We start from the raw sequence: 288,358 nt of genomic DNA, 5'->3' as shown, positions 1-288,358 counted from the left end.
CTTTCCCAACCCTGGGTTCCTGTGGGCAGGACCGAGCTGCCCAGCCAGAGTAGCTCAACTCTCCTTCCCTCAACCCTCCTCCCCTTCCTTTCTTTCCCCAGGCACGAGCCTTCCCCTCCCTCCCCTGGGGCAGGACCACTTTCCCACCCTCCTCAGCTAGATGGAGCCTCTCACTTTCCCAGAAGAATCCAGGCTACATTCCAAAAACCAAGGCAGAACATTCTTCTGGTTTTATACCCGAAGGGCCCAATTCCCTTCAGGTCAGTGGGACCACACAGAAAACTGGGCTGCTTCTACTGTTATCATTATTTCTCTTTCTATTATTATTCTTGGCTAACATTTCTATTAGCACTTTCTAGTTTGCAAAGGACTTTCATGTTCCAGCCTCACATCTTGTGACATACTGTCACACACACACCCCCCATTTTATAAACAGGCGGTCTGAGGTCCAGAGCGGTCAGTGACTTGTCCAAGGTCACACTTGCACAGTAACACTGACTCTCTGGACCAGACATTTTCCACTTCACCCCACAATAACCTTTTCCAGAGAAATCTGATTGTGGTGGGGCAGGGGGGTGGGGGAACTCTCTGAAGAACACACGGCCCCCTGTAGGCATCAGTTGAAATCACTACCCCGGTTACTTGGCTGCCTTCATTCCCAGGGCAGGGAAACTGAGGCACAGGACTAACCCAGAACCACATCTTGTGAAAGCCCCCATGGAGAAATGCTGGGGCCCCAGGTGGAGGAGGAGGAGCCTCCACCCCACCCCCTGTAAAGAGGGGCTCTTCCAGCCCTGGCTCTGCCACTGCTTTCTGTGTTACTTGGGTAGAGGATTTGACCTCCCTGAGCTTCAGTTTTCTCACCTATAAAGTGGGAGAGATTCTTCCTGCCCTGCGTCTGTCGCTGAGGTGCTGTGATGGGTTAGCAGATGCTGGCAGAAGAGAAAGGACGGGACCCCTCATCCCCTCTCGGGTCTGCCTGGGAAGCAGGAGAAAGTCTTTCTTCTTAAATTTTAACTGGAGGGTACTTGATGGTGCAAAAGTGCTAGGATACAGGAAAGCCAGGAAGAGGATGGAAGTGATGCTCTCCCTCGGCTGGGAAGGCAAAACACATGGTGTCCCCTACAGTCCCCCCAAGGCCACTGGTGGGGCAGAGACCAAACAAAATACTCCGGCAGGCCCCTCCCATCCCTCCCCTTTTATCTTTCATATGAGGAAACCAAGGCCCAGAGAAAAGCAGCACCTTGCCAAGGTCACCCCAGGTAGTCAATGGTCTCACGACTCCCGGACACCAGGGGCCCCTTGATTCCTGGGTCGGCAGGGTGGGGTGGCAAGCACTCGTAGTGCAAGGATTTACTCTTTCATTCAGCAATCAGGGATGTGCACACTGAGCCTGGGGAGGGCAAGAGGAATTGGGTAGCCTCTGTCCTTGAATTCCCGTCGTCAGTCCAGTGGCGGAGAAAGGCACACAAACTGGCACATCAGAGGGTACTGTAAGATGAATCACCACCACTTTCTGAGTACTAGCTCTGTGCCTGGCCCCAGTCACACATTTGTTTAATCCTTAGAACAATTCTCTGGCATCGAAATTATTAACTCCTTTCATAGCTGGAGTCACTGAGGCTCGGGGTTAACGACTTCCCAAAGTTCACCCAGCTAATAAATGGCAGGGCCAGGATGTGACTGCCAGATCTGCCTGATGCCAACCACTGAGCTTCAACCCTTATGCTTTTCTCCCTGCCTCTAAGGCTCTGCTGACCCATCAGACAGCCACTACTCACATATGGTTTCTGAGCACTTGAAATGTGGCTCGTGCACGTTGAGATGTGCTGTAAGTGTAAAATTCACACTAGATTTTAAAGATTTATTAATTATTTTTATTTATTTTTTTTTTTAGGCCGCGCCGTGCAGCATCATGAGGGATCCTAGTTCCCTGACCAGGTATTGAACCCGCGCCCCCTGCAGTGGAAGCTCGGAGTCTTAACCACTGGACCACCAGGGAAGTCCCTAGATTTTGAAGGATTTAATAAAAGAAATGTACTGTATCTCCTTAATAACTTTTGTATTGCAATTATAATATTTTGGATGTATTGGGTTTAATAAAATATATCATTAGAATAATTTTATCTGTTTCTTTTGGCTTTTTTTTTTTTTTCACGTGGCTACCAGAAAATTTAAAATCACATATGTGGCTCGCATGTGTGGCTCACATATTTCTTTTGGTCAGCACAGGTTTAGATTCTCTGAGGTCCTAGCCCAGCCCATGGGGCTCGGAAAAGGGTTCCTGCAGGAGGGGACACCTAAACCGAACTGAGTTAAAGGCAAGGTCATGGGGAGGAAGGTATGCCAGGGCAAGAGAGCTGCAGAGCCTCTGGCTCTGGCCCCAGAGGGCGGCCAGGTCTGGGTGGGCTGTGCTGCAGCCCCAGGAGCTGAGAGCTGGGCCAGCTCGTTGAGGAAGTTACCGGAGCCAAACTTTCCAGATCAACGTGATCTACAGGCCTGGGAAGTTCTGCCTGACAAGGCCTCTCTCACTGATCTTTGATGCTCTCTGGAAGGCCCCGCAGGGCAGCCGTGGCCGGGTGTAGGTGGAGGGATGGGCAGCAATGCCCACCTGACAGAGACCTCCCGGCTCCAGCTGCCCCAACCGCCTCTCCTTCAGTCTCCTCCAAGAAGCCTCCCAAAGCACTACAGTCCCCAGGGACCTCGCCGTCCCCTCAAACCTTCCAGCCCAGACCGTGGGAACTACACACTCCTGCCTTCGGTCATACTCTGGCCTGGAATGATGATGAAGCTGCACAGAGGGTCACACAGCACGAAGCACTTTTCCATCCTTAGTGTGGTGAAGAGCCTGGGAGCAATGGTTACCTCCGGGGAGTGGGTGGGGGCAGGGACAGGGGAGTTACATTAATAGTACAGGAGCTGTGTGACCTTGGGCAAGGCCGAAACCTCTCTGAGCCTCAGTTCCCACCTCTGTACAATGGGGGTAATATCAGCACCACCTCTTCAAGCTCCCATGACATGAGAGAATACCCAGGAAGGGCTTAGCAGGCCCCTGCGGTACCCTCAGTCCCTCCAAAGCCTCCAAAGGTCACCCCTCCTCCAGGAAGTTCACCCTCCATGCCTCTGCCACCCAGTCTGTCCCTCCTCTAGCCTGCTGGGCCACACATCTCTTGTCTCTACTTCTGAGTTCGGGGTTCAGTTGTGATGAGGCTCTCTGACCTCTCCAACGAGACTGCAGTTTGTCGACGGTGGGAACCTTGCCTGTCCCTTCCTTTCCGTCGCTCCTCCCCACTCCCGCTCTCCTGGCACTTCCCCCACAGCCAGGCCCCTGCACAGGGCTGCGCATCCCAGAGGCTCTCACAGCCCACTCTAGTGGCTTGAACACTTGGCCACTATCCTTGGCCAGAAACAATGTGGGTCGGATGACTGTGCACATTCTGAGGAGCCGGTCCCACTCTGCTCCCTTGTGGGAAGAACCTTCAGTGGCCACACATTCTCTGATGAAGCAACTCCAATCTCTCCGCCTGACTCTGCAGTCCTTCACAGCCTGGTCTCACTTGCCTCTTCAGCCTCATCCTCAGGGTCCCTGCGGGGAAGCTCAGTCAGACTGAATGGCTCTGGGCCCCCAGGGCACGGCGGTGCTGGCACCGCCTCTCTGCTTTTGCAGGGGTTCTTTTCTCTCCCTGGAGACCCTCTTTCCTTTTCCCATGGTCATTCTTTCAGCCATCCTCCAGGAAGTCCTTCCTGATCCCTTCCTCTTTACAATAAGCCTTCCCAGCTAGAAGGAACCTCTTGGCCTCTCCCCTGCCCCCTACACTCTGCCCTCCAGCCCTGGGGTATGTGAATTGCTCCCCTCAGTGCCCAGCTCAAAATATGTGCATGGTGTGTGTCCCTGGGGACACATCTGCACTCTCAGAGCCAGAGGCCAGGGAGAAAGCCGGAGTCAGGAGTTCACCCAGGATGGCAGGACCCTGCCGACGCTGAGTCCTGCTGACCCAAACTCCACCTCGGCTACATTTCTTAATGGATCTCCACGCTCCTGCTGCCCCTGGGAAATCAGCCCTCCCCTAAGACATCTGGGAGCCATACTCCTGGGGCCTGAACATAAAAGATCTGGCCACGTTCCCACTGGATTCAGACATCCACCCAGCCTCCCATCGGGTGCCTGAAGTGTCAGCTGAGGTTTGCATCATCACAGCATCACAGATTCCTTGCAGTCAGAAGAGACCTTGCAAAGGATCACAATGAGGCTGGGAGAAGTGGGAGGCAACAGGAGAAAGGCTATGTGTGTTTGTCTGTGGTCCCCTGTGCCAGAAGATGCTGCAGCGACACCATCAATCAACATCAGCATCACAGAGAGCCTTTGGGACCCCTCTACGTGCTGGCACTGTGTCTAGCAATATGCGTACATTTTCAGTTTTTAATTTCTTACTTCTCTGTAAGGCAGAGATTATATATTCCACCTTGATTTTACAGGGGAGGAAATGAAGCTCACAGCAGATAAGCCACTAGTCCAAAGTCACATTGCTAGTAGGTAGGGGGCCAGGATTCAATTCTAGGTTTGCCTGACTCCACAGCTTGTTTGTCCACCATTAATCCTGCATACATTTGATTTAACACAAATTTACTCTAAAGATGCTGGCCATGTTTTAGTTCCTGTCTGGGAAGTAGTTACATAAATATGTGTAAACTTATGATCTGTGTACTTTTCTGCATTTACATTATAACTTCAATAAGGTTTTTTTTTTTTAATGTTTTTGTCCCAGAGATGAATCTATGCTAGAGATTTTTGGGGTGTGAAATACTCTTAGTATTAGAGTCTGAAGCTAGAAAGCTGGGTTTTGTTTTTTTTCTTTTCAACCATCTTTCCATTTCAATAGGGACTGTCCTAAAGAACTCATAAACCCCCAAGCCAGACCAGCAAAATTTTACCTGCTGTCTGTCCGCTGCTCAGACTACAAACATTTTCTTGCACTTACATTCCCAGCCCAGGTGCCACCTAGCCAATATTCAACTTCCAGAAGCTGGCACTGCTCTGCAGTTTTTGCAGTCCTCTCCTCATCCACCCATCTGCCCCAGACAGCTAGACCAGCCGCTGCATCACTGTTAATCCCCAGCTTCATGAGATGGCCAGGCAGCCACGTCTGGATGTTCCCATTTCCTCGCACCAGGCCAGGCTAGGCAGAGAAGCCGTCTGTGTATGTAAACCCAGCCTTCTGCTTGGACGGCTCTTGCTGGACTCTCCTGGTCACCTGGGCCCTCTGTGGCTTTTATCTTCCTGCCCAAATTAACCATTAGTTTCAGCGGTTCCCTGGGCACAAATCAGACTCTCGTGAGAGCCTGTGGCAGCTTAAAGACAGGAAGGGCACGTTATCCATCTCTGTTTCCCCAAGGCACCAGGGCAAAGGTTTGTGGGATTTATTGGGCGCCTCTGTGTGCCTGGAGGGACCTGTGATGGGGGCGCGGGCTCACTAGAAAACACGGTCACGTTCTCCGGAAGCTGAAAGTTTAAGGAAAGAGAAGAAACACCAATATCAGCCAACCGCAAGAGAAGGCTAAAATACTAAAGGTTGTCAGAAAGGGAAAAAATGTTTTGGGAGTTCAGAGGAGAAAGAAATGAGAGAGGTGCAGGTGTCAAAGAAAGTTTCAAGGCAGAGGTAGCATTTAGGTTGAGCATTAAAGGGAGGCCAGAAGGACAGGTCTAGATGGAGGAGATAGCATAAAATGAGGCACAGGGTTGGGAAGTACAGGGTAGATGCAGGAAATTGGCCTTTTTTTTTTTTTTGGCCGCACCTCATGGTTTGCGGGATCTTAGTTCCCCAACCAGGGATTGAACCCAGGCCCCGGCAGTGAAAGCGACAAGTCCTAACCACTGGACTGCCAGGGAATTCCCAGGAAACTGGCCTTGAATGACCCAGAACCAAGGATGCCAAAGGTTGAGGCTGGGGCTGGAATGGCATATAGTGCCAATGGGAGCCTCAGATGGCACACCAAGGGTTTCCTGCACTGTCCAGCAAGTAGCCACACGTGACTATTTACATTTAATTTAGTTAAAATGGGATAAAATGTAAAAGTCATAGCCACGTGTGGTTGATGGTTACCATATTGGACAGTGCAGATGTAGAACATCTCCATCACCAAAGACAGTTCTACTGGACAGCGCCGGTACACACAGCAGAAAATCCAGAAGACTTCGAGCAGAGGTGCGACATGATCGGAGCTGGGCTTTAGGAAGATTAATTTGTCCCCGGTAAAGGGTAGGTACCTGGAGGTAAGAGAGGCCTGGACCCAGGGCAGGCATTGCAATAATCCAAGTGAGATCAATAACCACGTCTATTCCCTGGGTTCCTCTCTTCCTATCAGTAAGCAGGAAAGCAGAGAGCCATGGTTCTCAAAGTGTGGTCCCTGGAACACCAGCATCACCCAGGAACTTCTTGGTATGCAAATCCTCGGGCCCTAGCCCAGATCTACTAAGTCAGAAACTGGGGGTTCAGAGCAGCAGCCTGTGCTTTAATCAGCCCTCTCCTGATTCTGATGCATGCTCCCAGCATAGAGGCTAGGAGCCCACTCTGGTTCCAGACTCTACACCTCTACACCCTGGAGTCAGAAGACCTGCCTCCATGTCTTGCATGTCTTGGCTCAGCTGTTTACTAGCTGTGCTGAATTCCTTTGTGCCTCAGTCTTATAAGGATTAAAGGAGTTAATACATGTATTTGTCTGAGAAGAGTGCCTGGCCTATAGGAAGTGCTCAATGAATGTTAATTATTTTTAATCCTCATGGGCCACTTCATCTATACTCCTATGGTACAAAGTTGAATTCCTCCCACAGACAATGGACCAGCATCTGTCTCTACCTGCCTGTCCATCATACGATATTCCTAGGCCCACTCCCCATCCCACCATTTACTTTTCTCCAGGCCCAGAGTGCCAGTTCTTCTCCCGGAAGGCAGGGGCACTTCCTGTGTCAAGGGAGCATTTCCACCAGGGGAGAATGTCAAGGCAAAAGGGGCAAATTTAATGTCCTGAGCTAAGATGTCCCGGTAGGAAGCAGGTCAGGAGATGCCCCAGGAGTCTTCCCCTACAAGACCACCTGGGAATAGGATGTCTGGAGGTGAGCACCCAGCTGCCCACTGCCATTGAAAGCCTCAAGCCTTTTCATTCGGATCCATGCCAGCCAAAAGGGCATAGGAAATGGTACCTGGGGTTCTGTCTACTGCAGGTAGCTCAATCCTGACTCGGGGAACTAGCCAGGGAGGACAGTGTCAATAAACCTGGCTTCTGATCTTGGCTGTGAGATCTCGGGCAGTCATTTTCCTCTTTGGATTCAATTTTCTTGCCTCTAATGTGAGGGTGTTGGACTAGTGTGTTCTTAACCTTTTATGGGTCATGGTTTCCCTTGAAAATGCGATAAACACTGCAGAGCTTTTCCCAGAAAAATGCACATGGGCACACATCCAGACACACACACATACACACATGCACATGCACACACACACACACCTTATTATGATTTCAGGCATCAAGAAACCTCATGAAACCCATGCATAGTTCACCCCTTGGGTACATGGACACTTAGTTAAGAAACCTTGGCTAGATGGTCACTAGTCCTCATGATAAGAAGTCAGCTATATTTGTATCTAATTTAAAGGAACCCTATGTTAAAAGTTTCACCAGGGCCTCCCTGGTGGCGCAGTGGTTGAGAGTCCGCCTGCCGATGCAGGGGATACGGGTTCGTGCCCCGGTCTGGGAGGATCCCATATGCCGCGGAGCGGCTGGGCCCGTGAGCCATGGCTGCTGAGCCTGTGCATCCGGAGCCTGTGCTCCGCAACGGGAGAGGCCACAACAGTGAGAGGCCCGCGTACCACAAAAAAAAAAAAAAAAAAAAAAAAAAAAAAAAAAAAAAAAAAAGTTTCACCAAAAAGATGAGATGTGAAATGGGCTTTCATAAGATTCAGTTGTTGATCGGCTAAATGCTATGCATCCCTCCAAGAGCCTACCTCCCCCCTTGTCATATGGCCTTGGCAGTCTCTCCACACTGTCCCCACCGACTCAGCAGAGAGCACATAGTCCTGAAAGACACCCCTGCCCCACCAGCTGTCTCTGGCACTTCCCAAAGAGTAGACAGATTGTCCCCGGCCACGAGAAGGTAGAAGAGGAGGAGTCTGGCCTGCCTCTTGTTCCCCCACCCCAAATCCTTGCCTCAGATGCCAATCACTAAAGACGCTCCAAGATGCCACCTCCAACCCCCCAAAACACACACACACAGCGCCACGCCCATGCCCTCCCTCGCACAGCCACAGCCAAGGGACTGCACCTCCAGACACCTGGGGGTGTGGCCTCTTGGAACAGGTGAGGGTTATTTTGAGAGGCTGAGTGACAGGACGGGTGAGAGCCGTTCCACTCTGTCAGAGCTCCCACTGCCACCACCAGCTCCGATGAATCACTACCCACTACGTGAATGTCCACGTCTGTCAGCATGACCAGAGAGGCTGCACTGGCTTCTGGAACGAATTCCTTGGATTGGTGACCATGCTGATCACACCAGCACGAGTCCAGGATCACACCAGGGGCAAGACGCCCAGCTTGAGCTAGTGCAGCCGACCCAGACCGACAGCCTCTTCCAGCCCAGCCCAGCCCAGCCTGTGCCAGAGGCCTCTCTCTGCACAAGTCCTTTTAGAGTGGCTGTTGATACCTCTTCCCCTCCCCAGTCTATCTGTAAGCCACCCACTCCCACACCACTGCAATCTGATTATGAATGGGCACCCAATTAACCAGGCAGACTTGGATAGTGTCAATGCAGCCATCAACTGGTTTCATCTTTCTGGAGGAAAGGGGCCCTTGGCAGTGACAGTGCAGAGTCCTAACCACTGGACTGCCAGGGAAGTCCCCTCTGGAGGACACTTTGGAAAAGTGCATGATAAGCCTTAAAAATGTGCATACCTTTTCATCCAGAAATTCCTCTTCTATGAATTAATCTGTGAGACCAATGGATATACTCAAAGATGTAGCCAAAAGAACATTTGTCTATTGTATACAGGAGTCTTGTATATCAGAGTGAAGTGGAAATTTGGAATTAATATAAATGTCCAAAAATAGTGGGTATTTTATATAAATAGTGATAACACATATCTTGAAATACTATACAGCTGTTAAAATATAGTGTCATGGATCTATATGATTCTATGTAATAATGCTCATAACATAATACAGAGTTTTTTAAAGCATATGGGACATGTGACCCAATTTCTATAAAGTATGTGCATGCATACCTAGAAAAAAGAAAAATTGAAAGGAAATATTCAAAACATAATGTTCCCAGGGATTGTTTTATGATAGCGGAATTTCTTCTGTGCTTGTTTGGGTTTGGTTTTATTCCATTGTTTATTTTCTGCTGTGTGTATGTGTGTGGACATATATTATTTATATGAGAGAGGCAACAAGAAAGGCCCATAACCCTCACCTCACTCACAGGTTCTGGCCTGAACCATCATAGCCCTTCCTGGAATCTCAGCAGAGCTCCCCCACTTCAGCCACCACTCTTATCAAGTCTCCCTCTGGCTTTGAACTTTGCTGCCTTCCTCAAGTTGCCCCCTGGGATTTCACTAACTGGGGGCCCCATCCAGCCATTCCCCAGAGTCCCCTGACACAGGCCTCCACAGTTGGAAGTCCCCTCCTCCAAGGCCCCCTGTTCATGAATCTCATGCAGACAGGGAGAGTCCAATCCCAGAGAGAGTGTGTCTCATTTTACAGTAAGAGAAATAATAATTATTATAATAAAGATAAGAGTGGTAGTGAATCTTCACATTTATACTTGTCTTCCTTTTTATAGAGCACTTTATTATACACATTTCACTGAACCCTCCCAAAGGTTTGTGAGGCAGGCATTATTATACCCATTGTACAGATGAGGCCCAGCAAGTATAGCTGCACAACCTTTGACAAAGGTCACAGAGTAAGTCAGGATACAAATGCAGGTCTGAGATTGACACAAAAGGAGTTAAATGGAAGAACTGAACAGGTTACCCTGAGCCCACTTCTAAGGAGCCGAATTCTACAGAGCCCCTCTGCCCAGCTGAGCTCACAGTTGCTATACCACCACCCCCTGCCCAGAACCCCACAAAAGCCCTTCTGGGGACACATGCCCTGCATCTCCACACCAGTCCATCATTCCCTTCCAGCTCTGGCAACAGGTCTTTGCTGCCTCGTCGGGTCTCCTAGCAACGAGCCATCCTGTGGCGCCTCTCTCCACCTCTGGGCTCTCCAGCTTGGGCCTGTCTCACTGAGGGAGGGGGAAGCCAGCAGGCTCCTCTCATAGGGGTTGTGGCACCCATGTGTGCTAGGGGCAGGGAGAGGAGGGGATGGCATCAGCCTGCATGGCCCCCACTCTGGGCCTGCTCCCAGCTCCGCACTTGGGGCACTGGCTCTGGCTATACTGCCCTTTTCTTGAGCTCCTGACTATCTGCTGACTGGGACAAAAAAAGAAGCTGAATTCTAGGGTTTGAATTTTGGTCAATTCCGATTTACTTTTGCATTTTTGAAATACATGGAATCTTCCCATCTGAATATTAATATTAAAAATAGCAGTAATAAGTACTAGCCACAAAAGACTTACTTTATTCAGTGCTCAAAACCACCCCTGAGAATCAGGAGCTAGCATCCCCATTTTACAGACGAGGAACCTGAGGTGCAATTTGCCTAAAGACACTCAGCTAAGGAATGAATGAGATTTGAACAAGTGTGTCTAACACCAAAGCATATGCTCTGACCACCGTACCATGCCGCATCTCTTAGAAATCATCTGGTCCCACCCTTTTACTACACAGATAGGGAAACTGAGACCTAGAGAGGGGAAAGGATTTGTAATCATCCAGCATTTACTTATTTACTGAGCAACTACTGTGTGTGATGCATGGAGCTAGAAATGTGAATAATAAACTATTTCAATTCCACACCGTTGGATAGACGGGCAGTGACTATTTACTGAAAATTGTCAAAGCTGAGCAATGTGTTCATGGAAGTTCATTATAATATTCTCTCTAGTACTCTTCTACAGGTTTGAAATTTTCCATAATAAAAAAGTTTTAAAAGGACTATAGAAAGATGGTTGATTAATATGTAAAATTTAAGTCTAGCTGGACTAGATAATCAGTAAAATCACCCAAACTTGGGGATATTTTGCTCTGATTGTTTGGTTTTTTTTAACCAGGCTGTCCCATTTTACAAATTTATTTATTTATTTATTTATTTTTGGCTGCATTGGGTCTTTGTTGCTGCGCGCAGGCTTTCTCTAGTTGTAGTGAGCGGGGGTTACTCTTTGTTGCAGTGCTCGGGCTTCTCATTGCAGTGGCTTCTCTTGTTGCGGAGCACAGGCTCTAGGCACGTGGGCTTCAGTAGCTGTGGCACGCGGGCTCATGGGCTCTAGAGCGCAGGCTCAGTAGTTGTGGCGCACGGGCTTAGTTGCTCCGCGGCATGTGGGATCTTCCCGGACCAGGGCTCGAACCCGTGTGCCCTGCATTGGCAGGCGGGTTCTTAGCCACTGCACCACCAGGGAAGTCCGTTCTGATTGTTTTGAAGTTCAGGAAAAGGCAAGTGTGCTGGAACCCACATCATAGCCTCTCTTTCTCCATCCTTCTGTAAAATTCTCCGCCTCTGTGTTGTTGCTAGGAAACCAGTGAGCCAGGAGAATCCCACTCTGACTGGCTGGGCCTTCTCCCTTCCCACACTGCCCTTCTGGGGGATACAGTGCCCCTGCCCCCGGGGGAACTGACCCTAGCGGGCAGGCTCTCTGTGGATCCACAACCACATGACGCAGAAGGAGATCCCATAGGCCACTGGGAGAGAGGCAGCTATAAATCCAGAGAACCATGATTAGAAAGCAAGTTACAGGCCTCTCTCTGCAGGTTTCCAAGTCACAAAAACTTCCTAACAATCAGAGGGGCTTTACTCAAGTTGCTCAAAGTTTCCAGAGAGGGTGAACACAGTCTCGAGAGAGAGAGTGAACACACACAAAGCAGGAGAATGACAATGTGAGCATGAACGAGAGAGAAACTACACAGCAGAAGCAGAAAATGTGACAGACAGGTGGAGAACAAGAGGCCACTGGGAGGCAGTACAGCACGATGGTCAAGGACTGGCGGCAGGTCAGAGCTCCAAGCCCTGCTCCAGTGCTTCCCAGCTGGGAGACTGAGCAAATAACTTCGCCTCTCTGAGCCTTTATTGCAAATTGCAGCCTCCACTGCAAATTGCGGATAATTCTATCACTGTATTGTATTCACAATACAGAGTGAATGTAGGCACTGAATGAGGCAAGACATGTCAAGTGCTTAACCCAGTTCCTGGCACATAGTAAGCACACAATAAACAGTGGCTTTCAAAATAAGTGCTAACCATCTAATCCAGCGATTCCACTTCCAGGTAAATTTACCCAAAAGAATTGAAAGCAGGGTCTCGAAGAGATGTTCGTACATCCATGTTCATAGTATTATTCACAATAGCCAAGAGGTGGAAGCAACACAAGTGTCCGACAACAGACGAATGGATAAACAAAACGCAGTATATACATACAATGGAATATTCGACCTTAAGAAAAGAATAGGACATTCTGACACATGCTACAACATGGATGAACCTTGAGGACATTATGTTAAGTGAAATGAGCCAATCACAAAGGACAAACACTGTATGATTCTACTTATATGGTATATGTAGAGTAGTCAAAATCGTAGGTACAGAAAGTAGAATGGTGGTTACCAGGAGCTGAGAGGAGAGAAGAATAGAAAGTTATTGTTTGATGGGTATAGAGTTTCAGTTTTACAGGACAAAAGTTCTGGTGAGAGATGTGATGACGGCTGCAAAACAACGTGAACGTACCAAACACTGCTGAACTCTACTCTTAAAAATGGCTAAGATGGGGCTTCCCTGGTGGCGCAGTGGTTGAGAGTCCGCCTGCCGATGCAGGGGACACGGGTTCGTGCCCCGGTCCGGGAGGATCCCACATGCCGCGGAGCGGCTGGGCCCGTGAGCCATGGCTGCTGGGCCTCCATGTCCGGAGCCTGTGCTCCGCAACGGGAGAGGCCGCGGCAGTGAGAGGCCCACGTACCGCAAAAAAAAAAAAAAAAAAAAAAAAATGGCTAAGATGGTAAATTTTAAGTTATGAGCTTTTTTTTTTTTTTTTTTTTTTTTTGCGATACGCGGGCCTCTTACCCTTGTGGCCTCTCCCTTTGCGGAGCACAGGCTCCGGACGTGCAGGCTCAGCGGCCATGGCTAGCGGGCCCAGCCGCTCCACAGCATGTGGGATCCTCCCGGACCAGGGCACGAACCCGTGTCCCCTGCATCGGCAGAAGGACTCTCAACCACTGCGCCACCAGGGAAGCCCAAGTTACGAGCATTTTACCACAATAAAAAATGTTTAACAAAAAGTGCCAGTCTGAAAACCAAGAAAGAGAGTAAAAAGACTGAGACCAAACTAGAGAAAGAACTGAAAAAGTGAGAGTATCGTAATACAGAAATGGGGTGACCCAAAGAGGAAACACACACTTTGCATGCACACCCTTGCAAAGCCATCGAGCATAAATGCAGGAATTTTCAGTAGGGACTTGCACCTCCAGGATGCTCAGGGCCTGCTCTCTATCCTCAATTCTGTCCCCACCGCGTGGTGGTTCTGGTCATCACGGGAGCACAAGCCTGTGGGAAAATCTAGCCTCATTCCTCCACCGCTGCCCAGAATCCTCAGAGAAACAGGGAAGGATCAAAGCCCAGAGGAAGTGAAGGAAGGAATAACGTGTAGAGATGGCAACTTCCAGGCAGCAGAGCAGCATGTGCAAAGGCCTCGAGCTATGTGCTACATGTGGGGAGCACTCCAAGGTGGCAGGACCCTCTGGTATAATAGAGGAAAGTGGGAAGGAGAGAGTGGGGCAAATGGTAAAAGGCCTTTACGGACCACCGACCACATGCTGGGCATTGTCCTACATCATCATCTCAGTAACCTTTAATCTTAACAGGCAGGTATTAACGTTTTTTGGAGAAAGAAATGCAAATTCAGATAGATAAAGTAACTTACCCAAGGAAACATAGATGGTAAACAGGGAGTAGGGATTTAAAAACCAGCTGACTCCTAACCTCATGCTTATTCCTTCAGCCCATGGGATACCAGGACATAAGGCCAAGACCAGGGTTCTACAGTCAGAATCCCAAATCCCACTCTATCCTTCACTAGCTGTGTGATGTGGAGAAAATTACTCAACCTTCTGAGTGTCTGTTTCCTTAACTGTTAAGTGGGAATGACCATAGCACCTACATCATATGGTTTTAAGAGAATCAAACATAATAACGCAAGAAAAGTGCTTTGCACGGGGAATCCTAAGAAACACAAAGTAGCTTTTATTATTCATTATGCTTAGGCCTCTAGGCACCCGCCACAGAAACCACACACAGACTTGCAGCCATTGCCTGTCCCTGGCTGAGTCTAGTGCAGTCTTTGGAGCAAGGCAGTGGCCAGACCCAGACCCCAGAGAGAGCTAAGAGCCCAAGCTGGGCAGGACCCAGGCAGGAGCAGCAGGAAATGACCTCCTCCACTGTGTTCTTGGCTCCATGGCCCACCTAAGTGGCTCTGCAGACGCTCAGTGGGATGAAATCTGAGCAGTCTCCGTTCTCACGGGACTGGACATAATAGAAACTACCAGGGCTGCCAACTCACCTACCCACTGGCCTACACCATGGGCTGACCCCCACCCCACGGCAACTTCTGGAACCAGGTGACCTACAGTCGCAGAGCCTCAACACCAGGAAGGCCTTTGGAGACCATCCAATTCCATCCCTCATCATACAGATGGGAACACTGAAGCCTGGAGATAAGTGGGAACCTGCTTAAGGCCATAATGTGAGCCAGCAGCAAAGCTGGAACACAGCCCTGAGGCACCTGTCTCCCTGGTCTACTGGAGTTTCCTATTTTGCCTTCCCTATTTTTTTGTTGTGTCAACTTTGTTTAAATATTCAAATTTCAAGAGGTTTAGTCACCCCTATAAGCCTAACTCGGGGGTGTTCGCTTTATGGGAAAGGCAAGAACTTTGGGGACAGATATACCTGGGTTCAAACCCCCGCTCCACCACTTCCCAGCTGAATGGGAGGGCAGCAGCTAAGAGCAGAGCTTACAGTCCCAGCTCTGCCACTTCCTGGTGGGTAAGTCCCTATACAATCATTGCTTCTATTTCCTCTTCTGTAAAGCCTCCCTCGTACAGTCATTTGAATATAGAATGAGAAAAATATTAAGAAAGGACCTGGTACAGTGCTTGTTCAATAAACGATGTCTCTTGTTAGTACTGCGACCTTTAATGCTATGATTGGAGCATGTTGCCAGCAGGTAGCAAGAAGGTACCTCCGTCTCAAAGCTCTTGCTCGCTCAGCTCCCCTCATGGAATCATGGAATGTTAGAGCTGGCAAGGGCCCCATTTTACAGATAAATCGAGACCCAGAGGGAAATGACTAGCTCAAGGTCATGGAGCAAGTTAATGAGAACGTTGAATGAGAGCCCAGATCTCCTGACTCCTACGGACTTAATTCCGTAAGCACGAGCTCTTACTCTCCAGGCTTCTGCGTTTGTGCGTGGATCTGGGGGAAAGGGAGGATGGTCTTTTAGACCCCAAATACCAAAGTATAGCTGGCTTCAGCCAGAGTGGAACTAGAGCAGCAACCCTGGCATCATGGAAGGCCCAGGGTGGAAGCAAGGCGGCGTTCCGTGCTGGCCGACCAGGCCTGCTTGGCCAGCAGCCAAAGTGGCATTATAGGCACCGCTCGGAGTCCTCTCACCAGTTACATAATAAAGTAATTACTGGATTAGGGATAAAATTAGTCACTTGTGTAATTATTTTGCTTAGAACAAGAACAGAAAGGGCTTTTTTTTTTTTTGGCGATACGCGGGCCTCTCTCTGTTGTGGCCTCTCCCGTTGCGGAGCACAGGCTCCGGACGCGCAGGCTCAGCGGCCATGGCTCACGGGCCCAGCCGCTCTGCGGCATGTGGGATCTTCCCAGACTGGGGCACGAACCCGTGTCCCCTGCATCGGCAGGCGGACTCTCAACCACTGCGCCACCAGGGAAGCCCCAGAAAGGGCTTTTATAAAGAGTTGCTCCTTGGCCCCTCCCAAGAGTATTGCTGCAGAGACGCAGATGAGTGACCAACCACACACACAAACACATATACACGTGGCAGTGATGGCGCTTTTTGGACGGGGCTGCTTGGCTTCCTGTGCCTCAGAGCAGGCCCACACCTATCAGTGAAGGCCAGGGGCTACATTCTCTGATGCTTACGTTGTGGAACACCTTTGTCACATTGCAGCAGGGTACACTGCCTCCCCTCAGGGGCCTCCACCACAGAGAACCTGGTGATACGGTCTCTTAGGCCCCTCCCCAACTGCACCATAATTAGAGCTGGGTTCCCCTGACCTTTCCTCCATAGTGGAGGTTGGTGGTACAATTCCAGCAGTACCTGGGGGTCCACTAATCCAGAGATGCCCCCAGAATTGGCCACTGTGGTAGGCAGAATAATGGCCCCCCAATGATGACCACATCCTAATCCCTAGAATCTGTGAATGTATTACTTCACATAGCAGAAGGGACTTTGTACATGTGATTAGGTTAATAATTTGGGGATGGGTAGATTATCCTGGATTATCCAAGTGGGTCCAATGCAACCACAGGGTCCTTATAAGTAAAAGAGGGAAGTGATGGCGTGAGTGTCAGAGAAGGAGGGGTCACAATGGAAGCAGAGGTTGGAATGATGCCATTACTAGAAGGGGGCCACAAGCCAAAGAATGTGGGTGGCCTCTAGAAGCTGGAAAGGGCAAGGTACTAATTCACCCCTGGAGCCTCTACAAAGAACACAACCCTGTCAACACCTTGATTTTAGCCCCATAAGGTCCACTTTCAGACTTCTGACCTCCAGAACTATAAGGTAATAAATTCAGGTTGTTTTAAGCCACTATTTCCCTGGCAATTTGTTACAACAATAGAAAATTAATATAGCCTTGGGACTTCCCTGGCGGTCCAATGGTTAAGATTTTGCCTTCCAATGCAGGGCGTGTGGGTTGGACCCCTGGTCGGGGAGCTAAGATCCCACACGCCTTGTGGGCAAAAAACCAAAACATAAAACAGAAGCAATATTGTAACAAATTCAATAAAGACTGTAAAAATGGTCCACATCAAAAAAAAAAAACCCTTAAAAAAAAAGAAAAAGAAAATTAATATAGCCTTGGAGCCCACTTTTCCCTCCAGGATTGAAACCCTCCATGAAATTTTCTCCTCAAGGGCCAGCCAGGGAGATTCCTAGGGCCAGAACATACCCTGAATCACCCCTAGGGAATAGGCCAGAGAGACACCTTTGGTGGAAACAGCACTCCAGAAAAAACGGATGGTTCTGGGAGGAAAGGGAGCCACTACCTTACAGCTACACTCGGACTCAGCCCCTCGATCACATTCTCCAACAAAGGGACACTGATCCCCATAAGGCAGACCATCTGCATGGGTAGGCTGGCTTCAGGGAAAGAGACTTCCCGGAAAGCAGAAGCCTGAGTGCTGGTCTCAGCTCAGTCTGAGTCACTAGGTAGCTTCCTCTCTCTGAGCCACTGTCACCATGGCTCAGCATCTATCAAGTGCCAGGCTGTGTGCTTCCACACTTTACATGGATTGATAAAGCCCCACGATGACCTTGCGAGGCGGTCACTCCCATCATGCCCATTTTACAGCCAAGGAAACAGACTCAAGCAGGTCAAGAGGGGAGCATGGTCTGAACCTAGGCAGCCTCACTCCACAGCCCTATTCTGCCCCCATTATAGAGTGAATGAGGGGCTGGATGCCAGGAACAGACTCTTCAGACCTGAAAATAATCCAAAGCAATTCCTGTTCCATCACCCTGGATGCTGGGGCTGTAAAGTGGCACAGCAGTTGGGCAAGATTTACTGAGCGCCTGAAAGGTATCCACAGCCTTTGACCCAGAATTCCCCTTCTGGGACCCCACCCTAAGAGACTTCATCTGAAATAAAGAAAAAACACTTTTAGGCAATGTTCATTGCCATGTTATTTACAAGAGAATAAACTGGAAACAACCTGACTATCCATCAACAGGAAAAGGGGTAAATGGATCACGTATTTAACGGAATCCTCTGTAATGACACCGAAGGTGGCTTCGCATCCACCGTTAAGTGAAAAACGCAGGACAGCCCTGAAGATGAACTGGGGAGGACGATGACTGTGTAAAAAAAAAGCTGGAGGGAAACCAAACTCTCAGCAATACTCAGGAGTCATTGTTTTCCTCTTCCTGTTTTCCAAAATCTCTGTACTGTTATTACTTTGCTCATTTTTTTTAAAAAAAGGGATTATTACAAAACAAAAAACAACTGCAATGGAGCCCTGAGGATGCCACACACTGAGTAGTCAAGGAGAGGAGGGGGAACAGGCAAATTCGAGCTGGCCGGGGAGGTAGTGGGGAAGCTGGAAAGAAGGCTGTGGTGTCTCGGAGATGAGGGAAGAGAAGGAAGTAGGGATCCCCCGGAGGCACCTGGGAGGTGCTGGTGACCAGATGCTTGTCCCTATGTCCCCAACAGCATTCACAAGGCAACCCAGGCACCAGGAAGAATCAGTCATTGACCCGCACACGTTCCCCACTGAAGAGTCTCAGAGTGGCCAGTGTCCCAGGAGCAGCACTTCCAGTGGAAACCAGGCACCCAGGAGAAGCAGTGACGCGCTACCCCACGGCCATCCACTCCCAGCCCAGGCCCAGCAAAGCAGAGGAGGCTTCAGGTAGAAGAGCCCGGTCAGGAGTTTCTTTGTCTTCAGGACAAGGCACTCCTGGTCCACAACCACTCACCAATTCTGCCACCTGTTTCCATGGGGACCACATTCTACACAAGCACATACACGGGTGCACTTGCACACACACACATACGCACGTACACACACACTCACTTCTTGGGCCTTTCCTCAGCCTCTTTGAGACCCATCCCGTAGATGCTGGGCCTCCTTGGTGTAAGCAGACATCCAGCATGCCCAGAGTCACACCACCAGCCTGCTTTCTTTGCCGGAGAAGCCCCTTCCTCTGTCCACCCGCCTCATCACAGAGCCCAGCAGACCTGAGCAGAGGAGGGAAGGGCCCCCAGCAGTGCACATATCCCACTTCACTGTCCCATCCCAGCCTCCCACCACACCCAGGGCAGGCGGTGGCCCAGCCCAGGCGGCAGCTCCCACAGCCCAGTGGTGGAGCGAGGTTGGGTCATAGAGCTAAACGCTAAACCAGCCTCTGAAGACCAATGACCTAAGAAGCCACCTCTGACCATCAATCTAGTGAGTCAACAAGAAGCAGGGCCGAGTCACCCATTACGCCCTCGTTCTAAGAAAACTGACCTTCCTTACTGCAGCCCACAGTCCAGATGCAGGGGCCACTCTCCCAGTCAGCCTGTGGTAATGAGCATGGCTGGGTGAGACAAGGCCAGTACCAATTAGGCTGCACCCTTTCCTGCCAGTGAGCTCAGCCTTATTACTTTGCTCCATTTTCAGCTCATCTGAAAAATCCTTATCTGAGGTCCCTGGAGGATCTTAAAAGTGTTATTCAAACATTAGCTCTGACACGCGGCCTCCCCCACTCAGACATCAGCTGCCCAAGGCAACGCTTTGCTCCCTGCTTTTTGGCACTGCCAGGAAAGAGCAGCAGCTACAGTCCACCACGTGGCACCACAGGCCCTGCCACCCCCAGCCCTCCTCAGTCTGGACTTTCCCCAGCTCCCTACCTTTTGTAGGGGAGAGACCAGGGAAGGGGACTCAGTGCCTCCTGTAGGGCAGGCATGTCATCACGTTCAACCTTTGCAAAACCCCAAGGGTGGCATTATCACTCCTGTGTCCCAGATGCAGAAACTGAAGCTGAGCAACCCAACCAAGGTCACCCAGCCAGCATGTAGCTGAGTTAGGCCTGGAACCCAGGACTGCTGAGCCCCACGGCTCTTCCAACCATCCCCGCCTGCCCCAGCCCACTCTGCCCTGCCTGATGCTCCACCCCACCCTGAGCAGAGATGGGCATCCATTGTTAGCTACTCCTTGGCATATTACCCCGAGCCTGGGTCCAAGTGAAAGGGATGAGACAAGAGGCGCTGCAGGATCTGGGGCTTCTAGGAGAGGCTCCAGAGAACAAAATTTTCCTAGAGGAAAAAAAAAAAAAAAAAAAGAAACAATGCTAAGAGCTGGTTGCAACTTCCTATTCTGCCCTGTATCTTGCATGGGCACCTACAAAAAAGAACATGATCAGAGCTCAACAAGAGGCCAGACGGGAGGATGGGAAGTCAAAAAGGAGAAGATATGAGCTGTGTGGTCTGGGAAGTCGGAGCTGGAAGAACCGGGAGAGTTTAGCCCAATGCCTTTGTTTTTACAAGTAGGGAAACTGAGGCCCAGGGAGGGGAAGGGAACCGCCCAAGGCCAAGAGTGAGTCTGTGGCTCTGCCAGGTCCTCTGACTCATAGGTTAGTTTTCCTAGACCCGGAAGAATGAAGGGCCTGGAGCGGATGCTGCCTGGGATAAATGAAAGAGTGAACGAACAAAGGGACCCGTCGCCGCTAGAGCTGAAGGAGCAGAACACAAAAACCTATGCGGTGCCTATGCGGTGCCTCCATGGGGACCGCAGCCTCGCTCTAGTCTCTCACCTCCATGGAAGACGTGGGCAGGAGGGAAGCCCCTCCATTCACCAAAGCTCAAGCTCTACCAGGAGCCAATCACAGCCCCGGAAGGAGGCAGAAGCTTTGGTTCCCCTGGCAACACAGACAAAGGCCTCTGCTCAGCACAGCAATCAGCTGAAGTATGATGCAGGCTGTATTCCACCCCATTCAGACTGGGCTCTCTGCCCCCTTTTCTCATAAGGAGGGAACCAACCCAATCCTTCTGGTTTTAGCCTCTGACCTCCAGCCAGGCCTCTGGACCCATCTCAGATCTGGAGGAGGAGTAGGGATGGGCCTCTTAGTTGGGGACTTAGGACAATAGCTGAGTCCTGCCCTGTCTGGGGGGGTCCTCTCTCACCAGGTGTGTGCCCCTGAGTTGGGCTGGGGCCCTGTGTGGATGTTCCTCAGCTCATCAGCCCCATACTCCTCTGAGAGGCTGTGCCAGCTGCAGAGCCACAGGAGAGCCTGGAGCTGGAAGGGTGGCGCCTGGTCCAGGCCCAGCTCCGGCATTCATTCACAGCTGGACCTGAGCAAGTCTCATCCGCTTCCTCTTGGGGCCTCATTTCCTCCATCTGTAAAGTGTAAAATCTAAGACCTATGGTTCTTTGGAATGACAGCTCCCAGTCCACACTCACCAAAAAAATTACTGAGGGCAGGGGATAGGCAGGAGCTTACCTTACACCACTTTGGGGTTTTATTTTTTAGTTTTGTTTCGGTTTGTTTTGGCCACACCGCATGGCTTGCGAAATCTTAGTTCCCTGACCAGGGATTGAACCCATGCCCCCTGCAATGGAAGCGCAGAGTCCTAACCACTGGACCGCCAGGGAAGTCCCCCTTATACCACTTTTGAAAGTTTGCCTGGCCCCTGGTCCAGAGCCTTGGAATACATAAATCATTCCACTCCCCGGAATTACCTCTTTGTACACACTTTGAGAAGAAGGAAGAAAATCATAAGAAAACTGATGGACTCTGAAAAACCGCTTCCAGATAAAACCCCCAGCTTTGGCCACCTACAGGCCAAGCCAGCGCCCCTTCCCTTGCCCAGTCCCTAGCCCAGCAGGGACGAGGTGTGCGCAGCATCCCCACAGAAGGCTCTCTTGTCACTCAGGGAAGAGTCAATCATTCAGATTTTAGAAAGATTTTCCACACCGAGAGTAAGAACAAAAAAAAAGGATTTTTAGGAAGCTTCTCAATTCCCAGAAAAGCCAAACTATTGACATCCAAACCCACATGCACTGGCCGTGCTTTCAGCTCTACGATCCCTCAGGCACCTGTCAAGAAACCCTAAAAAATAAGAGAAAAAAAAGATAGAAAAGGGAATTCCCTGGCGGTCCAGTGGTTAGGATTCTGTGTTTTCACTGCCGAAGGTGCAGGTTCAATCCCTGGTCGGGGAACTAAGATCCCACAAAAAAAAAAAAAAAAAAAGAAAGAAAGAAAGCCTGCCGCCATCCAGGACACGGCAGCTCTCCCCACCCCAGCCCCGTTCCCATCAGGCCCTGTGCTGCATCCTCTCACCCTTGTCACCCACTCTCTCATCTGTTCCCTCTTGTCCTTCCACAGGCCCGACTTTAGGCCCATCACTTCCCACCACTGCAGCTTGCCAGCAGTGGTGAGGGCCACGCCAACAGCTTGCCCACTGGCCTCCAGGCCTCAGCCTTGCCCTTCCAACCCATCCTCCTGCCACCAGCAATCAGATCACACCATTCCCAATTTAACACCCTGCAGTGGCCCTCACTGCCCTCCAGAAAAGTTCCAGCTCCTGGCCCAGTACACATGTGCTGCAGGACCTGGGCCGGCCTGTGGTCCACTTTTCTTTCCTTGCCGTCCCCAGCGTGCGCAGCAAACTCCCACCACTCCAAAGCACCCTCCTGTTTCATGCCTGTGCATTTTTTTCTTTGCACTTGTGGTTCCCTTTGCCTGGAATGCCCTTTCTGAACCCCCCACTGTTGCATGGAGATAACAGCTCACCTTTACTGAGTGCTCAGTACGCACCAGGCTCTCTGCTAAGCCCTGTGCAGGCACCATTTCATTTATCCTCGCCAAGACCCTATGAGGCAGGTACTTAACGCAGCCTGTTTACAGCTGAAGAAATGGGATCAGAGACGTGAATGAAGCTGGCAGAAGTCACATGGTTGATAAGGCAAGGAGCCAGAATAGAAGTCCAAGCATCGGACTCTTAGGTGGCCCCAGTCCTCTGTGCCCCCAGGAACAGTGCAGTGGCAACGTGGTATCAGAAAACACAGCTTGTTCCCGGCAGTGCTCTTTCTTTCTGGGCTTTGGGAATAGCCTGCCTCAGAGAGCCTCCGGAGAGGGCCCAGCCTGTTCCTCTGAGGCTGCCTCCAACCCTGCTTTCCCCCAACCACACAGCACGACCTCTTCAAGCACAAAGAGTCTGAGCCCCCAGCTCAGAAGTAGAGCTCTACAGTTCCCATAAATGGCCCAGCGGTAACTCCCAGCAATGTCTTTCAGGAAGTCCAAACTCTTTGGCCTAGCATCAGGGGATCACCAGGATCTGGTACCAGCTCATCTTTTTTTTTTTTTTTTTTTTTTTTGGCCATGCTGAGTGGCACGTGGGATCTTAGTTCCCCGACCAGGGATCGAACCCGTGCCCCCTACATTGGAAGCACAGAGTCTTAACCACTGGACAGCCAGATAAGTCCCCCAGCTCACCGTTTCAACCTTAATTTCCCACTGCATCCCCTAGCCCCATGCATGCGTGCTCTAGCCACAATAAACTGGTATTTACCATCCCAGCCATGTTGGTTCTCACTAAAAGCTGCCATTTACTGAGCACCTACTAAGAGCCATGCCCTGAGCCAGGCACTTAACTAGCATCTCATTTCCCTACAACTCATTCATTCATTCATCCAACAAATACTTACTGAATATCTACTAGGTGCCATGCAATGTGGAGTGAACGTGCTGTTAAAAATAAAAGACGGGCTTCCCTGATGGCGCAGTGGTTGAGAGTCCGCCTGCCGATGCAGGGGACACGGGTTCGCGCCCTGGTCCTGGAAGATCCCACATGCTGCGGAGCGGCTGGGCCTGTGAGCCATGGCCGCTGAGCCTGCGCGTCCGGAGCCTGTGCTCCGCAACGGGAGAAGCCACAACAGTGAGAGGCCCGCGTACCACAAAAAAAAAAAAAAAAAAAAAAAAAAAAAGACAAATGGTTACAAATTGTGGTAAGCATTGTGAGGAATCGAGGCGGAGGTAGAGAACAGTGCAGGGGGCCGGCAAGGAAGGTGTCTAACTAAGCTGAGTTGTAAAGGATAAGAAGGATCCTAGACTGCAAAGAGCCAGGGAAAGAGAATTCAAAGCAGAAAGAACAGCACATGTAAAGGTCCTGAGGTGGGGAAAAATTTGTTAAATCAACAGAAGAAATAAATGACCAATGAGGAGATACATGACTGGAGAGGGGGAAGCAGAGACAGGCTCATTCAGGGCCCTGGAGCCGTGGTAAGGAGTTCAGAGTTTATTCTAGGAGCAGAGGAAAGACACTGAGTGCCATGGTCTGATGTGTATTTTACGAAGACCACTCTGCCTGCCACTTGGAAAGGAGACTTGAGAATATAGATAATGTATGTAATGTATGCAAAGTAACTGGCACTGTAAATGTCAATCCTCTTTTCCTTCTCTCTCTCTCTACTCCCTTCCCAGGCTGGAAATGTCCTCTTTAATTTCTATTCCTTCTTCTGACCTATACATTTTCATAATTTGAATTTTCTGAGGATATAATGATCTGTATAGATGTGGACCAGCGAGAGGATGCAACGTACCCAGTGTCACATAGCGGGGCTGCAGCAATAGTGGACTTTTCCTGCCTTCTCCCTTTCCCCTGAACTGGACCCCCAGTTGATGTAAAAGTCAGGAGGAAGAGGAGGCAGCAAGTGCTAAGGCCTTCCCCCTAGGTTCTCCCCCAACCTCTTCATGGAGAAGCTCTGAAAGCCTGGTTCCCAGGCAATTATGGGCTCAGGATGGCGGGGTGGTGGGCGCCCTGGAGTGAGCCCCCAGTCTAGGTACACTCCCTCCCTCCGCTTGAGCCAGATAAGGGCAGGCCAGACTATAGATGGAGACGGGCTACTTGCTAGGATGTTGGCTGATCCTATCACCTTCCCCAGACCCAGGAAACAGACAAGGGTTGTGGCCCTCATTCTACCCACTCAGGACCTGAGGCACTCAGTGTGCTATGACCTGCCTAAGGATGGAAAGAACATGGCAGAGCTTGAACTAGAATCATTGTATGTGGCTGTTTGAGGATTACTGAGCTGAAAACCCTGTTGTACAGATGAAGACACTAAGGTCCAAGAAGGGAAAGCGATGTGACATGCTGAGTAAGTGATAGAGTCAGAACTAGAAGTCTAGGGCTTTGCTGGTGGCGCAGTGGTTGAGAATCTGCCTGCCAATGCAGCGGACACTGGTTCGAGCCCTGGTCCGGGAAGATCCCACATGCTGCGGAGCAACTAAGCCCGTGCGCCACAGCTACTAAGCCTGAGTTCTAGAGCCCACGAGCCACAACTACTGAAGCCCGTGCGCCTAGAGCCCGTGCTCCGCAACAAGAGAAGCCACCGCAATGAGGAGCCCGCGCACCGCAACAAAGAGTAGCCCCCGCTCTCCGCAACTACAGAAAAGCCCACACGCAGCAACGAAGACCCAATGCAGCCAAAAATAAATAAATAAATGAATAAATTAAAAAAAAAAAAAAAAAGAACTAGGAGTCTGAGCAGCTTCTGCTTTCCAGCTCCCCGTGCAGCCTCCCTTGAGAAAGATGGCAAAGGGGGCAGAGATGAGGCTGGCCTTGTGGGTGGGGAGGGAGGCAAGGACAGGGCAGCACTGCTTCCTCCGGCCGGTCCTGCTCCAGCTCGCAACCCTCCCACTGTTCATGGATGCAGCAAAACCTGCCAAACCAGTGCCTGTGCCCAGGCCAAGGGGCAGAGCCCAGAGCTACAGGGGTGTGAGTAGGCTACAAACACCAAGAGCTAAGGGGCAGGGAGGACACAGAGGCCTCTTGGCCTGCCAGCCAGGCCACACAGGCACTGCCCCAGGGCCAGGGTGGGCACTCAGGGCTGAACTGCTCCGTCACCCGGAATCAGGCACAGCTGGGACTTGCCAGGCCTCCTGTCACCAACTGGCACAAGGGCCTGCCCTCTGCTTCCCCTCCCCCTCTGGACTCTCAATGTGTCAGCTGTCAGTGCCACCAGGGCAAGAGACCCAGGAACTTATCTGGGAGACATGACAGGAGGCAGGGAAATGTGACAAAAATGACACACAAACACTTCTCCCCTCCCAACCACAGCCACCAGGATGAAGCCCCGCCACCCTCTCTGCTTTGTTGGGGACATACATGCTCTACCCCTTGCCCTCCCCCAACCTCAGTAACCAAGACCCAGGAAATAGCTGAGCACAAGATGTGACTGTTGGAGGAGGGGGGCAGGAGATCGGCGTTCCTAGGTAGCTCTGCAGCACTCAACACTCGGTGTGGACTTGGGAGAACCTGTCCTCTCAGTCTTCAATCTCGCCACCCTTCCCTTGGAGGTGCTAGGTCAACTCCATGTTTCAGGGAGCCTTTAAGTTTTGCTCTCAGCCCACCTCCACCCCACCTCTCACCACCTCCTGCCCAAAGGAAAGCATAAGAAGTTAAACCCACCAGTATGCAGGGCCCCTGCTGGACAGGGCTTCTGTGTCAGGGGCTGCCTTGCCAGAACCTGTTCTGTCAGCACTAGTGCCAGCCGGGGACACGGGGCCCACAGGCCAGACTATTTGGGGGGCTGATGATTCTATCAACTTTTCCCAAGTGCTCAGAACCCAGTTCAGAGACCACTCCCAAGGCCTGCAAGACCCAGAAGCCAACCGCTTGGCAGGAAGGGACCCTGGCATCAGTCTGGGCTTTTGTGGGCCTGGGACACATGGGCCAGGCAGGTGCCCCACAAACGTCAGAGACTGTTCTCGTATCTCAACCAATCCCCTCCCTTGGTAGACAGGAGGAGGAGGCCCAGAAAGAGGCAGGGACCGGCCCAAGGTCACACAGCAAGGCCATGGCAGAGGGGGAACCCCTCAGCCCAGGGCTTCCAGCACCTGCTTCCTCCCACAGCACATTTTCCCAAATTCAAAATCACGCATCCCACGGGGGAGCCGAGAGACACCTTCCTCGCCACTGCTTGGAAACTGCCAGAGACGGCTACGAAGTTCTGCCGTTCAATACAGATCACGTGTATACCTGCTCTGTTCGCCTCTGTGTCCTAGCACGTTGGGCAGTGCCTGGTGTACGGCAGGAACTCAGTGCACACTGGTTGACTAAATCAAGACTCAGTGGCGGATTGACTGGAGGCAGAATCCACTTCTAGGCCCCAGCCCTGGGGATGGGGGTGGGGAGCCGGAAACAGAAGCGAGAAGCGGAAGAGGCTCAGGATCCAGGTAGGCTGCATTGAACAAGCAGGGACACTGTTGGCCCACAGCTTCAGAAATCCTGGGCCCCAAAGTGAGAGACAGGTTGCCCCCAATCACCCTGAATGTATGGACTTAAAGATCTGTGGTGAGGGGGACTTCCCTGGCAGTCCAGTGGTTAAGACGCTACACTTCCACTGCAGGGGGCACAGGTTCGATCCTTGGTTGGAGAACTAAGATCCCGCGTGCTGCGCGGCGCGGCCAAAATAAAAGACCTGTGTGTGTGTTTCTGTGACTTGGCAAGGCCACCAAGCCAGCCACTCTGTCATTTAATTCAGTCACTTGCTCCCTCACTCTCCAAAACTTATGGGGTAAAAATGAGGGTCAGTAACAATCATCCCCCACTTCCCTGTCGGTGCTGCCAGACCCAGAGATGATCCCAGTAACACATTTGGCCAGGAGTTGAGCTCTCAAAGCGTGAAGACCTGAGCTAAAATCAGGGGCACGCCACTTCTCCTAAGACTCACAACTGCATTTATAAAATGGAGATGGTGGACTTCGCTGGTGGCACAGTGGTTAAGAATCCGCCTGCCAATGCAGCAGACACAGGTTCGAGCCCTGGTCCGGGAAGATCCCACATGCCGCGGAGCAACTAAGCCCGTGCGCCACAACTACTGAGCCTGCGCTCTGGAGCCTGCAAGCCACAACTACTGAAGCCCGCGCGCCTAGAGCCCGTGCTCCGCAACAAGAGAAGCCACCACAATGAGAAGCCCCCGCTCGCCACAACTAGAGAAAGCCCGCAAGCATCAACAAAGACCCAATGCAGTCAAAAATAAATAAAATTTTAAATAAATAAAATGGAGATGGTGACGCCTTCTTAAGGAATGCTCTGAAAGCCACATACAGTGATGCATGTGAACATGCCTTGTAAAGTGCCAAAGAGATATAAGAGATTATTCATAACAATAACATTGCCACCACTAGCCCAGCTGGCCCCCAGAGAATCCCAGTCTCTAAAGGTCAGTGATCATCATCATTATGGCCACCAAAAACTGATAGCAAAATCTATCAGTTATTAAACACTTGAATCTGTCCCAGGCAGGTTGCCTGCCTTCTCTCATTTGGGCTCCATAACCTCTGAGGCAAGAATTATTATTGTGTCCATTTTACAGATGGTAAAACTGAGGCATAGAGAAATGAAGTATTCAGATTCACACCAGAGGTGGTGGAGCAGGGACAGACTACACCCAATTCTGTCTGAGCCTGGAGCTCCAGTTCATTCCACTGCCCCGTGGGAGCATGTCACCTTGCTAAAGCAACTCCCCATTTGCCAAAGCCTGACGTGGCCCAAAGCAACATGGTCACTTCTCTGACCCTTGCAGCAGTAACCCTTGAGATGGGTAGGACTGGCTGATTTTGTCATCCCTGTTGGACAAATGAGGCAACTGACCCCCAGGAAAACTTGGCAACCATGTATCTCAACTCACTGATCATAGAAGAGCAGGAATACAAAGGACTGTGGAGAGTGGATCCCGAGGGGGAAACTGAGGCCTGGAGAGGGAAAGGGACCTGCCCAGGTCATTCGTTCAGACCTTTCCTGAGACCTTTCTTCATATGTGAGACACACATATGAAGAAAGCAGTGTCTGCTCTTCTAGTTTTATAATGCTGCCCCCCACTCCACTGCTAGCTGCCGCACCGTCTTTGCATCCAGGGCCAGCAACTGACGCCAATTACTTTCCTAGTCTGAATCTTAGTCCCCAGCTTACAAATGGGGAAACTAACTTGGTCAGCAAAGAGTTCTAGAGGCCAAAACAGTTGCCCCAGGCCCCCATAAAGCCCAGGAAGCCAGTCTCAGTGCCTTTGCTTCTTGCTGCCCCCAATCCAGAGAGGTCTGGAGGTAGAGAACGTGCCCACACTGTATTCACAGAGTTGTGCAACCATCACCACTAATTCCTGCCTGAACCCCATTTATACTTAGCAAGTGCTGAGCTTCAAGCCCCAACGCTCCTAGGAAAACAGGGCTCCTCCCTGGTTTGGCCCAGATGCCAAAAGGCCAGGGTGCCCCTGGAAGAATTTCTCTGGGGCAGAAGTGGAGCAAAATGTAAACACTCAGTGGACACTGTGTTCCACTTAGTGAAACAAAGTTGTGGATTTTCTGGGAAAGGGGCCCACTATATCAGGCCAGCCCAAGCCCAAGCCTTTTCCCAGCCTTGCCTCTGTAGCTGCCCTAAATGCAACGATTGTGCTGCCCCTGGCCTCAGTTTCCCCATCTGCTCCCTGGGCAGCAGGCTGAAACATGTGCCTCCAACATTCCACAGAGGGATCCTCCCCAACAAATGTCTAATCTCATCCACCTTATCAGAAGATAAAGGCCATCCTCTTATGTCAGCCGAGATTGGCAAGAGCAGTAGGCTCGGGGCTGGGTTAGTGGATGATCAAATTCAGAACTGGTGATGAAGCTTTATTCTGCAGGCCTTAGGAAGCTTGGGAAAGTTTGAACTGGGGACATGACCCCCATATACTGGGCCAGAAAGGGGGCTGTCCTTATAGCCATCAGCAACAGGAAGAAAGGTCAGGATTCCAGACACTGGTTTCTATCTTCTAGCTCTGCTCTGCCACTCATTAGCTGTGTGACCTTGGAGAAGTCACTTACCTTCTCTGAGCCTCAGTTAACCCATCCGCAAAATGGGGATAATCCTATCCTCCCTGCCTTACCTCTCAGGATTATGGGGGAAATCTGATGAGATGATGAATAGAAAAGCCCTCATAGGAAAAATATAAGGGACTTTGATTCTAGTCCAGGAGATAAGAGCCATGGCAATGAAGAACACCCCACCCGCCCCAAGAAAAAATTCCCCTGCCCTTTTCTACCTCTTTTCCCCCTACAGCAATGCTGGAATCCCTCCAAGAAGGGTCGGAGAAATCCAGGGATCCCAGAGACAAGAGGGGTCACAGAAGGAATACTGGACATCTGCGTCTTGCCTGTATGACATTTGTGAAGCCTGGCCCCCCCGTCCCCGAAACAGCCCCTCTACCTCTCAGGCAGGCAGCAAGCCAGGGGAAATGGTCAGTATCCACGTGGGGGAGAGACTGGGGAACAGACAGGGGAGCCAGAGTCAGCATTTCTGAGCCACCATTGTGAGAGGAGTTTCTGGGCAAGAGCAGGGAGGAGGCTGTTGGGGGTGGGAGGTGTTCCCCTGTTGAGTCTCCCCCACCTCCATCCCTCCTGCAAGAGACAATCATGTCACCTTTCATGGGACAACTGTACCTGTGTCACTTTCCTCCTCTAAAATGGAGGTGATAAAGCCTCTGACACACCGTGAGTCCAGTTCAATAAACATGCCTGTCATTCTCCCATCCTATGAAACCTGGGAGGCTCCCAGTGCTGACATCTTCTTCCCCCAGTTTTCCACCTGAGTTATTTAAGGAAAAAATCTGAAGGCACTTTCAGGACAGAGCCCAGGCCCGGAGGGCGTTATCCATCTCCTGACAAGGTAGATGAGATCTGCTGTGTGTGGCAGGGACGGGGGGAAGGAAAGGGGGGCCTCTCTGTGGGTTAGAGGTACGTGCTTCAGCCTGCTGGCTGGGGAGGGGATGGGGAATCCTACTGCTCACCAAGGCTCTTAGAAACAATCCTGGTTCCTTGAGCCTGTGTTGCCTGGAGGAAAGGCTGACCCCTGGGCAATGGACCACAGGGGAGCACTCTTTCCATCATTCGCCACCAGGAATGAAGGACTGATACCTGTTGGTGCCCAGATGCCCTTGTCCACCATCTATGTGGGATAAAAGGTGAAGGATCTGGGCACCTGTGTGCAGCTGGAGACGATCAAACTTCTTCACATCTCTGAAGAGAATAGTATGGAAGGAGGGGTCTTTCTGGGAAGCCTGAAAGATGGGCTAGTCACCCTTCCCAACCCCAGCTCTTTAGTTCTGGCCAAACTGAACCACTGCTGCTTCTCCCTTCCACTCCTTTTCCCAGGCAGCTCCGTCCTCCTGGAGAGCCCTCCCTGAACCAAACGTCCCAATCCAGCTCTGTCCAAGGCCTAGATCAAATGTCCCCTCCTCCCGGAAGGATATTTTGACTGCTGTGCCCCATGCTGCCCCCCGTTTCTCTGAGCATCAGTTTCCTGTCCCTCTCCAGTGGCAATGTGCATTGTTGGCTGTGTCACAGCCAACACCTGCACATATTTATTTATTCCCCTCTGGGGGGCACAGGTGATTGCAGTGGTTCCTGGCACAGGCTCAGAGCTAGGCAAACCTGAACTCAAAGGCCAGCTTTGCCATTTATTAGCCACCTGACCATGGGAGAGTCACTTCTCTCTGAGCCTCAGTTTCCTCTGGAAAATGGGGGCGATAATAGTACCTACTCCACAGAGCTGTTGTTGCAATTAAATGAGACAATGCACATTAAGTGCTCAGCACAGAGCCTGGCACAGCTTGGGAGCTCAGTAACGTGACTTATTTGTTACGGTGACCCTTCAGGCAAGTTCACAGATGAGTTTTCTTCCTTCCTTTCTTCCTTCCTTCCTTCCCTCCTTCCTTCCTTCCTTCCTTCCTCCCTCCCTCTCTCTCTCTCTTTGTTTCTTTCTTTTTTTTAATAATCTGCACTTTTTTAAAAAAAGAAATATTTATTTATTTATTTGGTTGCACCGGGTCTTAGTTGCAGCAGATGGGCTCCTTAGCTGTGGCTCACGGGGTCCCTAGTTGCAGCTCACCGGCTCCTTAGTTGCAGCACATGGGCTCCTTAGTTGCAGCTGACAGGCTCCTTAGTTGTGGCATGCAAACTCTTAGTTGCAGCATGCATGTGGGATCTAGTTCCCTGACCAGGGATTGAACCCAGGCCCCCTGCATTGGGAGCATGGAGTCTTATCCACTGTGCCACCAGGGAAGTCCCACAGATGAGTTTTTACATCTCCTGAAAAGCCTACCACAGAGCCACACAACGGATGAATGGATATCTATGGAGGTGGATCTGTGTGCAACATAAGGAAGACTTTCTCTACTCCCAGAGCAGAATAAGCTGGGCCTGGGCTGTCTCTGCAGGTCATGAGCTCCGTGTCACGGAGCAGCATGCAAGTAGATATAGGATCCACTTGAACTGCTGACAGGAGGCAGTAGACATAGTGATCAGAGCGTGAGCTCTGAAGACAGACTCCTTGGACTTGAACCCCAGCTTCTCCTCTTACTCAATGTGTGACCTTCACTAGCTATGCCTCGGTCTTCCCATCTATAAAATGGGGAGAGTAATGGCACCTACCCAAAGGATTGTCATGAGGATTAAATGAAATAATACATGAAAAACAATAGACCATGCTCAGCATAGAGAGAGTAATTCAATAAACATTACCTATTGTTATCATTGTTGATATTTGTATTACTATTACTGAAGAGAGGAGTTATGGTGCTTTGCAGGCCTATAAGCTACTCACTCTCCTATAAGCCAAGATTCCACTAACATGTTCGTATGTTCTCAGGGCTCTGTCCACTCCCCCTTCTTCTGGTGTTAGCTCTGCTCCTCCATTTGCTACACAGGTAGACACTTGACCCAGGCCTGGCCACTATAGGGAATGTCCCTATCCCCAGCAACAATGATTGAACCAATCAGAGTCCTTCCCTTGGGTTGATATATAGATCCTAGAAGAAAAATAGTTCCCTCTTTCTGTCTGAGTTGCTAAGCTGGGGCAGTGGACAGCCAGTTCCTCATAAGGGCAGAGAGGAGAGACAAGCCGTGATGGGAGAGAGCTGGAGAGTCTATCTGATTCTTCATCCTTCAGTTCTGTGAACTGCCCCAGGATCCATTGAAGTCCACTTTGAAGTTCAAAGCCACTTTGAAGAGAGTTTTTGTCACTTGTTTCTGAAAAATCCAGGCCCAATTATACAGGCTCTGACCAAGACAGAGTCTGTGCTGGCCATGGGCAGGGCAGGGCAGAGGCAGTATTATGACTGCTCCTGTGTGTTCCACCACAACCCCTGTTATCTGGGCTGCAAAGGACAGTCCGCAAAGCATGTTCTAAAGAATCATCCTGACCCAATGGCCTTCACACACTGCTTCCCGGAGCCCTGGGAATCTGCAGAGACACCTCCAAAAACACCCACAGAACAAAGGGCAGTAAGGAGGGCAACAAGATTCTGTGTAAATTGCTGCCAATTCAACCACAGCAGTTCTGTTGCAAATGCGTACATATCAGGATTCTGCTGCCCCCAAAGATTTGAAATACCTTATTCTAATGGATACTCAGAAGAGTATTAAGAAGTAAACAAGACTGCTGTGTCTACCCTCATTCTCCAAAAAAGAAAACTGAGGCCCAGAAAGGGGAAGTGATGAGGCCGAGGCCACAGAGCAAGTCAGCGTCAGAGCACGCACTTGAATGCAGGGCTCTGGACCCGCAGGCCAAATGAACTCCACTGCACCAGGCTGCCTGTGAAAATCTATCATCTCTCACATTTCCTGTCTCCTCCGGTAAACTGATGGTAGTTAATATCTAGAGTCTCACCTTTCTCAGCTCTGACTCCTACAGAGTTGCCTGCCTCTGAGCCTGGCTCCTTGGAGGGCTCCAGAAGCTCAAGGAACTTGTGGAATAAATGTATGAACCAACCGCGACCTTCCCCCTACCACGTACACATACACTTAGTTCCCCTTCTCCCCACCCATTTGCCCAAACGTCAGGGAAAGCCTGGCAGGCCCCCCTCCTGGGAACTCCTAATCCACCTCCTCTTTCCTGGCTGTTCCGTGACTGTGGACAGAGGATTCCTTGTTCGCAGTGCTTCCTGCCCAGAGATCTCTGTGGGGCCCATGCGCTGGCAGGAAAGAGCCAAATCGCTCCTTTTAACTGGCATTAAAGCACCTCTGTCCCTACCACCCCCAGGAGCAACACGCTCCCAGCTCTGTTTGGCATCTATTCTACCTGCCCTGGCCTGGCTCAGCCCCACCTCAACGCCCATAGCCTCACTCCTTACACACACACACACATACGCACACACATACACACACACACAGGAGAGTTCCCCTGGGTACAGAGGTGCCTCACATCTAATCAAAAGTAAAAACCAGGGCTTCCCTGGTGGCGCAGTGGTTGAGGGTTTGCCTGCCGATGCATGGGACACGGGTTTGTGCCCCGGTCTGGGAAGATCCCACGTGCCGCGGAGCGGCTGGGCCCGTGAGCCATGGCCGCTGGGCCTGCGCGTCCAGAGCCTGTGCTCCGCAACGGGAGAGGCCACGGCAGTGAGAGGCCCGCGTACCGCCAAAAAAAAAAAAAAAAAAAAGTAAAGACCAGAGGATTCTAGAATGACAACATCACAGCCCTGGCAGTTACGCTTTACTAATAACCCCACAATGACATTTGCATAATACTTCGCAATTTCCCAATCAGTATAACTTCATTGGCCCGGTTCCCTCTCCACACCCTCACCCTGCCAGTGTCACGGAACTCGGGAGGTGGAAAGGGGCTTTGACATGTCCCAGGCCAGCAGTTTGCAAAGTGTCTTGCACAGAGGGCTGCTGGTGCTGAGGAGTTAGCCAATTAGAGTCCCCCGGCCCACCCCAACTTTGACCACGGCTGCAATCCCACCCCTTTACTGTTTTGTACACTGAGATTCTCTGGGGTTCATTTGAAAAGGGTATTTCACTGCTGGAAAGTTTGCAAGCAACTCATTTACTCTGACCCCACCTCCCCGCCCTGACAATGCATATATGACCCTGAGGCCAACAGAGAGGGACGTGGCCGCCCCAGGTCACGCAGGAGTCAGTGGCAGAACAGAATGAAAACACCCTCTTCTGAATCTAGTCTACAACTTCACAGTGGTTAAGCAAAAGAAAACAAGGTCTGCAAGTCAGCAGATCCGGCTTCTAGGTCCAAGGCCATCCGTCCCCAGCCATGGTGGATGGATCAGCAATTTGGGCAAAGCATGCTGCCTAGCAGAGAGGTGCTTAATGAATATCTATTGCAGTCCCTCCTCAAAACAGGCCAAAACCAGAGATGACCCTCAGCACTGCCCCGCTTTTTCAAACCCACCAGGAATCTGTGGCCTAGACAAACCCTCTCGCCTCCCCAGCAGTAAAATATATTAAAACAGCCTGAGGGCTGAAAGACCAAATTTGTCCAACCCAAGCAAAAGAGCCAGGATGAGGCTGAGCCTCTATAACACTCACCCCTGCTGCGACCACACCAGCTCCCTGGGGGTAAGGACGGCAGTCAGGCACCTGGAAGGAGGAAACAGTGTTAGCACCTCCGAACTGAGTTCGTGGACCCAGCGTGGAGCTGGAAACTGAGAGGCTGGCATTTGACTCTCTGAGGAACCTTTGGGAAGTTGCTGAACCTGTTACACAGAAAGGCCTGTGTGACTATGCAGAGCAAAAGGGAAAGTAACAAATATGAAACTGGAGCGGCCAGGAGGGGCCAGGCCATGAAGGGCCTTGGAGGCCGAGGTAAAGAATTCAGTCCTGAGTCTAAGAGCGATGAGAAACCATTGACCTGTAGGGTCGAGAATGGACTGGAAACAGGCAAGAGTAGCTTTAGCATGTGAGTTAGGAGGCTGTTGTGGCTGTCTGGGGACATGTGACAAGGGCCCAGGCTGGGGGTGGGGACAGCAGAGCTGGGATGAGGTGGATGGATTCCAGAGCTCTTTGAGTGGTGGTATTTCCAGACTTCGGCAGTGGACCAGATCTGGGGGGATAAGGGAGAGAAAGGTCTGCCAACCCCTCAGGCGCCTGTTTCATGTCAGTCCCCTGGTCTCCAGCACCCAGGACGAGACACACCCATTGTTCTCTCAACCTGGCCTATCCTTAACTCAGTTTCCCCATCTGTCAAATAAACATGGCTGGGGACTTCCCTGGTGGCACAGTGGTTAAGAATCTGCCTGCCAGTGCAGAGGACATGGGTTCAATCCCTGGTCCGGGAAGATCCCACATGTCGCAGAGCAGCTAAGCCCATGCACCACAGCTACTGAGCCTGCGCTCTAGAGCCCATGAGCCACAACTACTGAGCCCGCCTCCACAACTACTGAGCCCGCCTCCACAACTACTGAAGCCCGCGTTCTCTAGGGCCCATGTGCCGCAACTACTGAGCTCGCGTGCTGCAACTACTGAAGCCCATGCACCTAGAGCCCATGCTCCCCAACAAGAGAAGCCACTGCAATGAGAAGCCCGCGCACCACAACGAAGAGTAGCCCCTGCTCGCCACAACTAGAGAAAGCCCACCCGTAGCAACAAAGGCCCAATGCAGCCAAAAAATAAATTTTTAAAAAATTTAAAAATAAAATAAAATAAACATGGTTGGATTCAGGGGTCCCTAAGGTCTTTTTAGCATTAATGTTCTGTTCTGGTCTAATTCACTCACAGAGTATTTAAGCCCCTTTTCAATCATCTTTAAGCCCCAACTGCAGGCCTGGCCTAGTACACAGTGGGCAGGATCGTTGGAGGGAGCAACCTCGGGGCCCCTGGAGTCACACACTTAGAACAGTTATCTCCAGGTGGAATGAAGTATTTCCGCTTCACATAGAACACAAGAACTGAGCAAATAGGAAGACCACCTGGGCTGAGCTTGGAACAGCAGAAGCAAAAGCTGTGTGCCCGAGCAACCTGTTCCTGCCCCCGCTCTGGAGGCCAGCAGGGGCCTCAGGACATTGCCACTGCAGCTGTAACATCCATCACCCAGCAGCTTACAACCTGGTTCCCCATCTACTGTTTCCCAGAGCCCAGGCTCACCCTGGGGGCCAGGTACCGAGGGACCCGGGAGGCAGTGCAGGACAGTGGTTTAAGCTGGGGCTCTGCAGCCACGCAGACCAGTTTGAATTCTGCCCCCACCTCTTTCTAGCAAAGTGGCCTGGGGCAAGTCACCTCACTTCTCTGAGCCTCAGTTTCCTCATTTGGAAAACAGGAGTCATAGTGTCTGCTTCCAGGGCTAACGGGAGGATTAAATGAGATGCTACATGTGGAGAACTCAGCACAGTTCCTTATGACAACAATCCAGGAGGAGCCGCCATTTACAAATGTGGACACCGGGACCCAGGGAGTTGAAATGACTCACTGAAGAGCATTAGAGAATCAGCACAGGGGTGAGACCCAGAGCTCAGGGTCTTAACTGCCAGGTTATACGCTAACCATTTGGGTTCCTCTTATTTATTTATTTATTTATTTATTTTTAAATTTTATTTTATTTTATTTTTGGCTGCGTTGGGTCTTCGTCTGCGTGCGGGCTTTTCTCTAGTTGCAGCGAGCGGGGGCTACTCTTCGTTGTGGTGCGCGGGCTTCTCATTGCGGTGGCTTCTCTTATTGCGGAGCACGGGCTCTAGGCTCACGGGCTTCCGTAGTTGTGGCGTGCGGGCTCAGTAGTTGTGGCTCGCGGGCTCTAGAGCGCAGGCTCAGTAGTTGTGGCGCACAGGCTTAGTTGCTCCGCAGCATGTGGGATCTTCCCGGTCCAGGGCTCGAACCTGTGTCCCCTGCATTGACAGGCGGATTCTGAACCACTGCACCACCTGGGAAGCCCCTGGGTTCCTCTTTTTTAGATGAAGATGTTCAGACGAAAAACTTACAAGTGACTTGACCAGAGCCACAGAGGGAATTCATGGTATAAGAGGGATTTGAACCTAGGCCTTCTTGATGAAAAATCCCCTGGTCAAAAAAAAAAAAAATCCCCTGGTCTCCCCCACGGCTATCCAGAAAGTAGATGTGTGTGGAGAAGCTTCAGATTTCAGGGCCCTTTAAACCTGGAACAGGGACAAATGCAAATCTGGGCAGATGGAGTGAGGGTGGTGGTGAAGCTACCTTGAGAGGAAACCAGAAGGAGCGGGTGAAACAAAAGCCTCTTTCTCAGTGCTCACTGGGGACTGGGCAGGAGAGGAGGGGCTGACAAGCAGGGCCATCCTTCCCGCCAGGGCCGAGCTGAGGGCTGGATCTAAACAAACAGAAACAGTTCCAGCTTGGCCACCAACTTGCTGGCTGATCCTAGGGAGGTCACACACACACATACACACACTCAGGTCTCTGTTTCTTCAACTCAAGAATGAGACAGTTGTACTGAATGGTGTCGAGATCCCTTGCAGTTATAGAAGACTATTCATAACCATTTCTCATAAGTGCCAGACTCCTGGTCAGGCCCTGCTCTCACAAGCCCCAGAGGGGGACTCTTAACGCTGGCTCCAATATTCCTACAACAGGCATGGGAAGTCCTGCATTCAGATTCTGGCTATATAGCCAGGTCACTTCCTCTCAACAGGCCTCACCTTCCTCATCTATAAAATGGGCACACATCTTTGCCTCATCACCTATAGAACCAGAAGATCCAAGGAGCTTCCCCTAAAGGCAAGCAATCCCCATCCCAGCTCCCACCCTCAAGCTCTTTTAACTTCTCCTTTCCCTCTGACCCATGTCCCATTTGGACAAGTGGAACAACTGAATCCAAGCTGATAGATGCAACAGCAGTAGCAACAACTCCCACAACCAGGAGTAGTAGTAACCACAGCCACAGCTAAGACTCGGCCGTGCAAATGTGCAGGCACTGTGCTAAGCGTGCACTTGGATTATATCTCAGGTGATCCCCTCCATCAATGAGATAAATCCCACCCTTAGTCTAGATTTACAGATGATAGACTAAGGTTCAGCAAAGTGAAGTGACTTGCCTAAGGTCACCCACAGAGCAAGTGCATAGCATGGCCACCCAGACAGGGGCTCTTCATCTGACACCAGAAGCCCTGATCTTATCCTTGAGGCTGTGGAGTTATTCTGCGTAACATTCAACCATGGAGTGTGGCCCAGGTATGGGGGGTGGTGAGTGGGGGAATATCTCGACTTCACCTTCACCCCCAAACCTCCCCAAATAACTAGGCTCTATTTTCTTGTATGATTATTCAAATGTGTCCAACTCAACTTAGGCTAGAACAGCGCTGTCCAATCGAAACATAATACAAGCCAAATATGTAATTTAAATTTTTCCAGTAGCCACATTTAAAAGAGTACAAAGGAATGAGTGAAATTAATTTTAATAGTATATTTATTTAACATGTAATCAATATCAAAAGTATTATTGAGGGAATTCCCTGGCAGTCCAGTGGTTAGGACTCTGCACTTCCACTGCTGGGGGCCCGGGGTTCAGTCCCTGGTTGGGGAACTAAGATCCCGCAAGCCTTGAGACCCACCCCCCAAAAAAAGAAAAAATCCAAAAGTATTACTGAAATATTTTACAATCTTTTTTTTCATACTAAATCTTCTAAATCCAGTGTATACCTTACACTTACAGCACATCTCAATTCTGACACTAAATTTTCATCAGATATTTAGAGTCTCTTAGCCTTTACAATTGAAAAAGTGTTTGCACAAATCTAAGTTCAGAAACATACATAGAAGATTTCCAATAACGGAGTATTCTTTTTAATTTTTAAATTCACTAAAATTAAATAAGATTACAAATTCAGTTCCTCGGTGACACCAGCCACATTTCAAGTGCTCAGTAGTCTCATGTGGCTGGTGGCTACTGTATGGGGCAGCTCTAACGGTCAAGTCACGGGACTGGTGCCCTCCTTGGCCCTAAGCCAGAGCTAGGCCTCTCAAAATAAAGTTGAGGGCTTCCCTGGTGGCGCAGTGGTTGAGAGTCCACCTGCCGATGCAGGGGACACGGGTTCGTGCCCCGGTCTGGGAAGATCCCACATGCTGCGGAGCGGCTGGGCCCGTGAGCCACGGCCGCTGAGCCTGCGTGTCCCGAGCCTGTGCTCCGCAGTGGGAGAGGCCACAATAGTGAGAGGCCTGCGTACCGCAAAAATAAATAAATAAATAAATAAATAACGTTGAATGTCAATAGAATGGTGTCTACTCATTCCAACCCCCTAAGGAGCCTGATATTAATATCTACCTCTGGTGCCTTTATACTTACAGCACTGGTGACAAAGGGACAGAGTACCCATTGCTCAGATGGCACTATGGCTCCGAGAGATGGGCCACCACTCCAAGGTCTCCCAGGTTTGACCCACAGCCTGTCTGACTTCGAAGCCTAAGCTCTGTCCCTAAAGCTTGGCAGGGGCCCGGTCTGGGGCTCAGGCTTCTAGCCTTTGCCACTAAATTCCCTCCTGTCCCAGTCTAAATGGCAAAGAATGGCCCCTAACAGGATACCCAGTGAAGAGGGCAAAAGGGAAGGAAGTGGCATGGGCTGCACTGGGTGACGGTCCTGCACACGGGGCTTAGGCCACTGGGGTACGATTCCCAACCCTCCCCACCCCTACCCAGCAGGAGGCAAAGCCAGCAAGGTCCACTGGCTGCCTGCCCTCTGGGTTGGGTCTCTGAGGCTCGGCGCCATGCCCTCCCCCACATCTCACCCAAGAACACTCACCCAGAGGCCCTTGGACTAGGGCCAGAACCTGTACTCACCTCCCAGGGTCACCTCAGCTGGAGTCAAGGGAAAGGATCCAAGAGGCAGTCCACCCCTCACCCCCCGGGGAGGAGGGGAGGAGCAGGCCCTGGCGGCAGGTTCCAGAGCAGGGAGAGGGCGGCAGGTATAGGCCAGAAAAACCTGGGCAGCTCCACCCCTCTCCTGGGGGGCACAGCTAGCACTCAGCCCCCTCACTCCAGCCTAACCGCGTGAAACTCTCGCCAGTTATTAGGTTTAACTATTAACTCTGATTGGTTTCCATTTCAGCAGGAGGCAGTTCCAGCAAAAAGTCCCATCTGGGGTAGGTGGACTTGGAAGGGGATAGAGGGGAAGGGCTTGGTGTGAAGGGAGAAAGAGGTGTTTAGTGAAGCAACCCACCTCCTCCTTCTGGTCCCAACCTACCAGTGTGGGGCAGCTAAGGGGTGACAGCATAAGTTCTATAAGGTCACAGACAGCGCCTGGCACATAGTAGGTGCTCAATAAATATTTCTAATTAACAAATAAGGGGGTGGAGTGATGGAGGAGAAATGAAGGATGGCAAAAGTTCACTTGTCCTGGGTCCTTGCTGAGACCAAGCTGGGCTGAGAACCAAGAGGGCAGCCACCCAGGACATGCCGGGAAATGGCTTTGAAGTCCCCCAGCCCTGGCGCTGCTCTTCCTAGCTGTGACCTTTGCAGCCCTCATTCTTCCCCATAAACAAGGGGTGACAGATAACACTACGGTATCACCTACAGGGCTGTACAAGGCCAGGCCCAAGAGGCTGGGATACTCTGTGCCGCTGTGATACAGTCATGTCTCTTGCTGCTTGGCAACAGCCTCCTCTTCTCAGGCCACCCCCTGAACTCCCCCACATCCCAATATTCCCCTGGATCACACCTATGTGGCCCTTTTTCCTTTCCGGGAAGGAAAGCCCGGGATGATGATGGCTCCAGCCCACTCACATCCCACTCACCTGGGATCACACACACACACCCTGGCAACCGACGGCTCCTAATTTGGCATTTGTTTGTCATTTACACCCCTCCCTGGGCCCCCTCCTCGGGCCCCCTCCTCACCCTCTTCCCCCAACCCCTAACCCAGGCCTACAAACGACAAAAGCCCACACCAGGCTGGAGCGAAACTCACTGTGGCCCATTCACTCTGCGTTCTTGGGCAGGGCCTTCCGCTTCTGGACCTCTGCTTCCCATCTGTGTAATGTGGAGGTGAGGGGGCGTGGATTAAGGGATTGCTTCTCCCGGTATTTAGAGATTCTGACATTTCTGGGATCAGTTTGTGTTTTAACTTCAGACAGACCAGAGTTCAGATTCTGGCCAGGGAAACAGGCAGCCTTGATATTTACGAGAAAGACTCTGAGAACAGGCCTGCAGACGCCCGGAGCTGCAGCTCACCCCTGAGCATTCTCAGCTCAAGCCTGGGCAGAGGGACAAAGGCCCTGCGGGCTCACAACAAAAGCCCCAACTTTTTATTTCTGCCCCACCTTTCTAGTCTTCCCTCTGTCGTTCTCAGTAGCGGCATCATGAGCTACCATTCCCCCAATTTCTTCTTGGTGAAACAAAGCTTGAAGCTCTCCCTCCATCTGGGGTGCTGACCCTAAGGCCCTTCTAAGTGGAGATTCTAGAGCTGCCTCGGCTTCCACTCTGCCCTTTCCTGCATCCTGCCCGCATGGCTCCAAGAATGCGCCCCACTCTCCCATGCCCCGCCTGGCGCTCGCCTCCTTTATCTCCACGGGGAATACCTGTGTCCCTGCTCCCCACGGCTCCCTCCCGCTTCTTGTCCATCCAGCTCAAACCTCCAGCACGGAGTCTACACTGGTCACTCACTCCTCAAGTCACTCAGCCATGTCTCTCCCAGACACTGCTCCCCGGAGGAGAGGCTTACCAGCCCTATGTGACCTTAAGACCCTGCAGACCAAGGAACTCCTGCAATTATTTTTCTCTGTCCCTCACCCTTGCCCCCCAGCACCATGAGAACACAGTAGGTGCCTGCTAAAACAATGATGATAATAACCATTACCTGAAAAATAATGAATTATAATTGCTTATTGACCATTTATTCTTTACAATGCTCAGATCTCAGCATTTTACACGTATCATTTCAGTTCATCCTCCCAAGCCCCCCGTAGACTTGTCATTCCTACCCCTTTGTCTTCAACTGAGGAAACTGAGGCTCAGAGAGGTGAAATGATTTGCCCAAGGTCACACAGCCAGGAGATGGCAGTCATAAGACTGGAATTTAAGTTCTTATCCACCGCCCTACTTGGCCTCCCTCCAATCCACACATAAAGGAGGGGATATGTGAGAAGCTGTGACCTGCCAGTGATGGGGCTATGGGGGCCCCATAGAAGCCAGCCCAGCCCAGGGCCAGAGGCAGATTCCGTAAATAAAACTTCAAAACCTTCTACTGCGTACCTACTCTGTGCAAAGCCCTATGCTAGGTGCTGGGAGCACAGCATGAGACATCTGGAACTCACAATCTAGCAAGAGAAACAAGCCACGTCCCAGGATAAAGCCAAGAGCAAGCAGAACTTGTCCCCAGAGGAGACCAGATAAGGTGCTAAGGGAATGCAGAGGACGGAAAGACAAATCTCCCTGTGGGGTTGGGGACGGGAGGGCTCACAAGGCTTTGGGGGACAGAGGTGGCATCTGAGCTGAGCCTTGACAAGGCAGGCAGGATTTCAGCAGTGACTGGGGAAGGATGGGGTGTGGCATTCCTGGCAGAGATGAACCCAGGAAGTTGGAGCAAAGACACAGGTAAGCACTGGGCGTGTCCCAGGAGCCACAGCAAATGCATTCTCCAAGCCCCTCCCCTTGGTACTGGTCCCAGGTGTCCGGCCCTGAAGAGAGGCCACCATGAGCGTCCCCAGACTCCCAGGCAGCTGATTCATTCTGGTAAGCGGGCATGGAAAGGGAGAGAGGGCTGAGTGCCTGGGCACATGGTCTGCCAGAAGGGGCTCAATGGGCTAGAATCCAGGCTCTGTACAGACTCTCTCAAGATGGGAGATGCTGAAGGGAGGAAGTGGCCCCACCAGAAGTGGGTGACGCTGGGGAGGAAACAAGGAAAGGGGCAAAGACTGTGAGTTGGGCAGCAGGAGACCTGGCTTCCAGAACTACAGATCAAAGCTGCATGGGACCTTGGGCTTATCCTGTCCAACCCTCATTTTTACAGCTGGGAAAACTGAGGCCCAGATAGGGAAGAGACTGGTTCGCAGTCCCTTGGCAGCAGAACCAGCCATGTGCTGAGCGGTAGGAGAAATCTGCCTTCAATGCTTCACTCTGCCGTGACCTCCCAGCCACCTTTCTCCAGTCATTAGGCTCCCACTCCACAAAACAGCCCTGAAGTCGACAGTTCTGAACTTTTATGGGTCGTGACTCAGAGACTCACATGGTGCCTGTGGATCCTTTCCGGAGGACAGGGAATACTCTGAGAATTATGCATGCCGTTTCGGAAGTTCACAAACATCTGAGACCAGCGTTCCCGAGGGCAGTCTGAGAACCCTCTGTGTCCCAGTCACCTCGACTGGAACCTATTAAAACAGGCTGATTCCGGGGCCCCCACCACGGGGTGCTCAGCCGCTCTCCTTTTAGCTGGTTCACAGATTGAACATAGAGAGGGCTCCGTGGCTGGAAGCTTTTTGGGTTTTTCTGCTTTTTTTGTTTTTTTGTGGTACGCGGGCTTCTCACTGCTGTGGCCTCTCCCCGTTGCGGAGCACAGGCTCCTGACGCGCAGGCTCAGCGGCCACGGCTCACGGGCCCAGCCGCTCCGCGGCATGTGGGATCTTCCCGGACCGGGGCACGAACCCGTGTCCCCTGCATCGGCAGGCGGACTCTCAACCACTGTGCCACCAGGGAAGCCCCCAGGCTAGAAGTTTTAAAGCCACCGCTCATTAATCAAGGTCCCTTCTGGTTGAGCCACCTGCTCAAGCTGGCCCTGGTCATGGTCATGGTCATGGTGGGGGTGAGTGGAGGCCCAGCAAGCTGACTGCAGCTAGCTAGATTCTGAATTGACATTCTGAAATCAGCAGCCCTGCCTGGGAGGGAGTCCGGACTCCTGGGCTGCACTTGGGGTGGGAGGAGGGTTCCTATCATCCCCAGCCTAAAGGCTCTTTTCCTCTCTCCAGACTCTCACTCCGGCCCTCAGCCAGGTCCGGCTCCCTTCCTTTTCCTTTCTAACACAACTCTGCTCCTGAATCTCCGTTTCCTGGCTGCAGCCTCTGCCTCCCTCCCCTCCATCACTGAGCCTGACAGAGGACCTCCAAGCCCCCAAGCACCCTTCTGAGGAGATAAAACTATCATGCTTTGCAGATGATAAGCTCATTTAATTGGGAGACTCAAGATAATCAATGAAGAACTAAGGTGGCCAGTGACAAAACAACATCTAAAGAAAAAGCCAAGTGCCTTCAGTCCTGCCCTGGTACCTGCTCTTGATGCAGCATCTCTCCAACAGGTGGGCAGCTGCCTAGAACCAGAGGGGCTCAGAGCCTTGTCCTTCCTGGTAGGAAGGCCAGTCCCTGATGGGGTGACAGCATAGGTTTAGGAAGCAGGAGACTCCACTCTCTGAGCCAAGAATCTGTTCTCCAAATTTGAGCAAGTGTGCATCCCTCTGTGGACCCCTAAACGTTCTCACAGGCTCCATCCGGGGCAGTATAGGAAAGACTCCAGACCACCTGTGGGTTTTGGCTAGATCTGGCTTTAAATCCTAGCTGTGCCACTTGCTGGCTGAGGACTGGGTAGGCCTTGGGCAAGTTATTCAGCCTCCTTTAATAAAATGGGGACCGTAATCGCTGCCTCACTGGGTAGCTGCAAGGATTAAAAGACGTAAGGTGCATAAAGCACTGAGCACGGGGCCTGGCACATGGTGAGCCAATAAACGTAAGCACTTGTTTATCAGTCACCAGAGCGAGCCTCTGACGAGGAAGACTAGGCTTTCTAATTCTTAGGTAGCCTCAAGCAACCCCCAAACCACCCACGTGAACTGGGTCTGGAGGCTTTCTCTTTAGACCTTTAACCTGGAGAGATGATGGGGAGAGAGAGGAGGGGAAGGCAGGGGAAGGGAGAGAAAGAAGACTGAGAAGAGGAGGGAGGAAGGGAAAGGAAAATCAAGGTTGAGGAGTGGCCTGGCTTCCCCAGCTTGGGGGAAAGGAAGATGACTTCAGGGAAACTGCCAAGACAGGATAAGCCTTCTCTCTTTTCCAGAGCCTCCCCCAGGCCCGCCAAGGCAAGGCTTAAAGGGACACAGTCCGCTGAGAAGCATCGCCCTGGCTGTCAGTAGGGACATTGAAGCCTTGGGTTACCTCCAGGCTCTGGCTCCCCACGCGGCTGCTGCCTGCCCATGGCGGCCTCCTCCCCTGGAGCAGGCAGAGATGGCCAGAGCCAGGCTGAGAACAAAACCACTTGCCCATTCAGCCTGCAGAGGCACTACTCGCTCACTTAGGACTCAGGGACCCCCTTGTGGATTCTGATCCTGACTCAGCAGGACTCTCCCCACTGGGTCCCCACCTCCGGGTCCCATGCAGAGCCCTCTCCAGGCCTCTACTGCCCCAAGGTCCTGCTTCAGAGGCTGAAGTTGCAACTAGGGAAAAAGCACCATTCAGACTTTAAACAGGAACCACAAACGAGGTGTTCCAATTGCCATTGACCAGCTGTGTGACCTGCGGGGTGTCACTTCCCTCAGAGCATGTTTCCTTCCTCTGGCTAATGAGGGCAACGGAGGACGAGGAGTTTCTCTAAGGTTCTCCCAACTCCGACAGCAGCTATCCTGCTGGTAGGATACCTTGGAGCACAAAGGGGCAAAGAGAACTTGCCTCAGAAGAGGAGTGTGCCGAGCTGGGCTCTGCTGAGAGTGCCGTGGATGTGGCAATGGCCAAGGGTTATTATGAAGATGACGATTATAATTTAAAAACACAGCCACAAACTCTAAAGCAGTTTACAAAGAGCTTTCTCATTATCCCCTGGGATTCACAATCTGGTGAGTTAAGTAGAGCTGGACGATGATTATTCATATTTGGCAGATAAGGAAAGTGAAGCAAGATTTAAGTGGCTTGTGACTTCCCTGGTGGTGCAGTGGTTAAGAATCTGCCTGCCAATGCAGGGGACACGGGTTCAAGCCCTGGTCCGGGAAGATCCCACATGCCGCGGAGCAACTAAGCCCATGCGCCACAACTACGGAGCCTGTGCTCTAGAGCCTGCGAGCCACAGCTACTGAGCCCATATGCTGCAACTACAGAAGCCCACGCGCCTAGAGCCCGTGCTCCGCAACAAGAGAAGCCACTGCAATGAGAAGCCTGCGCACCGCAACAAAGAGTAGCCCCCGCTCGCCACAACTAGAGAAAGCCTGTGCATAGCAATGAAGACCCAACACAGCCAAAAATAAATAAACTAATTAATTAAAAAAAAATTTTAAGTGGCTTGTCCAGGCTACTAAGTGTAGAGAAGGGGAAGCCAAAGCAGAAGCAGTAATTACGGGGTGCCTGCTGTGCATCACCTCACTAGGCTCACTCATATCTGTTATCTTGACCGAGTCTCACCACCACAACCCGGCACTGCAGGTGCTACTGTCCCCGTTTCAGAGAAGAGGACACTGAGGCTGAGAAAAAGCCTCATGGCTGCTCCATTGCAAAGCCTGGATTGGGACCTGGGCTTGTGGGACTCCAAGACCTGCACTCTTTTCCATCTTCCTGTATGTACTGAGTTGAATAGTGTCCCCCCAAATTCATGTCTACACAGACGCTCAGAATGTGACCTTATTTGGAAATAGAGTCTTTGCGGAAGCAATTAGTTAAAATAAAATGAGGTCATGCTGGATACGGGTGGGTCCTAAACCCAAGATGACTGGTGTCCTTAGAAGAAGAGGAGATGACACAGAGACACACCAGAGAAAGGGGAGAAAGCCATGTGACAACAGAGGCAGATGCAGCTGCAAGCCAAGGAGCTCCAAGGATTACTGGCCGCCACCAGAAGCTAGGAGAGGGGTACAGAACAGATGCCCCCGCCACCCCACCTCAGAGCTTTCAGAGGGAACCAACATTGTCGACACCCTGCTTTCTGACTTCTAGCTCCACACTGCAAGAGAATAAATTTCTGCTTTTTTAAGACACCCAGATTGTGGTATTTCAATAAGCGGCCCTAGGAAATTAATACACAGTGAGTCCATTGAGCAGCAGACCTGAGACTCTTAAATTCCATTTTTCAGATTCCCACTCATTAGGCAGCCTTGGAGGTTAATGGAGGCCTGGGGCCCATGGAGAAGTCCTTCTCAGCTCTCCTTCACTCCCCTAGTTCAGGCTGGCCTGAAGTCCATCAACTGGGCTTCTTCCATGTCCCAGGTGTCTAGCCATCGCACTGGGCCCTTCCATCATGCACATAAGCACCCTTTGAGCCCCGACTCCAGATGGACCACCCTCCCCCTCCACCCAGGCCAGCCTCTACCACCACCTGGAGAGCTGTGGTTTTGAAATGCAAATTCGATCCTTCCTGGCTAGCTTAATCTTCTTTCCTAACTCTTCACAACCTGTAGGACTCAGGCTCTTCAGCCTGTGCCAGATCTGGCCTCAAATTCCTCTTTATCTCCAGCCACTCACCCCACCTGTCCCCACCACTCACCGCCTTCTGCTCCAACCACATGGAACTATTTGTATTTCCCCTAACAAGTCATGGTGCCTTTGCACATGCTGCTCCAACTACCTGGAAGATAAAATCCAGCCCAAACACTACCTTTTCCTCCATGAACAGCCATACCCCGCCACCTTGTACATTGTTCATCTTTGCAGGTCTGCCCCGCACACTCAGCCTGGGAACATTGTTGTATTCATTTCTGTCACTGTAGGCCTAGGGCCCAGTATAAAGGCATTCAAGAATGTTGAACTGTGGAGTAGCCATAACAGTAGCAATTGCTACCATTTACCAAACATTTACTATGTGCTCAGCACTGTGCCGAGCAGTCCACGTATGTTACTTCATTTCATTCTCAAAACAACCCTTTGAAACGGATGCTATTACTGATCCTGTTTTACAGGTGAGAAAACGAAGAGATGAAGTCACTTGCCCAAGTCCACGCAACTAGTAGGTAGCGAAGACAGTGCTCCCTACTCTAGCGCCAGTGCTAGTAACCAATGTTAGGTACACCATACATCCTAATACCCTCATTTTACAGAAGAGGAAACAAGCAAGAAAGGAAGAGTGACTTGCCCACAGTCAGGTAACAAGACGTGGACCTAGGTCTTTAGATTCCTTATTCAGTGTTCTTCCTCTTCTCATTCTTGCAGGATCTTAATCCAGGAGGACACAGAAAACAAGGTAGGCTGTATCTCCTAAAGAGCTTTTTCCCGTCTCCCCTAGAGCAGAACCCAGCATAGGCCTGGCCACACAATAGGGGCTCAAATCTATAGCCAGGCGACTTAGCAGTAAAAAAGACAGATAAATCTACTTCAACAAACTCTGAAGCCTGGGGACTTCCCTCGTGGTCCAGTGGTTAAAAATCCACCTTCCAATTCAGGAGACGCAGGTTTGATCCCTGGTTGGGGAACTAAGATCCCACACGCCACGGGGCAGCTAAGCCCGCGCACCACAACTACTGAGCATGCGCCACAACTAGAGAGCCTGTGTGCTGCAACTACAGAGCCCATGCGCTCTGGAGCCCACACGCCACACTAGAGAGAAGCCCGCGTGCTGCAACTAAGATCTGACGCAGCCAAAAAAGAAAAGTCTGAAGACTGCTTAGATATTACAATGTCAGGGCTTGAGAGGACAAAGGGTATCATTTAATACCATCTCCCATATTATAAAGTTATCCATTCAACAAATTTATTGAACACCAGTCATAAGCCAGACACGGTGTGGGGGCACTAGGAAGACTGATAGGCAAGTTTGTGCCCAGATGGCATTTGCAATCCAGTGAGGAGAGACAAACAACTAACAAGCTCACATATAATTACGAACTCTCATAAGTGCTATGAAATACAGGGAGCTATAAGAAGGTATAACAGGAAAGACTGAGTTATCTTAAAGGAGTTGTTGGTGAAGGCTCCCCTGAGAAAGTGATTTTTCAGCTGAAATCTGAAGAGTGGGAGTTAACCAACATAAGAAGCAGGGGGGGCTTCCCTGGTGGCGCAGTGGTTGAGAGTCTGCCTACCGATGCAGGGGACACGGGTTCGTGCCCTGGTCCGGGAGGATCCCACATGCCGCAGAGCGGCTGGGCCCGTAAGCCATGGCCGCTGAGCCTGTGCGTCCGGAGCCTGTGCTCTGCAACGGAAGAGGCCACAACAGTGAGAGGCCTGCGTACCGCAAAAAAAAAAAAAAAAGAAGCAGGGGAAGGGTGTGGTAGATGGAGGGAACAGCATGTGCAAAATCCCAGAGGCAAAAGAGCTCCTGGTGCCTGGATGAACTAAAAGAAGGCCAGGGCTTCCCTGGTGGCGCAGTGGTTGAGAGTCCGCCTGCCGATGCAGGGGACGTGGGTTCGTGCCCCAGTCCGGGAAGATCCCACATGCTGCGGAGAGGCTGGGCCCCTGAGCCATGGCCGCTGAGCCTGAGCGTCCAGAGCCTGTGCTCTGCAACGGGAGAGGCCACAACAGTGAGAAGCCCGCGTACCGCAAAAAAAAAAAAAAAAGAAGGCCAAAGTGACTGGTTTCTAGAGAGGTGGGCAGGCCTTGTAAATCAACGTAATAAATGGAGAAACGAAGCAGAGCAGGGAAACCCCTTGCTCAGAACCTAGCCCAGAGCAGATGTTGTCAACAAGTCACTGAATTATCTTGTGAAGGAGTGATTTGTCCGAGATCACAAGGAAGACCTGGGACTTGAAGTCAGAACCTCTACTTGCCAGGTTAGGGCTGTCAGCTACTTCAGGTATGTGTGTGGAAGGGGGCAGGAGATGCTTTCCAGGTGTTTCATCCTATAGGAGGTTCCAGCTCCCTGCCTGCACCTCTCTTGAGCTCTAATGTGCATCAGGATTTCCTGTGTTTGTTAAAACATAGACTGCTGGGCCTCACCCCCAGAGTTATTGATTCAGTAGATCTGGTGGGAGCCCCAAGAATTTGTATTTCTAACTAGATCCTAGGTAGCCCTGCTGCTGCTGGTGGGGTGACCATACTTTGAGAACCACTGCTCTAGACTAGAATATACGAGGGCAAGGAGGAGTGGTGAGCGGGGCCCATGGCCAGGATCCTTGGGAGCTAAAAGGGTAGATTCCTAAATCTGGGTAACAATGAGACAAACTCTAGCACTCTGAGAAAGGGAAGGGGACTCAAAGTCTCAGAATCCAGCCTACTAGCTGCTCAGCTAAGGAAACTGAGGCTTAGGGGGTTTAGACCCTTACATAAGAGAAGCTCAATAAAAATGTGTTGAGTGAACAGGTAAAAACATGAAAGGTTTGACCGAAGTCCAAAGGAGACCCTTGCACCAAATTCCAGGGCTCCTGAGCTGCAGACCAGAGCCTTTCCTGCCCTGGGAAAGGGATTCAGGAAAGGGGACAGCAAGCTCAGCTTTCCCCCAGCTTCTGCTGCCTTCAGTAGGGAAACATTTTTAAAATTGCAAAAATCTGCTGTTGGCCCCCAATCCTATCACCCATCCACCCTCCTTCCTTTCATACTCCCAGCTCCCTCCCTTTACACTCCAAATCCTGTGCATTTTACCCTGGCAAGCTGAGTAGCAGAGGGGGAGGTGAAGTTCTAGGGAAGAAGAACTGGAAGTGGAGGGTGAATTCTTACACTTGGATAGCCTTCGTCCAGAACACTTCCTTCCTCTTGTAAGAGTCTCGGTTTCTATCCTCATATCCAGTCTAATCCCAGTCTACCTACATTTCAGTACCAGCATCTGAAACCCACAAAGCCGGGGGCTAAATTTCCAAACCGCCTTTTCACCCAGTTTTTCTGAAATAGGGTGGCCCTGGACAGAATTTTTCTATCCTATTCCAGTTGGCAGCAAAATGCCACTTATCTTGCAAACCCACATGCACAGACTCACTAACATACAAACAGCTATGTGTACGTAAAAACAAATATACTAAAACTCATTAAGAAACACATACACATAGACTTCAAGAGATGCATTATTCACTGTTCACTGATAAGATACATCTGCACCCCCAAATGCACAAGAAACACACACATGCACACATCTCCAAAGGCAGGCGCTGCACCGATACATGGAGAACGGAGTAAGACACACCCAGAGACCTCTCTCAAAGTAGACATCTGAGGGGGCGCTCCTTGGAGCGGGGTGGGGGGGGGAGACGACACTGGCCCTTTAAGAGAGTGGTTCTCCCTCCTCCCTTCAGGGCACCTAAGGTGCGGCTCTACCCCAGGGAGCTGGGAGGGGTGAGGATGGGAGTGCGGCTGAGCTGGCCAGGCCCGGTCTGGCTCTGGCCGACTGTCCCCGCACCACGACAGGAAATGGATCCCTGAACCGACTGGGTCACCAGCCTGGGGACCGCTGTCTCCACCATCACCAACACACACACTCCCGGGCTCCAGGCAGGACACGCCCTCCGCTCCAGCGGGCCCCTCTGTCAGTCCGGCTCCCTCCGGCCCCCGGGGTGTGGCCGCCCACCTGCCGGCAAGGAGTCTAGGCCCGGCGGGGACGCTCCCGCCGCCGCCGCTGCCCTCTGCCCCGACCAGGTGCCCGGCTCCCGGCGACGGCAGCGCTTCGGCCGCCGCCCCCACCCTTTCCTCCCGGCTGTGCGGAGACAAAGCCGCGCACACGCACTCTGGGGCTACGCGGGGCTACGCGGGTGCACACCCGCCCTCACACGCGCACACACGGGGACTCACAGTGGCGCGCGCGCACACACACACTCCCGCCACAGGTTCCAGCCACAAGCGAAGCCACTGGCACACACACTCATCCAAATGCACACACACTCGGCTACACATTCAGACACACCCTCTCATAAACACATTCACGCATAGACACGCGCGCACACACACCGCCCAGTCCAGACGCGCGGAGACACACAGGGCACACACCCTCTCACACACACACAGATGCACAGCCGGTGCACACACGCACGCGCGCACACACCGATCATCCACTTGCACAGACCCACGGGCACACGCGCGCTCACACCCAGCACACACCCGGCGACGTGGACCCCGACACACATACGGCGCCAGCACTGAGACGCACAAACCGAGGCCCGGGGCTCCCGGCTCGAGCGCCCGCCCCCCGCCTCGGTGCTGTCCAGCCCCCCGGAGCCTGCCCGCCGGCCTGTCAGTGCTCGAGGACGGGAAACCGAGCCCGGAGCCCTCGGCGATCACCCTCCCCACACACACCAGCCCAGACGCGGCGGGGTCCCGGGGGCCCGGAGGAGGCGGCGGGGGCGGCTAACCTGGCGGCGGCGGCGCGGCTTCCGGGCGCTGTCTGTCCTCGGTCGGTGTGTCCCGCGGCCGCTCGGCGGGCTCCGAGGCGCACTTGAGCTGCGCACAAATGCCCCGCTCGCTGGCTTGCTCGCTTGCTCGCTAGCTCCCTCCCTCCCGCGGCGCAGCCCCCTCCCCGCCCGCCCCCCTTCACCCGGTCTCCCCCCTCCGCCCCGCCCCGGCCGGCTCCCCACGAGGAAGCGGCGGCGATCCCGGCCGCCGCGGCAGCCACGGGCAAGCGAGCGAGCGAGCAACCGGAGGAGCGCCGCCCGAGCAGCCCGAGCCGGGGCCGCGCGTAGGGAGGAGCCGCGCGGGCCCCTGGGGAGAGGAGGAGCGGAGGGGGCTGAGCCCTGCGAGCCCGCCTGGCGCTGGTGACCCGCCGCCCGCTTCCCAACGTGGGCCGGCGCCTACCTGTGCCGCCGCGGAGCTCGTAGGCTGGGGCGAGCGACGGGGCGACGAAAAGGAGACCCCACCCCGGGCCCCCTCGCCCTTCCCGTCCCAGCCCGGTGGGCTCGGGCCCCGCCCCCCGCCTCCTTCTGGTCCCCGCCAGCGCCAACCTCGGTTTTCCCTGGCCCAGACGCCTCGGCTCTCGGCCCGGTGCCCCGGGCTAACCCCACGGCCCGGCGCCCAGCTCGCCGGCCTCCTCCACCTCCAGCCCTGACCTGGCCGACGCCCACCCGGCTCCCCGCCGCCCTCCCATTGTTCCCGCGGCCCGAGCTCAAGGAAGACCGCGCCGCGCATTTCAGCCCCACCTCAGGTGGCGATACCTCTGGACCCTTGGGGAGGGGATCCCCAAGGGCTGGACCCTGGCTTTGGACGCCGACGCCCACCCTCCACAATCGCAGGCACGCCCAAAGTAAAGAGCTTTCCTAAATTAGAGTTAAAATCACCACTGCCCTTATAGGTGCTCCTTCAGGTCCTAGTAAAACTGAGGCTGGTGGGGAGGAACCACGCCAAGGTCAGCAAGCCCGAGATAGCAGCGAGGAGAAGGTGGGGAACAGATTAGGTATCCACATTACATAGAAGAAGAAACAGGGAATTCCTGCCCAGGGCTCCTAGGACAGGGACAGGCCCTCCAGAACTGCAGGGAATAATGAGCCTGACCTCCTTTGTTAGATACTACATGAAACACAGAGACGTGGAAGAAGCACTTTCAGAGGTTTTACTGGATGAAAAGGCCTACTAAGTGCAGGAACTCTCACCTACTTTGTCTCACTTGGCCCTGACCGTGGTCCTATGCGGCAGCTATGATCATCCCCATTTTATAGATGAAAGCTTGTCCTAGGTCTCTCCAGCAGGCAGCGCAGAACCAAGATGAAGCCCAACAATTATTCAAGTTCTTCACTGCGATCCCCCCTCCAGTATAGGATACTAAGTGCCAGGTGAGCAGCTAAGAACATAAGAAATCAAGGAGAGCAGGCCTAGTTTGGGCCTGGAAAGACTTCCACAAACTAAAAGAGGGCAGAAGTGAGGGCACTGAGACCCCAAAGCAGGACTGAGTATGGCTTGTCCAGGGGAAGATTATAATTAATCATGAGAACTAATCATAGCTAATGTGTTTGGAGCACTTACTGTATTCCAGGCACTGTTCTAAGAGCTTTACTTGCACTAACTCATTTAATCCTATAACAACGCTGTGGGATGGAGGTTATTTTTTAGGAAACTGAAACACAAAGACATTACATAGTTTATAAAGTGGCAGAGCCAGGATCCAGACCCAGGAAGCTGATTCCCAAGCCTGCACTTAACTACCACAGGCCAGACAGAAGCAGGCCTGAATGCGAGGCAAAGGCATTTGAATTCTTAGGGCACCCACCGCAGCATGACTCTTTACTTGCCGTCTTCTGTCTCCCTATGTGTACCCAGTACCCAGTACACATGGCCTGGAATGTAGGCTCATCTGTTAAACTATTGCATGACTGAGGCTGTAGATCAGAGGGCCGTGTGCAGGGCTTGGTTGCAGCTCTCTCTGCTGTGCTGGGCATTTTTATCAGTGGTTTTAGATGAAGCAGAAGAAGGCATGAAATGCTAATCATATCTACAGCCATCAGGAAGTTGGGAGGGCCCTCAAACACTCCAGAAACCAAAATTAGTTTCCAAAAGATCTCGGCAGCCTTGAAGCTGAGCTGGAACCAACAAGATGAGGTACCACAAGGGATAAATGTAAACTCCTGCCCTTCAGTCCAAACCACAGCAGTCCCACAAAACTTTCTGTGATGATGGAAATGTCCTAAATTGGCATTGTCTGATGTAGTAGCCACTAGCCACCTGTGGCTGTTGAGCCCCTAAAATGTAGCTCCTACAACTGAGAAACTAAAATTTTAATTTCAATTAATTTTAAAATTTTAATGTTAACTTTTTTTTTCTTTTTTTCTTTTTAAGTACTTTAAATGTAAATTGTCACATGGGGCTAGTGGCTGCCATATTGGACAAGTGCCCAAAATACAGGATAGAAAGAATCTAGATTAAGAGCAGTTCCGATAAAAATGACTTACAGGTTTGAATTGACCTCAAGCTCAACAATGCAATGTGGCTGCGAAAACAGAAAGAAGGAAGGGAGGGAAGGAGGAAAGAAAAAAGGAAGAAGAGGAGGGACTCCCTTCATGGTGCAGTGGTTAAGAATCTGCCTGCAAATGCAGGGGACCCGGGTTCAATCCCTGGTCTGGGAAGATCCCACATGCCGCGGAGCAGAGCCCGTGCTCCACAACAAGAGAAGCCACCGCAATGAGAAGCCCACGCACCACAATGAAGAGTAGCCCCCGCTTAGAAACTAGAGAAAGCCCGTGCGCAGCAGTGAAGACCCAACACAATCAATAATTTATTTTTATTTTTTTTAAAGGAAGGGGAGGAGAGTGAACATGATAAACTGTATCAAAGAAACAAAAGGTTAGACCTCTGTGGTTCTAACTCTGTTAGCCTCTGTTAGAGGTTCTATGCTGCCCTGGGCTGATCACACCTGGACCACGGGGCTCAGCTCAGCCCCATGTTCTGAGGAGTACACTGTCATACTGGAGCAAGTCTAGAAGAGACCAGAATGCTGAGGACCTGGATGCCATGTTGTGTGGTGAATGATTTAAATATCCTTGAGAAGCTAAAGCACTGGAGGATATAGTGGCTGTCTCCAAACATCTGAAGGGCTGTCACACAGAAAGGGGATTTGATTTGTTTCTTATCATTTAGGTCTAGTAAACAAAATAAAAAACTCTGCGAACGCCTAAGCCCCCCTCTCCGTCTCTAATTCCCTTTTCTGTTCCCCTCAGCACTTAATCCACCCAGGACCTGGCTCATATTAAACACAAATTTGCTGACAAATGGATGTGAAAGAATTCCACTCAGCTCCGGTGTGTGGACATCCAGGAGGAGAACTTCAGCTTATTATAAAGATCTCTAACAGTCCACACGATCCAAGAAAACAATGGACCACCCTGGGAGTGATGAACTCCCTGCCAATAAATGTATTCAAAGAAAGACTGGGTCTTCAACTGGAGGCTGAACTAGGAATCAGATGACCCTTCAAACCGAAAAATGAGCAAGTTCTATTAGGAGGGGAAAGACAAGATCAAGGCCGTGCTTCCAGACAGTTACCTGGCTGTATATATAGAAGAGATTGATATGAAGGGACCAGAGGCAGGGAGGACCATTGCAGTGGTCCAGAAGATAACAGAATAGATTAGGTGGCAGTGGGAATGGAAAGCCAAGGACAGGTGTGTGGTGACAGAAGCACTGGCCCTGGGCTGGAAGTCAGGAGCTACAGGTTTTAGTTCTGTGTCTGCCATTAACTTATTGTGGGGTATGGGGTAAATCCCTTCCCTTCTCTGGACTTCAGTTTCCCCATTTGTGAAATGCAGAATAGTCTCCAAGTCCCTGCTAACTCTGGATTCTGTTTATGGGAAAGAGATTATGAAGGCTAACTGGGACAATGTAGTAGACAGCCTTTATACACTTCAAAGGAACAATATCACTAGTCTCATACTATCATTATTATTACAAAGGCTGCCTCCCCAGAACTTGGTGACTAGATTGGTAGGAGGGGACAAGAAGGAGTCAATGGACTGCATGTGTAGGGGGTGGGCTCAGGGGACAAGGACCTCCAATCTTTGGGGAGCGTCAGCTAACCTCTCTACTCCTCCCCAAAGATCTGTGAAGACAGCGTGCTGTGTGCTGTCACCACACGAACTGCTTCCTCATTCCTTTGAGCCACACCTCATACTTGGCTAAGGGAAGCAATCAGTTCTAGGAAAAGTTAGACTCTGTTCCCCTCCTTTTAACATTCCCAAATGACACCAGTTGTGGTCCTTCCTTTAAATAATAAGTATCATCTACGCATATGAAAACAGCCAATATTATAGAGCACTATGTGCTAAGCCCTTTACTTACATAGCTTTCTCACCCTGGGAGGTAGCTCTAATTATTATCCCCATTTTACAGATGAGGACACCGTGGCTCATGGAGATTCGCAATTTTCCCACAGTTGCATAGTTTAGGAGGGGGATTCCAGTACAGGTCTGTGTGATGTCAAGGCTGTATTCCTAGAGTCTTCTAGCATTTTACTATGTATTTTTACAACAGCTTAGGGAAGAGGGCAAGATCAGTACAGTCTCTAGGTTACAGGTGGGAAAACGGAAGCTCGGAAAGGTTAAATTAAGTCACTTGGACAAGTTAGTAAAGGCTTTCAATGTGCAGTTCACACTCTTTCCTGTTCTCTGTTCCTCTCCTATGACCCAGCAGTGCTTTCCTCCTTCCCTGCACCTTCCAGGGCCTCCCCAGTCTTCCTAGGCCTGATGGGTAGGGACTTGCCCAGACCATTTAAGAGAAGGACTTTTACTTGTCCTTTTTCTGGGGCAGGGGGAGGGAAGGATTTCTGAAAGGCAAAAGTTAACTCCCATCTCCTCACTCACCACCACCAGCACACACACACCCCAGCCCAGGGCCTCGAGGTGACAGTGCTGAAGGCTTACAGAGTGAGTCACGCAGAGCTGACCTGCCAGTCACTGGAGCATCAGGTGCTAAGCTTAGGTTAGAAGGGTGGAAAAGAAGGCCAAGTGTTCTCATCCCCAGGAGCACGCAGCTCGGGCCCCCCCACCTACTCATCTCATCCCGAAATACTGTAAACATTTAGGGGACACTGTGCAAAGCCCGGGGGCAGAGGAGACGTGAGAAATCAGAGTGCATTCCCACCCTTCAGAGGGGATAGGACAGTGAGTACAAAATAATATATACTTATAAAGAGTGACGGGGGTCCATGGTGATGAATTCCAAGGAGAGAAGTTCACAAAGGAGTTGAGATCAGAGTGGAGTCTTAAAGGGTAAGTTGAACATGCAGAGGTAGAGGGGCACTCCAGGCTGCAGGAACGCACAGGCAGAAGCGCTAAAGCTGAGATGTATTTGCACACCATCTAGCAGGCAGTAGGGAGGTATGGCGTGCACTATGGCTTTGAGAAAGACTGCCTGAGTTTGAATCCTGGCTCTTGTCCCTTCTCAGCTATTTGACCTTGGGCAAGTTACTTAACCCCTCCGGGAGAGATATCATTGTCTCCTATTATTTGCTCTCCCCCTTCCCAGTAAGCGTACACATTCTAGCCAGTTGCCATGTGACTCCAGAGGAAGGAGTACACTTCCCCAGACCAATGTCAGACTTGATCACATGACTTACTTTGGCCAGTGGAATTTGAGCTGGAGAGATATATGCCAGTTCTAGGCAGAAACTTGAAGAACCATTGCATGTTTTAGTCTAAAATCAAGCTCTTTAATCTCTGCCACTGGAATGGCATGACCTGGATGGGGGCTGTGCCTTCAGCCTGGACCTTAGAGTGAAAAGACACAGAAAGCAGAGCTGCAGCCAACACACAGCTGCCCCACAGCTATCTATGTGTAATCTGAGGGAGAAAACTTTGTTGTAAGCCACTGAGATTTGGGGGTTGTTTGTTATCACATCATAACTTAGCATAACCTAGTGATTTTAGTAGTACTTATCTCATAAAACTGTTGTGAGGATTAAATAAGATGATCTTGTGAAAAATGTATAACCATTTCATCAGAAATTGCATTATAAAATGATCACTCTGACCATACATATATGGACATTTGATATACAACAGAAATGACATTTGCAAAAGGCTCGCAAAGGATGGTGTCACAGGTCGAATAGTATCCCCCAAAAATTCATTTCTACCTAGAACCTCAGAATATGAGCTTGGGACTTCCCTGGTGGCACACTGGTTAAGAATCTGCCTGCCAATGCAGGGGACACGGGTTCGATTCCTGGTCCGGGAAGATCCCACATGCCTCGGAGCAGCTAAGCCTGAGCTCCACAACTACTGAAGCCTACACTCTAGAGCCCGTACTCCACAACAAGAGAAGCCACCACAGTGAGAAGCCCGCTCACCACAACAAAGCGTAACCCCTGCTCACTGCAACTAGAGAAAGCCCGTGTGCAGCAACGAAGACCCAATGCAGCCAAAAAAGAAAAAAAAAAAAAAAGAGTATGACCTTATTGGAAATAGGATCTTTACAGATGTAATTAGTCAAGGATCTCAAGATTAACTCATCCTGGGGCTTCCCTGGTGGCGCAGTGGTTAAGAGTCCGCCTGCCGATGCAGGGGACACGGGTTCGTGCCCCGGTCCGGGAAGATCCCACATGCCGCGGAGCGGCTGGGCCCGTGAGCCATGGCCGCTGGGCCTGCGCGTCCAGAGCCTGTGCTCTGCAACGGGAGAGGCCGTGACAGTGAGAGGCCTGCGTATCGCAAAAAAAAAAAAAAAAAAAAAAAAAAAGATTAACTCATCCTGGATTCAGAGTGTGCCCTAAATCCAATGACTGCTATCCATATAAGAAAACACACAGAAACAAAAAGAAGGCAATGTGAAGATGGAGGCAGAGACTACTGTGATGTGTCTATAAGCCAAGCAACACCAAGGATTGCTGGCAAACACCTGAAGCTAGGAGAAAGGCATGGATATTTTCTCCCTCCCCCCATGAGGAACCAATTCTGTCCACACCTCGATTTTGGACTTCTGGCCTCTTGAACTGTGAGAGAATAAATTTCTGTTGTTTTAAGCCACCCAATTTGTGGTAATTTGTTATGACAGCCCTAGGAAATTAATACAGATGGATTATTTTTAACTGATACTGAACAATTGGTTATTCATTTGGAAAAAAATAAAATTGGATTCCTATCTCATAGCATACATAATAATAACCTGTTGGATTAAAGACCTAAATTTGGAAAGGAAACCTTAAAATCTTTAGAAGTAACTAAAGAAAATTATATTTAGGACTTCAGGATACAGAAGAATTTCTTAAACAAGACATAAAAATCACAAATTGTATTACTCTGGGTTATCCATAGAAATAGAACCAGTAGCATATATATTCTATATATCTATGTCTATATCAATAGATAGATATAGAGATAGATTTATTATAAGGAATTGACTCATATGGTTATGAAACCATGCGACTCAGATGGGACTTGAACCCAGCCAGAACCCACCATCTTTTTTATATATATATAAATTTATTTATTTTATTTATTTATTTTTGGCTGTGCTGGGTCTTCGTCGCTGCGCACAGGCTTTCTCTAATTGCGATGAGCGGGGGCTATTCTTCACTGTGGTGCGCAGGCTTCTCATTGTGGTGGCTTCTCTTGTTGCGGAGCACAGGCTCTAGGCACGTGGGCTTCAGTAGTTGCAGCATGTGGGCTCAGTAGTTGTGGCTCGCGGGCTTAGTTGCTCCACAGCATGTGGGATCTTCCCGGACCAGGGCTCAAACCCGTGTCCCCTGCATTGGCATATGGATTCTCAACCACTGCACCACCAGGGAAGCCCAAACTACCGTCTCTTAATTGAGATCACACACTTGGTCTCTGGACTTAATGAAGCTCAGGTTCTTTATGTCTCATCGCAGAAAGAATTCAGTGACAGACAAAGTGATAGGTAAGAAGTGGATTTTTTTGTTTGTTTTGGCTGATTTGGGTATTCGTTGCTGTGCACGGGCTTTCTCTAGTTGTGTCGTTGTGGTGCACAGACTTATTATGGTGGTTTCTCTTGTTGCGGAGCACGGGCTCTAGAGCGCAGGCTCAGTAGTTGTGACACATGGGCTTAGTTGCTCCGAGGCATGTGGGATATTCCTGGACCAGGAATCGAACCCTTGTCCCCTGCATTGGCAGGCGGATTCTTAACCACTGCGCCACCAGGGAAGTCCAAGAAGTGGATTTATTTAGAGAGAAACACACTCCACAGACAGAGTATGGGCCATCTCAGAAGACAAGAGGCCCCAAACTATGGGTGGTTAGTTTTTATGGGCTGGGTAATTTCATAGGCTAATGAGTGGGAGGAGTATTCCAACTATTTCAGGGAAGGGGCGGAGATTTCAAGGAATTGGGCCACCGCCCATGTTTTGACCTTTTATGGTTAACCTCAGAACTGTCATGGTGCTAGTGGTGTGTCATTTAGTATGCTAATATATTACAATGAGCATATAATGAGGCTCAAGGTTTACTGGAAGTTGAATCTTCCACCATCTTGGACCTACTTGGTTCTAACCAGTTTTTGTCATGTCCTATGGCTATGACATTCTTTTATTTTAAAATTTTATTCATTTATTATTTTGTATTTTTTAATTTTATTTTTGGCTGTGTTGGGTGTTCCTTGCTACGCGCAGGCTTTCTCTAGTTGCGGTGAGTGGGGGCTACTCTTCGTTGAGGTGAGTGGGCTTCTCATTGCGGTGGCTTTTGTTGCGGAGCACGGGCTCTAGGCACACAGGCTTCAGTAGTTGCAGCGCATGGGCTCAGTAGTTGTAGCTCATGGGCTCTAGCGCGCAGGCTCAGTAGTTGTGGCGCATGGGCTTAATTGCTCCACAGCATGTGGGATCTTCGCGGACCAGGGCTCGAACCCGTGTCCCCTGCATTAGCAGGCAGATTCTTAACCACTGCGCCACCAAGGAAATCCCACCACCCTTACCTCTTAATTTTCTTCTCTCTTTTATTTCCTGACCCCCTTCCTGCTCTGTGCACGGTCCCCTCCCTCTGAGGGCAAAATATGGGATAAAACAAATCCAAATCAAACAGCTTCTAGATCTCATCACAAGAAGCCCTCAAAGTGGGGTGGAAACGAGAGGGGGAAGGAATCCTGGAGGCAGAGAAGAGGCTGCTTAGCGACTGCTGGTGAATCCACGGAGAGTACTGTGTCAGTTACCTACCTCCAACCCACACCCAGCTCCTCCTTTTCCTGCCTGTGATCACAGAATATTGAAACATCAGAACTGCAAAAGTTCTTGACATTCATCCACTCTGCCTCCATAAGTTTGCAGCTGGGAAAGTGACACAGGGGCACAGGAAAGGAAAGCAACTGGCTATTGTCACACAGCAAGTCAGTGGCTCAGCAGGAACTAGAGTCCTAGGCCTCCTGACCCCCCGACCAGTGATTGCACTTTCACTTATACCACACGTGACCTTCCTTCCTGTGGTCGCTAGTCCCTCCCCTTGATTCCTACCCACCAGGTTTGGGAGGACATCTAAGCATTCCCAATCTGCCCTCCCATCCCCCACCCCCCAAACCCCACCCCCGAGTGAGCGTAGGGTCCAGTGAAACAGGGGCAGAAGGGACAACCCACGTCAGAAGGGAGGGCCAGCCCTAAATCCTAGGGGCATATTTGGCAGTGGTGGGAATGGTGAAAGTGTCACTCTGGCCTGCAGGGGGCCCAGTCTCCTCTTTGGAGAGCTCCATTAGAAGCAGCCTCTGTTTCAGCAGGCCATCCTGGCGGGACCCCTCCTCGCCCTTCCAGCCTAGCTGGCTGCCTGGAGGACCTACCACACTTCGCCAGCCGTGGACTTGCACAGAGGCCACCCAGGCGCAGGATGGTCCATGACTGCAGGGGGCGGGGGGCGGGGGGGTGGGGTGAGGAGGAAGGGTTTCCAGCGGCTCCACTTTCAGTCCTGCTCCTCTCCTCCACAAAGGGCCACTGTCTGAGCACAGAGGGACCCTGGAGGGAGGCCTCCCAAGGTGCTCGGCAACAGGGCCGGGTTTCATCACGCTGGGCCTCCTGGCCAAGTAAACATCAGGGTAGGAACAGGCCCAGCAGTTTCTGCAGACAGGGTCCTGGCTCCGGGCTGGCTCAGTGGCATCCTCACCCAGGGCTTCCCTGAGACAATAAGGAAGGCCAAGGTCATTTACCCACTTTTCTCCAGAAGTGGAGTCAGGATAAGGAGCTGGCTCTATCTTAGTCCACTTCCCATTGTTCAAGGAGCAGAGAACCATCCTATTCCTGTCTTAAGAAGTAGATGTTTTACAAGAAATTTTAAAATTAGTTCAGAGGGAAAAGAGAGCTCCGTGAGCTTGAGTAATCAGAGAAGACTTCCTAGAGGAAGTGTGATTTAGCTGTGATTCTGCTGCAGTGTGTAGGTGTAGGTAGAATCTCCACAAATAGGAAGGAGAGAGGCATTTCAGACAGAGCACAGAACTGGCAAGTTGTAGTGTCTGGAAAGCAGCAGCATTTGGGGTAAATGAAGAGACCTATTTGGCTAGGGTAGAGAATTAACAGAGGAGAAGGTGGAAAATATGGCTAGAAAGTTTGGTTAGGAACTAAACCTCAACTAGTTTTTTTGTTTTTTTTTTTTTTCCCGTACGCGGGCCTCTCACTGTTGTGGCCTCTCCCATTGCGGAGCACAGGCTCCGGACGCACAGGCCCAGCGGCCATGGCTCACGGGCCCAGCCGCTCCGCGTTATGTGGGATCTTCCTGGACCAGGGCACGAACCCTTGTCCCCTGCATCGGCAGGCGGACTCTCAACCACTGTGCCACCAGGGAAGCCCTCAACTAGTTTTTAACAGCTATGTGGAGGAGTCCTTACCGTTTCCAAGCAGAGTGGTGATGGGGTTCTAAAAGCAAAATTTTTGAAAGCTTAGTCTTAAGATCTTACAAAAGAGGCCTCAGGTTGAGCCTCAGTCCTCTGGGAGAAGTTGGGCTGGTTATGGCCTCTCTTGGGGCTTGGTTTCTTCATCTTTAAAATAAAATCGTTATACCAGAGAATCTTAAGGCCCTTTCCATCTTTAAAGTGCAAGGATTCTCTAATGGGGCAACATGGACTATAGAAAATGAAGGGAGGAGAGGCCGTGGCCACACCCTGGACGCCTCTGGGCGGCATTTCTGCAATGATTCATCTGCTTAGAGCTGTCACTGCCACCACCACCGCTGCCAGGCACTATGCTAAGTAGTTCCTTTTTTAAAAAACTTCATTTTTGTGAACAGAAAATGCATGTACATACTGCAAATTTTAAGTCATAAAAAGATATATGTATGGTAAAAATAAATTTCCCTCCTTCCCCTCTTTCCAGCCACCGATTTCTTGTCCCACTGTATCCTGAGTATGCTTTCACAGATAATCCATGCATTTTTAAAGATTCTATAGATTCTTTTTCTTTATGCAAATGGGAGCATACTAGACACACCGTTCTGTACCTTGCTTGAAAATTCTGGAGATCTTTTCATATGAGTCTATAAAGAGCTGCCTCATTCTTCGTATGGCAGGACCATGATTTATTAAACCAGTCCCCTATGGATAGATATTTAGGGTGTTTCTTTTCTATCATAAACAATGCATCCATGAATATCCTGGACATACATCATCCAGAATATGCTGGAATAGGTCTACAGGATACATTCCTAGAATTGAACTTATGTGCTAACTTCTTTATATGACTTATACTCTCAAAAAGAGTTTAAAGTGATCGTAATTATACTGATTATGCAAATGAGGCACAGAAAGATGCATTAACTTGCACAAGTCACACAGCTCTTACATAGTAGAGTTGAGATTCCAATGTGGACAGTCTGACACCAGAGCTAACACACTCAATCACTCCACTAGTGGTTCTGAAACTTTAGTACACATCAACACCACTGGGAAGGCTTGTTAAAACATAGAGTACTAATAGTTTCTGATTCAGCTCATCTATGGTAGAGCCCAAGAATTTGCATTTCTAACAAATTCTTAGGTGATCACTCTTTGAGACCCACTGCACTATAATAGCTCTTCCACCTTCAGCTGTTCACGTTGTCCAGAAAGAAAGCAATTGGTACTCAGTAACTGGCCTTGATAGGACCAGAGTTGAGAGGCACAGACAAGGATTCCTGGAGCCCATCTATCTAAGCTCTTTGAAGGCCCTGCACAGTGCCTGGCACATAGTATTCAATAAATACTTGTTGGGCTTCCCTGGTGGCGTAGTGGTTGAGAGTCCGCCTGCCGATGCAGGGGACACGGGTTCGTGCCCTGGTCCGGGAAGATCCCATATGCCGCAGAGCGGCTGGGCCCGTGAGCCGTGGCCCCTGAGCCTGCGCATCCGGAGCCTGTGCTCCGCAACGGGAGAGGCCACAACAGTGAGAGGCCCGCGTACCGCAAAAATAAATAAATAAACAAACAAACAAATAAATAAATAAATAAATAAATACTTGTTGAATGAATGAATAAGTAAATGAGGTATAAGTACTCCATGCAACTTGTTTCTGTCTCTTTTCCCAGCCCCCTGAGAGCCCCTGCCCTGGGGAAGCTCCACTGCCCACACTGGCTGAGATCCAGCTTCATGTTGTGAGAGCCTGCTATGGACTGAATGTTTGTGTTCCTCCCCACCCCAAATTCATATGTTGAAGCCCTAACCCCCGATGTGATGATATTTGGAGGTGGCACCTTAGGGAGGTAATTAGGTTTGGAGGAGGTTTTGCAGGTGGGGCCCCCACAATGGGATTAGGGTCCTTATAAGAAGAGGAAGAGATCAGAGCTCCCTCTCTTTCTCCACCATGTGAGGACACGGTGAGAAGGTGGCTATCCGCCGGCCAGGAAAAGGGCCTCATCAGGAACCGAATCCACCTGCACCTTGATCTTGAACTCTCCAACCTCCAGAACTTTGAGAAACAAATGTGTGTTGTTTAAGGACTCAGTCTGGGACTTCCCTGGTGGCGCAGTGGTTAAGAACCCCCCTGCCAATGCAGGAGACACAGGTTTGAGCCCTGGTCCGGGAAGATCCCACATGCCACGGAGCAACTAAGCCCGTGCACCACAACTACTGAAGCCTGCGCTCCTAGAGCCCGTGCTCTGCAACAAGAGACGCCACCGCAATGAGAATCCCACGCACCGCAACGAAGAGCAGCCCCTGCTCGCCATAACTAGAAAAAGCCTGCACACAGCAAAGAAGACCCAATGCAGCCAAAAATAAATAAGTAAATAATAGTTAAAAAAAAAAAAGAACTCAGTGTATGGCATTTTATTATAGCAGCCCCAGCTAACTAAGACGGAGCCCTTGGGAGCAGAGCTGTTTATTTCCTCCCACTCCTCCCTTGGCTTATAATGAAATCAATGAAGCTGCTAGACCTCTGTTATTAAGGAAAAGCCAGCATCTTAGAATGCTAGAGCTCTATCGAGATAAGCTAGTCCAGTGCTCTGATTTATTATTGTTAATAGCAAGAGCTATAATTCATAGCACACCCATGCACTTGACAGGCTTTTTTTTTTTTCACTTCCCTCTAATCTAATTCCCTGTATTTCCTTTCCCCTTATTCTAGTACACAGCCTCTTCTTCCATTCCATGCAGTTGATGTGGCCAGTACAAACACACACTACGGGAAAGATTTAAATTCGGGAATTTGTGAGGAGACCTGAGCTCTGTGGGAGGGCCCTGCTGCAAGAGCAGCAAGGCACTGACAGAAACATCCCACAAACAGGAAGAAACAAAGTTTCCAGGGTCACGCATTGTGGCAGCCACACACCAGCCCACCTCCGCCAGGCGCTGACTCTGTTACAGAATTATATCCCTGAGCTCAGGGCCCTGAGGACCCCGACAGCTTCTCCCAGCTGCTCCCTACCTGGCCTTGAATCCTGCTCCTGCTGCCTCCCTCTCCCACGGGCCTACATCCTGGGTACCCTTTCCTGTTGGCGGCCTTGTTATGGACCCCCCCAAGGCCAGACTTATAGCTGAAAATGTCTAGGCCCCAGGCCCCTGGACAAGTAACACTTCAGAAGCCATTTGTTGGGCAGCTGGAGAGAAGGAGGTCATCAGGGAGAGAATTTCAGGGGCCAAGTCAGATTCAGTTGGTCAGCTGTGCTTCAGGCAGCAATCTGACTCAACTGACATTATCGAATGTAGAGGAGGCGACCGTCAGGCAGGTGTAGCCAGACACGGACGCTGTCCATCGAGCTGCGTCAGGCAGAGGTGGTCAGGAAGGGACAGTCAGACGGACTCCGTCCTTCAGAACTCGGTGCCTGAGATCCAGTTAGACTCGGACGGGGCAGCCAGAACCAGCCAGCCACAGCCTCAGCCACCGCAGTCTGGCAGATGCGGTCGGTCCACCCATCAGGTGGGCTGATCCCACCTGTCAGATGGCCAGTCAGGCGGGCCCCACCAGGCACAGAGGCTGTGCAGTCAGGGTAGCCAGCCAGCTTGTCAGCCAGCCAGTCAGGGGACTCGGGCAGACGCGCGGGCCCGGCCGTAGTCAGAATCAGCTGCTCAGGCTGTCTGCTTAGCCCACACAGCAGAGTTGGGGTCAAAACATTGGCACAGAGGTATCCGTGAACTGGTCATTCCGTCACAGAGGGCCTCTGTCAGTCAGATACAGCTTGTTGAGCACCGATGGAGTCCGGTCAGTCAGAAGCAGATCGACTCAGTCAGACACGCCCCATCAGGCCCAGATGCCATCAGCCAGATAGGGCAGTCAGTCAGTCAGTCAACTGCGGTCAGGCAGACAGATCACGCGGTCTTGGTCCACCAGGCATCCATGAAATCTGTGTTCAGTCCGACACAGCCAGACAGACACGGATTATCAGGCAGTGATGGCAGTCTGTGGTCACTGAGACACAGTCGGCCAGTCAGAGGCAGTCTGTCAGGCACTGATGGAATCAGAGCGCCGCGGAGGCCACAAAAGCCAGGGACTGAGGCCCGGGACCTCCTTCTGGGCGGAGCCTTGTTGGGGGCGGGGCCCCTTGGGGGCGGGGCCTCGTTCTTGCACAGGACTTCCCGTCCACTCCCCTCCCGGCAGCCTTCGGACGTTGCCATGGCAGCTTCGGATTCGGCCGGAGTCGCTCCTTCCCAGCCCCCGGGGTCCCCGACCCCCGACCCCCGCGCCTGCGGAGTGGAGGTCCTGGCGGTGTAGTGAAGGGGCGGCGGGGGTGGGCAGGCTGCCCTCCGCACGGCGGCAGAGTCTGCGGCTCGCGCTTTTGTCATCCCCTTGTACAGATGAGGCTGATTGGGAGACCAGGAACGACGCACGTCAAGCTACACAGTGGCAGAGACCCAGAACCTCTGGATCCCCTGCTCCTCTCCAGAACCCTGAGCTCTCCTTTAGGAGGAATCAGATTTCCCCAGGCATAGGGTGCGTATCGAGAAGAGAGAACAGCCCATGCAAAGAGGCTTTTAGGGTTCTTTGGGCTTACTAATGACTAGGGCGAACACTCGCCTTGTACCAAGCTCTGTAGTAACAGCTTCGTGTACAGTAATTCACTTGGGCCTCACAATTTTCCTTTGAGGGAAATAATGATTTCCTTTTTACGTATGGGAAACTGAAGCACAGAAGGGTTGGTAACTTGACCAGGGTCAGCGGGCTGTGGGGTGAGCCAGGATTGGAAGCCTGGCAGCCTAACTCCTGACATTCGCTCCTGGGCCCTCAACACACCCTCTGGCCCTTTCCTTGTGACCTCCGAGGGCAGAGCATGAGTCCCCTTCAGCAGGCCTCCCTGGTCTGTTACAGAATGCCCAACCCTGTGCATGAGGCTCCTGTTTGAGTCTCTCTGCTTTTAGGACTGAGAATAAGGAGCTATCAAAACCAGGAACCTGGCCCAACCAGGGGACAAACTATGGGTCTGTCTCACAGAGTTCAGAGACGGGAAAGCCTGTGAGATGAAAGAAGCCAGGGCCAAGAGGCCACTGAAAGCTGTTGGTGGGGAACCCTATGAGCATGGCCCCTCAGGGGTTCAAGCTGAAAGATCTTTGAACAAATTCCAGCAATGTGAGTCAGGAGTTAGAAACACATCATGGGTCATAAACGCAAATGCCTACAAGGTCCAAAAAGGTAATGAAAGTCATGAAAACAAGTCAAGTGACTAGATTGGCAAACTCTCCCCATCTAAAGGGGGCACTGCCTCTTGACTCCTGTCCATCATGTTCTCAGACACCTGTTTTCTCTAGCCTTCTAAAAACTGGATGATGTTGGTAAGTCAATTAACATTGAGTCTCGGTTTTTCCATCTGTATAATGGGAAGGAATATTTGGCTTTATCTCACAGGGTGAAATATTATGGCAATTAAACATGTTTTTGTATGTAGAAAATATTTTGTGAGCTGTAACTTACTCTGTAAAGTGGAGGGGGTATGAAGAGGAGGTTGACTGAATATGTGTTGTACATCTGCTACATGGTCTACGGGTTCTGACAGCATTCCTCTAGGCAGGGCTTAGCATTCCTCTTGTAGAGAAGATGAGAATGCCCTTCAAGAAGTATGCTGGGGCTTCCTTGGTGGCGCAGTGGTTAAGAATCCGCCTGCCAATGCAGGGGACACGGGTTCAAGCCCTGGTCTGGGAAGATCCCACATGCCGCAGAGCAACTAAGCCCACGAGCCACAACTACTGAGCCCGCGTGCCACAACAACTGAAGCCCGCGCGCCTAGAGCCTGTGCTCTGCAATAAGAGAAGCCACCGCAATGAGAAGCCCGTGCACCGCAACCAAGAATAGCCCCTGCTCGCTGCAACAAGAGAAGCCACTGCAATGAGAAGCCCGCGCACGGCAACCAAGAGTAACCCCCGCTCGCCACAACTAGAGAAAGCCTGCGCACAGCAACAAAGACATAATGCAGCCAAAAATAAAAATAAATAAAATAAATAAATTTATTAAAAAAAAAAAAAGAAGTTGGCTGACTTACCCAAGGTCACAAGTTCATGTATGATGGAGCCAGATTTAGAACTTAGGTCTTTCTGACTTCTAAGGCCAGTCTCTTACAACAGTTGTTTTGCAAGGTGTTGCTTGGTCCCACCAGTTGCACTGAGATGATTTCAGGTGAAACCCAAATGAACAGTTTAAAAATAGTTACATAATTTTTGTTATTTTCAATTTTAGAGGAAGCTTATTGATACTATGGAAGTCCTAAATTTCACACAGCCAGACTGTAGTAGGTTGAATAATGGCCTCCCAAAGATATAGAGACCTAATCCCTGGAACTGTAGATATTAATTTATTTGGGAAGAGAATCTTCACAGATGTGATTAAGGATGCTGAGTTGAGGAGATCATCCAGGATTATCCAAGTGGGCACGAAATGCCATCACAAATATCCTTGTAAGAGGGAGGCAGAAAGAGAGGCAGACAGACACACAGAACAGCAGGAGACAATTCAACCTCGGAGGCAGAGATCACAGTGATGTGGCCACAAGCCAAGGAATGCAGGCAGCCACAAGCTGGAAGTGGCAAGGACGATTCTTCTTTAGAGCCTCTGGAGGGAACGTGGCCCTCGCAACATCTTTACTTCAGCTCAGTAAAACTACTACTGAACTTCTGGCCTCTAGATCTATGAGGGAATACATTTCTGTTATTTTAAGGTATCAGCTTTGTGGTAATTTGCTACATCAGCTACAGGAAACAGATACACAGGTCTACAAGTCTTCAAAAATTCATACTCCAAACCCCTAGTGTATACATAACCCCCCCTTATTAAAAAATAAAATTATTTTTAGATAATTTTATATTTACAGAAAATAAATGTAAATCTCTGATTTACAGAATACAGAGATTTCCCATAGCACAGAGAGTTCCCATACACTCCTCCCCCAGTTTCCCATATTGCTAACATCTTACATGACTATGGTGCATTTGTCACAACTGAGAAACCAGCCTTGGTACCTTCCTATTAACTAAACTCTACACTTTATTTGGATTTTACTAGCTTTCCCCCAACATCCATTTTCTGTTCCAAGGTCCCATCCAAGATATTACATTACATTTAGTTTTCATGTTCCCTTAGTCTCCTCTGGCCTGGGACAGTTTCTCAGACTTTCCTTGTTTTTCATGACCTTGACAGTTTTGAGGAGTACTGGTTAGGTGTTTTAGAAAGTGTCCCTCAATTTGGGTTTCTCTGATGGTTTTCTCATGGTTAGACTGGGATCATTGGTTTCGGTGAAGGACACCACAGAGGTGAAGTGCCCTTTTCATGACATCATGTCAGGGGTACATGATATCAATATATGACTTGATCACCTTGAGTACCCAGCCAAGGTAGTGTTCGCCAAGTTTCTCTCCTGGGAAGTTACTTGTTTTTTCTCTCTTTCTCCTCTCTGAAAGCAAGTCATTAAGGGCAGCCTACTCTCAGGGGGGGATTAAGCTCCACATCTTGGAGGAGAAAATTATTTGGAATTCTTCTATTAGGAAGATTTGTCCCTCTTCCTCCATTTATATATTTATTCAATTATTTATTGACATCAGTATGGACTCATGGATATTTAGTTTATACTTTGGGCTGTAATCTGGTACTATGTTATTTCTTTTGTTGCTCAAATTGCTCCAGCTTTGGCCATTGGGAACTCTTTCAGGATGTCTCTTATGTCCCTTTGACACCAATTGTTTTGCATCTTGGTTACACTAAGATGATTTCAAGTGGAACTCAGCTGATCTTTTTTAAGAGTTGTATATTTACTTTAATAGATCTTAGGAAAACTTAACCTGCATGTCAAATTGACAATTTCACAAATACCACTGAGGACAAGGCTAATGTAGTGCTGATTGTGCTAAGTGAGTCAATTCACAGAGAGCTATTAAGTAAAACTGGTATTGATGGTACACAAGTATAGAGGAAGTTGTTAAGTTGATTAGGGAATGACTCAAATTTGAGAAACATCTGTACTAAAGCAGAACCAAGTCCCAAATTCATGCAGTGATGATAACGATGAGGACTATGAGCTGCTTCTCTGGGACACACCCACACACAAGCCATTCCCAGGGCCCTGCTGCCAGGTAGACCTGTCTCAGTGCAGATGCGTGCTGATGTTGATAACGGCGGAACTGCGCATGTCCAGGCCCGGGACGGATGGATGCTGCACTGTTTCCCAAACGAGCTGCGTGGGTGGCTTGCAGCTCAGCACCATTCCTGCTAATGAGCTTGGAACCGTTGGCCTAACAAACACGTTCCGTGTCACAGGCCTGACATGTGATGTTTCCCGAGGAGAAGTGCCAGGAAGGCTCGATATTTTTACTTTTTTCCCCGTGTTTCATCCTTAATCTGAGATAGGCAGAAAGACGTGGCGGACTTAGCGGTCAGACCCGGTACACTCCTGGCTCAGAGTCTTGTCTGAGTTCTGCAGACCAGTCCCCCAGCCCCACTGAAGATGCTCAGCATTGAACTGGAGTATTTAGCTTGCCCTACTCTGCACGATCCTGAGCCCTGACCGAGGCCCTGAATCTACCTCCTGGTTAAGGAGTGATGCTCCAGAATCTCTGGCCTGATCTGAAATAGAAAGCCCTTCAAGAAAGAAGTTTTTTATTTCCCTGTTTCTAGTCTGAACTGTGGGTGGCTGCAGGCTGGTGTGTGCTCAGGCATCTAGACCCTCTATAGTGCCTTCCCAGGGAGCTCTGGGGTCACATGACCTAGGTTAGAATCCTAGCTCTTCCTAAGAACTAGATAAGTTACATTGCCTCTCATCTCTAAAAGGAAGATAGGGACTTCCCTGATGGCCCAGTGGGTAAGACCCCGCACTCCCAATGCAGGGGGCCCGGGTTTGATCCCCGGTCAGGGAACTAGATCCCTCATGCCACAACTAAGAGCCCACAAGCTGCAACCAAAAAGATCCCGTGAGACGCAACTAAGACCCGGCGCAGCCAAATAAATAAATAAATATTTTAAAAAATAATTAAGAGGCTATTAGAGTCACCCGGACTAGAGATATTGCTGATTTAGACTAGGTCATAGATCAGCACTGTCCTATGACTTTCTGCATGGTGGAAATGTTCTATATCTGTGCTCATACAGTAGCCACTAGCCACCTGTGGCTCTTGAGCACTTAGAATGTGGCTGGTGCAGCTGAGGAATTGAATTCTTAATTTCATGCCATTTTAATTAATTAAAATTTAAATAGCCTCCTGTAGTTAATTTCCAAAATATACAAACAAATCATACAACTCAATAACAAAGAAACAAACAACCCAATCAAAAAAATGGACAGAAGACCTAAATAGACATTTCTCCAAAGAAGACATACAGATGGCCAACAGGCACATGAAAAGATGCTCAACATTGCTAATTATTAGAGAAATGCAAATCAAAACCACAGTGAGGTATCACCTCACACTCGTCAGAATGGCCATCATTAAAAAGTCTACAAATAATAAATGCTGGAGAGGGTGTAGCAAAAAGGCAATCCTCCTACACTGTTGGTGGGTGTGTAAATTGGTGCAGCCACTGTGAAAAACTGTTCCTTTAAAAACTAGAAATAGAGCTACTATATGATCCAGAGATTCCACTCCTGGGCATATACCCGGAAAAGAGGAAAACTCTAATTCGAAAAGATACATGCACCCCAATATTCATAGCAGCACTATTTACACTAGCCAAGACATGGAAACACCCCAAATGCTGATCGACAGATGACTGGTTTAAGAAGATGTGATATATACAGTGGAATATTACTCAGCCGTAAAAATAAATGAAATATTGCCATTTGTGGCAATATGGATAGACCTAGAGAATATCATACTAAGTGAAGTAAGTCAGACAGAGAAAGACAAATATTGTATCACTTATATGTGGAATCTAAAAAATAATACAAATGAATCTATATACAAAATAAAAACAGACTCACAGACATAGAAAACAGACTTGTGGTTACTAAAGGGGAAAGAGAGGGGGTGGTGAGATAAATTAGGAGCATGGGATTAACAGATACAAACTGTTATACATAAAATAGATGAGCAACAAGGATTTACAGTGTAACACAGGGAATAATATTCAATATCCTATAATAACCTATAATGGAAAATAATCTGAAAATATACAAATAATATGAATATATAACTGAATCACTTTGCTGTACACCTGAAACTAACACAATATTATAAATCAACTATACTTCAATTTTTAAAAAATAGCCTCCTGGGCTATTAAATAGCCCAGTGAAGTAAATCAGAAAGAGAAAAACAAATACCGAACGCTAACACATATATATGGAATCTAAAAAAAAAAAGGTTCTGATAAACCTGGGGCAGGACAGGAATAAAGACACAGACGTAGAGAATGGACTTGAGGACACGGGGAGGGGGGAAGGGTAAGCTGGGACGAAGCGAGAGAGTAGCATTGACATATATACACTGCCAAATGTAAAATAGATAGCTAGTGGGAAGCAGCCACATAGCACAGGGAGATCAGCTCGGTGCTTTTCGACCACCTAGAGGGGTGGAATAAGGAGAGTGGGAGGGAGACGCAAGAGGGAGGGGATATGGGGATATATGTATATGTATAGCTGATTCACTTTGTTATACAGCAGAAACGAACACAACATTGTAAAGCAATTATACTTCAATAAAGATGTTAAAAAAAAAAAGAAATGCATATACTAAAAAAAAAGAAAAAGAAAAAAATAGCCTCCTGTAGCTAGTGGCTACTATATTGGACAGCACAGGAAATTGGCTGTACCTTAAATATATTTAGGAGGAAGATAGAACTTGTGATGGTTGGGGGATAGGGAGTGAGAGAGAGTGGAATCAAGGACGAGGCCCAGTTTTTTTACTGGGGAACTGGGAGAATGATACCTACCATTTACTGGCTTGGAGAAGAGCAGGCTCTGGGGAGATACCAAGAGTTTTGTTTCATTTTGTTTTTAAATATTTATTTATTTATTTGGCTGTGCCGGGTCTTAGTTGCAGCATGTGGGATCTTCTTTGTGGTGTGTGGGATCTAGTTCCCTAACCAGGGTTTGAAACTGGGCCCCCTGCATTGGGAGCATGGAGTCTTAACCACTGGACCACCAGGAAAGTCCCAAGAGTTTTGTTTTGCACAAGAGGAGTTTAAAATACTGTTGGAACATTCAACTAGAGATATCAAGTAGGAAGTAGGATATGTACATGGTTGCCATCATCACCTTTAGGTTCCAGCAATACCAGGCTGTTGACTGCTTAGAAGGGTGGGAGATCAGAAATGGGACCAAGAACTCCACACTGAGACTTTCCTTCTTCTTGTCTTGGTTATTGTTCCAATCAACCACAAAGCCAGCCAGTCCTTGTTTGAAACCCTGTGATCTGTGGCTCCTCCTTCCCTTCCTCCCTCTTCTCTCCAGGTATGGAGCTCAGGGGCGCCTTCCTTTGCAAAGCTAGAAACCCTCACCCCACCTGTTTTCTACTCCGGTAGCCACTCCTATGGCTCAGGCCTTTGTCATCTCATTGTGGACTAGAGCCGCAGTGCCCAGAGCTCCTGGCCTTATCACCACTCCTTCTTTCCGCCTTCTAGCAGAGGGGTCTTTCTGACTGTAGGATTTCCCTCCTGGGAATCCTGTCTGGGTCTGCATCACAAGTCTTAAGCATGAACCAAGGCTTTGATCCTTCTTTACATTTCTAGAATTGCATCCAAAGGAAATCAGAAAGCCTCCACAAAGTTTGAAAATCCACAAGAAAGTTCCTCACAGCATTTATTATAAAAGCTAAAAGTATACTTCTCAACTATATCTTACATGACCTATCAGCAGTCTCCCTTGAAACACATTTACTTCCAGGATACCACATTCTGTGGTTGTTCTCCTACCACTCTGGTCACTCCTCAGTCTCCTTTGCTGGTTCTTTCTCATTGCCCTCATCTCTACACATTACAGTGCCCCAGAGCTCAGGCCTGAGACCTTTCTCTCTCTTTGTGTACACCCTTGGTTCTCTCATGCAGCCTCATAGCTTTAAAGGGATCTGTATTCTGATGACTCCCAAAAGTATATATCCAACTCCAACTCTCCCCTGAATGCCAGACTCACAAATACAACTATCTACTTGACATCTCCACTTGAATGTCAAATAGACATCTCAAACTTACTATGCCCCAAATTGAAGTCAAGATATTCTCCCCAAAACTCCCTCCGCTATGGTTTCTCCCATCTCACTTAATGGCAATTCCCTCCCTTACTTGCTCAGGCCAGAATCCTTGGAGCCATCCTCGATTCCTCTCTTTCAGCTTCACATCTGGTCTATCAGTAACCTTCAGACTGGATCTTATATTTATCCTGAATTCAATCATTGTTTTGCCATCTTTGCTGCCATCATCCTGGTACAAGCCACTATCCTGTTTCACCCCACTGACAGCAATGGCCTATTAGCAGGTCTCCCTGCTTCCTCTACCTCGGGTCCCACTTCAGCTCTTCTCCATACTGCAGGGCAAAGCCCTCCAACGTCTCCCATTTCACTCAGAAAAATACACCAAATTCCCTTTTCCGTCTTTCGCATTATGTGAGTGGTTTAACGTCTACACTCTTGCTGCTCACTCTGCTCCAGCCTGTTTGTTGTCCCACGATCAGGCCAGCCCCATACGCCTCAACTTCAGTGCCTGCGCACTGGCCGCTCCCTCTGCCAGGAAGGCTCTTCCACCCGACATCCCCTTGGATGGCTCCATTCCCCCCTTGGATGGCTCCATTCCCTCACCTCCGTATGTCTGGTCAAAAGTCACATGGCCACATTCCACACTCACACCTCATATTCCCCTTCTTTTATTTTTTCATAGCACTTTCACCATCTGCCCTTTTACACATTTTAAGGGTTGTCTGTTTTCCCTACTGTAGTGTAAATTTCAAGAGGGCGGAAATTTTCGCGCCCCTTCACTGCTGCATTCCCCAGTGCTTATGTGGCACACAGTAGGTGCTCAGTTAATAAGGGGTAAATGAGTGAACGAATGAAAGATTGTAAGGAGCCTCAGTGTCTTAACAGTGGGGGTGTGGGGGATGGAGAAATACGCATGCTCAGGGAATTCTGAAAAATTACCGTTTGTTAGGGCAAGCCAAGAGGGCGCCCGGACCTCACGTGACACCTCCCTCGTCCTTCTCCCTGCCGGAACGTTTCAGTCCCGGAACCTTGGCTCGCGGGTCCCGCGCGCTGGCACTTCCGGTACCTCTCTTCTCTAGCCAGCAAAGAGAACTGCCAAGTCAGTTCCGGCAGAGAGCGCGGTAAGAAGCGGATCGCGGCCTTCTAGCCCGGGGCCCTCCAGGCCGTCCGGCCTCTGGTCGGCAGGTGAACTGGGGGGCCCCCGGGACAGGCTCAGGCTGCGTGTTGCCGAGCCCCAGAGCCCTCGCCGCAGCCGCCCACTGGCAGGGCCCGAGCCTGGAAGCAGCAACGAACTGCTCCCCCACCCCCACCTCCGCGACCTAATGGCGGCGGCCCCTCGGAGCCCAGATCCCGCCCACCGCCGGGTCTCTTGACCCCACACTGCAGGGGTTAGGCGAAGCCCCCGGCAGGCCACCGAGGACGTGGCGCCTTTGGGCGTCGGGCGTGGCAGGGCGAGAAGAATGGCGGCCACTGGAACGCCGCGGAGGGCCGTTAGAGCCTCGAGGGCCCGGGAAGGGGGGTCTACGTGGACGCCAGCTCAGCCACCCTTAGGCCTTGGAGCCCGCGCGGATCCGGGACCTGAGGTGACCTCTCTGCCCCAGTTGGACGAGACCTCACCTCGTCCGGACAACGACGGACAAAGGCCTTAACGGGCCCGGAAGGTGAGCGGAGCCCCGGTCGACGACGGGTGGAACGTTCGCGGGTCATCGGGCGGTTGGTCGTCGTTCTACCAAGACCTCGATGTCGGAAGATAGAAATGGTAGAATAACGTACCACATGCGGCCAATAGGAAGTGCCAGCCACCCTTTGGGAAGATTTACTGGCCGTTTATAGAAGGCCTGTGTATATAATATGAAAAAGCTGCTCTCAACTTTCCCCCCAACCTTTCGAAAGAAAACTTTTCGCTACATATAGGCCTAGATGTGAAGAGGTTGCCGACGTATGATAGAGTTAAAGTCACATGTCTTGTAAATGCCCATTTGTTTCTTTAAAAAAAACCGTAGAAAAGAAATGTCTTCTGGAAATGACTTTTCGAAATGGAGTTGTTTGACCACCTCTAGAGGCGACATCAGGAGCCACAGAGGTCCACGTTTGTTCAGTGGGTTAGAGACCATGGAATGGAAGACGTTGAGGAGGAAGAAAAGAAGGTTCTGTGCCAGACTGGTCACAGAAGACATTTGCATATTAGAACCATTGTTTTGTGTGTGCATTTTACTCCTTACTACTGTATATGTAGTTGACAATAAGTACTTTTTTGAAATATCTAGTCTTTCTAGATGTTCTAAAGTGCCTGATATATCTTCAAAGTAGAGGTAGTAAAAAGACATTTTGTAAATATCTTTTTGTTAAAATTCGTATGAAATGTTGTTTTGGGGGGCAGGGGTGGCCAAACCACCTTTTTGAACAGTACGCAGTATGCACTGTGTTTGTTTGTGCACTGGTTCAAGGTCGGGGGGAGGAGAAGGAAGTGCAAAGAGCTCTGTGCCAGTGTGTTTATAGTGAGGCAAGATTAACCATTGTCTTTTTTATGTTCCTGCATTTTGTTTCACTTTGCTGTGTATATAGTGTATATAATGGACAAATGAGTCGTAATTTACAACACCTAGTCTTTCTAGATGTTAAAGAGGTTGCCAGTGTATGACAAAAATAGAGTTAGTAAATAATACATTTTGTACATTTTGTGTTAAAATTTCTAGGAAAGATTGTCTTCTGAAAATTTGAGCATGATAGCCCTCTGGGTTGGTGGAGGGGGGAGAGAGAGAAGGGGGTTGGTCTTAGAATGGCTAGAATGCTGGTATTTTGAAGACACTCTCAGATTGTAACTGTTACATGTGTGCAGTTCATTCAGTACTGCTCTGTATATAGTGGACAAATTAAGTCCTTATTTGAAACATCTAGTCCATCTAGATGTTTAGAAGTGCCCAACGTATGTTAAATGTAGAGGTAGTAAAATATCACTTTGTAAATATCTTTTTGCTAAAATTCACAGGAAGTAGTCTTTGGGAATGTTAAATGTTAAACCACCTCTCTGAGCAGTATACTATTGTTTATACTTGTTCAGTGGTTTGGAGGAGGGAGGGAAAGAATTGCAAAAGGTAATATGCTAGTGTGTTCATACCTGGACATTTTCAGACAAAACCATTTTTTGTATGTTCATTTTGTTTTGCTGTGTATATAGTGTATATAATGGACAAATTGAGTCCTAGTTTTGTAACATCTAGCCTCTAGATGTTAAAGGGGTTGCCAGTGTATGACAAAGTAGTAAAATTAGCACATTTTGTATACTTTATTGAAATTCATAGGAATGCTTGTCTTCTGTAAATGACTTTTGGATATGAATTTGTTCAACCACCTCTAAGCATTACACATGCATGTACTTGTCCACTGGATTGGCGGTGGAGAGAAGGAAGTGAGGGAGGAAATGGTTCAGGCCAAAATGATCATATTTAGAAGAAGATACCTCAGATTATAACCATTGTTACATGTGTGCAATTTTATTTAACAGTGCTGTGTACATAGTGGACAAGTAAGCTCTTATATGAAATATCTATTCTTTCTAGATGTTTAGAAGTGCTCGATGTATTTAAAAGTAGTTTTAATAGAATAATGCTTCTTGTAAATAGCTTTTAAAAACTGATGGGAAATACTGTCTTTGGAAATGGAATTGTTAAACCTCCTCTCTGAACAGTATACTCTGTGCTTGTTCATTGGGTTTAGGGAGGTGGGAGGGAAAGATTGCAAAAGATGTTTTGCTAGCAGGTACTAGAACATTTCAACTTATCCATTGCTCTATATGTTACATGCATTTTGTTTAACTTTACTGTATATATTTTGTATATACTGGACCAATGGGTCCCAATTTTATAATATCTAGTCTCTAGATATTAAAGAGGTTGCCAATGTATGACAAAAGTAGAGTTAGTAAACTAACACATTTTGTACACTTTGTGTTAAAATTCATTGAAAGGCCGTCTTCTGAAAAGGGCCTTTGGAAGTGAAATTGTAAATCACATCTAAGTGACACCTGTGCCTGCACTTGCCCAGTGTTGGATGGATGGCAGAAAGGAGGTACTGGGAGAAACGAAGTGTTCTAGATTAGAATGTTCCTATGTAGAAGACACTTTCAGATCTAACCATTGTTACATGTGTGCAGTTTATTCAACACTACTGTGTATATAGTGGACAAACTTAAGTCCTTATTTGAAACATCTAGTCTTTCTAGATGTTTAGAAGTGCACAAAGTATGTTAAAAGTAGAGGTAGTGAAGTAACATGTTTTGTAGATATATCCTTTTGTTAAAATTCATATGAAATACTGTCTTTTAGAAATGGAGTGATCAAAATGATCAAACCACCTCTCTGAGCAGTACACGTTATTTTATTTGTGCTGGTTCAGGGAGAAAGAAGAAAGTGTAAAGGGCTTTATACCAAGACTAACCATTGTCTGGTGTGTCTCTGCGTTTTGTTTTACTTGGCTGTGTACATAGTGTACATAAAGGACAGAGGGTCCAAATTTACAACATCTCGTCTTCCCGGGTGTTAAAGAGGTCGCCAGTGTATGACAAAAAGAGCCGATAAATACACTGTGTAACTTTGTGTTAAAATTCATTGGAAAGACTTCTGAAAACAACTGGAGGAAGTAAAATTGTCAAAATCCCCTCTAAGCATTACAGATGCTTATTATTCTTGTCCACTGGGTTGATAGAGATGAGGAGGGGAAGCTTTTAGGCCAGAGTGTTCCTGTTTAGGAGACACTTTGTGACTATAGCCTTTATGTGCAGTTTCTTCAGTGCTACTACGTGTATACATAGTGGACAAACTTAAATCTGTATTTGAAACATCTGATCTTTCTAGATGTGTAAAAGTGCACAACATATGTTGAAAATAGTTAAAAGTAAGACCTTTTAAGTATTTTTTTTTTCTGTTAATTCATAGGAATGGTTGTATTGGGGGAGTGGAAATTGTTAAACTTGAGTCTTGGAGAGTAAGCTGACTATTCACTGGGGGGTGGGGAGGCGGGGAGCGGACAGGGAAGGAAGTACAGAGAAGGGATCTGTGCCCATGAGTCTTTAGACAAGTTCAGATTGTCTAACCATTGTTCTATTTGTGTGTTTTAGTTAATATTGCTGTGTATTAAAGAATAAGCAAGTCCTAATGCCCAAAGTATATTAAAAGTAGAGGTAGTAAAATAACCCCTTAATAAATGCCCTTTTGTTGGTTTTTAGGAAGGGCTGTGTCTTCTGGGAGCGTCTATGTTAATCCACCTCTTGGAGCTAGATATAGTCCTGTACTTAGTCGCTGATATGCTGGGGGAGGGGTAAGAGGAAGGGTGAAGGGAAGGGCTCTTAGCTAATATCTCCATATCTAGAAGACAGTTTTAGGTTATAACCATAGGTCTAAATGTGCATTTTTATAAAGTACCAATGCGTATTATGGACAAGGTTCATTCATTATTTTGCAACATCTAGGCTTTTTAGGAGTCCTGAGGTGACAATGTATGATAAAAAGTAGAGCTAGTGAATTAACCAATTTGTAAATATCTTTGTTATAATTGGTAAAATAGTAGCATCTTGGACATGGAATTGTTAAACCATCTGAGAAATGTACACCAGGACTTGTTCATTAGGTTGGCAGCAGAGGGGCAGAAGGAAGTATAAAAGGGAGGGAAGTATGTGGATGTGTTCCTTTTTATATTTTGATGATAACCATTGATGTGTGTGCATCTCTTAGCTGTACTATAGGAATTCATTGTTAAGTAATTCAGTGGAAACATACCTCCTTGCTAATACTTTAATAGTTAGATCAGATAATGAATCCTCTTAAAAGCATTATACTTTGGGTACTGTGTTGCTTTATGTCTCATTTTTAATTGAACTTTAAGGGAATGTAGTATTTTAATCATAACTCTGCCAATATCTTTATCTAGAGGCCTGTTGCCATTTTTGTCTTTTCTGAAGCTTTTGTCGCCAAGAAAGGATTACATTTTTTTTCCTTCCAGATTGAGTTGGTGTAGTGTATTTTTGGTTATCAAAATACTCATAGCTTTGGGACTTTGAAATGGTAAATATTCATGATGTGTGAAAAAGCATGATACATAACTGTATGATCTTAATTACATAAAAATGGATGCTTAGTTGTGTTTAAATACACAAACGAGACCTAGAAGGACACATCAGATGGTAAACTGCTTGTGATGATGGATGACTTTGTTTTTTGCTTCTTGTGTTCTTTGGTTTCCTATTATGCACATGTTAACTTTTAAGAAATAAATGTTATTTTGAAAACCTTAATGAAGTCTCCATAGAAGCATAGTGTCCACACCCTTCATGCCTGGGCTCTGAGGTATGTGAAGTGTCACATCTTACGATGCCTTCCATTGCTTAGATGTTAGCCCCGCAACCGCCAGCGACATGCCCTGCTGTTCTAGGTAACTAGTTCTGCGCTTCGGTGATTGCAGCTTTGCTCAAGCTATTCCTTCCACCCATGGCGCCCTTCCCACGTTTTTCTTTCTTTTTATCGATTTATTTTATTTATTTATCTCTGACTGCATTGGGTCTTTGTTGTTGCACGCGGGCTTTCTCTAGTTGGCGGCGAGCGGGGGCTACTCTTTGTTGCGGTGCGCGGGCTTCTCATTGCGGAGCACGGGCTCTAGGCGCGCGGGCTCAGTAGTTGTGGCTCGCAGGTTCTAAAGTGCAGGCTCAGTAGTTGTGGTGCACGGGCTTAGTTGCTCCGCAGCACGTGGGATCTTCCTGGACCAGGGCTCGAACCCGTGTCCCCTGCGTTGGCAGGCGATTCTTAACCACTGTGCCACCAGGGAGGCCCCCCTTTCCAAATTTTTCATCTAGCAAAATCATTCTTTGTTGCCCTCTCAAATTTTGTATACAGTCTTGCCTACAAGAACCTGACATGCCAGAACCAAACGTCCGAAGTTAGGCCCTTTCCCTTGCAGCCCCTACTTGTGCCTCTTGTATTGACATATGGGACCCACTTGTACTGTCATTGTTACCTGAAATTCTACTGGATTGAGCTCTGGCTTAAATCATCTTACCACAGGGTGCAGCACAATGCCTGACACATAGTAGGTGCTTAGGAAATGCCCGTTCAATACAAAAGAGCCAAAAGCTCAGCTTTTCAGACAGTTGTATGGCGTAGCTGCTGCTGGCATCAGTTGAATAGTCAGGGCTTCCCAGGCTGGCGGTTCCTATCAGCTGACCAAACCAGAGGGTGAAGGTTGGATGCAGCACCACCCACCCCAATCAGGCATCAAGTATTCTCTAATGGAATACCAGAGGGTTTCTTACACCCAGCTTTGAGAGTGAAGCTCAAGAGACACTGGCCTCGAAATGTGGGGAGGTGGCATTTCTGGTGCTTCCCTGGGTGCTCTTGGTATAACATGGGTGAGCTGGGAGCCAGTGAGGGCAGGTAGAGGAGGCCCTTCCCATTGCCATCTTCTATTGACGCCCCTATGAGACAGGTGTTAGCTGACGGAGATGGGCTTCAGGGAGGCACATATGCCTGGAACCCCTGGCCTGGAAGGGGAGAACCAGGTGCATTTGGACAACTCATCCCAGGCTAGGACCAGTCTGCAACCCCAATCCACCAGAGCTGGAGATAAAAGCTGAAGCTCTCTGTAATTAAAGGTGGAGTCACCCATAAAGGTCTGGGGGGTGGGGGGAAGGTAGGCTCAGGAAGAGTTAAAGAGAAAAGGTTAGCTCTCAGAAAGGCAGTCTTGGACCCCCAGGCAAAGCTAACCCTCAGTGGACAGAAGAGGAAAGTGAAGTCCAGAGAGGGGACAGGCCCCACCAGGATCACACCTCATACTAACAACATGTATTGCCAGGGAAAGAGCACTGGAAGGGAGTCAGAGGCCTCAGCTCTCGTCTGAGCTCGCTCACGAGCTAGGGAACGTTGGCCACCTGATCCCATCTGAGCATCAGTCCCCTCCTCTGTAAATGAGGGGTTTGTTCTGGCTGGTTGATGAGGTACGCCTCTCCAGATGAGATGCTGGGCTTTTCAAAGCCACAGGTTTCAGCAGCAGAGCCTGGGCCAGAAGCTTCTAAATCCCATTCTCTATTAAAAGGAAGCAGGGTCCCTGGAGAAATGGTTAATTCCAGGGCTGCAACAGGAAAGTAGAGATCATCCTGGAATATCCTGTGGCAGCAGAAAACAAGAAAGGGCCTCAGAGAATGATAGGAACATGTCAAAAAGACCCCAGAAGCCAGCTTGAAGTGGCTTCCATTGGCCTAATCTGTGGCAATTTGTGCATCAAAATAGAAAATGAGGGGCTTCCCTGGTGGCGCAGTGGTTGAGAGTCCGCCTGTCGATGCAGGGGACACGGGTTCGTGCCCCGGTCCGGGAAGATCCCACATGTCGTGGAGCAGCTGGGCCCGTGAGCCATGGCCGCTGAGCCTGCGCGTCCGGAGCCTGTGCTCCGCAATGGGAGAGGCCACAACAGTGAGAGGCCCGCGTACCGCAAAAAAAAAAAAAAAAAAAAGAAAAGAAAATGATAATAACAGATAATACACTGAATAAAATAGGAAGCCACGAGTCCAATGCTGATGTAAGTAAATGAATAAATAAATGGAAAGCATGATAAGGAAGAGAATATTTACATAGTTCCAAAGCACCTCCTCACAAAATACCTATTAGAAGGGAATAAGACACGCTCAACAGAGTGAAATGGCAACCTATGGAATGGGAGAAAATACTTGCAAATCATATATCTGATATATCTAGAATATATAAAAAACTCTGACAACAAAAATATCCAATTAAAAAATTGACAAAGGACTTGAATAGACATCCTTCCAAAGATGACATACAGATTTCCGTCAAGCATATGAAAAGATGCTCAACCTCACTAATCATTAGAGAAATGCAAATCAAAACCACAATGAGATATCAACTCATACCCATTAGGATGGCTACTAACAAGAACAGAATGACAGGTGTTGACAAGGATCTGGAGAAATTGCAACCCTTGTTCACTGTTGGTGGGATTGTAACATGGTGCAACTGCTATGGAAAACAGGATGACAGTTTCTCAAAAAAATCAAAACTAGAGCCATCATATGACCCAGCAGTCCCACTTCTGGATATATATCCAAGAAATTTGAAAACAGGTCTGAAAGAGATATTTGCATATCCATGTTCATAGCAGCACTATCACAAAAGCCAAGAGGTGGAACCCAAATTTCCATCAACAGATGAATGGATAAACAAAATGTGGTATATAAATGCCATGGAATATTATTCAGCCTTAAAAAAGCAAGAAATCCTGACATGCTACAACTGGGATGAACCTTGAGGACATTGTGCTAAGTGAAATAAGCCAGCCACAAAAAGACAAAGACTGTATGATTCTGCTTATATGAGGTATCAAAAGTTGTCAAGTTCATAGAGACAGAAAGTAGAAGGGTGCTTACCAGGGGCTGGGGGGAGGGGGAAAGGGGAGTTGTTTAGTGGGTACAGAGCTTCAGATTTGCAAGATGAAAAAGTTCTGGAGATCTCTCTCACAATGTGAATATACTCAACACTCTTGAACTATACACGTAGAAATGGTTAAGATGGTAAATTTCATGTTATGTGTTTTTTTTTTAACACCATACATACGTACATGCATACATACATTTTAAAATGAAAAGGAAATAAACAAGAGTAACTTTACAGTGGAGACACCATTTTAATCCAATAATAAGTTACCACCAGTAATGGGACAAACTGAAATCTTGCACCACCTGATAACATCCAATGGGAAGAACACAGCATCACTTCTGGGATTTCCTGCCCAAGGTGCATAACCTAAATCGAACCATGAGAAAACATCAAACAGGCCCTTTCTTGTAGAAAGAACACTCTACAAAATAACTGGTCTATAATCTTCAAAAGTATCAAGGTCATGAATGTCAAAGAAAGGTTGAGAACTGTATCAGATAGAAGGAAACCAAAGAGGCATGCCAACGAAGTGTACTGCACGATCGTGAACTGGATCCTTTGCTATAAAGGATGTTATTGGGACAACTGGCAACGTGTGGATGGGCCCTGAGGATTCGATGGCTGTAACGTGTCAACGATAATTTCCTGATTTTGATGGTTGTGGTTACATAAGAGAATGTCCTTGTTTGAGGAAATAAACACTAAATTATTTGGATGTGCTGTTGCATCTGGTCCCAACTTACTCTCAAATGGTTTTTTTGTAGTGTAACTGCAACTTTTCTGTGAGATGATTTCAAAATTTATAAAATTAAACAAAAAAGAAATGTCCATGATACTCTAAGTAAAAAAACCAAAATGTATAACACTGTGCTGTCCATTATGGTGGCCACTACCTACCTATAGCTATTTAAATTACTTAAAATTAAAAATTCAGTCCTCAGTCACATCAGCCACATTTCAAGTGCCCAGTAGCCGTATATGGCTGGTGGACATGTATGATAGAACATTGTCTTCACTGCAGAAAATTCTATTGGACAGAGCTGGTATAGCTTCTTCCTTTTTTTTTTTTTTTTGTTAAAATAATAAATAAGGAAATGGATATGAGTATGTGAACTTTGAGAAGGTTACGTACCAAACTGTTAGTCAAGTTATCCTTGGGAGATGAGATTAGATGGGTGAAATAGTGGAAATGTTTCAATTCTCATTATATACATTTAAAATTTGGGATTATGAAAACAATATTTTTAGAATTTTTCTAATATTTATATCTATATAGATAAATATCTACCTACCTACCTACTACCTGTCTGTCTATATTTTTAAAGCATGTTTTAGGAATTACTTGATGCCAGTGAAGTTTTAAATGACCTTTCTTGTGATGAAGACCTATGAAAAGGGAATTTAAATTTCACGGCACTACCAATAACGCTTGAAGAGGCAAATAGCTCATGGGTGCCTCCTGCTTCACCACACAAAACAGGATCTTGCTCACCTCACTTGACATAACCCAAGAGTCCCAAACAAAGGGTCAGGCTCTAACTGCAATCGGACAGACTGCCATTAAACAGGAGGAAGAACTTTCTGACAGTATCAACATGAAACCTTAAGGACAAGGGATCATGGAAGACTGAGGATGTTTAAGAAGAGAAACAAACCGAGGTTTGGAGCCAAACATACCCAGGTTTGAATTCTGGCTCTTCTACCAAACCAGCAGTGTGAAAATGGGGATAATACTAACCTTGCATGAGTGTGCATGAAGTGCCGGGTGGTGTTGCAACTGCTTTACGTGTGTTATCACATCATCCTTAAATCCTTTTTTTTTTTTTTAAACTGTTAAAAACCACACTCCTGGGCTTCCCTGGTGGCACAGTGGTTGAGCGTCCGCCTGCCGATGCAGGGGACACGGGTTCATGCCCCGGTCCGGGAAGATCCCACATGCCGCGGAGCGGCTAGGCCCGTGAGCCATGGCCACTGAGCCTGCGCGTCCAGAGCCTGTGCTCCGCAACAGGAGAGGCCACAACAGTGAGAGGCCTGCGTACCGCAAAAAACAAAAACAAAAACAAAAAACAACCACACTCCTGATATTCGCCCCTAAATGTACTTCTCCTACAGTCTTCTCTGTCTCAGGGAACGGCTACTCCATCCTCCACTTGCTCAAACCAAAATCTTTGGAGTTATCCTTAGTCCCTCTCTCTCATTCCTGACATTCAGTCCTTTAGCAAACCCTGATCGATTCTACCATCGAAATATGTCCACGATCAGCCCCATCGAGACACCACCACAATCAATGTGGTGATCTGAGCCACCGTAATCTCCTACTTGGATTATGGCACTGGCTTCCCAACTGTCCCCCACCCCCGTCTCCCCATGCCACCCTCATGCTTAAACCCCCAGTCTGTAGCCAGATCGTATCACTCACTCCTCTGCTAAGAACTTTCCAAAGGCTCCCTTCACATGATCATGAGCTGGCCTCCAGTCCCTCTCTGCCCTTGCCCTTTTTCAATTTCTCTCTCCTTTGACTCCATTCCAGCCACACCAGCCTTCTTGCTGTTATGCTTGAATGTGCTATCTCTCTGCCTGGAACATTCTTGCCCCGATATCTGCATGGCTTATCCCCTCACTTCCTGTACTCATCAATATCACAGTCTTAGAGAAGCCTTCTCTGACTATCCTTTACAATGCAGTAACCTGTAACCCACCTCCATCCCCCAGTTTCCCTGATTTTTCTTGTGTTCTTTAACCACTGACCCAGAATGTAAGCTCCTTGATGCCAAGGACTTTGGTTTGGTTTGGTGCTGTCTCTCTAAGCCCTGACCAGCTCCCTCTCCCTGCAGCATGTCTGCTAATTGGAGATATACTGGTTGAATTCATCTAGGTTTTAGTTCAGTCCTTCCAGTTCCCATATGCTTCCCTATCTAATGGAGATGCCAGGAGCCTGGCAGTTAAGGGACAGAAGACAAGCACTGGCATAAAGGGAGGAGGAGGAGATAGGCAGCCAGCAGGCTCCAGGGCTCTCCTCTCAAAAAGGCAGAGGACCGCATGAGCTGGTAATCATCGAAGCTGATAAGATGTGTATGATAATAGAGCAATGTGCAAATGCAGAATGATTCACCGGTGAGAGCTTTTTACATGTGCAAATCCCCCAGCTGCTGTGATCTGTTAAACTGAGAAATGTCCATATGTGGGGCTCTTCTATTTCAACTCTGTGGGCAGGGCTGGCCTCCCGGTCGGTCTGCAAGTCTCACAGACCTACTGTCTGTATCATTTTGTCCCTGGGTCCCCTTTTTTCTCCCACCCCAGGTTTTTGCTTTCTGAGAGTCAAACTCTGAATTTAGTGTTTTATATGGACTATTTAAGTTAATCTTCATGACTTTACGAAACAGATGCTTTTATTATTCCCATGTTACAGATGGGGAAACTGAGGCAAAGAGCAGTGGCTTGACTGCTGTCACGCAGCTGGTCAGAAGCAGAGCAGCCTAAATCCAGAACTCCTGATCATTATCCTGCTCCTTCTGCCCTGTGATGTCGGTGAAATCAGACAGAAGGACAGGAGAAGGTCTGGCTTTATGGGGAAGAGGCTTCCAGAAGAGCAATGAGCAATTCCTCTCCATCTCCACACAAACAAGAAAAAATCTTGAACAGTAGCATGAGTTTCAAGTTATGACCGGAAGAAGGACTTTCTGACAGTATCTTTCAAGATAAAAACCTGCTCTCAGGAAAAGATATGGTCTCAGTTTCTAACCATTAAAATCATAGATGATCAGTGTTGTTAAGACTTAAAGACCATGAGTCCACCTCCTTCCATGTGATAAACGTGATAAGGGAGCAAGGGGGGAACAGCCCTCACCGGCAGCCAACCATTCTAGATACTAACTTTGTGGTGCCAGAAGGGACCCGAGGCCAAGAAGTCCAGAGCCAGGTAGAAACAGGCCCCTAATTTAAAGTACCCTGGGAGAAGGTAGCTCACAGTAAAATGGCTGCGAGGGTAAGTTTTATGTGTATTATACAACTTAAAATAATTTTTTTAAAGTTACAAGAATGAAGGATGAACTAAGGTATCTACCATGATTATTTTTGTAATCTGGTCAGTTAATAAACAGTGACTGCTTTCAAATTGGAAAAAAAAAATTACAAGAATGGTTCAAAGAACTCCTAAGTACCCTTCACCCAGATTCGCCAGTTGTTATCATTTTGCTATATATGCTTTGCTCTTCTAAATATACACACAATATATTTCTAAATCATTTGAAAGTAAGTTGAAGAAACCATCTCCTTTAACAGCCAAGGACCTCAGTGTGCATTTCCTAAGGACAGGAGATTCTCTTACATAACCACAGTAAAATTACCAACATCAGGACATTTAGCATTAATACAGTACTATTATCTCATCTGCGGTTCATTTTCACACTTCACCAAGGGTCTCTGTAATCCATTTTCTTCTTGATTCTGATTTTCTGTTGGGGTTAGAGGGAGGCTGAAGAACACCTACCAGACCCTGTGCCAATTTTGCCAATGACGGTAGTGAAGCTCCAGAAAGGGAAGGAGCCTGGCTGAAAGTCACACAGCTCTTGTCCAGAAGTGCCACCCTCCCAATATCCCCAGGCTCTGTCCCCAGGGCTAAAGCCCACAGCCTTCAGAAGCCATGAAAAACCCTCGTTCCAGCTTTGGTGCTGCTTCTCAGCCACCTAGAAATTACTCGTCTTCATTGTCAGCTCTGAACCTGTGACTACAAATTCTGCAACTCAGCACCCTTGTGGTTAAACCCCTTAAATCCCTAAATGACAGAAAAGCATCATGGCAAAATAGCCTCTAGTGAGTGCGATGGAGGTTGCAAAGCTACCCATCTCACCCCTTAGACCTTCTGTAACAGGAAGGTAAGATTTTTCCATGAGTTATATAAAAGGAATAGAGGATTTAAAGAATGCTTTTGCTTCCAACCCCAAGGAGGGATCTTAAACACTTCCTATAACAAATGCTGGCAATATCTCCTGTGTTTCTCAAATGGCTTTTTTCATTTTCCCCAAACAGTGGAAGCTATCAGTACTGGGGGCTGTATTTTTGGCTTGAGTGGCCTGGGTGTGCCTCTGCAATATGACTAGGCTTATTTACATATGGAAAATCATCCCAGAGGGTGAATATATTCTCTCCAGCACAGTTCCAGGGTTGTGTGTTCAGAATTTGTTTTGAAAACAGGTGGCTCATTTGGGATAGATGAGTGAGGGTGGTGTCACAGTGCACACGCTGAGACGCTTCCTGCCTGGGAGGGTGCTGGGGTGCAGTGAAAGCTCTCGGATTTCCTGGAGCAACCACCTGGTAGCGAGTGAGCTTAGACAAGGCCTTTGCCTCTCTGGGCCTCAGGCTCCTCATCTGTCAGATGGGGACAATGCCACCTGGTTAGTTGCCAGGAAGTATTTTCAGGATAAGTGATAGCCTCTAGAGTGCCTCACACGATGTGGGCCCACAGGGAGCACTCCGTACCTGAGCCGGGCCCTACTCCCTTGTGACGGGTCACTATGGGCTTCCTGACCTTTGGATCTGTGCCAGGTGGGCAGTAAGAACCTCTGTAGCACTGAAAATATGTTTATTAGTAACACTTGTGTCAAGGGGTGGCATACTGGTTCCTTCTGAATGAGCTTTTCTCCCAAATAAATCCTGATGTGTCCTCCTCCCTGCCTGATGCTGATCCACTGCTGTTTGTTGCAGAGTGTATGTGGAAGGGGAGGGATTCTGAAGCTCACGGCCCGGAGGCTGGGAGGTTCTCACACAGCCCTCCCCACACCGTCCCACTCATTCTTCCTTCGACCAGCACCCTTGCCCACAGTGCATGTTGATGCTTTGCTGACCCGCCTCTGCTCTCTCCCTCCAACGCTGCCTCTTAATACTGACATTAACCATTTCACTTAGAGTGTGGGGTTCGGGTGAGATGACAGCCAGCGCCCTCTTATCCCAAATCTCTCAGAGATGGTCTTTATCATTGATTATGAAGGCTCAGCCTTCCAAAGCCTTGGCTTCCTATTCCACTGAAGGGGGAAGAGAGTCTCTGGAAGGCCAAATTGATCTTGATCAAAAAGGTACTAATAGGACTTCCCTGGTGGCACAGTGGTTAAGAATCCGCCTGCCAATGCAGGGGACACGGGTTCGAGCCCTGGTCCGGGAAGATCCCACATGCCGGGGAGCAACTAAGCCCGTGCACCACAACTACTGAGCCCGCGCTCTAGAGCCCGTGAACCACAACTAATGAGTCCGTGCGCCACAATTACTGAAGCCCACGCACCTAGAGCCCATGCTCCACAACGAGAAGCCACCGCAGTGAGAAGCCTACACACCGCAACAAAGAGTAGCCCCTGCTCGCCGCAAGTAGAGAAAGCCCGTGCGCAGCAATGAAGACCCAACACAGCCATAAATAAAATAAATTTTAAAAAAGGTACTAATACCATCTAACATGTATTGAGAACGTACTATGTACCAGGGACTTTACATGTGTAACCGAACATAACTAGGGCCTCATGCTGCCCACTGTCGGCTTAGTAACTGAACTCAAAGAAACAGCACTATTGCATAAAATTATAAATAAGAGCTATTCAAAAAAACAAAAAAAAGGAGCTATTCAAATGTTTACTTGGTTTCTCAAGAAAATGCCAAAGGAGAAACACATTCTCAGTGCACAGAAAAGCTCTTTGAAGACCTCTTTGGGCATTTCTCATTCTCAAGTTCTCCTATCGGTTACATAGTAGCTTCAGAAAAAGCTTTGCTCTTTCTCTGTTCCCCTCAAGACTTCCCAAAGCCCCAGACCTCACAGCCTCTCCCCCTACATATGGTGCCCTTGCTCCTAGGCTGCTCTTCTAGTCTAATTTCTCACCCACCGCTCCCCTAGAAAACTTGCTCTGCCTCCTACGCTGGAAGTTTTTTCTCTCACTTTCCAGGAAGCTGGATGCAGTGGTCCTGGTGAATAAAATCCTCCCCCTTGCTGTTCATGTACCACCTCTTTTAATCCTCAACAGCCATTAAGTGGCAGACCTAGGATCTTAGCCCAAGTCATTAGACTCCAGTCAGGTGCTTAGCAAGATGGCTGTCATAGAATAAATGCTCAATAAAAAGCTTCCCACCCCTTCTCTGGTCATGTCAGGTCGACTCAAGAACCTTCAAGGGCTCCCTATTGCCTAGAGCGGGGGTCAGCAAACAATGGCGCACAGGCCAAATCTAGCCTGCCACCTGTTTTGTTTTTTTTAAAAATAAATTTATTTATTTATTTTTGGCTGAGTTGGGTCTTTGTTGTTGCGTGCAGGCTTTCTCTAGTTGCGGCGAGCGGGGACTACTCTTTGTTGCGATGTGTGGGCTTCTCACTGCGGTGGCTTCTCTTTGTTGCGGAGCATGGGCTCTAGGCGTGCGGGCTCAGTAGTTGTGGCACGCGGGCTCAGTAGTTGTGGTTCATGGGCTCTAGAGCGCAGGCTCAGTAGTTGTGGTGCACGGGCTTAGTTGCGCCGTGGCATGTGGGATCTTCCCCGACCAGGGCTCGAACCCGTGTCCCCTGCATTCGCAGGCAGATTCTTAACCACTGTGCCACCAGGGAAGCCCGCCTGCCACCTGTTTTTGCAAATAAAGCTTTATTGGAACACTAAAGCTGCTTTCACCATGCAGAGTTGAGTAGTTACAACAGAGACCATAAGGCCTATAAAACCTAAAATATTTATTATTTGGCCCTTGGCCTACAGAATAAGAGGGAATGCAGACTGCCTCTTATCCTCCTTTGGATCTGCTACAGAGCAAGTACTTAATAAATACATTTCAAATGAATGAACAAAATGTCCACACCATCATCTTGGAGCCACAGATCTACACACAAAGAGATCTCTAAATATAGTCAGACACCCCAATTTACCTGGTCCCCAAACCATGCCACCCTGTCCTTGTAGGTCACAGGCAACCCTTCCAGGACTGCTGCAGACATCCCAGGCTCCTCGACCCTCTGGAGCTATCAGGGAAGTCGAGATGACTTAAGTCCACTGCTTCTCTCCTCTCTTACATCCACACGCTCTTCTGACAGACAAATTCCCTACTCCTCCTTCTTTGCTGGGTAACATGAAAACAGCTTTCTTCTAAATTCGACAAACAAATGTGCTTTTCAAACTATACTCACCTCTCACTCGTGAAAACCATTCATCTTGTCCAACACGCTCATTTTGCCACTGGGGAAACCGGAGGGCAGGTGAAGCACTCCAGGCACTCAAGGGGGTCCCATGGGACAGAAGCAGGCTCTCCAGGGCTCCCGATGCCGGCTCAGTGCCCGGTGATCCTCCGAGTCCACTCCTCGCGGGGGTGCTGTCGGGGGGGAGGTACTGGTTGGGGAGGGCTCCTGTCTCTCCTGGCACCACCAGGCTGGGCTCTTGTGCTGCCATGGCCTCTACCAGGCCCCTCAGGGCTCTCAAAGCTAAACCATGGGTTTTCCCAAGGGAGAGAGGTGACTTAGTCCTGGGTCTGTGGTGCCGAGGCTGGAGTGAGACAGGAACCCTGAGTTCTAGGCCCAGCGCTACCAACAAGGAGAGACGGCCCAGGCCAGTGACTGATGGCTTCCAGGCCCCGCCGGAGGGACCAGGGAGAGCTCCTTAGGTCCCACTGACCGCCTCCTGTCTCTGGTCTGCATCCTCTCTCAGGCTGCTCACTCCTCATCCTTGACCCGGGACGCCGGCTCCTGTCACGCTGCCCATCTGTCTCTGGCTCCTTGTACCTCCCCCCACGGTCACGTCTCACTCGAGTCTCTGGCAACACCCTGTCATTCTGACAGAGCTGCCTGACAAGCTACTGGCAAACCAGCAGCCTGTGGGCCCAACGCAGCCTGCGTATGTGTTTTGTTTGCCTAACACAGTATTTCAAAAACAATTTGAGTTCGTTGCTCACATTTGAAAATGGGTAGGAATCATCTAAAACACTGCGTTTCTGGGTTCTCCTGAAAAATCTAAACATTGGCCGTACCGGGCCTGCATTACTTCCTGGCATGGCATCAACTGACTGGGTCTACAGAGCAGCGGCTCCACCTGGACGGGGAATGTGCGCACCAGTCCCCACCGTTCCCTGCCGCCTCCCCAGTCCTTCTGCTACACTCCTGTAGACGACCTGCCGGCCTTGCAAGGCATTTGAGTTTGCAACCCCATCTTGCCTCTGTGTCTCCCATCTGTCTCCTCAGATAAGACCCTCCCACTCTGAGGCCACCTCCAGTGATTAACCCATCCCCACCCAGCCTCCCAACCATCCCTTACTCAGTCCCACAAGTGTCCAGAGAGACAGTGCCCCAGGTGCTGCCCCAAACACCTCTCTGGACCCATGGCTCAGCCCTCAGGATCCCCACTGTAAGCCCCGCAACTCCCATGGTGGTTATTCAGGAAACACGAGGGTCAACCCAACATCTTTTATTGATTCTAAACAAGGACCCCTGTATTCTTATACTGAGGCAGGAGTTCTTGGATTTTGTACCGGGGTGCTATAATGGCTTCGACAATCCTCAATGGGGGGAGGTATTTCTGGGGTGCCATAAAAATGGGATGACGAGGTCTAGTCTTCTTGTCTAAGCTACACAAATCCAGCATCACAGCTTCGGGCTTGTAGATCCCTTTCTTCTTGGGCTGGATTGGGGTGAATGGTGGACACTGGCGAGGCTCCACCAGCAGCCGCATCAGGTCCTTCCGGAAGACATTCCAACTGTTCTCCTCGAGGAACTTCTGGCACACATCTTCGTCGCTGAAGGCAAGGCCCAGATGCTGAGGTTCCCACACGAGCTCCTCCCTGCCCCCTGCCCCTCCAGCCCTGCCTCCTTCCAGCCCCGAAACACACTGAGCCCCGTCCCACCTCCGCGCCTTTTCCCAGACTCTTCCCTCTGCCTCCTTTACCTTTCCACACCTTCATCACCTAGACCTGCACTATTCCATGTGGTGGCCACGAGCCACATGTGGCTACTGAGTACCTGAAGTGTGATGAATCTGAATTAGAGGTGTGCTCTGAGTATAAAATACACACCAGATTTCAAAGACTTAGAACAACAAAAAAAGAATGCAGAATATCTCAGTAATTTTTATGTTGATTACATGTTGAAATGATAACATTTTAGATATACTGCATTCAATAAAATATATTATTACAGTTAATTTCACCCGTTTCTTTTGATTTCTTATAACGTGGCTACTGAAAATTTTAAATTACGTATGTGATCATTAGCCATCAGGGGAATGTAAGCCAAAGCCACACAAGATACCACTTATGCCCACTAGGATGACGATAATTAAAAAGACAAATAATAATAAGTGCTAATGGGGATGTGGAGACATTGGAGCGAGGGTTCCAATACATTGCTGCCAGGAATGTAAAATGATGCAGCCACTTTGAAAAAACAGTCTAGCAGTTCCTCAAAAGGTTAAACAGTTAACTTATGACCCAGGAATTCCACTCCTAGGTATATACCCAAGAGAAATGAAAAATATGTCCACACAAAAACTTGAACAAGAATGTTCATAGCAGCAGGACTTCCCTGGTGGCGCAGTGGTTGAGAGTCCGCCTGCCGATGCAGGGGACAGGGGTTCGTGCCCCGGTCCGGGAGGATCCCACATACTGCGGAGCGGCTGGTCCCGTGAGCAATGGCCACTGAGCCTGCGCGTCCGGAGCCTGTGCTTCACAACGGGAGAGGCCACAACAGTGAGAGGCCCACTTACCGCAAAAAAAAAAAAAAAAAAAAAAGAATGTTCATAGCAGCATTATTCATAATAGCCAAAAAGTGGAAACAACCCAACTGTCCATCAGCTGATGAATGAGTAAATAAAAGAGTGGTATATCCATGCACTGGAATATTATTTGACAATAAAAATGAATGAAGTGCTGATAAAACATGAATGAACCTTGAAAACACTATGTTAAGAAGCCAGTCACATATACATGGTTCCATTTATCTGAAATGTCCAGACAAGGCCACTCTATAGAGATAGAAGGTCCATTGGTAGCTACCTTGGACTGGTCTTGGTGCCCGGGCTCTACTCGGCCCCCTTCCCTCATAGCACATGAGGGTGAGGAAAGGGGGGGAGGGTGGAATGGGCTCAGGACTCTGGTTTATTTTCTTCTGAGACCTCAGCAAGGGAAGGGCACACTCAACTTCCACTGACTCACCTATACTCTCACCTAAGGAGGCAACTCTGATAAATCACTAACACATTAGAGCATTCTTCTGGGTAGATTATATTGACCAGGACAAAATCAACTTTGATTCATAGAGATCAACTTAATATAAAATCTAGAGGTCAGGGCCTCCCTGGTGGCGCAGTGGTTGAGAGTCCGCCTGCCGATGCAGGGGATACGGGTTCGTGCCCCGGTCTGGGAGGATCCCATATGCCGCGGAGCGGCTGGGCCCGTGAGCCATGGCTGCTGAGCCTGCGCATCCGGAGCCTGTGCTCCGCAACGGGAGAGGCCACAACAGTGAGAGGCCCGCATACCACAAAAAAAAAAAAAAAAAAAAAAAATCTAGAGGTCAGAATGGGCTACAAGTTAGCCCTGGTGGTCTCAGCATTGCCAGCGTCAGCTCCTACCAGCTCACGAGAGCAACTCCATGCTCGATGACATCAGGTTGGTAGCTCAAAACCGGCCATGGCGGCAGTATGTGCACCACAGAAACCAGCAAACACTTCCAATCAGGTTACCTCCCACCTCCCAGAGAGCTGCTTGTTGAACATTTCCCAGCACACCACTGGATAGTCTCCAACTAAAAAGTCCCGTTAACTCCCAATTTCTTACATAATAAATAACAGTATCTAACTCTGCTTCACACTTACCATGACCAGGCACTTTACACTTGTTAACTCATTTGATCCTCAGGACCACCCCATTTCACAAACATGGAAACTAAGGCTCAGTGGGGCTAAGGAATTCATCAAAACCTATGAGGGGGCAAGCACGTGCTTACAGATTCTTAAGGGATCTTTTTTTTTTTTTTTGATCCAGAGTCCAAGTTAAGACAGACAAGATTCCACATAACCTCCTGATGCCGACAGTCACGTTGATTTCTAGTCTAGCCTTTCACTAAATGGGGCAGCTCTTCTAAAGTCCTCAGCTTCATGCAGCAATTCCAGTTCCACTCTCTGCCTCGCTTGAACTGAAAGTGTCATCTGTCCTTGCAGGATGCAACACTTCAGCCTGTGGTGCCCTCAGCCACAACCCCTCCCCATGCCTGCCTGGCAATCCAGCACTAGATCACACTCTGTGCTTTGGTTTTAGGCTGCTCTTCATTTGGGCCCTTGGAGATTTCCCTTCTTTCCTGTGAACTCAGTTGTTCATATTCTACATGGGGGAGAGGCTTCAGATAATCTAGCCTGTAGCATCCACAGGACAGGTGTCTCACCAACTGACTGTGTGATCTTCAGGATGTCACGTCCCCTTTCCTGGGCCTCACAGTCCTCAATTAAAACATGGAGGATTTGAGCTAGATAATGCTTATATTTTCTGCCTGCTTTAGCAGTCTAGAAAGCCATGAGTTCAACAATTAATGAATAAGCGAGAATTCTATCTGTCAGCATTGCAGATGATTGCAGCAAAGTGCTGACTGGGCAGCACAGATGCTGAGTGCCCAAACATCTGCCACCCTCAAGTCTACATAAACATCTGAATTTCAATTCAACCAACATTAACTGACACCCATCATGTACCAGATGTTATGTGAGAAGCTAAGGCTCCTTAAATCCTTTTCTTTTTTTTTTTTTTTTTTTTGTGGTACACGGGCCTCTCACTGTTGTGGCCTCTCCCGTTGCGGAGCACAGGCTCCGGACGCGCAGGCTCAGCGGCCATGGCTCACGGGCCCAGCCGCTCTGCGGCATGTGGGATCTTCCCAGACTGGGGCATGAACCCGCATCCCCTGCATTGGCAGGCGGACTCTCAACCACTGCGCCACCAGGGAAGCCCCCTTAAATCCTTTTTTGAGTAGCTATTTTCTAAATAGCTATTTTTTATGTTGGTAGTATGCAGGAATCAGAATTGGGGCATCGCTGAACTGCAAGGAACCACCAGTGTTTCCCAACTTTTTTTTTTTTTCACAAAACTGCCCCAATTTGGACCATAGCTACATATCATCTATTATTTTATTAATGATTTTTTAAATTTCTACTTAGTTTCTTTTACTTAAGTATTTACTTTGGCTTTGTTCTAAGCAACAAGTTTGTCAAATCGTGGGTTTAGTGAGCTAGTCATGTTTTTCTAGGTCACACTAGAATAAATACATAGCTGTTTACAATCCGTGTACCACCTAAAGTCATCTTGTAAGCCTTCTGTGAATATGATCCATACTTCGGGAAACATTGTTCTAGTCTAATTTTCTTGTTTTGTAGATTGGAGTCTGAAGCCTAGAGGAGGGAAAATGACTTATCCAAGGTCATATGGGAGTGAGGGAAAAGACTTATCCAAGGTCACATGGATCCCATATCAAATTCTTTCTTGTGCTTATTGGACACAGCTGAAGCAACTCTACAGGTTTGCTTGCCTTCACACCTCTTTCTCAACCACAGGAATCACTTGCTTCCCACACCTGCCCACAAAACGATGTCTGATCACAGCATCACCACAAGAAAAGAAAAAGGAGGGAGGATGCAAAATTGTACAATCGGTATGATCTCCATTATGAAGCTCTGTGTGCCTGAATGATAAATACCTATTTGGTACACAGCCATGTGGTAAAAAAAAAAATACAGAAAGGAAATACATAAAACGCTAATTGAGATTGCTGGAGGAATGCAAATGCATTTAAGAAGGTCTTCACCTTCTTAAATGTTCAGCATTTTCCAGTTTTCCCTAATGAGTGTGTCTCATTTATTCATTCACTCACCCAACGTTTATCACGCATCTACCATGTGCCAGGTACTGTACAGGTGCTAGAGATGAAAGGTGGATAAAGCCCAATCCCTGCATTCACGAAGCAATTGACCAAGTGGTGGAGAAAAACTGTGCGAAAACTACGCAGCTCTAAACAGCTGTAATATAACGTGGTGTGGCCACTGTGAGAGCTACGTAGGGAGGATTACGAGTGCACAGAAAGGGGTACTTAGCCCAGCCTGGGGTCAGTCATGAAAGGTTTGCTGGAGGAGATGAATCTTAAAGAATGAGAAGAAATTTATCAGAAAATAAAGGGGAGAGGAGCAGGATTGAGGGGTGGCATTGCAGGCAGGGGGCCTGCACTGGCAAAAGCAAGTATGTGCAGGTCCAGGAGGCAATCTGCCTGGGTTGCTGGAGTGGGTTAGAGGTGGCAGGAGGTGCTGCAGGGGAGTTGAAGGGCCAGAAAATGAAGGGCCATTTACATGGCATTGAATCTGCACTGTATCCTACAGGCAGTGAGATACCACTGAAAGGTTTTAAGCAGGAGTTTAACACAGCCAGATTTGGGTTTCAGCAAGAGCAAAGTATGCAGAAAGGATCTGGCAGGGAGAGACCGAGGCAGGGGACCAGCGGTAGGACGGCTACAGGAGTCTCGGCTGGGGATCCCAAAGTGGGGGTGAGGGTGTCAGCCAGGAAGGTGAATGAGATCCACTGGGCTGTGTGAAGAAAACAGTAGGACTCCATTTATATTTACCTTTGTCTTATTCTTTCTAAAGATCTATTTGTTGCATGTTTATAAAATATATGATATATTCATATAGCAATATATGGGCATAATAAATAAAAATAAATTAAATAACATATATTATTTATATCACATATATATTCTAGGGGGTATACACTCAAACACTCCTTAGTAATAGCGGTGTTAGATCAAAACAGTTTTGTGACCAGTGGTCCAGACAATAAATTCGTTTTTACCTAAAAATTAGGTTTTTTTTCACACTATAAAAGTATTCACTCAGGGCTTCCCTGGTGGCGCAGTGGTTGAGAGTCCACCTGCCGATGCAGGGGACACGGGTTCGTGCCTCGGTCCGGGAGGATCCCACATGCCGGGGAGCGGCTGGGCCCGTGAGCCATGGCTGCTGAGCCTGCGCGTCCGGAGCCTGTGCTCCGCAACGGGAGAGGCCACAACAGTGAGAGGCCCACGTACCGCAAAAAAAAAAGTATTCACTCTGGAAAATTTGGAAACTAGGGAAATATAAAATCTTTTTTATCAAATCTTTCAAGATAAATTTTTTTAAATTATAAAAGTAATATATCATCATTAACAAACATTTGGAGAATAAAGGGAAAAAAACCCACTTGGAATGTCATACCCTGACAACAACTTTAAAAAGTATATCTTTTTTTCCCTCATTATAAAAGAAATGCATACTCACTACAAAACCAATTACACATCAGAGGAATATATAACTATAACCAGAAAGTCCCTTTTAGTCCGACCTTCCAGAGAGAATGACTATTACAAATTGGGCAATACTACAGATACTATCACTTTTGCTCATTTTCCTTCTAGATTTTTCTCATGTGTTTTACAAAGGCATAGTCATAGTATGTATATACACAATTTTGTACCCTATCCTTTTCTTGTAGCATTTTATCACTCATTTAGTTATGATTTTTAAATAAAAGTTACTTTCTATCAAGGGAATGTACCACAGTTTTCTAAACTATCCCCCTGGTGTAACACATGTGGGTAAAGGTGGTTGTTTTTCTATTATGAATATGGCGGCTACGAACATCTTAGTGTATGTAGCTTTCCCTATAATTAGTTACATACAGATAAATTCACAGGTAGACCATTGCTTCAAAGGGTAGGAACAGTTTTGTGGCCCTTGAAACATTATTATCTAAAATTATTGTCAAAAGGATTGGGCTTCCCTGGTGGTGCAGTTGAGAGTCCGCCTGCCGATGCAGGGGACACGGGTTCGTGCCCTGGTCCAGGAAGATCCCACATGCCGTGGAGCGGCTGGGCCCGTGAGCCATGGCCGCTGAGCCTGCGCGTCCAGAGCCTGAGAGCCTGTGCTCCGTAACGGGAGAGGCGACAACAGTGAGAGGCCCGTGTACCACAAAAAAAAAAAAAAAAGGATTGAGCCAATTTCCAGCGTACCAACAATTATCAGTTTCATTCCACCAGTGTCAGCTTTAGGTCATCACTTTTTTCTTCCTTTTACCAAAATAAGAGGCAAAAAAATTGTTGATTTGATCTGGTGGGAGGTACGCACATTTACAGCACTGACCTGGGGTACTTGATCTCGAACTTTGACAATTTTTCTATTGTCTTACTGTCAATCAGTTCGCAAAACTTCTCTTTCCTAATCCGTATCACCTCAGCTCCCAGGCTCACCAGGATCAAGGGCCGAGTGTCATGCTGGCTCTCCGGAAGGAGGATCTGGTGAAGGCCCTAGAAAAAAGAAATCCCAGAAAGTTCGAGACCATCCACTTGTACAAGCAGATTTTCAGGGTAGGCAAAACAAGGCCCCGACCAGGAGGTGAATCCATCTGGGGTCATTCAGCAAGTGACGGGGAGAAGTCCAGAACTCCCTTTGCTAATGACATCAAAGTCCTGGGGCTCCTCACATTAGAAGAGCCCTCAAGGCACTTTGTCAGCTGTCCTGCTCACGGGCAGCAGGCTCTGCAAGAGTCGCACTCGCATAGTCGCTTGCCGGGCGACGGCATTTTATAAGCTTTCCCCGGTGTCCAGTCTCGACTCTTCTTTGTGCCAGGCCAGCCCGTTTTCTCTTCCTTATGACTATGACGGACAGTTCATCCACCTCTTCTACATCTTCCCTTTTACAGCTGTCACACCCTCCCACACCCTTTCCTCCAGGGCTTCCTTCATAAGCGTGTGTCGCCTTAGTTCCTTCCGTCCCTCACGGGCTCTGGGGCCACTGGTAGTCCCTGTGCGGCTCCCGTTGCCCCTTGGGCTCCCTGGAGTGGATTCCTACTCAGTTATATCTGGAAGGGAGATGAAGGTCAACAGGCACAGCTTTACAGAGTGTAACCCCCTTTGTAAGGAGACACTCTGAGATGGGGCAAAGCCAGGACCAGAGTCTTTGCTGCTGAAACCCCAATCCAGGGCTCACTCAGCCTCTCGGCTATTAAGACTCAGGGAAGGAGGGGAGGGGAGGTCAATGGTCTGGAGCCTACAATGCCCAGCTGTCTTGGGCTTAAGAAGACATCAGCCAGGGCTTCCCTGGTGGCGCAGTGGTTGAGAGTCCTCCTGCCGATGCAGGGGACACGGGTTCGTGCCCCGGTCCGGGAAGATCCCACATGCTGCGGAGCGGCTGGGCCCGTGAGCCATGGCCGCTGAGCCTGCGCGTCCGGAGCCTGTGCTCCGCAACGGGAGAGGCCACAACAGTGAGAGGCCCACGTACCGCAAAAAAGAAGACATCAGCCATAAACCAAGAGCTCTGTTCTATGGAGGCCGTGTGGGATTGAGAATAATCCTGCTTCAGAAGAAAGATCCATATGTTTACTTGTCATGCGACTTTGGGCAAAGTTATATGTCCCTGGGCCACTGTTTGCTCACCTGTGAAACAGAGGTGAAAATACCTGCCCTGCATGTCTCTGAAGGATTCTCAGTTTGAAAGGAGATGTGAAGTAGGGTTTGGAACAGCTTCCCCTTCCCCGCCCTCACCCACACTACCACCATTTGGGTTCCAGACCTTGAAGAATGACCATCTACTCTGAGCCCTGGCCTTGTCTCTCCTTGGTAAGACTGGAATGGAGATGTGTTAGCTTTCTTATGAAGTTGTTGAAGGTCCAAACAAGATGGTGTGTGTGAGGATGCTCTGGGAGACGTGAAGCCCCCCACTTTAGTTGTGCTCAGTGCGATGGGCATAAAGGCCCTTCTGACCAGCGCCAGGCCTTGCACAGAAGCCAGATGGCTGCTCTTTAGTCAGCTCCTACTGTGTGGGAGAAACGTGTGTAGATGTAATCCTCACAACCACCCGGGGATACAGGAATTATCAGCCTCAGATGTGGAAAATAAGGTTCAAAAAAGGAAGTTTACTTGTCAAAGGTCACGTATCTTATAACAATAACAATGATGACGATGATAATGATGACGACGATGATGATGACAGTGATGACAGCACCAGCTAATGTTTAATGAGCCTTCACTAAATCCCAGGCCCTCTTGTAGCTTTAGGGTGTGTTAGCTCATGGAACCCTCACTAGAACCCCATGAGGTGAGTCCTTTTATGATCATCATTTTACAGAGGATGCTGATGAGGTTAAGGAACTTGTCCAACATCATACAGCACGGAAGCAATAAAGCTAGGATTTGAACTCGGATGGGTCTGCCTTTAGAGTCCATGCTTTTAACCACTACACTCTGAGGAAACTGAGGCACAAACTTAACTAACCTGCCCAAGGTAACAAGACAGAAAGTGGTGGAGCCGGGATTTGAACCAGCAATCTGTCCAGGGTCTCACTGAGGGCAGCACCGTCAGCAGGCACTGTTATCCACCTCCACCCCACCCCACACGTTCCAGCTGGAGTCAGGTCTTCAAGTAGCTTCCCAAAGCGCCCAGGATAAAGCAGAACTCTTCACTGTGGCCACCGAGGCTTTGGCTATCTCACCCTTGTGAGGCTCCTGCCTCGTTGACTCTGTTCCAGCCATGCTGCCCTCCCTTCCAGTCCCCTCAACAGGCCAAGCTGCTCTCTGCCTCAGGCTCAACCTGCTGTTCCTCTGTCTGGAACACTCTTCCCCCCAGGTTGTCTGTAGTTTATTCCTTTTGTCATTCAGGTCCCAGCTTAAATATTGCTGCCTTAGAGCAGCCTTCCCTGACCACTCCGTTTAGGAAGACCACCCCCTTCAACGCAGCTTTCTGTTCCATTCCCAACAGCAATTTAAAACTTCCTGTGTGTTTGCTGCTTTATCTGTTTACTGTCTGTCTCCAGACTAGATCATTAGCCCCATAAGGGCAAGAATAATGTCAGTTTACTCGCCCACACTGGCACCTTGGGCCACGCTTGGAGCATGATAGATCTTCCAGAAATATCTGCTGAGTGAATGCTCCAACGGAATCATAGAACATTAGAGTCGGCAGCTCACCCAGGTGAATGTCCTCATTTTCTGATGAGGGTACAGGTTCAGAGAGGTAAAGTGATTTGCCCAAGGCCACACAGCAAGCTAATTAGAAGCAAAAATTAAAAGATGTGAGGTGGCCCATCTGCCATCTCCCTGCTGCTCTGCCCAGTCTTGACCAAGTCTGAGGCCTCAGCCCGCCTGTTCCCTGGAGAAGCTGGTTCCCCTACACCCTCTGGCTCAAAAGCTGGGTCTCTTTATTCCAGGGCCCAAGCTCTGCTGTTTCCAGGGCTGACTCAGCTCTACACTCCTGCCTCCAAAGGAAAATGTGACCTCCTACCTCCTGGTAGGTGAATACAGTCACAGCTGTTACCATTCATTCTCCTGCAAATGAAGCCAGGGCCTTGAAAGCAGGGAGAACAGAATTTTACCAAAGGCACACCACAGGCATTTTCTTCAACAGGATCACGTTAATGACTATTTGGTGGTGGGAGTTTCTCTGCTCTGGGTCCTGTGTGGTGAATGAGGCAGTCAGGGCCTTGCTCCGAGCCTTCCAGGATTGCTTAGAGAATCAAGTCCCAAGTCCCTCTTGTTCCATCTTCCACAGCCTCCCACTCCTGTCACCCTCTACCACAGTGGGCAACGCCTCGTATGCCCTGTGGTTCCTCCACAGGGTGCCAGGCATCCCGGCTCCTCCGCGGGCAGCCCACAAGGCTGCATGCACGGCAGGTGCCTGGCCTCAGGTGGCCTGTGTCCAGTCCTGAGCACCTCACTCTGAGACACTGAAACTGCAGGAAAACGGAAGTGAGAAGGCTGGAAACTATATCACATGAAGACTGAAGGAATGGAGGAATGTTTTCCCTGCATAAGAAAATAATTAACAGGGCACAGATGCTGAATGAAAAACATAACAGCATTCTTTAAATACCTGAGAGGCCACCATGTGGCAAGGAAGCTGATTTCTGTTTGTTCTTGGGGGGATGGGTAAGCGGGAGTCGGAGCTCCTTAAAAATTGTAGGAGGCAGGGTTTTACTGAGCAAAAGTAAGAGCTGCTGAAAAGCTCGGAAATACTCACGCGGTATTGACCGAGGGCTGTGCTAGGGCCTGGGGCTCCAGACAGTGCTGGGCTGACCTCCCTGCCTCGGCGGGGGGGTGTGCGCAGGCCAGAGCAGGAGCACTAAGAGCTCAGCACAGCACGGGGTGAGGACCCTGGAGGTTCATGGCAACAACGATGACCATACATCAGAAGACAGTTCCCCCACCTCCAGGAAGACTGAGGTGCATCGCTACCCACCAGGAGGCCTCGTGCCCTCCCTGTACAGCTCACCCGCCCACGCAGCTCCAGCACCTATGGCCCAGCTCCCACAGTGGTCAACTCATGGCCAAGTCTGTTTCACCCATACATCCCCCCTCCACTATTGGATAATTACTTTTTTTTTTAAAGATTTTTTTTAAGGGAACCATTTTTAACGTCTTTACTGAATTTGTTACAATATTGCTTCTGTTTAATGTTTTGGTTTTTTGGCTGCGAGGTATGTGGGATCTTAGCTCCCTGGGGATCGAACCCTCAGCCCCTGCATTGGAAGGCGAAGTCTTAACCACTGGACAACCAGGGATGTCCCTGGATAATTACTTTTTTTCTTTTTTGCGGTACGCGGGCCTCTCACTGTTGTGGCCTCTCCCGTTGCAGAGCACAGGCTCCGGACACGCAGGCTCAGCGGCCATGGCTCACAGGCCCAGCTGCTCCGCGGCATGTGGGATCCTCCCGGACCGGGGCACGAACACGTGTCCCCTGCATCGGCAGGTGGACTCTCAACCACTGCACCACCAGGGAAGCCCAGTTTTTAAAAACAATTAATTTATTTATTTTATTTATTTATTTTTGGCTGCATTGGGTCTTCGTTGCTGTGAGCACACTTTCTCTAGTTGCGGCGAGCGGGCTCTAGAGCGCAGGCTCAGTAGTTGTGGCACACGGGCTTAGCTGCTCCGCAGCATGTGGGATCTTCCTGGACTAGAGATCAAACCCATGTCCCCTGCATTGGCAGGCGGATTCTTAACCACTGCACCACCGGGGAAGTCCCGTGGATAATTACTTTTTAATAGACTTTTTTTTTTTTCCTTTTGTATGTCCTTTATGTTTTCATATTATTCAACACTTTCAGATTCAGGTTTCAGATTCAGATTCTGGCTCTGTGAGCTCCTGACATACATTTACCAGATTTCCATGAGTAATGGAACTCTCTTTATTCATGGACATATATTTATTGAAATTTTAATAACTGACAGTCTCTGTGCTGGGTTCTGAGACAATCCCTACTATAGAGATGCGTATAGACCACTGAGGAAAATATACAAGTTCACAGTCACAGTCACTGTAATGACTTCATGAATAGACTTTTCTTTAGAACAGTTTTAGACCTAACAGAAAAATTGAGAAGATAGTACAGAGTTCCCATATACCCTGCCCTTGGTTTCCTGTTAAGATCTCACATTAACTGTGATACCTTTGTTACAATTAATGAACCAATATGGATACATAATCAATAACTGAAGCCAACGAGTTATTTAGATTTCCTTTTTCTCTTCCACAGTCCTATCCAGGACACAGCATTACATTTAATTGTCATGTCCCTTTAGGCTCCTCTTGGCTGTGGCACTTTCTCAGACTTACCTTGTTCATGATGATCTTGACAGTTTTGAGGAGTACCGGTCAGGTATTTCTTGGGTCGCCCCACTATTAGAATTTGTCTGATTTTTCTCATGATTAGACTGGGGTTATGGGTTATTGGGAAGAGGACCACAGCATGCCATTTTCATCACACCACATCCCACTTTTATCATCTCATATTAAGGGGACATACTATCAGCATGATTTATTATTCTTGATCTTGGCCTTGATCACCTGAGTGAGGAAGCACTGCTCACTCAATGGTTTTTCCTCTGTGAAATGATTCTTTTTTTTCCTCCTTTCTATCATGTACTCTTTGGAAGGAAGTCACTATGTGCAGCCCACACCTAAGGAGCGGTGAGTTATATACCCTCTCTTTTAGGGCAGAGTGTCTACATAATTATTTGGAATTCTTCCGCATGGGAGATTTGTCTTTTCTCCCCTGTTTATTAATTTATTCATTATTTATGCATTATATCAGTATGTCCTTACAGATGTTTATTTTGTACTTTGGGTTATAATCCAATACTACTTTATTTAGTTGTTCCGATTGTTCCAGCTTTGGCCACTGGGAGCTCTTTCAGTTGGCCCCTGTGTTCCTTTGATATGCCCACTCCCGTCAATGTAGGGATTTTCTCCCCAGCACATCCTTACTTCCTGGCACTACAAAAGGCTCCAGGCTCACTCATATATGTCTTGTCCTGGTTCTAGACTCAACCAAAGAGCCCTTGTTTCTTTTGAAGAAAGGTATTAGGAACCAAGATCTGGGCACTATGTGTGCTCATTGCTACTGGTGTGTCATTTCTTCTAGGCCCTGTCAGCTAACAGAGCAAAAGATACATGTTTATACATATATCTATAAATATTTCTTTATGGAACCATCTGTATCTATATTAGGATAGACATAAGTTCACATGATGTCTGTAACTCTAACCCATTACCACATGGATCATTCTAGCCTCCTCCCCTTGCATATCTGTATATTTCCACTCCAGTGGTGAAAAACCTGGCTCCTACCCTCTGCCATTCATTTACTTAATTGATACATTTCAGTATACACGTACAGCAGTATCAGCATTGTTAATCCACACACCCATGGAAAAAACTTTGTCATAGAGTACAGTGCTCATGTGCAGTTCCTTTTGTTTTCAGTCTTAGAGACTCCACTCATCTCCAACGTTACTTAGGTCAGGACCTTTCTCTCCCATCCTCTTCACTGAAGTTGTTTCATAGATTTGTAATATTGTTAGATTCTCTCCTCAGTCTGCATTTCTTCCTGGGGGATCCCCCTCCCCATCTCCTAAATGATTTTTGTTGTTGTTACAAATTGCATACATTAAGGTTCACTCTGTGCTGTAAAGTTCTATGGGTTTTGACAAATGCTTAATGTTTTGTATCCACCATTACAGTAATTACAGAGTAATTTTATTGCCCTAAAAACCCCCTGTGCTTTACTTATTTATCCCTCCCCCTGAGTTCCAAACCTCTGGTGACCATTTTACTATCTCCATATTTTTGCCTTTTCCAAAATGTCACATAATTAGAATCATACAATACTTAATCTTTTCATACTGGTTTCTTTCCCTTAGAAATATTCATTTAGGTAATTCCCTGGTGGTCTAGTGGTTAGGATTCTGGGCTTTCACTGCTGGGGCTGGGTTCAGTCCCTGGTTGGGGAACTAAGATCCCACAAGCCATACTTGGTGCAGCCAAAAAAAAAGAAATATTTATTTAATTTTACCATGTCTTTTCATGGTTTCTTAGCTAATTTCTTTTTTTTTTGTGGTACGCGGGACTCTCACTGTTGTGGCTTCTCCCATTGCGGAGCACAGGCTCCGGAAGCGCAGGCTCAGCGGCCACAGGCTCCGGACGCGCAGGCTCAGCGGCCATGGCTCACGGGCCCAGCCGCTCCGCGGCATGTGGGATCTTCCCGGACCGGGGCACGAACCTGTGTCCCCTGCATCGGCAGGCAGACTCTCAACCACTGCGCCACCAGGGAAGCCCCGCTAATTTCTTTTTATTGCCAAATAATATTTCATTGTATGGATTTATCAGTTTGTTTACATTCACCTTTCCATATAAAGTTTAGCATCAGTTTTTCAATATCCACAAAATAACTTGCTGGGATTTTGACTGGGATTGCATTGAATCTATACATCAAGTTGGAATAAACTGACATGTTAACAATACTGAGTCTTCCAATCCACGAACATAGAATATTTCTCCATTTATTTATATCTTCTTTGAATTTTTTCATTATAGTTATATAGTTTTCTGCATATAGATCCTCAACATATTTTGTTAGATTTATACCTAAGTATTTCATTTTTTGTTACTATTGTAAATGACATTGTGTTTTTTTATTTCAAATTAAAATTGTTCATTGCCTTATACCCTGTGACCTTGCTATAATCATTTATTAGCTCCAGGAAGTTTTATTTGTTCTTTTTTGTTGTTGTTGTTGTTTTGTTTTTTTGATTCTTTAGAATTGTCTATATAGACAATCATGTCATCTGCAAACAAAGACAGCTATATTTTTTCCTTCCCAATCTGTATGTGTTTAACTTCCTTTTCTTAATGCACTAGCTAGAACTTCCAAAACAATGTTGAATAGGAGTAGTGAGAAGGGACATCCTTGCCTTGTTCCTGGGTTATTTTAAAGCAAGTCCCAGATGTCATATCATTTTATCTGTAAATATTTGGATATGTATCTCCTAAATATAAGGACTATTTATTTATTTATTTATTTATAGCTGCCCTGCGTGGCATGTGGGATCTCAGTTCCCCAACCAGGGATAGAACCCATGTCCCCTGCAATGGAAGTGTGGAGTCTTAACCACTGGACCGCCAGGGAAGTCCCATAAGGACTCTTTAAAAAACATAACCACAATACCATTATCATATCTTAAAAAAATCAACAATATTCCTTAATATCACCGAATTTCGAACAGGATGATTTTAAACATTTACTCTCATTACTTAGCACCCCCTGCCCTTTGTGTTACACACTCTATTGTGAACAAGGCTCTCTGCACACTTACCAAGATTTCTCCTTGCTCCACGGTGTGGATCTTCATGTAGGCCCCCACTGCAGCCTCCTTGGGGAGATCACCATACTTCGTATCAATCATGGGACACTCGATGAAATGAGGACACCTGGATCTGCAATTTGACACCTTGTTAAAGAGAACTCATTTGTAACACAGCCAGTTCATGAAGCCCTGGATAAGCAGCTCCCATTCAACTGCATATTGAGATCGCCCCTCCCTTCTCCCAGGTGGTGAGAAAACAGAAAATCAAGCCCCTGGACAAACCGACTGTCAGGATTTGGAGAGGTTTAATAGGGAGAAGACATGCACCTGAGCCAGGCCTGATGGGTGAGAAGTCCAGGCTGGCTGACTTAATGCTCAGCACAAGAAAGGGATTTCTAAGTCAGACCTGTCTAAAAATGGAACAGACTACTTTGAGAAAGAGTAAGCTCTGTCCTCCTGGGGACACAGGAGGTTGGGGCTCTTCTTGAGAGGTAGGCAGAGAAGAGATGGCTTCATTTGTTTGTTTACAAAAACGGGTTTCCCTCAGTGATCTGTAGACTCGGTACTTTGTTCACTTTGGAGTGATTTTTACACAGGCAATCCTGTTGTGCTTTCTTTGGTCTCAGGCTAGGTAGAAGGAAGAGACAAAGTATGCTATCTGGATTAGAGGCAGGGAAAAGATTATTCATCAGCTGAGAACATAGCTGAACTCACCCAACATATACACAAGGTAGGCTTCCATTCTTGCCTCCCAGGACATGCCCAGCCTATGTCTTTTATTTTTTACTGTGGGGACAGCCTGTCCCCTTTTTCCTCACTATTTACAGCAGAGAAACTGTCTGTTCCATCTCTACCTTCAGAAGAACTAGGATTGGGATTTCAAACACTGGATCCTTTGGAAAGAGTATCCATCAGAGGTAAAAACAACAAAGCAACCACAGGGTGCTCATTATGGAGGCAAGCAGGCTGGATCCGGGCACCAGGGAGATTGTGACACTGATACCATTATTAGTATGATATTTTTACTTCATATGTAATGAAGGGGCGGGCACTGAGCTGCCTCTAGGCCAGTGCCCACTGAGTGTCCCTTCCTCTCCAGGAAAGGCAAAAAGCACAGCCTTCATTGTGCATCCACCTTGTTTCTGTCATGACGATCATACCAGATAGCAAGACTGAGCACTAACAAGCTGCTCAGGTTTGAATCCTGACTCTGCCACTTTCTATCCATGTGACCTTGAATAAGTAACTTAATCTCTCCCTGTACCTTGGTTTTCTCACCTGAAAGATGTGAGTGATAATAGCAGTACTTACGTTGTAGGGTTGTTGGGAGAATTAAATTAGATAATCCAGTACCAGGCACAGAGTCATTTCCATAAGTGTTAGCTATAATTATCATTATCTCATTTAACTGCTGGTTTACAACAAAACTGAGACTTAGATGCTGTTAGCTACAGACCAGGAAGCTGAGGCTTAGAGAGGTCAAGTCCCTTGCACAGGGACACAGAGCTAAAGTAAGTGACCAAGCCAGGATTCGAACTCAGATTGGACTGACTCCAAAGCACTTATCTACTGCCTCCCTTAAATGAGCAGACTTTTCTTAAGAAGCTCAGAGTCAAGGAGATATGGGGATGTATGTGTATGTATAGCTGATTCACTTTGTTATACAGCAGAAACCAACACACCATTGTAAAGCAATTATACTCCAATAAAGATGTTTAAAAAAAAAAAAAGAAGCTCAGAGTCAAAAAGGCCCAGTGATATACAAAAAGGCCCAGTGATATACAAACAGAATGTCATCACCAAAAACTGTGTCCTGCCCCTTCTTCTTCGGATGGGTTCCCTGAGAAAGGAAGCAGCCACCACCTAAAGGGGCCCTGTGAGCTGGAGGCAGGGAAGGCAGTCCCCATATCACACCTAGGACCTCTGTAGGCTGCCTTCTGCACACATCCCAACCTTTGGGGTCAAGCTGTGATTGCTACCTCCGCCCCCTCCCCAGCATCCCTGACATTCTGCCCTGTAAGTTATATCCCCCTTTTCAACCAGAATCTGGACCATTCTATCTGTCAAGGGCAAAGCTTACTTGATCTTTGAGCCCAAGGTCTTTGGGAGAGTATTTCCTGAGGTTTTAATCTTCCTACTGAAGCTGGATCCCTGTTGCTCCTGGGCTTTCCGGAGATGCAGAAGTTTCAGAAAACTAAAATCCTGTACAGGATATGACCTGATCTGGAATTCCTTAAATCTCTCCACAGGAGACAGATCTGTTAGAGAAAGCACAGGAAAACACATTAATGGGTCTTTGCATACATGAGGGTTGTGCTGGAGGTGTCTGGAGGTATATCACAATCTCCTGTGTGGCTAGTCTGACGCACGGGGGAATTAAGAAAAACAGGAAAGAAAAACACTGGTTTCCACTATTGTCCCTCTGTGCCAGGTCCTGAGCGAGAGCCTTTACATCCATTACATCTAGACAAATGTCATTAGCCTTATTTAAGAGAGAAAATGAGAAGCAGAGTTTAACACCCAGGAAAGGGCTGAAGCTTGTATTTGAACTCAGCTGTTTCTGATTCAAAGCTCATGTCTTTCCATTAACAGATCACATTTATCTGGGCTTTCAAACTGGGACTGGGGGCAGGAGCAGCAATAAAAAATAAATGGGTGACCAGCCATAGAACCTTGGACAAGTCTCAATCTCCTGGAATCCTCCTAGGACTATTGCAAGCATTACAGATAAAGTATGTGCTATGCCTAACACAGTGCCTGGAACATAATAGGTCCTCTGTGAGCATTAATAAAAAGATCTCCAACATGGGGCTTCCCTGGTGGCGCAGTGGTTAAGAACCTGCCTGCCAATGCAGGGGACATGGGTTCAAGCCCTGGTCTGGGAAGATCCCACATGCCATGGAGCAACTAAGCCCGTGAGCCACAACTACTGAGCCTGCGCTCTAGAACCCGTGAGCCACAACTACTGAAGCCCATGCACCTAGAGCCTGTGCTCCGCAACAAGAGAAGCCACAGCAATGAGTAGCCCCCGCTCACCACAACTAGAGAAAACCCACACACTGCAACTAGAGAAAGCCCGCGCACAGCAACGAAGACCCAATGCGGCCCCCCCAAAAAATAAATAAATAAAATAAAATTTTTTAAAAAATAAAAAGATCTCCAAGAGAATACCACTCGGAAACACTATGCTGAGTGAAAGGAACCAGATACAAAAGAGTACATACTATATGACTCCATTTACATGAAACTCTAGGAAAGACAAATGTAACCTATAGTGATGGAAAGCAGATCAGTGGTTGCCCAGGGCCAGGGGTGAAGGATAGGGATTGACTGGGAAGGGGCACAAGGGAACTTCTGGGGGTGACGGAAATGTTCTATAACTTGATTGTGGTGGTTACAACAGATGTAAATTTGTTAAAATTCATTGAACTACACACTTTAAATGTGTGTCTTTTATTGTATGAAAATGAAACCTTAATGATATTGATTTAAAAAATAGATCTTCTGGGAGTTCCCTGGTGGCCTAGGGGTTAGGATCCTGGGCTCTCACTGCCGTGGCCTGGGTACAACCCCTGGTCAGGGAATGGAGATCCCACAAGCTGTGCAGCATGACCAAAAAAAAAAAAAAAAAACCTCTCCAGTGTTAGTATTAAAATTAATGTTAATAGAAATAAACTCGAACTACACAAGGAGTAGGCCTAGAAAAACATAGCATATATAAAAAAAGCCCTAAGTACAACCTATTTAGAAGGCATTTTAGCAATACTTATCAACATTTTAAATGTGCATAGCCAGTACACACTGAACCAATTACTTGATCCAGTAATTCTAAGAATTTATCCCATATGTTTTTGTGCACAAGTATGCAAAGATAAACACACCAGGAAATTCACCACAGTAGGGTAATAGCGAAAAATTGGAAATAACCCAAAATATCTGTAAAAGGTAATTGGTTTAATTGTGGTATATCCATACAAGAGAATAAAACTCAGCTATTAAGAACCATAGATCTAGACTTCTGCTTCCAGCCAAACAGAGTAACAGGGACTACCCTCCCACCTGAAACTAATAAAATACTGAGCTAAATACATGAAGAATGTGGCTTTCATGACACTGGGCATCAGGCCATGAAGAACCATTATTCCTGAAAGATAGAAAACAAATGGGCTGAGCCCTACTATTGCCCCAGCCGACCACCTAGAGACCTTCTGGGCAATGGTGCAGGAAAGGGAAACCCAGGAGGAGCCCAGCAATCTCTCTGAATTAATGAGACAGAAGTGAGTCCAGGGAAGACAAGGCAGCTGGAGTTCACAGAGCAGAGTCCCAGAGAGGAGAGAGTTGCACAAAGAGAGAACTCTGAAGATCTTCTGAGGGTCCCCTTTGGTCTCAGCTGAGTACTGAGCAATACATGAATGATGTTAGGAAACCACCAGTGGTTAGGCAGCCACTAAGATGGCCCTCAGTGATTCCCACCTCCTGATGGCCACACATTTGTGTACTATCCTCCCGTTAAGTGTGGGCTGGATTTGATTCTAATACATAGAATATAGCAGAAGTGATGGGATATCACTTTTGAGGTTAGGTTTTAAAAGGCTTCTGCCTTGGGTATACTCTGTGTTGCTCTCTCTCTCTCCTGGGGAAGCAAGCTGCCATGTCATAAAACAGCCCTGTAGAGACACCCACAAGGTGAGGGACCAAGGTTTGCAAATAGCCACGTAAGTGAACTTGGAAGTGGGTCCCTCTCAAGTGAGTCTTCAGATGAGACCACAACCCTGGCAGACAGCCGCAACCTCACAACAGAACTTGAGCCAGAGGCAGCTGGCTAAGCCATGCTCAGATTTCTGACTCACAGAAACTGAGAGATAACAAGTATTGTTTTAATCACTAAGTTTTGGGATAATTTGTTATGCAGTAATAGATACAAAAATACTACCTAAGGCTGGGGAAAGAACTACCCAAAATGTTTAGAGGGATAAATAATCAGAGTTCACACAGGACCAGAAATAGTTACTATTCTCAATAGCTAGAATAGAAAGCGTCACAAGCCGTGGGCACCTGTGGAATATTCAGAATGGCTTTGTCTCATGAATGGGGCAAAATTAGCTCTAGATTAAACACTGCTCTGATCTTACCTACCAAAGCCTAAATGCTAGTCTTTAAAAGATCAAAATATTTCCAAATAACTTACCTGCATCCCAGAACAAATCTCAAAAATATTTACAGGAATTTTTAAATATGTAGCACCCAAAATTCACAGCTTCTAGCATTCTGTGAAAAGTTACCAACCATGCAAAGAAGTAGGAAAATATGAACCATATAAAGAGAAGAAAACAATAAACTGAAACTGACCCAGAAATGACACAGATAACAGAATTAGTATGCAAGGACATTGAAATAGTTATTATAATTGTATTCCAAAGAGGAAATTGTGTGTATATTAAGCAGAAACATGGAAATTATTTAAGAAAAAAAAAAGACCCAAATCAAACTTCTAGATATGAAAACTGCAAGGTCTGAAATGAAAAATACATGGATGGGATTAATAGCAGATTAGAAAATGCAGAAGAAAGTCTACTGAACTTGGAGACATAGCAATAAAAATGATCAGAAATGAGAGAAAAAAGACAACAACAAAAAATTAATAGAGCATCAGTGAAACAACTTCAAGCAGTCCAATATACATGTGATTGGAGTCCTCAAAGTGGAGGCGAATGAAGGAAAGATAGAAAAAAAAAATTTTTAATGGTCAAAACATTCCAAATCTGATGAAAAATATAAACCCAAAGATCCAAAAAACTAAATGAACCCCAAGCACAGAAAAATGACAAAAATTTTGTGAAGGCACAGTGTGACCAAATTGCTTATTTGATAAGATCTTTACTGATAAAGAGAAAAATTTTAAACCAACCAGGGCAGGGCAGTGGTGATCACTCTACCATGTACAGGAATATCGAATCACTATGTTGTGCACCAGGAACTAACATAGTGTCGTGGGTCAATTACCCTTCAAAAATAAACAAGCTCATAGAAAAAGAGATCAGATTTGTGGTTACCAGAGGCAGGGGGAAGGGCAGAGGGGGAATTGGATGAAGGTGGTCAAAAGGTACAAACATCTGGGGCTTCTCTGGTGGTGCAGTGGTTAAGAATCCACCTGCCAATGCAGGGGACACGGGTTCAAGCCCTGGTCCAGGAAGATCCCACATGCCACAGAGCAACTAAGCCCATGTGCCACAGCTACTGAGCCTGTGCTCTAGATCCTGTGAGCCATAACTACTGAGCCCACGTGCCACAACTACTGAAGCCCGCATGCTTAGAGCCCATTCTCTGCAACAAGAGAAGCCACCGCAATGAGAAGCCCACACACCGCACCGAAGAGTAGCCCCCGCTCGCCACAACTAGAGGAAGCCCACGGGCAGCAATAAAGACCCAACGCAGCCAAAAATAAATAAATAAATAAATTTTTAAAGGTACAAACACCTACTTATAAGATAAATACTAAGTAATAGAGATGTAATGTACAACATGATTAATATAATTAACCCTGCTGTATGTTATATACAAAAGCTATTAAGAGAGTAAATCCTAAGAGTTATCACAAGAAAAAAATTTATTTTTTCTTTTGTATCTATGTGAAACGATGGATGTTCACTAAACTTATTGTGGTAATCATTTCATGATGTATTTAAGTTGAATCATTATGCTGTATACCTTAAACTTACACAGTGCTGTATGTCAATTATATTTCAATAAAATTGGAAGAAAAGAAAACAGCCATAGCAAAAAGGCATTATTACGTACAAAGGATATACAAAGTTACGCAAAGAGATTATACAAAGATAAGAAGGTTGGCAGACTTCTTATGGAAAACAATGCAAGCGAGAAGACAGACTTTAATGCAAATCTTTAAAATATTGAGCAAAAACAAAAAACAAAACCCTGTTAACCTTGAATTCTATACCCAACAAAAAATTTCTTTTAAAAATTAAGACAAAATCATTTTTAGACATAGAAAAGCTGAAAGAAATGTTAAAGGAAATACTTTGGGCAGAAGGAAATTGTACAATGGAAATCTGGGCCTATACAAAGGCATGAAGAACATCAGGAATGGTCCCACATAGGTAAATATAAAATACTTTTGTTTTTATTAGTTAAATATATTTAAAAGATAATTGTTTAAAGCAAAAGTGACAACTGTGTACTGTAAGGTTTTTAACATATGTGAAGGTAGAATATTTGACAATAGCCCAAAATCTGAGAAGGGAGAAATGGAAGTATATTGTTGTAAGGTTCTGATCCTGTATGTGAAGTGGCATAATATCACATGAAGGTAGCCTGTGATAAGTTAAAGGTATGTTCAACAAACTATAAAGCAACCACTAAAATAAAAGGACAAAGAGTTAGAGCTAATAAGCCAACAGAGAAAATGAAATGGCATCATACATAATAGTCCAAAAGAAGGCAGGTAAGAAAAAGAATATACCACTGAACTGTGTGCTCAAAAATGGTTAAGATAGTAAATTTTACGTTATGTGTATGCTGCTGCAGTAAAAAAAAAAAAAAAAATGGGGGGGAAAAATGTGTGGGATGTAGCTTTTTCTCTGGTGGATTAGCAATGGAAAAGAGAGAAAAAAAGAATTGACATGAGAAGAGAGCTGAAATTTACTGAGCACCTCCCAGGCCCTATGCACACATGATCTGATTCGGTGCTCCTAGTAACCTGTGTGATAATGAGAGTGAACATCTACTATATACTAATACATCTAGGTAGTGTTCTAAGAGCATTATATATTCATTTGCTTAATTTTATAACAAGCCTATGAGGCAGGGACCATGAGTCATATTTTACAGACTCTGAGGGCATCAGTGTGCAGGGACACGGAATCACTTGCCCAGTATCCACACAGCTAGTAAGAGAAGGACCCTGAATTCAAACATAGCTTGGCCCTGGGCCTATGCTCTTAACCACGACACCAGCGACAGACCCCAAGACACCAGGCCCAGAGGCTTGAGTACTCACCAAAATCACCCTGCTAATCAGTGGTATTCAAACCTGGCTCTGTCTAGCTCCAAGCTCTCTTTTTTCCACCCCTCTCCCTGGGCTGAAGCAAAGGGGAAAGGCTGAAATTGGCTGCAGGAGTGGGCAGGAGCCTCACCTCGGAGGGCCACGTGGACCAGGTTTCCACAGCTAGTAGAAGAAGGATGTCTATCCTGCCAGGACGTTCCAGCTCTAGATTTCTAAGATTTTGTGGACCAGGCACTGAGAACCCACAGGATCAGGCACCCCCTGCTGTGCTGCGGGCTGCCGGATGTGGATATCGGCTTACCCTTGAGGTGGGTGTTTGGAGGTCTGTCGTCTATCAGCTGCAGGTGCTGCCAGATCCACTTGTGGTAGAAGGGCGAGGTCGCAAGGTCTATCAACTGCAGTACTTCACAGCTGCCCTGGACACGTCAAGAGACACAAGCAGAAGGGTCAACCCCAGCTCCAGGTAGGCTAGGCTTTGAAGATAAGCTCTCTTTTGTTTTACTTGCTTAATGCAAGTGGTTTCATGTCCTTTTTAAAAATGAAAATGTTATCTACTCATCATAAAAAATTCAAATGGCTAAAGAGGCCTGAGAACTAAAAAAACAAAAAAATCACCATTGAGGATGTTATTGGGACAACTGGTGAAATTGATTATGGACTACAGATTATATATTATATCAATGTTAAATTCCTAGATTTCAAAAATTATTCTGTGGTTAATTTCTGATCTTAGAAAATAATCACTTAAGTATATAGGGGTAAATGAATATGATGAATGATACTTAACTCTCAAATGATTCAGGCAGGAAAAATATATACATATATATAAAAGCAGGGCCTCCCTGGTGGCGCAGTGGTTGAGAGTCCGCCTGCCGATGCAGGGGATACGGGTTCGTGCCCCGGTCTGGGAGGATCCCATATGCCGCGGAGCGGCTGGGCCCGTGAGCCATGGCTGCTGAGCCTGTGCATCCGGAGCCTGTGCTCCGCAACGGGAGAGGCCACAACAGTGAGAGGCCCGCGTACCACAAAAAAAAAAAAAAAAAAAAAAAAAAAAGCAAATATGGCAAAATGTTAATAATTGCTGAAGCCAGGTTAGGGTTATACAGGAATTCTTTGTACTGTTCTTGCAAATTTTCTGTAAATTCAAAATCATTCAAAAACTAAAAGTTTAAAAAATATTCAAATCAAACAAAGAAGAACATAGAGAAAGTTAAAACTATGTTAATCCTAACACCCAGAAATAACAGGGTAACACTTTGGTGAATATTATTTCAAACTCTTCTCTCCAAGCATATAAGATGTATAAATACAATTTTGCATAAATAAGTCCTTTAATGTAAAACAGACTCTTGTAACCTTTGTAAAAGCTCAATAATATATCAAGGACATCTTTTTATGCCAAGCAATATGGTTCTATGCTATTGTTTTTAATGATTGCATATTATTCTATGTATGCCATAATTTACATAAAAATAAATATTCAGTTGAGCAAAAGAAGTCAGACACAAGGAGCACATACGATACGATTCCATTTACACAAAGTTAAAGAATAGGGAAAAGTAATCTGTGGTGACAGAAGTCAGAAGAGTGGTTATCTGTGTGGGGGCATTTTGTCTGGGAATGGACATAAGGGAGCCTCTGAGGTACTGAAAATGTTCTCTATCTTGATTTGGGTGATGCTTACACAGGGGTATACATATGTAAAAATCCATCAAGCTGTAAAAGTTTAGATTTGAGGTCCTTATTGCATATATGTTACACCTCAGAAACATTTTTTTTTTTTTTTTGCGGTACGCGGGCCTCTCACCGATGTGGCCTCTCCTGTTGCAGAGCACAGGCTCCGGATGCGCAGGCTCACTGGCCATGGCTCACGGGCCCAGCTGCTCCATGGCATGTGGGATCTTCCTGGACCGGGGCACGAACCCGTGTCCCCTGCATCGGCAGGCGGACTCTCAACCACTGCGCCACCAGGGAAGCCCCAGGAAAACATTTTTGAAGATTAATATTTAGTTGTTTCTAATTTGCCAGTATTATATATAACTCTGATTTCGTTCAGGACAACAAAATCCCCAGTTTAAAAAAACTCACCGCCTTCCCAAACTCGCCTACAGTGGGGCTGGCAGTGACTCAATTCTGGCTAATGAGATATAAGTGGAAGACTGATGGATAAATCTCCAAGGAAAGCTATGGTTATCCTTTCCACTACCTTCTGCCTGAAACTCAGATGTGATGGCTGGAGGTGGAACAGCCATACTGTCACCATTAGGATGAAAGCCATAAACTGTGGACGATGAAGGGAGAAGCTAGAAGGGGTCTGGGTTCTTGATGACTTCCTAGGACAGCTGTTCTAGCCCTGGATTGCTTAATTCTAGACTATTAATACTGTGACCTGCAGTGGACAGCAACTTTTAACTGATAACCTTGTACTTACATCTTAATGCCCGTAGTGGTCATTAAGGCAAGTACTTGAGTTCTCCTTCCAGGCACATGGCAGGATTATACTTTTCTACCCTTTGAATTAGGCATGGCCTTCTTACCACTTTGGCCAGTTTCCTTAGCAAAGTGACTTGTGATAATCCTAGGTAGAAACTTTAAAAGCCAGGGAATTCCCTGGCGGTCCAGTGGTTAGGACTTGGTGCTCTCACTGCGGGGGCCCCGGGTTCGATCCCTGGTTGGGGGACTAAGATCCTGCAAGCCGCTCAGCAAGGCCTAAATAAATAAATAAATAAAAGCCATCACTTGACTCTCAATATTACCTTCTCCTGTTCTATTGATCATGGAATCATGGGTCAAGATGGGCCCATGTCTCCATGTGACCTGGGTCCCTGAGTGACCATGAGGAGTAAGGCTTCCTGCTGACCTGCTATGATCAGGTAGTGGGAGGAAGGAATATATCTTTGTCAATCCACTGAGATCTGAGGATTTTAAAAATAATTGTGGCTTAATCCAGTTTATCCTAATATAATAGCTATGCTTGACTATCTCCTTGGGATTCATTCCTAAAGGTATTATGCATGTTTTAAATTTTGATACATATTTCCAAACAGCCCTCCAGAAATGTTAGATAAGTTGTTTTTTTAAAAAATAAATTTACTTATTTTACTTATTTATTTTTTGGTGCATTGGGTCTTCATTGCTACATGTGGGCTTTCTCTAGTTGCAGTGAGCAGGGGCTACTCTTCACTGTGGTGCACGGGCTTCTCATTGTGGTGGCTTCTTTTGTTGCGGAGCATGGGCTCTAGGCACGCGGGCTTCAGTAGTTGCGGCACATGGGCTCAGTAGTTGTGGCGCACGGGCTTAGTTGCTCTGTGGCATGTGGGATCTTCCCGGACCAGGGCTCAAACCGGTGTCCCCTGCATTGGCAGGTGGATTCTTAACCACTGAGCCACCAGGGGAGCCCCTGGAAATGTTAGATAAGTTTACACTCTGTCCAACAGTGCATAACAGAACTTGTTGTAATACATCTTTGTAGTACATTGACAACTGGGTTTTCGCAACCCTTTTAATCTTTTCTGAGAGGCAAGAAAGATACGTCATTTTTCTTATGTATTTCATACTTTATAAAATTTTAATCTTTTTAAGTAGGAATTCTAAAAGACACATTATAAAGGGTTAAGGTTCAAGATAGATTACTGCTGAACAGGAAGGAGAAGAAGAGATCAAACATTTAATAAGCCCTTATTATATTCCAGGCATTGTGCTAGGAGCTTTATTCAACATTCATTCAACAAACATTTATCTACCAGGAACTGCAGGTACTGGAGAAACACACATGAGCAGTTCTCTCTGGAAAGACTCTCATGGGTCTTTAATCGCATCTGTATCTGTGGAAAAAACAATTTCACCATGTGTTCCCAAATGATAAACTGTTCAAAATGAGTTGATTATGGGCATTAATTATGTTTGCAATGCTAGCGGAAATCATGTTCTCCAACTTTGCCGTGACCCCAAGGACGCACAGCCACCCGATGCTGATTTCTCCCTCTAGTGGCAATATCGGTAAACTACAAGAGTCGGGACAACTGTTTTTAGCAGATGAACATTTAAGCAGCTGGACAGGTGGGAAATTAAAATGAGAAAAAAAGAGCAGTCCCTTTAGAGGTGGCAGGTGCACTTCAACTCCAGCCAGAGGGGCCACACCAGAATATAGCCTGGTATTGCCTGATCTTCTGAATATTCAAAAGAAGCCAGAAATCAGAACTTTTATGTAGAATCTTCACATTAACAATTAAATCAGGTTTTAGCAAAATACTATAAGGGATAAACCAACTCATCTACTAGGCAAGAGGCTCCCTACCTGATGTCACTTTGTGACATCTGTATTATTTTTCTCAGAATGAAGTTCAAGCATTAGAAATCACCTGCGATGCTTATTCAGATGCAGATTTCCGGAGTTAATGAAGCAGAATTTCTGGGGTGAGGCAGGACTCTGCCATTTTCAGAAGCACTCTAGGAGTTTGTTATGCTTACCAAAATTTGAAAACTCTTCCCTTAGATCAGGGGTCCTCCAGCTTTAGTGCACATCAGAATCACCCGGAAGCAGATGTCAGTGTTGTCAGAACACAGATTACTGAGCCCCTTCTCCCAGAGTTTTGGGTTTAATAGCTCTTGGGTGGGCCCGATAATTTGCATTTCTAATGAGTTCCCAGGTGTCGCTGCTGGTCCAGCGACAACACTTTGAGAACCACTGGATTAGAGGGTGACTGAGGTGAGTGAGCATGTGCTGAGCTAATCTCATCCTCACAGACTTTATGAAGTAAGCACATAGTCCAATTTTACAGATAAAGAAATGCAGGCTAAACCAGATTAAGAACCTTCTGCTGGTCAGGATGTAACCATCATGCTGAGTAAAGAAAGTCTTGAATTTATATCCCTTACTGCTCATCTCTCCCATCTTTTCTGGTTACACAGTATCAAAAGAGCTTAGAGTAAAATTTGCAGACACATGGCATTCTTGGCTTTGGAGGCAATCACCCCAATATTTTAGGAAATAGGAAGCAGATATCAGGGGGAGAAAGAATGGCAAATTATTCAGGTTGGCCTTCAGGGCTCTCCACCACCAGTTTCTCTTCTAGGCTTTCTCCCACCTCTCCTCACATGACCATCAGGATTCTCCAGACTTATCAAGCTCTTCCCCCCTCCACTGGCAAGGACCTCATCCTCATCCTCGCCCTCCTCTGGGTCAGATCCTGTGCATCCAATCCCCTTTTAGTGTTAGTGTGTAGAGGCTGGAAACCAAACACTACATTTCCCAAGGTACCCTGAAGCTAAGGCTCTGGATGTGATTTGGGTTCCACCAATCCAGTACACCTGGGCAAGGCTTGGTTTTGGAACTGTGGGACATCCACTTCACTAGTGGAGACGGTGGCTTCCTGAACTTGGCAGGAGCAGCAGCACCGGTGACAGTCCAGTTCTGGACTCTGATTTGGAGTCGTTTGGTAGTCATTTTCAGTCTAGAGCCTGTTTCTTCAGGTCTCCCCTCACCAGTAAATCTGTTAGCCATTTAACATCCCACAGTAAATCCCTTCCTGCTTGCATTAGCTAGACTTGGCTGTTCTCTGGGACTGAACCCAAAAATCACAACACAAACACATCCCTGGTGACGCTGAAACAACCGGCTCTTGGGTAAAATGTATGCACGTCTATACATTTTACTGTTATGAAGGGTGTGTTACACACAATTTATAAATAATAATAAAATATACCACACTTATTGGAAATTCCATATAGCCAATCGATTCTCACAGAATGCTTTTATTGACTTTGGCTGAACTCATATCAGTGGCTAGTCTATAGTCACAATTCAACCATAATTTGACAAATGAATCTGCATCCCAATCTATAAATTTAATATTATTAAGTCTGACTTGTACTCTACTGGTAAACTATTTCTCACCCTCTTATAAATTATATTCATTAAATTGAAACCTCTTTTAGCTTTAACACTATGTCTATCAGAACTTCACCTGTTCATCAGTTATATAACTGCTATGATGAATCTATGATGAGTCATTTTTGAATACTGGAAGACATTTCCTTAATTTTCTGCTCTTTACAATGTAATGGCTACAGACCCAGCCCACTTTGAAATTTAATCTGCATTATAAACATTTCCTCTATAGCTTTCTTAAGACAATCAGCAAAGCCATAAATCAAGACCTGACTTAGAGAGTCTGCCTATTTCCATTGTGTGTGCACATACTCCCACCATGGTCGATTTTCAGCTACCAATGGGAAGTCACTGCACATGGAACTGAGAAGAGATGTGCACAATGGTAGAGATTTCCACCATATGGATACTATGGGCAAAAGGAACTTCAAGAGCATAGATAATAGTAAAATGCAATAAATCCAGGAAATGATAAGTTTTTCAGTATTTATTACCCTTGTTTTCAATATTTAATTGTAGGTTTATATAATTTAATTTTTAATAATTATCATGTGTACTGACTTGCAAAATTCCTGAGAACTTAACAATCAGCTCTCTCAAGCCAGGAAGAGCCAGCTCCAGCACACAACCAATCTTGCCCCCTACTTTTGTCTAAGGGCCCAATACTTCAATGCTCATCTTCCACCTCACATCCTCCAGGAAGCCCTCTTTGGAGCCTTCAGCCTTTAGAGAGTTCTGCATCCTGAATTCTTGTAATTCACAGGGTTTGTACTAATCGCTTGGTAGTCGGCATTGACAACTTTGTCTACACTTAGAATCTAGTGGAGAAGATATATAAGGAGAGAGAACCAATCTTTTCTTTTTTTTTTAATATATAAATATATTTTATTTTTGGCTGCGTTGGGTCTTCGTTGCTGCGTGTGGGCTTTCCTCTAGTTGTGGCAAGCGGGGGCTACTCTTTGTTGCGGTGCATGGGCTTCTCATTGCGGTGGCTTCTCCTGTTGCAGAGCACAGGCTCTAGGTGCGCGGGCTTCAGTAGTTGTGGCACTCGGGGTCAGTAGTTGTGGCTCGCGGGCTGTAGAGCACAGGCTCAGTAGTTGTGGTGCACGGGCTAACTGCTCCATGGCATGTGGGATCTTCCCGGACCAGGGCTCGAACCCGTGTCCCCTGCATTGGCAGGCAGATTCTTAACCACTGTGCCACCAGGGAAGCCCCAGAGAACCAATCTTTTCCACCTTTGTATCCCTCCAGAGCCTGGGCCACTGTGTCATGATCTTGGCAAAAACTTGGCAAATGTCTGTGGTGGCTTAACGTGTAGGCAATAGGTATACAGGAGATATTAAATATGGGAGTTTTGGGGCAAAATTCTGGCTCTGCCACTTACTAGCTAGGTGGCCTTTCTTAAGGCATCTTAGCTTCAACTTCTTCATCTGCAAACTTGGAATAATAATATCTTCCTGGTAGAGCTACGGTGAAGATTTATGGTAGAATGGTACTAGGTACACAGTTATTCATCAAAGCACTGTTTGAAATAGCAAACGTTGAGATAGCCTAAATATCCATCAGTTAGGGAACTGGTTAAAGTACAACCATACATATAGAATCTAAAAAAACAGTACTGATGAACCTAGTGGCAGGGTAGGAATAAAGACGCAGATGTAGAGAATGGTCTTGAGGACACCGAGGGGGAAGGGGAAGCGGGGACAAAGTGAGAGCGTAGCATTGACATATATACACTATGCACTATCAAATGTAAAATGGATGGCTAGTGGGAAGCTGCTGCATAGCACAGCACAGGGAGATCAGCTCGATGCTTTGTGATGACCTAGAGGGGTGGGATAGGGAGGGTGGGAGGGAGACACAAGAGGGAGGGGATATGGGATATATGTATACATACATATACATATAGCTGACTTACTTTGTTATACAGCAGAAACTAACACAACATTGTAAAGCAATTATACTCCAATAAATATATAAAAAAATAAAGCACAACCATACAGTAAAATACTCATGAGTGGTAAAAGAGAATGAATGAGTTCTTTATGTACTGATATGGAACAACCTACAGAAATACTCTTAAATGAAACAGCAAAGTGCAGAACAGTCTGTATAGGATGACACCACTTATGAAAAAAAAGGAAAAAACATATACACACGCATGTGCCTGTATAGAGAGAGAACGTGTGGAGGACAGAGACACAAGAAACTGGTGCTGGTGGTGGTCCCTGGGGAGGGATATTGTGGGAGAGAGAGGGGGGAGGGAGACATCACTCTTGTGAACGTTTTGAATTTTGAAGCATGTGAAGTACTACCTATTCCAAAATAAACAAAAAAAGATTAATGATGTCAGTAGAACTCCTAGCACAGGAGCAAAGAGCCTCAAAAAAAATAGTGACTCTTATGATGATGATTATGATGATGAACTACTTAGGATTTGAGCAGGGTCAACAACTGATGGAAAGGTCAACTCAAATCCCAAGTCCCAGCTTCTGGGAAGAAGAGTTTTGGGGTCAGACAGACCTGGGTCGAACCCTGCCTCATGCCCCTCATCAAATGCGTCACCTTGAACAGCCACCTAACCTTCCTTTCCACCTCTGTAAAATGGCAATAATGACAATATCAACCTCCTTAAATTTTATTTTCATTATCAACCAACAGAGCAGGGGGCAAAGGACATAAAGCAATTCACAAAATACAAAATTCAGATAGTAAACAAACAAGATTAATCTCACTAGTAATCAGAAAAAAACATAAGTTAAATCCTCAATGAGGCAGTAATTGCCACATATTAAATTTAAAAACTTTTGAAAGAATGACGGCAGAGCTTGGTGGCACTGGCAAAGTTGTATGTTGCTGGGAGCTAGAGAAAGTGGATCCCTCCTTGTGAAAAGCAGTTTGTTCCAAGAGTCATAAAAATGGTGATGCTAAGCAATTTCAATTTTGGAAATCTATTCTGTGGTAATGAGCTCATTTGTCCCTCTTCCTGGAAAGTTGTATAATGTGGTGGTATCACTTTTACAATTTAGAGATTATAATTATAAAAAGTGATCTGGGGCTTCCCTGGTGGCGCAGCGGTTGAGAGTCCGCCTGCCGATGCAGGGGACACGGGTTCGTGCCCTGGTCCGGGAGGATCCCACATGCCGCAGAGCGGCTGGGCCCGTGAGCCATGGCCGCCGGGCCTGCGCGTCCGGAGCCTGTGCTCCGCAACGGGAGAGACCACAACAGTGAGAGGCCCACGTACCGTAAAAAAAAAAAAAAAAAAAAAAAAAAAGTGATCTGGAGACTTCCCTGGTGGCGCAGTGGTTAAGAATCCACCTGCCAATGCAGGAGAGACAGGTTCGAGCCCTGGTCCGGGAAGATCTCACATGCCATAGAGCAGCTAAGCCCGTGTGCCACAACTACTGAGCCTGCGTTCTAGAGCCGCGAGCCACAACTACAGACCCCGAGTGCCACAGCTACTGAAGCCCGTGTGCCTAGAGCCCGTGCTCCACAACAAGAGAAGCCACCACAATGAGAAGTCCGCGCACTGCAACGAAGAGTTGCCCCTGCTTGCCGCAAGTAGAGAAAGCCCGTGTGCAGAAATGAAGACCCAATGCAGCCAAAAAGAAATAATAAATAGTGACCTGGCATCATTAAAATTCAAGAGCCAAATGCATAATTAAAATATGTACCTGTTTGTAAATAAACATGTATATGAGCTGAAGGAAGGGGTACCCTCCCCACACCTGCCCTCTTTGTAATATAACAGCTATATCTTAACGTTCACAGCAACCCTCTGAGGGAGGGAGGCCAAAATGTGTCCTTTGTCTTTTTCTTTTTTTTTTTTAACATCTTTATTGGAGTATAATTGCTTTACAATGGTTAGTTTCTGCTGTATAACAAAGTGCATCAGCTATATGCATACTATAACCCCATATCTCCTCCCTCTTGCGTCTCCCTCCCACCCTCCCCATCCCACCCCTCTAGGTGGTCACAAAGCACCGAGCTGATCTCCCTGTGCTATGCGGCTGCTTCCCACTCGCTCTCTACTTTATGTTTGGTAGTGTATATATGTCCATGCCTCTCTCACTTCGTCCTAGCTTACCCTTCCCCCTCCCTGTGTCTTCAAGTCCATTACCTACATCTGCCTCTTTACTTCTGTCCTGTCCCTAGGTTCATCTTTTTTTTTTTTAGATTCCACATATATGTGTTAGCATACAGTATTTATTTTTCTCTTTCTGACTTACTTCACTCTGTATGACCGTCTCTAGGTCCATCCACCTCACTACAAACAACTCAGTTTCTCTTTATGGCTGAGTAATATTCCATTGTATATATGTGCCACATCTTCTTTATCCATTCACCTGTCGATGGACACTCCTTTGCCTTTTTAAGTAGGACGTGGGCGCTCGGAAAAAGACGTGTTGAAGGCCAGGGCTCTGCCGGTCACCAGGCTACAGGACATTAGATTAGGCACGCTCTTCCCAGCTTCACCACCCTACCCCAGACCTCTTTACCTTACACACAAACACGATGGAGGATGATTCTACAAAGTCCTTTGAGATCAGCTGCCCGTATGAGAACTTCTCTTTCTTCCCCAGGATTACGAGCTTCCAGAGCTTCTCATCGGACCAGGAGTGAAACAGATCCATCTTCCTGAGGGGAAAAGCCTGTTAGACTTCATCGCCCTCCGTCACCAAGGTGGCTCAGCACTTAGCAATTTCCAGAAAAGGAATATGTTCTCCTGCTCTTGCAAAGGCCTGAGGTGGAAGATTTCACACTCACCCTGCTCGCTAGCCTAGCCTGCAGCCGGTCTCCTGTCACTTGTCCTTTGCTCCCCTGCCCTCTTCTCAAGGCCCTGCCCTTCAGCTGCTCCCCTAACTGAGCCTCAGATGCACCGGGGGTGATTGGAGCTCTGCTTCTTTCACCTCCGCTCCTCCCTCCAGGAGCTTCTCCCGGCTGAATCCCCTGCCAACCTTGTTACCACTGAGCTACTCCCATTACAAGGAGCACCCAAGAGTTCCTCACTTCAGCTCACTGGCTATCCTGTCCCCCAGCCCAGCAGTCCGGGCCCTACCTTTGGTTTGGGCAGCTCATTCCAACCCCTGTCTCCTCCAGCCTATTGGCTTCAAATCCTCAGCCCTGGGCCTGGGAATGGGGGAAGTCTGGACTCTCCTCTTTTGGCCTGTTTGTGCCCTGTGGTGAAAGGCCCACCCAGCAGTGACCACCCCTTCCGCTGATCTTGAACCTCATACACCGCTGATCGTGGGCTTCCCTTCCCTCGCAGGTGGCCCCGCGGGGCTGCCAACAAAAATCATCTTAGATCTTCTCAGCTCCAACAGATTATGAGCCCTGAACTCGGGTGATTCAGGTCTCAACCTAGGCGAGGGAGCAGCGAGTTCTGTCCAGGGTATCAAAGGGGAACAGGGTCAGTGCCATGCCCAAGGAGGAGAAGGGTCTGGAAACACAGGAGGAAAGCAGGGCCACCACAGAAGGAGCACCTCCTGGGCCAAGACTGAGCCACGCACTTCCCACAATCACCTCATTTGATTCTTACAATGACCTCGGGAGAGAGGAATTGTTATCCCCATTTTACTGCACAGGAGACTAAAGCCCAGAGAAGTGAAGTGACCTATCTAGGGTCCCATGGTGGATAAGCCTAAGAGCTGAGATTAGAACACGGTCCTATTTTTCTTCCACTGTATACAAAAATGAACTGCCCCTCCCTTCAGAACCGAGTCCCTCCCTTTTCGGGCTGCAGCCCCTTCATGCAGATGGCTTTCTCTCAGTTCCAGCCCACCCCTCTGCTCAACACGCTTCTCTATGGCCCTGCAACCCTACAACCTGTATTCTCAGTGCCAGTGCAGATGCTCCATTTGATTTTCACTCTTTTCCTCAAGGCAAGTAACTAAAGATAATTAAACGAGCACCTGCATGCGCCTGGCACTGTGATAACACAGGGATGATGATGGTGAAAAAGGCAGGTCTGCCCTTGCCACTGTGCTGCTTACTGTCTGATAGCACAAATAAACTGTAAAGAAAGTATTATATGATCAAGAATTACAGTTTGGATGGGGCTTTACGGAAACACAGGGTAGAAGCACTGAGGGGGCACCCTCTCTGTTCTGGAGTGAGGGTAGCTGGGCTTGGTTAGTGAGGCGGGGTGGTGAAGCCCAGAGACTCTGAGTCAGGCATTCTGGACACATCACCATCCTGAGCCTTGCTTCCCTCACTGTAAACTGGGGAGAAAAAGAGGAAGAACATCATGGGTTGAATGTGAGATTAGATATAATGGGTGGTACAAAGGGCTGAGCATCCTGCCCGGCCCAGCAAGTGCTCAATGCATGTTAGCTATCCTGTTGTTACTATCCCATAAGGAAGGGATATTTGAACTGCGACCTGAAGGTATGTTAGGAGTTTGCTAGACCGAGAAGTTGGGTGGGAGGTGGGTACCAAAGAGCATTCCAATCAGAGAGAATAGCACCTAGTGTTCCCCACTGGGTCTAGGACAAAGGCACCTAATAGACACACAGGGGGAAGATGCTGGCTGGTGGAGTTACCTAAAAAATTCAAACCGATGCTGAGCATCCTTTTTAACTTCTTGGTCCAGTTTATTAGCAAGGAAATCCTCTCTGTCAATAACCAAGAACTCTGTTTCTTCCATACAGACCACGGTGGCCCTCCTCACTGAAGAAGTTAGAAAGCCCATTTCCTGTTGGGTAGACAGGGGCAAAGGCAAGTGAGAGGTCACCCCTGGCGTTCTGCCCACAGCCCTGACCACCTCTTCCCTGCTTCCATCTCCCCTGAGAAATCTCTCCTCCCCAGACTGCAGGTTCCCTGGACCGCCCTGTGCCCCTGCTCACTCCCTGCTTCTATGGGCCCACGCCCCTCCCTCTTAATATGCTGCCTGTGGAAAAAGAGGCAACTGGCTTGACCAGGGCAGAGAAAGGAAGCTGGAGAGGCCTTGTTGAGGAGTCACTGCATCTCTAGGGGGTTACAGAGGGAACATACTCCTTAAACATCACAGACGAAGCGGTGGGACTTGGACATCACTGGCTCCAACTCAATCGGCATTTGACAGGTAAGGGCTCTGTGACCCACAACAGGGCAATGACTTGCACAGAGTGAAAGGCAGGACTGGGCCTGGCCTAGAGGTTGTAGCAGGAGTCCTGTCACACCCCGAACCCCACCCCAGGAACGCAGACCCGTGCCCCGTGCTTACCCCAAAACAGCTGCCCTTTTGCAGCAACGTTGGGTGGGGGTCCAGGAAGGCACTGATGCCATCTTCGTCCTCAGTCACGGCCACTGTGCCCAGGTAGATAAAATAAAAGCTGTTGCCCCCCTGGCCCTTCCTGACGATCACACGCCTGCGACCAAACCTGGGAAAAAACCATGGCCAGTTAACCTGGTAGCAACACAGAGTCTGGTCCCTAAGGGGAGGAGATCTGGACGGGCCGTGCTCCCTGCTCTGGAGTATGAAAGCACAGACTGGGACTAGAAGGGACCTCAGAACAGCCCAGCCCCATCCCCATCAAACTTGACCCCTTCACTAACATTTGTCCAGACGCCCACCTCCATTAGAGGAAGCTGCCGGAGAGCAGAGCCTTTGTCAGTCTGCTTAGGCAATGAACAGTTGTTGAATAAATGAATGAACAAATGCTGGAAGCAATGGATGCGTAGCTAAATGATTACAAGCACTGGCTTTAGAGTCAGACCAGGATCCAAATCCTGGTTTTGCCCTTAGCTGTGGGACACTAGGCAATTCATATCCCCTCTCTGAGCCTCAGTTACTCTTCTCTGTAAAATGCAGATGAGCATACGTAGAAAGAGATGGATAAATGATCTTATTATGATCCCTAATAGCTCACTATCCAACTGGGAACCTTTAGGGCAGAGGTACCCAGGTTCAGAGCAAACTAACAGTTCTTAAGCTCAAAGGAGGATAGTTTCTGTATTTCAAATGCAAGTTCAAGTCAAATCTCACTTCTTTTAGTGTTTATTCATTTCCTTCATTCATTCAATAAGTTAGACAAATACCAATGGTGTCTAACAGGTGTAGTGATAAAAAATACAAATTTTGTTCTCAAAATTATGGTTAAATACAAGAAGTAAATAAGGTTTAAAAATGCTTTAAAAGACTTAAGGCACAGGCTAATTCAGAAGCAGAGAGAAAGGGCACTTAACCCAGTTTAGGAAGGCCAGAGAAGGCTCTAGGATGGTGGCTAGAGTCATCCAGGTGGCCAGAGAGATGAAAGAGTGTCGTAAGCAGAGGGACCACCAAGTCCAAAAGCACAGAGATGGCTGGAGGCCTGGCATATTCAAAGAAAGAACAGTAAGCTCCATCAGACAGGACAATGTACAAGCCAGAGGCTTTATCAATAGAGGAAAGAGGCGACAGCCCAGATGACAATGACTAGATGGGAGAAGGCAAGCATATTCAGCCAGGAAATAAGACTTTGGGGACGACAGAACACAGCCCAGCCTTCATTCCAGGGTAGACCCTCAGAGACCAGAACCTACATTTTGGAAGTGAAGAGATATCTCATACAGCAGATATCTGTTGTTTTCTCTGCCAAGCATCTGGTCACCTTTTTCCACCAACTACACCCTGATTTTACTTTGGGGGAAACACCTTTTCTTGACTCTTAGACAATCGGAACATCACTAACGCACTGTTGATTCAAGTGAGATCACCCTGGCTCAGAAAGAACTAATCCCAAGGCTCTGACTTGACTGCGAAGAGGTATTCTCTCCTTTCCAATGGACTGAACCTGGAAAGCTAGAAGTTTGGAGCTGTGGCTGTAGCAGCCGGCTTGCCACCATGAAGGGAGAGTCTCAGACAGAGACTCTCCTTTGCATTTGCATAAGTTGCTTATGCAAATGAAGTGCCAAGAGATGGAGAGAGACAGACACAAACGTGGGTCCTGGTGACACTGAGCCCCTGAATCCAGCTGAGCCTGAAGCTGGAGAACTATCCCAGGACTTTCAGATACATGAGCCACCAATGCATTCCCTTAGGCTGGGTTTTCTGTCACTAGCGAGTGGAAGGATTCTATCTAATCTGCTAATTCCCAGTCCCAGAAATAGTAATCAGCAACTAGTGGAGGGCTTTAACAATTACCACCTCCTGATGTTCACAAAAAGCCTGTAAAATTCATATTATTATCTTTATATCACTCATGGGGATACTAGGCTCAGAAAGGTTAAGTGGCTTGCCTGAGGTCACACAGCAGACGGGGCATTAAATTCCAGAGCTTCTAAGCCTGTGACTCTTTTTCTTTCTGTGATGACATTCTGCCTGCTATAGAATCTTACTTTAAGACAGCAGTGGGGGCTTCCCTGGTGGCGCAGTGGTTGAGAGTCCGCCTGCCGATGCAGGTGACACGAGTTCGGGACACGGGTTCGTGCCCCGGTCCAGGAAGATCCCACATGCCGCAGAGCGGCTGGGCCTGTGAGCCATGGCCGCTGAGCCTGCGCGTCCGGAGCCTGTGCTCCACAACGGCAGAGGCCACAACAGTGAGAGGCCCGCGTACCGCAAAAAAAAAAAAAGACAGCAGTGACTCCCTCTCTTTATTGGGCTAGAACAAAGCAGATGGTTCCCTCTGCCTGGAATGTCCCGTCTACACCTCCACTTGTCAAATCTACCTGTTCAAATGCCACCTCTTCTGTGAAACTCCCTTGGCCAAGCTAGCTGGAAGGTTACCTCCTCCTGGCTTACTACCTGCGAAACAGACCCTGCATGGGTCATAAAGGGTCGTCTGTAACCCGTAGTTAGTTGTGGTTATGTCTTAGACTGTGACCGCTATGAAGGAAGATAGGGCACAAACCTATAGTGACCTTACATCTTAGATTTCAAGACAGGTTTTACCTCAAATATTCTGCTAGGCTGCCCCCCTGAGGCCACTGAAATGTCCTGGAAATAACTATTTTCACATGTACCTCTTAGGCTTCTCTACTACAAGGGATTTACAAGGTCCTTTTTTGTGTGTGTCACGGACCAGTTGACAATCTGGTGAAGGTTTCACAGAACAATGTTTTAAATGTATAAAATAATATACATTAGAATTACAGTTAAGAAAAAACCAAGTTTGTGATATAGCAATATATGTGCCTCTTCATTAAGGCACTGAAAAACAAGAGCCAGCAGCAGATCTAATAACTACCATCATTTCAAAGATGTGATAAATATAAATTATCTTTTGAGAAATCTGCAGCAACTTGAATATGTCATAATACCTGTATTTTTTTATTTATAAAAAAATATATACAGGGACTTCCCAGGTGGTCCAGTGGTTAAGAATCCACCTCCCAATGCAGGGGATGCGGGTTTGATCCCTGGTCAGGGAACTAAGATCCCACATGCCACAGGGCAACTAAGCCCGCATGCCACAACTAGAGAGAAGCCTGCGCGCTGCAACGAAAGATCCTGCGTGCCACAACTAAGACCCGACACAGCCAAATAAATAAATAGTATGCAGTGGTTTGTTACCTACATTCATGACTGAAGGAAATTATAAATTTCAGAGGTTAATGAAAATACAGATATAATATTTTTTCTCATCCAAGTTCACAGACTCTTGCCCTAGTTGTTCCTACCTGGATGTAGTACCTCATCTGTGATCCCCTCTGGCTTTTAGGGCCTGGATTTGAGTCTCGGCTCTGCTACTTATTTTCTGGGTGAACTAGGATGACTTATTTCCCCCTTGAGCCTCAGTTTCCTCATCTGAAAAATGAGGGAATTAGACTAGATCCTTTCTGAGGTTCCAACCAGATCCTCTCCAGACTCAGTGACTCCTTAATTCTGGGTAGATTCTCAGTGAATGGCTGAGACACAGTGGGCCGCAGTCGTAATGGTGAGCATCAAGGTGAAGTGACAGAACGTTTCTCACGGCTGACACCCTGCAGAGGGGCTGGTAGACCCGCCGTGGCCTTCGCAGCCGGGCCCTTCTTGCCCAGCCCAGCCCCAGCCCAGGGGCCAAGGGATGTGCCCCTCACTGACCGTTCAAAGCGCATGACCTTGGCCAGGAGCAGCTGCAGGGGCTCCGAGTAGTTCCGGTAACTATCCAGAACCTGTAGGAGGTTACAGAGGGACTGGATCTCGCGTTCTGTCCTCCAAGCGGGCTTCTTCCGCGTGATCTGAATGGCCCTTGGAGGGAAGTGACCCTGGAAAGAGAGAGCCAAAGTGACACAGAGAGCCCAGCAGTTTCCCCCAGGGGCTAGCAGGCAACTCCCCACACTCCTGCTTTCACACTGTCCCACTTCCCATACAATAGTGGCTGACAGGTAATGAGTGCTTCCTGCGTGCCAGGCATCGGGATAGGCAACTTACACACACCGTCTCATTGAATCTTTACCTAAAGAAGCGAGGCATGCTTATTATCCCCTTTGACAGATGAAGACATTCAGGCAGGATTATTACCTAGATTTGTTACATGCCAAGGCCTGTATCCCCAACTACTGATCATACTACCTCTGCTGTTCACTGACCACGCGCCAAAGTCAGTAATGGGGCTCCCTGGGCTCCAAGGGCCCTTTGACACACTTCAGTCAGGGGAGACCTCCCCTGCCTCAGCCTATACCTCAGCATGCTCCGGGAGCCTAAGGAACAAAGAGAGCCTACAGAGACTCTTAGCTAACCTTCAGCAGCCAGGACTCGTGGACCAGGGGGCGGGCAGATCTACCCATTCGCTCACCACTCCTACCTGCGGGGAAATAGCACTGTGAGTTGTTAACGCCCCGCACTGGCTGCCCGTGGCACTCAGGAGAAGATGTTAACTCCTACCACAGCCTGGGGCCCCACATGGTCTGACTCCCTACCTGCCTACTGCCCTCCAACCTCTCCTCCTGCCTCTCCCCTCATTCTCTAGCCTTCTACCCATCTCTTGCACGTGCCAAGCTCACTTCTGTCTTTAGATCTTTGCTTGGGCTGTTTCCTCTGCCTGGAATGTTCTTCCCCTGGGTTTTCACATGGATATGGCTGCCGCCTCCTCCTCCTCCTCATTCTGCTCTCAGCTCATATGGTGCCACATCCTCAGGGAGTTCCTTCTGCATCATCTGAGCTAAAATAGCAGGCCCCATTCCCAGCACTCTGTGAGCTCTGAATCATTCTCTTCAAAGCATTTAATACTTTCTGAAATGACCTTATTCTTTTTTTGTTAATGTGGATATTATCTGTCATTTCCCCACCCTACACACACACACACACACGTGTAGAACTGCGCTGTCCACTATGGCAGCCAACAGCCACATGTGACTACTTAAATTTAATTAGATAAAAAACAAGCCCCTCAGTCACACTAACGACAAGTGTTCAGTAGCTACATGTGTCTGCTGGCTACTGTTTTGGATAATGCAGACTACTAAACATTTCCATTGTCACAGAAAGTTCCATCGGACAAAGGTGCTCTAGAATATAAGCCCCAATATAAACACGATAGTGGCCTTGTCTACCTTGTTTCCCACTCTAGAATAATGTCTCATCTGTAGTGGACACTCAACAAAATACATATTTATGGAAGGAAGGAATGAACACCGGCAGTCTTACATAACAGTAACTGTCATAGAAGCAAAAGGAAAAGTGGGACATGATGCAGAATTCTGATCTTCACAACGACAGACAGAAAGGCAGTGTAGCACAGTGGTTAAAAGCACACAGGCTATGCTGCCAGGTGCCTGGGTTTGAACTTTGTCCTGCGACTTCCCATTTGCGTGTCCTGGCACAAGTCTCTTCTCCCTACCTGATGATAACAGAAACTACATGTGCAAATAGCAGGGTTAATACGTGTCAAGGGCTTACAATGTGCATGGTACAGAGCAAGGGCTATGGAAGTGCTTGTCTTTTTTATGGTCTGAATCCAATCTTTCTCCTTTCTCTCTCTTACTATCAATAACCCATTAGGATTTCTATCATAGGGTCTATTTATGGCAAACCAGATGCCTCTGGCTTCTATGAACCAAACTTATTTTTCGGGCCCACTTAGGGCCCTAATTCCTTCAGGAAATCCTTCCTATTACCCCTAACCCTTGAGACTCCCTTCTGTGGATTCCTACAGAAGTGAAAATTTGTTATTAACTTCCTGGGTAAGTTTCATCACCTTAACTCCTAATTAGCTCCTTAAGGGAAGGTGCGAATGTTACACAACCTAGGACAGTCATCCTTGTCCTTCAGTATCCACAAGGTGGGGAGGAAGGATTGGTTCTGGGACCCCTGCCAATACCAAAATCTGCAGATGCTCAAGTCCCTTACCTAAAATGGTGTAGTATTTGTACATCCTCCTGTATACTTTAAATCATCCCTAGATTACTTATAATACCTAACGCAATGTACATACTATGTAAATAGTTGCAAATACAATAAATAGTTGCTGTCTGCAAGCAGTATTCAAGTTTTGCTTTTTGGAACTTTCTGGAATTTTTCTTTTCTGAATATTTTCTATCCATGGTCAGTTGAATCCACGGATGTGGAACCTGCAGATACAGACACCTGACTGTATTCCCCACCACCAGACACAGATCTAGCCCTACCTTAGGAGCTCATAAAAATATCTGGAATGGGGAAAAGGGAATAGTATTCAAACAGAGCCCTGCCTGTTTCTCACACACCATTTCTCAGCGCTGTCACCCTCACTCACTTCAGGCCAGCCATCTCCTCAGTGTGTTCATCTAGCATACAGGAAGGATAAAGGAAAATAAGAGGGGCTGCCCATAATGCTACCACCCAGAACTAGCCATTTACATGTGGCATTCTTGTTGCCTGCCTTTTTCTTATGCATAAATAAAATTTTTGAAAATAACATAATACATGACTATTTTCCATTAAAAATCAGAATATATATAGTTAAAATCCCCTTGTACCATGTCACCAGTAACCCAGACCTGCTCTCCACCACCAGTTAACCATTTATATATATTATTATATACTTATATGTGTGCCCACAGAATATGTAAAGAATTGTTTTATTTTTATTTGCATAAATGTTAGACTGCTGACATCGTTTATGCAACTTGCCTTTTTTCACTCAATATTTTTTTAAACCATGTTTTAGAAATGTACCCATTGTTTCCAATGTCTCACAAATGCTATAATAAATGAGTCTATGATTCTAAGCCTCTATAATTCTTAGGATTCTTTCTGAGAAGGTTAGCATTAGTGTTGAGTTTTCCAGTGTTGTCTGAGAGACAGCTTATATATGTATAAATGTGTGTGTGTGTGTGTGTGTGTGTATCAGCTTGATCGAGATGTAATTCACACAACATAATGATTTCACCATTTAAAGTGCACAGATCAATTTTTAGTGTATTCACAGAGTAGTACATCACCACAGTGGGTTTTAGAACCTTTTAATCATCACCCTAAAAAGAAACCTGGTACCCATTCGCAGTCACTAAAAGGGCAGGTTTTTAAATCAGGTCTCTACTCTCCATGTCTGTGCTGGAGACGGAGCCAGTGATAACTCATTCAGAAGGCAGAGAGGCCTTGCCTATATGATGGACTTTTCCTCTGTACTCCCCTCTCTCCTTCTGTTGCTATGCACAGAATTACCTCCATCTCCAGAGCTCTGTGGCTCTCAGAGAGACCCCTAGTTTCTCCTGTCTGAAGGGTGAAACTTGGGTAACCTTCAATGCACAGTGTCAGGTCACACTGGCTGGTCTCGAAAACTGAAGAAAACTCAGAATTTGGAGGACTTTACTGTGCTTCATATATAATGGGGCATGAGAAATTAGATTATGCCCAGGGGAGGCAGTCAACAGAAGCCACACCTTGGTTCCAAAGGAGGAGGAGGCAGCAGGGTGGCACAGGTGGTCCTGGTACCAGTTATAAAGCTCTGTTCTCCCTGCTTTTCCTAGAGAAAAACCAGCATGTCTGCTCCAGGCCAGGGTCAAGTCAGGTCTACATTGGTGGGAACTTCAGATCTTCCCTATAAATAAGGAAGCCCCTTTAAAATTTAAATTAAAATTTAAATTAAAATTTTAATTTTAATTTAATATCCAGGATTTGGTGGGGAGAAGCCAGGGAGATAATAATGCTTGAAATGTGGAGAACAAATCACATAGTGCAAATGACATGAAGGCATTCCCTTCTCAGAATGGCCATCTGAGCACAGGTGAGAGACAGATGTGCCCAGCATCTATCAGAAAGTTTCGGGCAGAGCCAGAATCCACACACAGGCCAGTGCTTTTCCCACCACCTTGATTATTTCTCCTCTGTCTGGGGCTCTCACATCCTCTCCTTTGCCTTCTATGGTTTTCCCACTGGTCCAAGCACAGGCGATCTCCCGTGCTGGTTCTGCTCAGCTATAACGCAACAATGGGTTTGGGGTTCAGCTGAGTGGGAGGGGGGGGAAGTCTCGCAGTCTTGGGATGCCAGAACTGAAAGGGATCACCAAGATCAGCTATTTTATAGGTGAGGAAACTAAGTGGCTAGCTCAGGGTGGCACACTGGGTTGGTGGCAGAACCTGGTCTGAACCCAGCTATCCTGATATCCAGCCCAGGGCTTCTTTCAGGCTATGATGCGAGAAAAAAAAAAATTCCCAGCAGCAAGGTCAGAGCTGTCTATACATACCGACTCTGCAATGAAGTCCATAGTATCAAATGTGATTCGGCTTTGTTTCTTTTTCTGGGGAAAAAAAAAAAAGGAAGGGGGGCTGCAGAGAGGAAGGAGAATCAGCAAGACTGTTTCTAGAATTTTGCACTGAAACCCTTCTGTGTACCTGGGCCACTGTGGTAGGCAGCAAGCCTTGGGAAACCTCCTACCAGCTGGGCCTCTCATGTCCACCTCTGCTCAAAAGCCCCAGCTCCACATAAGACTTGGGACCAGCATTGACAATGTATTATTATGGAGGCAGAGAAAGATGGGGGTGGGGAGAGGAAAAGGAGGATAAAGAGAAGAAGGATGGAGAGAGAAAAGGAAGAGGGAAAAGAAGTAAAAAAAAAAAAAAAAAGGAAAGTATAGAGAAAAGAAAGAAAAGAGGGATAAAAAGGAAGGAACAAATGAAGCCAACCTTCATTAAGTGCCTATAATGAGCCAGGCATGGCTTATCTTATTCCATTTCATCATCAGGACAAAGCAGGTACTACTGAGCAGCTCCACTGAGGACCTGAAGTGGGTGAAGGAAGTTGCCCAAAAATCACACAGTGAGGAAATGGTCCTCATCTGAAGGATGGCCAGGAAGAAGAGGTATAGGAGGTCTTAGGGATGAACTAATTCAACCCTATTTCCTAATAGATGCAGAGAGGATGTGGAAAGCGTAGAGAAAGGGGCAGAGAGGGAGGAAAAAGATATGTAGGGGGGAGTAGCAGGGGAGGAAAGGGACAAACAAGGCCCTGAACAGCATCCTGGGGCAAACCAGGACCCCCCATTCATCTCTCTGGACACACCTCACATCCTTCCCCAGAGCCCACTCGGTTCCCTGTCCCCTCCCTCCATTTATAGTTTATACATCCATGTGGTGCTTCTCAGAGAGGCCAATGAAAGACGTGATGTTCAGAAAGATCTGGATTCACATACTCCACTGAAAACCAGTCTACGGCTCTCTCTGCCCGACACTATGCCCCAACCCCCTGGCTCCCTGCCCGGAAGCCATATGACCCCCATAGGCTGTCTCTGAGATGCTTCTGCTCTGCTCAAGGCCATCCTGACAGAGCAATGTTGTTAGGTTTAGCCTCACACTCCCATGATGACAAGCCTGACTCTGGTCTTCAGCTTCCAGCTGCCCAGGCACCAACCCAGGTCTTCTGGTAACCACAGATTCCTGGTCTCCAGGGCCCTTCGCTTCACCACAGCGTGACACCCTGAGTCAGAAGGTCCTTCCTGAGGTTACAATGCTCCTGCTCCAACCCTTCTCATCTCACGACCCAATAACAGGGCAGAACCTGGCTGCAGATTTGTTTGGTTTGGCCACCAAAATGTCTTAAAAATATATGAATTTGAATGTCTGTAGATGGGGCAAGCCCTTCCCCTCAAGCTGCCCCCAGGTGCCTACTCCCTGCTTCGCCTTAAACTCAGCCACATATACACAGTTACATTAGCTGCTGGTCCCTTAGAAACCAACCTAACACACCTTCCTTTCCCCATCACCACCCCTCCATGCCCCTCTCCTTGGCTGCTAGGCTTCAGAAACCATTCTGGGAAATATTTTGGAGGCAATCGCTGGATGCAGTGGGGAGGCACGACTGGCACAATAGGAATCTGGGCAGGGTTTGTCTAGGTATTGGCTGGGAAAACTTTGGAGCCCTGGATAGTAATGAAGACACCCTTGGGGACCCAGAATAAGTTAACAGAATGGTGATCAACTTTTCTGAGCCAAGAAGGGGCTCAGGATCTACCACTGGGATAAAATATTTGAAATTGGGACCTTCCAGAAAATCTAGAAAGCAAGGTCACCAGAGAGGCCCTGCAAATGTCCCCTTCTTGTCTAGGTGGGGGGGACAGGAAAGAAGGCAGAGAAGATGAACAGTTGGTAAGTATTCGGGAAACCCTGGCTCCATTGTGGCTCCTGGATTTCTTCCGGCTGTTTTGATCACCCTTGGAATGGAGGTGGCTTCTTGCCCACTCTTGATGTTTCTCTCTACGTGGAGGGAGTTGTACTAGCAGAACACTACCAGCCCCTCTCCTTTCACACTGAGAAGGAGTGACTTAAACTCTTTGATGAATTTGGAAGGAGAAACCGGGCACGATCATCCCCTTCTCCATCCCTCCAAGACCACATTCTGCTCTGCCCTTCCCTGCTGTGAGTGTAGGGCAGGAGACCCTGCTACTGCAGTGAATGCCTGCCTTGGTCCAGCACTGCCTGTGACTGGGGTCGTCGATAAGGCTGTCCAACTCTGGGGTTTAGTATTAGGTAACCCTCTGGCTTGATGACACCTGTCAGCTTCTCCAATGTAAGTTTTGTCATTAATAAAAGTGACAGCTCAGTCTCCCATCTGCTTTACCCTTTGTCTTCTCTCTCAGTTGGTTCAGAACTTGGGCTGGGAAGTGAGGTGCTATTTATTGGACCCCTTTAAACCGTGTATAAACCTGCTAAGCCCAGCAGCTTACATCCCAGAAAGAGAAGATAGGGTGCTTTCTGTGAGCAGTCTCAATGATCTGATATTTCCGAAACCCCCTGAGGCCTTGGCGGAACATTCTACACACTCGGTTCATCGTAATGATATCCATGGTGAGCTGGTACAGCCCCTGTGGAAACAAAACAAACAAGATCTGTGGAAACCATCTGTTTTCAACAGTCAACAGCAGGCTGGATAGTGTGAACAAGGTGAAATGTAATAGGATTAAATGCAGTGTTGTTGCTGGAACCATAGTTACATCTTTAGGAAGTTTTCAAGCCTGTTGAAATCATATTGGTAGCTTGAAATTGGCCATGGTGGGAGTATTTATGCCACAGAAACTGGCAACTACTACAAGTGGTGGCATCTCCCTCCCCAGGAGCCTGTTAAAACATTCACCAGCACAGCTTTAGTTAACTGTCAAGTCCTTCACTTCGGTCCAGAAAATAATGTGCGCAAGTAACGGCACGCGGCACGCCGTGAGGGGTGATGTGAAGAGCCTGCATGATGGAATCAGATGTATCTGAGGGAAGAATGGTCAGAGAGATGCAACAATCCTGGCTTTGAAGGCAGAGAAAGGGCCATGAGCCAAGGAATGTGGGTGGTCTGTAGAAGATAGAAAGTCAAGGAAATGAATTCTTCCCTCCACTCTCGAGAAAGGAACACAGCCCGGCTAACACCTGGATTTTAACCCGTGCCAGACTTCTAGCCTCCAGAAGATAATGTGTGTTTGTTTGTTTTAATTTATTTATTTTTTGCCCGTGCCGTGCAGCATGCAAGATATTAATTCCCCAACCAGGGATCGAAACTGTGCCCCCTGCACTGGAAGCACGGAGTCTTAACCACTGGACCACCAGGGAAGTCCCAGTGTGTGTTGCTTTAAGCCACTAAAGTGTGGTACAGCAGTCAAAAGAAAACTAATATAACACCTAATCCAAGACAAGCCATCCTATCTTTTCCCTGGGAATTTGGAATTGGAGCTGAGAACAAATCAGCCTCTCCATCCCAATATGAATTGAGGAGTAAGGGCAGTCACCCTCTACCTGCCAAGTAAATATAAGGGACAGGGAAACAAGTTCAACACCAAAGAGACAAATCCAGAATGTAAAACAATCTACAAGTCATCTAACCCAGTTTCTTCAAAAAGTCAGCTGCAAGGGCTTCCCTGGTGGCGCAGTGGTTAAGAATCTGCCTGCCAATGCAGGGGACACAGGTTTGAGCCCTGGTCTGGGAAGATCCCACATGCCGCAGAGCAACTAAGCCCGTGCACCACAACTACTGAGCCTGCGCTCTAGAGCCCGTGAGCCACAACTACTGAGCCTGTGTGCCACAACTACTGAGGCTGTGTGCCCCAACTACTGAGCCTGTGCACCTAGAGCCCGTGCTCCACAAGAGAAGCCACCACAACGAGAAGCCCACGCACCACAACGAAGAGTAGCCCTCGCTCGCCACAACTAGAGAAAGCCCACGCACAACAACAAAGACCCAATACAGCCAAATAAATAAATTTATTTAAAAAAAGAGAGACATACAAACAAATGCAAAATATGAACCTTGATTGGCTCCTGGTTCATAATAACAAGCTGTAAAAGACGTTTGAGGGACAAATAAGAAAAATACATCCGGTAGAGTCACAGGACTGGACACGGCACTAGAGTGTGTGTCAATGGGGGTAAAGCTCACACAATTTTGAGTGGAAAAAAAGTGAAATGAGATGCCATTTATGATACCATTTTTTTAAATGTGCTGCATACTGCAGGTCCTTATGGATACACACAGATATAATAAAAAATTTTTAAACATAGACAGGAAGGGTACATATCAATCTCAGGAAAGTGGTTGCCAGTGAGGAGAAAGGGAGTGAGATAGTGAGGCAATCTACCTGTAACTATAATATTTTTTAAAAATTATATATCTAGGGCTTCCCTGGTGGCGCAGTGGTTGAGAGTCCGCCTGCCGATGCAGAGGACATGGGTTCGTGCCCCGGTCTGGGAAGATCCCACATGCCATGGAGTGGCTGGGCCCGTGAGCCATAGCCACTGAGCCTGTGCTCCACAGCGGGAGAGGCCACAACAGTGAGAGGTCCGCGTACTGCAAAAAAAAAAAAAAAAAAAATTATATATCTAAAGGAAATATGGGGAAAAGCTTTATTAATAAAATTAATATTTATTGAATACAATTTGCCATTGTCAGGCTCTATTCTAAGCCTATTATATGTATTGACTTATTTAATCCTCAATAATAAATCAATGTAGTAGGTACTGTTATCATCACCCTTTACAGAGGAGAAAACAGGCACAGCAAATCAAGTAACTTGCCTAATACTAATATTAGCCATATGACTAATAGGTGGTAGGGATTTAAACCCAGGAAGTCTGGCTCCAGAGTCCGTAAGTTTAACCTATTACTCTACCCTGATGCTGGGCCTTATTCTCTCTGACTCTCCTAATAGCAAGAAGGGTGAGTACAGAGCAGTCCTCAGGGGCTCAAAGTGTAGCCAGTGCCAAGGGCAGAGTAGGCTACAGGGCAGGGGTCAGAATTCAGTCTTTCCTTTGTGACTCCAAAAGGTACAGGGTGGCCACGTTTATCCGAGGCCGCCTCCTACACCTGCCTCTCCTTCCCTCAAAGTACCTGTTTGTTCAGTCTTCCACTGTTCCCTCCCGGGGTCCTTGACACTCCTCACCAATTCCTTCTTCAGGATCTGCCAGGAATGGGACACCACAAATCTCTTCATGGTTCCTGAGTTGGCAAATGGCGCAACAGCCCCTTTGCTTTTCAAGGGTAGGACCACAAGTCTTTCCCCAAGAATCCAGTTATACTAGAAACAAAGTTTCCCTCAGTGGCAAGGTAAGAGCTCCTCTCCATTCCTCATCCCCAACCAACAGTGGCTGGAAGCCTCGTTCTAACGAATCTATTCTCAGAACCTCCTTATGTCACACTGGAAGAGTCTGGAAGGAAGAGAGGGCAGTGGGAAGTAACTGGAATCTGGGAATCTAACATTTAGTGCACACTCCGAGGTATTATCTTAGTTAATCCTCACAACTGTTATAAGGTGAGGGACTTCACACCCACTCCCTGCATGAGGCTAAGGCTCAAAGTAGCTAAATGACTGCCAGAGCCACAGGGCCAGCTTAAGGAAAGTAGGAGGCTTCTGGGCTTGGCGTGAGGACATCCAAAACCTCAGCCTGGGGACCACTCTGAGGCTTAGAAATTGGAGATGACCCTGGAGTGTAGGTGCCTGGCACTATCCTATAAATCTTGTTAAACCAGCAAATCAGGAACACTCAGCAAACTGGAAGTCCTCAACCAAATGGGGTGCCAAATGTTAAAAGGTATTTGGTGACTGAAAATCAATGACTCTGAGGTCCTTCCAAAAGTGAAGCATACAGGTTATAAAGTACTTTTTTCTACTAGATCAAAGATGGCAGCTGAAAATCCCAACTTGCTCTTGTACTAGAATCCTCAGTAAAAGACTGTGATTTCAAGTTACCGCCTGATGTGCCATTCTTATCCAGCTAAGCACCCCCAAACTGACAGCGAAATGGAAGGGTACTGAATACAGTGAGGACAGCTGGACAGCTGGGAAGAAATATTCAGGCTCTAAATTACTAAATTCAAAGGCCATCACTCCTGGGATGAGACACTAATCACAGAGGTGAGAAGAGATAGAACTGGTTTTTCCCCCTTACCTGGAGAAAAAATGTAAAGAACTTAGGAAGAAACAGAGGAAGAGAACATTTCCATAAAAGAGAGAAAGAGAGAGAAGCAGTGTGGAGTTTTTGCCTCCCCAACCCCAGACCTAGTCTTGAGGAAGAAAATATAAGATCTCCTACAAATGTTTAGAGGGTTTCAGAGAGAAACGACTACTGGATGTGGGGAAAGCAAAAGAGACAGTAGGAGGTAGATATGGACAGGGGGGTGTCCCATCAGTCCCCTGAGTTGCCCCGGAGTCGCCTCAGGATCCAAGTGACATGGAGAGGACCAGGCTAATGAGGGGCATTAGAGGATGTCGGTAGGTAGAACCAAAAACCTGATGGAACCTCAAAAGTAGACTCTCCCAACTTCATCTGTTGCCAGCTGTGGTCGTCTCACTAGAATAAAGCTATAAAGATACATGAAGAAAGGGCAGGGCTTGTTCAGGGAGCATAAGATGTGGCTGGAAAGTGAGACGCCCAGGAGGTATGGCAGGAAGTGGGGTTAAACTGGCAGAGGCCACGAACCAGCCACCCATGGGCCAAACTGAGCTTGCAGACCGCTTTATTTGACCCACATGGTGTTTTGGTTAAAATATTGTGAAAACTTAACTTCTTTATCTTTAGTTGGGGAATGGGCTCTCCAATTCAACAAAGTCCTCACCTCACACAACTGTGTTACCTGTGAGCATGTTACCTATTTGCAACCCCTGGTATAGGATCTATATGGCCTCTTTCAGGTCTAAAATCCTCTGACTATAATCAGGGGTTGCAAAATGGTAGTCTACAGGCCATATCTAGCCTGCTGGCGAGTTTTGACAGAGTTTTCAAAAATTTTTGAATCAGTTGTCAACACTTAAATACTGGGATTTTATGAGTCATTTTCTAGGAAAAAATAATTTACCAAAGTGACCCAAATAGAAAACATCTAATAGACTAATTTTCATAGGAGAAACGGAGAAAGTTGTAACAGAGTTTTCTCACCACCACTACCACCAAAAAAGAAAAGAGTACCAGGTCCTGAAGTTTTCACAGGCAATGTCTGATAATCCTGATGTTTCTTAAACTGTTCCAGAGCATAAAAAGAAGGAAAACTTTCAAATTCTATTTATTAAGCAAGGAGAATACTGATACTAAAACCTGATAAAGGTAGCATAAAAAGAGAAAGCTAGAGATTCATTTCACTTACGAATATTGTTTTAAAAATCTTAAATAAAATATTAAGCAAATGAAATTCAATAGTACACTTTAAAATAGCATATCATTCCAGGAATGCAAGGATGGTCAATAGAGAATGCATAAATATAATGTTATGTTAGATGACTAAGGAGAAGAATCATCTGCTCTTCTTCATCCATTAAAAACAATTTTTGAGAGAGGCACACACATTAACGAACATGTCATTTTTGTTGGCATTTGGGGCTCCAACGGGCTTAGCATGCCTCTGTCAGGGAGGAAGAAATTTTCCTCTTCTGTACCCTTTTAGGTTCTTCTGGCTGGTCTAAGAATTAAACTGACATGAGACAGATTAACAGGAGAAAATCAAACAAAAGTTTAATAACATGTATACTTGGGAGAGACCTGGGAAAACTGAGTAATTTGACAAAATGGCCAAAATCCTCACCTTAAATTTCAGCTTCTTCAGCTAAAAACGAAAGAGGATGTTGGGGGTTGTGGTTTGGGACTTCAAAGGAGAGGAAGGCAATTTTACATGGAGATAGAAGAAAACAAATATTTGGTAAACAAATGTTTCCTGGGTCATGCAGAGACAATGGGACACACAATGGACTCTGATCACTAAGGTCCTGCACATTTCCCCTACCACACTCAGCTCATAGTCTCTGCAGGTATCTCTGGCATTAGCTCTATTCCAGGCCCTTAATCTAAATTCTCTAGGCAGCTAAGGGGGAGGTAAAAAGAAAGACTTCCTGAGGTTTCTGTTTCTTAAAAATAATCAGGTTAAATTAATCTTAATGCCAAAGAGACACACTTTGGGGTGGGAAATTTTGCTCCCCTACCCCTCAGGGCTGTCCCATTGGTTGAGGACTGCTCCTAAAGGCATTCACTCGCCAGCATTTCTGGGCTGAGCAATCCAGTGGCAGAACAAGCCCTCTGGCAAAGGTGTTCAGAGTAGGAACCCATCGTGTCAATGAAGAAACGGCAAGTGCTGAGAAGACACAGAGAGTTCAGGTCCATAGAGAAGGCCTGGGACTGAGGTCTCAGGGGAAGAGAGCTGGCAGCGCTCTGAGTCCTCCAGAGAAGGGCATGCACGTTGAAGGCAGAACCAACAACACCTTCTGTTGAACACTGGGACTGTGATGCAAGGCCTGGCTCTGGGAGCCTCCCTGGTACCACTGGCACCAAGGAGAAGCAGGGCATGGACCAGGGAAACACACAGACATGCCATCTTTGTAATGCTGCAGTTGCCAAGCTCCATCTGCCGGGAAGAGGAAAAAACTAAAACAATTCACCCACACAAAACCCTTGTCCTAAGGAGCTTCACTAATGACCTTAAAGGTCTTCCTGCCAGCCTGGAATTCTACTCTAGTCCCCTCTCCATGCACAACTCCAACAAATAGCTTGACCAGGAAGAACTCACTTCACTTGAAGGGAAGTTATAGTAAAAAAATAAATAGCACCAGACCTATATAAATATATTACAGAAAAGTGGGGGGGGGGAGGCAGGGAACAAGGAAAACAAATATTAGATAAAAGGCACTCACCAAAAAAAAAAAAAAATTACATGAAACAGATGATAATCATGAACAACAAAGGACTCAAAGGGCTTAATGAATTTTAAAGCAAGAGATCAAAGCAAGGATGCTATAGTTCAAAGAAGAGATGATGAAGCAACTGGAGGAGATGGCACTGGCAGAGCTCAGGAAAGAAAGTATTAAAAAAAAAACAAAAAAAAATATCTCAGAAGTGAAGGTAATTTCAGAAACATCAACAAGGAAGCGAGCCTTGCTGAATACAGAGGATAAGATTGCAAAAAGCAAGTGAAGGAGTTGGAAATGAACAATTAAAAGGGAACCAAGAAATAATATAGCTAACAAGTATGGAGACACAGAGGGCAAGAAAGTGGGAGGGTTAAGCACATGGGTTTCTTCAACTTTTATAGCTGTAAATCTTAAGATACCTTTAAAATCTGATAAATCTAGAAACAGATGTCTAAGCACATTTAAAGATATAAAGGGAACTAACAATAATTAAAACTGGATAAAGAAAAGCAGAAGTATAACAATTATCTTTTTTTTAAAGGTGTGAACTTTCTAATTTATTTAATTAATTAATTTATTTGTTTATTTATTTTGGCTGCATTGGGTCTTTGTTTCTGCGTGTGGGCTTTCTCTAGTTGTGGTGAGCGGGGGCTACTCTTCGTTGCGGTGCACAGGCTTCTCATTGCGGTGGCTTCTCTTGTTGTGGAACGCGGGCTCTAGGGCACGCAGACTTCAGTAGTTGTGACGTGCCGGCTCAGTAGTTGTGGCACACAGGCTTAGGTGCTCCGCAGCATGTGGGATCTTCCCGGACAAGTGATTGAACCCGTGTCCCCTGCATTGGCAGGTGGATTCTTAACCACTGCACCACCAGGGAAGTCCCAATTACTCTTTTTTTGACTTTTGAATTTTGTACTATCTATCTGTCTATCTATATGTATATACATTTCACCTATTCAAATGACTGAATCAGTTTTTAAGTAATAAAACAAAATCAGTGCAGTACAACAAGGAACACAGAGCTACTGGTAGAGCACCACAGTAAAAACAGGTTCATTGAAACTGGGATCTAGGAGGGCTGCAATTGAATAGAAATCAGTGAAAGGAGAAAAGGGCAAAAAGATGATGAAGTATCTAGGCTACCGAATTTACACTGGTTTATCAAGAATGAGACTTACTAATAATAAGAGTTAGTTACAAACATAATTACATACAGAGGGTTAGATTGAGCACCCTAGACCAGTTATCTTCTTCAGTTCATCAAAACATCAAAAGATAAAACAGACCTTCATCCCAAGATCAAACATATATGATAAAAAAGGTTATCAAAAAGAAGTTAATAGTCAGTAGAGAGACCAGAGCAAGCCTCTTAGACTTCATAATAAAAAATTAAACACACACACACATACACATACACACACACACACACACACACACACACATACACACACAAATGGAATAGCCTGGGGCTTTTTATCCAAACTACCTCATTAGCAAGAGGAACCTGCTTCCTCTTCACCATGAGCACAGCTGGCCCCCTGGAATGATGTATGCAGTATGTGGTGTGTGTAAATGAAATTACAGGGTTACTAAATCTGTTGAAAATCTGAATTTCTTGATCACTGGTAACTTATCTTAAAATTTTCTATTTAACATCTCACATTTAAAAAAATAATGCAAAATACCAAGTGTTGGCAAGGATGAGGAGAAATTGGAACCCGTGTGCATTGTTGGTGGGGATGTAAAATGGTGGAGCTGCTGTGGAAAAAATAAGGTGGTTCCTCAAAAAATTAAACATAGAATTACCATACGATCCAGCAATTCCACTTCTGGGTATGTAAGAAGATAGGGTAGGGGGTCCCCAGAGAAAGAGAACCAGGCATAGCTTTCTTGACATAAGAGACGTCATTTTTGACCTAAGACATTTTGTGATCTAAGCCTGGCCACAGGCTTGTCCTTGAACAGGTCTCAGTATTAGGCACCAGATGTAACAATAGCAAAGATTATAAATCAGTTGTAAAGATTCCCAATTCTGTTTCAGTGGTAAAGACTGGCCTGAAATGCTCTACCATTACCTCAACTGGAACCTAAGGGATGATGATGTTGACCTTTTCTGACCCTTTAGTGACTTCAATCAATTAAAGCTTGGACTCTGCTGACCGCCCAAACCCCTTCATGAATATGCATGTGCCCTTGGTTTAAAACTTGCCCGATTTTGCTGTTTGGGGAGACACTGCTTTGGGAAAGATCCCCAGTGGCCTCCTTACTTACTGTAAGTAATAATAAATCCTTCCTTCTCCGGATTTTTGGCTTGGTTGTGTCTTTTGGCTCGATACTCACCAAGAGGCAAACCCAGTTTTTCGGGTAACAAGTATATACTCAAAGAAATTGACCGCAGGGACTCAAAAGAGATTTCTGTACACCATGGTCCATAGCAGCTTTATAAACAATAGTCAAAAGGGAGAAACAGGGACTTCCCTGGTGGCACAGTGGTTAAGAATCCACCTGCCAATGCAGGGGACACGGGTTCGAGCCCTGGTCCGGGAAGATCCCGCATGCCGCGGAGCAGCTAAGCCCGTGCACCACAACTACTGAGCCTGCGCTCTAGAGCCCCTGAGCCATAACTACTGAAGCCCGTGCACCTAGAGCCCGTGCTCCACAACAAAAGAAGCCACCGCAATGAGAAGCCCGCACGCCGCAACAAAGAGTAGCCCTCGCTCACTGCAACTAGAGAAAAGCCCAGGCACAGCAACAACGACCCAACGCAGCCATAAATAAATAAATAAATATATTAAAAAAACAAAAACAAAAGGGAGAAACAACCCAAATGTCCATTGACAAATGAATAGATAAACAAACAAAATGTGCCATATATATAGGGGAAAATTGGCCTTAAAAAGGAAGGAAATTCTGATACATGCTACAATGTGGATGGACCTTGAAAATATTAACTAAAATAAGACATAAAAGTACAAATATTGTATGAGGTACCTACAGGAGTCAAATTCATAGAGACAGTAGAATGGTGGTTACCAGGGGCTGGAAGGAGGCAGGAATGGGGAGTCATTGTTTAATGGGTTCAGAGCTTCAGTTGGAGAAGATGAAAATGTGCTGAAGATGAATGGTAGTGACAGTTACAGAGCAATGTGAATGTACTTAATGTCACTGAACTGTACACTTAAAGATGGTTAAAATGGTAAATTGTTTTTGTGTATTTTACCACAATTGTTTTTTAAGTTTAAAAAAAAAGTATGTTCCTGAGACAGGAGGGAACGGGGCAGGGCACAACCTTGAAAAGAATGACATAGCTGTTGAGGATACGACAAAAACTGGTTAGAACTAATTAGGCCTAAGATGGCGGAAGATTCAACTTCCACTAGACCTTGAGCCTCATTATAAACTCATTGTATCACATTAGCATATGCTAAATGACACACCCACAGGCACCACTGACAGTTCTGAGGCTAACCATAAAAGGCCAAGAAGTGGGCAGTGGCCCAATTCCTGGAAATCCCCACCCCTTCCCCAAAATAGCTGGAATAATCCCCCCATTTGTTAGCCTATGAAATTACCCAGACCATAAAAACTAACCCCCCATATTTCTGGGCCACTCTTACCTTCTGAGATGGCCCACACTCTGTGGAGTGTTTCTCCCAGGGCCTCTCTCACCTTTTAAGAGGAACCGCATTCTGCCTATGGAATGTGTGTCTCTGCTTTCACTTTACTATGGCTCGCTCTTGAATTCGTTCCTGTGCGAGGCCAAGGACCCTCACTTGGTGGCCTGTCCCAAGAACTCACCCAAGACCTGGGACATGACCATCCTCTTGTGCCCCGTTTTCCTGCTGCATCTTTACAAAGGAAGAGGACAAAGGTGGTCTTCTCCCCGTTCTCATTTTTCCTTTGATTATAAAAATGTAGCCCACTTAATCGTTGGGGCAGATCCCTCTTCCCTGCCCACTTGTATCCTTCACAAGCATCCTAGATTAATAAATCTACTTCCTGCCTATCACTTTGCCTCTTGTTGAATTCCTTCTGCGCTGAGACGTAAAGAACCTGAGCTTCATTACGTTCTGAGCCCAGGTGTGCGGTTTCAGCTGGGAGACTGTGGGTTCGAGTACCCTCCTAAGCCAGAGATTGTGGGTCAAGTCCCATCTGAGGTGCAACTGGGTTTGAGTCCCATCTAAGGTGTGAGGTTTCGAGGTACGGTTTCATTCCCCTTCCCCCACCCTTCCTGAATGATTCTGTTTAGAAGCCATTAGTTGAGGCCAGGCATAGCAGGCATCTGTCTCGGGGTAGAGGGAGGCTGTGGTGGGGTAGCACAAGGTGCTGGAGCCCTGAGCAGGGTGAGGGGACTGGGGTGAGGGCATGGTAGTGAGGGACAGGGTTAGCGTGCAACAACAGGAGACTGGTTACATTCAGGAGGGCTGGTCAAAGAAGATCGTGAGAGCCAGGTTTCTCTCTGTCAAAGAAGGAAATTAAATGTATAGAAAGAGAGAAAACTAGAATAAACCCTGTGCTGTTGGACTGGAGTTGAATGTGTTGGTGTGAACTCATGGATTTCAATATATATAGACAGAGGTAGAAATAAACAGATATAAATGTACGTGCACTTACTGTATATACATACATATATACCCTCCGTCCATGAGACAGCCTAGGAGCAGTGACCATTCCAACAGCAATGAACAAACCCACTGCCCAAATCTTGGTTTCTAAACACCATTCTCCACTAAAAGAACAAGGGTTTCTTGGAGAAATGAGCTGAGACAGAGAAGGTACAAGATATGCTAGAAAGTAAGAAAATACTCAAAAAATGATGGAGGCATATCAAAAGGACACAGAAGTCAGCCTGAAGGGGCTCCCACTGGTCAAATCTGAGATAATTTGAGTATCAGAATAAATAATGAATTCCAGTGGCAACCAAGATGGAGTAATCCCATTACAGCCTCTCTCCCTCGTCCGTTACAACTAAAAACTCTGGACAAAATACAAACAGCAACCAACTTCAGAATCTGAAAAGCAAATAATGCCAAATGGATTTTGGGAGTGAGGGTAGTAAAAACTTGAAGAAACAACCCCAGCGGGGCTGAGTTTCCTGATTTAATGAAGGACACAAGTTACTAAACAAAATTCAATTGTATTATTATATACTATCAAACAATTAGAAATCAAAAAATTTTAAACAATACCATTTATAGTAGCACTAAAAACATGAAATACTTAGGTATAACAAAATATGTGCAGCTTCTGTATGCTGAAGATTATAAAACATTGATGTAAGAAGTTAAAGAACATCTTGGGGCTTCCCTGGTGGCGCAGTGGTTCAGAGTCCGCCTGCCGATGCAGGGGACACGGGTTCGTGCCTCAGTCTGGGAAGATCCCACATGCCGCGGAGCGGCTGGGCCCGTGAGCCATGGCCGCTGAGCCTGCGCATCCGGAGCCTGTGCTCCTCAACGGGAGAGGCCACAACAGTGAGAAGCCCGCGTACCACAAAAAAAAAAAAAAAAAAAAAGAAGTTAAAGAACATCTAAATAATACCAGACCTGGTATTAGTTCTTTTTTTTTTTAATTAATTAATTAATTTTATTTATTTTTGGCTGCACCTGGGTCTTCGTTGCTGCATGCGGACTTTTCTCTAGTTGCGGTGAGTGGGGGCTACTCTTCGTTGCGGTGTGCAGGCTTCTCAGTGCGGTGGCTTCTCTTGTTGCAGAGCACGGGCTCTAGGCACACGGGCTTCAATAGTTGTGGCACGCGGGCTCAGTAGTTGTGGCTCACGGGCTCCAGAGCGCAGGCTCAGTAGTTGTGGCGCATGGGCTTAGCTGCTCCACTGCATGTGGGATCTTCCCGGACCAGGGCTCGAACCCGTGTCTCCTGCATTGGCAGGCGGATTCTCTTAACCACCGCACCACCAGGGAAGCCCTGGTACTAGTTCTTTTACATATATTCTCTCATTGACTCTTCAGAGCCATTCTGTGTGGTAGTTATTATCCCCAGGCTCAGAAAGAGTATATGACTTACCTAAGGCCATATTATAAAAGAATTCATAGCAGGTTTATTTGTGATAGCCCCAAATTGGAAATAACTCAAATGTCCTTCAACAGGTGACTGGTTAAACACACCATGGTACATCCACACCATGGATTATGACTCAGCAATAAAAATGAACAAACTATTGATACACACAAAAACCTGGAAGAATCTCCAGGGAATTATTCTGAGTAAAAAAAAAAGCCAATCCCCAAAAGTTACATACTAAATGATTCCATTTATGCAACATTTTTGAAATGAAAAAAATTAAAGAGATGGAGAATAGATTAGTGTTACCTGCGGTTGGGGATACGGCGTATGGGAAAGTATGTAAGTGCATCCTTCTTCTAGGAAGAGGTATTATTTTTTAGTAATTATAAAGCAGCAGCATGAGGGACCTTTGTGATGATCAAACATTTCTAGGTATTTATGGTGGCATCGTTGCACTAATCTACACGTGACAAAATTGCATAGGCCTACATACATACACAAATAAGTGCATATAAAACTGGTGAAAACTGAATAAACTCTGTGGATTATATCAATGTCAATTCCCTGGTTTTGATATTGTACTACAGTTATGTTACCACTGGGGAAAACTAAGTGAAGTCTCCACTCTTTTTGCAATTTTCTGTGCATCTATGATTATTTCCAAATAAAAAGCTTAAAAAAAAAAAGTATCTAGGCTTCTGTTCCACAACCCCCAACAGTGTGCCATCAAAAGACAACAAAATCTCTGTCTGAGTCTGGAAATCATTATTGGAGCTCTCCTTTCACAGGCATGATCTGCAATCCACTGCTTGTCCTCTCTAATCAACATTTACTGAGTGTCAGCTGGGAAGTCAGGCCTTGTGTTGGAAGCTAAGTGATATTGAGATGAATGATTTATCATCCATTCCCATGGGAGCTCCCAACCTAGTGCTAATAAAAATGTCTAATAAGATAAGAGCATTGGACAAGGAAGTCAAAAGAATTCTGTCCTCCTGGAAACACTTACTAGGTTTTTGATTTTGGACCAATCCTTTGCCTCTTGGTATCTTGGTTTCTTAACCTGCAAAATTCAGGAGAATAGAATGCACGTAAATATATATTTTAAACTTAATCTGAGCCCTCCGGATGGGTTCAAGGCTATCTGAAATTACCTGAAATTGTATGCAGAAGTATGTAAGTGCATCCTTCTTCTAGGAAGAAGTATTATTTTTTAAAAAATAGATTTTGGGGGCTTATAACTGAAACTGATTTTGGATTTACTCTCTGAGGTCCCTTCCATACTAACATTCTACAATTCTAGTAGAACTCTAAGATGTCTCCTTCTATCTCTAATGTTCTGTGATTCCAATAGGGATGGAAGAAATGGGCTAAAGCTCTAACACTCGTGATTCCCAGTACCAAGAGTTCGTTCCCTTCTGCAAGAGGACAAGGATTCAATTTTTTCAACATGGAATTCTAGGCTCTTTATGATTTAACCTTTAATTGACCTTCCAACCTCAGCTCTTATCCCTTCCCCAGACCTCACCTCAGCCTGCAGTTTCCACAAAGCTTTGCTCCCATTCACTCTGTGCCTTGGTACAGACAGTGCCTTCTACCTGGAATGCCCCTAACTCCACCCTTTTTCTTCTTGAGTCTAAGCTTAAAGGTCCCCTCCTGAGTGAAGACTTCCAGAACCCCTCATCCTTACAGCAGGGTTTGGTGGGCTCCCTTAGCCCTGGATACCGACTGCCTATTACCACACAGGAAATAGGACTGTTGGTTCACTCAAGGCAGCAATCCCAGCTGCCAAGGGGCCTGGCAGAGGAAGGAAAGGTTTGAAGCTGGTAGGTATGACAAACTCTAGGCCCCTGTTTTCCCACCTTTGAAAAGAAAATAGGGAAAAATATTGGCTCTAAGGAAAACGACAACCTGAGAGCAACAGTAAATGAACTCTTCTGAATGTTAATGTAACATGAAACAACATTCTGTTTCAGAGAACAATAGGGAATGGTGGGTGGGGATCGAGCCTGACCGGAACAGAGTATCTGTCTAAAAGGAGACTCAGCTCCAGCTAATTGTTAACTGGCAGGAATGTGGGTGGGTCCGGTGCAGCCAGCTTGTCCACTTTTTCAAGAAAAACTGGAAATCCAGATTTGCACGTGAAATCTCAATTTTTACATATTACTAACTAAAAACATTAAAGACCTATTGTGATGACTTTCAAGGTTTTCAGGCTGTGGAAACTGTTCTGTGAGGATCTACTTCAACCCATTTACAAGAGCACATCCTATGCGGGAGGCAAGTTTTATATCAGGGCCACTGGTGTGTTGATGGCTGTTAAAGAGGCCCACTCATTCTGCATAGAAATCAAAGGTACTGCAAGGGTTATACAAAATCTTCATAAGGGACCCCTGTCTCTCCCTTAGTTTCCCAGTCTGTAAAATACATACAAAACATATTTGTGAGCCAGTTGTCAAAAAGAATATCAATTACCAAAGGGCTGTCAGAGCTACATGCTTACCTGCATCATCTCACTGAATTCTACTAACTCATAACTACTAATGAGGTTAGTTCTAATACATCCACATTTTGCAGATCATTAAACTGTAGCTCAGAGACAGCAATTTACTTAATGAAGACAAACATTTAAAAAGCCCTTTCTTTCCAAAGTCTTCACTATTTAATCCTCTCAGCAACTCTGGCCTAAGGCAAATAAACCCTTCGGGGATTCCCCCAAGGCAGCCTGACTCCAATAAAATTTTCTAGTAGCCACATTTAAAAGTAAATGACACACGTGAAATTAATTTTAATGATATATTTTATTTGACCCAATATATGCAAAATACTACCAATCCAACATGTAACCAATATAAAAAATTATTGAGATATTTACCTTTTTTTTTTTCATACTAAGTCTTGGCTGTATTTTACATTACATCACGTCCCAATTCCCACTAGCCACATGTCAAGGGCTCAGTAAGCATATGGGGCTAGTGGCCACTATATGAGGCTACGCATTTAGTCTATTTAGTAATCCTGAAATTAAAAGCAAAACCCACAGAGCCACCTGTCCCTTGGTTTCAGAGGCCACGCCAATAAAAAAATCGTAATGGCAAAAAGTTCTTGAGCGTTTACTTTGTGCCATGAAAAGGGCAACTTTTACTACGTGTGTTGAAGATCTTACACACGTTATCTTGTGTCTTCCTCGCTACAAGGCGGGTGTACTGCCCTCTTCTTTTGAGTGAGCGAGAGAACTTTCCGGAGTTGGGCCCTCCTCCAGAGCCCGACCGCCGTCCCGCTCCCGCCACCCGCCGGGCGCCAGCCTCCGGGAGCCATTGGTTCTCCATCATCCTAATCAGGGTCAAGTAAGGAGGCGCGCACGCAGGGGCAGACGCAGGTCACCTGCAAGCCGAAGCGATCGAGGCTGATAGGGACTCTTCTGGGCCCCTTCTCCTTAGGCTTGGGCTTGCGCTTGGGCTTGAGCGGCGGCTCCGGCACCGACTCCTCCTCCGACCCCTCCTCTGGCTCCTCCTCCGACTCTTCGACTTCTCCTCCTCCTCGAACTGGTGCTCGGAGGCGCCACCAGCCGGAGCCAGCCATTGCACGCTTCGGCTGGCCGGCGGGCCGGCGGTACCACAGCTTCCTACCGGGACTCAGGAACGCGAGGGGGCGTCGCTTCCGGGAGCCCGGACTCAGCTTCCGGACGCTCGCGCGCCGAGCTCACCATAGAGAAGCCAGCCGGGACGCCCACTTCCGCCTGCCCCAGACGCTTTGCTGGCGCTGGTAGGCTTGGGGCCCCCACCGCCCCTCTCCCTCAGGGTCGCTCGGGCTCCGCCCTTTAGCGGAAACGTCTCCCTCTTCACCCTGCCCCCTCGCAGACGCAGTGCTGCGCCCACAGCTGCCGGACAAAGAGTGACGTCCAGAGTTGCAGTCATGGCGGCGAGTGAGGAGAGCGTGGCAGTAACCGAGAGCCTCGCGCCGCTGTCGGGAAAAGAGGAAGAGGCCGGCCTGAGCTCAGGCCTGGAGCGTAATCCCACGGGCTCCTCCTCGACTCCTGAGACCCCACCGCCTGCCCCCGAGTCGTCCAGCCTCAACGCCGCGGTCCCCGAAGCGAATCCTACGTTTCCCGCGGCGGCGGCCGCCGCCCTGGAGCTGCCCCTCGGGCCCGCACCCCTGGCCTCCGCGCCGTTTGCCGAAGCCGCTCCGCGATCCCCCCCAGGCCCTGGCGGCTCGCGGCCCGGACCGGAGACGTTCCGCCAGCGATTCCGGCAGTTCCGCTACCAGGACGCGGCAGGCCCTCGGGAGGCGTTCCGACAGCTGCGGGAGCTCTCCCGCCAGTGGCTGCGGCCCGACATCCGTACGAAGGAGCAGATCGTGGAGATGCTGGTGCAGGAGCAGCTGCTCGCCATCCTGCCTGAGGCAGCGCGGGCCCGGCGGCTTCGCCGCCGCACGGACGTGCGCATCACCGGCTGAGCGGCAGAGCTGCGGGCGGCCCGGCCCGGGCGCTTTCTGGACTAGAGTCATGATCAGATCCGAGGCCCTGAGCCTGGCTCCCCATTACGCGTTAATGAAAAATGAGTTTTGGCAGTTCCTGCAGTCTCGTGTGTCCTTTTCGTTCGTGCTTTACTGTGCTTATTTTCCCGAGCCTATTTCCAACCTCCTTTCTGGCTGGTGGCGAAACCAGGTTGGGAGCCCATGAGAATAAATCCTTTGTTTCTCATTCACTTGGCCATCGTTGGCTTTTGTGGGATCATTATGTGTTGGTTAGGCCTGGGCCGCCACATCTGGGAAATTTTTTTTTCCTGCGCGTTCCCCAGCGCCCCACTTGGGTTTCCTTTGTTTTGTGGAGTCTATGTAATGAGGGCTCCAGCAGCCTGTGTTCCATCGTCGCCCCTACCTCTTACTAGCTAGAATTTGAGCTTGTTTTCCTACCTAAGAGAAAGATCACAGTGTTCTGTTGTCTTGTAGATGGCGGTGGGTTGTGCCGGCAAATAGCTGGCTCTACTAGGTGCTTATTTAACTGGCTACTGCTATACCAATACTGCCACCAACTTGCTCCATCTGCCTGCCCTTTGGGCACAGACTTCCCCAAAGGCCCAAGTTATAGGGCTATTTTAGTAAGTGTTTAGTGCAGGTGTTTACAGAGATAGGCTAGTTCTTGTTTGTGAGCTCTGGTTTAAGCCTCCATACCAAATTTTAAGGCTCTTGAAAGATTTAAGGAGCATATCTGGTGTGAACTAATGGATTGCTACTCACTTTAATGTCTCCCCAACTGCCTCCCTTAACTTTTTTAATAAGCATAATTGTTTAGGAAGGGAAGGAGCAATGTGGCAAGTAATAGGGAAGCTCTGCAGTATAACCTTAGAGCCTACTCCATTCCTTGAGTCTTCCGCACACCCAGGAAGGAGCTGATTGGGGTTCATAGGCCGTTTGGCTTGCCCTCAGAAGGGTCCTAATTGCAGTGGGTGCCATCTTTTAATATAAGGAAGGCCAGGCCTATTTTCCCTGCACTGCTTTCAACAATCAAAAATTGAATAGTCCAGCAGCTCACATCACAAAGCATGAGCCAGACTGGGCTAGAGGGTGGTGTGGGGCATTTTACTTTTGAATATTAAAGACACTTAAATGAATTCAAAAGTACTTTGCATACTTCCTTGAGATTTTGGATTTAAGCCTGCATCTGCCTCCCTGCAGAAGATACATCTATTTAGAATGTAAAAGTAGACTTCCTTTAAAAGGTAATGTTTATAGAAAATTAATGCACATTAAAAACAGAGTAGATGGGACTTCCCTGGTGGTGCAGTGGTTAATAAGAATCTGCCTGCCGGGCTTCCCTGGTGGCGCAGTGGTTGAGAGTCCGCCTGCTAATGCAGGGGACATGGGTTCGTGCCCCGGTCCGGGAAGATCCCACATGCCACGGAGTGGTTGGGCCCGTGAGCCATGGCCGCTGAGCCTGCGCGTCTGAAGCCTGTGCTCCGCAATGGGAGAGGCCACAACAGTGAGAGGCCCGCATACCGCAAAAAAAAAAAATCTGCCTGCCAATGCAGGAGAGACAGGTTCAAGCCCTGCACCGGGAAGATCCCACACGCCACGGAGCAACTACGCCCGTGCGTCACAGCTACTAAGCCTGCACTCTGGAGCCCGCGAGCCACAACTACTGAGCCTGTGCCACAACTACTGAAGACTGCATGCCTAGAGCCCACGCTCCGCAACAAGAGAAGCCACTGCAATGAGAAGCCTGTGCACTGCAACAAAGAGGAGCCCCCGCTCACCACAACTAGAGAAAGCCTGCACGCAGCAAAGAAGACCCAATGCAGCTAAAAATAAATATAAAAAGAAAAATAAATTTATATTAAAAAAATAGGGTAGATAACTATATAACAAACGACTGAAACGTAGCAACAAAAACCTGTTTTATTTTTTCCAAATACAGATACAGAAGTTTGCATGTTTTGCAAATATTGCTTCAAAGCAACATTTCTATATACAGCGCCTTCTGTTCTAATAGCGCGTAAACATAGATATGTATCCACAGTGCAATGTTGGCTCATCAAGGGTCCACCTTGCATACACTCATCACTTAAAACAAAATGATTAGTCAAACCAGAACTGTTTTTGTCAAGGCAATTTTTTTTAATAGGTGGATAGTTTTTCTCAAAAGAAAACTTAGGTAGTGTACATATTTCTAAATGGTAACAGTAATATTTGCAAATAACAGTTTCCAGTGCTCCAGCCTGGGGTTAATTCAACTTGACCCAGGAATTGGGGATGGAGCCCCTCAACATGGCTTTAAATTAGGGAAGCACACTGGGGTTATCAGAACTTGGAGCCACCCCCTGCTTCCCTAAGGACAAAGGTCACAATGAGTGAAATGGGATTATTTCCTTTACAAAAAGCATACAGTAAACTCAATAATGGCCACTTGGCAAAATTAGGGTAACTCAGTTTCTTCTTTCATCTTGAAAAAGACATGAGATTGACTCCCTTAAAGTTACAGCTTCCCCAGAAGTTATGCTCAAATGTGTTTTCAGGAAAGAAAAATCAGTAATCTAATAAGTCACCATACCTCACAGTTGTGGCTACAGAAAATAATCCTGTTTCTTCCCCTTGCAGACAAGCTTCACACAGTTCTTATAATGTGGCCGTCTGATAAATTATGCAAAACACAGATGCCATGCATACTCCTTGAGTGTTTCTTCCCACACCAGAAACACCAATATTAGCAATGGGAAACAACCTCTTACAGAGGAATTGTGTCAGCTTTATTACAGATGTCATAGCCACATGTATTCCCTCTGATGGATGAGCTACAGCAGGTCAACTTGTCCTAAATTCATTTTATATCAAATGGTGAGTTAAATTACTAGACAAAGCATACCCTGAAACAGATCTTGGTACAGAGGGCTTTGTGACCGCAATGACCTGTACCTTAAAGCCTAACCATCCCAAAGGTCACTGGAGATACTGTCATTGCTATTGAGATATTGGCTACTTCACGTTTACATAGTAAATATTTGCAGCATATAACATTACAGATTCATAAACCCATAATTAACTTGTGAGTGTTAATGGATAGATGTGCTTTGATTTTTGCCTTTAGTGACAGGAAAACTAAATGGTAAAACGGGTCACTCCTCAAAGCATGGAACATTTTCTTTAACTTTGCCTAGTAAGGAAAAACAAAACAATTACACGTGGAACCGTAACCTGGAAGAGTAACAAATATTGTCTCAGAAGGTACAAACTGTACCTGGACCTTAAGCAGCATCATCACCTTGATCTCACAAAATAATACAAACAGGAAATTTAAAGTGTTAAAGTATATTAAAACAATTCTGAAAATGCCAACTACTGAACATATACCCTTCGGGGAAGGAGAAAAGCGGCAGCAGATGTAGAATCTGGTTTGTTTACAACAATACAAAGTAAGGTAATTCCCCAAACCACATTCTTTGTAACAAATCTTTACAGTGAGAGTTCAAATTTGGGGGAACCATTTTTTGGACATTAAATAGAACTGGTAAGCTGTCAAGAAGTGGGTAGAAAATGCTGTTCTTTGGGTTCCAGACCCTGCCTGCTTCGGTTTGGAATTCCTCCTAGATTCTTATTACAGTGAGATTCTAGTTCTTCCACAGGCTGTATGGGTTCTGCTACAAAAGACACAACCCAGCCAATTCTGGGGTGAAAGCGTACAAAACTTGTCCCCGGTACCATGAAGTCGTGCAAGAGAGGTGGTGAGAGAGTGAAGAGTTCTAAGGAGGCGGGGCGGCCAAGGCCTCTGCTCCTTCCCAACCTCCACAGAAGGGTGAGGTCACGACATTCCCACGAAGCTGGAAAAATGAAAATGATGCCTGCTGCCTAAATCCATGCCAGGCAGAAAACCAGAGGGCTTGGCATGTGCCCCAACCTGACAGAAAAGTCAATTAAATAAGCTGCAAGTTGAATTTACAACTGTTTCCGACTCAACTTTTTTGGCTCTCATTCCATTTATCATCAGTGGCACGATTTCAAGTGAAGTTTGTGCAAAAAGACTCACTCTCCATTCAACAATGTGCACAGAAGAAGGGAATCCCAAGAGTCTATTTGCTACCTTCTTGGTAGGCTTCAAGATCAGAGTGCCCTCCCTTCCAGCAGCCAAAACGGCCTCTTTGTCCAAGTCCATCACACCCCTGCCCAGATCCCTGAAGTCAGTCGGTGTCACGTGCATTCAGCATGCTAGGTTTATTTATTTAAATATGTGAAGCTCCTCCTGCAGGTGCCCCAGGATTGTGCCCCCATTAGTGTGGGGTGCCCAGTTTCATGTTGAGCAGCAGAGTGCGATCTGTTGCACCTTGCCCAGGTCCGTCAGCAGCTGCTTGATGCAATGCTTGAGCTGCGGAAGCCTGGCCAGAGGCTCCGGGGGCTCCAGCTCCCCAGTGTAGTCCAGCCAGCTCTCCAACACTGTAGGCAGAAGAGAGAAGACCCGGTGAGTTCTCAATACTTGATCTGCAAGAATGTCAGCAAAAATTTCAGCACTTTATCCCACTCATGGGGGGCGGGGAGGGAGGGCCATTTCAGGCAACACTGACTCATCACCCTCTCTGCAAAGTATTACTCCCAGGACAAAGCTCAAATGCTGTAGAGCAGAGCAGTCCAACAGAACTTTCTGCAATGAAGGAAATGGGCTATGTCTGTGTTGTCTAATACAGCCACTAGCCATATGTAGCTACTGAGTACTTAAAACGTGGCTAGTGCAACTGAGGAACTGAATTTAAATTTTATTCCATTTTAATTAATTTAAATAGCCACACATAGCTAGTGACTATTGCATTCATGCAGCTCTATAGTCTAGCCGGCTTGGAAGGACCCACCTTTCTCAGTGTTACCACCTCACCTTTATAAGGCTTTCCCATGTTAAAAATCAGAGAGCCTGGTGTTTTAGCCTTCTGTTAAGAAAAATGAGAATCTAAAGGGACTTGAAAAGGTCTATTTTTGTCTCCATAAATTCTGATCTGCTTCATATTGATTCCTATCATCAGTAGCACAGAACACTCCGATTTTATTTTCTAAATACTTAATGTAAAATGTCCAAGTACTAACAAACTTGACTACAATTAGTTCAATATCTAAAAAGCTGTCTTGCTTCTGAGAGCAGAAATTTCTCTATAGAAAGATATTTGTTCTTCCCCAGCCACTCCCTTAAGCTCTGGCATGTGGGGAGGGGCCATTCCGGAGCCCTGCACCTCTGACAAGAGCCAGCCCCTCCAGGTAGGCCCTGTGCTTACCCTGGTCTGCCTGTAGCCTTTCTAGTCCGTGTACCAAGCTCTACTGAGCACCATCTGGACCCTGGAGCCAGAGTGCAGAAAGAGGAAGACCACACAGTGCCTGTTCCTCAAGCAGCCTGCAGCCTCATACACAATCCTCTGCCTTCCTCAGACCAGCCCTCCATCTTCCTTCCCACCTTTCTAAATCCTTTGTTCCCTGCAAGTTACTTCTCAGGGAAGCCTTCCCCAACTCTACAATCTGAATCTGGTCCCTGTGTCACAGGTGCTATGCTATCACTTGCTCTCCTTTGGAGCACTTATCCTGGTTTGTAATTAAACATAACGGGATGATTTAATTAATATCTGTCTCTAACATAAGATCAGGCTCCATGAGAGCAGAGGCAGAGTCTGCCTTACTCACCATTATATCCCTAACACTCAACTATGCCTGGTACATAGTAGGTTCTCAACAGAGGCAGTGAGAGAATGCAGGAACAGCCCAGCGATATGCCCCACTGAATGCTCGGGCTCCTCAGAGTTCACCTTCCTCCATCAGGTTTCTTGTTGGTACTCGGGGGTTCCAAGGAGAAGGAACCTTCCCTCCTCCTGATCCCAATAAGTACAAGGACTTGAAAATAAGAAATATAAAACTGACTTCTCAGACGGAACTTGAAAACCAAGAGTAAAGGATCAAAGTTAAATGACAGTGACCAGAGACCTCCTAGGCAAGAAAAACTCCATAGTGACCAGTTTCAATACAACAGTAAGTCTTATTAAAAAAAAAAAAGAAAAAGAAGTCCATAGACTAGAGAGAGACAGGAACTGCTCAGCTAAAGAGCACAAGAGTAAATGGAGGGGGGACTTCCCTGGTGGTCCAGTGGTTAAGACTCCACGCTCCCAATGCAGGGGACCCAGGTTTGATCCCTGATCAGGGAACTAGATCCCACATGCCGCAACTAAAGATCCCACACGTGGCAACGAAGATCCCAAAGACCTGGCATGCATGCATAAATAAATCCTTTTTTAAAAAAAAGAGTAGGGGCTTCCCCGGTGGCGCAGTGGTTGAGAGTCCGCCTGCCGATGCAGGGGACACGGGTTCGTGCCCCGGTCCGGGAGGGTCCCACATGCCGCGAAGCGGATGGGCCCGTGAGCCATGGCCGCTGAGCCTGCGCGTCCGGAGCCTGTGCTCCGCAATGGGAGAGGCCACAACAGTGAGAGGCCCGCGTACCGCAAAAAATAAAAAATAAAAAATAAAATAAATAAAATAAAAAAAGAGTAAATGGAGAAAAGACTCCAAGTTAATGCTGTAAGAGCCCATCTGGGTGAGTCTAAGGCAGTCAAGGCTGGCTGGGTTGATTCCAAGAGAAAATGTCAGTCTGTCTGTCCTGGGCAAGATGATCCTACAATTGCTGAGAGGTCCCTCTTAAAGCTACTGGAACTACCTCAGATCTGGTTCGGGCTCACCCAAGACGTCCCCCAACACCATGGTGACCCAGCAGGCACGCACAGGGAGAAAGAGCATCAGTCAGTGTGCAGACTAGAAGAGTCTAGGCCACTCATAGTGTCTGAACTTGGTTAAGAGGAGTGTTTGGAGCCCCTAAGGTGGATGTCTTCTCTCTAGCAGGAACGAAGAAGACCAGACCCAGAACTGTGGGAGCCAAAAGCACCTCCTCTGGACCCCAGCATCCAGCAAGCCAGCCTTCTCTCCACACCAGGTGCTGGACCATCACCCCAAGTTTCTCTTTTAAGGAAGCTCAACAGCTTCTCAACAGTATCATGATTCCAAGAATGGCAGCAGGTTATAAAGGTAAAGTTTCATTTCAAATACACTCCCCCAGACCATCTAGATAGAGGTCAATGTTCACTAAGGTAACATTTAAAAAGAAAAATCTTTCTAATGCTAAAAGATTCAGTATTTTCATGGTCATTAAATATCTTTTAGTTTTATAAGACTGTTCACACAACTACATAAGTTATTAAATAATGGTTAATACTGAAACAATGACTTTTTTTTTTTTTTTTTTGCCGTGCGTGGGCCTCTCACTGTTGTGGTCTCTTCCGTTGCGGAGCACAGGCTCCGAACGCGCAGGCTCAGTGGCCACGGCTCACGGGCCCAGCCGCTCTGCGGCATGTGAGATCTTCCCGGACCGGGGCACGAACCCATGTCCCCTGCATCGGCAGGCGGACTCTCAACCACTGTGCCACCAGGGAAGCCCAACAATGACATTTTTAAAAGTCAATACAATAGCTTATCAGACTTTTTAAAAAGGAATATTGTATCCAAATTCCTATAAAAGTTCAGTTTATCTTGATGGTATTTAGATGAAATGAAGATAGTAGAAGTAAAATGGGATTCTGATGAATCTTAATTAAATACAATGCAAACTCTGTTTACCTGAATAAAATCTTTAAACTTTATAATTGATTTTCATGCTTCCAGTACCTCTCGGGGCCTGGAATATCAGAACAAGAACAGAGTATGTGGCCCCAGATGAGCAGGACACAGCAGTCCTCTGGAAGGCCAGAGAAGGGAGCCCAGGCTTATCATCCTGGCCACACTGACCACTCAGTGAACTCAGGGCTGGAGCAGCCCAAGCTTGGGACTTCCCTGGTGGTCCAGTTAAAGAATCTGCCTTCCAATGCAGGGGATGTGGGTTTGATCCCTGGTTGCGGAACTAAGATCCCACATGCCTCGGGGCAACCAAGCCCGCATGCCTCAACTGGAGAGCCCACATGCCACAAACTACAGAGCCCACGCGCTCTGGAGCCCATCTGCCACAGCTAGAGAGAGAGAAGCCCACATGCCGCAACAAAAGATCCCGCATGCCGCCATGAAGATCCTGCGTGCCGCAACTAAGACCCAACACAGCCAAAAATAAAATAGAAGGAAGGGAGGGAGGGAGGGAGGGAGGAAGGAAGGAAGAAAGAAAGAAGGCTCTGACTTTTCCCCTAGGGGCAGGTTCCTTTGGCAACAACAGAACCTTCGCCCTGTTTCCATGGTGCTAAGCCTCTTCTCAGGGACCCAGAGCCAATTCTACCGCCACTGTCTGAAACTACAATTTTCAGTCTGGCATTCGATCCTCTTTCAGCTTTCTAATAGCACGGTTTTTCACAGACCTGGCATCAGCTACAGTTCTAAGGAGCCCAAGGAGACCTTTCAGGAGTGAAAGAGAGACAGAAACACTCCGCCTTCCAGAAATGCCCTCACAATTGGACCCTGGACTGGCCTCCCATTCCTGGTTCCGCAGGTTTGCCTCCGGGGCAGGAAAGAAAGCATGAGGGCATGTTAGGCTCTCGTCCTTGCACTGTCCTCCAACAGGGCCAACCCCTTCCCAGTCGAGCCAGTCCTCTTATCAGCCACCCTCAGTCACCGCCCCTGTAGCAGAAAACATCACTCTCTTCAGGGCTCTGCTTCAGTCCCAGGAGCTCCAGGAAGCCTTCCTGTTATCACTTCCCCTCACAGCAGCTCTCCTCCCCTGGCCCGGCTTCAGCCATACCTTGTGACCCTTGCTTACATAACACATGGCATTTTTCTTCTGAGTTATTTCATCCCCAATTACAGTAATAACAGCCTGGCTGTACTCAGAATCCTCAAATAGAACATTTATTTCTTAATCAGTCTCCTTTCTAAGGATGAAAACAAGTAATTAGGAAATAAGAGAATAAGACAACAAACAATCAAGAAGGAAGTTTGTCTTCAAAAAGCAAACTGACAACATCCTGGGGATCAAGAGTTCAGTCCTCCAAGCCCATTTGTTACCACTAACATCTGGGACAAATACCCAGGGGCTACATAAATGACTTAGTCAAGTTCTTAAATCTCTACTGATAAAGAGGAGAAGGCTTCATATTAGATTTTAAGAAAGGCTGAAATAAAAGGTGTTTTCAGATCAATCCTCAGGCATCCTAAAAGCTCAAATAGGCCAAAGTTTCAATTCCCCACAGACCTGGCTCAGCAAAGATCTGCTCAGATCACACATTCCCACAGGCAGAGTCCAGCTGCTCTTCTGCACACTCTCCTTGGCAGAAGGGACTGGGAAAGTGAGGCAGGACCCCTGACATCGCACAAACCTGAGAAGTACCCGATCAATACTAAAAGTAAGGCTCTGCCATCTTGAGGGGAGAATGAAGGTGGTGAGACTAACAGAGAGGAGGCAAGAACACAGCTGTGCCTGGAGAGCAGATCAGGGGTTCAGAAAGCAGCTCATCCCGGCGGATCCACAGTGCCTGCCAAGTGCAGGGAGCCAAGGAGGGAGCCCTACCGTCCAGCTCCTTCTCAATGGAGTCCATCCTATGCGTGACTTCGTCCTGAAGAGACTCCACATGCGTCAGCAGGTTAAACTGCCACTGGTGCTGGGAGCTCAGCAGCCCCTCTCCGCCTCTGTCCAGCAGCTTCCGAGCGGGGGCTTCCTCAGGTAGGACCTTTCTGGAGACATATTCCTTCACCTGGGGATGCAACAACATTGAAGTTACTGCATGGAGACAGCTCCCAGCCCCTTTTCCGACCAGCCAGTGTCCACAACCATTTGAAAACCCAGTTGCAGTTTGAATATCCCAACTCTCTACCTCCCTGACCCGTTCCTCCCCTCTTGGGCACTGGGCAGAAGCACGCCTGCTGTATCAATAACAACCACCTTAGAGCAGCACAGACCTCTGGCTCAGAGGATCCCACAGCTGCTTCCCAAAGAATGGCCCAATGCCCTAGGCCTGAAGTAGGCCTCACAGAAGGGCTCCCAGAAACCTGAGATCAGAATATGGCAGGGCGAGTGTAGACAAGGGTTAGTATGTGGATGTCAGACAAACTAGCTTTAAGTCCTAGCTCCATGTCTTGCTGAACGCATGTATCTGGATGAGTTACTTCACCTCTCTGGACCTCTGTTCCCTCATGGGAAAGAAGGAAGTAGTAAATCCTACTTTAAAGGTTCATGAGGATGAAACAGGATAATGTTTATAAAACACAGTGCCGGCCTACGGTCAGCCTGCTATCAATGAAAGAGATTTTTAACCCCAGCTGCCTTGTTTAGGCCCAGTATTTCCTGATTTTTTCATGATGTGCCAGACACCTCTAGTCAATTTGCCTAGTCTGCATGACCATAAACCTTTTCTGGGGTTTGTGACCGCAACCTTTCATTCACTCATTTGAAATGAAACAGGTTCTACTTAACATTTATTTAGGGGTGACTATGTGCAAAGCCATGTTCTGAGAGCTTTTCACAGATATGCTGCACAGTAACTGAGAGGGCACTGCCACTGGCTCCACTCGACAGCCGGTAAGGCGACACGTCTGAGGAGGTGAAGTGACCTGCTCAGAATCACACAGCAAGTGGCTGAGCCCTGACTTGAAACTGGGTCTGTCTCCAAAGACTATGTCCTCACCAGCCTCATCCTGCACTGTTTAGACCCTCGCAAGGATACAGGCTGAACGAGGTATAATGCCCACCCTTGAGGGGCTTCTAACCTAGGATGCTCCCCCTCGGCAAGATGCAGCAGTGGACTTATGCTGGTGATACCATCCCACAAAATGAAGTCTGTGAAAGTAAGTATGACAAGGGTGGAGAAGTTCTCAAATCACACAAATCCTCACTGACAACTGAGGACAGCGCAGAATGAGACCAGTGAACACTGGCAAGAGAACACAGGGGTCTCCAGAAGAGAATGACTTGAATAACAAGAAACTGAGAGTTATCTCTTGGGAAAACTGATGAAACCAGCAAATATTTTGACAAAATGGACTGTTCCTATGTCAGGGCTGCAAAGTGAAAAGTAAAGCCAGCATAGAATTGTACTGAAAACCTTATGCCTAACAAAACACCCGACTCATTCTTTGCTCGTGCGAAGGATTAGCACCCACGGGCAACTATATGTTGCATTGAAGAAAAAAACTCACTTTCCTAACTTACTTCCATTTATCAAGTTCCAGTCAACCCTTTTCCCCTGCTACCTCCCACCTCTCCACACCCTGCCCCCGACTCTGCCATTTTGTGGACATTTCCTAGAACCAATGATCTTTGGGGTTTAAGTGGGCTCTCTTGACTTTGTACTCATTTTAACAGACCAAAAAACATCTATGATAAGCAAATTTATATACAGTTTTACAGTAAATACAACTCTATAATGAACATCTTCCACAGAACATTTAGCCCTAGGAGGAGAAGGTACAAGCACTCAAACACTGAATTAAGAACCAGTACAAGCGAGCCCCATACCTTTGGGGAGCTGGGTTTGGGGTCACTGTCCCCTCTGCTCCTGTCTTGTTCTAGAGGCCAGCCCAGGCGCGGAGAGAGGGAATCGTCACCATTCTCGTGGAGGGGGTTGACTGCATCGTCAAGGGCAGAGCGCCGGGTCTCCACCACCAGCTTCTGTTCCACAGCAGGGTAGTAGGTGCGGGGCTTCTGGTAGCAGTGCTCGCTGGTGATATATGACTCCTCCACAGACCGGGGCAACGGCAGGGGCAGAGGCTTCTCCACCGCCCCATTCAAAGTTCTATAGCTTGGGGCTTCCTCCCTGCTCTTGGCTTCAGTGACATGGATGTGTTTGGAATGAGATCTCCCCTCCGCCAGATGCTGTTTCCAAGGCTGACACCACAGCTGCAGATCAGGATGTTCCCGGCTTCTGTTGGGAGGGCAAACACAGAGAGGGCTTTGGAGTACCTGGGACCACTGCAGGGGCTTTCCAATAGGGGGGAAGACCTCCCACCTGGGCCAACTGGTACAAGCCACTATTTGCCACACAAGAGGGAATGTAAATCAGCAGCCTCTGAGGAGACCACTTCCAGGCAAGCTCTTGCTGTATCACTCACAGTGAGTGGGACTGGACTTGGGAGTCAGAAGACCTGACTGCATTTCAGCTCAGCCGCTGATTAGCAGTGCAGCTGGGCCGAGTCACTCAGCCAGCCTCATTCCCATTTCCTCCTCTGCAAATCTGGCTAACCATCTACCTGTCTGCCAGCAACCACTGAGTTTGCTATAGATGAAGTGAATTAATTTGAATGGAAGTACAGTACTTTGTTGGCAGTAAAGTGCTCTTCAAATGTGACTTGCTAAAAATAACCTTAACTTATTAATAAACAGCCATGATAATCCTGGCATGCAATGGCACTCAATTACACAAATCCAGTGGTGATCCGGGAGGGAGGTGGTAACCAGAAGTCATCTAGGCATAGGCCATTAATAACAAAATCTTCTGTTCGCACCATTCCAAAGAGGAAAATCTGTTATTAAAGAACAAGGATTCTGCTCCTTTTTTGGGCCACAGACACTTCTGAGAATCTGAAAGCTCTTGCTACATGTATACGTGTACATAAAACTTTGTGTATGACTTCAGAGATTCCCACAATCATTCACCATCTGAGGTTTGACCCAACAGAAAGGCTTTAATTTACTGGATCATAATCAATTGTAAAAAAGGAAAAACAGAACAGAAAATACCAGAATGCACCATTCTAAGTAAGAGTAGGTGTTTTGTGAAATTTTAGTTTCAGTTTTGTACGTGAGTGATATAAAATGTATTTCTTACTGTGGGATATATATTTAAGTTTAAAAGCCACGACTCTAGATAAACTTCACCTTTTTAACTCTTGCTTACCACCCAGAACTTCCATTATAACCTTGGATCATTAAATGAAATGAAGAAAGAAAGGAAAGGAGAAAAGGACGGAGGAAGAAAAACTGGGCTTCCCGAGTAAGGCCCACCAGCTACCGGCAGTTCCTAGCTGGCAGGGGTGTTTGCAAGCAAGTGGGAGGATGGACAGGTACTACTCACATTTGGTTCACAGATGTGCAGAAATGTGTGGGAGCCTTTCCAACTGTCACAATGACTACTGATTGTCATATATGTGACCTCAGCATTCAGTTCACTGAATTCAGAGATGCTAAATAATCTGTAATGCTCGGTACAATTCCACACATACAGAGAATTATCTCATGGTATAATTGTAAACATTACCTTCACCAGTCCCAACTGAGAAACACTGAAACCAGATCAGCAGGAACTCAGCAGCAACTCCCACGTATAGATACCCCCCACCCACCCCCACACACTTTCCTGAAGCCTTCCTGCAGAAACGGAGTAGGCCATAAATAGGACAGCATGGAATGATCTTACAGAACCTAAAATTCTGCTCGCAAGGGGCTACAACTATCCTTTCTTGGCTCTCCCACGCTAGCAATCCTCAATACCACTCCGATCCACTGGAGAAGGAGAGGAAACCACCAGCATCGAGGCAGCCTGGGTCCCTGGCCACTTCCAACAGGGTACCACAGCCTGTACCAGGAACCTAGGACCCCAGACACGCCTCTGAAATCATAATTGCATCAGAGGAAATGGGAGTCCTTGTTCACTTTCAGGTCTACTGTAGCCTGAAATCTGTTAACTTGGAGCATAGAGGCCACAGTATGGACCTGTTCTTGCACGAAAATCACAAAAGTCTTTGCTTCCTCCCTCCTACAATTTTCACCCTCCCAGCTAAGATCTGAAGCCCCAGCTACTACACAAGGATGACCCTGGCCTTTCTTTGTAAGCCCTGTCAATCATGAAGAAGGTATGCACAGCCATGCATGTTACTTTTGAAATGACAACATTTGAAGTTATTCCCAGTTTTACTGTTTGCCTTTGAAAATGAATCCACCAGGTCACTTAGGAACAAAATTTCTGAGAATGAAGACCCAGAGCCTGTGATAGCAGACTATCCAGGTGTACAGAGACATACTGGGACCACCTCCCTGTCTCCCAGGCTCTTTTCTCCATATATAATGACTAACAAAATCTCCCTATACTCCCTCCTGAACTTCTTGGAGAAGTCAGATTTAATTCCAGTACAAAGTCAGTGCTATAAAGATGAAGGATCTAGGGGCTTCCCTGGTGGAGTAGTGGTTGAGAATCCGCCTGCCAATGCAGGGGACACGGATTCGATCCCTGGTCCGGGAAGATCCCACATGCCGCGGAGCAACTAAGCCCGTGTGCCACAACTACTGAGCCTGTGCTCTAGAGCCCATGAGCCACAACTACTGAGCCCACGTGCCGCAACTTCTGAAGCCCATGCGCCTAGAGCCCGTGCTCCACAATGAGAAGCCACCACAATGAGAAGCCCGCGCACTGCAACGAAGGGTAGCCCCCGCTCGCCGCAACTAGAGAAAGCCTGCACGCAGCAGCGAAGACCCAACACAGCCAAAAATAAATAAATAAAATAAATAAATTTATATAAAAAAATTAAAGATGAAGGATCTAAATGGGGATTCAGAACAAACAAGGTTCTGGAATATGGGACAGGGCTGGAGCACTGGTATTTCAGTGAGAAGAAAGAGAACACCATCTGACTGAATCCTCAAATGAAAAGAAACAGCAACATTTACAGTCAGGAGCATCATCTGAGGTTTGCCCTCACCTTCCACCTGTCTCAGTCAATTTCTGGCATCTCGTTAAGAAGAAATTCACTTGGCTTATATGGAGGAAAATTTTCTGATTTTATAAAATGTGAGGGAATACCTAGTCTAAGACATCCAAAACAGGGTCACTTGATTCAGTTCACCTCAACAGATACCGTCACAGTAACGGCTAATTCCCCCAGTAACCATCCTTTCCTTCTCTTACACCCACCTCCACCCTCACTCCTGAGTTTGCTCAGGGCACACGGCCACCTGGCTACTAGCCTCCTGCAGTTAGGTGTGTCCATGAAACCACTTGCTCCCCTCCTGGGGGTCAGAGCAGAGTAGAGGTACAGATGCATCTGCTTAGACCACACAGATGAGATTAACCCTAATGGAATGCCAGAGCAATAAGACAGAAGGAACCCAAGTCCCCACGCCCATAGCTGGAATCTTGGAGAAAGGCCACCTACGTGGCCTGGACCCCTGCCTACCTCTGGACCATGGCTTATGTGAGAAAGAAAATTCCATTTTGTTTAGCCTTTATTTTTTTGGTTTTGTTATAGCAGCTTGGTTTTTACCCAAATCAACATATACCCTTGCTGAATGTGCCCTGCTCAACCTCTCCTTGCCATGTCAATTTTACTTTGTTTCAATTTTACTTTGTTTACCAATCAAGAATGTTTAGGATGGTAGTTCCCTGGTGGTCTAGTGGTTAGAATTCCAGGCTTTCATTGCCACAGTCTGCAGTCCAGGTTCAATCCCTAGTCGGGGAACTGAGATCCCACAAGCCGTGAGGTGTGGCCAAAAAAAAAAAACCACACACGATGTTTAGGATGAATGGATAAACAAAGTGTGGCATTACATATAATGGAATATTATTTAGCCTTAAAAAGGAAGGAAATTCTGATACAACTTACAACATAGGCAAACCTTAAGGACATTATGCCAAGTGAAATGAGCCAGTCATAAAAAGAAAAATACTGTAGAATCCCATTTATATGAAGTACCCAGAGCAGTCTAATTCAGAGAGACAGAAAGTAGAAGGGTGGCTGTCAGCGGCTGGGGGAGGGGAAATGGAGAGAAGTTGCTTAATGGGTACAGAGTTTGTTTTGCCCCACACAAGGAGTTCTGGAGATTGGTTGCAACAGAGTGAATGTACTTAACACTACTGAACTGTACACTTCAAAATGGTTAAGATAGCAAACTTTACATTATGTATATCTTACCACAGTTTAAAAACCAAAACCCAAAAACTCAGAACATGGTTGTCCAGCGGTTAAGAATCTGCCTTCCAAAGCAGCAGACGTGGGTTCAATCCCTGGTCTGGGAACTAAGATCCCACAGGCCGCGGGGCAACTGAACCCATGCTCTGCAACTAGAGAAGCCCACAACAAAGACCCAGCACAGCCAAAATAGAAAAAAACAACTTAGAACGGTACAAAAAAAAGAAAAAACAAACTATAAATACACCATTTCTTTTTCTTTTTCTTTCTAAGGCATTTTATTTTATTTTATTTTTTGGCCGCACCATGTGGCATGTGGGATCTTAGTTCCCTGACCAAGGATCGAACCTGCACCCCCTGCACTGGAAGTGTGGTGTCTTAACCACTGGACCGCCAGGGAAGTCCCCACACACCGTATCTTGATTACAGTAGTGTTTGTATATACATTTGCCAAAACTCAATGAACATTTAAAATGGGTGAACTTAATTATATGTAAATTATACCTCAAGAGAGTTAAGTTTTTTAAAAAAGAATGTTAATAATGTAACTGAGAATTTTAAATAAAAGTCTCAAACTTATCCATCTTATCACTGATTTTGTGGCTTTCCAATTTCTCATATTTATCCTGCCCTCTGCCCACACCAAATCAGACTCATCCCCAAAGCTGCAGGTGCCACACTTACTGCAAGATGCTCATCTTGAGCTGCAGGCCATGCAGAACCTCGATCACTCTCTGCACATCGCCGAGAAGCTGGTGGGTGGCCACAATCTTCTTGGCATTCTGGTGGGAATAGTTCTCTTCTAAAAATGCCAGGCCATGCATATGTCCCCTGCTCAACCACTCCTTGTCATACCAGTACTTGAAACCAGGTCTCTGACCTAAAGCAGTGACAATGAGAGAGTTAATCCTTGGTCTGAAGAAAACCCAGACCATTTCATCATCGCACAATTATCACACAAACTATTGGAAGGATGGACTGGTGTGTGCATTTTGTTCATTCATTCATCCAGTATACATTTACTTGGCACCTACTATATGCTGGGCTCTCTACTAGGTGCTGGGGATAAGGTAGCGAGAAAAGTATATAAATTTCCTCATCTCTGCAACTGGCCAGAGGTAGAGTGGGAACTTGGATATCTTGTTAAAGTTAAATCACATCAGTCCCTCTCCCACTTAAAACCTTCGATGACTTCCTATTGTGCACAGAAGAAAACCCAAGGCCCTGACTGATCTAATGAGGCCGGCAGGCCCGGGCTCCTTCCTGCCCTCCTTGCCCCACCCTTTCCGGAACACATTCAGGCTCTTTCTGGTCTTAGGGTCTCTGCTCTAGCACCCCTACCCCTGTCTGGAGCACTATTCCCCAAGGCCTTTGCAGGACTGGCTCCTTACCACCTCCTCAGAGAGGGCGTTGGTTACCTCCCAAAGTACGAGAGCCTCTTCCGTGCCTCCTAGTCATTCCCGATCTGAGGGCTTTTGCCCCCTCAAAGCATTCATCCCTACCTAACATGTTCTTGTTTAGATGACTTATTTTGACATCTGTTGCTGGTCCAAACCCCACTCAAAGCCAGAAGAATAGGAATTGTTTTGTTCATGGTTATGTCCTCAGTGTCTGGCAAAAGGCATCGTGAATGGATTTATCAAATGGAAAGAAGCCCCAAGTGCCACCTACCGCCTAACTAAATGAATGGTCAGCCCCCCACTCCCTTCTCTGGACCTCCATTTCCCATCTGTAACAATGACAGATGAACCAAACAGCTTCAGCGGTCCTGTTCATTACAGGGATCCTAAGGAAGGACTGAAAACACAACCACACGTGACTTGGCACAGTGTTTCCTGCTGTAAAAGCCCAGGAAACAGCTTCCAATCAGACTGCTGTTCACCTCTCAATGGCTATTAAGACCCTAATATAACCCGGGCAAACCCTATCAAGGTCCTTGCGCTCTTTCTGGCTTTTCTAAGACACATGGTGAGATGCACCTCCACTCTGTTAACAACACCTTTAAGTAACCTTTAAAGAATAGATCTGTTAGATTAAACTTCTGGCCCAAGACTGCAGAATCAAACATAGTCAATAAATGTGACAGTCACTGAGTGCTCAATTCAAGGAATCTATTCCCAGTCTTGGCAATTTTTATAAAAGTTCAGAAAGTGCATAGGGATTGATAAAGATGGTGTACATGATTTCTAAAAAGAGAAAAGTGGACGGAAAGAGTGAGAGACAATAAAGTAGACAAAAGAGGTTTTTAAATGGTGCCCTAAAGGAGTCCCGGGGATTATGTGTGGAATCTCAGAGGCAGCTGCCACAGAGGTAGCCTGAGCAGCAGGATTCAAAGCAGCACTACCTGTTTTACAAGACAAAGGTCAGAGACACCAGTTGTCCTCTCCTATCTAGCACTAACTGTCTGAGTGATCTTAGGCCAATCATGTCCCTTCTGGGCCTGTTGCTTGCCTGTTAAATGTCAAGGCTAAACTAAGTGGTCTCTGAGATCCTGCCCATCAATTATATTCTATGACTTATGGACTAATCTTCTGACCATATTCTTTCCTTGGGATAAAGGGAAAAACAGAGGCAGATTGCTCTCTGTCTATAGACTAATCTAGCACAAGAAGACACAGTGTCACAACAGAGGTTATCAGGCCCCAGGGGGACCTACTTGCTGGAAAATGAACTGTGGTAGCCCAGTCCCTCCCTATACAACCAGCAAAATCAAGAGACTTGGTCCCACAGGTCAGTTCTAATTCCAATCTTCTTCATGAGATTAGGAAAGTCATTCATTTCCCTGGGCATCAATTTCTTCCTCATAAGCAAAAATAGGAATAGGAGCTCCTATCAGGCCCACCTCATAGGACAAAAAGGAATAACAGAAGCAGAGGCTCTCCAGCGTTGTCTAGCTGTAAGGGGATCATGGGACTGGACCCAAGGGGAGCAACCTTACAGGTGATGAATGGAGACGATGTCACATCCCACTGACAGCAAGACAAGAACCACAGATTTATAATCCACCCCTGAGATTTCTGGAAAGGGGAACCCAAGAGCCATAGGCCAGCCCTGCGGTCAAGGAACAATGAAACAAACTGATCCTAAGAAATTAATTCACTGCTCTGGGTGGCAGACAGGCTCTTTGCAAACACACCTTTCCCCTCCCCTCAAGGGCATATCTCCCTTTCAGGTGGCAATGATGCAATGGAAGGCAGATGCCACCAGAGGGAGCAGAGGCCGGTTTCCAACCCTTCAACAGCCCTGAAAAGCCAAGGACACAGCCCACATCCTCATGAACTCTCAAGAAAAGGAAAAGGTGCTCGCTCTGGCAGCACATATTCTAAAACTAGAACAACAGAGAAAAGATTAGCATGGCCCCTACGCCAGGATGACATGCAAATCGGTACAGCGTTCCATAGTTTATACAGAGTTTCAGTCGTACAAGATGAAACAGTTCTAGAGATCTGCTATACAACATTGTGCTTATAGTTTATAAAGAATACTGTACTGTACACTTAGAAATTTGTTAAGAGGGTAGAGCTCATGTTATATGATTTTTACCCCCACCCCCACACACACACACCACAAAATTCTAGCTCAAGGCCAGGCCTTCCACTAGGTGAACCTCTTCATACATGCTCTCTTACTGCCAAGTTCAGGACAGCTGGCCACCAGGTGAGCTAGCAACAAAGGCGAGGAGGAGGCAGAGTCTAGCCGATGCTGAAGAAATGAGTCTCAAGACCACAGACACTCAGGCTGCTTCACCGCCAGCTGTGCTAAGGAAAAGGCTACATATTGTTAATACCCCTGACTCTAGAAATCTCTACCTGGAGGGTCTTGGCAAACATAACAGGTGTATTTCTCAGGCACATTTTCTTCCAGTAATCCCATGCAGACCCCATGCTGCCAGCACTGGCACTCTTCACACTGTTAGAATTAAAGAAGCAATAAACATTAAACTCAGAAGGAATCCTCCATCCAAAAATAAGACCCACCTGTGGGGGGAAAGGGGCAGTGGGAGGCGGAAGCAGGAGGGAGGGAGAGGAGGAGGAGGGAGTGGGAGCTGAGCTGCAACCACTCTTCCAGAGCAGCCACTAGCCACCTGTGCTTTTAACATTTAAGTTAACAAACTAAGTTTAAAATTCAGTTCCTTAGTCCCACTAGCCACATCTTTAGTGCTCAACAGCCATATGAGGCTATTGGCTACCGTACTGGACAGCACAGATGAAGAACATTTAAATTAAACAGTACTGATCTCAGAAAAATGACTATTTTCCCTCCCATTTCTAGAGGCTTTCACTTTTCTTACCACTTTATAAAGAGAAAGGAAAAACTGTTTAAGTCCTTAGAGGGAGGTTAACTTAGAAAGACAAAAACCTGAGTTTGAATTCTGTCTCAGACATTCATTAGCTGCGTGACCTTGCACAGGTCACTTCCCCACCCTGGGCTTCAGTTTCCCCATGTGCAAAATAGGATACTATTCCTACTAACCGTGTGGGGCTGTTTGTGAGGAATCAATGGGTCACATGTCAAAATTCATATAGTAGAGCCCAGCACACAACTTTTATGTATTAAGAGCTTATTACTGTTACGAATGGGTAGGCTAACTCACTTTGATGCCTCCTGGACTCAACATATGCTAGCGCTTTGCATTTGTTCTTTCTAAACCTTACCAACGGTCACACAGCTGAGAAGACACAACAGTGGATCAGAACACAAGCCTGGCTGACTGCAAGGCTAGTTCTTTTAACCCCTAGGCTCCACTGCCTTCCCTGGGGAAGGGGGAAAGAGAGAAGGGGCAAGAGGCAGAGAGGGAAAGAAAAGAGCAGAGGATGAGGGCAGCACTGGGAGACAGACATGTGGCTGGCCTGAGGATAGCAAGCCTGAGGGCTAAGGATCCAGAGGAGGGAATGGAGGCAAAAGGATGCCAAAGGAGATACTAGGACACTTCAAGCAATTCCAAACCAGGGCCCTAAACCTTTAACTACCCAACCAAATGGATAGCTCTGGAAAGTGGACAGCGAGCTTCCAATATGGTCTGGAGGGTGAGCCACCAGCCTGGCCACAAGGGAAAAAGCTCACAGTCCTCAGCCACTTGGAGTCAGATAGGCCCCAGGATCAAAGGGTTTTTATGGGCTGATCATATCAGAATCAACAGGGGCAGAGCTGGAAGAGAGACTTCAGATAAGATGCGATCCAGATTCTTCCATTTCCAATGAGGAAACTAAAGGCTCAGAGGGAAAGAAAAGGGTGTGAGACAACCAAGGCAGTTAGTAGCAGAAAACAGACTAATAATTAAGAATGGAAGTCTCTCTCACCAATGACTTCGTGTCTTAAGAACTAGGATACACCAAAATTGAATCAAAAACACCTAAGTTGAAAATTTCAAAATAACGTTTTTCATGTGGGTCTGGCTAATATACATTATTCATTTTTTTTTTTTGGCGGTACGCAGGCCTCTCACTGTTGTGGCCTCTCCCATTGCGGAGCACAGGCTCCAGACACGCAGGCCCAGCGGCCATGGCTCACGGGCCCAGCCGCTCCGCGGCATGCGGGATCCCTCCAGACCGGGGCACGAACCCGTGTCCCCTGCATCGGCAGGCGGACTCTCAACCACTGCGCCACCAGGAAAGCCCTACATTATTCATTTTTAAAAAGTTTAAATTGGAACTTCCCTGGCGGTCCAGTGGTTAAGACTCTGCACTTCCACTGCAGGGGGCGTGGGTTCAATCCCTGGTTGGGGAACTAAGATCCCGCATGCCGTGGTGCGGTGAAAAATTTTTTTAAATATATATTAAAAATAAAAGTTTAAATTTTTTCTTGGCGGGGGGAGGGCAGCTGTGCCACGCGGCTTGAGGGATCTTAGTTCCCCGACCAGGGATTGAACCCAGGGCCCTGCCCTCCAGCAGTGAGAGCGCTGAGTCCTAACCACTGGATCACTAGGGAATTCCCCAAAAGTTTAAATTTAGAAGTGAACAAGAACAATAACAGAAAAGATAAAATATCTAAGAATAAATCTGAGACTAAGAATAAAAACATGCAAGGTCTGTGTAAAGAAAATTTTTAAATATTTGAAGGACATGGAGACTTAAGTCAATGAATGGAAAGTTGTACTTTATTCCTGGATAGCAAGAGTCATTATCATAAGGATGACAGTTCTCCTTGGATTAATATATAAAAATAATGTAATGCCAACAAAATAATAAGTTAGTAGCTCTGGAACTATACAGAAGCTGATTCTAATAGCCAGGAAATTTATTAAAAAGAACAAAAGGGGGTACTAGCCCTACCAGATATTTTTAAAATATTATAAAGGTATAATAATTAAAATAGAATTGTACAAGTAAATATATAGACAGAGAGACCAATGGAAGAGAGAATCCAGAATGAGATCCAAACTACATACGGAAATAGAGTAAATAAAGGTGGCGTTTCAATAATAAGGCATGGTGTTGGGACAACTGTGTAGTGAGAGCCTTCACCTTATACCAGGATAAATTCCAGGCGGATCAAATACTTACACGGTTTTTAAAAGATAAATGAAACCTCAAAAGTACCAGAAGAAACCATGAAAAATTCTTTTATTGACTTTTCTATAAACTGTTATGAACTTCCAATGAGGAAGCAACTGCTATTCAAATCTCAAAAGCCATTAAAGAAAAGTTTGATATATTTGACCTCACAAAAACAAAAAAATCTATCAGACAAGCCAAAAGACGGATGCCAAAGTGGGTACAAATATTTGTAACTGTTCTCACAGCTGATACAAAAGCATATCTACAAAAAGCTTACACAGGGACTTCCCTGGTGGTCCAGTGGTTAAGACTCCATGCTCCCAATGCAGGGGACCGGGTTCGATCCCTGGTCCGGGAACTAGATCCCACATGCCGCAACTAAAAGATCCAGCATGTCACAACTAAAGATCCTACGCACTGCAACTAAAGATTCCACACACCGCAACTAAAGATCCTGCACACCACAACTAAAGATCCCACACGTGGCAATGAAAATCCTGCATGCAGCAACAAAGATCCTGTGTGCTGCAAGAAAGACCCAGTGCAGCCAAATAAATAAATTATTATTATTTTTTAAAAAAAAGCTTATGCAGGGCTTCCCTGGTGGTGCAGTGGTTGAGAATCTGCCTGCCAATGCAGGGGACACGGGTTCGAGCCCTGGTCTGGGAAGATCCCACATGCCGCGGAGCAGCCAAGCCCGTGAGCCACAACTACTGAGCCTGTGCGTCTGGAGCCCGTGCTCCGCAGTGAGAGGCCGCGATAGTGAGAGGCCCGCGCATCGCGATGAAGAGTGGACCCAGCTTGCCGTAACTAGAGAAAGCCCTCGCACAGAAACGAAAACCCAACACAGACAAAAATAAAAATAAATAAATTAAAAAAAAAAAAAAAAAAAGCTTATGCAAATGGGTACGAAAACAACCATCCAACAGAAAACTGAATAAAGGACATGAACAGGCAGGGCAAAGGAAAAAAACACATCTTAAATAAAAAGATGTTCAAAGCAACCATTATAAGAATAAAGTAATATAAGGGAACTTGAATTAATATAAATTAATGTGAAATGAAACCAGCCTAATAATATACATACACATTAGTATTTCTAGATTCGGGGATTACATGTAAATATCCATTAATTCTTCATACCTTTATGTATTGCCTGAAGTTTTTATAATAAACATTTACGACTTTCATCACACAAGTGTTATTCTCATGAAAAACTGTTTACAGAGTATAATTTTCATTTATATATGCATATATATATATATGTGTGTATTCTAAAATAACAACAGTGATTTATCCCTGGGTAAAAATAATCTGGGTAATCCTTGTTTTCTTCTTTGTAGTTCTTGGGAAATGCAGAAAATCACAATCATAAAAATTTTTTAAGTATATTAAAATAAATTACGAAATGGCTACACTAGTCGACTGTTTGTTCACGTATCTGAAGAGCAAAGATACAGAAGTCTGATAGTGCTCTGTACTGACAAGGGCGCTGGTAAGACTGTTCTTTGGTGCACCAGGGAAAGTTTACAGAATATTGCTATGACACCAGTATTTGTCAAAATAATAAATGCACACCTACTTTGGTCCTGGAATTTTACTTTCAAAACTTGGTCCTACAGATACACTTACACAAAATTATTCACTACAGCACTGCTAAGATTAGAAACAATCCAAATGTCCATCAACAAGGGAAGAGTTAAATAAATGATGATCCATCCATTATGCAACCATTAAAAAGAATGGGGAAGCTTTTTTACATCTGAAAATGGAATGGTCTTCAACATATATTATTTTTTATTTATTTATTTTTTTAATTTTATTTATTTATCTTTGGCTGTGTTGGGTCTTCTTTGCTGCGCATGGGCTTTCTCTAGTTGTGGTGAGCAGGGGCTACTCTTCGTTGCGGTGTGGGGGCTTCTCATTGCAGTGACTTCTCTTGTTCTGGAGCACGGGCTGTAGGCGCACGGGCTTCAGTAGTTGTGGCTCGCGGGCTTTAGAGTGCAGGCTCAGTAGTTGTGGCGCACGGCCTTAGTTGTTCCGCGGTATGTGGGATCTTCCCGGAGCAGGGCTTGAACCCGTGTCCCCTGCATCGGCAGGTGGATTCTTAACCACTGCGCCACCAGGGAAGTCCCGAACATATATTATTAAACGAAAAAAAGATACTGAAAACACTATGTATTAAAATAACATTGTGTTAAAAAAAAGATGGTTGTACAGCAATGTAAATGTATTCAATGCCAGTTCACTTAATGCCACATATATTTAAAAATGGTTAAGATGGTAAATTTTATGTTATGTATATTTTATCACAAAAAGAAAGAAAAAAAAATGGAGAGAATATATTTGATATCACTTGTTTAGCCACTGAATGTTTCTGGAGTGATATGCAAGAAGATGACAAGGGCTGCCTCCAGGGAAAGCAAATAAAGTTTTTAAAATGGGCTTCTTATTAAAGCTGCTACACAATTTTCACTGGGGTCCAGCACCTAATGTTACATATTTGTTGCTCTAGGGCAAAGGTCAGCAAACTACAGCCCACAGGCCAAATTCAGCTTGAGTCCTATTTTGGTAAATAAAGTATAATATGAACATAAACATGGTCATTCATTTTTTTGTATTGCCTCTGACTGCTTGGGGCAGAGTTGAATAGCTGTGACAGAGATCACATGGCCCAAAGCCTAAAATATTTATTTTCTGGTCCTTTAAGAAAAAGTTTGCCAAAACCTGACTTAGAGCAATTAAAATAATTTAAATATTAAATGGGTTTCCTGATGCTCATTTTTTAATGTGGTACCCAGATTTCTCAAACATTCATGATTACTAAGTAGGATTTTAACCTTCCAGTGATTTAAATTAGCACTGGTAAATAAAATCAAATAATAATATACATGAACAATACTGCTACCAAATAACAAAAATGATCAAAGAAAACTATTTCTCTAACGTAATCTTTTAGAGAACAAATTCTAAATGTTTTCTAGGGTTGTGCAATTATCAATGTAAGTTTAAAATTTATTTTAAGAAAAAATTATTTGAACTTTCCTAAATGATGAATGTATTTAAAACTAGACGAATATGTTTTAAAACTTTAAACTGTATTGTTCCAGTTAGCTTCCTCTAAATTTATGCCTTTTGCTAAAGTTACTGAGTGGAAAAAGGTACCCTGCTCACAATGACAGGTATAGTCAGAAACTGTCCCTCTATAACGCAAAGCCAGCTGGACAACAAGTGGACAGCAAAGAAGAGTCTTCTACAACAAAACCCAAGGTGTTCTGAAGTGAGCTCGTCACCACCACAATGCCAGACAGGAAGGAAGCCACAGTGCTGAGATGAGCTGCAGGGAAGGTCATGTGGAGCCTGGGAAGCAGGCGATGGAATTCAGTTCCTGACTCTGCCATGTAACAGTGGTGTGGTCTCAATTTTTTCAAACTTAGTTTCCTCACAGCACAAAATGGCACTTCAAGCTCTACCCCCAAAACCCCATGATCTTTGCCACTTACAGAATAGTCAATGGAGAAAGTACCATGGTGGATCAGAACTGCATCTCTTATACTGATTAGCTGGAAGAGCCTTGCCAAGAGAGGCCTTCGTTACTCACCCACTAATGATTCCTAAGGACAAATGAGGACCAAATCAGGTTTCCAAGGCCCAGAACTGAGCACACGCCCAGAGAGACACGATGAAAACTAACAATCTTCAACATACTTTTATTTATTTATTTTTATTTTTGGCCGCATTGGGTCTTTGTTGCTGTGCATGGGCTTTCTCTAGTTGCAGCGAGCGGGGCTACTCTTCATTGCAGTGCACAGCCTTCTCATTGTGGTGGCTTCTCTTGTTGTGGAGCATGGGCTCTAGGCACGCGGGCTTCAGTAGTTGTGGCACACGGGCTCAGTAGTTTTGGCTCGCAGGCTCTAGAGCGCAGGCTCAGTAGTTGTGGTTCATGGGTTTAGTTGCTCCACGGCATGTGGGATATTCTGGACCAGGGCTCGAACCTGTGTCCCCTGCATTGGCAGGCAGATTCTCAACCACTGCGCCACCAGGGAAGCCCCAACATACTTTTAAAGCCAAACTTAAAAAAAAAATTCTACTGGAGGGGAAAAAAACCCCAAACAAAAGGTTTTCATGTTACATACGTTTCTGAATTATATTCTACTGAGCTTCAGAGATTCTACAAATTGGTGTGTTTTGTAAAATGCGACTATTTTAGAAGACAAAACAAAACAAAAAATGCACACTCCAAGCTTAAATGTTAAGACAACAGAGCCCACCAGTACACATAATTCTGTACTGCTAGGCTAACTTATTATTATGCTGTCCTCAGAACAAAGCTTTTCTTCCCATCTCTGATTAACCAAAGTGACTACACAGCATGCTGTTTAGGAAAGGTCCCCATACAATGGCCATGTTCATTAGGCTTGTCTCACAAAAAAAGGAAAACAACTGAGCCACTGAAATGCTCCAAGTTGGCAACCACCGCTCACAATCCCACCTGCATATTAGAGCTCATGGGAAGAGGCCAGCCATTCACATTTTTGAACTTAAAAGTGGAAATTATTCATTTTGAACTTCCAAAACTACTGCTTTTATCTGTTACACATTTGGGGGTTCTGTGAAAAGAGTCTATTAGGGAAAGGGGTTCTGATGCTGAAAAAGTGATTTGAAAACCACTGACCTAATGCATACCAAAGGTCATAAGTATCAGGAGCTATTTGAGACCATTCATGTACCTTGACTTCCCAGAGGTTGCCATGAAGGCTATTAAAAAAAAAAAAGAAACTCCCAGAAGAATTCTAACCAACATAAACATGACTTACTTAAAACTCAGGTTCCCTGGAGTGAGCCAGGCAGCAGCCGCCTCCACCAGAACCGTGATTAAGAGCAAGAGAAGGGCCAGAGGCAAGCAGGTGCTGGCCAGTGATGGTCTCCCCAAGCGGGCAGGGAGGCCCCCCAACAGGCACGTCCCAGAAATGGAGACGACACACACAAATGCCAAGAAAATGAAGACTAAGAAACAGACAAGTTATAAAACTGGCCTCCATCTCTTTAGGCCATAAAGAAATTTTACCTGAGAGAGAAGATATGGATCCACAGGAAGATCAAACTGCCCCTCCAGAGATTTGGGTCCCTACTGTTCAACTCCTCACTGTGTGACCACAGGCAAGGCCCTTCCCATTTGTGGGTCCAGCTGGCCCAAGCAGAGCATAAGAGGTTTAGATTCAGTGATCCCTCAAGTCCTCTCTTATTCTATTCATAGGTTATTTATACCAGCCTGAGATGCAGAGGAAGCTGAGCCAGTGAGCAAAGCTCAATCTGCTGCTGACAGCACTGCCTGCCTGGGGCTTCTGACATGACATTATTTTTGCTGGCCTCAGACTGTATTCCCTCAAAATTCCCTCCAAGGACCAGTATGTGCTCCTCTATACCTGTGTCTCCTGGAAGCTCCACCTACCTGAATCATGAAGTCATTTTCCTCCTGAACCTCACAGATGCAGCGGACCACTTCAAAATCATAACGGTCCTCCCCATCAAGTTCCTCATCTGGGTTAGTGGTCACGTCAACATCTTGGCCATACTCCTCATCACTCCAAAGAAAGCTCTCGGAGGAGGAGTCACTCAGATTATCTTCTTCTGAGAGGAAAGGGAAAACAACAGTCACTTTTAAAAATTAGAGTTAGAAAAGTTTTAAAAAACCCTAGATTGTCAAGAGTAGAAATGACCTTACAGACCTTCTCCTCTGTGAACTTTCACAGAGCTCGGAAACACGAACTCCAATCTGTTCCTCAGGCCTGTCATCTACTAACAGCCCGAATGGTATGTGCTGCCCGGCAGTGAACTGAACTCCATTTCCTCATTTTCCTGACAGTGAAGCCCAAGGTAAATGGCTGCTCAAGGTCACAGAGCTCACTTGCGGAGAAACTGCAACTCCACATGAGCCACACAGATCATCATCCCTAACGACTCAAAGGTGTTCCTTGACCTCACCCCACCCAGCCGTGACCTGGCTTACAGCCCAGTCTGTATCCACAGCCACCTTTAAAACTCTGTGAACAGTGGGGAATGAGGGAGGGGCAGATTCCAGGGATAATCAGAACCAGAATCACTAGATCTTGGTACCTGATTAGTGGTTATTACAGCTAACCTCTACCGATCACTTATTCTATACCAGACACTGTTCTAAGTACTTTCCATATACTTCTTAACTACTTTTAAACTCACAATCACCCTATAAGTTGCTAAAGAAGGGAAAACGTCACAAGGTTGACTCAGATTTCCCCAAGCAACCAGGTTAGATGCACAGGCCACCAACAAGAAATGGAGGAACAGGAGGGGCAGGTGTGCAAGGAGTTGGGAGATAATGGATTTGGTTATAGACACACTGGCTTAGAGGTACCTAAGAGACATTCTACTAAGACCAAAGTTGGAGAGAAGGGAAGTTCTGGGAAGGTATAGCTAATGGCCTATTTATTTGATGGACTTCTTGTTTAAAAGACCTAACAGACTACTTGCAGAAGTCCTGAGAGTAGATTACAATATCAACATAAATCCAGCCTTCTCAGACTGCCATGCTGTACAAATGATCAAGCCAGCAGAGCCTCCTTACCGGACATTTTCACTTTCCCTTTGTGGTTTCCAGATTCTGAGCCATGGAGCTGTGGGCTCATATGGACCCCGGGCTTGTGTGAGGACCCACACCTGGTGACAGCAAATGCCTTGGGTGGAGAAGGTTCCTGGGAGGCATCACTGATCTCCTCACTGCAGGGGCATTCTGGAAGAACAAGATCAGGGAGAAATTAGCACCCTCAGACATCACTAGGGCATTCCAGAATCAACCCCATCCACCCAACAGCTCTGCTGTTTAAAGAGCTCAAATGCTCAGAAGCAATTCAGCTAGAACAGATTTAGGGATTAATACTTCTAGCTACCTCCAAAAACCTCAAAACAAAAAGCTTCTTCCTCACCATCACCCTTCTCCCCTTTTTCTGATAAGATTGCTTTTCTAAGCCAGAAGATACTTTGAGAATAAAATGTAGCATCCCTTTAGCTCCCAAGACTGGAACACCGATTTTCTTAAAAATCAGCATTTTTGTTGGGGCTAGACACACACTTTTCAAGAAATGAATCCCTTCTTGAAAGGGTTCAGAGATGTGTGTTTAAGAGTTGTGTGTGCAGACAAATACAGTCATTCACCTGCATATCCTCTCCTACAATGGCGCTTCCATTGTGACAGAGCACACCGGCCAACACAGCAAGAGGGAGGGCTTTCTAAATGCCAATGTGGCCTTGCAGCACCTGGGGTGAGCTGAGCCCGCAATCTCCATTAAAGGCTTGCTGGCCCTTCCTCTCCTCAGAGGCCAAGACTGGGGAGAAGCAACCCCTCCCTACCTACAGTAAGGAAATCCAAGTGAAACACCCCAAGGGAAAATTTACCAGGTTTGGTTTTCTTTTTCTTTTTCTTTTTCTTCTTTGGCTTCACCCTCACAAACTCTTTGAATTTCTTCTCTTTATTCTTCTCCTTGTCTTTTGCAGCTAGAATTAAATACAAGTGTAAGTACTGGCATTCTAACATTTTGTTTTCAATGCCGGGATGTTTATGCTTAAGTAAGTAAGCATGCACAATGTGAAGAACTAGAATGGTCAGTAGAACAGAGTTCCACGTCTGGTTCTGCCTGGGGGGTCACCTTCCATCCTCCTTAGAGCTCTGCAGCCCCTTCTCTATCATCAAGCCTTTAGACCAGAGGCTGGCAAACTCTGGCCCACTGCCTGTTATTATAAATAAGTTTTATTGAAAATACACTATGCTCATTTGTAACATGTTGACCATGGCTGCTGCCACACTTCAATGGCAGATTCGAGGAGTAAAGACAGAGACCTTATGGCCTTCAAAGCTGAAATATTTATTGTCTGGCCCTTTACAGAAAAAATGTGCCAACCCTACTTAGATCACTACCCCTGAACACTGGCTACATATTGCAATCACCAGGGTAGATTTTTAGAAAGTGAATGCCCGGGTCCCACCCACAAAGATTCTGATTTAACTGGCTTGAGGTGCAACCTGAACATCAGGATTTTGTTTGCTTGGTTCTTCTTCTTCTTCTTTTTTTAATAACTGAAGTACAATTCATATAATATAAAATTATCCACTTAAAAAGGAATAATTCACACCTTCCAAAAACCACAACTTCATTCTCTGCTACTTTTCACGGCAAAACTTAAGTTATCAATACTCCCTGCCAAACTTCTCAGTTCAGTTTTCCTAATTTCCCTCTAAAAAGCTTCCCACCTACCACTCAACTGAGACTGTAGTTTTCAAGTTAATAATAGCCTAACCATTGCAAAAATCCAGTTGTTTCTTCTATCTTATCAAACATATCTGTAGCATTTCAAATAATTGACCACGCCTTACTTTTTAGGTGTTAAGATATGTTTAAGCATACATATATCCTGTGACCTAGCCATTCCACTCCTAGATATTTACTCAAGAGAAAGGATAACTTATGTCCACACAGAGATTTGTATATGAACGCCCACAGCAGCTTTAGTTGTAATCTCCCAAAATGAAAATTGCCCAAATGTCCATCACCAGGTGAATGGACAAATAATTTGTGGTGTATCCATACAATGGAATACCTCCAACAATAAAAGTATAAACTATTAATAATATGGAGCAACGTAAGTGAACCTCAAAATAAGTATGCTGAGTAAAAGGAGCCATATAAAATCTAATGCATACTGCATGATTCCATTTATATAAAATTCTAGAAAATGAAAACTAATCTATGTAATAGAAAGCAGAATAGAGACTACCTGGGGATGAGAGAGGGGGGAGGACTAGAAAGGAGGAATTAAAAAGGGGCATAAGGAGATTTTAGGAGGTAATGGATATGTTTACCATTTTATTGTGGTAATGGCTGGGTATATATATATGCCAAATCTCATCAAATTATACAACTTAAATATGTGCAGTCCACTGAACAACAATTAAGCTTCAATAAACCTGTAGGTAGGTAGGAAGGAAGGGAGGGAGGGAAAAAGAAAGCAATCCAGTGGCATGTAGTACATTCACAATACTGTGCAACCAGCTCTACCCCAGTTCCAAAACATTCCCATCACTCCGAAGTAAAACCACTTACCATTAAGCAGATTCTCCCCAACCCCTCAACCCTTGGCAACCACCAATCTGCATCTGTCTCTATGAATTTATCCATTCTGGACATTTCATATATATACAATAAGTGACCTTCTGTGCCTGGCTTCTTTCACTTAGCGTAACGTTTTCAAGGGCATCAGCGTTTTTAAAAACACTCTCCAGGTGATTCTGATGCAGAATCAAGATGGATCACAAAGCAAGTGTGGGGTAGGATAAGCAGTCAGGTTCAACTGATTTTAACTGAGCTCCTGTGTGCAAATATCACAAACATCTCATTTAACCCTAACAACCACCTGTGTATATCATTCCAGTTTCACAGATGAGGAAATTGAAGCTTGGTGAGGTGATGACACCTGCTTGAGATCATACAGACATTTAAAAACAGGTTCATCTGGCTCTCCAGCACCAAGTCAGCACTACCTCCGAGGCCCCTCTCCCAAACAGGCATCCAGGAACTGTACGGGAGGACGATGGGCTGCATCCCCCAGCTGGCAAGCCTGGCTCTACAGGTAGAAGTTAATCTACTGGCTAAAGAACACAGGACTTAAGGGTCTCTAAGCTCCCTTCCTGTTAAAATACTCTGCAACTGGGAAACAAAGTTCAACAAACAAGAACTCTAGAAAAGACCTTAGTCTAATTTACAGAAGTACTCTTTCTAAGATTAAGAAACCAGAGCCCAAAGAAATAAGGTGACTAAGCCAAAGTCATGCAGTTGATAAACAAAACATGGTTAAATGCCTCCTAAATTTCATTCATAAAAGCTATCAACAATATTTACTTTTCCTCTGATCCTGGAAACAGTCTTCCTCAGGAATAGAAACAGAACAACTCATTTCTGCACATTCGCTTGGCTACAACCACATTATCAGTCACGGTTTAAATTCGTTTATTTAACAAATATCTGAGCATCCACCATGTTCCAAACGCCATTCTAGGGAGGAGGGATAAGGCAATGAACAAAAAAAGACAAAAACCCTTGCCCTCAAAGAACTACATTCTAGTGGGTGGGGGCAGAAAGCAAGTAAGTCATACAGTATTTTGGGAGGTGATTAGTGCTATGGAAAAAATAAAGCAGGGAAGGGGGATAGTAGGGATGAGGGAAGGGGAGATTTGCAATTTTAACAGTCTGTGGTCAGAGAATGCCTCGCTGAGAAAAGGACATCTGAGCAAAGACCTGAAAGGAGCGAGAGAACAAAACATGCAGAAATCTGGGAGAAGAGTCTTCCAGGCCAGGGACAGCAAATGCAAAGATTCTAAGGACAGGAAGGCCTTCAGTGTTCAAGAAATAGGCACAGGGAACACTTCCTAACTCATTCTACACGGCCAGCATTACTCTAATACCAAAATCAGATAAAGACATTATAGAAAGGAAAACTACAGACCATGTATCCAACAATGTATAAAAAGAATTATCTATCACAACCAACTGGGATTCATTCCAGGTATACAAGGAAGGCAGGTTCAACATTTGATAATCAATTAATGTAATCCATCATATCAACAGGCTAAAAAAGAAAAATAATATATCAATTGATGTAGGGTATATGCCCAGTAGTGGGACTGCTTGGGTCATATGATAGTTCTATTTTTAGTTTTGTAAGGAACCTCCATACTGTTCTCCATAGTGGCTATATCAATTTACATTCCCGCCAACAGCGCAAAAGGGTTCCCTTTTCTCCACACCTTCTCCAGCATTTATTGTTTGTAGACTTTTTGATGATGGCCATTCTGAACAGTGTGAGGTGATACCTCACTGTAGTTTTGATTTGCATTTCTCTAATAATTAGTTATGTTGAGCATCTTTCCATGTGCCTCTTGGCCATCTGTATGTCTTCTTTGGTGAAATGTCTATTTAGGTCTTCTGTCCATTTTTTAATTGGGTTGTTTGTTTTTGGATATTGAGCTCCATGAGCTGTTTGTATATTTTGGAGATTAATCCTTTGTCCATTGCTCCGTTTGCAAATATTTTCTTCCATTCTGAGGGTTGTCTTTCGTCTTGTTTATGGTTTCCTTTGCTGTGCAAAAGCTTTTAAGTTTCATTAGGTCTCACTTGTTTATTTTTGTGTTTTTTTTTTCATTACTCTAGGAGGTGGGTCAAAAAAGATCTTGCTGTGGTTTATGTCAAAGAGTGTTTTTCCTATGTTTTCCTCTAAGAGTTTTATAGTGTCCAGCCTTACATTTAGGTCTTTAATCCATTTTGAGTTTATTTTTGTGTATGGTATTAGGGAGTGTTCTAATTTCATTCTTTTACATGTAGCTATCCAGTTTTCCCAGCACCACTTATTGAAAAGGCTGTCTTTTCTCCATTGTATGTTCTTGCCTCCTTTGTCATAAATTAGGTGACCATATGTGCATGGGTTTATCTCTGGGCTTTCTATCCTGTACCATTGATCTATGTTTCTGTTTTTGTGCCAGTACCATACTGTCTTGATTACTGTAGCTTTGTAGTATAGTTTGAAGTTGGGAAGTCTGAGTCCTCCAGCTCCGTTTTTCTTTCTCAAGATTGCTTTGGTTATTCAGTGTCTTTTGTGTTTCCATACAAACTGTAAACTTTTTTGTTCTAATTCTGTGAAGAATGCCATTCGTTGGTAGTTTGACAGGGGTTGCATTGAATCAGTAGATTGCTTTGGGTAGTACAGTCGTTTTCACAATATTGATTCTTCCAATCCAAGAACATAGTATATTTCTCCATCTGTTTATATGATCTTTGATTTCTTTCATCAATGTTTTACAGTTTTCCAAGTACAAGTCTTTTGCCTCCTTAGGTAGATTTATTCCTAGGTATTTTTATTCTTTTTGTTGCAATGGTAAATGGGACTGTTTCCTTAATTTTTCTTTCTGATTTTTCGTTGTTAGTGTATAGGAATGCAAGAGATTTCTGTGCATTAATTTTGTATCCTGAAACCTTACCAAATCCATTGATTAGTTCTAGTAGTTTTCTGGTGGCATCTTTAGAATTTTCTATGTATAGTATCAATTGATGCAGAAAAAGCATTTGACAAAATCCAACACTCATTCAAGATAAAAATTCTCAGAAAAGGAGGAACAGAGGAAAACTTCTTCAACTTCATAAAGGACATCTACAGAAAACCTACAGCTAACTTCATATTTAATGGTGAGAACTGGATGCTTTCTCTTAAGATCAGGAACAAGGCAAGGATGTACCCTCTCAACACTTCTTTTCAACATGGTACTAGACATCCTATCTAGTACAATAAGACAAGAAAAGGAAATAAAATATAAATTGGAACAGAAGAAATGAAACTTTATGCTTTAAAAGGAAATTGGCCTTTACTATGAGTAACTTCACTGGAAGGATTTGAGCAAATGTTTGAAGGGATTTGATGTACCTTCACCCACACACATATAGAAACAATTGCCCAATCCAGTTTTTGATTTGTAAACTCGGGTTTTAATGACCTTCAAACTAAAGTAACTGTCTCCATTAGCTTACTGAAATGCTAACAGCATTAACCCAATCACTAGCAGAACTGGCTGAAGAGATACCACCTAGGTTCTGGATCCCTGAGACAGAAAGGTCCAGATGCAGGATATAAATTGCCAAATGCCAGGGCATACCCAGTTATCACCTAGTATGGTAGTTCCTTTGGGCTTCTCCAACAACAATCTTTTTTGCATTTCACATCTTATAAAACAGCATCACAACCTTTAGGGAACCCAACAGGCAATTAAGAAAAGGATGGTGAAGTTCATTCCATACAAAAGATTCCTGAAGACCCTACATTATTCAAACTCACATAATTCATGACTAATATTTCCAGAAAATTAAGGCATAATGAACACACTTTCATTGGCCTACCAGCTTTGAAATCATGTGGTTGATGAATTTTGTCAATTTGGTAGGATTTGTATTAATTCAAATTTTATACATAAGGCTTTTTATATCACACAACTTCAAACTGAACAACTTCAATTTTGCATAAAATACATCTATACCTTAACTTGATTACCACTTTACAGAGGAGGAAGTGAAACTCAGAGAAGCTGCAAGATCATATAAATTGGTGCATAGAAAAGATGAACTCAGACCTATGGGTCTGAGGACTTGGGCCATGTTGTGGGCCCTGTGCACTGTCCCTGATACAGGAAATGAGCACAGGGCATGGATCTGCTCTACAGTTCAACACCACCACCATCCTTTCCCTGGCTGTGCAGATTTTGCTGGGTGTAGCCGAAATTGTGGATATCTCCCAGCATCTCTTCTACCCCTCCTACACTGTGCAGCATCTAAGGGATTTGGACAGGACTGACTTCACACTCACTTAAACTTATAAGAGTAATCCCATGCCCCTTGTCACAGTCATAGGCTTAGACAATCTGAGCCTGGGCCAACTGGTTCATAAGGCAGGGACAGGAATGGAGTAATCCAACCCGAACTCGAGACTCTGGTCCAAAGTTTATTAAAAGGGTATGCTCTTACTTTCTTGTTAGGTTTGAATGAAGCAGCATGGAGTCTTAAATGATACTGGCTTCCATCCTCTGACCACAAGGGTTTAACCTGAAAACAGCGCTGAGAGGTGAGACAACCAACAGGCCTGGAGCAGTACACCTTCCATGGACTTCCCTATTACGTGAACTAACACATCCCCTTTATTGTGGAATCAAATTGAATTGGGTTTCCTGTTACTTGTAACTAAAAGCATCCCAAGTGCTGCAGCTGGTCAGAAATATGGTCATATTAAGCTTTAAAGAGTCCACTCCTGAGGCTTCAATTAGAGGAGTAAGCACTGAGGATAAAAAGAAGAGATATTCTAGGAAATTGCTCTACAGAAACCTGTGTTCTCTGAACACAGAGGGAAGAGAGAAAGCATTCATAGGCTCACCCTGGCTTCTGGATGAAGACTGTAAAGTCACATGTGGCCATAGGTGACAGAGTTCACAGGGAGAACTGCCCAGCAGGGACTAAGCTAACCCAGGTGAGTCCCTGAGGAACAGGGGCAGACAAGGTGACAACAGGCAGAGCTCACTCACTCGTTTGGACTAACCATGTGCACAGAAGTCTCCTACAGGGAGGCACTCCTATTCCCCACTCTAAGGCCCAGGGCCCAGGGCCAGGGCATCCTTCCATGGAATCCTAAAAGACAGCAGAGCCTAAAAGTGAGAGTACGTGTTCTGCAACTAGATTCAAATTGTGGCTCCACTACATACTAGATGTGTCTATACTGGCTCAAGTTAATCCACCTCATCAGCACTTCAGTTTCTAGTCCATAAAGTCATCACAATAGTACCTGCTTCATAGGGTTTTTTTTTGAGGATTACACAAGAAAATACAAGAACTTGCAACAGTGCCCGGCACAAAATTAGCTGTTGTTATCTCGTCTGTGATATTCTCTCCCTGGAAGGTGGTACTCATCTGTGGTCAGCTCTCTCTCTGAACAGCTTAACCAATTTGTTCCATGACCCACAGAATAGACACTTGGCTACAGAGCTTCTTTCTGAATGCCCAGACTTGGCTGGACAAAGAGCAACTTCCTGTCAGGGCTCTGGATCAGAGAGCAGCTTGTCGCCTGAGGAGGGCGAGGCTTTTCCAGATGGCCACTCGTCCTCTCCTCAGGCTGCAGGTGCCCATCAGGAGAAATACCAGAGCCCTTCTTGCTCCCTCTATACAGCCTGCTCCCTATTTCTCCCTCGGATCACTATGTTATGATAGCAGAAGGACATCAGACTGCTGCTTCCAGGAGGGAAGAGGAAAAAAATGACATCACCCTCCCCTATGGGAGAACTGCTTGTACACCACAGAGCACTGCCACGTGCCAGGGACAAGCAGTGACCAGAGTCTGTTCTGACCTGTACAAGGGGAGGGCAACTCAAGGGCAGAGCAGGCGTGGGTATGCTCTTGGAGGGATTTTCACCACCTATCAGAGGAAATGGTCTCATGGCCTAACACCATCATTTCACCTTGTCTTTCTTTCTTTCTTTTTTTTTTTTTAAATATTTATTTATTTATTTATTTGGTTGCGCCGAGTCTTAGTTGCGGCTCTCGGGCTCCTCAGCTGCAGCATGTGGGCTCCTTAGTTGTGGCAGGTGGGCTCCTTAGTTGCAGCACACCAGCTCCTTAGTTGCAGCATGTGGGCTCCTCAGTTGCAGCTCGCCAGCTCCTTAGTTGCGGCGTGTGGGCTCCTTAGTTGTGGCATGCATGTGGGATCTAGTTCCCAGACCAGGGATTGAACCTGGGCCCCCTGCACTGGGAGCGTGGAGTCTTAACCACTGCACCACCAGGGAAGTCCCTCACCTTGTCTATTTTTCCAGCCTCATCTCCAATTAGTCCCCCACCATGGATCCCACCCAGACACTGGCCCAAAGGGGCCCTCCAATAAACCCCTCCCTCAAGCCCCCTGCCTTTTTCTACCTTGGCTCATATGGCAGAGACTGCCATGCATTCTCCAATACCCACTTTTCCCAAAGGGAAAAGAGTACACTTTCCAGCTTCCCCTGAGTGAGGTGTGGCCATGTACAGATCTTCTGGCATATGGGATATGAACAGAAGTGATGTGTGGCACTTCTGGGTTGTGCCCTTAAAAGAAAAAGGCATGCCTCGCCTTTCCCTTCGCAGCTGCTGAAAGACAGGCAAGGTGGTGAGGGATCTTGGTCCACACAGAGAGAGCAACACCTTGGGCTGGTGGGGCACTGAGGAGGAAGCTGGCCCTGGACACCTGGACACCTGCTCAGAGCCACAGCAGAGCCACTGTGGAGAGCCTACAGTTTGACCAAAGACAGAAATAAACCTCTGTCTTAAGCCAGCTTCTTTGGTATTCTCTTTAAGGCACCATAATCTATATCCTAATTAAGCTCCTATTTCTCCCTTCCCTTTAAGGGGAGAGGGCACGGTTCTGTGAGAAGGCCAGTCTAGAACCACAAGAAAAGATACAAAGAATTGTCCGCTCCGGTGCTCCAAGGCTCCTTTCGGCCTAAAGCCAAGGTTTACCCAGAGTGAGAATATGAATGAAATGGATGTAACAACAGGTAATGAGCACAGGTGAGCCTCCCTTTGATCCTCAAATATTCTTTCTGCAGCAAACCTCTACTCAGGACTGAACTCACCTATGCAGAATCAAACACAAGCACCAAGGAAGCCTAAGCTCACCCCTGGAAGAGAATTTACTAAATGGATTCTGGTATTCTATGAAACCTCACTTGGAAAAGCAAATCTAAACTGACCTTCCAAATTAACTTATGTGACTAAAGGCCTGGCTGAGCAAAGAGGAAACATCTGAAGGCCAGAGTCAGAAGGGGTACCTTAGGGACAGACCACCATGACAGTTTGTTCCTCTCAATGCCTCTGAACTTTGTTCTGCTTGTTCCCAGCACAGGGATCCCTTTCCTATTCCCCTGCCTTCTGGTTCACCCCCTACCTACCCTCACACTTTAAGGCCTAACTCAAACGTCACCTCCTCCTCTCGACATCCCAGCCCCTGCTCTTCAGGCAAAATCTCAATCTGTGTTCCCACAACACTTCACACGTTCTCTACATAGAACTTAGTAGTTCTCACTTAGCTGTTTATGTGCTTTTCTCCCCACAAGAAAGAGCCCTGCCTCATTCATACCTAGTCCTACATCATCATTTTGGAAAGGAGGAAATCAGATCTGTGAAGAGCTCAGATCATAAGTGAACAGGAGCAGAATTGCTACTAAGATAGAGTCTGTGGACTTCAGACCAGAACTGCTTCTCCTGCCTAACTTTACCAGCAGGAAAATGGTTGGGGAGGATAGACCAAAAAATAAACCTCTGCAGAGCGTTTTCTGGTCATGCTGGACCGGAAGCCCCAGAAATCTCCATCTGAGAAATCTATTAGAACCCAAGTTCCCATAATCAGAGTACTTGGCATAAAGGGAGTACTTTTTTACAGTAATTGTCCCCAAATAACTGTTTCCAATTACAGTACAGTAATTGTGCTGTCCCAAGCAGCACACATTCTGTAATATTTTGATTTTCACTTAAGCATAGCGTCAAGTTCACACTGCCTGTGAACTAGCACACAAGCTGCCTGGTGTCAGAGTCTCACCTTGAAACATCTCCCCAGTTGAACTCCCCCCACTGTCTGAAATTCCACCCCTAAAGATAAGAGCTTTCTTAGAAGCTGAGGTGAAAACTAGATATGCTGAGAGAACAGATGATCTGTTTAGCTGGTTTTATTCTTTCAAATCTTAAGAAATTTAGTCATCAGATTAATCAAGTACCCAGCAAATCCATGAGGAAATGGAAGAAGACTGATGTGAAAAAAGTGAGGGCAATGCCTGGAACAGGGGGTGCCTTCTGGAGGGCTGGGGCCTCTGGAATATGCTGAATATGCCTCTGTGTTTGCTCTCATTGGTATCCAGCGACGTGATGAAGGCTGAACATGTCTACTGACCCCAGTTCACAGATGGTGAGAACTGAGGCTCCTGCTGGTTAGTGGCAGAGGCAGGACGAGTGGCCAGGTTTTTAATTTCCCAGCTAGAGCACGGCAAGATGAATGGTCTAGTTTGCTTCAGCCTGGGAACTGCTGGCAATCTCAGCAATCAAGCCTGGGAGAGCTGTGAAATCGTCTTTGTGGTCTGTGTCCACCTGACATGGGTGTGTGTGTGGCGGGGGGGGAAATGTCCCTTTCTGGCTGCACAAACCTGCTCTCCATCTGAGAGGGTACAGGAATGACCAGGCTATACCCCAACATGGGTGAGAGGCCTGTGTGGTACACTCAGCCACCAAATTGACCAGTTTTACAAAGGACCAGCAGGGGGGTAACAAGTTAAAACACAGGGATTTAAAATACCCTTCTGTTCCCCCTAAAGCATTTTGTAACTGTCCACCCCTGCCAGCCTGGCAAGTATTCCCATAGCAGATCTTGTTATTTTAAAACCTGTCAGGCAAATTTCCCCAATTCACCAAGGGACTTCCAAACCCCAGTGAAAGTGATCCTTCTGTATTGAGAGAGAATTTTAGAAATCCCATGTCGGTATATTGGTATGAGACCCAAATGCAGTACATAAAAATAGAAAATCACTCACTCAGGTTTCTTCATTTTATCAACATGGCAACACCTTGTCTATTGGTCTTGCAGCTTATCAGAGGTCAGCTGAGTTTAGAACTCAGCTCTCTGACTGCCTGGGTTAATGTTTTCACTAAGATAAAGGCCTAGTATTTATTAAGAGTCTACTGTAGGCCAGACATTGTGCTAATAAGCATTTTACATTAGGTCATTTAATGTAACAAAGTTCTGAGGTAGGTAGGTATTCCCATTTCACAGATGGAGAAACTGAAGCTCACAGTTCTTTGCCCAAGGTCACAGAGGAAGCAAGTGGTGGAGGCTAGATTCAAATTCAGGTGTGCTGACTCCAAGCCTGCTCATATTACTCAACAAAAATCAAGACGCTCAAGTACAGTTAATCAGGAATTCCAAAACCAAACAAGAGGTCCGCACACCCTCTTGTGCGGGAACACCCACCCTGTACTCAGGGCAAGGTGCCTCCTCGGACAATTACCATGATTATGTGTTATAATCACCATTCAGATAAGGAAACAGAACCCCAGCACCCCAGGAGTCTCCTTCCTGCCCCACTTTCAGTCATTCATCCACTTACCCCCAAGGAAAACCACTGTACTGACCTCAAACATAACAGATTCATTTTAATCTGTTTTCGAACTTTATATACATATCTACCATATCATATATATGAGTTTATGTTAGCTTCGTTGGCTCAACATTATATTTGTGAGATGTTGGTGGGTATAGCTGTAGCTCATTCACTCACTGCTGTATAGTATTCCACTGTATCAAGACACTACAATTTATTTACTCGATTTATTCTTCACATATTTATTTACTGTGAATAAACACTTGAGCTGTTTCCAATTTAGGGCTCTTAAGAACAGTGCTGCTTTGAACATGTGTGCACATTTCAAAATAATTTTAAATGCCTAACATAAAGACCTTTCCAGGATTTTTTGGGGGGGCAAGTAGTTTAACCTCCATGTTGCATACTAGAAGGTGAGGGATTTAATCAATACCACGCTCCCCGACCACTGCTCCTTCCTTCCTTCCACCACAGCACTGAAAAGGGAAGCAGGAAGGGAGGGTGCAGACTAAAGTCAGAGGTCAGCTGACCAGAGCCAACCAGCAAGCCAGGCCAATCCACAGAGAGAGGGGCTCAGAGAGAACCGTCCTCAGAGCAGACCAAATCCCTCACATCACGGTTTCCTCTCTCAGGCTGTCCGAGAATGGCGCTGCAGTGGGAGCCCAGCAGAAACAGGGGAGGTCTGTAACAATTCCGACTCTCATCTAAAAAGTACAAAACAAACGTTTTTCTCCTTGAGAAAAACAAGGAGATAATCACTTCAAATTCCTAAGATTGGGCAAACTTATGTCAGATAATACCAAAAGCTGGTGGGGATATAGACAAATCACAGAGCTGACAGGAATGTTGAAGTCAGAACCACCATTTTCAAATACATTCTGGTACATTAACTAAAACCCTTCCATCTAGCAATTCCTCTTCTAGGTAAATACTCAAAAGAAATGTTCACGCACAGGGGATGTGTACACAGGCAGTCCCTGAAGCATCATCCATAAAAGTAAAAAACTAGAAACCTCAATGACCCTGAGTAGGAAGGGGTTAAAGAAACTCTGGCATACTTAACTATTGTTTAAAAAAAAAAGTTACACCTACAAGGGGGGATGGGCGTGCCCAAAACCCCACAATACACCAGCTGAAGAATCAATGAGATCCACCTACAGGTTTCAACCGGGATGAAGATGAACATAATGCTAAACAAAAAGCAGCAAGTTCCAAAAGAGTAAGTATAATATGATACTATTTATACATATTTTTAAAACACAAAATACTCTATCATTTACCAATATAAATGTTAATAACACTCGAAAATACTATATGGAGAGGAGGGATAAACTGGGAGACTGGGATTGACATAAACATACTACTTTATATAAAATAGATAACTAGGGCTTCCCTGGTGGCGCAGTGGTTGAGAGTCCGCCTGCCGATGCAGGGGACACGGGTTCATGCCCCGGTCCAGGAAGATCCCACATGCCGTGGAGCGGCTGGGCCCGTGAGCCATGGCCGCTGAGCCTGTGTGTCCGGAGCCTGTGCTCCGCAACGGGAGAGGCCACAACAGTGAGAGGCCCGCGTACCGAAAAAAAAAAAAAAAAAGATAACTAATAAGGACCTACTGTATAGTACAGGGAACTCTACTCAGTACTCTGTAATGGTCTATATGGGGAAAGAATCTAAAAAAGAGTGGATATATGTATATATATATAACTGAGTCACTTTACCGTACAGCAGAAACTAACAAAACATTGTAAATCAACTATACTCCAGTAAAAAAATTTTTTAAATACTATACATTATTTCTCAACATATATGCATGTATTTGGGAAAGCATAAAGGGAAAGAAAGGAAAAGCAATTCAGGGGGTTTGTACTTCATCCTAGTGTTTTGTTTCCCTTAAAAAAAAATCTGAAGGAAATATGGCAAAATGTTAACATTTTTTAAGTGTAGGTGGGGGTTAGATGCATACATGTTTGCTATATATAATCCTGTGTACTTTTCTATATATTTAAAATATTCCAAAATTTTTAAAATAAAAGACTAAAGTCACTACAATATTTTTTACCTATCAGATTAGCAATAATTAAAAATTTGATAATACTGATAAGATTGTAAAGAAACTGATGTGCATAACCAGTTGGTGGGAGATTACAAACTGGGACAAGCTCTTTGAAGGGTGATTTGGCATCATCTATCAGAAATTTATATATGCATACCCTTTTCCCAAGCAAATCCCGCCTCCAGGAACTTATCGCATGAATTTATTCGTACAAAAGAGCAAATTAATCTTCAGGAAGGTTTACTTTGCTTTAGCACTTGGTAAGAGTGAAAAAATCGGTGAATCATAATTTTCTGTAGGAAAATGTTTAAAGTCCAGTACACCCATACAATGAAATAATGGCCACTGTCAAAATGAGATAGAGCCACGTATCTATACTGACATGAAATGAGGGCCAAGGTATCTTTAATGAAAAAAGCAAGCTGCATATGATACCAACTGTATAAAAAGATATTTTCTATTAGACATGAAAGAAATGTGCAGTTTGGATACGCACAGAAAATATCTGAAAAGTTATAAAAGAGTTTGCTAAAAATAGGTATATCTGTAAGGGAGGTGGGGCTACCAGTGGGAGGGAGGCTTTTCCCCTTAGTATTCTTTTGTATGGATTTTACAGCAATCATATGTCACTTTTATATTGGGTGGCGGCATGTACAAAAACTTCAGATTCTAAACTTAGAGCCACTGAACTGGAATGCTGTAAAGCAGGGTCCAATAAATCTGTACTTTTTTTTTTTTTTTTTTTTTTGCGGTACGCGGGCCTCTCACTGTTGTGGCCTCTGCCGTTGCGAAGCACAGGCTCCGGACGCGCAGGCTTAGCGGCCATGGCTCACGGGCCCAGCCGCTCCGCGGCATGTGGGATCTTCCCGGACCGGGGCATGAACCCGTGTCCCCTGCATCGGCAGGTGGACTCTCAACCACTGCGCCACCAGGGAAGCCCAAATCTGTACTTTTAACAAGTCACCCAGTGACTCCCAGGCAGCTGAGTTGGCCACTGCTCCAGGTGAGACCTGGGCCAGGTGACACATGGAGGGGAGAAAAGGATCTCACTGACAGGTCTCTCTCAAGTTCTCAGAAATAAGCTTGCCCCCAGAATGAACCATGTATTCAATGGCAGAGAGATATAAACTTATCTAAAGGACACAGAATGGCCACCAAAGCCAGTGGGACTGGCCAGTAAGACATTATTAACATCCCTAAGGAATCAGTGGCCCTAATAAAACAAGCACTGCCCAGGCAAGAGGATGCTCCCATCTAACAACTGAGCCTGTCCTTTCTTCTCTGTTCCAGGAACACCCACAACCAAGAGCACCAGGCAGAATGAGACCTAGGTTTCCTTTTTACTCCCCAGAAGAGAGGCATTTGATAAACAGTCGTTGAATGAACAAGTCAATCTCTCTCAGCCGGAGGCATCTCTAACTCCAGTGCTCTGCTCCAATGCTCAATAAACAAGGAGTTTGGACAGCTGTTGGCTTCATTTTAAATAAATAACTGGCACCTGGCATTGAGCATCATCCACTGCTATCTGATTCAGACCACCCTGCTTTGAGAGATATCCATCCACTGGTGGGTACCTGAGCAGGACTCTGGTGAAGTCACCAAGGTGGAGAGCGCTGCCATGCCCTGCAGCCCACATGGGGAGACCCTCCTGGGTGACTACTGGCCAGCTGGCCTTCCTCAGGCAGCTCCTTTTAGCTCAATACTTGGGCTCGTCAAGTGCACAGCTAAACTGCCTACAGGTAGTCTACAGCTAGTAATCGAGCTGCATGGGCCAATTCTGTGGCCACCAGCCATATGCAGCTACTAGCACCGGAAATGTGGTTAGTCTGAACTGAAATGTTCAGTAAATGTAAAACACATACTGGATTTTTTTTTAAATTTATTTTATTTGTTTATTTTTGGCTGCATTGGGTCTTCGTTGCTGCGGGTGGGCTTTCTCTAGTTGTGGTGAGCAGGGGCTACTCTTCGCTGCAGTGCGTGGGCTTCTCATTGTGGTGGCTTCTCTTGTTGTGGAGCACGGGCTCTAGGCGCATGGCCTACAGTAGTTGTGGCACGCGGGCTCAGTAGTTGTGGCTCACGGGTCCTAGAGCACAGGCTCAGTAGTTGTGGTGCACAGGCTTAGTTGCTCTGCGGCACGTGGGATCTTCCCGGGCCAGGGCTTGAACCTGTGTCCCCTGCATTGGCAGGCGGATTCTTAACCACTGTACCACCAGGGAAGTCCCACATACTGGATTTTAAAGGTTTAATACAAAAAAAGGAACACATAATAGCTTATTAAATAGTAATTTCTATGCTGATTACATGCTGAAATGATAGTATTTTGGATATTTTGAGTTAACAAAATTTATTAAAAGAAATTTCAGGGACTTCCCTGGTGGTCCAGTGGTAAAGAATCCACCTGCCAATGCAGGGGACGTGGGTTCGTTCCCTGGTCAGGGAACTAAGATCCCACATGCTGCGGGGCAACTAAGCCCACACGCCACAACTAGAGAGCCCATGTACTGCAACCACTGAGCCCGCGAGCTCCAGAGCCCACACACCACAACTAAAGAGAAGCCCGCGTGCCACAATGAAGATCCTGCGTGCTGCAACTAAGACCCAACTCAGCCAAAAAAATAAATATTAAAAAAAAAAAGAAAGAAGTTTCACCTGTTTCTTTTTACGTTTCAAAATGTGGCTACAAGAAAAAGTTACAGGCTGACTCACATTATATTTCTAATGGATAATGCAGCACGTATGACTAAGAAACTGTCACTTGACACATTATGTCTTCACAGCCTGGCTAAGAACTGACCTCTCACAGGGTCAGAGATCACCTTAGTCTGCATGGCCCTGACCTGCTGTCTGAAACCCAACTCTGTACTCCCTTGGGAACACTGTCAGATGTCCCAGGAGTTCCATATACCATCTAATGCCTATGTATTTTAACAGAGAAGTTCAAGCCAAAAAATATATAGTGATGTTACAATTTTAGGTAAAACGAAGCTGGAAAGCTTGCAGAATTTACTGGAAACTCATTAATTATTCTGAAATTCCCAAGGAACATGTAATTTTTCAATTTCTGTAAGTTTTAGAATAAGACGTGAACATGAGATTTTATGGTAACCCTTACTACCACCACTGTAGTTTCTATGTAAAATAAACAGTGTTGTTAGAAAATACCTTCGGTTGCAATTATGACAAAATTGGACCCAGAAGCAGAATCCCACATCACCTCTTAGTTCTTCTGTTCTGTTAGCAGGGATGGGATGACTGCACCCATGCTGTTCTGAGCACTAGTTCTCCTGCTGGCTTCTAACAGAGCTCCCTTTCCTTGATTGTTCCCACTCCATACCAAGAGTACCAAGACCTTCAGACGCTAAGTGACTTTCTCAAGGTAACTTGAGCAGCAAGAGGTGGAGGTAAGAATGAGAGTCAGGTATTTCTACTTCCTCCAAGAAGGCTACAACTCCACAAGGCAATTCCTGAGGATCACTTGTCATTTTCAATTTTGAGGGATTCAACTGGACCAGACCAACCTAACACCCACTTTCTGTGTCAGCCCTTCATGATACAGATAACAACCCAGAACCAAAATGCTTACTTGGGGAACTGGCCGAGACCCGCTTCCTGGTCAGGCTCTCCTGGCTGGCCTTGTCTGAAGCTGAAGAGCCCCTCGTCTGGACATGCCTCTTTCCTGAGTTCTCCTCTGGCTCTGGTGACTTCTCCATTCCGTGGAAATACTTCATGTGATAGTGCAACAGTTTGGCTTTGCGGAAAAATTTTAAACAATCCACAACCTTGCACCTAAACTTGTGATCTAGGTCGACAGCTGGTGCTTTAGATGTCACAAAATCATCTGTTTTCTTACAAGTATTTGTTACTGAAAAAAACAAAAACAAAAAAAACAAAGATCCCTCATGCTTATTCGAACTATTACAATACATGCATTAACACAACGCATGGCAACAGAGAGTGAGAGAGCAGCATGCATATGTAGATGGAGACATCAATGACTACTGCTGTTTGAAAGAATGGTGTAACTTCAGGGTAAATAACAGAGACTCAACTGTGATTCATCTTTTGAAAGAAGAGATCAACTTTTTTTTTTCTTTTTTAAAGCAGCCACACAAGTTCTCAGGGTTTCAGAAGAACAAGGGAAAATCCTAAAAAAAAAAAAAAAATCAGGGATCCAACCTAGCACTTGTTATTCATAGGTTGGACCAGATTCAGACTTTCTACCATCCTGATACCTTTGTGTAGACAAGACTAGAGAATATTCTGGTGGGATCTCTTTATGAAACTGAAAGGATCTTACAATGGTTTTTGCACAAGGAGAGTAACTATTACAAAGCTTTTAGTATTGAGCTTTTGAGATTTCACTACCGTGTACTCTGATCAAGAGGATTCAGAAAAGAAGAGGAAAAAAAGACAACCAACTGAATGGAGCTGGAAGGCATGTGGAGAACTCGGAGAACTCAATGATCAAATTCAAAGAGACAAAAAAAAAAGTCTGACACCCTCTCCCCAAACCAAATAAACCGAAGGCAATGGTCTGTCATGAATCAATGACAAGAAGTAATGCTGTCACAAGGAATTCATGAGTGTTAGAAACTCAGTTTATTGAAGTCCCTTCACAATGCCCTCACCCTAATGAGAGCAATCACCATAAACTCAAATCACTCCTACTCTACAGATTAAGTCACCCAAGAATATCCTGAATGGATGGAACTTTCTTGAGTGAATCAAATTTTTCCTAAATGCAATGACACAATTTCCATTAGAAGCGAACAGCATGGTGAACTTTTGGTAAATATTATGATTACTTTTTCAAGTACCATTCCATAATCAGAAGGAATAAAAAAAAATTATTAAGCTCAATCTGAATCATCCTCTACATTTCAAAATCAGCACTAGGGTATGATTATAAAACTGGTAGGCTTGGGACTTCTCTGCTGGCACAGTGGTTAAGAATCCACCTGCCAATGCAGGGGACATGGGTTCAAGCCCTGGTCCGGGAAGATGCCACATACCACAGAGCAACTAAGTCTGTGCACCACAACTCCTGAGCCTGCACTCTAGAGACCATGAGCCACAACTACTGAGCCCCGCACGCCTAGAGCCTGTGCTCCGCAACAGGAGAAGCCACTGCAATGAGAAGCCTGCACACCACAACAAAGAGTAGCCCCCACTCGCTGCAGTGAGAGAAAGCCTGCATGCAGCAACGAAGATGCAATGCAGCCATACATACATACATACATACATACATACATACATAAAACTGGTAGGCTTGATGATCTGATGGATTCTGTTACATAGGCATTTAAACAAGTAACAAATTATATACACATACACATGCCAAAGCATAATGCCTTAAATCACTTTCTATCCATGACAAGAGATATAACAAAGAGGTTCAAATCAGATACAGTTAAGAAAAAGTAACATGAAATGAAATGGAATACATACTTCTCATACAAATAGTTGTACAGGAAAAACAAAAAAGTCAGTGAAGAAATTCAAAATTCAAACCTCCAATACATCCTAAAATTCTTTCTTAAAATACAAACAGGTCTTCCCTGGTGGCGCAGTGGTTGAGAGGCCGCCTGTCGATGCAGGGGACACGGGTTCGTGCCCCGGTCCAGGAAGATCCCACATGCTGCGGAGCGGCTGGGCCCGTGAGCCATGGCCGCTGAGCCTGCGCGTCCGGAGCCTGTGCTCCGCAATGGGAGAGGCCACAACAGTGAGAGGCCCGCGTACCGCAAAAAAAAAAAATAAATAAATACAAACAGTTTCTGTGGAATTTCCTCCCCTTCGGCCTATTAAGTTGAACCATACAAATTTGCCGTTTTTGTAGGTTAAGAAAGGTTAGATATTGGCCATTTCATATGGTCGAACCTAATAGTTTCTTTTCCATCTGACAGTGTTTCAAAAAAATCACTGCAGAAAACTCCACTTACCACTGTGTGAACAAAGCTAAGGTCTGAGGAAGTCAGAGAGCATCAACCCTGCCTACTATCACCTGAGGACCTCAGCAGTCAAGTTCAGCTACAGTAAACTCAGCCATCCGTTGGCTTGTGTTTGAAGCCCTGTTTGTGATCAACTTATTTATAACAGAAAAGAAGAATGCCAAAATACAAATACCTTTGAATTTTTAAAAAAAGTTAAAAAATAATCAGAACTTTGAACCAATTCCATGAAGAATTGCCACTCTTTCTATTCAAAACCTTTGCACCCTTGTGTACACACACGGGCCATTTGCATAAGGCAAAGACAGGATGGTGGTTAAAAGTGTGGGCTCTGCAGCTGGACAGCCTGGTTCAAATCCTGGCTCCTCTAATTACTCCTGCCTCCTCAGTTTCCTCATGTGCGGAGCGGAGATAGTAATAACAGTAACTACTTCAATGAGTTGTAAGAATTAAATGAATTATGTGCAAAGATTCTAGAAAAACATCTGGCACATAATAAGTGTTCGATAAATATCGGCTCTTATTACTATATAGTTATCATTTTGTTCACTATCCTGTGATAAACTAGAATGGAAAAGAATATTTAGGTGTCGGGAAGCGCTGGGAAAAAGGCCTGTGGGCCCCAGGGGGACTCCTATCTTCATGGAGTTAAAGTCTTCCCGTCTGAGGAGCAGGCGCCCAATCCCGGGCAGACCCAGCACGTGGACACCGTAACTGCGCACTTCGGCTTCCCTCCTGCACCCGAGGAGCCCCTGGCCCTGGAAGGAGCCGGGGCGGGCACACTCGCTGACTCCGGGTGTCATCTCTGCCCAGAATGAGGGGGCACGGGGCCCCCAGGAGAGGGCGCCCGGCTCGGCCTGTCGAGTGCCGGGCAGACTTCTTAGAGAAGAAACCTTTGAGCTGAGGCCTGAGGGATGAGTAGTAGTTCTTATGCCCCAGGGAGTGACGTGGGGTGGGAGAACCTAAGTCTCGCATTTTAGGAGCTTTGGACGTCACCACACTGAGCTCAGAGGAGGTTGCGTCTGCCTTATTGTTGTAGTGACCCTATTGTTAATGGGCTGGAGACTTTAAAGATGTTTAAAGTGTATCCAGGGTGCTGACAATACAATGAAGACATTTGGATTTGACAGTGTGGAGCCCCGAATGTGTAGCAGTCACCTTGACCGGGTGTGTAGGGGGCGGGGATAGGGGGATGACCCTGTGGCCACCATCCTGGCAGGAAGGGTGGGGTCCTGGGGGCTGAGATATCTTGCCTGGCTGGAGAGGAATATCCTGGTAGGAAGTGAATCCCCAGAGTTTGAGATAGGGAGAGAGGGCAGAGTCAAGGACAACACTGTAGTGCCAAGATTAGGTTCCTGGGCTGTAGCTTAAGGGGTTTTCTGTCAATGAGACTTAGCCTGAGACTACATTGGGTCTTTGTTTTCAGATAACAGTTTTCCTTTTAATAAAGACCAGTAGAAGTTAAAAAAAAGAATATTTAGAAAAGAATGTATATATGTGTATATAGTATCATTTTGGACTTAAGAACAAGTGTACTTATGAACAGCCTTCCAGAAATTAACCTGCTCATAGCAGAAGGGCCTAAGTCCCCATCACTCCCAGCTTCACTGCATGCTCATTCCAGAGGCAGTATGGTATAATGGAAACCCAACTTTAAATCCCAGCTCTACTCTTCATTAGCTGCATAAATAAGCTGTGTATGGTTTGTTTGTTTTTTTTAATATTTAGGGTTGCATTAAGTAAGGGTTTATTACAATACACGATAGGCACTCCTAGTTTACATCACTTTTTTTTTTTTTTTTTTTTACAGAAGATGTTGGGCGTAGGAGTTAATTAATTAATTTATTTATTTTCGCTGTGTTGGGTCTCCGTTTCTGTGCGAGGGCGTTCTCTAGTTGTGGCAAGCGGGGGCCACTCTTCATCGCGGTGCATGGGCCTCTCACTATCTCAGCCTCTCTTGTTGCGGAGCACAGGTTCTAGATGCGCAGGCTCAGTAGTTGTGGCTCACGGGCCTAGTTGCTCCGCGGCATGTGGGATCCTCCCAGACCAGGGCTCGAACCCGTGTCCCCTGCATTAGCAGGCAGATTCTCAACCACTGCGCCACCAGGGAAGCCCTGTGTATGGTTTTTTTTAAACTGTTCTTATTATCCAGGTTCCTATCTATAAAAGGGAATAATACCACCCATTTCAAGAGTTGGAGAGAGGGCTATCAGATTTGGCACAAAACAGGCCAAGTATATATATTATTTTATATATATTATTAAAATATATTATTTTTATATATAAATCATAATTTATATATATAAATAATATATTATTAAAATATATTGTATTATTTCAAATATAAAATAATCTTGATAAACAGGCTTATGTCATTTATGCAATGTGGCAAGAGACAGATACTGGGTTGGCCAAAAGTTTCGTTTGGTTTTTTCCGTAAGATGGCTCTAGTTGCACTTGTCTTTAACTTCATACGAAACAATTTTGCTAGATTGTATGTGACAGCTGTCATATCAGCATGCATTAAAAAAAAAACTTATCAAAATTGGTGAATTTTTGTGTAGCCATTTTTAATACTGAAGATGGAAAAAAAAAGCAACATTTTCAGCATATTATGCTTTATTATTTCAAGAAAGGTAAAAACTCAACTAAAACGCAAAAAAAAGATTTGTGCAGTGTATAGAGAAGTTGGAACTGATCGAATGTGTCAAAAGTGGTTTGCGCGGGCTTCCCTGGTGGCGCAGTGGTTGAGAGTCCGCCTGCCAATGCAGGGTACACGGGTTCATGCCCTGGTCCAGGTAGATCCCACATGCCGTGGAGCGGCTAGGCCCATGAGCCATAGCTGCTGAGCCTGCGCGTCCGGGGCCTGTGCTCCGTAACGGGAGAGGCCACAACAGTGAGAGGCCCGCGTACGGCAAAAAAAAAAAAAAAGTGGTTTGCGAAGTTTCATGCTAGAGATTTCTCGCTAGATGATGCTCCACGGTAAGGCAAACCAGTTGAAATGAGGTTGACAACGATCAAATCAAGACATTAATTGAGAACAATCAACGTTATACCACGAGGGAGATAGCCGACATACTCAAAAGATCCAAATCAAGCGCTGAAAATCATTTGCACCAGCTTGGTTATGTTCATTGCTTTGATGTTTGGATTCCACATAAGTTAAGCAAAAAAAGCCCTCTTGACAGTATTTCTGCATGCGATTCTCTACTTAAACATAATGAAAACGTTCCGTTTTTAAAACAGATTGTGACGGGCAATGAAAAGTGGATACTGTACAACAGCAGCCCCCAACCTTTTTGGCACCAGGGACTGGTTTCCTGGAAGACAATTTTTCCACGGACCTTGGAGGTGGGGGGGTGGGGGCGGGGCGATGGTTCAGGCAGTAATGGGGGCAGCAGATAAAGCTTCGCTCGCTCGCCCGCCGCTCACCTCCTGCTGTGTGGTCCAGTTCCTAACAGTCTTCGGACCAGTACCAGTCTGCGGCCCGGGGATTGGGGGCCCCTACTATACAATAATGGGGAACAGAAGAGACCGTGGGGCAAGCAAAATGAACCACCACCAACCACACCAAAGGCCGGTCTTCATCCAAAGAAGGTGATGTGTATATGGTGGGATTGGAAAGGAGTCCTCTATTATGAGTTCCTGCTGGAAAACCAAACGATTAACTCCAACAAGTACTGCCCCCAATTAGACCAACTGAAAGCAGCACTCGATGAAAAGCGTCCAGAATTAGTCAACAAAAAACGCATAATCTTCCATCAGGATAATGCAAGACCACCTGTTTGATGACCAGGCAAAAACAGCTTGGCTGGGAAGTTCTGATTCATCCACCATATTCATCAGATACTGCCCCTTTGGATTTCCATTTATTTCAGTCTTTACAAAATTCTCTTAATGGAAAAATTCCCTGGAAGACTGTAAAAGGCACCTGGAACAGTTCTTTGCTCAAAAAGATAAAAAGTTTGGGGAAGATGGAATTATGAATTTGCCTGAAAAATGGCAGAAGATAGTGGAACATAAGGGTGAGTACGTTGTTCAATAAAGTTCCTGGTGAAAATGAAAAATGTGTCTTTTATTTTTGCTTAAGGCAAAGGCACTTTTTGGCCAACCCAATATTATAATTATCAACCAGAGTGAAACATTCCTTTGACCAGCCCTCATAAGCTCTGGCTGGGAGACACATCACTCTGTAAGCATTCAGTTTTGTCTACATCCTACTAGAAATGTGAAATCCAAAACCAACCACAAGATTCCTAGCATGGCCATTCAGTGGCATTATTAGCCCCACCTTTCAGGACATCTTACTTTCACTAATTCAGCATCCCCCAAATTTTAAAAAATAATTATATTACATGGTGCTGGACAGTACACCAAGCTTGATCCACCAAAATCCTGAACTTTGTCCTGTTTGTCTTTTTAAAACACAAGTGCATTTCCATTTCCCCCAAAAGTTTTATCAAACTATACACTGGAAGTTACATTTAACCCTAATAAACTCCATCTTATTATTTTAGTCCAAGAATTTTATAACTCGTTTCTGTAATCCTATGTATTCTTAGGTCTTTATCCAAGCTGCTGATAAATATCCAGTAGGACAGGGCTGAGGACAGCCTTCAGAACAAGCTTCAGGCTGACACCGATCAATTAATGTACACTCTGGGTAGAGTTACCTGAACCTACTGAACTGCACCTGTGCAAATTACCAATGCACTCATATATCTATCTATTTCCTCCTTGTCCACAGATAGATTTTAAAAGTGATATGGTCAAACTATCTGCTGAAATAAAGATATACCTAGTCTGACAGTGCTATACTAAACCCCCAAAATTCATATGGTGAAACCTAATTCCCAATGTGATGGTATTTGGAGGTGGAGCTTTTGGGAAGTGATTAGGTCATAAAGGCAGTGCTCTCATGAATAAGACTAGCACCCTTATAAAAGAGACCTCAGAATTCTCCCTTGCCCGTTCCTCCATGTGAGGTTACTGTGAGAATATAGCTGTTTATCAACTAGGAAGCTGGCCCTCACCAGACACTGAATCTGCTGGCACCTTGATCTTGAACTTCCCAGACTCCAGAACTGTGAGAAATACATTTCTGTTGTTTATAAGCCACCCAGTCCATGGTATTCTGTTATAGCAGCCCAAATGGATTAAGACAGATAGTCTACCAATCCAGTAAGCCTCTCAGAAGGAAATACGTTTAGTTTGGCAGGATAAAAACTCTTCGCCCCCAAAAGCAAAACCCTTGATTCCTCACAGGTAAGCAGAAAGTGGAAACAGCTGGTCCTCCAAAGGTAAACAAGCTTGGCATTCAGGTGGCCACCTGCCTCAGAGGTGGTACTAGGATCAAAGAGGCTCAGGTAAACAGATAAACTCCCCAAGAGAAAAGACACTACCTGGTGTCACTATCATGAAGCCCCTGGCCAAACCAAGAACTCTTTTCAAGATGGCAACGTTAATAAGACAAAAATGAGTTGCTGGTTTTTGTCTGAAGGAATAAGAAAGGCTTGAGAATTATGAATCTTCAACCACGGAAGTTCAGGAAGTAATAAGATTCCCCCCATAAACTCAACTCAGTGAAGTATATATATAACTCATTGATATACAAGCCCTTCTGATTATAAGCCAGTAAATATAACCTACCTTGCAATGTGGAGAAAACACAATCAACACAAGCATCAGGGTGAGACAAGCAGCAAAGAGGGTATAAATTAATTGTGGATAATAGCCTGTGACAAAATCTGATAAATTAAACAATTAACTGTAACTTCAGGGACTTCTATGGTGGTCCAGTGGTAAACAGTCCATCTTCCAGTGCAGGGAGCACTGGTTCGATCCCTGGTCAGGGAACTAAGATCCCACATGCCGCAGGGCAACTAAGCTTGTGCACCTCAATGAGAGAGCCCGTGTGCCGCAAACTACAGAGCCCACGTGCCCTGGAGCCTGCATGCTGCAACTAGAGAGAAGGCTGCGCACAGCCAAAAAAATAAGGAAAATAAATAACATAAATATTTAAAAAAGAAAACAAAACTATAACTTCAGACTCACAAATGAAGTAGATCAAACACCCCAAAACTTAAGTAACTGCTCCTTTTTCATGAAGGTCTTGCAAACTGAACCCAACAAATTTTTTAGAGATATGAAAAACTGCATTTTCCAGACTTCACAATTTTATCCTAATTTTCCCATATGACAGCCAAATGAGCCCTCTGTATGCACAATGAAAACTGCCAGTCCAGCCGGTGCAGGCCTCTGGCACACCTCTCCCACGTGCCAACCAAGCCCTGTTCAGCCTTCAAAGGCCACCTACTTGTACGATGCTTTTTCCTTGGTCTCTGAGCAAAAAACATTCTATCCTGCCTTCTTTGAATTCCCATAAGTACTTCATGGAAAATAAATCTTGTAGTATCTGTCCCTTTCTATTTGTATTACAGTTAGTTCTGTTCATTCCTTACTCTAAAATATTGAAATGAGGAATGTGCTCTATTCTTTACTCCTACAGTACTCAACTCAGTGTATTACTACTTCAAACAAGAGAGTTAGCCTCTCCAAGACAGTTTCCTTATCATTAAATGGGAATAAAAATACTTATTTCACAAGGCTCCCACATGTTTCCATGAGGTATTAGAAGAGAAAGCCCATTACTAACTGCAATAGGTTACTGGAACATTAGCCGTCATCTGGGTTGGCACTGACCTCACAGTTGTTTGCTTCCAACAAAGTTATGCATAATCCCAGCCAGGGATCCATGTACCAGGGCACGACCTGACAAAATTTAACATTTAATTGCCCCACTTTATTAATCAAACACTGAGGTGTTAGCGGTAATTAATAAAAGCACAACAGCAAAATGATGCGAACAGTAAAAATGTTTTACATTTTAAAAGTAAGAATTTTAAAATAGAATATGCACAGCATAACTATGCTAAAGAAAACCCTCAAAAGAAAGTTTCAGCAAAACAAAATTATATATAAGAATAACATATAAAATAGTGTATTTTTTGTTTAGAATTGTAAGAATATAAACAATGGTACCCATTTTGCATTTGAGATTCCAAGGTAAAAAAAATTGATTTTTTTCCCTATTCTTCCATGTTATAATACCCATATTATTTCACAGTAGAAAGAATACAATTATTTTATATATTATATTACACTCCTCCCCAGAATGGTGTTCCTGTGACAAAAGAAACATGATGATGGAAGCACGGTCAAGCAACCAGGAGAGTCAATGGTTGCCAAAAGGGCCTGGGCCACAGTCTACAAAAATCCCAAGTCTCACACACAGTGTCTATTTCCCAATGGGAGGACAGTTCATTTGGAACATATGTCACTGATGGCACCAGCTAAATGACATTATCCACTCTAGGGATACTATGGTCCTTTGTCAACATGAGAGCAGTTACTAGGCGATAAAGGGCAGAAAATATGTAAATAAAATCCTCCAGGGAGTGGGACTTCCCTGGTGGTCCAGTGGTTAAGACTCAGTGCTCCCAATGCAGGGGGCCCGGATTCAATCCCTGGTCAGGGAACTAGATCTCACATGCCGCAACCAAAGATCCCACATGCCACAACTAAAGACCCGGCACAGCCAAATAAATTAAAAAAAAAAAAAAAAATCCTCCAGGGACCCTGGTTCAAAAGCGAGGGGTAATCAAATTGTCCTTGGGATAGAGGGTAGACTACTGAAACCAATTTATTTTTGTTTTAGAAAGTAGTATGGAAATCAGTATTTGCAAGTAGTTATGGGTATTACCATTTAAATGCTGTGCTCTTCCTCATGTTGAACATATTTTTGTATGGAAGAATTGAGGCAAAGCATTAGAGCTCTATCCTAGGCTCCCAGGCTCAAAATCCCAAGTCACCCTCTGCTCTTGCCTCTCACAAATTACTACTATACCTTGGTATATGAGGGGAAAAATGGCCCACAGAATTTGAATTTGCTTTTAATAATGGCATAACTCTAAGGAATGTTCTCTTTTTTTTTCTTTTTTTCTGGGGGGGGAAGGGTAGAAATAGACTATAAAATTTCTCTTAATAATCCTGCCTCCTGGTATTCATGCCCATGTGTAATCCCCTCTCCTTGAGTGTGGGCAGGACCTATAACTTGCCTCTAATAGAACAGGCAAAGGTGACAGCATGTCACTTTCATAATTATGTTATGTAAGATTGTAACACCCATCTTACTAGCAGGCACTCTCCCTTGCGGGCTAGATGCAACAAGCTGCTATGTTGTGACCTACTCTATGGAGAAGCCCATGTGGCAAGGAACTGAGAGCACCCACTAAAAAACTGTAGCTCTCGGGACTTCCCTGGTGGTGCAGTGGTTAAGAATCCGCCTGCCAATGCAGGGGACACAGGTTCGAGCCCTGGTCCAGGAAGATCCCACATGCTGCGGAGCACTAAGCCTGTGTACCACAACTACTGAGCCTGTGCTCTAGAGCCCGCGAGCTGCAACTACTGAAGCCTGCACACCTAGAGCCCATGCTCCTCAACAAGAGATGCCACGTCAAAGAGTAGCCCATGCACCGCAAGGAAGAGTAGCCCCCGCTCACTGCAACTAGAGAAAGCCTGCGCGCAGCAACAAAGACCCAACGCAGCCATAAACAGAAAGAAAAGAAAGAAAAAAGAGAGGGAGAGAAAGAGAGAGGGAGGGAGGGAGGAAGAAGAGTATTTAAAAAAAATAAAACTGTAGCTCTCAGTCTGACAGCCTGCAAGGAACTGAATGCTGCCAACAACCATGTGAGCCTGGAAACAGACCCTTCTCCAGTAGATTTTTCAGATGAGAACACAGCCCTGGCCAACCCCTTGATTTCAGCCTTGCAGAGAACCCTGTTAAGCTGTGCCTAGACTCCTCAACCCACAGAAACTGTGAGAAAATAAATATGTTGTTTTAAGCTACTATGTTTGCGGTAATATTGTCACACAGCAATAGATAACACAGAGTAGGATCAGAAGCTCTCTTGTTTTCTATTTGCTGGGGCAATGCTTTATACTTTCCCTTTTATGATAAGCATATATCACCTTTATAATAAAAAAGGTTTTTAAACTATGTTTTCTGAAACTTGGCTTAGAAATAATGCCCTATATAACCCCCCCCCTTTATTAAATTTATTTTATTTATTTATTTTTGGCTGCGTTGGGTCTTCGTTGCTTCACGTGGGCTTTCTCTACTTGCAGCAAGCGGGGTCTACTCTTTGTTGTGGAGCACAGGCTCTAGGCATGCGGGCTTCAGTAGTTGTTTTGTATACCCATTGCCAGTACCTCAAAATCTCACAGTTGGATTGACTATGATGATGGTATTCACTCTGGCTGGCAATACTCAGTCTGGAATTTTAAGCCCATGTCAATCTAAGCACCATCTTGCTTTCCAAACTCATCTCCCATTAATTAATCCACAATGAGCCCTCAGCAGCTGCTTCACACTCTCATAGCTTGCACCACTGCTCAGGCTGTGCCCGCTCCCTGCCATTCCTCACTGCCTCAGCCAAGTCTTTACTTCCACTCAGACCCAGCTCACTCCGAATGCAGGAAGGCATCCAGATGGCCCTGGCTCTCAGGGACCACATGCTATCAACTCCTGGCACAAATGACTATCTACTGCACCCCGCCTTTAGCACTGCGGACCTGCTCCTGGATCTGCTGTCTGTCACTTCTCCAGACAGAGAATAAGGCTCATCGTCTTATATTTCCTCAGCAGTGACCCCTAATACAGTTGGTATTCTTGTCAACAAAGACACCACATGACCCCAGTAGTTTAATACTTTTTGAAATGTACTTGAAATTCTATAACGAATAAAACTTTTTTCAGGTCTGTGAAGGAATAACTTTCTCAGCTGTAAAACAACAAAAAGCAACCAAAGAGAAATGTAAACACATTTAAATATTCACAATTAGTCCAGTCAAATGTTTAGAATTAAAAAATAACAAAATGTCCATAAACAGAGGAACAGTTAAATAATTTATGGGAAGTCTGCACTATGTAATCCTAATCAGTCATTTAAAAGAATGAAGTAGGGCTTCCCTGGTGGCGCAGTGGTTGAGAGTCCGCCTGCCGATGCAGGGGACGCGGGTTCGTGCCCCGGTCCGGGAGGATTCCGCGTGCCGCGGAGCGGCTGGGCCCGTGAGCCGTGGCCGCTGAGCCTGTGCGTCCGGAGCCTGTGCTCCACAACGGGAGAGGCCACAGCAGTGAGAGGCCCGCATACCGCAAAAAAAAAAAAAAAAAAAAAAAAAAAAAAAGAATGAAGTAGCTCTGTACTTACTGATACTGATATGGATAATCTCAAGATACACTGTTAAATGAAAACAGGAAGTTGCCCAGTACATACTGTATGACCCCATGCATGGTTACAGAGGGGGAAAATGTTATTATGAAAATGCATAGAGGGACTTCCCTGGTGGCAGAGTGGATAAGAATCCACCTGCCAGGCTTCCCTGGTGGCGCAGTGGTTGAGAGTCCGCCTGCTGATGCAGGGGATGCGGGTTCGTGGCCGGGTCCGCGAAGATCCCACATGGCACAGAGCAACTAAGCATGGAATCTGGTTGAACATATACAGGAATTCTTTCCATTATTTTTGCAAGTTTTTATAAGTCTTAAATTATTTCAAAATAAAAACGTCTTTAAAATACATCTAAAAAATACTTTGAGGTCACAGAATAGCTAAGTGGGAGGAAAGCAACCCTGCCAAGGCTATCCACACTCAGCCCTCACAAAAATCACTGAGCATTTATTCCACAAGATGGCAGAGCTGCCTCAAATGCCAGAGCTGCTCCATATGCAGCTAACGCCCCTCTTCTGCTCTAGACTAGATAGTGTTGCCTTCCCAGCTCTTCCTCCTGCTGCCCAAGAGCCTCCTTCACACAGATTTCTCAGATCATGACTCCATCCCAAGTTAGAAATTCCAAGACTGGCACCAGCTCAGGACAGGAACCTCTAAACAGTGACTAAAACAGCAGCATCCTGGCCTCCAGGGGCCTCGCTGGATGTTTCTGAGGATGATCCCGCCCTCCTTCCTGCTTACTTACATAACACATTCCTGGTGAATGAGTTCTCACCAAGCCCCCCTCTCTCCCAGCAATCCTTCTGGATGTCCTGTACTCACCACTAAGCCCATGTTCCAAAAGAAACACCAGGAACACCATTCAGTTTCCAGATCAACACTTCCTCCCCGCCTCACATTAAAGAATTCCAAAGGCACCACCCTGCCTGGAGTACTGACATCACTTGTACCACACACTGCTCTTCTTAGTAGGCCACTCGGTAGTTGTGGCTTGTGGGCTCTAGAGCACAGGCTCAGTAGTTGTGGTGCACAGGCTTAGTTGCTCTACAGCATGTGGGATCTTCCCGGGCCAGGGTTCGAACCCATGTCCCCTGCATTGACAGGCGGATTCTTAACCACTGAACCACCAGGGAAGCCCTAATAATTTTTAAATAAGGGTCCTAACTGCCTTTACATCAGAGTAGTTGTGAAAATTCATCAAGAAGTAGTACTTATAAAGAATTAGTATTCCTTAGTGTTTTTTTTTTTTTTTTTTTTTTTTTTGTGGTACGCGGGCCTCTCACTGTTGTGGCCTCTCCCATTGCGGAGCACAGGCTCCGGACGCGCAGGCTCAGCGGCCATGGCTCACGGGCCCAGCCGCTCCGCGGCATGTGGGATCCTCCCAGACCGGGGCACGAACCCGCTTCCCCTGCATCGGCAGGCGGACTCTCAACCACTGCGCCACCAGGGAAGCCCCCTTAGTGTTTTAATTGTGAAAAATCAAATTTAAATTTTAAAAATCATCATTAAATAAAACCTTTCATTGCTGTCTCCTTATGACTCAAAAGTGATGACCATACTAAGTGCACACAGTCTGTAATGATCTTAAGTTCCTGCCATGTTGTTTTTCAATGAAGAATACTAATGATTAACTGATATAACTTTTAATATCTTAGAAAATATTAAAATACCTTTTCACCTTTATTTTCAAAATAGATTCTTTATCTGATCATATACGTTGGAAAAGAATCACTGCATCAAAAAATAGGACGTTGGGCTTCCCTGGTGGCGCAGTGGTTCAGAGTCCGCCTGCCGATGCAGAGGACATAGGTTCGTGCCCCGGTCCGGGAAGATCCCACATGCCGCGGAGCAGCTGGGCCCATGAGCCATGGCCGCTGGGCCTGCGTGTCCAGAGCCTGTGCTCCCCAACGGGAGAGGCCACAGCAGTGAGAGGCCCGCGTACCGCAAAAACAAAAACAAAAACAAAAACAAAACAAAACAAAACAAAAAAAAACAAAAAAATAGGACGTACTTGAAATTTTGTTTGGAAAAAGTTGTCAACATTATGGCATATGCTTAAGCTGGACAATGATCAATCAATAATGCTATTCACCACTAGTCAACTGGAAGTATCCAGAACCATCTATTCATTCATTCATTCATTCATTCAATTATGGCTGTGTTAGGTCTTCGTTGCTGTGCGCAGGCTTTCTCTAGTTGTGATGAGCAGGGGTTACTTTTCGTTGCTGTGTGCAGGCTTCTCACTGTCGTGGCTTCTCTTGTTGCGGGATACGGGCTCTAGGTGCGCAGGCTTCAGTATTTGTGGCACTTGGGCTCCGTAGTTGTGGCGCACAGGCTTAGCTGCTCCGTGGCATGTGGGATCTTCCCGGACCAGGGCTCCAACCCGTGTCTCCTGCGTTAGCAGGTGGATTCTTAACCACTGCACCACCAGAGAAGCCCCAGAACGATCCATTCTTATAAGTAAGTGTCTCTCTGAGGTCAAGGAGATAACTTATTCATCTTTCTGTGTTTTCATTAACGCTTCCAGATTTCCTCTCACCCCCCTCCAAAGTTTTGGTACCTAAGAAATGCTCAAGCAATTGCTGAATGAATGATCTGATGATAAATGTTACCCACTAACTGACTGATGAAATAAGTTTTCCAATGGATCCATTTTGCTCTGGCTGGGAATAAAAGGTATTCAATAAAAGTGTGCTGAGGGATGTCACTGGTGGTCCAGTGATTAAGACTCTGCGCTTCCAATACAAGGGGCGCATGTTCAGTCCCTGGTCGGGGAACTAAGATCCCACATGCCGCAATGGCACGGCCAAGAAAATATTAAAAAAATAATAATAATAAGTGTGCTAAATGAAAGCCCAGAGGTGAGAGTGTACCTGCTGTGCTTACAGAATAGCAAGGAGGCCTGTGGCTGGAGCAGAGGCAGCAGGAAGGAGTGAGACTGAGGAAAGATGAAACTGGAGAGGTTACAGGTGGCCAGAAGAAACAGGGCCACTGCGGGCCAGAGTAAGGACCTGAGGCACTCACTCAAGACCAAATACCAACAGTTCTGGGTGGTGGGAAACATGAATGTTAGTTTCATTGTTCTTGTATTTTTCTAGATTTCTCTACAAATTTATGAATATAAAAAAGCAACTTACCAAGAAAGAAAGTGCTGAATGAAGACAAGATCACTTCCATAAATGAGGTAAAACGTGCCAATGAAATCCCTGGTGGAGTCTGAATAAGGTCCTGATTTTGATAATTGTGGTAACATAAGAGAATGCCCTCATTTTTTGGGAAATATACATCAAAATATTCAGGGGTAAAAGTCTGCAACGTATTGTCAAACAATTCATAAAAAAATACTTTAAAATGCCTTAAGGCCACAGAACAGCTAAGTAGGAGGAAAGCAACCTTACCAACAGAGATCCAAGTGAACATTTGATGGCTATCTCCCTATCCTGCAAACGAAGCATTTCCAATAGCTCCATAAACAGAAAAGCAACTCAAAGCAACTGACCTCAGTTTGGCAGCAACTTACCTGCTCAGCCTTAACCCACTTCAGGAAGCCTGCAATTAAGTCAGAAAGCACACTTAATAGTCTCAGAAAACACCCTATTATTATGCTGTTGATACTGCTCTGCCTCCATCTCCAAATACCTAAGTGATACTCATCCTTCAAGGCCCTGTGCAAGTTCCATATTCTTCCACCCCTGCCCCCAAACCACCAACCTAAATATCACCTCTCTCCATAGTCAGATCCAAAGAGCATTTACTGAACACTAAGACCAAGAGTGCTGCATTCACTGACAGCAGAGCTCCAAGGCATATAGTAGGGGTTCAACAAGCTAATCCTGAGTTCAACTTCCATGTGGCAGGCACACATTATCACTGTCAGTTTTCTCTCCCATAGTTTTAAGTATTTCTCATGACACCACCTTAACTGTCTCTCTTGTAATGCAGGTACCTGCAGTCTTATTCATTCCTCTGGACAGAAAGACCTACAAGGACATTGACCAGATGTCTCATTCATTTCTCTAACCCCCAGAACAATGAATTCTCAGCCAATGTTCCACCACTATATGTCTGATGACAGACCACAGACACTCCCAACTCCCCAAACTACAATGGCTATAGGTCAACGACTCACTCTCCTACTCAAGAAAACACGGAAGAACACAAGTGTCTGAAACCTAAACTATCGTAAGCATTAAACTAAACCGGACCATGTTAATTTAAAAATAAATCATTTGCAAGAACTATTATAGGCATTACACTGAAACTAACCTGGTTAATTTACAAGTAAATCATCTGTAAACGTTTAATAATTCAATGACAAATAACTTCCTATTCATTTTATAACTAACAACATAACAATGGGACACTACACCTCATGGTAGTACCCCATTTCTAACAGGTATTTAGTTTAAAAAAAAAAATTAGCTGAATAAGTCTGTACTTCTATTGGGTCTTCTCTCTTGTTCATTCTATGGTTCATGTAGAATATTCACAAATGACACAGCTTAGAAGAGAGTCTGGCACTTAGTAGGTACTTGTTAAATATTCCCTGACTGAAATGAACGAATGGACGGCAGCCCATTTTCCAACAGCCCTGGTTATCTGTGAATGACCAAATAGGCTGGGCCCAGATTTAGAGACTAATCTGAGATCGCAACTTCTAAGGACATCTATTCTAATTTCTGTTTTACAGAATAAACAAATGCTTACCCAAGTAGAACAATTTCAACTGCATTCCCCTCTGGCATTTAAGTCATGAAAGCAAATAGCTTAGAGCCTACTCCAAAAGAGAACAGCAATGGGATCCATGCTGCTTTTACTCCTCATAGCTCAAGATCCAGGTAATTGGACCATTACCATTACTATACACTCTCTTGGAAAATGGGCAAGTGCTTCAGTTAGTTGCAGTGATTTCAAAATTATTCCCCAGAAAATCCTATGTGCAACATAAAAAAGCAAGACAACAAAAAATCTTCCTATCATCTTTCCTAAGACTCACCTGTGCCACTCTCACTTTACCTTATTTCCATCTTCTCCACAAACCAGAGATGCAGCTATATTAACTGACAGGAGACAGAAACTGTATGTGTGTGAAAACTTTAAAACAAGCACTGGGATTTAGCCTCTGACCTAGTCCTTTCACTCATCTCATCTGCTCAGCATATTTCCCAGTGGCGTAGGAACAATTCATTTCCAATTTCAAGTGATGTCTAATGTAACACCACCCTTAAGACAGCATAATGAAGAGCTCAGTCTGCTGAGTTAAGGGACATGGCTGTTATAGAGAGTTTTCCATGCCAAAACATGGACTACTAAATTCTGAGATTAAATTTCCACCAAATTTGCACATCAAGTTTAATAATTTCCCCCACAGGGAAGAAAGTAGGCTGAGGAGAGGAGCCCTGCAACTGAGAGGAGGCTCAGCACGAAAGGAGAGAGCCCTTGTATCCACAAGCTCACATGGCTGAGGCATAACACTCTGGACCCAGTGGAACAGAAGACCAACATAAAGGCACCAGGGATGAGCCAGGAATGATACTTGAGTACTTTCAGTTTATTATTTTCAAAGAACTGCTCTGCCACTGCATTTATGTTAACTACACAGAATCTGATCAAGACCAAAAGAAGAAGAAGAAGAAGAAGAAGAAGAAGAAGGGGACCTCCCTGGTGGTGCAGTGGTTAAGAATCTGCCTGCCAATGCAGGGGACAAGGGTTCGATCCCTAGTCTGGGAAGATCCCACATGCCGTGGAACAACTAAGCCCATGCGCCACAACTACTGAGCCCACATGCTACAACTACTGAAGCCTGAGCACCTAGAGCCCATGCTCTGCAGCAAGAGAAGCCACCGCAATGAGAAGCCCCAGCACCGCAACGAAGAGTAGCCCCTGCTCACCGCAACTAGAGAAAGCCCACGCACAACAACAAAGACCCAACACAGCCAAAATAAATAAATAAATAAATTTGTTTATTAAAAAAAAAAAGAAAATCTGCTCCTCCAATCTAAATTGAAATTATCCAAACAAAAGTATGCAATTCTGTAGACACATAGTCTTTAGAGTATAGAACTCTTACTAAAAAAAATATTTAAATGTCATTAACCTTTTAATAAATTTTCTATTTATAATTTAAATTACCTTTTTTTTTTTTTTTTTGCCACGCGCACAGCTTACAGGATCTTAGTTCCCCAAACAGGAATTGAACCCAGGCCACAGCAGTGAAAGCGCTGAGCCCTAACCACTGGACAAAATTTAAATTACTCTTAATGTTCGAAATTTGCCTTTCCAGAAGAAAGGCAAAGAATTTCAAACCTTACATTAATTATTAAATATATAAATTAGATTTATATTTAGTATAACACAAATGAGTATATAAGTGTATAGATTTCATGACAGCTTATATTAAATAAAGTCACAAGTACGTAGTGTCAAAATACAGAATCACTAAATATTCAACTGACTACCTTCTCTCCATTTCAAATAGCCTAATAAGAGATGTGCTACATCCTCTATTCATATAGTTTCGTCTACTGGAATACCTAAGCCTCATGTGTTACTCATGGGACAGTGCTATACATCCATCAAGATTCAGCTTAAACGTCATGCCTCCCAGGCAGGCACTAAGTCTGACTGATCTTCCACCACTGATGCTTATTATATTAGCACAGCACCTATTACTTAGCAGGTCAACAGGACACTCTAACTGAACTGAGCAAAACAAGATACACAACCAGAGCTTCCACATCCATGTGTGCAGCATCTCTTCTCACCTTTCAGGCCCTAACTACAGGAAGACAATTTCATTTAACCTCTACTATTTCCCTGAGTCTCTCACGAAAAGCTTGTCTGCACATTCTTCTCCAGGAACAATGCGTGACCCACAAATCTCCACGAACAATGCGCAACCCACAAATCTCCACAAGTTTCTTCATTCTTCCTCTGGGCTCACACATACCCAGGAAGCTCTGCTCCAGGAACTACAGGGCCTATCCTCTCCACACAAGTGAAGGAAGAAAGTTACAGACCACCCAGGTTTATCAAAGGAACACTTCCCAGGTCCAGAACCAAGTCATCAATAGAATCTCATGAGTTTTGATTCCATAACTTGTTCCTAGCTAAATTCTCCAATAAGGCCATGTCTTCCACCCATTAAATCTGCCTTAGTTCAGAATATAGCTGAGTCCACAAGAGGGCTATCCTACAAGCCCTTCAGCCTTCACGGGTATTTAGGAAACACCAGAATTTACCTATACTAATTCCCTTCTCCCCTATTCTACCTCTTTCCATTAATGATAAGTCAAACTTTACAAAATAAACAAATTTTTAAAGATGAATATTGATCAAACCTTGGAACATGAGCCGTGGGTAGAAGACATATTTTGATCTCATCAAGATTTTTAAAGGGTGGCTTATATTATAATTAAAATGATTTTAATATGGAGTTTATAATATGGGAAAATGCATATGTAATAATACTGATTATACACATACTATGATCATAACTATATTTTTCAAATACTGAGGAAAAAAGAATGTAGATTTAAATTTTTTAATTTCAGTATTATGAAATACAATAAATAAAAGTGACACCAATGTATGGGACTTCCCTGGTGGCGCAGTGGTTAAGAATCCGCCTGCCAATACAGGGGACGTGGGTTTGAGCCCTGGTCCGGGAAAATCCCACATGCCGCGGAGCAACTAAGCCCGTGTGCCACAACTACTGAGCCCACGTGCCACAACTACTGAGCCCATGTGCCACAACTACTGAGGCCTGCTTGCCTAGAGCCCTACTCCACTACAAGAGAAGCCACTGCAATGAGAAGCCTGTGCACCACAATGAAGAGTGGCCCCCACTCGCCACAACTAGAGAAAGCCCACGTGCAGCAACAGAGACCCAACATAGCCAAAAATAAATTAATTAACTCATAATAATAATAATAATAATATACAAAGGACACTTGGCAAATCAATAACAAAAACAAATAATCCTAGGGGAAGTGGGCAAAGAATATGAAAAGACAATTCACAAAAATAAATAAAAATATTCAATAAACATATGAAGGGGCTTCCCTGGTGGCGCAGTGGTTGAGAGTCCGCCTGCCGATGCAGGGGACACGGGTTCGTGCCCCGGTCTGGGAAGATCCCACATGCCGCGGAGCGGCTGGGCCCGTGAGCCATGGCCGATGAGCCTGCGCGTCTGGAGCCTGTGCTCCACAGCAGGAGAGGCCACAGCAGTGAGAGGCCCACGTACCGCAAAAAAAAAAAAAAAAAAAGAAAAAGAAAAACTGTTAAACCTCATTTAAAAAAATACAACTTAAAAAGTAAAACCTTGGGCTTCCCTAGTGGCGCAGTGGTTGAGAGTCTGCCTTCCGATGCAGGGGACATGGGTTCGTGCCCCGGTCCGGGAAGATCCCACATGCTGTGGAGTGGCTGGGCCCGTGAGCCATGGCCGCTGAGCCTGCACGTCCGGAGCCTGTGCTCCGCAACGGGAGAGGCCACAACAGTGAGAGGCCCACGTACCGAAAAAAAAAAAAAGTAAAACCTTGTTTCTAATGTTAACATAAATTTAAGAAAATTCAAACGATGAATAGTATCCATAGACAGCAAGAATGTAGGGAAAACATACTCTCCCATACTCTTGGTCATTATATAAAGTGGAATGGTCTTTTTGAAGGGTGATCTGTTGATGCAATTTAAAACTTGCATTCCGTTGAATCCAGCAATCACAATTACAAAATGTATCCTATAGGTCTATTCACCAAGCAGTCAAAAATAAACGTTCAAGAATTACTACATTATTGTTTGAAATACTTTCTTATTGCTCAGAAATAATCTAAATATCCATCAAAAGGGACCATTTATCACAAACATAACATTACCAAAGCTAAGAGTTTGTATTACCAGTAACATCCAAATAGCTATTAATGCAACAAGCAATCACTACTTCAGAGAAAAAATCCCTCTGTGTAGCCATGGACATGCACAACTTCCTAAACTGTATGTCTATTATCATAAGGTAGAGTTTTTTCTTTCAGTAATGGTAGAAGACCTCATATGGAAACAAACCTTTTGCTTACAACCATTATAAACTCTGGGGAAAAATTATAAAAAAACAAATATCTAAAGGCACTGAAGAGCAACAAAGAGAGGCAGAAACAGGAGTCGGATATTTGGAATAAGAGAAGGGCGCTAGGTGAGTTTCCCATTTTTCGAGGCTTTTCACCTAAAGGCAGGCTCCAGTAAGTAGCACTGTGTAGCTAAAACCCTTTAGTCTTACTGGCTAAAGAAACAGAAGACAACGTTCAGTGCAACTACAACAGCTAAAAAGTGAGGGGTAAAATCCTAGAAAGAAGAGAGCCACAAAAGGGTGGCCTCACTAAATGCATTTAAATTCTGTGTAAATCTATGGCTGATCTCTGAACGTATAGAGTTTCAAGAAGACCAACTAAGGCTCAAAGACTGAACGGAGGTTTCAGACACTGCCCTTGCAGAGAAAAAGAACTTGGAGTTTGAGTTCAGCCAAATGAATTGCCCTTTAAAACAAAGAAATCATTATTCTTCAGAGGAACATAACATAATCCAAACTACAACTTACCACTCACAATGCACAGGATATAGTCCAAAACATTAGACATATAAAGAAAAGGGAAAGTGTCACCTATAGAGAAAAGTCAATCAATGGGGATTAACGTCAGGATAATCTAAATGGTGGTAGACAGCACCGATTAAAACTATGCTCATGGGCTTCCCTGGTGGCGCAGTGGTTAAGAATCCACTTGCCAATGCAGGGGCACAGGTTCGAGCCCTGGTCCAGGAAGATCCCACATGCTGCAGAGCAACTAAGCCTGTGTGCCACAACCTCTGAGGCCTGAGCTCTAGAGCCCACGAGCCACAACTACTGAAGCCCACGTTCCTAGAGCCTGTGCTCCGCAACAAGAGAAGCCACCACAGTGGGAAGCCCACACACCACAACAAAGAGTAGACTCCACTTGCCACAGCTAGAGCTAGCCCACGTGCAGCAATGAAGACCCAATGCAGCCAAAAATAAATTTTAAAAATAAATAAATTAATTAAAATAAAATAAAATAATAAACTACGCTCATAATGAATAAACAGACTGAAAATCTCAGCAGAGAATCTAGGGAGATAAAAGGGACATTGTAGAACTAAAAAGTACTAGAAATAAAAAATTCACTGGATGGGCTTAAAAGCATATTGGAGTTGAGAGAAGAATTTGAAAACAGATCAAAAAGTTTTCAATCTGAAAATGAAGGGGGAAAACTAAATGAAAACAAAAAAGACAACAGAGTCCCAGTGACCTGTGGGACAGTATCTAAAGGTCTAACATAAATTTGATGAAATAAATCAATTTTCATATTCAAGCTCAGTGAATCTCGAGCAGGTTAAATACAAAACTAAAACAAATTTAAATACATCATAGTTAAACTGCTAAAAACCAAAGATAAAGAAGAAAATCTTGAAAGCAGCCAGAAAGAAAACCCAAAGATAAAGAAGAAAATCTTGAAAGCAGCCAGAAAGAAAACACATTACAACCAGGGAAACAACAATATAAATGATTACTAACTTCCTTTCAGAAACAATAGAGGACCGTGAACAACATCTTTAAAGTACTTAAAGGAAAAAACTGTAAACCCGCAATTCTATATCCAGTGAAAATATCCTTTAAGAATGAAAATTAAATAAAGTTACGTTCAAATAAACAAAAACCAAAAGAATGTCACCAGGAAACCTGCACTACAGAAAAAAAAAAGAGGAGGAAGAAGAAGAAATGAAGAACACTGGATATGGTAGATACATGTGTAAAGCACTATCTCTTTTGTATTATTCTTTAAAATACATAATTGTTCAGAGCAAAAATTATAATACTAAATAGTGAACTTTACAGCACATATAGATACAATTCATGTCATAACTAGAGCATAAAAAGGGGGTGTTAATGGATTATACAACATTTTACATAAGGTGGTTCAATATTAACTCTATATAAACCATGAAAAGGATATATATATATATATATCATAATGCCTAGAGTAACCTCTAAAACAAATGCTAAGAAGTAGAGCTACAAGCTAATAGATTAATTAAAATGGGATTTTAAAAAATTCAATTGACCTGAAAAAACAAGAAAGAAGTAAAAGAACAAAACACAGGATAAACAGAAAATCCAAACCCAACTATCTATAAAAGACACACTTGGAACTTAAAGACATAGTTAATAGTTATATTGAAAGAAAAGTGATAGAAATAGATATACCATGCATACAGAAAGCAAAAGAAAGCTGGAGTACCTTTTTTGAAAGCTGGAGTAATATGAGACAAAGTACACTCCAAGTAAAAGACTATCACCAAAGCCAGAGTTACACTTCACATTACAAAGGGGACAGTTCAGGAGTTCCCTGGTGGCCTAGTGGTTAGGATTCCAGACTTTCACTGCCACAGCCCAGGTTCAATCCCTGGTCGGGAACATCCCGCATGCTGGCGTGGCACAGCCAAAAACAAAAACAAAAAAGACTGAAATCCTGCAGAGTATGTTCTTTGACTACAATGGAATTACATTATAAATCTAACAATAAGGTATCTACAAAATACTTCCCTGGTGGCACAGTGGTTAAGAATCCGCCTGCCAATGCAGGGCACACAGGTTTGAGCCCTGGTCCGGGAAGATCCCACATGCCGTGGAACCACTAAGCCCATGCACCACAACTACTGAGACTGAGTTCTAGACCCCGCAAGCCACAGCTACTGAAGCCCACGCGCCTAGAGCCCATGCTCCGCTACAAGAGAAGCCACTGCAATGAGAAGCCTGCGTACAGCAACAAAGAGTAGCCCCCGCACGCCGATACTTGAGAAAGCCTGTGTGCAGCAACAAAGACACGATGCAACCAAAAATTAATCAATTAAAAAAACCAAACAAACAAACCAATACTTGGAAATGAAACAACACACTTCTAAGAAACCCATAGTCAACAAATAACTCGTAGATATTTTGAATTGAATGAAAATGAAAATACAACATACCAAAGTTCGTAGGATGTAGCTGAAGCAGTGCATAGTGGGAAATTTTATAACTTTAAATGCTCATATTGGAAAAGAAGAAAAATCTAAAATTAATGACCTATGTTTCTAGAAACATTTAAAGGAAGAAAACAGTAAAGATCAAAACAGAAATCAATGACAAAAAAAAACAAATAGAGAAAACTAAAGTAAAATGTTGGTTCTTTGAAATTATCAACAAAAATTGATAAATCCTTAGCTATACTAATCAAGAAAAGAGAGGAAACCCAAATTGGCAATATCAGAAATGACAAGTATATAGCATTTTTAAATGTATATAGCATTAAAATAAGAAAATATTATTAATAAAAGGTGAAAAAAATCATTAGGAAAATCCTTTTTTTTTTTAGTTCACAATCAAAGGAGAAGCAAAAGAAGAGGATTACGTTAACTCTAAATATGAACCTGCCACCGTAGAAATCTCTTGTAACTCAGCAAGGGGAGAAGCCGGTTCCGTTTTCATAGTGTTTTCTCCCATTGACTTGCAGTTCAACTCCAAGCCTGCAGGCCCCAATCCATCCCCAATGGAGTGGCAAGTTAGTGCAGATGAGACCTGGCCAGTTTCCAAAGGAGATTTCAACTGACCTAGAAGAAAAAGAGAAAGATTGGGGAATATATACATGTACATAATCTGAGAACCACAAGTCCCACAAAAGACTGATAAAGGGGCTTCCCTGGTGGCACAGTGGTTAAGAATCCACCTGCCAATGCAGGGGACACAGGTTTGAGCCATGGTCCGGGAAGATCCCACATGCCATGGAACCACTAAGCCCATGGGCTACAACTACTGAGCCTGCACTCTACAGCCCACGAGCCACAACTACTGAAGCCCGTGCTCCTAGAGCCTGTGCTCTGCAATGAGAAGCTACCACAATGAGAAGCCTGCGCACCACAATGAAGAGTAGCCCCCACTCGCCACAACTAGAGAAAGCCCATGGGCAGCAACGAAAACCCAACGCAGCCAAAAATAAATTAATTAATTAATTAATTTAAAACAAAAAAAACCTGATAAAGCCAGGGTCTTTTTAGAGGAAACCATTCATTTCATGGCATACAAGAATACATTCACAGGTTCCAGCACACATAGCCAGGGCTGTGAGCATATCAAAGACGAAGACCGATAAGAAGCTAAAGTGAAGGGAGGATCTGCTGGAAATATTAACAAAAAGGCAGAGGGACTGGAGTGAGATGGCATCAGAAAGACAGAAACAGGAACAGGGCTCTTCAAGCACTGCACCTCCAACCCAACATTCAGACATATATAAGCAAAACCAATCACAAATGCAAACAGAAGTTTGTCTATTAAGTCTTCAGTGAAGAATATAAGAAACACTGCAGCCAATTCAATAACTTGATTTCAAGACCATCTAAAACTTGTATAAGGCAGTACACAATGATTGATTTAGACTGGTTCTCATTAGACAGGGAGTATGTTGGCAAGACCATTCCAGAACAGACTTTGACTCACCTTCTTCAGACTCCTTGGTGCCAGATGTGTTTTGCAAAGGATCAGTAGTAACCGTATCAACCAAATCTGATACAACCAAGTCAGGATTTAGGATCTCGTGGGTCCCATTAGTGGACAGCCTGGAGGACCGTCTCCTTGATAAGTCTTTGTCAGTGTCTTCCGAGTAGTTTTTTGACTTTTCCTGGGCTATAAACCATTAAGAGAGTTGTAGTCAAGAGACCTGAAGAAATAATTCTGCTACTACAGATTTCTGGACTGGCTGCCTCTATAAGGGCTTCAACCAGAGACTTCTGGAATATTAGATCAATGATGAAAGGAAATACCCTATCCTGGTTTATAGTTTTAAGTAAAGGTGCAGTCCTTCTGCCAGGATATAATTTTCCTAATTTAAGGATTCATGATCTGAAAATATGTGCCAAGGTCGTGTCCCAATCTTGACAAGTTTTATTTTGGGGCTTTCCAACATAGAAGTCTACATACTAACTTCCCAAGTCAGTAAGGTTTACAGAGCCTTAGAGCCATCACAAATCCTTTCTGAAGCCAACAGGGTACTTTTAAAAAAATCAATAAACAGTATTTTTTTAATGGAAGCGTAGTTGGTTTACAATGTTGTGATAGTTTCAGGTGTACAGCAAAGTGACAGTTTCAGGTATGTACATATATATATGTACATACGTATGTGTGTACGTATATATATATAATCTTTTTCAGATTCTTTTCCACTATAAGTTATTATAAGATACTGAATATAGTTCCCTGTACTATACAGTAAAATCAGTAAATAGTATTTTTAAAGTTTTACTCAGCATATGAAATCCATCCCTTCCTAAGCCATTAAATTTCCAGTGGAATTCATATCAGATGTAGTTTACGGGTATAGAGACAACACTACTGACCCCAACATTAACACAGCTTGTGCTCTGAGATTTATTTTTCCTCTAGCAGAACTCCTCTGATCCAACCACATCCCACTCACACTAGCCCCTGTGATCAAGGACAAGCATCAGCGCCTATAAGGAATAGGCGACAAGATGAACACAGCAGAATTAACCCAATGGATGTCAAGTTCTAGCCACACATACACAAACTGAAGACTCACATGAATTTTTGTCAAGCCGAGGACGTTTTAATGGGACTTCACTTCCTTTTGATATCTTCCTTCTTCTCAATTCCAATGTTATTGGTTGCAAAGTTTGAGAGTTTGAATCCACAGCTACAATGTATATAAAACCACACAAAAATAGGTATGTAGTTTCTTAGTGACCAATCCTCATATTATATGTAAATAAAACATATATACAAAGATCCACACACATCCTTGCATGATAAATAGACCCTCAAAGGGAATTCTTACTTAAGCCAAAAGGGAAAAAAAAGTGAAATGGGTGAGAAATTACTTCCTTTTAGGAAACACAGACACCCTGCAGACTGACCTCCTGAATCTTTTTGGTTTCTCCTATGACCCAGCTCTATTCATATATTTATCTCCTGAAACCCTCTCTTTAAATACCCCAACGTGGCTGCTTTAAAATATGAGGGTACAAAGGCAACAGAAAAGTCATTTTTATCACCATCAAATCTTCTTATCAAAATTTGGTTTATACAATACTCAGGAAATCCACCAGGCAGGCTAATTCTTAAAATGTGTACCCTGGGACTATGGCTTGATTATTATTTTCAACCTCTACTTGCTAAATTGGTTAGCTTGGCATTGGTCCTAATTTTGAAGGACCAAAAAGAATGTCAACATTTACAACCTCTTAAAAACAATTCCAGAAAATTCTCAGGAGACTATGCTATTTTATAGTCAGGGCCAGGCAAGGCTGCTTAACACTGGAAAATCCAGCCCTGACATAATCTAGCAGTGCAGAAGCTAAACCCTTAGATAGTACTCACTCTTTATTTTTATTTTTTGGTTTATTTATTTATTTATTTATTTATGGCTGCATTGGCTCTTCATTGCTACGCACGGGCTTTCTCTAGTTACAGCCAGCGGGGGCTACTCTTCGTTGCGGTGCGCAGGCTTCTCATTACAGTGGCTTCTCTTGTTGCGGAGCAGAGGCTCAAGGTGCGCGGGCTTCAGTAGTTGTGGTGCATGGGCTCAGTAGTTGTGGCTCGTGGGCTCTAGAGCACAGGCTCAGTAGTTGTGGTGCACGGGCTTAGTTGCTCCACAGCATGTGGGATCTTCCTGGACCATGGATCGAAGCCACGTCCCCTGCATTGGCAGGCTGATTCTTAACCACTGCGCCACCAGGGAAGTCCCTCACTCTGTATTTCTTTTTTTTTTTTTTTTTTTTTTTTGCGGTACGCAGGCCTCTCACTGTTGTGGCCTCTCCCGTTGCGGAGCACAGGCTCCGGACGCACAGGCTCAGCGGCCATGGCTCACGGGCCCAGCCGCTCCGCGGCATGTGGGATCTTCCCAGACCGGGGCACGAACCCGTGTCCCCTGCATCGGCAGGCGGACTCTCAACCACTGTGCCACCACGGAAGCCCCTCACTCTGTATTTTTAAACCTAACACTTAAGAAGTTCTCCCCCACGAGGAAAGGTGAGAATCCAAAAGGCAGGCAAAAGAAAAAAACAAAAGAAAAAAAATAGTGGGGGACTTCCCTGGTGGCACAGTGGTTAAGACTCCGACTGCCAATGCACGGGACACGGGTTCGAGCCCTGTTCCGGGAAGATCCCACATGCTGCAGAGCAATTAAGCCCATGCGCCACAATTACTGAGCCTGAGCTCTAGAGCCCGCAAGCCACAACTACTGAGCCTGTGTGCCACAACTACTGAAGTCCGCACACCTAGAGCCTGTGCTCTGCAACAAGAGAAGCCACCACAATGAGAAGCCCGCACACAGCAATGAAGAGTAGCCCCTGCTCGTTGCAACTAGAGGAAGCCTGTGCGCAGCAAAGAAGACCCAATGCAGCCAAAAAATAATTAATTAATTAAAAAAAAGAAAAGAAAAGAAATTGGGAAGCTTGAGGCAAAGGTAGGGCTGGGGTTCTGATGAGGGTTGAAATGAGAGAAAGCAGCAGCCAGGAGAAAGAAGAGGGAGGAAGGGGAAGAAATGGGAGGGGAAGGGGGAAGGGAGAGAAAAATTCATCTAAGACTAGCAGCTTCAGATCTGCCATGTCAAATGGCCAAAGGACACAGGGCTGAGCTCTGAGGAGGCAAACCTGATGAGAGTGCTGAACTCTTTGGCTCTTCCTGTGTTCAATCTTCTCAATGTGCCAACATTATTTAGTTCCAAGGGTGGGAACTTGGAGATCACACACATTCCAAATTAAACACAAACAACCTTCCCCAAACAGCTCAGATCCTGTTCCAATAAGGTCTGTACAATCTACAGAGCTCAAGACTCCACCGTGTCAATGAACTTATTCCAAGCAATTTTTAAAGGGGATTTGAACTATATATTAGATACTGGCAAACCTTCTTCACTTTGATACCACATACAAACTGGGGCTGACCATACAGAACTTCAGTGCTTCCCAAACTCTTATCACAGTAAGAATTATCTGGGAAGGTGTTAACAATTAGCATTCCCAGATCCTGCTTCAGAAAAGTCTGACTGCGGAGGAATGCCTCAGGCAAGTGTTAACACTAAGCTTGGAAAACTCCAGTTCTCTATTAAATTGATCCTATCTGGTGTGAAATCCTACACTTAATAAAAAGGCCTGCTTATTATATCCCACATCTTAACATGGTACACTACCCAGAGGTTTAAAACCTCCAGGACTTTCTCAATTAGGGTTCCTCATTTGAAAACAGAACACAAAGGTTATTTTCTCAATTCTCCCAAGAGTGGTTTATCATTCTACTAACATTCTCAATTTCCAGAAGTCAATTCATTAGAGGTCACAGATGCCTTGGGCATTAGAGCTTAATTCTCTCTTGGAACCCTACTGAGAAAGCCAATGAGGCCAGTGTTGTCCAATAGAAATATGAGAGCCATAAATGGAAGCCACATAGGTAATTTTCAATTTTTAGTTGTCACTTTAAGAAGTTAAAAAAAGTGAAATTAATTTTAAGAATATGTTTTATTTAACCCAATACATCCAAAACATCATTCCAACATGTAGTCAATAATTTTAAATTATTGAGATATTTTACATTCCTGGGTGTTTCTTTTTTTTTTTTATCTTTTGTACTATTTGAAAACCACTGTGGTTTTTTGTTTTGTTTTGGCCACGCTGCACAGCTAGCAGGATCTTAATTCCCTCACCAGGCATTGAACCCGGGCCCTCCCTCAGTGCTAAAAGCAGAGTCCTAACCACTGGACCACCAGGGAATTCCCTCCCTTGTGTATTTTACAAGTTACAGCCCATCTCAATTCAGAGTAGCCACATTTCAAGCGCTCAGTAACCACAGGTGGCTAGCAGCTACCATATCGGACAGCACAGGTCTAGGCCCTAGTTAGGCGTAGGGACAATTCCAGCATGCTCAGATCTTGAGAGTGAAACCCACTTATAACCACTAAAGGGGGAAGTGCCTTATTTCATCTAGGAAGAAATCAATCTATTGTCTTATTTCATACCTTAAAATGAGAAGATGTAAGAAGGCTGTCTACTGGGAACAAGTACTAATACATTTATTTGAAGTAAATAAAGGTAGAGTTTCTGCCACAGGAATTAAGTCTGGTGTAGCTGTCTGGATTGACAGATAGGACTGGCTTTGCATTCTGCATCATAAGGGAACAACAAATGAGCTAACTCTGTAGTTCCACAGTTTTGATGAAAATATATTTTGTCATATTTTATATTTTAAATTTACCTTTGGCAGCTATTCAAACTTGTAAGAAAAAAACAGATATCACTTTTTTTTTTTTTGGCCTCGCTACATGTCGTGTGGGATCTTAGTTCCCCGACCGGGGATCGGACCAGTGCCCCCCGCAGTGGAAGCGTGGAGTCTTAACTGCTGAACTGCCAGGCAAGTCCCCAGGTATCACTTTAAAACTAGGGGATTCACAGTTTTTCAATATTTATGTAAAGAACATGTAAACAAGAATGTCTGAAGGCCACTGCCAGATAATCATAGGCAGTGCTCAGTCTAGAGATCCTGGGGGTTCTTCACGCCACTCAGTCTGGAGAAGGAATGTTTGCCTTAGGAAAAAATTCAGGGTTTGTTTCTTTCTTGGCTATTCTAGAAGAATTCCATATTTCAACTTTTTAAAATAATTGTGCATTCTTCCCTAAATCCTCTAACCTTGATGCTACCAATTAGCCATCTCAGCTTTTTATTTAGATGGGGAAAATTTCCGATCCATAATCACTCTCCAGAGATCTCAATTTCAAATGTACCCATATGTTCCTAGGTCCAGTGTTCTTTCTTGTCGCCTCCTCCAGATGCCCACACCTATTTACTTCTCCTTTCCCCTTTCATGTCGCTCATGAAAACGCTACTTCCTGATTCTACGTTCTAGTAAGCTTACTTAAAGTGAAATCATTTGAACTGGCAAAAGCAAAAGGCCTTAGCTTATTAGGGTTTATCATATAAGCTGAAGTATCTAGTGAAGAGTTATCTGTCACCCCAGAAGCCCAGTCAAGAACATGTTTCTGAAACTTATGTTCACCTGGATATATGCCTCCCATAAAATTCAGCTCTATGGGCATGACTTGTTTTTAGATGACAGGATGATTCAAAGTCAGTCACAAAAACAAAGGCTTGAAGTACAGAAGTTATAAAGAACCACAAAGGACCATAGAAGAACACTCTGGCATTGCACACTTGGGAAACTCACCAGTAGGAGCTATGGAAGGGGGTCTGCCTCGCTTTCTTTTTGGCTCCCTCAAGTTTTCTTGTGGACTCTTCACAATGTCATTTTCAGGTTTCTTATCCACTTGAGCATCTCCAGAATACTCTCTGTCATTTTCTGAAATGTTCTCCTTATCTTCCTTCTCGTTCTTGGGAAGGCTCTTCTCTGACACCTTCCCCTTTTCAGAACAGATTAACTTTCCTTCTTTATCAGGCTGTTTGGGTCTCTTTTCTGTCTTTAAGGCTTTGTCCTCTTTGTCTTTCTTCACATTGGCTGTGGCTTTTCTCTGCTCTTTAAACTTCTCTCGTTTATCAAGAGATGATGAAAGACTTTTGTGTTCTGTTTCTTTAGGCCTAGCATTACCCACAATATTCTAAAATGAGCAAAATAGCGATGAAACACACTTTGTGATTACTTGCAAATATAAAATCAGATCGTTTTTTGTAAACTTATGAAGACAAAGAAATTAAAAGAGGACATGTATCAGGTCACATAACGGAAAGCACCACTGAAAATATACACCCATATTCTGAGGTTTGAAAACCAGTCCTAAGTTTAAAGAAAATAACAGCCATGTTCAATTCCTTCTGAGACAATGCTATCTCCCTTTTGATTAGTAAGTCACTAAAAAATAATTAAAGGGACAGACAACTACCCCAGGGACCTCTTCTGGGAAGCAATCTTTTTTTACAGAGATGCCTTCATGCCCTGTCCGTTTCCTCCCAAGAATGACTACACTGACCCAGGGCCTTTCAGAGGCTGGCTCAGTTTGCCAGCAGATGCTGATGTCCTGTGTAGAGAAGAACCCAAACTGATAACTAGAGGTGAACCAGAAAGCTGTAAAGATTTTCCATCTCAAAAACAGGGTCTTTGCTTCCTCTACTGGGTAAAGGCTGTGCTCAGTCGAACAAGTCACCTACTGCATTGCTGAGCTACTGAGTTTTTGTCCATTAGGAGAAAGTACTGCTTCTTGGTTACTTTCCTCCTAAATTACTTTTCCAAAATTCATCTTAATAATCTTGTGTCCTAGTATACTGTCTCATAATAAAGCCAGCTCTGAAAGCTCTGGAGTTTCCAAAACTACAATTAAGTTTATTTGTGTAAGTATCTTTCTTCCAAGACCTCAAGAGAAGAGCAGAGACCACCACATCATGTTAATATTGGATCCCTAGCACCAAGCACACACTTGGCACACAGATTTTTGCCAGGAGCAGGAAGGACTGCCTAAATACACAGTGAGTAAAAGTTTAATTTGTTCCAGAGGGGAAAGTAATAAACAAGGAGAATCCCTGTGGTTAGAAACTAAAAGAAAATATTTTTTTCAAGTCTCCAAAATTTTCTGAAAGCAGCCAGGTTTGAGAACAAGTACTCCTCAGTAACTGCTGGCAGAAATATAAATTGCAACCACCAGGAAGGGGGGTTGGCAATTTATGTCAAAAGTCTTATGTTTATACTTTTGAACTAGAATGAATTCCTAGAAATGAAATCTGCTAACAAAATAATCAGACGTGTGTACCCAGATTTACAAATATCCTTAAATGACCATTAGAAAACTGGTTACACAAAGTAGGGTTACATACATATTATAAATACTACTAAGCCATTAAAAGCTATATTCCCATACAGTACTTAGGAACTTGGGAAAATGTTATTTTGTTAAAAGAGCAAGTTATAGGGCTTCCCTGGTGGCGCAGTGGTTGAGAGTCTGCCTGTCGATGCAGGGGACGTGGGTTCATGCCCCGGTCCAGGAGGATCCCACATGCCGCGGAGCGGCTGGGCCCATGAGCCATGGCCGCTGAGCCTGCGTGTCCGGAGCCTGTGCTCCGCAACGGGAGAGGCCACAACAGTGAGAGGCCCACACACCACAAAAAAACAAAAAAAAAACAAAAAAACCCCCAGCAAGTTATAGAACAGTAACATATGACTCAAATTTGGAAAAGAAATATATATATATATAAGTATCTTTTATAAAAAATACAGAAGGCTATACATTAAAATGTTAAGAGCAATTGCATCTAGATGATAGAATTATACAATTTTTATTTTCTTTGCGCTTTTCTGTACTTTCTAAATTTTCTACAGCAAACATATAGTTTCTATAACTTCAAAAAAAAAGATAAATGTCCCTGAAATACAGATTATCAAACCACTTAGGGCAGTACAATCCTATTTAAAAAACAAAAAACAAAACCACAATCTAATACTATATGAAAAAAGCTTTAAAAATTGTCTGACAGATATTTGTAAGAAATTTTGCTTTCTAAGTGGCCTAGCTGAGAAGTCATTTATCCAAACTACTATGTCCTCTTGGAAAAGAAAAACAAACAGGAGCCATGGGCCTGTGCTTGACCACCTGCCAGGTCTGAGATGACATGAGACACTCAGAGGCAGCTGGGAATTGAGGACTGAAGACCCACAAATCCACACAGGGTGAGGTGCCCATCCTCAAGCTAAGGCACCATGAGTACTATCAATCAGAGGAAACAGATGAACGTTTGTTATGTGGAGCCCTAGACTTCCATTTGTGTAGATTCTAGATACAATCTGACAGTTCTGGACATGTTCTTAATACAGTCCTCTATCTATATGAACTCACTCCACAAACTTAACACAAAAATTGCCAAATTGAAGGCCAAAATAATGTTTTACAGTTCTGTGTAGCTCCTTAGATGCCTGAGAAGCAAATGATCAAAGAGAAAACATCTTCAGGGCTAAAGCTTTATAATTTTGTCAGTTTTCTGAAGAGGAAAACCAGAAAGGCAAAAACACTTTTGAGATTATCTTTAACAATATGATGTATCATAATGCTTTGGAATTGCTAAATATATGTTCAGAAGAATTTATTAGAAGGTTCCAGGATTACCAAATACTGTCATATCAACAACCACTCAAAGAAGTAAACAACAATTAGTTACAATCAGAATCTTTCCCCTCAGCTATTTCATTAAGACATAAATATAAAAAAAAAAAAACTAAGAGGGAAAAAAAATCATGAAGAAAGTAGGCAACACTTCCAGATGGCCAGAATCTATCTGTGTGCACCATATTTCCAGTATCAAAACTCAGGACCCGTACTTAGACAAGTACATGGATGGTGAAAGGGACAAAAGGAAACAAAATTTTCAGCCCAGGCACATCTAGCACAAGGCCAAATCTACGCCAAATGGTGGCTACGTAACCACCAAGCCATGGTCCTGAGCTGAAGGACAAAGTCAGATGAGGAGAAAACATCTCCACCTCTTCAACCACTCAGCAAGTTCCCTGTGAGGGGAAACAGCTCTGTGGGCAGAGGACAGGAAGAGAGAAAAAAGAATAACAATGAGGCGCTTTGGGAAAAAGACAGATAACAGGTAGTGGTACTCAAGTACTGGCACTTCTGAAAAGAACTGGTATGAAAAGAAAAAGGCAGAGAGAGAGACAAATATTTACAATTTCTGAAAACTTGTGTATTGCTTTCTGGTGAAATCATGTCAGATGAAGGAAAGATTTTGTCATCATAAACAAATGTAACATCTTTGAGAAACAAAACTATAACATTAGCATTATTCATACCACAAAGCATAAAACCACATTTCTCACCTGATCTTTCGAAAAAGCTTTGACATGAATATGTTTGACAGTCTGAACTACTCCATCATAAAATTTCACAGTGTAAGTACCTAAAATTCAAAAAGATATGATTTTAACTTGCAGTTTCATGAAAGCAACAAAACTTTTCAAAGCATAAACACAAGGGAGCTCCAACCACAATAATAAACATATGGGAATTAAAAAGTTGTCCAAGAATCACATTCAGTCTTACTTATGTCCAAGATAATAATAGTACACTTGCCTTTTCCTCTTTATCTTTACAAATCTTTTTATCTATACAAATCAAAATCCATCCAAAAACCCCTCATTTTTATGGTGCTTCGCTAAATCTTAAAAACTTGCACTGACTTACACCAAGAACAAAGAACAGTAAAACAATTAAGAATGTAAGGAAACACCAACAATGAACTATCAGAGAAATTAAGGGAAAATCCCGTTTATTGTTGCATCAAAAAGAATAAGATACCGAGGAATAAACCTACCTAAGGAGGTAAAAGACCTGTACTTGGAAAACTATAAGACACTGATGTAAGAAACTGAAGATGGAAAGATATACTGTGTTACACTCTTGGTGGGAATGTAAACTGGTGCAGTCACTGTGGAAAAAACAGTATAGAGATTTCTCAAAATACTAAAAATAGAATTACCACATGACCCAGCAATTCCACTCCTTGGTATATATCCGAAAAAAACGAAAGCACTAATTCGAAAAGATACATGCACCCCAACGTTCACGGCATTATTTACAATTGCCAAGATATGGAAGCAATCTAAGTGTCCATCAACAGATGGCTGGATAAAAGAGGTGGTGTATATATATATATATATATATATATATATATATATACACACACACACACACACATATACATATAAAATGGAATACTACTCAACCATGAAAAAAGAATGAAAATTTGACATTTGCAGCAACATGGATGGACTTGGAGGGTATTATGCTAAGTGAAATAAATTAGACAAGACAAATACCATATGATCTCACATGTGGAATCTAAAAAATACAACAAAGTAGTGAATATAACAAAAAAGAAACAGATTCACAGATACAGAGAACAAACTAGTGTTTACCCGTAGGGAGAAGGAAACAGAGGAGGGGCAAAATGGGGATAGGAGATTAGGAAATACAAACTATTATATATAAAATAAGCTACAAGGATATATTATTCAACACGGAATATAGTCAATATTTTATAAGAACTATAAATGGAGTGTAGCCTTTAAAAACTGTGAATTACTATATACCTGTAACATAATTTGTACATCAACTATACTTCAATTTAAAAAAATAGGAAAAAAAAATATGATATAAGGAAAATGCAGATTTATTTATTGCTTGGTGAATTATTAATGTTTATCACTTAATCTTTATTTTCTGGGCTTAGAAGTAGTAATATCTTTTAAACTTTAAAAGAAATACGACCATCTGCTAAAGGTATTATGTTTTTAGAGGTCACATTACTCTCAAAATCCATATGAATTAGCCGCATATTACAATATTTCAAAATAGAGACTAGGCCAAAGCACTAAATGGTGACCGCTACATTATTAGTTTTGTTCCTTTTCTTTTTTTTTTAAGTCCAACAAAAATCACTCTCTGCTAAAAAACTGAAACTGGAAATCCAAATAATCTTATCTCCCCAAATAACGCATCCAACTACAGAAGTTCTCATTAGCTGTACCCAACCCAACACTTTCAAACTTTTGCATTTTAGAACCCACCCATGTCTCTCTCTCTCTCTCTTTTTTTTGGGGGGTGGGTTCCAGGGATTTATTTTAAAAAAAAAATCACAGTTAATCTTGTCAAGATTATCAATGAACCACTGGTAATCATGTAGTGATTTACCACTAGTAAACATGGTCAGATTTCAGGACCAATTTACTACCCAACATGGAAGAAAAAAAATAAATCCCAAGGGTTGGGAGCAGAATAATGCAAGTTAAGATCTTCTGGCTGGTTGCCTCCTTCTTATACATTCTCTCCCCACCCACCAGCCCTCTCCTCCAGCCCTGAATAAGGCCCTGCCCATGGCTAGCCACCTCTACTGAAACCCTCCCTCTTCAGTGTTCAAAGTCCAAGCAATCTGAGCCCAATTATTTTCCAAACCTTATTTCGAATTACCAGCACACAATACCCACCAACTCAAAGTGACTAGCTACTTGCCACCCACTGAAACTGTCTTGTGACATTTCCACCTCCACACGAAGTGTTTTCCTGACTGGAATGTGCCACTCATTGATCCTTAAGCACTCAGATCAAAAGACCACAATAGTTCAGTAAAAGCTTCCTGACTTCCCTGCTGCTGGAGAGTTCTCCCTCCTCTGAACTTCTCAGACTCATTTGGTACCTGACCTGCAGATCCTCATTTAGATGCCTTCATATAAAAGGCAGATCCCAAATCGAAGGCAGGCTCTCCAAGGCTAGAGACCACATCTGACACTAGTTTCTCACACTGCACCAGGCTCACTCTAACCAGTGTTTCTCAAAGTGTAGTCCCCAGACCAGAAGCATCAACAACCCTGTGAAATTACTGGAAATGCAAGTTATCAGCCTCACCCCCAATATACTGAATCAAAAACTCTGGGAGTGTGACACAGAAATGTGTTTTAGTAAGTCCTTGAGGACTTCCCTGGTGGCGCAGTGGTTAAGAATCTGTCTGCCAATGCAGGCGACATGGGTTCCGGCCCTGGTCCAGGAAGACCCTACATGCCACAGAGCAGCTAAGCCCGTGAGCCACAACTACTAAGCCTGTGCTCTACAGCCTGTGAGCCACAACTACTGAAGGCCACACACGTAGAGGCCGTGCTCCGCAACAAGAGAAGCCACTGCAATGAGAAGCCCGCACACCGCAACAAAGCACAGCCCCTGCTTGCCACAACTAGAAGAAAGTCTGTGCACAGCAAAGAAGACGCAACGCAACCAAAAATTAAAAAAAAAAAAGACTCCGTCTTGCGAGAACACCAGAATCACAACTAACTGCTCAACAATCATCGACAGGAAGACACTGGAACTCACCAAAAAAGATACTCTACATCCAAAGACAAAGGAGAAGCTACAATGAGACAGTAGGAGGGGCACAATCACAATAAAATTAAATCCCATAACTGCTGGGTGGGTGACAGACAAACTGGAGAACACTTACACCACAGAAGTCCACCCACTGGAGTGAAGGTTCAGAGCCCAACATCAGGCTTTCCAACCTGGGGGTCTGGCAACGGGAGGAGGAATTCCTAGAGAATCAGACTTTGAAGGCTAGCAGGATTTGATTGCAGGACTTCGACAGGACTGGGGTAAACAGAGACTCCACTCTTGAGGGCACACACAAAGTAGTGTGCGTATCGGGACCCAGGGGAAGGAGCAGTGACCCCAGGGGAGACTGAACCAGACCTACCTGCTAGTGTTGGAGAGTCTCCTGCAGAGGCGGGGGGTGGCTCTGGCTCACTGTGAGGACAAGGACACTGGCAGCAGAAGTTCTGGGAAGTACTCCTTAGCATGAGCCCTCCCAGAGTCTGCCATTAGCCCCACCAAAGAGCCCAGGTATGCTACAGTGTTGGGTGGCCTCAGGCCAAACAACCAACAGGGAGGGAACCCAGCCCCACCCATGAGCAGTCAGGCAGATTAAAGTTTTACTGAGCTCTGCCCACCAAAGCAACAGCCAGCTCTACCCACCACCAGTCCCTCCCACCAGGAAACCTGCACAAGCCTCTTAGATAGCCTCATCCACCAGAGGGCAGACAGCAGAAGCACGAAGAACTACAATCCTGCAGCCTGTGGAATGAAAACCATATTCGCAGAAAGATAGACAAGATGAAAAGGCAGAGGGCTATGTACCAGATGAAGGAACAAGATAAAACCCCAGAAAAACAACTAAATGAAGTGGAGATAGGAAACCTTCCAGAAAAATAATTCAGAATAATGATAGGAAAATGATCCAGGACCTCGGAAAAAGAATGGAGGCAAAGATCGAGAAGATGCAAGAAACGTTTAACAAAGACCTAGAAGAATTAAAGAACAAACAAAGAGATGAACAATACAATAACTGAAATGAAAACTACACTAGAAGGAATCAATAGCAGAATAACTCAGGCAGAAGAATGGTTAAGTGACCTGGGAGACAGAATGGTGGAATTCACTGCTGTGGAACAGAATAAAGAAAAAAGAATGAAAAGAAATGAAGATGCCCTAAGAGACCTCTGGGACAACATTAAACGCAACAACATTCGCATTACAGGGGTCCCAGAAGGAGATGAGACAGAGAAAGGACCCGAGAAAATACCTGAAGAGATTATAGTCAAAAACTTCCCTAACATGGGAAAGGAAATAGCCACCCAAGTCCAGGAAGCACAGAGAGTCCCATACAGGATAAACCCAAGGAGAAACACGCCAAGACACACAGTAATCAAATGGGCAAAAATTAAAGACAAAGAAAAATTACTGAAAGCAGCAAGGGAAAAACGACAAATAACATACAAGGGAACTCCCATAAGGGTAACAGCTGATTTCTCAGCAGAAACTCTACAAGCCAGAAGGGAGTGGCATGATATACTTCAAGGGATGAAAGGGAAGAACCTACAACCAAGAGTACTCTACCCGGCAAGGATCTCATTCATATTCGATGGAGAAATCAAAAGCTTTACAGACACCCAAAAGCTAAGAGAATTCAGCACCACCAAACCAGCTCTACAACAAATGCTAAAAGAACTTATCTAAGTGGGAAACACAAGAGAAGAAAAGAACCTACAAAAACAAACCCAAAACAGTTAAGAAAATGGTCATAGGAACATACATATCAATAATTACCTTAAACGTGAATGTATTAAATGCTCCAACCAAAAGACACAGGCTCGCTGAATGGATACAAAAACAAGACCCATACATATGCTGTCTACAAGAGACCCACTTCAGATCTAGGGACACATTCAGACTGAAAATGAAGGGATGGAAAAAGATATTCCATGCAAATGGAAATCAAAAGAAAGCTGGAGTAGCAATACTCATATCAGATAAAATAGACTTTAAAATAAAGAATATTATAAGAGACAAGGAAGGACACTACATAATGATCAAGGGATCAATCCAAGAAGAAGATATAACAATTATAAATATATATGCATCCAACATAGGAGCACCTCAATACATAAGGCAACTGCTAACAGCTATAAAAGAGGAAATCAACAGTGACACAATAATAGTGGGGGACTTTAACACCTCACTTACACCAATGGACAGATCATCCAAAGAGAAAATTAATAAGGAAACACAAGCTTTAAATCACACAACAGACCAGATAGATTTAATTGATATTTATAGGACATTCCATCCAAAAACAGCAGATTACACTTTCTTCTCAAATGCGCACAGAACGTTCTCCAGGATAGATCACATCTTGGGTCACAAAACAAGCCTCAGTAAATTTAAGAAAATTGAAATAATATCAAGCATCTTTTCTGACCACAACGCTATGAGATTAGAAATCAATTACAGGGGAAAAAAACGTAAAAAACACAAACACATGAAGGCTAAACAATACATTACTAAATAACCAAGAGATCATTGAAGAAATCAACGAGGAAATCAAAAAATACCTAGAGACATATGATAATGAAAACACGACGACCTAAAACCTATGGGATGCAGCAAAAGCAGTCCTAACAGGGAAGTTTATAGCTACAGAAGCCTACCTCAAGAAACAAGAGAAATTTCAAATAAACAATCTAACCTTACACCTAAGAACTAGAGAAAGAAGAACAAACAAAACCCAAAGTTAGCAGAAGGAAAGAAATCATAAAAGATCAGAGCAGAAACAGAAATAGAAACAAAGAAAACAATAGCAAAGATCCATAAAACTAAAACCTGGTTCTTTCAGAAGATAAACAAAATTGATGAACCATCAGCCAGACTCATCAAGAAAAAGAGGGAGAGGACCCAAATCAATAAAATTAGAAATGAAAAAGGAGAAGTTACAACAGACACCGCAGAAACACAAAGCACCCTAAGAGACTACTACGAGCTACTCTATGCCAATAAGAGGGACAACCTGGAAGAAATGGATAAATTCTTAGAAAGGTATAACCTTCCAAGACTGAACCAGGCAGAAATAGAAAATACGAACAGACCAATCGCAAGTAATGAAATGGAAACTGTGATTAAAAATCTTCCAACAAATAAAAGTCAAGGACCAGATGTCTTCACAGGTGAATTCTATCAAACATTTAGAGAAGAGCTAACACCCATCCTTCTCAAAATCTTCCAAAAAACTGCGGAGGAAGGGACACTCCTTTATGAGGCCACCATCACCCTGATACCAAAACCAGACAAAGATACTACAAAAAAAAGAAAATTACAGACCAATATCACTGATGAATATAGATGCAAAAATCCTCAAAAAAATACTAGCAAACAGGGGCTTCCCTGGTGGCGCAGTGGTTGAGAGTCCGCCTGCCGATGCAGGAGACACGGGTTCATGCCCCAGTATGGGAAGATCCCACATGCCGCAGAGCGGCTGGGCCCGTGAGCCATGGCCGCTGAGCCTGCGCGTCCGGAGCCTGTGCTCCGCAACGGGAGAGGCCACAACAGTAAGAGGCCCGCGTACCGCAAAATAAATAAATAAATAAATAAATAAATACTAGCAAACAGAATCCAACAACACATTAAAAGGATCATACACCATGATCAAGAGGGATTTATCCCAGGGATGCAAGGATTCTTCAATATACACAAATCAATCAATGTGATATACCATATTAACAAACTGAAAAATAAAAACCATATGATCATCTCAACAGGTGCAGAAAAAGCTTCTGACAAAATTCAACACCCATTTATGATAACAACTCTCCAGAAAGTTCGCATAGAGGGAACCTACCTCAACATAATAAAGGCCATATATGACAAACCCACAGCAAACATCATTCTCAGTGGTGAAACACTGAAAACGTTTCCTCTAAGATCAGGAACAAGACAAGGATGTCCACTCTCACCACTATTTTTTTTTTTTCGGTACACGGGCCTCTCACTGCTGTGGCCTCTCCCGTTGCAGAGCACAGGCTCCGGACGCACAGGCTTAGCAGCCATGTCTCACGGCCCCAGCCGCTCCGCAGCATGTGGGATATTCCAGGACCGGGGCATGAACCCGTGTCCCCTGCATCGGCAGGCGGACTCTCAACCGCTGCGCCACCAGGGAAGCCCTCTCACCACTATTACTCAACATAGTTTTGGAAGTCCTAGCCACGGCAATCAGAGAAGAAAAAGAAATAAAAAGAATACAAATTAGAAAAGAAGTAAAACTGTCACTGTTTGCAGGTGACATGATACTATACATAGAGAATCCTAAAGATGCCACCATAAAACTACTAGAGCTAATCAATGAATCTGGTAAAGTTGCAGGATACAAAATTAATGCACAGAAATCTCTTGCATTCCTATACGCTAATGTTGAAAAATCTGAAAGAGAAATTAAGGAAACACTCCCATTTACCATTGCAACAAAAAGAATAAAATACCTAGGAATAAACCTACCTAGGGAGACAAAAGACCTGTATGCAGAAAACTATAAGACACTGATGAAAGAAATTAAAAATGATACCAACAGATGGAGAGATATACCATGTTCTTGGATTGGAAGAATCAATATTGTGAAAATGACAACACTATCCAAAGCAATCTACAGATTCAATGCAATCCCTATCAAATTACCAATGGCATTTTTTACAGAACTAGAACAAAAAATCTTATAATTTGTATGGAGACACAAAAGACCCCAAATAGCCAAAGCAGTCTTGAGGGAAAAAAGCAGAGCTGGAGGAATAAGACTCCCTGACTTCAGACTATACTACAAAGTTACAGTCATCAAGACAATATGGTAGGGCTTCCCTGGTGGCGCACTGGTTGAGAGTCCGCCTGCCGATGCAGGGGACATGGGTTCGTGCCCCGGTCCGGGAAGATCCCACATGCCGCGGAGCGGCTGGGCCTGTGAGCCATGGCCGCCGAGCCTGCGCGTCCGGAGCCTGTGCTCCGCAATGGGAGAGGCCACAAGAGTGAGAGGCCGGCGTACCGCAAAAAAAAAAAAAGACAATATGGTACTGGCACCAAAACAGAAATATAGATCAATGGAACAAAACAGAAAGCCCAGAGATAAACCCACACACCTATGGTCAACTAATCTATGACAAAGGAGGCAAGGATACACAATGGAGAAAAGACATTCTCTTCAGTAAGTGGTGCTGGGAAAACTGGACAGCTACATGTAAAAGAATGAGATTAGAACACTCCCTAACAGCATACACAAAAATAAACTCAAAATGGATTAGAAACCTAAATGTAAGACTGGACACTGTAAAACTCCTAGAGGAAAACAAAGGAAGAACACTCTTTGACATAAATCACAGCAAGATCTTTTTTGATCCACCTCCTAGAGTGATGGAAATAAAAACAAAAATAAACAAATGGAACCTAATGAAACTTAAAAGCTTTTGTACAGCAGAGGAAACCATAAACAAGACGAAAAGACAACCCTCAGAATGGGAAAAAATATTTGCAAAGGAATCAATGGACAAAGGATTAATCTCCAAAATATATAAAGAGCTCATGCAGCTCAATATTAAAAAAACAAAGAACCGGGCTTCCCTGGTGGCGCAGTGGTTGAGAGTCTGCCTGCCGATGCAGGGGACACGGGTTCGTGCCCCGGTCCGGGAAGATCCCACATGCCACGGAGCGGCTAGGCCCGTGAGCCATGGCCACTGAGCCTGTGCGTCCGGAGCCTGTGCTCTGCAACGGGAGAGGCCACAACAGTGGGAGGCCCGTGTACCGCAAAAAAAAAAAAAAAAAAAAACAAAGAACCTAATCCAAAAATGGGCAGAAGACCTAAATAGACATTTCTCCAAAGAAGACACACAGATTGCCAAGAAGCACATGAAAAGCTGCTCAACACCACTAATTATTAGAGAAATGCAAATCAAAGCTACAATGAGGTATCACCTCACACCAGTTAGAATGGGCATCATCAGAAAATCTATTAACAATAAATGCTGGAGAGGGTGTGGAGAAAAGGGAACCCTCTTGCACTGTTGGTGGGAATGCAAATTGATACAGCCACTATGGAGAACAGTATGGAGGTTCCTTAAAAAACTAAAAATAGAATTACCGTACGATCCAGCAATGCCACCACTGGGCATATACCCAGAGAAAACCATAATTCAAAAAGACCCATGCACCCCAATGTTCATTGCAGCACTATTTACAATAGCCAGGTCACGGTAGCAACCCAAATGCCCATCGACAGACGAATGGATAAAGAAGATGTGGTACATATATACAATGGAATATTACTCAGCCATAAAAAGGAACGAAATCAGGTCATTTGTTGAGACGTGGATGGATCTAGAGACTGTCATACACAGTGAAGTAAGTCAGAAAGAGAAAAACAAATACTGTATATTAACACATATATGTGGAACCTAGAAAAATGGTATGATGAACCGGTTTGCAGGGCAGAAATTGAGACACAGATGTAGAGAACAAATGTATGGACACCAAGGGGGGAAAGTGGAGGGGTGGTGGTGGTGGTGGTGTGATGAATTGGGCAATTGGGATTGACATGTATACACTGATGTGTTTTAAATTGATGACTGGGGCTTCCCTGGTGGTGCAGTGGTTAAGAATCCGCCTGCCAATGCAGGGGACACGGGTTCGAGCCCTGTTCCGGGAAGATCCCACATGCCGCGGAGCAACTAAGCCCGTGCGCCACAACTACTGAGTCTGTGCTCTAGAGCCCGCGAGCCACAACTACTGAGCCCGAGAGCTACAATTACTGAAGCCCACGTGCCTAGAGCCTGTGCTCCGCAACGAGAGAAGCCACCGCAATGAGAAGCCTGTGCACCGTAACCAAGAGTAGCCCCCCGCTCACCACAACTAGAGAAAGCCCACGCGCAGAAAAGAAGACCCAACGCAGACAAAAATAAATAAATAAAATAAATTTTTTTAAAAATTGATGATTATTAAGAACCTGCTGTATATAAAAATAAATAAAATTTAAAAATTAAAAAAAAAAGAATGGATAAACAACAAGGTCTTACTGTATAGCACAGGGAACTATATTCAATATCTTGTGATATACCATAAGGGAAAAGAATATGAAAAAAATAATGTATATATAGGTATAACTGAATCACCTTGCTGTATACCTGAAACTAACACAACTATACGTCAATAAAATAAAATTTTTTTTAAAGTAAAAAAAAAAAAAAATTTAATAAAGCCTTGAGGTGACTCTGGTGCACGATGAAGTCTGAGAACCGCTGTTGTAAACAACGAGTAATTACCTACTGTTTTACTCCTTGTAATTACAAAATAGAAGTGATTATTTGTTACAAGTGTCACCAACACAGAAAAGTGGCTAGCAAACAAGACAGACACAAGGATACACAGCTGGTTTTATATATATATATATAAATATATATATATATATATATATATATATAATACTTATACAGGTATATATAATTGGTTTGTTAAAGCAAACAACAAGATGACAGGCTATGATAAGCATTCTACATAAGGCACATCAGCAATGATTGGTGAATACTTACAGCAAAGGCCTGGGTTCCGGTCTTCCTGCCTCTATTGTGAGAGTGTTGGCAAGCAAAGGAGCAATGATAATAAGCAAGGCTGTGGAACTCTATACAGACTCTTTTCAAGCAACCATGGCAAAGCTCTGGCCAGTCTAAGGATGGGGGTTTGGGGGTGGGGACCTTAAGAACCCAATTCTCAAGAAATCTTAAATATTAAGCATGCCAACAGGCCACCCAAGCCTATACTTTCAACTATCTTATCAACAAAGTTCATCATCAGTTACATCAAAATGAAAATTGTCCATTTTTACAGACATTTCAAACATCCAGAAGGACAAAATACTACCCAAAAGTCCAACATTTTCAGCTACTTGAAGTCAATTTTGAAGCTTACTCCTGACAGCAGGCTCAGAATGGAGGCCTTAGATGAAGGGATGGACCCCGAGTTCCATGGAAGTCTACAACAGAGCTAGAAGCAGAACCCAAGCCTGTCTGCTGACCTCTGACTAATTCTTCTCCCACCACCCCACACTGCCTATTCCCCAAGTCCCTCAGCCTCGATTCCAAACCCCAAACCCAGAGCACCACTGGCCACTCTGAAATGACCCAAACTATGGCCAAAGGTGCTCAGGGGCCACTGTCCTTAGATAACAATATCCTGGCCCTGACCCTTTTTACTTCCAAAGAACTACAAGGGATCATCTTGAAACTTTCTCCCTTGATCATGCACATAGCCTAACCTGGGCTTCAATAAATCAGAGGGAACAAAACAACACATCCCACAGACAACAGTGGTCTAGACCCACTTCTGGAGAGAGGCCCCAAATCTACTTTAATGGTTTCATGAATAAAAGAATGTCTTCCCATGGAATCCTCCCAAGGGTGGCTGGCAACAGAGCTCTCCCATGGCCACAAACAACATCTAACAAAAAAACATGTAAATGACAGAATCCAAAATAAGAACATTCTTGCCACAAAGGTCACCTGCCTCAGGCTCCCTTAAGAAGCTCCCGTCTTTACCAGATGAAACACAGCTTCCTGGCTTTGCCCTCTGGGGGTTAAGAACTCAGCATATCAGACAACCTTACAGAAGTCAGTAATAGCAGAAGGCACGTAAGAACAATACTAGAGATGTATAGAAAGCTCATCTTCTCTAGGACCAAGGAAACAGGTGACTCTAGAAAGGACAGATTTCTGTTGCTCTTGATATCTACCATAACTGTGACTCAGGGCCCTTTTACTACCCCGCTCATTCTCCAGGAGTCAGAGAATTCCATAATATCATGGATAGGAGCTTTCAAACATGGTTTCTCAAAGTCCCGAGGTTCCCACAGATGTGCCTAAGGGGGTGGGCAGAGGGATGGGATAAGTGCATGTTTGCAGGCAACCTCCCCCTAAGTCTTTTCCTCTTAGGAATTTTACATAATGGGCTTAGGTTCTGTAGCCAACAATTTCCAAAAATGCTCATCTAGTCCAATTCCTTCTCCCATTTCTAACTGCTCAGATGAGTCTAAAGCAAGGAGAGTGAACTGCTTATAATCATCAAGCAGAGACTGTAACAGGGCCTGTCTCCAGTCAGGGCTCTCAAGACACCACCGGGCTCTAGGAAGTACAAACCATCTACACTCAACCTACCGGATCAGGTGCACGTACACACACACGCTCCGTCAGCGAGCATCTGGCCCTGACAACTTCTGCTGTTTAAGGAAAACCCTGCTCCAGAGAAGCGGCCTGGTACTGTAGGAACTGCAGTTTCAGGAAACTTGGAGCACCACAGACCTCCATGCAGATCTCAGGCTACCATTTATCTATATGCTCTGTAACCTCAAGCAGTTTCTCCTGTGAGCTCAGTTCCTCATCAGTAAAATGTGGATGGGGTTGACGGCAACGACCTTTCCACGTTTGTGTGAAGACTAAATAAGATCAGATATGGAAATTGCTTAGCAAAGGGACTGTCACAGAGCAAGGGATCAATATGTGGTTCTAATTACCATCATCTACCAAGTCACTTTGACAGAGAACCTCCTTCCCTCCATAGAAGGTAGGAGCCGAGCTAGCAGCTGCACGTATGGGCCTAAATTGTCCTTTTATCTCTATTCAAAGCTGCTCATAGTCCCAGTGTTCCCACATTTCAAATGTAGGTTCAGTTACAGCATGAAGAAAACAAAAAATAGTAACTGCTTCAACCAGAGACTCTAGAAATAAGACCATTTCCATAAAATCTCCCAGTTTAAATGCAGATTTAGGCAATGAACAAAGAGATTGAACTGGGGTACAAGGAGGGGACGAGGGGGCACGTGACCCAAGGATATGCATAATTTTAAGGAAGAGGGACCTGATTCGCCTGCGCACTCAAGTTAACCACAGATCAACAGGAAGGAATGATTCCTCATTTTGTTGTAAATGTGAACCTACTTTCAGTTTCCCCCAGAGAGAATGCCTTGCAGAGCAGGGGCACAAACCCCGACAGACAAGCGGCTCTGACATCCTCGGCATAAAAACGGAGAGCTGAGCAGAGGTGAGGTCAACTCACCAGAGATGGCTTCCAAACAAATATTCCCTGGAAGCAGAATCCCTTCTTTTTCTCCAACACAGACCAAGGATCTAACAAGGCTACCAGGTGTGGCTGCCTTCACACAAAATGATGCTTAACTGCCACTGCCAAGGAATCATTCCAGATGAAAAGGGTTAAATAACATGGCATTGCTCTCCCCAGTTTCCAAGTGCTAAATAACTCCCTTAAGAAACTCTGAAAGTTGCTATCAAAAACTCAACAGATGACAAGCTTCTTTTCTAGAAATAAGACATTTCTTGACAACTTATTCATGTAAAACAGATCTTTTGGGGTTTTTTTTTCCTTGTGTTCTTCCAAGCTTCTGCTTAGAGAAAAAAAAGAAAAAATGTGTCTAAAGTCCATCAGTGTTAACTCCCTGTGACAGGGATGAAGAAAAATACTTTAATAGTGCAAAAAATAATAGTGCTGAAAGCTGTCAGCGAAAGACTGAATGTAAAAGTAAAAAGTGTACATAGTTGTAAAAAAAAAAGGAGTTTTAAAACATGTTTATTTTCTATGCACTTTTTAAATTTAAGTGATAGTTTAATTAATAAACATGTCAACTTTATTGCTGCAAAAAAATAATTAAATAAAATAAAAAATAAAAGTTGCTATCTGGTTGTGATTCAGTCATGCCGGATTCCCAATGCCAGCAGCCAGGGCTCTCCACCCTGGCTAGGACCACTACCCACCAGCCTGCTCAGTCAATGCTCAGCCTCAGCAAAACCATCAAGGAGGTTAAGAACGGCAGAAAAATCAGACCAAGCCTTCCCAAGGTGAAGCTATAGAAAGTGACTTCACTATATCCCCAGCCTCCTCCTAGCAGCACCAAAAACACAGAATAACTTTTACAGGAAATAAAGGCACCACCTTGCCTGCAGAGGTTCTTCTCACAGCACCATTAAGCCATGGTGGCCCCTGCTACAGACGGAATGGAGGCAGGGCAGAAAACACCAGGGAAAGAGTGAAATTAGAGTCCAGCATTGTCCCTCCCAATCCTGCAATTGAATTACTAGAATAAATCATGAGCTAGAAACTGCCAGCTCCCCTGGATTAAACCTAACCCAAAGGCAGCACCTAAGAGTCATTATTTCATCTCAAAATCAGGCACAGATCTGAGCACCCGCAAAGGCTAGCTTTCCTTCGCAGTCCACGAGGTAGCAATAATGCCACACAGCTGGTTCCATTAACTTTCAGGATTGCCCCTCCCCCATGTCCCTCCTTCTCCTCCCTCTTCCAATTAATCTCAAGAACCAGAAAGGATGGCAGCATAATACAGGATTTCAGACTCAAGAACTCTGGGGAAAACAGGTTCTCCCAAAAATATCCACTCATTTTCAATGTCCTCCAGTTAACTAAAATTTACTGAACAGAATTTGAAGCTTATAGAACTAATATATTAGGGTAGCAAATGACCATTGTAGGAACAAATTACCTCAAGACTCTCCCTCCTATAATTTTAGCTTGTGGAGGAAATGAACTGAAAAGATTTTTTAAAACAACTTGCAAAGCTCTGGTTGCCAAAGTTTAAAAGACATTTAAAAACCTTAATTAACTATGGCCAATAATTCGGCCAATGACTTTTAGTCCTTAAATGATCACTTCAAAAGATTTCAGACGTAGGGTTTCCCTGGTGGCACAGTGGTTAAGAGTCCGCCTGCCAATGCAGGGGACATGGGTTTAAGCCCTGGTCCGGGAAGATCCCACATGCCGTGGAGTAACAAAGCCTGTGCACCACAGCTGCTGAGCCTGTCATCTAGAGCTCACGAGCCACAACTACTGAGCCCACGTTCTACAACAACTGAAGTCCACGCACCTAGAGCCCGTGCCTTGCAACAGGAGAAGCCACCATGATGAGAAGCCCACGCACCGTAACGAAGAGTGGCCCCCACTCACCACAACTAGAGAAAGCCTGCGTGCAGCAACGAAGACCCAATGCAGCCAAAAATAAATAAATAAAATAAATTTATTTTAAAAATATATTGGCTATATTACCTGTGCTGTACAGTAGTATATCCTTGTAGCTTTTTCTTCTATGAGTTTGACTTGATTTTCCCCATATTAAGTGAGATCAGTCACCATTTTAATTAAAATGGACCTATAAATTTTATTTAATGAGTGTCTGATATAATAAACTATGTCTTTTACTAAAAGGATTTAAAGCAGCTTAATAACATGTAAGCTTTCCACTGGACAGGGACATGTAAAAGTATGAGATTAGATCATTCCCTAACACCATACACAAAAATAAGCTCAAAATGGATTAAAGACCTAAATGTAAGGCCAGAAACTATCAAACTCTTAGAGGAAAACATAGGTAGAACACTCTATGACATAAATCACAGCAAGATCCTTTTGGACCCACCTCCTAGAGAAATGGAAATAAAAACAAAGATAAACAAATGGGACCTAATGAAACTTCAAAGCTTTTGCACAGCAAAGGAAACCATAAACAAGACCAAAAGACAACCCTCAGAATGGGAGAAAATATTTGCAAATGAAGCAACTGACAAAGGATTAATCTCCAAAATTTATAAACAGCTCATGCAGCTCAATAGCAAAAAAACAAACAACCCAATCCAAAAATGGGCAGAAGACTTAAATAGGCATTTCTCCAAAGAAGATATACAGACTGCCAACAAACACATGAAAGAATGCTCAACATCATTAATCATTAGAGAAATGCAAATCAAAACTACAATGAGATATCATCTCACACCAGTCAGAATGGCCATCATCAAGAAATCTAGAAACAATAAATGCTGGAGAGGGTGTGGAGAAAAGGGAACACTCTTGCACTGCTGGTGGGAATGTGAATTGGTACAGCCACTATGGAGAACAGTATGGAGGTTCCTTAAAAAACTAAAAATAGAACTACCATATGACCCAGCAATCCCACTACTAGGCATATACCCTGAAAAAACCATAATTCAAAAAGAGACATGTACCAAAATGTTCATTGCAGCTCTATTCACAATAGCCCGGAGCTGGAAACAACCTAAGTGTCCATCATCGGATGAATGGATAAAGAAGATGTGGCACATATATACAATGGAATATTACTCAGCCATAAAAAGAAACGAAACTGAGCTATTTGTAATGAGGTGGATAGACCTAGAGTCTGTCATACAGAGTGAAGTAAGTCAGAAAGAGAAAGACAAATACCGTATGCTAACACATATATATGGAATTTAAAAAAAAAAAAAAAAAATGTCATGAAGAACCTAGGGGTAAAACGGGAATAAAGACACAGACCTACTTGAGAATGGACTTGAGGATATGGGGAAGGGGAAGGGTAAGCTGTGACAAAGGGAAAGAGAGGCATGGACATATATACACTACCAAACGTAAGGTAGATAGATAGTGGGAAGCAGCCGCAGAGCACAGGGAGATCAGCTCGGTGCTTTGTGACCGCCTGGAGGGGTGGGATGGGGAGGGTGGGAGGGAGGGAGATGCATGAGGGAAGGGATGTGGGAACAGATGTATATGTATGACTGATTCACTTTGTTATAAAGCAGAAACTAAAAAAAAAAAAAAAAAAAAAAATAACATGTAAGCTTTCCTTTAAAATAAATTTTTAGGTTAAAGTGATACATATGAAAAATAGTAACAGGATTTTATTTTGAACACTGGCTTATAAAGTAACTTAGGGAAACAAGGGACTATCCAAAAAGACAATCAACCATGAACAGGAGGAATCAGTAACTGTTTAGATAACTTAGAAGATACAACCTTGCTTTGGAGGCCTGTGGTAAAAGAACTGCGGTTTAAGGATAACCTACATCTGTCAACCCACACTGGTCTAATAGCTGCTGGGACTGGGGGTGGAGTGAATGTAGCAAGAGAGGAACTAAAATTTCTGCTACATGCAAATGTATGTTCATTTTTGACCATTTCAACCCATTCTCAGACAAAACTTCTTGGTCACCCCAAAGTCCAGCAGAGCGCTGAATAAATACTTGAATAACTTCACTGAATGAAAAATCAATGTGGCCTTAGAGTCACCCCTAACACTGGTACTAAGAGGTCTGTTTGCCCTAAACATTCACTGCAGGAATCATGGACATACCACAAACATCTTGGTAGAAAATGTTAAAAAAAGGAAAAAAGGTATCACTTGAACCCCCAGTGTGTTCTGTGTGTGTCCGGATGCTGACCACACATATTACCTTCATAACCCTCCTCTTCTCTTGCCTTTGTATTAGCAAAATGAGCCTCTTTGGGACATGTTCCCGGTCCTGACTCCTCACATGTTCTAAACTCTGGCAAAGGCATTCCAGCTCAGTGCTCTAAATCCCAGTATCCCAATTCAACTAGTAACTCTGATACTACAGACCACTCTCAATCACCTTGCATCCACAAAGCACATTTTTAAGAAAAGTTTGCTGTTTGCTTCATTTCTAGGCCGTTCACAAATAACTGAGGAATATTAGGGACTTATTTCATCTATTATATTAGGAACCCCTAGACAGCAAGAACCTACACACTTCCCAGCGGAGTGACAGATGAACCATGACTGTTTTAGAAGGCAAAGAACCAAACTCCCCCTCTTTAACCTACCTTTCTCTGCATTTATAATTTCTTCCTAACTCCTGACAGAGTAATTAAAGAGAGAGGATTCCTAGGCAATAAATACATACTGAAAATATACTCTCAAACTCCAATATTACAAACTCACCCCTAAGTCAAGAGTAAAAACAATTACAACTCAAATGCCTTACCATCCTTGTTAACAGCAGTGACTTTGGCTGGGTAAAAACGACAATCAGACCAGCAAGCAAGGACCTGCTCATTTATTTGAAATTCCTAAAAAATATTAAAAAACAAAAAAAGATCCTGTTACCAATCCAATTTCATAGGACATACATAGTAACAGAATTCATAAAAGAAGCTGAAATTGACAAGGGCAGGAAGGGGAGATGGCTACTGGGATGCAGGACCATGTTTCTGCTGTTCAGCACTGGGAGCCAAAACAAAAGGGCTGGACACAGACTTTTGCCCTTTTAAGAGTTCTGGACAGCCACAGCACAGCACCAGTGATAATCCTATCCTGTCCCTGAAAGTGAGTCTAAGAGCCCAGGACCACCAGGGAACACACCAAGTACACAAGCTGGAAGGAGAGAGGCTACTTCATCTTAAGGGAAGCAGCATTCTTGCCACCTAATGCCATCCACACTTTTAAAGGGTCTTTTGACAAAGGAGGCACTCATTCACCATTAATATTTCATACTGTTTTCCCAGCACACAGTTTGCATTGCTACATTTTGAAGAATGAATATTCTTCAAGGTCTTATAAAAGACCTTAATATGAGGCTAGCACAATGCTCCACATGGAATGATTGCTTAATAAATGATCAGACAGCAGATGAGCTTACTAAATGATCTAAAGGGACACGGTGGTGTAAAAGAGATAAAGTCCCCATTCATCATCAATGCAGTCTCAACCAAGTTAGTTTATGAGCTGTCAAATCAATCACGTCATACAAACAGATGACAGCTGAGATTCTTCAACAACCCCCGCCCCACCGCTCCCCGGGGCCATGGAGATCTCAGAGTTGCACTACAAGCCTAAATAAGGATGGTCCCCAGCTGCTATAGACTTTCACACTAAACATCAAAGTCTGGAACATAAAGTACCTAATGGCTGACCCCACTCATTACTGAATTGCCCAGATTTGTTACTCACAGATGATCCTTCCTCTTCATGTAAGCCCTCTTTCCTCAGCTGTATTTTCTCTAAAGGGCGTAAATAAGGACTGTCCCAGCAGAACCATTCATCATAACGATGGTTCCAACGCTTGAAATGGATGAGTACTTTTCCTTCTTCGTAATCAATATCTTCTATGTGAGCTGGATACCTGAGTCAGGAAAAAAAAAAAGAAAATTAAATGCCTTCAATACCCACCCAAAATAATCAAAATGATACCCTTCCAAACCTCTTCCCAAAGGAGTAGGTCTCAAGTACTAAATAAAGCCTATCATTTACAGGTTCTGTGTCACTGTGTCAAATTGAAAATTATGAAGGCTAACAGACCTGGGGTTCAAATCCCATCCAGGATATTCCTTAGTCTGTGATTAAATTAACCTTTCAGAGCCTGAGTTCCTTCATGTAAAGTGGAAGAAGGATACCCAACACACTGTGTTGTAGTGCAAGTTAAACAAGATAACATATACACAAGACCCAAGCACAAAGGAGGCAGGAAGCAAACATTTAACAACTAGATTATATTTTACATGTGTTAAAAAATTCAAATTACCATGCAGCCCAGATTGTGTTAGTCTCAATTTTAAGAATTTTAAGAATTTTGTTATCTATATATTGGAATACTATGAAGTTGTTAAAAAGAAGATGGCTCTATGTCATGATATGGAAAGCTCTCCCAAGATGAGCTATTAAATGAAAAGAGCAAGGTGCAGAACACTGTGTATGGTAAGTAAGCTACTGCTTATTTTTTTAACAAGATGAAAAGGAATATATATATTCATACATGCTGAAATATGCATAAAACATCTACAAGAATACACAACAAACTAACACTGGTTACTTGTGGAAGTATGGTCAGTTCACTAGATGGGCTCTTTCAATCTCCAATCCACTCTTCTAGATTGACGGTTGGGAAAACCAACAACTACATTTGCTTGACTCCCTTACAATTGGCAATCAAGGTCATGGAGACCTGTGGATTTGGAAGCAACTGTAGCGGCCAGACCCAGTGCTCCAGTGCAGGACCTCTCAAACTTTCATGCAATGCAGATCATCAGAGGATCTTGTTAAAATGCAGATTCTGATTCAGTCGATGGAGCTAAGGTCTAAGAGCTTTAAACAAGCTCCCAGGTGATACGGACATGCTGGTCTACAGTGGCAAGGGTCTAATGTCTAGTCACTGGCTTCTTGAGTGTCAAGCAGCAATGGTGGGGGTGGCAGTAGCAGTAGTGAATTCCTGACCTCCAGATCACAGCTCCAGTGGTGGGTCCTTCAAATTTATACTCTAAGGGCAGCCCCCGTGGGTCCCACTCCTCCAACTCTTCCAACAATTTTGTAAGTAGCCAATTTCTTGTGTTAAATCCTTTTGTGGTTCAAGTACCCAGAATGGTTTCTGTTTCCAGCATTAAACCTGACTGATACAGAGGGGAACTGGGTATAGCAGCAGGGAGGGGCAAAAGTGGGATGGAGACCTTTTGCAGTATACCTTTTAATACTGTTTCATTTTTCAACCATATAAATGTATTGCTCATTCCAAAAATAAATAAATGGTTAAAAATAAAGAAAAATAAACATGCACTTGTTCTCTTAAATACACTTGTACTAATCAGAATGCTAGTCTAGATTGAGAAAGTTTACACTCTGCCTATTCTTTATTTTCTCCCTACAGCTTGGACACGCACCATTTCCTTCTTCTTACATCTAACACTTAGTACCCTACTGTCCTAATAAATATGTGCTACTTAAATGAAAAGGCCTGCTTCCATGTGTCACCTGTACACTGTGTCCTCTTCAACCCTACGCTAGTATCTGCTAAGGCAGTACGCTTGGAGTTAACTAACCACAGAAGGTTGCAGATACTGGGCATTCAATAAACATTCAGCAAATGAATTCTATTCTCCCTATTCTTCCCCAAGGTCAAGTGTCTTGTCAGTTCTTCAAACCCAAAGCTCTCAGTCTTCAGCTACCCATTCCAATTTCAGTCACTCTCCAAGTTCAGGCCCCAATCACTTCATGTGGGTATTTCTCACACAGGACTGACAGGGTATGCTTTTCAAAATTCCTAATGGTATTATGCGTACATTAATTGCTCAAAAAATATTAACAAAAGGAATAAACAGCCCTGAAACTAGTCCCCCTACTCCAATCCAACTTACACACAGCTGCCATAAATATGAGCTATCTTGACTAAATATAAGCTATCTTGACAACAGACTAGCTAATTGTACGATCTCGTGAACTGAGTAGTACAATGGTAGGACATAAAAGAGGCTTCCCTAAGTCTATTCCTCCCTATAAAATGAGGAGAAGGATATGGATATCTCAACTGCATTCCTCTTGCCTTCTCATTCAGTCAGCCTACCAGAGACTAGTAAGCCTCCCTAACTCACTCCTATTCAAAGCCCTTTCTTTAGTGGTTTACTATCTCTAGCAGTAGTTTCAAACAGGTCTTTGGACCAACGTGCAGAATTAATTTTTCACAGAACTAAATTTATTTAACTTATAGAACTTTCCTTTATACTAAGATCACATTCTTTCTAATTTTTTTGGTGCTTAAATATACTTTTGAAATTAAAACAATGGTAATTGTTTTTAATCCTTACTAACATTATGCAGCCATTAAAAAGAATAAGGCAGCTCTCTATGTACTGATTTTTAAAGATCTCTAAGAAAAGTGGAGGGGGGAACAACTCAAGATACGAAACGGTATTGAATGCACTACCATTCATTTGGGGGAGGGGAGAGAGCCAATACATTCGTACCTGTTTTTAAATGCGTGGGCTATCTCTGGAAGGATGATCAAGCAACCCGCTTTGCCTCTTGGGAGGGGAACTGGATAGTTAAGGAACTGGAGAGGAAGTATGAGACTTATTTTATTCAATATATATCCTTTTGTTTGTTTTGAATGTTGTACCATGAGCATGTATTAAATATAAAAAATATAATTAGGTATTTATTTTAAATATCCTTATTTGGCAAAATAAAAAGTTGGCACCTCAGTTCAACCCCAAATTCTTTTGAATTTGCACTTGGTCAGTGCCTTCTAAAAGTCTGGTAAGTCTGGATCCACAGAAATAAGTGCAAAATCCTAGGCTAGTAACTCCACTGCACACACTCAGAGTATGAAGGACCTCTGGGCCCTTAGCTAGCCAAAAGCTACTCCCTTGATCAAAAACTTCACAGGGGGGCCTCCCTGGTGGCGCAGTGGTTGAGAGTCCGCCTGCCGATGCAGGGGATACGGGTTCGTGCCCCGGTCCGGGAGGATCCCATATGCCGCGGAGCGGCTGGGCCCGTGAGCCATGGCCGCTGAGCCTGCGCATCCGGAGCCTGTGCTCCGCAACGGGAGAGGCCACAACAGTGAGAGGCCCGCGTACCGGAAAAAAAAAAAAAAAAAAAAAAAAAAAAATTCACAGGGCACAGGCATCCCACTGTCTGCAGACTACACAAATCTCTCCAGGAGGATCAAGAATAACCAAGGGGTCAGTAAGTTTTCCTAAGAAGAAGGTTGTTCTCCCTACTTCTCTAAAGTGTGACAAGGATACAAGTCATTCATGGTGGATGGGGAAACCCAACTGCCATTTCACAGAAAAGACAAGCAGTTGATCTTAGACATCAACCCAGTAAGGCTTGGTGGCTCACAACTGCACAGCTGCCTTGGGGACAGCTCAGATTCATCAGCCAACAGAACGTTATTAAGTGACTTTGATCTGGCCAGTCAATTCCAGGTCTTGGAAGAAATTATTAAATGTATGTGGTTCTGACCCCTTTCCTTGAGAAGAACCAGACACCAACTAAGTTTTTGTTTGCTTGTTTGTTTTTCCAACTAAGTTTTAAAACTACTCTGTGGATAGACATGCTGCCAAAGAGGAAGTGCAGATGGGCAACAGGCACATGAAAAGATGCTCAGCATGGCTAATCATCAAGTAAATGCAAATCAAAATAACAATGAGCTATCACCTCACACCTGTCATAATGGCTATCATCAAAAAGAACACAAGTAACAAATGCTGATGAGGATGTAGAGAAAGGAGAACCCTTGTACACTATTGGTGGGAATGTAAATTGGTGCAGCCACTGTGAAAAACAGTATGGAGGTTTCTCAAAATACTAAAAATGGAACTATCACATGACCCAGCGATTCCACTACTGCGTATATATCCAAAAAAAAAAAAAAACCACTAATTCAAAAAGATACATGTACCCCAATGTTCACAGCAGCATTATTTACAATTGCCAAGGTATGGAAGCAATCTAAGTGTTCATCAACAGAGGAATGGAGGGAGTTCCCTGGTGGTCCAGTGGTTAAGACTCAGCGCTTTCAATGCCGTGCCCCAGGTTCAATCCCTGGTGTGGGAACTAAGATCCAACAAGCCGCACAGTGCAGTCAAAAATAAGAATAAATAAATAAACAAAATATTTACTTTTAAAATAACAGATGAGGGACTTCCCTGGTGGTACAGGGGGTAAGACTCCACGCTCCCAATGCAGGGGGCCCAGGTTCGATCCCTGGTCTGGGAACTAGACCCCATATGCATGCCGCAACTAAGAGTTCACATGCCACTACTAAGGAGCCCACCTGCTGCAACTAAGACCTGGTGCAACCTAAATATATAAATAAATATTAAAAAAAAAAAAAAAACAGATGAATGGATAAAGAATATATGGTATATATATATATATATATATACAATGGACTACTACTCACCATAAAAAAGGAACGAGGGACTTCCCTGGTGGCACAGTGGTTAAGAATCCACCTGCCAACGCAGGGGACATGAGTTCAAGCCCTGGTCTGGGAAGATCCCACAAGCTGTGGAGCAGCTAAGCTTGTGTGCCACAACTACTGAGCGTGCACTCTAGAGCCCATGTGCCACAAATACTGAGCCTGTGTGCCACAACTACTGAAGCAGGCACACCTAGAGCCCGTGCTCCACAACGAGAAGCCACCGCAACGAGAAGCCCGTGCACCGCAACGAAGAGTAGCCCCCACTCACCGCAACTAGAGAAAGCCTGTGTGCAGCAATGAAGACCCAACACAACCAAAAATAAATAAATAAATTTATTTAAAAAAGAAAAAAGGAATGAAATTTTGCCATCTGCAGCAACATGGATAGACTTGGAGGGCATTATGCTAAGTGAAATAAGTCAGACAGAGACAAAAATATTGCATGATATCACTTACATGTGGAATCTAAAAAATACAACAAAGTAGTGAATGTAATAAAAAAGAAGCAGACTCACAAATACAGAGAACAAACTAGTGGTATGGGTCGGGGGAGGGGAAATACAGGGATGGGAGAGTGGGAGGCACAAACTACTGGGTGTAAGATAGGCTCAAGGATGTACTGTACAACACAGTGAATACAGCCAATATTCTGTAGTAACTATAAATGGAAAGTAACCTTTAAAAACTGTATTAAAAATTTTATTAAAAAAAAACTACTAGAACCAACAAGGACCTACTGCATAGCACAGGGAACTCTACTCAATATTCTGTGACAACCTGTATGAGAAAAGAATCCAAAAAAGAATGAATATATGTATATGAAAAACTGAATCACCTTGCTGTACACCTGAAACCAACACAACATTGTAAATCAACTATACTCCAATAAAATTAAGAAAAAAAAAACTACATTAAAAAAAAAACCTACATGGTGGAACCACACGAAACAGCTGATAATCAACTGCTTTTTACTGACAAAAATAGTAATTTTATCTGGTTCAACCCAAATACTGGAACAACCATAAAGGAAGCTGGAGAAGATGCAGCAAGGTTAACAAAAGAGAAGATGTGAATGGAATCTATATAGACAGAAAAGGGGAGAGAGAATTTCCAGCTTCAACATGTAACTAACAGCTACTGATGAGACTCTAGTTTCCAAACTAACATTGCAGCTGGGAGTCACATTTCTAATGGAAATACTAGCCAGAAAGGAGCAGACATTAAAAGCCAAACTGAAACAAAACTTAGCTCTGGGGAGGAGAGAGGGATTGGGAATAGCCAAGAGACTTTTGCTTGTGGTTTTAATTTTTACAAGGATTTAGTCACAAAGTACCTGTGTAAGCAAAAATAAATACTTTTTTTTTTTTTTTGCGGTACGCGGGCCTCTCACGTTGTAGCCTCTCCCATTGCGGAGCACAGGCTCCGGACGCGCAGGCTCAGCAGCCATGGCTCATGGGCCCAGCCGCTCCACGGCATGTGGGATCTTCCCGGACCGGGGCACGAACCCGCGTCCCCTGCATCGGCAGGTGGACTCTCAACCACTGCGCCACCAGGGAAGCCCAAATAAATACTTTTAAATTAAAAGTTTTGAAAAATATTTAATGGGCTGATATCAACCAGTAGCTTCATGGTTCTTGGATTTATATGCTGCTTGGCACATCCACAAAACAGAATATTATGCAGCTGTAAAAAAAAAATGAGAACAAACTATGAATTGACAAAGATTTCCAAATTTTAAAAAGTCAAGCTATAAAATCATGCATATCTTATACCTTTTGTGTTACAAAAGAGGAAAATAAGAATACACCGTATATTTGCTTTTGCTTAAATATTAAATAAAGAAACACTGGTAGGAGGGCTTCCCTGGTGACGCAATGGTTAAGAATCCACCTGCCGGGCTTCCCTGGTGGCGCAGTAGTTGACAGTCTGCCTGCCAATGCAGGGGACACGGGTTCGTGCCCCAGTCCGGGAAGATCCCACATGCCGCGGAGCAACTAGCCCCGTGAGCCACAATTACTGAGCCTGCGCGTCTGGAGCCTGTGCTCCGCAACGAGAGGCCACGATAGTGAGAGGCCCACGCACCGCGATGAGGAGTGGCCCCCACTTGCCGCAACTAGAGAAAGTCCTCACACAGAAACGAAGAGCCAACACAGCCATAAATAAATAAATAAAATTAAAAAAAAAAAAAGAATCCACCTGCCAATGCAGGGGACATGGGTTCAAGCCCTGGTCCGGGAAGATCCCAAATGCCGCAGAGCAACTAAGCCCGTGTGCCACAACTACTAAGCCTGTGCTCTAGAGCCCGTGCTCCGCAACAAGAGAAGTCACCGCAATGAGAAGCCTGTGCACCAAAAGGAAGAGTAGCCCCCACTTGCCCCAACTAGAGAAAGCCCGGGCACAGCAACGAAGACCCAATGCAACCAAAAATAAATAAATAAAATTAATTAATTTAAAAAAAAAAAACTAAAAAATTTGCAGGAAAAAAATTAAAATAAATAAATAAAAATAAAATTCAACCTGGGGGAGTTTCCTGGTGGTCTAGTGGTTAGGATTTGGTGCTTTCACTGCCATGTCCTGGGTTCAATCCCTGGTTGGGAAACTAAGATCCCGCAAGACATGCGGCACAGCCAAAAAATAAATAAATAAAATAAAATTCAACTTGGAAAGGTCGGATAACCTAAACTTCATAGTAAATTAGGTTACTATGGTGACCTTATCTTAAGCAAGTGATATAATTGGTCACTAAACCAAGAAGCCACAGAAGGGCAGTGTAGCCAATCAAATGTAAAGACACACAGAGAATGACAAAAATTAGAGAAAGGAAAAAAAAAATTAGAGAAAGGGAAATTCATCAATTCCCCTGACATTTTCTGAGTACCCACTCTGGGCCAGGAAGTGTACCAGGGTTTGGAAATACAGAGCAAAATCTATAAAGCCATGTGATCGCAACAGCTGACAGAGGCAGGAAGACAATGTTACAAGGCACGGGGGCTTTTCATTTCCTCAGACATATACTCCCTTCCCATACCGGGTCTGTTCACTTCACCTGAATCACTTTCCCCTGCCCACTCTTCCCAGGAAACAGCCTGACCCTCCTGCAGCCTCAGAATCCCTGACTATCTCAAGTAGCCTCCTTCTCCTTCCAATCTGTGTCGGTTTCCTGCTTGCTTCCTTCACAAATAACACTCGACCCAATCTGTAATTATTTCATTTGTTCCTCTGTTTACCTGTTTATGTTTACATGGCCTGCTTCCCCAGGATATTATAGACACCCCTAAAGACATCTATCTCTTACTGCAGTATCCTCAGGAGGAATAAATGTATAACTATACACACAAATAACTGTAATAAAGCATCACAGGTGCAACTACAGATGACTACTTAGGTAGAATAGGGTACCAAGGAGCAAAAGGCTAGTTCTAAGGCAGAGGGGGAGAAGAAGGAGGCTGAGGAAGGAGGGCCAAGTCAACTAGTGAAAAGGAGACACTTGACTCAATCCTAAAAGATGAATAGGCATTTTCCAGGTGATGAAGGAGGCCATGAGACTGAAGAGTGTTTCTGGGAGAGGGTGTAATATAAGTAAATCAGCATAGGTACAGAGGAAGAGAAGCACAAAGGAAGATAAGGAAGTACAGGAAACTGAAGGTGAGAAAAGAAACAGCAACTCTGTGTAGAGAACTATGCAGGAACCTTATGGATTCCACGGACCACTGGGTGTTAGTGAACACAGAGCTGGTGGTCCACAAGGTCTCCTTAAGGAATGTTTTATTGTGCTTTTCCATAATCTAAACCATCTTTATTAGAGCTTCCCAGCTGAGATGCCACAAATGGATTACAGGTGAGCAACAACATGAAAAAGGTTGAAATGCACTGATCAAGATGACCACCATATAATCAAGTACTACTAAAGAATTTCAGTGTGTGTTTGTTATTAACCTGGCATTATATGATCACTCTCAAAAGGTAGCTGTAGTGGTTTTAAAAGACATCTGCAAATTTGACACTCCTTCCCTCCAAAGGTGGAGACTAATTATCCTCCCCTTGAATGTGGCCTCATTTCTAACAAATAGAATGTGGCAGAAGTGATGGTGGAGGACTTCAAGTCTGGGTCATAAAAAGTGCTGCAATTCTACACTTCTGGGCAAACACCCAAAAGAATTGAAAGCAGGGACTCAAACAGTTATCTGTATATCAATGTTCAACAGCAGCATTACCCATAACAGCCAAAAATTGGAAGCAATCCAAGTGTCCATCGACAGATGAATGGATAAACAAAATGTGATATATTCACACAATGGAATATTATTCAGCCTTAAAAAAGTATAAAACTCTTACATATACCCTACAACAAAGATGAACCTTGAAACCATTATACTAATGAAATAATCACTAAAGGACAAATACTGCATGATTTAGAGTAGTCAAATTCATAGAAACAAAAAGTAGGATGGTGGTTGCTAGGGGCTGGTGGGGGAAGAGAATGAGGAGTTACTGCTTAATATGTACAGAGTTTCCATTTGGGAAGATGAAAAAGTTCTGACAACATAGGGAATATAGCCAATATTTTATAATAACTACAAATGGACCATAACCTTTAAAAATTGTGAATCACTATATTGTACACCTGTAACTTATATAACACTGTACATCAACTACACTTTAAATACATACATACATACATACATACATACCTAGTTCTGGAGATGGGTGATGGTGATGGTTATACAACAATATGAATGCACTTAATGTCACTGAACTATACACTTAAAATGGTTACAATGGTAAACCTTATGTTATGTATATTTTAACACACATACACATACACAAAGCACTGCTGCTTCTTGGGTTCCCCATTCTGAGGGAAGCCAGGTGCAGTGTCACGAGAACATTTTAGATGCCCTATGGAGAGGTCCATGTGCAACCAGAAGTCTCCCACCAGCGACTAGCACCAGCTTAAGACAAACATAAGACTTCAGCCTAGAACCCTCCATTAGGCTGCTCCTGAATTCCTGATCCACACACTGAAAGGATAATATTTGGTGTTGTTTTAGGCCACTAAATTTTGAGAAAATTTGTTACACAGCAATAAATAACTAACATAGTAGCATTTTGCCCCAATGCTACTAAAAGTGGGATCCACAGATAGTACATAGGTTGGAGGTCCCTATATTTTTTTGAGTTTGAGACACACTACTCTAAACTACCAGATAAGCCAGTCTCCCCTAGGGCTCCACCAAGGAAAGGAGAGGGCTGTGGGACAGTGAAACCCACACCAAATAAAAGGGAATAACTCCACCTGCATGTCCAGAAAGGCAAAGAATAGCCCAGGTCTGACACAGAAATACAACATTGGCTTGTCCACAATATATGACCTCAAGTCCCAGGAAGGCTTGCTGCTGCTCAGAGTCTTGGCTGCTTCTGTGCAAAATTAAGCTGCCCAACACCGCACACTGTGCACATGCTTAAATTAGAGCAGCTAGACAGTGCCTGGCAGAAATCTGTTTGGTCCCCCCACATACACATCAAAAATACAAACTGAAGAAATGTTACAGGGGGAAAAGAGGAACAGAAAGGATAACAATTTCCCTCTGATTTCCTACTCCAACCGGTCAGCATTCACTCACATGGCTACTAATAACCAATGTGTGTAGTTTACTCTAGGGGTTATAAACTGCCTTTACATAAGGTATCTCACAGGATCTTTACCACCATCCCATGAGGGCTTAAGGAACTGTTATTATCACTGCACCCATTTTACATTTCTGGAAATGGAGGCTCAAAGAGAGTGACTAGGAAGAGGTGTAACCAAGATCAGTATCCAAATCTTCTCACTAAACCCAGTGAAGAGCCTTCTGCTCTTAAATCTGACTTCACACGCAAACATGCTTGTAGTAACACGGGTCCACAGAGGTATCTTTTGTGTTAGCTACCTAATGGTCTACCTGGTGGTAGCCCATAATTTGCCTAAACTTTCCCCCAAGGTTTGGGCATTCAGGCTGCTTCCAGATTCTTCCCTATATAAAGAGCCTTTCTGCAAACATACAGCAATCATTTACTTCAAGAATCAGAGTGTGCCTCTCTATTCCTGGCTCAGGGCACACACCAGAAGCAAACTACTTCTATGCACAAAAGTAACATTCTAAGCCATCTCCAGCCTTTGCGGAGAGGGGATGGAGATGGAAATTGTATTTAGTGTAAAACAAAGGGCTGACTATTAAGCTGCAGAAAAACTGTGCTGTTTTGGATGCCTTAACTCTTTTCCTACCCCTTCACCACTTCCATTAATCAACATCGGGCACTTCTAACTCAGGAAATATCTTGAATTCATCTCTCCTCTCTAAGCTGATCATTTCTCACAATTGAACAGTCAGTACATCCAGGTTAACTCCTATACCCCTCTACCAGTACTGGCAAAGGACCAGATACAGAGACACTCAATAAATGTTTGGTGACCGAATAAACACCACCACTTTTCTGTTCCTACAAGGGATCTGACCATGCCTCTCTCCTGCTTGAAATCTTCCTTTTCAGCCCAGTCTCCCACCACTCCTGATCTGTCCCCTCTCCAGACTCTGAGAACACACCACATTCTTTGAACTCTTTTTGCTCACGCTGTCCCTTCTGCCTGCTCTCACGCTTCAGTCTCACCCTGGAAATCTTATCCTTTAATCTCACTTCCTTGCACATACCCTCAACTCCCTGGCCCCTCTCGCCCTCCATCATACCTGCCTGGACAAACTCCAACTGTAGGCAAATCAGAATCTCCACATTCTCCACTCCTGCACCCAGGCAGCTGATTATGCTGGAGAATACACACACAGTGAGGGGTCTCACTTTATTTTCCTTTTTTTTCTTTGGCAGCCCCGTGCGGCATGTGGGATCTTAGTTCCCCATCCAGGGATGGAACCCAAGCCCCCTGCATTGGAAGCACACAGTCTTAACCACTGGACCACCAGAGAAGTCCCTGATGGGTCTCACTTTAAATGCATGGCCACAAATAGTGGTTCCCCTGCGGGTGAGGGTGGCTGCGTGACTGGGTATGGGAAAAACGGTCTTCTGAGGTGCCCAGAATGTCTATTTCTTAATCTGGGTGATTACACAGGTATATCCATGTATAAAAGTTCATCAAGCTACACACATAAAATATGTGTACTCTAAAATAAATTATAGCTCTACAAAAGTTCTTTAAAAATAAACATTTTTGGGACTTTCCTGGTGGCCCAGTGGGTAAGACTCCAGGCTCCCAATGCGGGGGGCCTGGGTTCGATCCCTGGTCAGGGAACTAGATTCCGCGTGCATGCCGAAACTAAGATCTCATGTGACACAACTAAGACCCGGCACAGCCTAAAGAAGGAAGTATTTTAAAAAATAAAAAATAAACATTTTTAAGGAGTAGCATCTTTTCTCTCTTCTTAATTCAATGTCTTACAACTGTAAACTGCCATAAAAATCATTATCAAAAAAGTTTTTTAAAATTCCAGGGCGTACCACTGGCTGCTGAGTGGAAAAGAGCCTGAGGAGGAGGAGTCCAGAAGGATGCAGGAGACCAGTTAGGCAGCCACTGCCGGGGTTCACAAGATCCACAATGGGAGACTGGGCCACAGCAGGAGGGTGAAGGTGGCAGCCAGTGTCAGAGTCAGGATAGATTCTGCAAGTGGATCTGACAGGATGAGCTGATGTCCTAGGTGATGGAGTAGAAGAGAGGAGCCAAGGAGGCTCCAATGGGCCTCTAAAGATGCTCCGCAACAAGAGAAGCCACTGCAATGAGAAGCCCGCGCACCGCAATGAAGAGTAGCCCCCACTCGCTGCAACTAGAGAAAAGCCCGCGTGTAGCAACAAAGACCCAATGCAGCCAGAAAGGAAGGAAGGAAGGAAGGAGGGGGAGGGAGGGAGGGAGGGGGAGGGGGGAGAGAGAGAGAGAGAGAAAGAGAGAAGGAAAGAAAGGAAGGAAGGAAAGAGGGAAGGAAGAAAAAAAGAAAGAAAGAAAGAAAAAGAAAAATACTGGGTGTACATACAGATGGGAACTCTCTGTATTTTCTTTGGAATTTTTCTGTAAATCTAAAACTACTGTAAGGTAAAAAGCTTACTGAAGCTTATCAGAAAAACTTCATGACCACCAACTTCCAGTGGACCTTAGTGGCACTTGAGGGCACCAGGAATCCTACCACATTTCTCACATCCTATCCCTCTTCACTCTCCTAAATGGTATTGCATACCTTATCTTCTTTCCTCAAACCCAAGACCAAGATCTCAGCTGAAGATTTTACTTATTTCACTTAAAAAATAAAAACAATCAAAAAAGAATTCCCGGGGCTTCCCTGGTGGCGCAGTGGTTGAGAGTCCGCCTGCCGATGCAGGGGACACGAGTTCGTGCCCCGGTCCGGGAAGATCCCACATGCCGTGGAGCGGCTGGGCCCGTGAGCCATGGCCGCTGAGCCTGCGCGTCCGGAGCCTGTGCTCCGCAACGGGAGAGGCCACAACAGTGAGAGGCCCACGTACCGCAAAAAAAATAAAAAAGAATTCCCACTGCTGGTGGGAATGTAAAATGGTACAGCCGCTGTGGAAAACAGTTTGCAGTTCCTCATAAGCTTAAACAGGCTAATTACCATATGATGCATCAATTTCACTCTTGGGTAGATATCCAAGAGATATGAAAACATAGGTCCACACTAAAACTCATACACAAATGCTCATAACAGCATTAATCACAATAGCCAAAAAGCGAAAATAATACAAATATTTATCAACTGATGAATGGATAAACAAAATATGGTATATCCATATAATGGAATATTATTCATCCATGAGAAAGAATGTTGATATATGCTATAACACAAATGAATGTTGAAAATACCATGTTAAGTGAAAGAAGCCAGTCACAAAGGAACACGTATTATTTGACTTGGTTTCTATGAAATGCCCAGAATAGGCAAATCTACAGAGACAGAAAGTAAATTAGTGTCTGCCTAGGGCTGGAGAGAACGAAGGGAAGTGACTGCTAATAGGTATGAGGTTTCTTTTTGGGGTGATGAGAATGTTCTGGAATCAGAGACTGGTGATGGTTGTACAACTTTGTGAATACACTAAAAACCACTGACTTGTATGCTTCAAAAGAGTGAATGGTATGTAAATTATACCTCACTTTTAAAAATAAAAACTAAAAAAGAGGGAAAGAAAAGAATCCCTAAGGGCTGGCAAAGATACAGAGCAACTGGGACTCTCATACATTGCTGGCAGAAATGCAAAATGGAACAGCCACACTGGAAAACAGTTCAGCAGTTTCTCATCAAGTCAAACACACACTTAACATATGACCCAGCAATCACACCTTGATATTTATCCAAGAGAAATGAAAACTTACGTTCTCACAAAATCTGTATTCATGTTCATTCATATTCACCAAAAACTGGAAACAATTCATTTCTTCAAACAGGTAAATAGATAAACTATACATCCATACAATTTAATTCTACTCAGCAATAAAAGGAACTACTGATTCATACAAAAATATGGATGAATCTCAAATGCATTGTAAGTGAAAGAAGCCAAATTTAAAAGGCTACATATTGCATGACTCCATTTATACGACATTCTGGAAAAGGCAAAACTATATGGACAGAGAACGGATCAGTAGGTGACAAGGGCTGGAGGCTACAGGAGAGGTTGACTACAAAGGAACACAAGTCAATTCTGTGGGGTGATAAAAATGCTACATTTTGATTATGGTGGTGCATGCATGAATGACTGTATGAGTTTGGCAAACTTCATGGAACTGTATGCTGAAAAGAGTGAATTTTACTGTTTGTAAATTATACCTCAATTTAAAAATACAAAAAAACACATGCTCCCATCACCAACTCTACAAGTAAACCTTCATCTCTACCTATATACCCAGTTTCCCTCTTCCCCTTATAATAAATGAACTATCTGCTCCTATCAATGGCCAATTCCTCCCACTTTGCATCACATCACAGTTCCTTCTCTCCTGTTTTCCTTGAACCCATGCCAATTAGGGTTTTTGTCCCCACTGCTCCATTAAAACAATTCTTGTCCAGGTCATCCACAACCTTGATGTAACCAAGTCAACAGTCACTCAATCCTCATTTTATGTGAACTACCAGCATCACAAGATTGAAGTGATTACTCACTGCTTCTTGAAACACCTTTTCCACTTGTCCCCTAGAGCAGGGGTCATGTCCCCCCCACCCCTCCCCCGCCCCGTTACCGTCCGCAGCCTGTTAGGAACCAGGCTGCACAGCAGGAGGTGAGTGGCGGACTGGCGAGCGAAGCTTTATCTGCCGCTCCCCATTGCTCCCATTACCACCTGAGCCATCACCCCCTCCCCCACCAGGGTCTGTAGAAAAACTGTCTGCCACGAAACCGGTCCCTGGTGCCAAAAAGGTTGGGGACCGCTGCTCTAGACACCCCCATGGATTTCCTCCTGCCTCAACGGTCACTCCTTCCCAGTTTCTTTTGCTGGTTCCTCTTTATCTGCTAACATCTTGACACTGGAAGGAACCAGGGCTCAATCCTCCTTTTTATCTATATTGACTCCCTAAATCAGCACTGTCCAATGGAACCTTCTCAGTGGAAATTTTCTATGTCTCCTTTCTCCAATACGGTAGCCACTAGCCACTGAGCGCTGGAAATGTGCCTAGGGTGACTAAGGAACTGAATTAATTTTATGTAAATAGCTACTTGTGGCTAGTGGCTACTTTTTTGGACAGTGCAGCCCTAGAAAGCTCATCCAGTCTCATGGCCTTAAATCCCATATACTTACAAAAGAAACATCTGATAAAGAACTGTTATCCAAAAGTATACGAAGAACTCTTAAAACTCAACAATAAGAATACAACCAACAAAAAAATAAAAGCAACAACCAACCAATTAAAAGATGGACAAAAGACCTTAACAGACACCTCACCAAAGAAATATACAGATGGCAAGTAAGTATATGAAAATATATTCGACATATTTCAATAGAGAATCGCAAAATTCAAATAACAATGAGATACTACTATATACCTTTTTTTTTTTTTTTGGCGGTATGCAGGCCTCTCACTGTTGTGGCCTCTCCCGTTGCGGAGCACAGGCTCTGGACGCGCAGGCTCAGCGGCCACGGCCCACGGGCCCAGCCGCTCCGCGGCATGTGGGATCCTCCCGGACCGGGGCACGAACCCGTGTCCCCTGCATCGGCAGGCGGACTCTCAACCACTGCGCCACCAGGGAAGCCCTATACACCTATTTTAATGGCCAAAACCCAAAACACTGACAACACCAAATACTGTCAAGGATGTGGAACAATATGAACTCTCATTCCTAGGCGGTAGAAATGTCAAATGGTACAGCCACTTTGAAAGACAATTCGGTAGTTTCTTGCAGAATTAAACATATTCTTACCATATGATCCAGTAATCACACTCTTTAGTATTTACCCAAATGAGTTGAAAAGTTATGTCCACATAGAAACTTGCACACAGGACCTCCCTGGTGGTGCCGTGGTTAAGAATCCACCTGCCAATGCCGGGGACACAGGTTTGAGCCCTGGTCCGGGAAGATCCCACATGCCGCGGAGCAACTAAGCCCATGCACCACAACTAATGAGCCTGCACTCTAGAGCCCGCGAGCCACAACTACTGAGCCCACACGCCTAGAGCCCATGCTCCACAACAAGAGAAGCCACCGCAATGAGAAGCCCACACACCGCAATGAAGAGTAGCCTCTCCACAACTAGAGAAAGCCCACATGCAGCAATGAAGACCCAACGCAGCCAAAAATAAATAAATAAATAAGAAATTAGGATGAATATGTCATATCAATATGGGTAAATCACAAAAACATGAAATACAGAAGAGAAACAAACAATGAGACCACTTATAGGAATTTTTAAAAAATACCCAAAGTGGGGCTTTCCTGGTGGCGCAGTGGTTGAGAGTCCGCCTGCCGATGCAGGGAACATGGGTTCATGCCCCGGTCCGGGAGGATCCCACATGCCACGGAGCGGCTGGGCCCGTGAGCCATGGCCGCTGAGCCTGTGCGTCTGGAGCCAGTGCTCCGCAACGGGAGAGGCCACAACAGTGAGAGGCCCGTGTACCGCAAAAAACAAAAACAAAAATACCCAAAGCGATGCAAACTAGTATTATTTATGGATACATACAGTAAAAATGCAAAGCATGGACAGAAAGGACAGAACTAACTACAGGATGCTCGTTGCCTCTAAGGAATGCAGGAGGGGAACTGAATTGGGAAGGGTATAAAAGGTACTTCCATTATACCAGAAACGTTTTATGTCCTTTATTTTTTAAAATATAAGTAAAATAGAAGTGTTAATATTCAGTAATTCCAAGTGATAAGTACACAGATTATTTTATAGTTAGCTGTACTTTTAAACTTTTTCTATATTTTATTTTTTCCCCCAAATTTAAAAACAATTCTTTCTCTTGATTAAGCTTCCTTAAAAAAATACTGAGAGAAACCAAAGGGAAATAATTATAGAAATACAAACAGCCTAGAAACAACTAGGTGTTCAAAGTGTCTCTAATTTTTATATCAAATCTCCCAGCTCCAAAAGGCAGCAGAGACACTTTCTACCCCAGGCATTTCCCCTGCTTCCCTTCCCGTCTTCTCTTCCTACACCCCAGGAGCTGGTCAGCCTATTTTGAGATAACCCTCAAGAGCACTACACTCTTCCTTATGAAAATTCACAGAAAGGTTTGAGTTCTGAAACTCCCACTTTCAACTTAAGCATTAACAAGTGACTAAATTCTAGGGTATTCCCAACAACAACCATCATTTTACAGTTTATAAGGCCTTTTCCAACATATCCTATTATTTGATTCTCAGAAAAAAGTCTGTGAGGTCAATATTACTAGTACCCACATTTACAGAGGAAGCTGATGCTCAAAGTGGTTAATTACCAGCCAGAGGTCACAAGTCAATGACAAATTCGGGACTACAACCTCTCAGCCTCTGAATCTAATGATCCCTAAAATGTGATGACTGAGTTTCAACTGTACAACAACACACCCAGAAAACAGAAGTTGTTCACAACACACAAGCTGTTCCAATCTAACCCCTTTTCTTCATTCTTCTATCCGTGATCTTTCAGACAGGCAGCCAAGAGCAAGAGAGCTGCCACTATTAATCTTCCCTTCCCTGCAGCCACTCCTGCTTCTTCTTCCCATAACTCCTTCAGATGAACAGGCAGAGAAGGGAAACAAATATAACAGGATGGTCCCCTTGACACAGGGATCCTGGCACCAAAGACAAAGGACATTCCACAGCTCTAGACTTAAGTCTCCTTCCACCTTCCAAGAGTCAGGGAGCAGGAAAACACTACAGAAAAGCCCAGGCTACCCCTCTTTATCAGTGCTGGCAAAAGTCCTTTACTGAAGGGATTTAATTAACAGAAAAATGTAAAAGTACCAGTTTTTTAATCGGTCCCGGGCTTCCAACTGGGCTCCCACTTCAAAGCTGATTCCTCGTCTGTTAGGTGGATGCTTTGTCATTTTCAGTCATCAACGGGGGCTGCCTTTATTCTCCTGAAAAAGCCAATTAAAATTTATGAAACTTAGGCAAAGTCTGCCCAGAGTGGAGTAACACTCACTACACAGAAAAGACAAACAGGCATTATTCAAAACACAAAGCTCCAGGAAACCCTGTCAGCGCCCTCCTTTACTCCTGCCCTCATCCTAACACAGGTGTGTCCTCCACTGTTCCTCCTTCTCTATTATGCAGCATCCTGTAGTCTCTGGAACTGTAAGGAGACCCTCCCTCAACACTGCTTACCAAGAATTCACCTATAAGGGGCACTTCTCAGAACACCAAAAAAACAATCACTCTCAGAACTAAATTTAATCATTTGCTGAAGTATGCAACAAATACCTGCTGAGAGATGATTTAGGAAAACAGTCGTCAAGACCAAAAGAGACGCAGTTCCTGGCCTCATAAAGCCTCCAGTCTACCGGGGGAAAACAAAAATGTAGCCAGTAAACAGACAAATGACTTAACTGCAAGCTGTAACTGCTATGAATTTTAAGTGCTACAAAGGAAGCGAACAAAATCTGAATGCTGATTTCTGGCCCTACTTTTGGAAGGCTAGACAAGAAAGATCTATTTATTCATTCTTTGATCTATTTATATATTTTTTGATTTATTTATATTTCTACCCATTCTTGAGTACATTCTGACAATTTATTGATATATTTTCCCAATTCTTTATCGAGCTTTTTGGTACTGGAATTGGTGGTCATTTTCTATATGAGTAAAATTTATCTTTAGGGGCTAGTGGTGGTTCTGATGGAGATGTAGCCACTCTGAGTTCTTGGGGCACTTGAGCAGGCGACCTCCATAGAGCAAGGCTATCCCTGAGTAAATTCTCTCCCACTGAACTTAGGAACCCAACAGCCTGCACTGCCAGGGCAGTATCTGCCTCATACCAGGAGGGCAATCTTCGCAATGGATGAATGAGGAATAATCACAAAAGTGGCACCTCATGGGAATTCCCTGGCCATCCAGTTGTTAGGACTCAGAGCTTTCTTTCACTGCCCTGGGCCCGGGTTCAAATGAAGATCCCGCAAGCCGTGCAGTGTGGCCAAAAAAATTAAAAATGGAAAAAAAAAAAGTGGGTCCTCACATCTAATGTGTAATACCATCACATTTTCTTGCAATATATTACATGAAAAACCAGGATGTAAAATTACACCCCTTTGAGCTCAAATAAAAATTCATGTGCATTTAAAAAAAAAACACAGGAAGAAAAAAGAAGTTTGTAAGTGATCTTCTCCTCTTAAACAGTTTCCTAAGCTTATTGTTTTTCATAATGGAAATTTTCCATAAGAAAAAATATATATAATGTAAAGGATGAGCTATCCATTACATTAAACAACTCATTCTGAAGGGGTGATATTGGAGAACGCACAAAGCAAATCAGACCAATAAAGGAATGGTTAACAGTTGTAACTAAGGAATCTGAAACCTAATAAACTGAAAAGCTACATCAAATAAGAGTATTTGGATTATATGGACCCTAGCAAAGGGAGAGTGAGATGTTTGACTGGCTATACTTCACACTCTCCAGGAAAATGAGATATGAATCTGATGTAAGTAAATCCAATCAGTAGAAGAGTCTTCACTTTGACTTAGGAGCAACACCGCCTCAAATTATCTTTTTATTTTTGACTTCATGTATAGCAAGTAATAGTCTCGCCTCTCAGATTATATGAAAAGGTGAAGCCAGACAAGAATAAAGACAGAGTGGCACTGAAAACTCACCAGAGTGGGGCTACCCTGGTGGCGCAGTGGTTAGGAACCCGCCTGCCAATGCAGGGGACGCAGGTTAGAGCCCTGGTCCGGAAAGATCCCACATGCTGCGGAGCAACTAAGTCCATGCACCACAACTACTGAGCCCCCGTGCCACAACTACTGAAGCCCGTGCACCTAGAGCCCGTGCTCCACAACAAGAGAAGCCACCGCAATGAGAAGCCCGTGCACTGCAAGAAGAGTAGCCCCTGCTCGCCACAACTAGAGAAAAGCCTGCGTGAAGCAACGAAGACCCAATGCAGCCAAAAATAAATAAATAAATATATATTTTTTTAATTCAAAAAAAAAAAAAAAGAAAACTCACCAGAGAAGCTAGTATTTATCAGACTTCATGCAGGGAGACAGCTCCCTTTTACAGATGTCATGTAATATAGTGTAATGTAATAGGATTAAATGCTTGGCCTTTAATACTCAGCCCCACCCTTTATTAGCTGAATGAATTTGGGTAAATTACTTAACCCCTCTGAATTTGTTTCCCCTCCCTAAAATGGGGATGGTGATAATAGTACCTATCTCCAGGCAGTGGGTGTGAAAACTAAATGAGATAATCCATTTAAGGAACACTGGCACAAAGTAAGGACTATACAGTTTGTAGCTACTAATAATTCTATTATCACAAATGAAGAAATTAGGTTTAAAGAATTGGGCTAAGGTTCAGGTGCTAAGTGACCAGCCCCAGAACAAAAGCCCAGGTCTGCTTGATTTCTGAATTAATTCTTTTACCACACAACTTCCCTAGGATGCCTTCCATTAAAGTACAGGAGTGTGGTTACAAGACAGTGAATGAAAATGAGCAAATTATTCTTAATGGCTCAAGAAAACCAATTCCTCCTGAGGCTGAATTGTCGAAGGTCTTCCTTATCACGAACTGAAACCTGTTTCACTGTAACTCTGACCCACTTATTTTATTTATTTGTTTGATTGTTTTGTTTGTTTGTTTATGGCTGCTTTGTGCGGTGAGTGGGGGCTACTCTTCCTTGCGGTGCGTGGGCTTCTCACTGCGGTGGCTTCTTCTTCTTGTTGCAGAGCATGTTAGGCACATGGACTTCAGTAGTTTCGGGACGCAGGCTCAGTAGTTGTGGCATGCTGGCTCCAGAGCGCAGGCTCGGTAGCTGTGGTGCACAGGCTTAGTTGCTCCGCGGCATGTGGGATCTTCCCGGACCAGGGATCGAACCCGCGTCCCCTGCATTGACAGGCGGATGCTTAACCACTGCCACCAGGGAAGTCCCTGAGCCACTTATCTGAAGCTTCACTCCCTGTTATCACACAGAACAAGACTAAGGACTAATCTGGCTTTTATGACCCATGCCCAAATCTTCCCTCCACTCCTCTGGGGATAGCAGAGTTTGTTTTTAAATTTCACATTAATTCATTCAACAAACCATTAGTGAGCACTGTCAGTAAGGCACTGTGCTGGAAATCAGGAATCAGAAATCCAACTCAGTTGCAGCTCCAGTCCACCCAGGAAGACAAACACAAATATGAGAAGAGATGAACGAACTCTAACAAAGGGCAAGGTGAGGGACAATCACTGCAAAGTCTCAATTTAATTTGGCAAATCTACTAAAGAATAAAGAAGAGTTCAAGACAAAAGCAGGAATTAAAAAGATTACATAAGAAGTATGTTTTTACTCCTAACATTTAGGGTTATTTTTTAATTTTTTTTAATTTATGTTACTTATTTATTTTTGGCTGCATTGGGTCTTCGTTGCTTCACATTTAGTTTTAAACACAAATTTTTCTCAAGAGGCGAGAGGGCTAAGATTCTGTAGCTTTTAACTTACCCATTCTTCAGGGCCTTAGTTTTTTTCTACCAAAAAGCTCTAGCTTCCAGAATAGGAAAAGGAAATATGTTTAGTAAGGACATCCAGAAAAACTATGAGAAAAAATCTGATGCAATCTGTATTCACAAATGATTCCACTTAAAGACCTTGGCAGGACTTCAAACTACTCCTTTACATTCAAATTTCTCTACAGGGAATTCCCTGGTGGTCCAGTGGTTAGGACTCCACACTTCCACTGCATGGGGCATGGGTTCGATCCCTGTAGGGAACTAAGATCCCACAAGCCATGGAGCATGGCAAAAAAAAAATTTTTTTTTTAAACAAGTTTTCCTACAATGTGAGCTCACTGCTACACAGGAGACAGAGAGCCCAGTTTATTTCCTTAAATACAGTAGTTGCAGTCAATGCCCCTGTATCAATGACAATGAAAACTTTAAAGGTACACTGTGTAATACAGTTTAAAGGGCACTTTCACAAACAACAAACTGGGAGAAAATAACTGCAACACATATGACCAAAGGGCTAACTTCCTTTATTAACAAAGAGTGCATACAAACCAAGAACGAAAAAAGTTAAACAACTCACTTATGGGCAAAGCGTATGGGCTTCCCTGGTGGCGCTGTGGTTAAGAATCCTCCTGCCAATGCAGGGGACACGGGTTCGATCCCTGGTCCAGGAATATCCCACATGCCATGGAGGAACTGAGCCTGTGCACCACAACTACTGAGCCAGTGCTCTAGAGCCCACAAGCCACAACTACTGAGCTCGCGTGCTACAACTACTGAAGCCTGCGCACCTAGAGCCTGTGCTCCACAACAAGAGTAGCCGTCACGATGAGAAGCCTGCGCACCACTACGAAGAGTAGCCCCCACTTGCTGCAACTAGAGAAAGCCCACGTGCAGCAACGAAGACACAATGCAGCCAAAAATAAATAAATAAATTTATTATTTTTTTTTTAAATGAGCAAAGTATAAGAACTGGCAGGTTCCCAGGGAAGGGGGAGGTTTGTGGGGGGAGCGGGGAATAATATAAAGGTCTAATAAGCATGTGATATTATATTATCCACATAACCTCACCCTAAATTAAAGGAAATGCAAATCAAAATAACAATTTTTCAATTCTCAGACTAAAAATTTCAAGGTAAAATACCCAGTGTCTTCAGGGATGAGGAAAAAAAGATGCTTATACACTGTTGGTAGAAGCATAAATTGGAAAATCTTTTCTAGAGGCAACTTGGCGCTATCTACAAAAATGCAAATACCTGCAACCCAGCAGTCCCCATTGCCAGTAACTTATCCGACAGATACATCCCCCAAAGTCTGCCAAGTTACCTGTAAGGATGAACAATATAGTTTCGTAATTTCTGCAGCTAAAATGTCCATCAAAAAAGAGGGCTGGGCTTCCCTGGTGGCGCAGTGGTTGAGAGTCCGCCTGCCGATGCAGGGGACACGGGTTCGTGCCCCGGTCCGGGAAGATCCCACATGCTGCGAAGCGGCTGGGCCCGTGAGCCATGGCCGCTGAGCCTGCGCGTCCAGAGCCTGTGCTCCGCAACGGGAGAGGCCACAACAGTGAGAGGCCCGTGTACCGCAAAAAACAAAAAACAAAAAAAAAAAAAAGAGGGCTAGTTAAATGAATTACGGCCACCTATACAATGGAATGTTGTACATCTATTAAAAGGAAAAATGGCTGGGCTTCTCTGGTGGTGCAGTGGTTAAGAATCCGCCTGCCAATGCAGGGGTCACGGGTTCGAGCCCTGGTCCGGGAAGATCCCACATGCCACAGAGCAACTAGGCCCGTGTGCCACAACTACTGAGCCTGAGCTCTAGAGCCCGTGAGCCACAACTACTGAAACCCGTGTGCCTAGAGAGTCCATGCTCTGCAACAAGAGAAGCCACCGCAATAAGAAGCCTGCGCACCGCAATGAAAGACTAGCCCCTGCTCGCCGCAACTAGAGAAAGCCTGCGCACAGCAACGAAGACCCAACACAGACAAAAATTAATTAATTAAATTTTTTAAAAAATGGCAATCTGTAGATGCTGATGTGGAGCCACCTACAAGATACACTGTCAAATAAAACAGGCATGGTGGGGCTTCCCTGGTGGCACAGTGGTTGAGAGTCCGCCTGCCGATGCAGGAGACATGGGTTCGCACCCCGGTCCGGGAAGATCCCACATGCCATGGAGCGGCTGGGCCCGTAAGCCATGGCCGCTGAGCCTGCGCGTCCGGAGCCTGTGCTCCGCAATGGGAAAGGCCACAACAGTGAGAGGCCCGCGTACCACAAAAAAAAAAAAAAAAAAAAAAAAAAAACCGGCATGGTGTAGAGGCCCGTGTCTGGTATTATCTCTTTAATGCAAACAGACAGATCTATTATAGTATATGCATTAAATTATTTCTTGGAAGGAAGAAAATAACTGTTTTAAGTAGTTCCCTTAATGAAAGGAATAGAGCATGAAAATTTAACTTCTCATTCTTTACCCTTCTGTGTTGTTAGAATTTTTTAACCTTAAGAATGTACTTCTGGGACTTCCCTGGTGGCTTAGTGGTTAAGAATCTGACTGCCAATGCGAGGGACACGGGTTCAAGCCCTGGTCCAGGAAGATCCCACATGCCGCAGAGAAACTAAGCCCGTGCACCACAACTACTGAACCTGCGCTGTAGAGTCCACACGCCACAACTACTGAAGCCCACACACCTAGAGCCTGTGCTCCACAACAAAAAGAAGCCACCACAATGAGAAGCCCACTCACCGCAACTAGAGAAAGCCCACGCGCAGCAACGAAGACCCAATGCAGCCATAAATAAATAAATAAATTAAAAAAATACATTAAAAAAAAGAATGTACTTCTTTGCTTTTACTTTAATTGTGAGCAGGGATTATCTAGTTGGTAAGATTTTAATTTTGAATTATGTCTTTATATTTCTTCATATTTTAAAAAAATAGATTATTTAAATATGTAAAAGGCCTTCATCCTTACACTATTTTCTGGACCTACACAACTGCCAAATGATGTAGTTAGGACTAAATGTGATATTCCCATTGTACAGAAAGGAAACTGAGGTGCAGAGGGGCTTTCAAGGTCCTCCAAGGCAGGAGACATGTCTCTTATCACAGGTAACAGGATTTTTCCAGAGGTAGATAAACCACTTCTTGAAGGCCCTTCCTCTTTCCCTTACCAAAGTCCATGCTATGCTTATACTCATGCCTTTAGACATAAACATAGTTTGAATACAGGAAGATGAAGCAATTGGGTGCTTTTCAAATGTTGTGACAAAATTATTACACCGTTATATAGCAAGCAGAAATATTTAATCTTTCAGAAAGGACAACACCTAAGAATGGCCCAGCTGTGAGAAAACTGGAACACTTGAACCACTGCCTGAGGCCCTGACCATGGCCATCATTTTATACCTCAATCTGGAAAAAAGGAACAAGCTGTAAAACTGCTTCTACACTTGGAGTCAGTAATTTCAATCAGAAGGATACAGTCCAGGATAAAAATAAATCATTTGTGAAAACGAGAAAAAAACAATAGCTCTTGGGCTTCTCTGGTGGCGCAGTGGTTGAGAATCTGCCTGCTGATGCAGGGGACACGGGTTCGAGCCCTGGTCTGGGAAGATCCCACATGCCGCAGAGCAACTAGGCCCGTGAGCCACAACTACCGAGCCTGCGCATCTGGAGCCTGTGCTCCGCAACGAGAGAGGCCGCGATAGTGAGTGGCCCCCGCTTGCCACAACTAGAGAAAGCCCTGGCACAGAAATGAAGACCCAACACAGCAAAAATAAATAAAAATAAATTAATAAACTCCTACCCCCAACATCTTCTTTAAAAAAAAAAATTGTCAGATTACAGAATTGTTTAAGGTTAAGCTACATTAAAAAAAAAATAGCTCTTTACATACAATGCTGGGGAAGCTAGATATAACTTACATGTTTAATACTAAGAGAGGGACTTCCCTGGTGGCACAGTGGTTAAGAATCCGCCTGCCAACGCAGGGGACACAGGTTCAATCCCTGGTCCGGGAAGATCCCACGTGCTGCGGAGCAACTAAGCCCATGCGCCACAGCTACTGAGCCTGCGCTCTAGAGCCCACGAGCCACAACTATTGAGCCCGCGTGCCTAGAGCCCATGCTCCACAACAACAGTAGCTACCACAATGAGAAGCCCACGCACTACAGTGAAGAGTAGCCCTCACTCGCCACAACTGGAGAAAGCCCGCACGCAGCAACGAAGACCCAACACAACCAAAAAATAAATAAAATTTTAAAAAATATTTAAAATAATAAGAGAATATTGAAATAAAACCTAATGTAGTAGGACTACACTTTAAGTTCCATTAGGGAAAGGAATGACAGATACTCAACAGATGCCTAATAAATGAAATAAAGAATGTTACTCAGCTACTAACCACCAGAAACTACAGAACAGGCTTTACAATAATCTAATAGTGCTTACACCAGGCTTGAAATTCAACCTCCATTAAAGGGTGATGGTGCCTTTCAAACTGAGGGACACTGCAAGTGAAAGACCAGCTTAAATCTTTATGCCTCAGGCTTCCCTGGTGGCACAGTGGTTAAGAATCCTCCTGCCAGTGCAGGGAACAAGGGTTCGAACCCTGGTCCGGGAAGATTTCACATGCCGCGGAGCAACTAAGCCCGTGCGCCACGACTACTAAGCCTGCACTCTAGAGCCCACGAGCCACAACTACTGAAGCCCATGCGCCTGGAGACCGTGCTCCACAACAAGAGAAGCCATCGCAATGAGAAGCCCGCACACCGCAACGAAGAGTAGCCCCTGCTTGCCGCAACTAGAGAACACGACTAGAGAAAGCCCACACGCAGCAACAAAGACCCAACGCAGCCAAAAGTAAATAAATAAAAAAATTTTTTTAAATGTCTAAAAAAAACATCTTTATGCCTCCTTCATTCAATAAATATTTACTGAGTGCCTGCTATGTGCCAGGTGCTGGAGATAGATGCTGGGAGGATGAGACACCCCTGGCCCCGTTCTCTAGCGGGGAAGGCAGGAACATGATAAACACAAATACAAATAAGATCATTTCTGGGAGGCTAAGTTCTGTGGGGGAAAACCCAACAAAACAATGTGAGCCAGTGACACAGCAGGACCACCTTAGATAAGGCTGTTAGAAAGAACTCTGAGGAGCTGAGGTCTGAGCAGAGATCTAAATGACAAGGCAAGGAGCTTCCCTGGTGGCACAGTGGTTAAGAATCCGCCTGCCAATGCAGGGGCCACAGGTTCGATCCCTGGTCCGGGAAGATCCCACATGCCTCAGAGCAACTAAGCCCATGAGACACAACTACCGAACCTGCACTCTAAAGCCCATGAGCCACAACTACTGAAGCCGGCGCGCCTACAAGCCGTGGAAGCCACCGCAATGAGAAGCCTGCACACCGTAACCAAGAGTACTCCCCGCTCTCTGCAACTAGAGAAAGCCCATGAAGACCCAATGCAGCCATAAATAAATAAGCAAATAAATAAATAAATAAATCTAGCTTTAAAATAAATAAATAAATGACAAGGAGACCACCATGTGAAGATCCAGAGGAAGAGAATTCTAGGTAGAGAGAAAGTCCTAGAGGCAAGGTGACTCAGGAAGGAATGAGCTCCCCTCCCCACACAGCCCTGAGCCTAGGAGGTGGAGATGCTCCCTGCAGCCCTCACCACTGTTACAGAAAAGCATAAACAATATCAGCAGGTCCAGTGACACCCACGTCTCACAGGAGGAAGCTTCCAAGGGGACTCTGCCAAAGTTCTGTCTTGGAGGAAGGCCAGGGAGTACTTAGGGATGGGAGCAGACAGGTTTCAGACTCAGATTCTGACAAATTCTGGCTCCACTCATTGCTGGCTAAGTGAAGACGAGAAAAATCACTGAGCCTCCCTTTGTTTGCCCATCTACAAAAGCAGATTAATAACCCCTACGTCCTGGGATTCTGAGGATAAGCAAGCTAATGGATGTCAAGTGCTTAGCACAGTACACACTAAATATTCAATATTGGTGATAAAATGGCTGTGTGATAGTAGTAGCACTAGCAAAAAGGACATCAGACACAAAGGACTACAGTCAATATTATTATGCAATATTAACAAATAGTATCCAATACAATGAACATAAAAGAGCACATCTTTAGTCCTAGGGAAGTAACAAGTTGGTTCAAGTAGGAGCAAGGGCCCCTCCATCACTATCCTCTCCTCAACAACACAGAAAGAAGACTGGGTCTAAAGCCAACCATTACCACTCCTTCCAGCCCTTGCCCAAGTCACACTAAAAGAGCTGAATTAGCCTCTTTCACTTGAGAGGGTAAGGAAGGAAACAAAGGGAAGAGGGGAGGAAAGTAAGGAGGCAGGAAGAAAGAAAAAGGCCCCCCCAAAAAATTCCCTTACCCTCTTCCCAGATACTTGAAATACTTTCTCTAAGAGCCAACCTTTTCCTTCCACAATTAAAATTCAGACAGACAGCAAACACAGGTTCATTCCGAATTACTGAGAATGAATTGGTTAAATCAGTGGATCTTCCCAGAAACAATGGAAAGGGCCTAGTGCCCAGGCTTGACTCCAGAATATATTTGCTAAATAACCTTTGGCACATTACTCAACTTCACTGAGCTAATCATCTTATCCTCACAAGTTCCTTCTCCTTTTCTTCCCATCACAGTTTAAGACTCCAAGACTGGCCAATGTGCCAACCTAGAAACATGGGCATCACCCTTGCATCTCACTCTCAGTCACCATTTTGTCACACCTACTTCTAGGTTTC

General features: G+C 45.3%; 3 protein-coding genes across 3 annotated transcripts; 1 reads left to right on the top strand and 2 right to left on the bottom strand.

The window, feature by feature from the left end:
* Positions 1-94,634: 94,634 nt before the first annotated feature.
* Positions 94,635-144,524, bottom strand: CNBD2 (cyclic nucleotide binding domain containing 2; the record flags this gene model as incomplete). The annotated part of the gene is made up of 12 exons (XM_079719651.1): positions 94,635-94,953; positions 101,355-101,518; positions 109,859-109,979; positions 111,930-112,107; positions 118,174-118,288; positions 128,262-128,400; positions 130,305-130,456; positions 130,967-131,123; positions 134,744-134,907; positions 139,308-139,361; positions 141,783-141,920; positions 144,474-144,524. The coding sequence occupies 12 exons, from the start codon at positions 144,522-144,524 to the stop codon at positions 94,635-94,637; spliced, it is 1,752 nt and encodes a 583-aa protein (XP_079575777.1).
* Positions 144,525-157,963: 13,439 nt separating this feature from the next.
* Positions 157,964-158,786, top strand: SCAND1 (SCAN domain containing 1). The gene has a single exon (XM_079719966.1). It carries the CDS (start codon positions 158,130-158,132, stop codon positions 158,667-158,669), a length of 540 nt encoding a protein of 179 aa, XP_079576092.1. The 5' UTR covers positions 157,964-158,129; the 3' UTR covers positions 158,670-158,786.
* A 4,207-nt stretch (positions 158,787-162,993) lies between these two features.
* PHF20 (PHD finger protein 20) lies at positions 162,994-277,988 on the bottom strand (the record flags this gene model as incomplete). The annotated part of the gene is made up of 17 exons (XM_079719561.1): positions 162,994-163,136; positions 168,202-168,385; positions 170,146-170,551; positions 175,212-175,407; positions 178,337-178,436; positions 186,477-186,655; positions 187,629-187,793; positions 188,456-188,554; positions 205,385-205,663; positions 230,510-230,689; positions 231,573-231,758; positions 232,672-232,785; positions 237,307-237,694; positions 240,901-240,980; positions 258,772-258,856; positions 259,737-259,908; positions 277,906-277,988. The coding sequence occupies 17 exons, from the start codon at positions 277,986-277,988 to the stop codon at positions 162,994-162,996; spliced, it is 3,039 nt and encodes a 1,012-aa protein (XP_079575687.1).
* Positions 277,989-288,358: the final 10,370 nt, after the last annotated feature.

The sequence above is a fragment of the Hyperoodon ampullatus genome (genome assembly GCF_949752795.1).
Source record: "Hyperoodon ampullatus genome assembly, chromosome: 14".
Classification (NCBI taxonomy): Eukaryota; Metazoa; Chordata; class Mammalia; order Artiodactyla; family Ziphiidae; genus Hyperoodon; species Hyperoodon ampullatus.
Note: the sequence above shows the minus strand (reverse complement) of the source record. Positions and strands in the feature narration are given on the sequence as shown.

Excerpts from the sequence above, each read along its gene's own strand:
- SCAND1 (XM_079719966.1), top strand. The coding sequence starts at position 158,130 with ATGGCGGCGAGTGAGGAGAGCGTGGCAGTAACCGAGAGCCTCGCGCCG.